The sequence below is a fragment of the Leptosomus discolor genome, chromosome 1, assembly GCF_034619465.1.
Source record: "Leptosomus discolor isolate bLepDis1 chromosome 1, bLepDis1.hap2, whole genome shotgun sequence".
Classification (NCBI taxonomy): Eukaryota; Metazoa; Chordata; class Aves; order Leptosomiformes; family Leptosomidae; genus Leptosomus; species Leptosomus discolor.
The window spans coordinates 163,312,243-163,570,650 of record NC_141391.1 but is presented as its reverse complement, the minus strand read 5'-3'; the positions used below and the strand labels follow the sequence as shown (position 1 = coordinate 163,570,650).

The 258,408-nt window shown below is 47.6% G+C and overlaps 7 protein-coding genes across 13 annotated transcripts; 3 read left to right on the top strand and 4 right to left on the bottom strand.

Annotated features, from left to right (window-relative positions):
* The first annotated feature begins 3,791 nt into the window (after window positions 1–3,791).
* TOB2 (transducer of ERBB2, 2) lies at window positions 3,792–9,452 on the top strand. The gene is made up of 2 exons (XM_086469518.1): window positions 3,792–3,835; window positions 8,325–9,452. The coding sequence occupies exon 2, from the start codon at window positions 8,411–8,413 to the stop codon at window positions 9,440–9,442; it is 1,032 nt and encodes a 343-aa protein (XP_086325644.1). The 5' UTR covers window positions 3,792–3,835; window positions 8,325–8,410; the 3' UTR covers window positions 9,443–9,452.
* A 29,115-nt stretch (window positions 9,453–38,567) lies between these two features.
* On the bottom strand, window positions 38,568–49,568 carry TEF (TEF transcription factor, PAR bZIP family member). Its single transcript, XM_086479910.1, has 5 exons — window positions 49,391–49,568; window positions 43,215–43,541; window positions 41,543–41,763; window positions 40,682–40,893; window positions 38,568–38,796 (listed from the first exon to the last, which is right to left on the bottom strand). Exons 1-5 carry the CDS (start codon window positions 49,566–49,568, stop codon window positions 38,775–38,777), a joined length of 960 nt encoding a protein of 319 aa, XP_086336036.1. The 3' UTR covers window positions 38,568–38,774.
* A 17,222-nt stretch (window positions 49,569–66,790) lies between these two features.
* Window positions 66,791–114,818, bottom strand: ZC3H7B (zinc finger CCCH-type containing 7B). 3 transcript variants are annotated; one of them, XM_086469489.1, is made up of 23 exons: window positions 114,780–114,818; window positions 108,369–108,429; window positions 106,455–106,488; window positions 105,877–106,074; window positions 104,823–104,981; window positions 101,403–101,483; window positions 98,925–98,984; window positions 97,481–97,523; window positions 93,284–93,543; window positions 92,033–92,381; window positions 90,999–91,057; window positions 89,926–90,088; window positions 89,678–89,839; window positions 88,671–88,876; window positions 85,060–85,160; window positions 84,194–84,375; window positions 80,332–80,417; window positions 74,731–74,864; window positions 73,038–73,143; window positions 71,542–71,650; window positions 69,676–69,809; window positions 68,707–68,870; window positions 66,791–67,967 (listed from the first exon to the last, which is right to left on the bottom strand). In XM_086469489.1, the coding sequence occupies exons 2-23, from the start codon at window positions 108,419–108,421 to the stop codon at window positions 67,775–67,777; spliced, it is 3,036 nt and encodes a 1,011-aa protein (XP_086325615.1). In that variant the 5' UTR covers window positions 108,422–108,429; window positions 114,780–114,818; the 3' UTR covers window positions 66,791–67,774. The 3 variants fall into 3 exon arrangements, with proteins under 3 accessions (XP_086325615.1, XP_086325625.1, XP_086325633.1); XM_086469499.1 differs by lacking the exon at window positions 114,780–114,818 and having other exon boundaries at window positions 90,945–91,057; window positions 106,416–106,488; window positions 108,369–108,454; XM_086469507.1 differs by lacking the exon at window positions 114,780–114,818 and having other exon boundaries at window positions 90,948–91,057.
* A 5,410-nt stretch (window positions 114,819–120,228) lies between these two features.
* Window positions 120,229–139,861, top strand: RANGAP1 (Ran GTPase activating protein 1). Of its 2 annotated transcripts, none has more exons than XM_086469481.1 (16): window positions 120,229–120,262; window positions 121,863–122,000; window positions 123,104–123,231; window positions 124,169–124,228; window positions 124,888–125,067; window positions 126,379–126,513; window positions 127,713–127,871; window positions 128,060–128,173; window positions 129,699–129,798; window positions 130,506–130,590; window positions 130,761–130,911; window positions 131,408–131,521; window positions 131,876–131,978; window positions 132,447–132,535; window positions 134,414–134,535; window positions 138,968–139,861. In XM_086469481.1, exons 2-16 carry the CDS (start codon window positions 121,889–121,891, stop codon window positions 139,035–139,037), a joined length of 1,722 nt encoding a protein of 573 aa, XP_086325607.1. In that variant the 5' UTR covers window positions 120,229–120,262; window positions 121,863–121,888; the 3' UTR covers window positions 139,038–139,861. The 2 variants fall into 2 exon arrangements, with proteins under 2 accessions (XP_086325607.1, XP_086325602.1); XM_086469476.1 differs by lacking the exon at window positions 138,968–139,861 and adding an exon at window positions 134,697–134,730 and having other exon boundaries at window positions 120,249–120,262.
* A 4,980-nt stretch (window positions 139,862–144,841) lies between these two features.
* CHADL (chondroadherin like) lies at window positions 144,842–148,252 on the top strand. The gene is made up of 4 exons (XM_086461717.1): window positions 144,842–145,000; window positions 145,091–146,752; window positions 147,460–147,626; window positions 147,994–148,252. Exons 1-4 carry the CDS (start codon window positions 144,842–144,844, stop codon window positions 148,250–148,252), a joined length of 2,247 nt encoding a protein of 748 aa, XP_086317843.1.
* A 1,705-nt stretch (window positions 148,253–149,957) lies between these two features.
* Window positions 149,958–167,116, bottom strand: L3MBTL2 (L3MBTL histone methyl-lysine binding protein 2). 2 transcript variants are annotated; one of them, XM_086469468.1, is made up of 18 exons: window positions 167,093–167,116; window positions 164,995–165,262; window positions 164,615–164,748; window positions 164,135–164,258; window positions 163,461–163,597; window positions 162,442–162,559; window positions 162,365–162,367; window positions 161,944–162,078; window positions 161,159–161,247; window positions 159,275–159,506; window positions 158,496–158,575; window positions 157,789–157,893; window positions 156,441–156,588; window positions 155,481–155,563; window positions 153,509–153,743; window positions 152,672–152,740; window positions 151,585–151,707; window positions 149,958–150,755 (listed from the first exon to the last, which is right to left on the bottom strand). In XM_086469468.1, the coding sequence occupies exons 1-18, from the start codon at window positions 167,111–167,113 to the stop codon at window positions 150,646–150,648; spliced, it is 2,214 nt and encodes a 737-aa protein (XP_086325594.1). In that variant the 5' UTR covers window positions 167,114–167,116; the 3' UTR covers window positions 149,958–150,645. The 2 variants fall into 2 exon arrangements, with proteins under 2 accessions (XP_086325594.1, XP_086325588.1); XM_086469462.1 differs by lacking the exon at window positions 162,365–162,367 and having other exon boundaries at window positions 163,461–163,540.
* Window positions 167,117–183,810: 16,694 nt separating this feature from the next.
* Window positions 183,811–247,298, bottom strand: EP300 (EP300 lysine acetyltransferase). 3 transcript variants are annotated; one of them, XM_086479890.1, is made up of 31 exons: window positions 247,150–247,298; window positions 232,216–232,874; window positions 223,309–223,485; window positions 220,873–221,134; window positions 219,985–220,098; window positions 218,972–219,208; window positions 216,257–216,350; window positions 215,793–215,927; window positions 215,301–215,418; window positions 214,617–214,791; window positions 212,464–212,541; window positions 211,571–211,680; window positions 210,912–211,085; window positions 209,399–209,839; window positions 208,719–208,907; window positions 207,602–207,758; window positions 206,932–207,050; window positions 205,479–205,718; window positions 204,811–204,899; window positions 202,330–202,410; window positions 199,725–199,781; window positions 198,213–198,290; window positions 197,112–197,179; window positions 195,572–195,722; window positions 195,070–195,216; window positions 194,546–194,659; window positions 192,641–192,806; window positions 191,817–191,981; window positions 189,898–190,059; window positions 188,586–188,867; window positions 183,811–187,252 (listed from the first exon to the last, which is right to left on the bottom strand). In XM_086479890.1, the coding sequence occupies exons 1-31, from the start codon at window positions 247,241–247,243 to the stop codon at window positions 185,009–185,011; spliced, it is 7,377 nt and encodes a 2,458-aa protein (XP_086336016.1). In that variant the 5' UTR covers window positions 247,244–247,298; the 3' UTR covers window positions 183,811–185,008. The 3 variants fall into 3 exon arrangements, with proteins under 3 accessions (XP_086336016.1, XP_086336009.1, XP_086336024.1); XM_086479883.1 differs by having other exon boundaries at window positions 210,912–211,067; XM_086479898.1 differs by lacking the exon at window positions 212,464–212,541 and having other exon boundaries at window positions 210,912–211,067.
* Between the last annotated feature and the right edge of the window lie 11,110 nt (window positions 247,299–258,408).

Sequence of the window (258,408 nt, the reverse complement as noted above, 5' to 3'; positions counted from 1 at the left end):
GCTGAAAGGGCGAGCTTCTCTCCGGGGGAGGGGGGTATGAGACAAGGTGTGTCCTGCTACTGTGTGCCTGCCAAGCTCTGCAAGGGCTTCATCAGACCGTGGAGCCTCAAGCAGCCCGATTCAGGGGCTCCCTGGCCGCCAGCTGTGAAGCACTTGCATGGCAACCGCAAGGAAGGGCGGGCGGGAGGGCGGTGGAGCTGAGCCCCCCGTGGTGCTGCCTGCAAGTCCTCCTTGCATGGAGCTAAATGTGTCTTCCCGATGTTACTTTTCTGGGTAGAGCTATCGCTTTTTTTTTTTTTTTCCTTTTTTTTTAATCAAAAAGGATGTTATGTAAAAAGGAAAAAAAAAATCCCTTTATTTCAAATATTTACATTCAGAGCGGAGAGCATGGGACCTCTTGGCCTATTAAGCAGTTGGCCTCTGTTGCCAGTACTAACGAGGCACTGCTGCGTTCCGAAACGTAGATGTTCCCTGTTACACGCCTCTTCACACCAACTACCCGCCACAGCCACAACCGAGCTCAGCAAATAGCTCCGTAACACACCTCCGGTCCTTCCAATCCTCTAGACCTCGTCTTGACAAAGCCCTTGAGCACGAAGCATTTACCTTTCTTTCAAAAAAATCCAAAGGTAGGCAAAGGCCTCGAGTCTGCCCGGGAGCTTCCCCTGCGGGAGTCACATAGACAAAATTCTGCTTCTGAAACCTCCTCTGCGCAGAGGCTGTTATTTTCTCATTACGGGGATCGGCTGGAGATGTTATTTGCCTGTTTCAATAGCAGGAAAGAATTTTTCATTTCCTTGAGGTTGTCGTGTGACTTGGAACGTAAAGAGGATTCAGGGTATGGCGGTGTTAATTACGCCCAATTATAATCTGACTGCCCTTCCCTGGCATTAAATAACCCAGCAAAACGAGCTCTGTCCCGGCGGCCTGGCCGTTCCTTCCCTCCCCATGCACACGTGATTCGGTAGCTTTGCTTTGACGTCATAGCCAAATGGCCAAGAATGCGTGAGCGGATACTGTGACAGAATTCCTCTGCCTGCCTGTGTACCAGGGCGACGCGATCATTAAAGGAGCACGGTCAAGGCGCAAGTATTTTAAAGAGCCCTAATGTGTAACACCCTCCTAGTAACGCCTTCTGAAAACAACAACAGAATTTTAGAAATGTAATTGCCTTTTTTTTTTTTCTTAATGATGCTAAAAATAGCGCAGTCATTTTAATTTCCTCATCTCTGGCTGACAGCACGATTTTGTTTCCAGCAAAGCAAGGGAGCGTTAGGGAAAAAAAATGTGTGCTTTTGTAACTGAATTCCCTTTAAACTAGGAGTGATGAAAATAAGGCTGCTCATAATAGCTCTCATCAATCTTCTCTTCCTCCCCCTTCCCCTGCAAAAAAAAAAAACTTCAAAAGTTGCTGGATTTTTTTCTTTAATCAGTGGGGAAATGAGCAAGGATGGCTGCTGTAGCGCCGTGGCCAGGAAGGGGAGCATTACGGATCTCTGAATGTGTGGTGCTGGCTGGCTTTGAAAGAAGTCCTCTGCAGTGGCAAAGGCAGTTCCTGAGGTAAAGAGTTCCTGAGTGCAGGAGGACAAACCAAACCCAGAAAGACGCTGAGGATCTTTGTGGAAATGGGGCGAGGGAGGAACTTCGTATTTTTGTACTTGGGAGATGGTTGCTACGGTGAATTATTTAACCGGAGTGACACGGAGCAGCTCAGGAAGCGTCTGTGGGTTTTGTCCCTTTTGAAAATGGGTGATAAATTAAACATTCGAAGGTAACTCTATTATTGAGAAGATTCCAAGATGGAATGTGACTCCACAAGGGGATTTTTCTCAGGAATTCTTCAGAACCAAGACAAACAGGACATTTCACGGGCCAGGCGAGCTGCCCCCGCTGCAACAGGGGCTGCAGTAGCGCTTGGGTCACCGAGTCCGCTTCTCCCTCCCTGGTCTGCCTGTGTCAGCCCTGAGGAAGATGCCTGACCCGTGGCTGGGAGAGCCTGGAAACGCCGTTCTTGTCCCTGCTGCTTGTTTGGAGCTTTGCTCTGCTCAAAATCTGCCCCACGTGTGGACAGCCGGAGCCCTTTGCAAGTGGCCTCTGCCTGAGGTGGCAGCCTTGGACCTGCTGGTGCCTGTAGGGATTTTCTTCATTTTCCTCAGAACTAGTAGTAGGTCTGGTTTAAAACACAGAGCGCGGAGCCGCGTGTGCCGGCAGCTGGCACCCTTGGAAGACGTACAGCGTCTTCAAAGGCCCGGACGGAGCCCTCGAAGGCCCCCACCGCGGGACGGAGGCGACCAATGCGGGGCAGGCCGCAGCCGCCCTGGCGACTACAGCTCCCGGCAGCCCCCGCGCCGCGCCCGGCACCGCCCGCTGCGCACACCCCCTTCGGCTCACTGGCTGAGGCAGCGCGCCAATCCGAAGGCGCCGCCGGGTCAGGCCAGCCAATGGGAAGGCTGTTACTAACACGCCGCAGTTATTTTTAGCACAGCCGCCGCTCGTGCACCTTGCGGGTCCCTCGCCTCCGCCGCGGCTGAGCCGGCCCTCCATTGAGGGCGGAGGCGCACAAGGTGTGCGGTCACAAAGTAGTCCGTGGGCTGTGCGGAGCGGAGAACGCGGTGCTGAGAACGCGGTGCCGGCGGGGCTGAGGCGCCCTCCCTGCCTCGGGGTGCTGCGGCACGGGGCCGTAGGGGTGGTCGTGCCCGCTCCTGCCCTCCCTGGGGTGACGCCGGCAGGCCTCGCCGGGCCTTGCCCCGTTGTCCCCTGAGGAGGCGGGCCTGCCCCCCCCCCCGTGTCACAGGGCCGGCGGCCCCGAAGGGATGCCTGTTCACCGCACGCCCTTCTGGGCGCCGCACCCCCGAATTCTCCCGCCCCTGCCGTCAGCGGGGCTGGGGGGTTCCGGCAGAGGTGTGCTTGAAGACTGCCTGAGGGTTGTGCCCGGCGCTTGTCCCCTCGGGAGCCCGGATTCCCCAGTGCTCCCCGTCACCCTGGGGCCGGTCCTGCAACGGAGCCGGGGCCTGACAGCACCAGGTCACCCCCGGCCTGCTGTGGTGGCAGCTGCCGAGCACCCGTCGTGCGCGGAGGCGAGGGAAGTGCCGGTTCCTTCCCTCCCCGCTCCCGTTCGATCACCTGGACGTGCCCCCCCACCCCCCGCCCCAGCCTCAGGCTAAGCCGCTTGGGGAAATCCTCAGGTCAATCCTCATCCCCGCTAAGCCTCCTGCCCCTTCCTTCCCCTGGCGCCCAGAGTCGGGGCACCCCCCGGTGCCTGGCAGCTGGCAGAGCCCACTCCTGCTGCTGCCGCCCCGGCAGCGTGCGGAGGGGAAAGAAAAAAAAAAAAAAAAAAAAAGAGAGAAGAAAAAAATATATTAAAAAAAAAAAACATCAAACGGGAGAAAACGGAGAATTAAAGCACCCGCCGTCCCCGGGGCGCTGCAGGCGGCGGGGCTGTGCGGTAGGCGAGGGGAGGGGGAAGTAGTCCCGGCCCGCCCTCCACGGCCGCATCACGCTGGGCGGGAGCGCGGATCCCTGCGCGGGGTTGCTAAGGGTGAAAGTTTGCCGTGAGTTGGCTCACTTGGGGCCAGGGCGCGGGCGGCTCCGGGCCGGCGGGGCGAGGCGTTGGCGGCGGCGACGACACAGGCACCGGCACCCGCACCCCCATCTCCGGGCGTTCTCCACCAGCCTCCGGCCCGCGCCGCAGCCCTCGGCCCGCCCCGCGGAGGAACCGCACCGCCGGGGATAAGGAGAGGGAGGGGACGGGGCAGAGACCCACACGGAACGCCCGGGCTCTGCCGGCAGCGCCCACCAGCCCCCGACGACCGCCGGCCCTGGAGCCGAGGACGAAGTAAGTGGGGCCGTGGGTTTTTTCCCTTCCCTCCTTCTCGGGCCGCATCCCCCCAGTCCGCATCCCCCCAGACCGCATCCCCTTTGTGGGCTCGGCTTGAGGGGGCTCATCGTCCCCATCCCCGCCCGGGGGACGTAATGCAACCGTTCGTGGAGCGACCGTGCGGCTGTCGGCCCCCGGCGGGGATTAATGGGGCTTCAAAGTGTGTGTGGGGGTGGGGTGTGAAAGTCATTGGGTCGGTGACGCTTTGCAATGCCCCAGTTCACCATTTTGTTCGGGTCCGTCCCCCCTCCCCAGTCTGATGGGGGGGACGGGGGCGGGGTGCAGCTCAGCCTCGAAAAGGGCAAGTTGTCCCGGGGGCGGCGGCGGGCGCTCTGGGCTGCCGGCGGGGCGGGGGGGGGGGTGGGGGTGGGGGGGGAAGAGAAGAGGGGGTGTCGCTGGGGTGTCTCCCTTCCCGCACGGCGGATCCAGCCCCCGCGGGCTCCGGGGGAGAGAAGGCCGGCGACAACAAAGGGGTTGGGCTGGGCTGGGCGCCGCCGGACCCTCTCTCGGCGGAGAGGCCCTGCTTCCCCGGCGCGGGGGGCGGGGAGGGGAATGGGGGCGCCCGGCTGAGGTGCCCTTCGCGGGCACGGCCGCCCCTGGGAAGGGAAGGGGTCATGCGGCTGCGGGGGAAGGTCAGGCCTGGGGTTTCCTCCTTCGGGAGAAGGTGGCGGGGGAGCGGTGGTGCTGCACCCCCTTCCCCCAGCACCCCGATCCTGCAGGCTTCGGGGACCTCCGCGGTGCCCCGCCGGGTGTGCAGGGCCAGGAGCTCGCCCTTGGTTGGGGGGGGGGGGGGGGAAGCGCCCCTCCGTAGAAGGGCTGTTTTGGGGACTTTGTTTGCGACCCTGCGTGCCTCACCGGGAGGAGGGGGACGGACACGACGAACACGGGGCTTGTCGCCTCCTGGGCTCCGTCCCGCAGCCGTGGGGCGGAAGGAGGCGGCTGTGGGGTGGGGACGCGCCTCCCCGTCCCTGCCGAGAGGGAGGGGAAGGGAAGAAGCGGGCGGCTGCCCGGCGGTGCCGAGCGCCGGGCCGGCGGGGCGTGTTCCCCGCCGTGGGCAGCGCCGGGGCGGGCGGGCCGCCAGGGCGCATGTGCCGTGGAAAATTTTGCGCCCTGCCCCGCCGAGCGGCGCGCCGGGCCGGGCTGGCCGCGGGGGGCGACGGGAGGTGTAGTGTCGGGGAGAAGTAGGTCGCGGGGTGGTGAAGGGGGGCGAGGACTACAACTCCCAGAGTGCCCCGCAGCCGTGGGGTAGGGGGTAGAGGAACGGAAGGTGTCCGGTCGGGTCACCAGAAATGGCCATTCTCTCGGGGAGGGCGGGGGTCTGGCGGCTGGTCGCTTGCTGCGGGTGCGTCCCCTACAGGGCCGCTCGCCTCGAATCGGGGGGGGCCATTCCGCCGCCCGGGGAGAGGGGGAGGCTGTAAAAGGGGCCCTTGTTCCGGCCGGGTGTGGCCTGCTGTGGGACCACAGGTCGTCGTGGCAGCCACTGGAAAGGCCGCTGGTGAGGGTGAGGCGGCAGCCAGCCGGTTCCCCGGGGGCCAGCCCTCTCTCCGGAGCTTGGAGGGGTGCTCGCAAGGTCACCCGCCGTGTTTGCGTAGCGGGGAGGAGAGGGCATCGTTCCCCTGTTTGCTCTTCTCTGATGCAAGTGGTTATTTGGCCTCTCTCCTTCAGCGCGTCGGTGTGCTGATAAACGGGGGGGTCTGAGGGGGACCCTGCGTTCCCTCCGCACAGCCCTTTGTTCCCTGCCGGCGCCTCGGTGTTCTGCCCGTGGCCCAGTAAGCCTTCACTTGGGAAATGCTGGCGATGTGGGCAAGCCTCTCGTCATGGAAGTCCTGTCCATAATACCTTTTACAATTGATATTGACTTGTTTCCTGTCTTGGAGCCATGCTGCTTCAGCTGTTTTGTTTTTTTTTTTTCTTTTTTTTTTATTACTACATTACCACATTTTGGTGCAGTAGAAGAAGGTTGAGGGGGTCCTGCTCGAGCACATCTTATCGTGTCAACAACCTGAAGAGTCAGTGGTACCTCTGACTTTCTGTGCCTTCTGCAAGTATTTGCTGTATGCAGTATCTTGGCAGCTGTTGGTATTATTAGGCTAATTAACTCTTCTTTTTCATCTTCAAGGTACAGAGTATTCCCCTTTTAGGAAGGGGAAGTACTTCTTAAAGAAAAAGGAGGAGGCAATGATTTATAATTGTCTCCTCACTGTCTTCTGCAGAAGATTGATGAGGATGTGGGCTCCTCAAAGTATCTTGAGGCATTTGTGTTGCAAATAGGGTGGTAACAAATTTAGGCCTTTGTTCCTTTACCAATCTGTAATTTCTGATTTCTTAATAGATTTTGCTTCTGGATTAGAATGAGACATGAGATTAAAAGATTTACTAACTGGCTCTTCTCTTCCTGCTTAATTTGCTGGGATCCCAAGCTGTCCTCTCCCTTGGGTGCCTCAAAGCCAGAGGAGTGAGGGCTCTGTGCAGTCTCCCCCTGAGGTAGTATGGGCCGTATGAGCTCTTGTTAACATTTAGGTGAGCTCTTTCAGGGGTTTGCTTCTTGCTATTTTTGCTGGAAAAGGCTCTGTCTCCACGCCGTGGCGCTTGCCTTCTGAAAATGGCTTCTCCTTGCTGTTCTCTGAAAAACTCTGGTTGCTTATTTCTTTGGTGTTTGTCTGTTCTTATTTGAACTTGGTCAGGTCTCGGTGACCTACCAAAAGTTGTTATGCTAAAGTAATTCCTTAAACCAGGTTTTAAAGGCAAGACTTCTTTCCTTCTTTTCCATCCCCTTGTTCCTGTGTTTTTTTCCTTGTTGCTGAGTCAGTCCTGAAGGGGATTCCTTCCAGAACTGACCACCTTGTTGGTGGACTTGAGGTGTGGGATCTGCTTATGGTTACTGTCGTCCTGAAGCCAAGCCTCTGAACTCGGACTAGTGCAGAAAAAGCATAGAATGTACACCCCCTTTTTTTGTCTTGTAATAAAGCCTCAAATACTTGAGGGTTTCTTTAAAATTTATTTAATCCTTCTTGTCCACTAAACTAGACCAAGCAAACAAGTCTGGTCAGTTCTTTCTTCTTCCTGACCTAGGCCAGCGTGGATACCTGGTTGTGCTCCTAGATTCCCGGTTTTTCAGGGGAATGCTGACACCATATGTTTGTACTTCATCCCCACCCCCAAATAATTGGTGCAAGTCGTAAACATCGGCTTGAGTGCTGCAAGAGAGCATCCCCGAAGCCCATTTTAGGAAGACAGTTGAACACGGTGTGTCTGTTTGAGCAAGGTGAGCAGCTGAAGACAGAGCGGCCTCTGACTAAGCTGCCAATTAAAAACTGGATATTCTGCTTCCCCCTGGAGAGGCGTGGAGGCTACTGGTAGTGTGCTTCCTCTTAAAATATCTGTGGGATTTGTTTTCTTGGGATGGGTGACAGAGCGTGGTCCTGACCTACCTGGGGTTTTTTTTGTACCCAGACGAATGTTGTTGGCAAATCTGTGTATAATGGGAGAGTTGAGTGTTGTGGCTTTGCGTTGTGCTTTTGTGGGTTCTCTCCATTTCAGAGACTTCCTCGGGAAGGAGGATTACTTCAGTCTTTGGCAAGCAGTTTCAGGGTTGTTTTTTTTTAAGTAGGTACCTGATCCTAGCAGAGCTCATCTTCCCTCTGTGCAGGGATAAAGGATGTGAACTGTATTGGACAGGCTGTTGGCAGGCGTGTGTTTTGTGACCCCATGCACATTTCCTGTCCCCCTTTCCCCCCCAGTTTCCAATTAAACTGGGATTTTAGGCTTTTAGCTAGACAGAGCCTCAACTGGGTACGCTTAATAAGATATATGTCTGCCAGTCAAGGGGATAGTAAACACAGGCTGGCAGCTGGTGCCTCGGCACCCTCCCTCGCTCCTTCTCATCCCTCCTGCGCTTGTGCCAGCAGGACATGGCACCCGGCGCGACCACCCGGTCTCCCAGCGGAGGGGCTGGCCCTGCCGTCCTGAGCGCGAGCGGGTCTCCTCACGGGCTGCCGAGTGAGTCACGAGGCTGTTCAGGTGATGGGCTGCTGTTCTGGGGAGGCTGGGATAGGTGAGCCGTGCTGGCAGTGGCCGGGTGCCAGGGCAGAGAGAGGTGTCATAGCTGTGCTGAAATAGCTCTGCCAGAGCAGGCGGTCAGCCCGCTGGGTTTCGGCAGCGGTATTGGCAGTGAGGTGGGTATAAGGTACGTACCTGTGTGTGCGGGTGGTAGCTACCGCCTGGTTTCTTCTGTAGAGGAGCAAGGAGACTGCTCCCTACCAGCATCTCTCTGTTTTGAGGGCCAGTAGATTTGGGGTGACTCTCCTAGAGAGCATCGCTGCTTGTTAGTGTTTGTGAAAACTGCTCATTCCGCTGTTGTTAATGAAAAAGCGCGGCTGTTCATCTCAACAGGTGGGAAGTTGTTGTGTTCTCTTGTCTTCACCCATCCTTTTCTCTCTTTCCCTAGGTCTGTTTGGAGCCAAACCTTGTCTATGCGTGTGTCATTTTGTCTCTTTTAATACACTGCCCTGACTTGCTTGCTGCGAAGGGAGTATGCATCTGGAGATCAAAGTTGCTCTTAACTTCATCATCTCATACCTGTACAACAAGCTTCCTCGGAGGCGGGCAGACCTGTTTGGTGAGGAGCTAGAGCGCCTGCTGAAGAAGAAGTATGAGGGTCACTGGTACCCAGAGAAGCCTCTGAAGGGGTCTGGCTATCGCTGTGTTCATATCGGGGAGACGGTGGATCCGGTGGTGGAGCTGGCGGCCAAGCGGAGCGGGCTGGCCGTGGAGGATGTGCGCGCCAACGTGCCGGAAGAGCTGAGTGTCTGGATCGATCCTTTTGAGGTTTCCTACCAGATTGGCGAGAAGGGCTCTGTTAAGGTCCTCTACCTGGATGACAGTGAGGGCTGCAGCGCCGTGGAGCTGGACAAAGAAATCAAGAGCAGCTTCAACCCCGACGCCCAGGTATTTGTCCCCATCGGCAGCCACGACAACTCGCTGTCCAATTCTCCGTCCCCCTCCTTCGGCCAGTCGCCTAGCCCCACCTTCATCCCTCGCTCTGCCCAGCCCATCACTTTCACCACTGCCACCTTTGCTGCCACAAAGTTTGGCTCTACCAAGATGAAGAAGGGCGGAGGAGCCGGAGGAGCTGGAGGAGGGGGCGGTGGAGCAGGGGCTGGGCAGCAGCCGAGGATGGTCAGGTCTCCCACCACCAACCTGCTGAAACACAAGGGCCTCTCCCTGTCTATGCACTCTCTGAACTTCGTCGGCAGCGCTGGGAGCCAAGCCCCGCAGTCGCAGCTCTCCCCCAACGCCAAGGAGTTCGTTTACAGCGGCGGGTCGCCGGGAGCCAGCAGTCTCTTCTTCGATGGCGTTGCCAGCGAGAGCCAGGCCAGCAGCATCCCGCCAGCGTCGCAGTTCAACACCGGCACGGGTGGTACCTTTGACATGGCTCAGGTCTTCGGTGGCAGCACCAACAGCCTCTTTTTGGAGAAGTCTCCCTTCGTGGAAGGACTCAGCTACAACCTGAATGCCATGCAGTATCCCAGCCAGTCGTTCCAGCCTGTCGTCCTGGCCAACTGAACACGAGGAAGGAGAGTATTTTGGGGTGGGGAGGGAGGGGGGGGAAACAAGAACAAAACAAACAAACAAGAGGGAGGAAAAAGAAAAATAGAAATATACAGAAAATATTCAAATCTTATAAATATAGCTTCTTGGGAAAAGAGAGAGCCCAGTGTTGTTGCGCTGTGCTGGCAACGCTCCTGAAGCACTGACTTGTTTTTTAACTCAGTCCCTGTGCTTTTTTCCTACTCACTTTTTTACTCCTTAAATGAGTCTTGGAATTTTCTCGGTTTGTGTTCCCCCTTCCCTCGCCCCAGCCCAGGACTGGTGCAACCATAGGTCGCGATGCTCCTGATTCCCTGCACCCCCTCCCAGCGCTGGACACGGGGCCCTTCCACCTGGGTGTAGGGATGTCGTCTTCGTACCACCTCGCTGGAGGAGGGACACGGGGAGGATGAGTCAGTGTCGGTGCAGACACACACACTCTTGTTGCGTGCTAGCCAGAAATGGGTGGGTGAGCTTGATTTTTCTGTTACGGCTCTGCGTGTAGACGGAGAGCATCTACTGTGCCCACGGGCGTAGACCGTTGTGCTGTTGTTGCTCCAGCCCGGGCTGGCGTCAGCTATTCTGTCTGTCTGCTGAAAAGCACTAACTCTTCTCCTTGACCGCCTCCCAGCACGTAGCAGGGAGGGCAGAGCGTTACTGTGAAATGGCTTCTGCTCCCTTCCTCGTCTGCACTTCCAGCCGCGGCTGCAGGAGGACAAGCGCTTTGAACTGCGTGACTCTGGTTATCGTCCCCTTCTGCGTGTGAGCGAGGGGGCCTTCCCTGTGGTGTAGAAACACCGCCCGCCTGTCGCTGTGGCTGCGGGGGGTGGTGCTGAGCCAGGTGGCCCCATTTGGATCCTGCCCCAGCTTCCTGGACGTTCTCCCCGGCAGCAGGGGCCGGTGTCTACCTGGGGTGGCCTCTGAGGTCTGAGTTCTCATTCCCTGCTCTGAATTCATCTTCTTGTCTCAGAGAGGGAGTTCCTTCATTTTTAGTTAGCGAGGCAGCACTACTTCCGAGGAAGAGAAAGGGCTATGTTGAAGCTGCTATTTTGAGGGGTAGCGTAAGGGTTTGTACTTTGAGCCAGGTATACGCCTGACTAAATCTCCTCCCCTGCCCTTCAGGAGGAGCAGGAGGAGGTGGCTGATTTGGTGCGGAAGGGAAGCGCCTAGCGTAAACTCATCGTTCCAGCCAGATCATGTCAGCATGGATGGCGGCAGGCTTTGAGCAGAGCAGGGACAGGCCTTCCAAAGGCTAGCTGCCGTCCAAGCTTGTGAATGTACAGTGCCTCCCCGCTGCAGGGCTGGGACCTGGGAATGTCCCTGCAGCCTTCCCTGGCATGATGTGCTGCAGTCGGGTGGTAGCGGCTTTGCAGCTGGGTCGCTTCTGCATCAGGGACTCCAAAACCCACCTTCACGGGAAGCCGAAGGAGGGCTGCTCCTTGCCCAGGCAGGGTGGAGGCTCTGTAGGTGGGAAGGAGGTCTCCTTGGAGGCTGTTGTGGGAGTACAGAAGCGTGCAAAGTGGAGAGAGATGGAGATGATGAGACTCCAGTCTTTGAAGTTCTCAGTTTAAAAGGAAAATAAGCTTTTTGCTGCCTCCCAAACTTGAGGTTTGGTTTTCTTTTAATGATGTCTCTGGAGCACCCTCTGAAACCCACTTCTCCTATATCTGTGCTCTTTCGAGATATCCCTGTTTCAGGGGAGATGGGCTTGAACTTCTGCTTTTCCTGCTCCCTTCCTTCGAGCTGAGACAAAGGCACTCCAGCCCTCTTGTAGTTGTGTTGCCAATGAGCCTTTGCAGAGGTAGCGGAGCTGCCCCAGGGAGACTGCCACTGCCCGGAGCTCTTTCAGCAGAGTTTCCAGCGCACCCTTCCCCTCGCTGGGGGTTTGGGGGAGTTACGGTCCCAACCTCGTGCCCAGTGTGGGTTCCCGAGCAGGCTGCTTGCCATCAAGCTACGACCAACGTGGCGAGTGGGCGAGGAGAGCGGAGCCCAGCTAGCTTCCCCCAGACCGGCACCCGCAGCCTCAACCCTGCAGGTTTCCAGATGAGGACAAACTGCTGAGGAAGGGACAAGCTGTTGGGTTTCCTTTTTTTTTTTTTTTTTTTAAATTTATTTTTTTTTGAAACACACCCCCCCCCCCCTTACAAATGTTACCACTGCCATCCCATCCTTATCCCGGGAGTGTGCTGAGTGCCAGCCCGCTTGCCACACTGGACTTGAGGGGTGCTCAGCCCCTGATGGCAGGACCCGGTCCAGTTGCTCCCCACTGTCCCCGCATCTGGCAGAGCCACCCGCGAGCCGCTGCCGCGGGACAGCGTGCTTTCCTCCGGTGCAGGGAGGGAGAGGAGAGGTGGGGACGCCCCCCAGCCACCCGCTTATGTGTGTGAAGCTTTGATGCCACTTTGCCCTGCCACACGTATTAAACCTGCTTTAAAAATCGCGGTGTGAGTGGAAGGAGGTGAAGAGGAGGGACCAACCTCTTTGTGTCTTGAAAGGAAAAAAGCGTGCTTCAGAAACGTTCCTCCAGTGTCAGGCGGCAATGGAAACTAATGGCCTTTTCAGGTCTTTTCTAGTCTTGGATGTAGGCATTCAGCTTCAATTTTATTTTTTAAAAACCTGCACTAATTCACCTGGTTTCTTAGGAAGAGAAGAGAGAAATTTTTTTTTTTAACTTTTATTTTTTATGGGTTTGTGTTCTTTTTGTTGATGTCCGTTTGTATTGAATAATTTGCTACATTTGTAAAATGTAAGAGGTATATATAATATATGTATATTTCTAACGTAAAAAAAACTGTAATTTTTTTCTTTTCAAGATTTTTTCTTAAAAAGAGGAGAGAAAAAAATATTTTTTCAGGAAAAAAACTTTAAAAAAAAATAAGTGGTGAAGATTCCTTTCTCCCTACTCAGCCTCCCTCCTTTCCCTCCCGCCCCTCTCTGAGGAGTGAATCGACAGTTGCCTTGTGGGAGAGGAGTGAAAGAGGACAAGTCTGTATGTCTCCGAGCGGAGGGTTTCTGTGTGTGCTCTGCTTGGGTTTCTTTCTGAGAAGGGGGCTACTGAGAAGGGGAACCAGGGGGTTGCTGTCTTTTTTTTTTTTTTTTTTTTGGGTCTTTTTTTTTTTCCTTTAGCGAAGGAGGAATACAATCAAGAGTTTTGTATTCAGAATGTTGTGCAATATTTTGGAACGGGACATTGGTGTGTCTAGAGATTTAGTTAAAAACAAAACAAACAAAAAAAAAACAAAAACAAAAAGGTTGATCAAATCTGTACAGTTTCTATTGTTCCAGATTTTTTTAAGTTTGTATTAAAAGCATGATATAATAACTGGTTGTCGTGTGGTGTGTGCTCAGTGGGGAGAGAACACCTCAGCCGTGCCTTTTCTGGGTGAGGAGGGACCCGGCTGCCTATCCTGCCCACCTTCGGATGATCCGGTGCTTGAATCTTACTCTTGCCGGCGAGGCCGCTGGTTTGCAGCGCGCTCGGCGGAGGGTTCGTGGGTTGGGAATAGCCTGGTGCTGCCTGGCCTTGTGCACCGTGCCGAGGGCAGCTGCTGAGGATGGCAGCGGCATGGGAAAAAGCGGCGGTGTGCCTGACCTTCCCGGGTGCTGCCGTGATTCAGCTCCCTGGGGAGGCTGGGGGGAGCTGGCTCTCCTCCCGAAGGGAGAGGAGGGAGGGGGACGCTTTGCCTATGGCATGTGGTGCTTTGGGGGCCTTCAGTCAATCAGCAGAGTTCCTAAAATACCCGGCTTTGGTGGCAGCTTGCCAGGGCCCGTGCCTGAAGCCATTGCCTGGGGGGCTGGCTGGGATCTGTCTGGTGTCATCGCAGAGGGTAGATGGAGCCTTCCCAGGCAGGGTTTCTGCAAGAGGGGCTGTTGTTTGTGGGTTGGTTTCTTCCCTCTCCGCCTGCCCCTCACCCCCTCCAGGGGCTGCAAACCAGTTTGGGTTTATTCTGGGGCATCTGGGATATTTGCTAAGCAAAGGGAGCCTGGAGGTGCTGTGCAGGCCATGCCCTCCTTACTGTGAATGTTCATCCAAGGTGACTGCTCGTAGCAGGGTGGGCTTGAGGCTGGATGTGAGAACAAGCAGTGATGATGAAGGTCTGATCTTGTTTCCTTCTAACCCCTCATTGCTCAGCTTCAATCAGAATTTCAGTGGGAAGGAGCTGCTCCTCTTCAGCAAAATGAGATGAGATGGCCCCTCTAAGCTGAGGAAGCTGCTGTTGGGCTCCATGTGTGCTGGACAGCTGTGTGACCCAGCCTCACCGCCCTCCTGCTGCCTCCTGCTTTAGGGGGAGGCTCCTAGCTCCCTGTGCCACCTCCTTAAAAAGCTGTTGAAGGGAACTGCTTTGAATGTACTTGAGGAAACGAAATGTGGAGCTGGTGCTGGCTGCTGGCTCCTGCTAACGTCCCTACCCACGCCCCCTCAGCCCCTCTAGCCTGAATTTCTTCCTAGAAGAGCTCGGGCTGCTTTGCCCTTGGCTTTGCAAGCCCCAGGAGCTGGGCTGCTGCTCACGCCTGCTGCGTGCCCTGTGACTGTCACACTCTGCTAAGCAGCGAAACTATTTTTTCCCCTTTGTCTCTCAAACCCCTTGTAATCATTTATCTAAAGAACGCACAAACTCTTGCCCTTAGACACGTTTCTGGAAATGGAAAATCGAGGGCGAGTATGTGCCTTCCTGATCCTTGCCCTGCATTTGCTCGGCTGTGACGTAGGGAGGCACGGAGCCTTTCCCTTTTTGGGCACAGGTACGCCGAGCGGTAGGGCCTGGAGTTAGTTTACAGCCGATAGCTGGGCAGCCTGAGCAGGGATTAGGGAAAAGGCTTAGTATAGCCTCCTTCCTCCCAAGGTATTGGCCTCTGTGCCATCTTGGGGAGCCTGAAGGGGTTGGGGAGGTGAAACACCCCCCTGGAAGCAGTGTGCGGGGACAGGGATCTGCCCTTCATCAGAGAGGAAAGGATGTGCTGGAGCCCCGTGCTCGGCTGGTGCAGGGTGGTGCTGGGGCGGGGGTGGGGGGATATTTGCTGGGTGTTTGGGCAGTGACCGACTCAGTCCCCAAATAGAGTGCTCCAGCAAGGCACGGCAACAAGATGTGACTTGTCTCCTGAAACCTCCAAAGCGAGGGGTGTTGTTTAGACACTCGTCACAGGGGACTCCGTTATTAAGAAGGAAACTTGCAACTTGAGTCACCGAGCAGGCGGGCTCCCACCTGAAAGGAGGAGACAGCTTGGCTAGAAAATGCCACGCTTCGGCTTTGGGCTTTTCAGTCTGTGACAGCAGCAGTTTCTGATGCGAATCGGGCTGTTCTGGGAGCGGGAGGGGGCTGGCGCCCGAAGGAAAGCTTTATGCAAGCGTGAAAAGCCGCCTGTAAGGCAGCCGTGCCCTGGACTGTGTTTTAAATACAGGCCCGGCAAAACAGCCCAAGTTTGCTCGGGCAGCAGAGCGTCTCCCACTGCCCCACAGCCTCCTGGAGGCTTGGGATTGAAGGGATTGAGTAACACACGGCGCAGGCGCCACCAACAGCGGGTGCCTCCCCGTGCCGCGGTGCTTGCCGACGTGCCAGGACCAGGAGGGTGGAAAAACACCGCTAATGGGGGGGCCGGGACCCGCCGAGTCCTTGGCGTCCCCGAGGAGGGCTCTTGCCAACGCCACCTGCTCCCCGCTCACGTGGCCGCGGCCTCGGGTGCTGCCCGCAGCCCCGGCGGGTGCGAGGGGCGAGGCTGACGTGGAGGGACGGCCAGGTCTTGCCACCCTGCGTGCGTCCTCCACCGGAGCGCAGGCACCAGCCGAGAGGCAGGCTGTGGCCAAGGTTAGCCGCCTCCCAAACCTTGTGCTTTTTTCCTTCGGTTTCTATGGCCGGGCTCCAATTCAAACACGGCCGGGAACATACTCACCCTGGCCCTTGCAGGGCTGTTCTTCCACTGTTGTCCCCCCCCCACTGACGCCTGCCTTGGCGCCTTCAGAATCCTGGTCTGCTTTTTATAAAGCTGCTGCAGAACGATGCTTTCACCCCCAGCCCCAAGATGCCCCGGTGAAGGCTAAGCCCCGGCTGGCACACATGATGCTTTTGAGTCGTACCGGTCAGCGAAGGGCATGACAGCCAGTTTGTATGTGGCCGCTGCCAGTGGCAAAAGTGACTCCATCATGGTAAGTGCGTGTGCTGGGGAGGGACACGTGATCTCCTTTTTTCCCCAAGAAGCCCTCAGAGGCACGGCAGCGGGTTAGGAAAAGGAGATCTCTGCGAAGAAGGTTCAGGGTCAAATTTTTCCGCTTTGCCTTGAGGAGGGACAGGGAATGGTGCAGGTGAAGGCGTGCGGGGGAACTTGCTCCCTCTCGCCAAAGTGGCAAGTGCGGTCCCTGTGTTATTCCGCTGTTGCTGAGACCTAGTTGAGGGGTTTTTTTTTGCTTATTTTTGCTGGGCTCGTGCAGCCTGCTGCGCTGCCGGTGCAGCCTGACTGCTGAAGGAAGCAGATCCCTGGGAGGGAGCGTGTCCCTCCCACTCGGCAGGGTGTTTCCACCAAGGACAAAGTTTTCCTTCGAGTGAATCAGCCAGAAACTGCTTGCAGAAGGTGCAGCTGGGGCTTTCATCAAAAAAAAAAAAAACCAAAAACCCAACCCCAAAATTCCACACAAGGCGATGTATAGGGAGGGCAACGGGCAATGTTGCTGCAGCAGGACAGGCTTCTTTCTTGGCCCTCACTTTGCCTGCAGAGTTTGGCAAGATCACACAAGGGTCATGTCCAGCTTCCCTCAGCAACAGGCACTTTTGCCTTTCCTGATCTTCCTGCGGTCAGATTCGGTGTCAACACATGCCACTCCGGGCTCCCGCAGAGCCCTGAATGACGTCGCAGCAGGCCCTGGGCGCCTTTCCAAAATTCACTGAGGTCGCCCTCCATCCCTGCCTGTGCCCAGCATCGCTGTGCGGCACCCGGCTGCAGCCGGGAGGAGGCACCGGCGTGACCCGTGGGGCCTGCCGCCTGCCAAAGCGGAGGTGCTCGCACAATGCACGGGGCAAGTGGGGGGCCACGGGCACACAGGAAAACCAGGAGGGAAACGAAGAGACCTCGTTCACCAGGGGAGCGCTGGGGTTTGCATCCTTGGGGGGACAGACTGGCAGCATGGCACAGGGGAAAGGAGCAGCAGAGGTGTCTGGAAGACCATGAACATGAACCAGGGAAGGACCGAGGAGCAGAGGGAAGGAGGACAAGCACCCTGGTGGCATCCGCTTTGTTTACACACAGAATCAAACGCCACAGGGAGGCAAGGGAGGCTGGAACTACCCTCTTCCCTTCACCACCTGGTGAAACGGTGCGTTCTCTTGGTCACCCAACACGGGTGGCAGCTCCTTCCCAGCCAGCACAGCCCAGCGTCACCTCCCCGTCCCCACCTGGCTCCCTGCTTGTCATGCTCTCACGCACATTCGTCCTCCGACTCTCCCTCTGGGCTGGTCCTGACAGTGGTTCCCCTCTGGGGACACAGCCAGCTTTCGCAGGGTGCCCGTGAGTCACAGCGCTGTCATGGCCTTCAGCACAAACGTGGAGACGCGGAGGCTCAGGGAGGGGCCGCAGCTTCACCGCGCTCATGGGGAGCACAAGCGCCATGGCCGGCGCCCATCAGTCTCCCCTGCTGCCTCGCACAGTCCCTGCCAGCACCAGGAGCTGCTCTGAATGGGAAAGGAGGTGGTGCAGAGGGACGCGATGGAGACACGCCAGGGGAGGACAGCTTACCCCTCGCAGCCACACCATTGCCAGCCATCCACCGAGGCCGGGAAAGGGCTTGATGAACTCAGATGAAAATAGGATCCAACAACACAAACCCAGAAAGGGCACAGATGGGCTGTGACGCTCGGAGGCAGAGCCGAAGGTGCCCAGGAGGGCAGTCTCGCTGTGTAAGCAGTCGCGGTTGGACAGGGCATTGAACGCTGTAACCTGCAGCCTAAGTACTAACACATCAGCATGGTGAACAACAAATTGCTGATTTTTTGGAAACATAAGCAAAGAAACTTTTGTATATTCCAGATTATACATCAGAGCACAGATCAAGTGTATAAAACCTCCCAAGAGAGACATCACTTGGTCCTTCAAACTAGAAACTTGGCCATTGAGTCTAACTGGTCGATACAAAGCCAGATAAAAAAGATTGGTTTATTCTGGTAAGACTTTATTTTGAATCTTGGAGTTATTATCTTCTCCAAAGGCACAGTGCTCTTTGAAAAATACTATTTTCCTCCATGGAGATACTCATTCTGGGAATTTTTTGACCAACCAGTGCCCATAAGTAGAAACCTTCCCCAAGTCAATGGTTACAGGGGTGATCGTGGGGACTACAATAGCTCCATAGCAAGCAGAGAATAGCACAGCATCTAACCAGCATGTACTCCATCAAAGTCATATTAGACCGGTATTTATTGCGGGAGAAAGCCACTGACCACATCTCTTTGTCATACAGATATTCAGCACACAGACGACATCACAGCTGAGGAGATTTTCCTACTTTATATTTTTAAGAAAAATCTCCAGGCTTCCCAATGTGCACCTTAAAACGCCACAAAAGGACCCAAGTCCACCCTATTTTGGCCCCAGTGTTTTATACTGTGGAGTGCTTGAGACCAAAGCGCTGACTTCTCTAAGTGTACAGAGTAACTGCTAAGAGCTGCTGGGGGGGACTTGTGGGTCTGTCAGCGGCACTTGATTGATCTCTACCCCCTGTCACTGAGTTTTCCTGGAAAGCGGGATGAACTGGTTGAACAAGGTCATCTGAGGACCACAACAGTAATCTGCAAAGCATCACTAGGAAGTGGAGGTCCGGGTTAGTAACTGTGTGCTGACCCTTCCCTTGCCTGGCCAGTAGAGCTTCATAGTCCAGAACCGGTTGGGGCTGGACATCTTCCTTTAACGTACCTGGAAAGTTGCGCAAGTGTCTTCTCCAGAGCTGCTCTGCCCACCTAGGGCTGCAAGAGCTGGTGGGAGCTGCCCATTGCCACGAGAAAGCCACAAAAGCAACAGAGCAGCACCCTGCTGGAGAAGCCCCTGTTGCCTCAGCGGTGTGGCAAAACTTCCTGTGAATGGCTGAAGGTGCCTTTTGGCTTCCACAGCCTGGGAGGTAAAAGGGAGGGTCGCTGTGTCTGCCTGGTTGAAAAACACCACTGATTTTATCCAGTGAGGCAGAATTTGGTACAAGGAGATGGCTATGATCTCACAAAAAAACCCCCCAAACACCTCCCTGGGTATTTTTCTGTCACACAAGTCTGTTGAGGAAGGTATGATTAGCAAAGGGACCCCAATTTACTTCACTGTCTTTAATTTTGCTCCCTCTCTCTGCAAGGTCTGCAGACAGAAAAGGGTCTCCATTGCAGGCTGTGCCAGCCGAAAGCGGAGAGCTCGTCCTCTCCTCCCATGCCCGGCGAGGCTCTTGGCCACCCTCCTCTTGACCTGAAGGTATCGGTGGGGGAATTAGTAACTGCTCCTGGAGGGAGCCACATTTCCTTCTGGAGGTAATTGTCACTTGGCAGGACCTTGCTCATCTTGTGGTGGCCGTGGCTGGCTTTCCAGGCTCTGCCCACAGCTGAGTCCACCTGCTCTCCCTCGCCGATGGTCTTCACCAAGCAGACTAGAAAGGAAGGTGAATGGATGCAACAGCACCTCTGTGTTTGCTGTTATATGCAGCTGCTGCCGGAGGCTATAGGAAGACCCCAAGAGTGTGGAAGGCTTTCCCAGCTCTCTGGCTATGATACCAGCTAATGCCACCATGGTTGCTGGTATTCCCCAGGTGGGAACTCATCCACCTCGGGAACCTGGGAAGCATCCTTCTCTAGAGCCCCAGCCTTCTCCCCTCCCTCACCTCTCTATCTTCCTTGCTCCAATGGATTATTTTCCCTAAATGCTATGGGAGCAAACAGCAGCCAGCAGCAGGGTGCAAGGGAGCGTTCTGCCACCAGTGAGTATCCATAGCTCTCCCTGTAGGACCTTTGCCTCCTGCTGGACACATCCGCCCTGTGCCATTCACCTGTGATCGGCTGATTCCCTTTTTTCCCCACCACAGCTCCTCCTGGTCTTCTCCACTTCGCACACGTGCCCTGTCTGGCTGGCAACGCCTGCCCTCCACGCAGAGAAACAGCGTTCGCAAAAATATCTGCATGGCACGTAGCTGCGGGAGCTCGTCGCTGCGTTGTAGCGCAGGGGGCTTCAAGCACAGCGAGAGTGCTGGCTGCACGCTGGCGCATCTTGGAGCAGTTGGCTTGGCTGGCAGAGGCGTCCCAGCTCTGTTAGCGCTGCTGCAATAGTCCAATTAGTGGTTCAGGTGTTGCCACAGTCCTTGGCTACGGCCCAAGAGCTAATGACAGAGCAGGTGGCAGATGCGAGGATTGCAGAAGCGTGGCTGGAGATGAGGGAAGCTCGTTTTGAACGGCTTGTTGAGACCAGTCTTTGCTGACCAGCTGGGACAATGGGTTTTGCAAGGTGGACTCTTGCTTTGCGGAAGTCTCCAAAACACCCTTTCTGCCTTTGAAGGATGCTGCAGCTGCATTTGGCTCTGCCACTCCTCCCAAGATGTCCAAAATTATCTTGGGATTACTGGAGTGACCATAGCCATTTCCACTGGTTTACAGCAGGAGGAAAACTCATTAAACCCCAGAGATGTTTAATTGGAAGCGAAGTGGCAACGGGGCATTGACACACCATGTCTGTTGATGCAATGCGATGACAGAGGGGCACAAATGACATTGTCTGATGAAAGACGGGTTTGTCTTACCAAATTCCTACACTGCCTGTCTACCACAAATGGCCTGAGGCCCTTGGGAACTACTGATCCCAAAGCAAAACTATGGAGGGAAGCTGGGAGGGAGGAGAGGAAAGGCTGAAGAGTGGTGGTGGAAATGGCAGAAGTGTATGGGCAGCACAGCGAAGAACGTGCAACTTGACACGCAGCAAAAGCTTGAGATTTTTCCAAGCAGGTTGAAGAACTGGTTAAAAAGCGGCTTAGAGCTACAACCAAAGGAGCTGTTGATGCAGTTTGACTCCTGCTGTGCTTACAGAAGTAGGAGTGTGTATATTCTTTGTAGGCAAACAGGATTATGTCAAACTACCTAATGCCATCATTCAGTAGCTTACTAATGGAAACGTTGAGTATGGGGTAATTGCTCAAGCCAAAAGGGAGGCAGGGTTTTGCGATCACCACGCTGTGTTATCTACGAGTCCAAACTGCTCCTGCGGTGCTCTGTGTAAAGCAGGAGTATAGATGCAGCTCTGCTTGCTTATGCACACAGAGCAGTCGGGATACATGGAGCCTCTGAATCCTTTCTGTCCCAAGCTCTTGTCATTGCCGTCCTTCCCCAGGGCCTGCTTCTGCTTCTGTTGCGCTGAATATCAGTTGACTTCAGTGAGAGCACTGTGGCCCTTGGGTGTCAGCCCCTAAGTGGGCTGTGAAGAAAAGGGGTCAAAAGGTCTGCTCTTGGGTCTGTGTCCACCATGTTGGTGCTTTTTTCCCCCCAATGGTTCCAAAAACACTTTCAAGAGCACCCATTGCTGCTGAAATACAGCCCCATCTTGTAAAAAGCTGTGTGACAGTGGGTGTCAGGGCAGCCATTTTGTACTAATAACAATAATTTTGTACTAAAACCGTGTCGTGGTAGGGAAGACAGAAATGACTAATTAAAATGTTGGGGAGATAGTCAAGTCATGAGAGCATTACTCAAGTGCAATTTAGCTGAGAAGCTGCAATTCACAGCTCTGCTATTACAAAAATACCACAGGACTTAATTCACCAGACATCGTCGTCAAGGTATCGGGTTATCATCCCACCTGAAAGCAGCTCCAGGCTACCCACCACCCAGCCCGGGCATCGGTTCAGAGCCATCCACAGAGCACGGCCCTGGCTCCCAAGTGGTCGTTGCCATTTCCAGCAACTGTAATTTTTTCTGGCCTAATACCAGCCAGGCCCAAGGTGTCTCAGCTTGCAAACAGGCTCGTAGCTCAGTGTGGGCTTGCTGAAGATCAGGGTCATAGTATCATCAGTGGGAAGCAGAATCCCAAAGCCTTACCGTACCACACGTAAATACTTTTTCATGCCGTGTACGATTTTGCAACTGTTGGTCTCAATCCTGAGGCCTGTCCAGATCTTCTAATGAAGAAGATGATGAAGAAACTACTTCGAAATGAAGGGAGAGACCCGAGAGAAGAGCTTGGTGCTTGCTAGCTGGGGGTCAGGCCAGGCTGAAAGTGGACACTACATAGCCTCTGAGTGTGTCCCATCACTGCAGTGAAGGTCCCAAGGTGTGCAGGGGCATGTGGCACATGGACTGCAGGCAGCAGAGAGAAGATAGGTGACAAACATCAGCCTCTAAGGGCCTGATGTAGATTAACGGGAGAGCTGGTGCATGAAGCACATGTTTTAGCAGCTACAATCCCTCCCCTGCTGTGTTAGTCCCTGGTTTTACAGCTGTAACAGCAAGTAGTGGAGGTCTAGTGTAGTGGAGCTGCGTAGGAGGAGGGCTTAGCTGAGAGGGGTTTGAGCTGCAGATGGGCTTGAAGCCCACGGTCTCGGGTAGAAATGGTGTTCGGGGCTGTAATATGGTTTGTAGGAGTTGGAGGGCTCTTTTATTGACAGCTCCAGCACTGCTTTGGCTGGTGGCCACCACTGACTGGTGAATCAGGGGGGAGAGAGATGAGGCAGTGGGTGGGAGAGGGAAAAGGACAAAGAAGAGGACAGAGCAAAAGAAATGCAAAGATCAAAGTCTAGCCAAGAGAAAAGCAAAGGAGATGGAAAGAGGGGAAATCAAGGAGTAACACGAAGGGAGAGATGGAAGAGAGACGGCAGCCCTCCAACAGGCTACAAAAGGGAGGCAGGAAGGAGCTGGGTGTGGAGAAGACAACAGCTCCCATACCTGGCACGTTTCTCTCCTGCTGTTGCTGTCTTGGAAAAGATGAGCCTGGCTTTTTCTGGAAATGCTTAATAAGCAATTAGCCCAAATACCTTCCCCAATACCTTTTGTAATGTTTTGGAGCTAAACGACGTATGTTATAGGAGAGAAAAGTGTTCCTCTGTGGGCACAAGGAGGCTTTGCACCTCTGTGAAAAGACCCTCCCTGAGAGGTTAATGCAGGGCCAGGCCTGCGCAAGAGGCAGCAGAAGCAGCCAGACAGGCTCTGGGGAAGGGCTATTTTGGTCCTGGGGGGCCCGGTCCGAAGGAAGGGAAAGTTGTGGACACATCCTGGCAGCTTGGTGCCCTGCAACCAGTGAGAGCATCCCTGTGCTTTTGCTGTCCCAAATTGGGAAATTGCAGGCACTTTCCCTGCCCTGAGCCAGAAAAAAAAAAAAAAACACTTTTGTGAGGAAACACAGCTGAGACCTTCCGTCTAGCTGGCCTGCATGTGGTCCCCCCGCAAAACTCTGCTCTGCTCTTTCAGCTCCTCACGCTGACTGCCGATGCGGACGTCACGCTCACCAGTGACGCCTCCTTTTCCACACGCTGGAAATGCCCAGTCTTGCCTCAGCTTGGCCAGCAGCAGCTCCTCAAACCTCCTGCCAGGGCACGAGGTGAAGGGCTGGCGGTTGTTACTACATCTCTTCAGTGGGGCAGGACGGGGTGGTTGTGGCAAGGTTCAGCCTAAGCACGGTGTGTGCCCTGGACCTCAGCTGGTGCCAGCAGGACGCAGGAGGAGAAAGAGCTTCCCCGAGCCTGGACTCATTCATAGGCCAGTGGCCATGCAGCGGGTCTGGCCAAGTGATGTGGAGCCAAGGAGGACGTGCACTGGGACTTACTCATTGCTCCGGGATGTTAGTCCTAATGGAAAACAGCAGGGAGTAGTTAGAATATGCCCTAAATATTTACTAGCTAAGATATCCATTTCCCCAACAGTTGTTAGAAGCCTGTAGCTGCCTGAAGTTTCAGGGTTGGATTCCAGCTCCTGCTCCAGCACCAGGAGAACCCAAGCATCATCCCAGTGGCTCCGGGTCATGCTTCCTGTGCAGTGGGTGGCTTCATGGCTGCCAAACCAGCCCCAGGCCTGCCGAGCCCCCGGGTGACAACACAGTCACCTCCTGTGAAGCACAGTTGGTTTGTGGTTATGGCAATAGCTTGGCATTGTTTGCCACTGGGATGAGCTGCATTGTTCTCCCCACCGAGGGGGTGCTACTGAGAAACGCCAAGGTTTCCCTTTGCTCCTGGAGAAGCTGAGCGGTTCTCAGCCTTCTCTCGGCGGCCGGCCCTCTGCGTGTAAACTCTGGGGTCCAACTGCGCTTTCCTTCTCAGCCTGCGCAGCACAGGCACGTGGCTGGCGCTCAGAAGACACGCTTTAAATAACCGCACCACAGTGACTCATGCCTTACCCAAGGCAGTCTGGCTGCTGGCGTATAAAGCATGAAAGCCGGTGATCTTTGGAAGAAGAGAGGATCCTACAGCGAGCAGACATATGGCTCAGTTCCTGGCCAGAAGGTGGGAGGGGTGGAAGAGTTTCTAGATGAGATAGGCTGGGAGGCTGAGGCTCGCAGGTGCAGAGCAGCAGCCTCCCCACCACTGCCCAGCTCTGTCCTCCTGACCTGCCACCACATGAGCAGGCCCTTGTCTCTGGAATTTCCCTGAGTCAGCAGGTTTTGGGGCTGAGGAGGCTCGGGGAGGTAGGGAAAAGGCATGTGGGAGCAGCGCCCGAGCCCGGCATGGCTGACATGGGGGGGGGGGGGGGCATGGAGCCCTTTGCCCTTTGCAGCGTTTGGCCTGTAGCACGGAGGAGGCAGTCGAGGACGGACTGTGCCGACGGCTCCGATGGACCTTCACCTTTCCCTGAGGCACTTGGATCACCCTCCTTTTCCCCAGCCTCCACAAGTCCCAGCACTGTCCTCCTCCCCATCCACTCAGCCCCCTCCTCACACCAGCTCCCCTTAGCACTGTCCCTCCCTGCACTGCCTGTCCCTCTCCTCCTCCCACAGACCTGTCCTCCCATGCCGCGCGCTCTCCCCAGTTTCTAATCATCCTGGGGAGCTGCTCTGCAACCCCTGTCCTCCTCCAGTTCCCTGTGCCACCTCTGCACCCCTCCTCTTCCACCACCTGCAGCCACATCTCCCCTCTGGCAAAAGGTCACCCCTCAGGACCTACTGCGGCATTTCCCCCAGCACTCCCCATAGCCCCTGGCCCCTTCCCACAGCCATTTGCCCCAGCAGCAGTGCAGAGGCTCAGCAGCTGCTGCCTGCTCTCTGCCAGCAGCCCTTGCTGAGAGGCCAGCACCCCCCCACTCTCTCTTGCCCCCTCCCCAGCCCATGGCTGCCGCTGGGTTGCCCCTGTGAGCCATGCGAGCTGCTTTCTCCAGCCTGGAGGCTGTTTCCAGGTCCCAGGCTCCCGGGAGCTGCTCATCGGCTTTGGCAGAGTAGCGTAAATGTCACGTCCCTGCCTGTTCCCGGCCCGAAGGGATGCTCGCCTGTCTCCCATTATGTAAGCCGTACTGTGTACAGGAGCTGGGAGGCCTCAGGCTCGCTTACGCACTATGAATGACAGCTGCAAAAATGAGACTGGGACTATTTTTAAATCTTCCCCCTCCCTCCTTCTCTCGCTCTTCCCTGCAGCCCCAGCCAGGCTGTGTGGATGTCCAGCCCATGGGGGCAACTGGTACGGCTGGGTTCTGCCTAACTGGTCCTGAGCAATGTTCTGTATTGCCACAGACAGACGCGCAGCGCCTCAGCACGGGGCTGGTGGTACCTGGAGGACACGTCCTCTTCCAGCCCTCCTTGCCCATCAACAGCCCCTTGACATCCTGTCCTTCACCTCTCATGGCCCTGCTTGCCGGCGGGACCCGCAGTGCCCCTGTCCTCCCCCCAGCCTCTCCTTGTAACTTTAGAAAGGTCAGTCCCTCCTCCTTGAGCTCCAGGGTTATCGCAATTCCTCGCGGCAGAGCGGAAGGGATCTCAAGGGGGGGAAAAAAAAACCCTACCTCCTTCTGCAGAAACGTGATACTCCAGCACCACCCTGTCCCTCAGAGCAAGGGCAAGAGACAGACGGTCCAGAGCAGGGAACTGGGTAACGTCTCGTCTCCCACCGAACGCTGCCGGCACGGGGACCAGCACCGGCGAGGCAAGGCAGGTGATGAGCTGGCTAAGCGAGAGATGGTGTTGGCCACAGCCAAAGGAGAGCTGTCAAATTCTCAGTGTTTTGCCCCAGAATGCTGTAAGACGTGTGCCCCTCAAGCCAGAGCAATGGAAGAAGACAGGCAGTGGGTGGGCACTGCCCATGTGCTGCCACTTTGGCTCTGAATAAAGACACTCATTTCAAGGATATGCCCATCAAAGAATTTTCTGGAGAGAACAACAAGTATGAGGTAGCACTTCAACCTGGCATTGTAGCTGCTGCTCTAGACATCCCTCCTCAGGAAGGATGGAGCTGACCTGCAGCAGGTACAGAGCAGGCTGGTGAGTGGCCATTGTGAATGTGCAGCTCGTTTAATCTAAAACAGGACAGGCTGAGGGGGGACAGGATCTGTGCATCATAAATACATGCTAGGGTAAAATTCTAATTTGTTCTTCTCGAAGCTCATCTGGATCACAAATATGTTTAGACTTAAAATTAGAAAGAAGTTCCTAGCCAGCCACAGTATAAACTTCTGCGACAGCCTGTCAGGCTGGAAGGTGGGCAGAACAAGCCTAATTTGGTAAGAGATCCAGCAGGCTGGTAGTCACTGCATGGCAGGAGAGGAGGGAGCCCAGAACGAGCCATACACACATCTGAAATAAAGCTTGCGATCATGTCCACAAGCTGGTCCCCAGAGGGATTGGTACAGAGCTGAGACCTCAGTGCATTGCATCCTCTTTAGGTTACATGTTATCAATCTTCTGCTTCAGGGTCCTTCAGGATCTTTGAAGAGGCAAGGAAGAGGTTACCTCTTTTCCTTAGGAAATTCTTTCCTTTGCTTCCTCTCTGTAACCTCTCTGGCCAGGGTGAGCCACAAGGTTGGGGTGAGGCAGGGAGGAGGAACGGGGCCGCTCCTGCTGCTCTTAGTCATGCTTTGGGTGTGTTGGTTTGCCTTGCTCACAAGGCTCAAGACAAAGCCAGCTCTAGGGCCAGGAAGGCATTTCCCTCAGGCTTGGTGTGCTGGGGCAACCTGGGGAGCTTGAGCTGTTGTTCACTGCAGGAAGCAGTGCCCTTCTGGGACTCCTTGGCTGCATTTTCCATGTTGCAGGAGCTCGGGGACACTAGAAATGACTTTGCTTTCTCCCACTTGCTCCTTCTGCTGTGTTCGTATCTTTAGGCTTTGGTGGAGCTTCACTACGGGAAGTGAGAGGCTGAGGGGATCAGCACGTTCCCTGGACGGTCCTTACATGTCCCAACTTGGGCACTATGCTATGGTGTGTGCACATCAGAAGGACAGGAGTCAAAAGCCCCAGGCCTACATTTCGGTGTGGCATGGAGCCCACATTACCATGAACAAGATCCTCAGCCTTGTGATCAGCTATTTTTGCCCGCTCCAAGTCCTCCTCAGCGCCAGGGGCAGCTGGGCAGAGCCCCAGGCAGAGCTGTCCTCAAGCGGGACCCTTGATCAGGGCTGCGGTGGGGGCAGCTCAGGAGGCTGCGGAGAGCTGTCAGAGGACAGCAGGTCCCTCAGCAGGAGGATTAAGGCCGCCTCCTCCAGCCCCTCGTCTCGGAGGTTACTCACTCCCAGGCCGCGACTGTATTCCCACGTCCTCGCTGTTCTCTCCCCACCGCAGGGGTTTGCTGCCGGGCTGCAGGGAGCAGGAGGGCGCTGTGCCTAGCGCCGGGCCGGGGCAGGTGTGCCGGCCCCTGTGGCCGTGGGATGAGGGACACCCTCCCGCCTGGGCCGTGAGGGGGGCGGCGGGGGACCGAGGCCGCCACCGCCCGGGAGGGTCGGTGCGCGCTGCCGCAGCGCCACCTGGCGGTCGCCGATAAAACGGCGCGACCCAAGCGCCATTTGGGGCGTCGGCGTGGGCTGTGCCCGGGCGAGGGGCAGCGGCGTTCGCTCGCCGGGCTGGTAAAAAACCCTGCTGGGGCTACAGGGACAGCGACCGAGCTGGCCCGGCGGGTCGGGGCAGGGCGGTGCTGCCTGTGCCGGCCTTGCTGGCTGAGTGGCGCTGGGCCGCGCCGGGCGGGCAGGGGCAGCCGCTGTGCCTCTGCTCACAGGCGGGTGTGGGTGGTGAGGCTGGGATTAACCGGGGAGGGAAACGCACAGGGTCTGAAACGCCCCAGCCAGCCACCTGCTCGCCAGGCACGGGGGAGGCCAAGGCTGAGGGCACAGGCCGGTGCCTCGGCCAACATGAGCCCTCCTCCCCCAGGCAGCAGCCACCCAGGGGCTCTCCTCGGGCCTAGGCTCTGATGGAGACTGGCTTTCTGCCCCCAACTGTGAGGCTGCCCGCTCCCGCAAATGGTGGCACACCACCACAACGTGATATTCGTCCCTTCTCAGGAGCCATTTTGGGTCGGCAAGCCTTGTTTCTAGTAGTGCCAAGAGCAGTGAGAGCTCCTTGTGGTCAAGCTACTTGTAGGTCGTGTGTCCTCAGCTCTGCGCCTGTCCCGGAGGTCACAGATTCCAATGGGGCTTGTGCTGCACCAGGCAGCGAGCATACGTGACAGCTCCTAGTTGCCAAAAAAGGGATGTGCAGCAAGTCCCCACAACCTCCTGTCCTGCAGTAGGCCTGCTGTCTTGTAGCTTAGTAAAGCCAGCCTCACCTTCAGCATAAGGATTTGGAAATGGCACCTTTTCCTGGGCTGCAGCAGTGTCCCAAGCCAGAGGAGGACACTGGAACACCCATTGCTTGCTGAATTGATGCAGGATGTGAATCTAGGAGAATGTGAGGTGGCTACTTCTCCTCAAATTATGTATTTTACATATATAGATAGCATATAAAGCATTAGGTGCAAATAAGCAGCCAGCAGGATAAAATGAATGCACTGATGACAAAGACTGAATGTGGCTGAAGCAGCTGCTGTTTGGAAGCCACAGGCAACCTTCTCAAACACAAGTGGGTTGGGAAGCGCCATGGTACGAGGTGCACCCACAGCACAAAGTCTGGAGCGGGGCAGTCCAGGTGCGTGGCCTATTGCCACCACACTGACACCACAGAACATGCACATGGATCTGGCTCAAAGGCTTGCTGCTCCAGGGTGCAGCCCGGGGTGGGGTGGTAAGCCTGCTCTCACAAGCTGCAAGCACATTTCAGGATTAAAGCATTTACGAGCCAGTTTTGACCATAAACTTGTGATCAAGCACAGAGGGATAAGGTGCATGAACTCGCTTCTTGCCACATCTGGAATACTGCCAGCACCTTTCTGCTCTGCTCCACCTAGCTACCTCCCAAACCAGACTTTTCTGCCTCCTCCCCGTTCCAGAGGTCCCATATTGCCCTCTTGCCATTATTTCCCAGGGACACCCCACCCACCCACAAGTCTATCATACCTACACTGCCAGCTTCTGGCTCGACTCCCTCATGGTCAGTTTACTCTGAATTTCCTTCCACTGCCCTCTCCTCGGAAGCCTGTTCAGGTCTCACATGCAGCACTGATTTCCCTTCCCACCTGCCCTCCCAGCATCACGGGCTGGACAATTGGGGCAGGGCAGCCTCTCACTCCAAGGCCTCTACACAATGGCATCTCTAGCCCCTCTGTGTCCCCTGCTTCCAGGGCAGGAGAGGGTCTCTTGTATCATGCTGCAGGCAGAGGCTACGCTGGCTGTTTGGTCTGGTATATACATGGGGTCTCCAGCACTGTCTCACCCACATTCATGAGCTGGGACACTCACTCTGTTGCAGGTCCTGCTACTTCCCCAACACCACTGTAGGCTGCCTCCCAGCTTTGTGCATCAGCAGGGGAGGTGTCAGCCTGCTTTTCGGTCGCCTCCATTCCTTCTTGCTTAAACATAAGGCTACGATGCCATGGGATGCCTGAAGGGGAATTCAGGGGCAGGTGGAAGTTGAAACCACTTTTGCAACCTGGTCATCCCACAGATTTAGCCTCTCAAAGCCCAACAGTGTTCCCAGCTGTAAGAGAATTGTATCACTCGAAAGACACATAAGACACTTCATATGTTTTCTCAATGGCCATATCTAGCCCACAACCACAACCAACAGCATGCAAAACCCCAGAGCTTGGTGGATGCAGCTCTTGCACATTTCTCAACCACGGCATTCCAGTTGCCGCTACAGAGCGCTACAAACCAAACAGGAGACAGAGTCTCTCCCCGCTCTTTTGTGGATCTGGTGTAGCCAGGAGGAACAAAACCAAGTACAGACACATTTGAAGCCCTGAGGTCAGCAGATCCATCCTCCCCCCAACACACAACAGGAAGGAGGTTGAGTAAGAAGTTGCCATTTTTTCTGTGCCATCTTTCAGATCACTAATGGCTGCAAAATTTCCTGAAGGGAACTAGTAACATAATGTGCAGAGTTAGCACATTTATAAACTCGCTCCCCACCCACCCAAGAGAACATACAATCTCCCTGAAAAGGAGGCACTGTATAATAAAAATTGGTGCTGCTGCCAGCTGCCATCACAACAGGGGAAAGATACCAAATATACTCCACTGATTCTATGTTAAGGCCACTTAACACCAGAAAGATGCATCCAACACATCCTTGTATCCACTCAGTTTCTACTGCAATTCCTTGTTTTGGCCATGTCAAGTCAGACCCCTTCCTCTAAATAAGCCAGGGTTTAGCTTTTGTCAAAGCCTGGGTCACCAATCATGCCATGGCTGTGGAAGACAGCCAGAGGAAAAAAACCTAATTGACACAATCTCTTCCTTCTGCAAAACCATATGAACTTATTTCGTAATCCATTACGGTAGGTTGCAGGTAGTCATCTTCATACATGTGTTTCAAAATTAGACTGCTGAACGACCACGTAAGATGCCAACCCAGTCTTCATACACCTTCTAATGCCTGGACTAGACACCTCTTCCTTAAATGTCAAGAAATGGTCATCAAGTGTTCATGTAGAGTAAAGCCCTACCTGCAGAGCTGGATCAGAAATCCTATCTTACCCCCTTCCTCCTGTTTAGAATTTGATTTTGTTCCTACCACCCCTCATCAATAATGATACAAGATACCTCTTATGAAAGCAAAGAACCAACAAACTCTACCTTACTGTAGTTTCCAGATACGCTAAAATATTCCAGATAAACTAAAATACCAGTGATCTCATTTTCCCTCAGAGCATGCATCTCAGGTGGAAATATGGACTGTAAGAGGCAAAAGAAAGTGAACACCACCTTTTCTGGAAGCTGCATTTCTGGTCAGAAGCAGTGACTGTATAGAAGACATACATTTCTTACCACCTACTGGTGTTGTTTTGAAAAAAAACAAAACAAAACAAAACACCAACAAGAAATCCCAAATTAAACAATCAAGGTTTAGGTAAAAAAATTGAAAGGCACGGAGAAAGCTGTCCTCATGATCAAAACTTATTTACTCTAGACTCTGCTTCTTCCCATGAAAGAAAGAAAACTAAATTCCGATTATTTTGTGGTTGTTGTCATCCCCAAAGTAACAGACAAAGCAAGGTCCAAGTGTCTGACTGGCTACTAGTTCTCGGGATTTCTCTCCCTACCTGAAAGACCTCAACTAGAGCCACTACAAGACAAATGCAAAACCTCGCAAAGTTCTTGAAATCAGTTAATTCAGAAAATAAAAGTGGGGAATGGTATGCCTGTCACCAGCACACCTAACACTTAACACGTGGGAAACACACAGCAAGAACCTAATCCTAACAGGTGGTCAGCTGCTTTAGCTTCTACCAACTTCAGCGCAAATTGCAGGTGTAATGCTGGCAGTCAAGGAGTGCAGCACACGTACGCTATCTGGAGAACAAAATTACTGGATCTCAGCATAGTGGAATATACATTTTATTTCTTAAAAAGGAAGGGTACTAACAGAATTTAATACAGTCAAAATTTTACATTTTAAACAAAAGCTTTTCTTTTTCTTAAAAACCAGTTACGAGCAGAGAGGTGAGAGGATTTAAACTACTCACAAAATCCAAGCTGAAGACTTTGAGAATTCAAATCTGTGGTTTATACATTTAAAAAAGTGTAATAAATGGAAATATAAAATAATACCAACTCTGCAACAGTGAAATGCCCTTTCCTCATTAGATTGCTGTTTAAGCACCTTTATTTTCACCCATCAGCTGCCAGGAGTGTGTAGGTTTATGTACAAAATAAGCAGTTTGGGACAAAAAATTCATATATAAATTAAAACCATTTATGGCAATACAGTTTTACCCAGCCGCTTTACAATCTTTATTATCTCTTTCATTTCTACAGAATCTTTCAGTCAGGATGATCTCAAATGCACTTGATGGACTGCTTCAAAAAGCAGCTACATTTACAGGAATTATATAGACAACCTCAAGGAGTAGACATCCAAGAGATTAAACAACATGCAGTAAAATTAAGATCAGAGTTATATCTTATATAAATATGGTGCAGATTTACCATCCATCCCACTGAATGAATGGGACAGATCAGTGTCACATCTGAAGCCAAAAAAATACTTTTATCCAAGAGGCAACAGAATTTCAGGCCAAATATAGCAGATAGGAGTTCCCTCAAACTATTTAGTTAAAAACTGTATGTCTCTGAAAAAGCTTTACATAAACAGAGTTTTCTGAATAACTTGCACATATGCTTAGCTGTTTCATAGCTATTTTACAGCCTAGAGACACTGAGAGGGGAGGAAAAAAAAAAGAAGAATAATTAAAAAAAAAGACATGCCACCATCTCTGCCCAGTACCAAAGATGCTGTGGCTTTGTCATTTATGGGATATTGCAGATGCAGCTGCTACCAGAGAGGAGACTGCTCCAGTACAGCATTACAGACAAAGAAGTTATGTTACGGCTGGAGAAAGTGTCATCACAGGCTAATCTCTTTAGATGAAGGCTCATGGATCAATCTTACCTCCTCCTCAAAACCCAAGTGTTCATATCTCCTAGCAGACTGCTCATGATTCTCCCTCCACTGTTCTGTTTGGTTTTTTTTTTTCCTTTTAACACAAGATAGAAAAGCTGATGAAAGTTCCAGCTGTGCAGCATTCAATGAACATGTACTCGGCAAAACCTCAAGTCATTACTCGCTTTCTCTCTCTCTCTCCACACCACAACAGGATACCTGTGTCATCTATGTCCATAATAGAACTAATGAAGATGTAGACTACCTAGGTTACAAATGAGCTTCAGTAACAGTCACTCACTGTTTCATTGCAACTTGCTGCAGTTTGGCTGAAGGGTGGAGACAGATCTGTTTGAGCCAAAAGAGAAAATAGCTTTTTTTTTAAAAAAAAAAAAACAACCAACCAAACAACAAACAAAATCCAAACAACTTTAGTTTTCCTCAGTCACTAAGCTTTACAAATAAGTTAGTATCGCCACTTTCCAAAGGCTACTCACAAACAACAGATCAACTGTCCAGCTAACGGGATGGGAAGAGTACAATTATGAATGCAATCAGTGACTACTGTTAAAGAAAGACTGGAAGATAATCAATTCCCTCAAATTCTCAGTTTCTCTGCTTAAGTAGCTCATTATTATTTTTAAAACATTTTTTGTTGATAGAAAGCATCACAACTAGACTAGAATTCCACAACATCAATCTTTGTTTTGATTTCTGTAGTTCTCTAGGAAAAAAAAATAATCCCAAATCAAGCTACATGAAGCATTAACAATATTCAGATATTACAATGGAAGCACTTATTTATTACTTCATAGAACAGGTTAGTTTTAAAAGTGTATTTACATGTTCTAAGTCATACAAAATACAGTATTCCAATAATCATGTTAATCACCATATTTCAGACAACTTCACATAAAAGTGCAGAGGATGCATCCATCCATGATCCTGGCCAGTAGCAAGCAGTCACCCGCAGAGTGACAGATGAGAGCTGCTATTGTGCCCCCTCAGGAAAACAAATCCCACCATACCTTCTCACTGAGACACAGCTGCAGATCTAAGAAAACATTCAGGCAGGTACACAAGCAAAGTTTGTTGAGACCCACAGACCAAAATCACATGCCTTAATTTACTAGATGTATGTGAAGTACTTTTTTTTTTTTAATTTTTTTTTTTTTTTTTTTTTTTTTAAATACAGATGTTGTACAGCAAAGGACTTCTGCTCATGCCTTAGTTGGGAAAATGAAGTAACAAGGGTTTTGGCTATGTAACAGGCACCCAAATTACACTTAATATCAACAGCTTTATAACTACAACTGATCGTGTGTTAAGGACACAATTCTGCAGCTGACTGTCTGGGCAGAGCTTCACATTCAAGAACAGATCCTGTGAAGTCCACATGGTTCTCTACAGATACAGGGCTCGTCCCATGCAGAAGTGACAGCAGAATTGAGGCCTTAACATATTGGGGCCTCAGATAGTAACCTCCTCACAACACAGCACTATCAGTTCACATCAGGTCAAGTCTCAGTGCAACAGCACACTTAAAGCAACAGCTATTTTTTCATGCCTTTCTGCAGTAACTCTCCTCCTATCTGCATACTCCTTTCACTTTCTTCTGGACTGTGGAAATGAGATCAAGAAAAAGAGATTCCCAAAACCTAAACCAAGTACATATCTTCTGTATGATGCTAAACTGAGGGGATGCAACTTGGCCTAACATTGTAAATAGTGAGGCTTCAGTTTCTGCAATCTTGCTCAGGTCAGACTCTTGCATTACTCTTCTCTTCCTGCTGTCACTCTTTACCCTCCTTGCCAAGTTATCTATGTCTATATAGACATGTATTTTCCTCAAAAGATTCCTTTTTCCCTGTAGCTGCTTGAACTTTAAGAAGTCTGCATTCCAAAAGTGACTCACTAGGGGATAGCATACTACCAAACTAACTGCATTCTGTATGACAAATCTGCATTATCACGAACTAAATCATTGTGAACTTCTCAATTAGCATTATGTTAGCATCTCCACAGAAGTTTACTTAAGCCTATTCTTTCTACCTTTTTCCCAGTCTTTCATTGTGAGTTTATCTATCTTCACCATGTTACCATGGCAGATGTACAGATCAGAGCAATTATCTGAACATCTAGAAAGCCAGTCAGTGTCTTGTAGCGCTGCAAAAGGCAAAACGCTAGCATCAACATACGATTTTGCCGTTTATGGATTTAGATGTAGGTAGCGAAAAATATGAGATTTATGCATTAAGACAAATTTGCATTTCTCATCTTGTGCTTAGCAGCTAAATCCATAAGGGTGAACAAAAGCCTGTCTGGATTTTACAAAGGTCCAAGATACCTCCACTGTCACTACAAAGGAAGGCATCTGATCACAAGGAACAAAGCTTCGTTATGCTGAGGAGGCTTAGCAGGCTGAAGCAGCAATGTTCTCCTCTATGCAAGTCCATTACTTCTGCTCTCTACAAAAAATATTTTTCCACACAAGTGGTTTTATTACAGTGTTCCCAAAGCTGCTGGCCTTCTGCTGCACCTCCCAACTTGAAATGTGTTTGGTACAATTAGTAGCAGTCCTGCAGGTAACACTGAAAGTGATTTCTACAGCTAGAACACCTTGGGTTTTCAAACAGCACAGCAGGGAAATGGAGAATTGTGAGAAAAGACATAAATCGTTACTAGAAGAACTGCAAAAAGCCACATTTAACTCTCCTTTTTTTTTTAAAAAAAAAAAAAAAAAAGTATTTCTTCTCCAGCGCAAGTTTATAGTACACTACATTTTCACCCTGTCCATGCAGGGGGGGAAGCAGAATTCAGGTTATCTGAGTATCAAAACTATTACTATGTAATGAACAAGTGACAGGACCAGTTTACCAACATTACACCTGCAATCCGAGATACGTCCACTTGATCCCAGCACAGAATGCTCCAGAGTAAGGCAGACGCCCATGACTCCAGTGCTTGCTAAAACTTTACAATAACCATGTGAGAGTAAAGATGTTTTCCTGTGGGAGTTAATGTGATCTTTATTACTGGCTTCAGTGGGAGCAGATCTTGGCAACAGGTGAAAGATTAAGCTTCTAGGGAATTTTTAAATACAAAACCGCATTACTATAAGGAGATATAACTATGTGTAGATTAGAAGACCGTGTATGAAAGCAATACTGTATTAAGTGTTGTGCATCATTTATTCATAGTCTCTTTCTTCTGTAGAATAAGACACTCTGCCCACGACAGTTTACATATTTTCAAAGTTTTCCTGTGCAACTTGCTCTAGGTGAACCTGCTTTAGCAGCGGGGGGTGGACTAGATGATCTCCAGAGGCCCCTTCCAACCCCTACCACAGAATCACAGCATCACAGAATGTTAGGGGTTGGAAGGGAACTCGAAAGATCATCTAGTCCAAGCCCCCTGCCAGAGCAGGACCACCTAGAGCAGATCACACAGGAACGCATGGTTCTGTGAAAGTTAGTACTGGGAAACGGCTGTTTGGTGTCAATCCACTTCTGAGTGAACGTACAGCTGTGTCAGAAACTGCTCCCTTTATTGGCAATCCCTGCAGTGATGCTGAAAGGTGCGCTCCCTTTATTCTCTCCCCTTGGAGATGGTCCCTTTATGGCTGGAATGGGGTACATTGGCATCAGGCACACTTATGGCCTCTACAGAACATGTTCCAAGGCTAGAGAACTTTAGACTCTAACAGTGTCAATTCAGCATCTTTTAATGTTCAAATGCAGCTCAAAGAATAAAGGCCTTACTACGACCACTATGAAAACATACTCAAGCTATCACTAATGGATAGGATTGTCATCCTAGTCAGAGAAACAAGATTATATAGCTAATTATTCTGAGAAGAGCAGAGAGCTCTGAAGCAGTAGGCTTAACTTCCTGAGTCTGCAAAAACTGAGAAAGGAATTCAGCATTGCACATAATTTTTTGTCTGGTGATACCTACACTTCTTTAAATAATTACTACCTTCTCATCTATCTTTAAAGATGTTGCTTCTTAACAAAAAAAAAAAAAATAATCTCCAACTACAAAAGTTAAGCCGCACTCACCCTAAAGTGCGATTTTTCCAGTTTTGCAACCCGTAGACACGTGAATCACAGAATGTGCAAATTTGCACTGTCCTACAGGGAAGCACAAGAGTTTGCTAACAGTCTCCTCTGAAAGAAAGATCTAATGAACTTTCAGTTAGTTTCCACTGTGTAAGCTTTTAATACAACAGAAAAAAGCTAACAGAATTGCACATACTAATCTCACTGATTGAGTATTTTGCTGTTAAAATAGCATGGCATACTGCAAAACCAAATGCTGCATACAATATCTAAGTATTTAAAAGAGACTCCTAAAGCAGTAAGACAGAAGACCCAAACGAAAGACTAGCAACTCCTTGCCTATTACAATACCCTTTAGCTTTGTGATTTAACCAGGAAGCATGATTTTCAGGAACAGCCATTCAAAGCTATGTGAAAATTTAGAAATGATAAATGCAAAAAGAGTTGCTACATTTACATGCTGTCAGGGTGGTTTTGTTTTTTTCTTTAAAAAAAAGAATCCATGGTTTGGCCTTTATCACCAAAATAAAACAACAAAAAAAACAGTGCATACCAAAAATATCAGTCCAAATCAGCAATACTTGATACAGATAGAGAGATATGCTGACATTTCAGCAACATGGAGCTAAACTATTAATCTATTTGAAGAAAATACCCCAAGATTATCTCAGAACTTTAGAATCCCAAACTATAATACACTTACAAGTATACTTTTGTAACCAGCAAAAAAAGTTAAAAGCACTTTCTTGACTTCAGAACATGGTCCATTAAAAATAATAGGACAACAACTACATTTAACATATAAGCTCTTTACAAAGGTTATGCCTTCAAAAAACTGATTATGAAATCTGAGGTTTGAGATTTTTATTATTCTTTTAAATGAAGTTTACAACATTAGCTGCTGCTTTGCACCTTTTTCTCTTTGCCTTTCTGCTCTGAAATTAGGGGTGGAATCTCTTGGGCTAATGCAAAAATCAAAATACTTGTTGAACATGATGGTGTTGAGCTTTGCTGGTAACTAGTTGTGCCTCATAATTTTGGCATTTGTGCTTCTGAAAGCTTTCAAGATTATTTTTCTTGAGGTGTATGCTCTCTATCAATTTCCAGGCATGAATATACTCCTGTCTTACAACTTCCATTTTGGCTACAAGCATGGCCCTGTACTGCTTTCCCAGAAATTAAGCACTCTTTTTTTTTTTCCCACACAAATTTAGCTCTTAAGCTTCCTTAATGTAAGAATAGATTCTTGTTATGCTGATGAAACTCTTACAAAGGAACGTCCACCTACTCCCTCCATCTTCTACACACAACAAACATCACCGCAATCTGTCCAAGCTTTCATCTACTCTCCCACACCAGCACAAGGGTCTTGATACTTAAGCTGCCCGTTGCAACTGCGGGAAATCATCGGCTGTTTCAGCTTTATAAAACAGATGAACAAAGTACTCTTTCACCACTGCAGTTCTCATGTAGTCGAGGGACAGAAAATTGTAATATGGCAGCTAATAGCCATTGTTTTGCTGGAGCTAATACTCATTTGGTAGTTTCAGACTGCCAAAAGGCATGGGGATCAGCAGCTCAGATTAGCACCTCTTCTGCGATTGCTAAATCATTAACAGAAGAATAGATCTTGTTTCAGCAAGATACCATAAAAGAAAGTGAGCCTCATAAAAGAGACAAAGGAAAAGGCAGGTTACAGCAGTGTAGCTGTGGAGCAGGAAAGCAACCAAAGTGTTTTACTATTACATGGGTCATTTGATAGCAGTTTATTCCTACTCTGTGTACGGCACACTGCGGTGCTCTCTGGATTGTTTCAATACATCTGCTGTACTTTTCTGCACTGGAAGTCTCACACATCACAGACTGCTGTTTTCCTGGTGTCTTTAATTCTGCACTCACAAGATGCTACACTGTACCAGAAGTGAGCTGCAGTAGTAAAATAAAATTCATTCTACTGCAGGGAACAGAGTCTTAAAATCCAGTTCTTAATATATACAGACACTTTCATTTAAAACTCCCTATTTTCTTCCGCTCCAGTGCCAAAACAAAGAGCCACTATTCCCACAGGCTGTCAACAGACTTTGAGACATGAACTTTGAGTGTCTTGACAAAACCCCCATAAGTAAGCTTATTGTAGTTCATAGTTACAGTGAGAAAGACAGATAAGAAAGCCATATACAGAATTAAGGAGACTTTGCACTTTTCATCATGCCCAGCCCTGGGTAGTTCAGATGGGGTACTTGCAGGCAAGCAGGCAGGCAGGGTCATCGTCAGCTGTTTGTGTTGGGACACCTCACAGATTTCACTGCTCACTCTGAAGACTGGCGATTCATGTGTGCTTTTTAGTTTCTTTGTTTTTAAAAGTCTTTAAAGTTGCATCACTCGGAATCAGATAAGTCACTTTAAACAAAGCAAAGTGTTAAGTGTGACAATTTATTTATAACATACTTCCCACCATCACCACCACACACCACCCTGCGAAAGAAAAACCCCTGCTGAAAGGGTGACAATTTTCAGTACGTTTGAAAGAAATTAGACCAACGCTGCATCAAGAGCCACTCTAGTCAAATTAAGAACATAACAGAGGGGGAGATAGTTCAAAGCATACATTTAGTTTAAGCATTCTGGATTAGCCTGCTTCTCCACTCCCTTAAGAAGTCAACACACAATTGGTCTAAACTCATACCAATTTCCACATTATGTTTAAAAGACAAGCTAGGCAAGAAGTCTTTAGTGTAGAAAAGAAACCCCAATGCTTTTTTAATATATTTTTCAGACTTCAATAGGGGAACTGGAAACTAGCCTAAACATCTTCTATCCCACACTTACTCCCTAATATAAATATTAGCCCAGGAAGTGTAGCCTAAGAGTTCTGACACAGCCACTATCTTAAGGTAGCTTCTCTCGTTAAGAGGACTTATAGACATCTACTTCTGTTAAAGCTTCTGGTTCTTGCAGTTGTAGGTCATGTAGAAGGTCCCAACATCACACACAACATATTTTTTCTTTTAACACCACATACTGTTGAAGCAGCCTTGGTGCTGAGAATGGATTACTTCCAAGAGGGCCAGTCTTGTGTGCTAATTTTGTAACAGGAAACATGCTGGAGAGAGAACCAGCAGGCATGGAGAGACCAGATATGCTGCTACACAGGAGATAGTGAGGTAAACTGTTCGTGTTTAGAGTGGGTGTAGCTTGTTCCATAGAGTGTTCAGGAGGCAAAGGACCAAAGCTCTTGTACAACAGGGAAGGTGCAGTAAAGTAACAGTGGCTCGTTTGCTTCTTAAGAAAACCCCATTCTTCCCAAGATAAAAGGTACTGGAAATTCCTTAACAGATGGGACTCAAGGTTCAGCCTGATGAGCCAGACCTCTTTTTCTAAATCCCCCTTACTTCTCAGTGAAGTGTAACATGCCACTTTATCAGCAGTTCAAGAGGGAAGTCCCTCTAAGGAAAAAAAGGAGAGGTGGTGGTAGAAATACAGCCTAAAATCCACACAGCAAATTATTTTGTCCGTATCTGTAAAGTGAGAGATCCCCTACTGTTCTCTCTCCTTGTTTTCTGGAAGTTATCCAGGATTAGAACCTGGATGTTTAAGCAGTATTTTAACCAACACTGCACCGACTATGGTCTGCATAACACTTGTGCATTAACCTTGAGATACCTCGGTTTTTACGAGAGGCTGAATATTTTCCCATCTTCCTGTCCTAAAGGTTCCCCGTTCCTCTTCAACAGGAACAGAGTTCTATACAACAGGTACTTTCTAGTGCCCCTGAATGGGAAACAATTTCATGATGCTGCCCAGCAACATCTACTTATATCTTAAAATTACGTTTTATGATTTGACTGGGAGGGGCAGGCAGGGTGGAGAGGGAGAAAAGAGCAGGAGTTTAAAAAGAAAAAAAAGCAAGGAGAGTCTCCTAGGCTCTTTCTCCACTTAAAAATGGAGATTAGAACAGATAGCAAAAGCCCTGTCCAGGCAGGAGGGATCCACATTTATTCCCCCAGACAGGTGAATCTGTTCTCTTGTACGACATCAGAAAATGCTCTATCAGTGTTACAAACAAAGGTGTAAATATGGACACTAAGATTTTGGGCAATGCAATGATCAGGAAAGGGCCTGAACAAGCTGTGCCAACAGAAATAGGGTTTGGGGTTGGTTTTTTTTGTGTAGATGCAAAATGGCAAAGCCTCCACCAACTTTATTTCTGGGAGTCTCTACAGAAGGCAGAGAAGTCTAAGAGGCTGAAACAAGGAGCCCTAACAAGGAAAAGGGGTGTGCTTACAAGGGTCCGTATCTGGTCTCGTATTTAGAAACAATGTTCTTGCATCGTCCCACTTCCTTGCGCAGCTCTGCAACCTCCGTCCTCAGGGCTGTGTTCTCCTTCTCAAGAAAGGCTGCCCGAATTGTGATCTGATTCTCCTTTAATCGCCGAGCATCACGGGAACGCTTTGCTGCCACATTGTTCTTCTTTCGCCTTGTCCAATATTTTTCATCCTGTAGCAAAAAAGGAAAAAGAAAAAAAAGATGCCAATCTGCCAACTGTATCAAATAGACACCTGTTTATTGTATAATGACATTCACACTGACTGCTATTTTGAAGAATCTCCTTCATTGGTTTGCAGGGCTCCGACACCAAAATGCAGGCAACACAGCACTGTAAGATTTCACCCTTACACGAGCCTTAAGATAAACCAAGTGCACTCCTAGAACTAGGGAGATTAAGAGAGTCGGCTACTAAGAAGCTGTCCAACTGAAATGCTCCCTTTACTTAGTTTCAATTCAGGAATGAACTTCTGCAGAAAACAACCTGTTTTGTTGTCTGGGCTGCTTAAAACTGGATCAGACATAATGCTGGGGAAATACATACAACGGCCTTCAAAAGTGCAGTTGATGAGGATGTGACTTGATAGTTCTTCTAATTTCTGTGTATAGCATGATAAGTTGCTCCTGCCCAGTAATTATCTCATGATACCAAACCAGCAAAACAGCAAGAACAGCAGTTGACTTGCCAATTCTATTCTTGGCAGTGCTTCTGCCCCATCACGTAGGTACAGCGTGTTAACTTTACGTGTCAAAACATTTGGGCCAAGAGTCAGAAACTTTGATCAAGGCCTAGAGAAGTCTGCAGCAATAAATCTGTTACCTTTTGCTCATCTGGGACAAAAACCTTCTTGGCTTTTTTAATCATTGGTTGTGGTTTCAGGTCCTCTTCAGTAAACTTGTGCTTGCGAGGATTGAAGAGCTCACCACCAGGCACACTGGACAGCACTAAATCAGCAGGGTCAGGGTTAAAATTCACCTCAACTTCTACGCAGTCAGGATCAATTGGGCTGGGAGTATTTCTCTCATTTTTTAGTGGGGACTCTGGCAACAACAGGAGAAGTTACAATACATTCAGCAGGATGAAAAGAATTAACTAAGAAGCCAACTTGGGTATCTCTTATTTATTGCACTACTCTGGGCAGTATCTGCAACAGTTGCTGGTACAGAGAGGAGCTACACAGTCCAGTTTGTAATACAAACTCTGGGAACATATGCCAGACCAACAGACAACGAGTAGACAGATGTGGGACAAGAGTTAATACTTCCTTGACAAAAACTACATGCTTTGTGCACTTAAGAAGCGCCTTCCACAGCAGTAAGAAGTGAGAAACTTTTATCAGCCTGAGTTTTGCGCCACGGAAAGCCTTACAGAAACAAGCCTACCCAAAGACCCCAGTCCCTGGGTCCTTCAAAGGTCAGACAGCTGTATTTCCAAACAAAGGACTAAGAAAAGGTGGGCTTGTTAAAAATGCAACTTCTTCTTTGCCACACGGAAACAAATGTCCCAACAGATTGTCTTACACTGACAGTGTTCAACTGAACTTTGTCATGTTCATCTATTGTTTACAAGCTTCATACACATGAATTGTAAGTGTCAGTGCAATCTGAGGTAGTGATCAATGAATAAGTTTTTTTCATATACCACCTAGAAAAAAGCCACACTCTATGTCTTACTGAAGGAGTTCCACACTTTGCCTTTCTCTTGCAGATTCACAGAAGAGGCCCTGAGCAAAATGCTTTCTGCAAAGTCAGCTCATAAAATAGTACTGTGAAAGTTTAGTGGCTATCATGTTTAAACTCCAAATCTAGGGCAAACTGAGCTGCTAAATTCTTTAATAGAGATCTCTGTACTACAAATGACAAGTACATGCTTCCTAGTACCACTTAAGTACAGTTTTGTTTCTTTGTTCCTCCATTCCCACTTCAAAGCACCACAGAACATCAAACCGCATCATTAACACACCTTTTCCAAGTGTCTGTTCTCACATTGCACAGGCCAGCATGAAAAGACCGCTTCATTGTTTTTCTATTAAGCATTGTTATTTGAGGTACATTAAGTTAGCATAAGTTCACCCAAGCAGACCAAGCTACCAAGGTAGCAGAAATGACTTGTCACAAACTATCAAATCTGCTGTAAAGTAGCCTGAGAAACCATGTTCTCCACATGTCCAACTTCTCACTAGACTAGCAATACTAAGAAAAGCAAATACTTTATGATGGTGTTTCAGCCCTTCTAATTTCAAAAGAGAAACAGGCTGTACATTGAGAGACACTCACACATTTTTTCCAGGAGGGGGAGAGAGGAAGAAGAGAAGAGGCAGCACCATCACGAACTGACACACGGACTAAGGCTACACACTGAGCATGTTTGTGCCACTTAACCTGCCACAGCTAACAATAACAGGCTGGCATGTCTCCTCTTCGATCTAAAGAGGCACCTTTTAATATGAGAACAACAAAACTCCCTCAGAGCCCCATATTATTCCATCTACCTGTGCTGGAGGCTGCTTCAGATTGCTGGTAAACTGCAGTGGAAGAGGATGATGCAGGAGAACCAGTAGAAGCACTGGCAGACTCCTTTCCTTCCAGCTCAGCCACAGGCAAGAGTGGGTTCTGGTTCAAATCCAGGTGAGTAGGGCTGGAAGGAATTCCATTCTCCAGCAGGAACTCATCCAGATCCATGTACTCCAGGTGGAAAGACTCGCCATCGTAAGGAATAGTTTTGTCCCAAATGGGCGGCATAAGGGAAGCAGAGACTGCCATAGTGCTGGCAGCTGCTGCCTCATCTTCCTCAAGCTTTATCTTCTCCTTCTCTTTATCTGAAAGATACAAGTAGGTCACTGTACAAGCTGCAACATAGGAGAAACTCAAGGTTTAAGAGTCTAACAAAATCGCCATGAAAGGAAATTCAGTAAGCTGTATTTCTGCCTCACGACAATCTGAAAAATCAGATGCTGAAAGGCAACATTCATACGTTCATATATAACTCCATATGGAACGCTCTGACTCCCTGTGATGGCTGGACCACAGACATCTGAGTAGCCTTGAAGACCAGCATCTTTGCTGTGATAACTTACCAAAGCGTGATATAATACTGGATCTAGCTTACTGTTAAGTATTCACTGCAAAATAGCCTGATTTTCACAGGCTCATCTTGGAAGACAGTGAAAGCGAGTTTCCATAAGTAGGATTACATGGGAAGCCACTAAGAGAACTCCGAGGAAGCAGAGAAGTTTATCCTATGCACAAAGAAAGATGGTGCAGAATAATAATCTAGATACAAACAAGAAAGGAACATGGGTTTTCAGATTACATTTGAAAATTAGTCAAAAGGTCCACAGGACACCAGGGACTGGGATGTCTATTGTTCAGTATTTTAGAAGCATTTCTTTCTGAAATGACTCAGCATGTCCACACAAAGCAATAGCTCCAAATGCTGTTCACTATAGATAGCTCAGAGTACCCACATACAGTTTTCACTCTTTGGGGAGATGTCTAATAAGGCATACTCCCACACCCCACCCCCAAGCCACAAAAGACCGATGACATTTTCTCCATCTACTGTGCTACAGTGCACATATTACAGAAAAATGGCTGTTTCTATGTTCCCCATAGCTACTGAATCTTAACAATTGTCTGGGACACAATCCAAGCAGAAAATTCAAGTTATGGAATAATTACATAATTTAAGAGATAAAAATATGCTTGCAGAAAAGAAAAAAAAAAAAGAAAGAAAAAAAATCCAAATAATTTTCCTGATCCAGTTCTCCATGTAGCCATGTGGTTCTACCAGCACTGAAGGCGGCATTGCAGAAGCAGTGCCAGCGCTGCCGTCAAAAGGAACGGTCACCAGTCGTACCCCAACTGACTGGTTCTCACCATGGAAGCTGACAAGCATTCAGTTCAATGGGACAAGGACTCCAGGGACATACACTGGAACAGTTTGGATCTCCAGTATTCACACAGGTTAGCCCCACTAAATGCACAAATCTTTGGCATTAGGATTTTCTAGACTGCCTACAATACACTAAAGGAGTATTTTTCTTTATCAGGGGTGGGAGTGGGGGTGAAACTCTGCTCTAAATCAGAAAAGCCTATTTATATAAAACCCATTCTGATAGAGCTGGCATTCCTTCCGCTCTTGCCTTAGCTGGTGTGGAACTGAGACTGAAAGAGCTTTTTATGGCTTAAAGAACAGCGCTATCATACAAAGTAAATTATCATTTTAATCTACCATACTCAGAACATTTTATACAAAAGAAGAAACCAATTTTAAACTAAACAGCTGAGAAAATATTCACCAGCCACCAACTTGGGACTAAGAGCAAGTACCTAAAGAACATGTTAAATTCAGACCAGTGGCTCCTGGACATGACCTTTGTTAACACCATCTCGCAGTTTTTGGCCTTCCCCTTTGCCACTTCACACCGCTGCCTCTGAACGGCCATTTGCCAACTCTTATCCCTACTATAAACTCCTTTTTTGCAGAGAGTTTTGCAACTTTCCTACCCTTTGCTTGGGCAAAGCAATTGTGTAGGTTAACAGCCACGGTCCAAGTAACCTGAATGTTTCTAAACAGCTCCTACTTGAAGCTAGTAAAGAAACAACATCTACTCTACTTCACATATAAGGATGATTTCACTTACTACCGAAGCATACCCCACCAAATTGGAACCACCATTTTGCATCCAGTTTGTGAATCAGGGATTGTGTGTTTCCCCAAGGTTTGCACAGTGCCCAGCACAACCCAATCGAGATTTGCATTGGGCTTTACGGATGATATTCTAGTAAAGACATCACCAAAACAAATGCAAGTGACAATAATGAATTCTTTGTTAATCACTATTTTTTTAATAAACAGGATAAAAAAAACTTGCGAATGTTGAGTCAAAATGTCAACTAAAAAGAAAAAAAATCATTCTTTACTCTTGAAAAAAAAATATCATTCCATTGTAAGTTATGCCCGTTTTAATGCAAGCCAGCAGTGCTTTTGTTTTGCAACATTTAACACACCACCTCCAACAGAGGAGAAAAGAAACCTTAAGTGATTAGTAGACTAAACATAAGACTTAAAAATATTTTTCAGAAGGTGGATGCCAAAAAGACAAGACTATACTCCTGGTATATGTGGCTCTTCTCAGATCTTTCAATGCCTTTCAGATGCACACCATCATCCTGCTGTACTTCAGCAACCTGAAAAGACAGATTAGATCCTTCCTTCACATGAGACCATCTGAATTTTTTGTCCTTTTGCTACAAGTTGACAACTGGCAAACACTGGGCCCCCAGTGCTGCCTTTGTGTAGCTATGCTGTCTCTCTCTCTCCCTCTCCCTCACTTCTCACAGCAATATCTGAAACAAATTAAAATAGCAGAAGTTAACATGCATATTGGCTGCCCATGTATTTGAAACGTAATACATAAAAAGATAAAACTGTTGTATTATCATTTTTGCATTGACATTTTCCCACTGGCTTTCTTTCAATTCATTTAATCTTTATTTCTGCTGCACAACATCCTGCTGGGTGCACAATATGTAATGAAACACTAATTAACTTCTTGCATCTTGAGGGGGAAGTTTCCGCCCACCCCAGCACAAGGACCCGAAATATTAATTCTCTGAAGATATTTATAGTGTAAACAGGTATTACCTGACAGCAGAGCTGCAGTATCCTAAGAGGCTCCATTTGCAGTGATTCAAGGTCACCCTGATAAATCTGGACTGTACTTCTGCAGCTGATAGCTCATGTCCGATTTAGCCCCCTCGCTCTGCTGCTGTGACCTATTAACTAGGCTGTACAGCTGCCGTTAACAGAGAGGTCACTAGTTTATGCTAAGTAATTTAGGCAGAGCATTCCATTTCTTGAACTGTTGGAAATACTGTTGTTTTAGCCAACAGCAGCAGCCTGGAAAGAGCTTTAGTCCACATCCTGATTTTTCCCCCCAAAAAAACCCCAACAAACCAACCAAATCCAGACCAAAATATATTTTGGCCACAACTGTCAAGTGCTACCCCAGCCACAAACAGAATACTTCTTTGACAAATACTTCTTTGTACAAAGTTCCCCTCGTTCACCAAAAAATATTGTCCAATTATACTGAAAACACTATACAGACTAAGAATGCTTGCTCCCTAACCCTTTAGTCCCACTTGTGATAATGGAACAAGACAGTTTATAGGGCTCTGTATTCCTGATGCCCATTACTGTGATGTTTATTGAGGCATTCCTCCAGCCACAGCAGCACACAACTGGTGATTAAGGCATCTTTTGCAGAGCATGCAGCAGCTCGTTATTAACAGGAGAGACCTACACGCCTGCTCCAGAATATTAATTCTCTTCCCTTACCCCACAGGGCATTTTATAAAAAGATTATTATTTGTATTTATTTAATCCCTACAACGTACATGACAACAACTTACAGCAAGGCACGTCAGATATACTTGGTATATGGCAGGGCATTCAAGATGATGGCATTCAGTTGGAACTGGATGTCCCTCTCTGCTGCTCAGGAGGATTAGAAAGCCTGCTGGCTTACTGGGTAGTCAAATTACCTACGGCAGCCGGAGAACCCACAGGTAGCTTTGTGGAGACTATAAATGGACACTGCAGCTAGTTGATACCGTTTCTTGAAGAATAGGACAGAAAATTGTACTTTTGTCAACAGGCATTACAGACAAAAGGCACAGGTTTTTTTTTTCCTCAGAAAGCTTGCTGATGATAACACACCACTGTATTAAGCAAATTAGTAATTATTTAACATCTTGTCTGTGTTACTACACTGTAAAGGAACAGAAAATAAACGAGGATCCTCTGAAGTCAGCTGAGTCACAATTCTACTGACAAGGCTTTTGTAAAATTAGGAGTAACTACTTACTAACACAGAAGGTGTTCTTTCTTTTGTCTTGCAAATACGCCAACAAGAAATGCATCAGAGATCAAAATAAACAGAAAGCAACAAGTTCCACAAAGTGTGAAGTGAAACAGTACAAGGTGGACTAAGGAAATCTATGGAGAAATCTTAAGAATGAGAACAATCTGAACTTCATCACAGCATGACCGGAGAGGGGTAATCAAGATGCAATGAACTCATTAGCAAGCTTTAGAGAACCAAGCTGAACAGCTGCCCAAGCTGGAATGCGGTCATCTAGTAAAAGGAAAAGTATCAAATGTTTCTAATTTTAGAAAAATGCACTACCTCAAAATCTTACTAATTTTAAAATTTTACATCTCCATAGGCCAGAACACATGATTCTGTACAAGAAAGCCACCCTCAAAACAATGTCACCACACCCCAGTCAGCTACCATCATAGTTTCCACACGTGAACTTAAATTGCTCCTCCTGGCACTATTGCCTTTAAAAAGGATTGAGCGCAGGAATACCTGAAGAAATCCCATAACGTTGTAGATGCAAGATTCTACCTACTGCAGCATCCTGCACCATAGCAACGTAACTAAAACCTTTATCAGAGGCTGACTTTTTTTTTTTTTTTTTTTTTTTAACAGAAAGGAGAAAAAAATATTTGCCAGAATCACAGGATGGATACACTTGCATTGTGCAACGTTAGACACACCAAGTAAACGGATGTTAAGCAGGATCCTCGCCGGTAACAATCTTGTCAACCTTGCTTGCACTGTGGTCTACCCTGGATGCTGTCTGATGTTGCAAAAATGATTCTCAATCTCAAAATTCCTAAGTGTAAGGACTTAGTTTATTATATGCCAGTACACTGCACGTTACAGCCGTGCAGATTAACCTGAGCCTTCTTCAAAAATCCAACTGATACTCAGAAAAGTGAAAACGCTGCCAGGTGTGGGGGGAAAAAAAAAAAAAAAAGTAAAAAAATAAGTATGCCATCAGCAATGAAGACTATAGGCACCAGCGCTGTTATTTGCACAGCTGCTGTCTGCATCATCAGTGGGAGAGACCGCTCCAGCCATACAGGGCTGCATGTGCAGGCAGGCAGTCATACCCTCACGGATTATCGCCCAACCTAATCTGAAGAGACTTGCTGTTTATGCGTGTCATCGTGCAACTTTTCCGCAATTAAGGTCAAGGAAGACTCGAAACCTTCCCGTTGCTGCTCCCAACCGTGTGTCTAAAGGCAGAGGAGGCTTCAGACAGCTCAGGGAATAAAACCGGCGTGCCACGTCCTGCCTTCCACCCGCCCCTCCTGCCCGAAGCATTTCGTTTTGCCCAGCGCAGGCACCCAAACACACCCGAAAGGACGATGGCAGCAGCTGATTTTTCCAGTCGCACCGGAAAAATCCGCGCGGCGGCCACCGCCGCCCTGCGCCTCCGAGGCGGCGGGGAGCCGGCCCGGCTGCAGGCCGGCGGCCGCCCAGGGAGGCCGAGCCCTTCCTGCTGGGCCCGGCGGGCTGCGATCCCGTGCTGCCGGCGGTTGGCACGGCCGGGGCGGGGGCAGGGCGGACCGGGGGAGGACGCCAGGCCCCGGCGTGCGGCCTCTCCGGCGGGTGGTCGCTCCCCCCGCAGCCAGTCCCGCTGTGACCCGGCGGGTCCCGCCCTCCAAGACACGGGGCGGGAAGACGGCGGGGGGGGGGGGGGGGGGCGGGGGAGGAGGAGGATGGGAGGGGGTAAGGGGGGGGGGGGGGGGGGGCTGGAGGGTGCCGCGCGCTCCCGCCGCCCCCGCGCGCGCTCCCGCGCTCACCCAGGCGCGCCTCCCGCGGCGGGTTCTCCATCAGCTTCTTCAGCACCAGCGGGAAGGCGCCCGCCAGGCCCCGCTGCTGCTGCTGCTGCGCGGCGGCCCCCGCGCTGCCCGCGGCTGCAGTGGGCTCCGCTCCTCCCGCCGCCGCCGCCGCCTCCTGGTGCGCGGCGCGGCCGGGCATACTCCCCGCGAGCTGGCTGGCGGGCGGGCTGTCAACGATCGCCAGCGGCCGCAGCGCCCGGCGCGACGCTGTGACAGCTTCCCCGGGACCCGTCGGCAAACGACGAGCACGGAGCAGGACGGCGCGGCGAGGAGCCGACAGCGCATGCGCGACCGGCTGACGCCTGGCGCGTGTTTCAGTATTCATGAGCGCCGGGGCTTCGCCCACCTCAGCGACCGCGTACCTCCACACCTCCTCCGCCACGCCGATTGGCCCGCGCCGCTCGGGAGGCGGGCCCTCGCGGGTAGGCCCCGCCCTCCCCGCCCCTCCGCGGCCGGCGCGGACACGCGCCCCCCGCCCGCCGGGGCACGTGCAGGGGCAGGCTCCAGCGGCTGATTAGCATGCCGCGCCCCGCCCCCCCGCCTCCTCCGGGCGCTGCGTCACCGCCAGCTGCTCCTGAGGGCGGGAGGGGCGGCGGGGGGGGGGGGGGGGGGGAGGGGGGAAGGAAGCGCGCGCGTGGGCGGCGCAGGAGCAGCAGCGCCTGCAGCGGGGCGCGCGACCGCCACTCGCCTCCCGGGCGGGCCGAGAGGGGCCGCGGCGCTTCTGCGCCTGCGCCGGAGGCGCCGCCCCGCCGCCGCTCCCTGAGGCGGACGTTCCCGGCTGAGGCGGCCGTGGCGGCGGCCCGTGCAGCGCGGCGCCTACGGGCCCCTCCTCAGTGGCGGGCGGAGGGATCCCCGCTGCCTCAGTCCCAGGACCGGCCTCGGCCCGGCTGGGCTCGACCAGGTCGCCAGGGCAGCCGGCGCGGTGCGGGAGGGCGGTGGGCCCGGACGCGGAGGTCGCGTTAACCGCGGCGGCCGTGGTGGGGCAAGGCGGGAGCGCGCCGCTCCTGTGTCAGCGCTCCAGCCGGTCCTTCAACATCCCGTTTTAGGATCTCGAGATCACCTTTCCCACATGACCTGGATTTAATCTCCCTCTGTCCTACATCACGCCAGCAGCAGCCGCAGCGGTGTGCCCTATATAACGTTAGCTGGGAGAAGGACTTCACTGCGGCTCCTGGCGTGGCTGGGCAGCTGGAGAGGGGGAGTCTCTCCAAGTTTTCATGATCACAAGCGGTTCCTTGTGATTCCACCCCAGCCAGTCCCTCCCTTCCAGGAACAGGGATGCCGTGCTGGGATTTCAGCTTCTGAACGCACAAAGGGAGCAAATGTTGCCAAGTTGATCCCCGAGCACACAGGCGGACACTGAGCAGCTTCTCCTGCAGAATGAATAAGCTCTCAGAAGTGACAGACGCTACAGCCACAGGCTTCTCCCGTCAGCAGTTGCTGCCTCTTGCCGCAGCAGGGCCGGCCGCAGCAAACCTACCGCATAGCTCTGCGTGCGGGGAAAGGAAAGGGTGAGCAACCTCCCTGGGATGGCCCTGTCTGCACCCGACAGAGCCACAGGTGCCAGGGTGGAGATGTCCCCCAAAGTGCAAGCAGAAAATGGACCTCTTCTTCCCAGGTATGACACTTGGGCATCTGCTTGGTTCAGCTGCCCTTCCACAAACCTCAGAGATTTCATTTTAGTTGCGAGGCATGATTTCACCTGACCCTTGCTAATAAACCCTGATGGTTTTTGTGACACAAAATCAGTTCTGAGTTCCTCTCCATGTGCCCTAGGAAAAAGAACAGATTGGAAGTTGCATGGGGTAGGTGCTTTCCCCCATTGCCTTACTGCACCAAGGACCAGGGGATGTCTCCATCCAACCTGGGCACACAGGGAGCTGCTCTACCTGCCAGCTACTTCTCTTGCAGAGGCTGGGAGGCTGAATCTGCTGCCTCCTTCACAGGGGACAGGGATGGGGCTCCTGATGCAACTCCTGTGCACGTGCTGCCCAATGGGGAGCTTGGAAAGGGCCACCTTGTTAACACAGGCTGGAACAGTGTGCGTTAATGCATCGTTTATCAAGGCTGATAAATCCAGCTGCAAGAAGCAGGCAGAACAGGTCACATTCCTCTGCCCAGCGTGCTCCAGGGCTGCCGCTTGCCCTCTGCAGACTCCCTCTGCCTTGCCCAGTTCAGCTGGTGTAAGAAAAAAGCACACGCGTGAAAAGCAGATGAAATGCAGATGTCGGACCACACATGGCAGAAGCGGCACACACAGCTCGGCAAGGGGCAGCGGGCTCACAGCGATGCTTTTGCCTGAGAAACAGCTAGTGGTAGGTGGTAGACAGAGAACACAACCTAACGAGGCCAGGAAGGAGCAGCTTCTAGGAACAGGGAGAGGGGATGCAGCCAAAGCCGGGCAGGCTGCAGGCTTCCTGTTAGTTACGGCTCTCATGGTCGCTTTGTTCCATTGTTGTTGACGCTGGAGGCCCCCGGGGACGAGGCTGTGCCTCAGTACGGTACAGCGCTCCTTCAAGGAACAGGCTCTGCGTGCATCCCCCCTGCAGATCTCAATGGCAACTGCTTTGCTGGGTAATGTCCATATGAATGGAGGTTATTAAAACCACTCAGCAGCCTTTACTCCAGGGCTTTTCCCTTTGGAATGACCATGTTCTTTCTCCAGCACATTTCCACCCACTCACCACTGTGCTAAGGTTTGTTCTGCACTGCCACTGGGTTGTGACTTTGCTTGGAGAGGGTTTAGCCTGTGCAAGTGTTAGCTGCTCGGCCTGAAGGCGGGAGGGAGGGAGGGAGGAAGGGAATTCCTGGGGAGCATTCCTGTGGGTTCCCTTTCACATCACCCTGCTCGGGCATCAGCTCTGCTCAGCCAGCTAGGAGGGAGGCCGCTCTGAGAGCTTTTCCTCACAGCCTCTGGGGATTAGGGGCTCAAGCCACTGCCAGCAGAAAGTGGGCACTGCACCATCAGCCATACCTTCTTGGTTAAGCTGGGATCTGCCCGGATTTTTACAATTTCTCTTCTACTCTGCAGCTGAGAAGGAAAAGAGAGACACAATGAGATGTGAGGAGAGGAATGCAGCGGCCTTGGTTCTTACTGCTGGGAGACTTGTCAGGGCCAGATGATGCAGAATAACCCAGCTCTGATGCAGCAGGGAAGCAAGCAAGAAGCAGCTCAGTGCTAGGCACAGGGTGGAGGGGGACATATACAGCAAGCCCCACTGGGAGATTTGAAGGGAAGAACACATTTCAGACAGAGGTCTGAGACCCAGGAAATCCAGAGGAGTGGTGTGTAGGTACAGAGACCCAGGAGGAGAGAACTGAGCTCTGTGGGAAGAGGGCCATGACAGGAATGCTGGCCTGGGGAGGGAGGTGGCATAATAAGGACAATTCTGAGGGTTGCGGGGGGTGATGCTGAGAGGCAGGGTGGTCCTGGGGCTGAGGGAGAAAGCTGCTACAAAACAGCACCCTCGGCTGCCAAATAAACCGCGTTAAGATTAAATTATTTCCTCTGCAAATCATTGATCTCCCCTCTACACCCCTCTCCAACTCTTGCCAAACAGATAAATCTTGCCAGCACTCCTCCCTTGGATTAATTCAATCCACTTGGCTGTGGAGGCCAGAGATCCCAGAGAGGCAGCCAAACTACAGCTTAGCCACAGCAAGGCTCTGCAACACGTGGTGAGCCTCCCTGGGCCGTTACTGCCTCCTCCCAGCCAGGTCCGCTTTCTACCTGGGTATCGGTCAGCTCGGGAAACATGCCCTGATCCCCACACGCAGCTTCATGCTGTGTGATATGTAAACAAAGACTCAGCAAAGGAGAGAGCCAGCTCACAGGTGGCAGCAGCAGAGCAATGTGACAAAATGAGCCCCTTACGGGGTATGGCAGCTCCCCTTGCCCTATTAACCCCCTTCCCACAGGGAGCTGTGCGGGTGCCACGGGGCTCGCTGTATTCCAGCAGGTGTAGGCAGCTGCCTTTCCTGCCACGAATGTTTTACTGCTGCGGCAGCAGCCTTTTCCCCCATTGATCCCGGAACGAGAGCAGAGTCCCTCTCCACGCTGTTCCTCTGGCTTTCCTGCTCCCACCTCCTGGATCACACTGTCCCTCAAGACTGCAGAGTCGTCTGCATGCCCTGGTAGCAACTCCCTACAGAAGAGCAAGCTCAGTGCATGTTTGTTTCTGTGATTTCAACTCACTCGTGCCTAGACATGAGCTTGTTGAGCCAAGGTGTTCCCACACACCTCTCCAGCCTTCGTCAGCGAACATTAAAGCGCAACAACCAAAAAGCAGCTTGCCAAGGGCTATCCAAAACCAGAGAGTCCCCGAGTTGTGTGATAGGCACTTGGAGTATGCCCAGCAGCAGAGAAGGGATCAGTCCAGCAAGAGCGAAGTGTTCAGCACAGCAGAAGCCCAGACTAAATATCCTCCTGGGTCCTTTCCACTTGTTTTCTAGGATGCTGCACAGAGAGCAGGAAAGCATAGGAGTACAGAAGTGCTCTTGCAAAGAAAACACGGTATTTGCTGTGTTCCCTATTACAGCTTTTCACTGACAAACAACTGCAGCATCAAACACAGAGTTTGCACGGAGTCAGGCTGCCCCACGTGGGCCAGCCTCCCTGGACGGTCTGCAGCTGGGAAGAGGCAATGTCTGGAGGCTGAGCAGTTATTAACCATGGGACAACCTGGATGGCAATCCTGGAAGTTGCTCCTACGTGAGCACAGAGATTTATGCCCAAGCCTTCTCTGCGCACAAAGCTCTGAGGGTTTCCAAGAAGTAGCTGAGCACAGAGATTAACAGGATCAGGAGCTCGGCTCTCTTGACTGATTTTGTAATCAAGCCGTTGCTGCCGTTTTTCCTCCTAGCTGCACAACACGCTCGGTGCCAGAACTCCCCATTGGACTTGAACACTCGGGGGAAACGCACCCTTGAAGTGCTTGCAGCAATCTTCTGCCCCCTTCTCGCCTTGCAACTTAAGGAGGGGAAGGAGAAATCAAACCAGAAACCCCCGCTCGCGTTCCCTCAATCCTACCTGTCATCTTGTTGGTCCAGGGTAAGGAGTACTCCAGCAGGGACTTCAGGACTTCTGGAAAGTCCAGGGCAGTGGGGCCCCCGGGGATGTTGCAGCTTGACATGTCCTGTCCTGGGACTGCACTAGCACGGCTAAGGGAGGGCCAGGTGCCTGGTCGCCAACGCTGCACCCCACTTGCCTGGATGTTGGGCTCGGAGGCACCCGGAGCGAGCTTGCCAAACTACTCCGGCTGAGAAAAAAAAAACAAGGAGGAAGGGAAGCAGCCTGGCAGAGATGCAGTTTGCCCGGCTGTCTTCACCTCCCCCTCTCCCACTCTGAAGTGGCCAATTGTGGAAATAGCTTGCAGCATCGCAGGGCTGGGCCGGGCGGCTGGCCAGTGTGGTTTTACAGGGCCTCTCCCAGCCAATCCGGCAGCAAAGAACTGGGCCAGTTATCTAACTTTGCAAAGGCAGCAGCCTTTTCCTTCCCAAGGTGTTATAACAAATATACACGTTGGGAGGGAAAAAAAAAAAGGCAAGCACACTCTGTCAGGGATATGCATGTCGCCTGCAAATGCAACAGCAAGGGGATCCTCTGAAGGGCTCCGGGGAGGCTCTGAGGAGCTCCAAGATGTGCAGGGAGCCCCGTGGAGATACACACACTGTCTGCATCTGCCTGTTAACTTTTCAGCTCTCCAGGATACAGATAGTGACAATATTTGTATATGGGCTTACTGCATGTCCCTCCTAAGTCAATATTGATAACAGTGTAAGGCATCTTTCTTATCAAGTGTGCATCATCCCCAAAATGCAGAATTTCTCTTCATAAGTGGCACAGAAAGCAAATAGCCTCCTCTCAGATCAGTGATGTAAAGCAAGTGAGTTCATGCACCCTGCAGATACTCTAATAACAGCTGGTTAAGTAAGATCCTGAGCATGCAAAGCCCCTCCTCTTCTGTTAGTGAAGTTTTTAGCATAGAGGGATGCATTAGAGACAGGAGGATAAAGGTCTGATCTTCTTTATCAGGATCTGGCTTGGGAAGGAGCATCTTACACATGTCGGGGTCTTCTCTTTTGCTGGGTGTGATAATTAGAACAGAAGCACCTTTGTTTCTCAGTTTGCCAGGCTGAGCCTTACAGTGCAAATATGAGTTGAGAGGAACCAGATATTCCTACGCTGGTCTGTGAGCCCCAGCTATCAGGGACAGCCCAGCAAAACTGTGCATGGCTCTAAGCATGGAAGTGGCCTGAGTGAAGTCATCAGGACTTTTCTTGTGCCTGAAGTGAAGCATTTCACTGGCCCAGCATTTAGAGTCTTAAAAAGCAATAGGGTTTTGCTCAACCCCGAAAGAATAAACACCTGTTTGGTCCCATAAGGAAATGCATTTGATTTAACCCAAGAGAAACCAAAAAGAAAGAATTACCTAGCCAGGTTTGGTGGTTGGGAATTTTGGATTAGTTGAGGAAGTTTCATGATCTAGATCCCACTCTAATTAGACTCAGAAATCGCACAGTAGATGCTTTGGTAGAATTCTTTATTATATACAACTACATTACAACCTGTTGGGATTTTTCTTGCGGTTTGCTTCCCACCACTCCCCAGAGAAAATGTAAGAAAAAAGCCAGTGATAACCATTGGTGGTGAAGCCATTCAGGGAGAATAGTCCCCTACTAACCCTAGGCTGTTACAGTGTCCTCCACCCACCCAGAGCTGGAGCCAGCAGACAGACCCTGCAGAAGGTCGATGTATTCTGGCTGCTGGGAACAAGAGAAATGATGGCGTCTCTCCCTCCTGGGGCACAGCCTGACAGCCATCAGGTCCATGTCCTTTCCTGAAATCTTCTGGTCCATTCTGGCTGGTCAAAACAAGTCAAGTGACGTCACCCAATGCTGCATCACTGACATCTGGGAAAGCTACCACCACATATGCCTAGGTCTGCTGCCCATCAAATGACGGCAAAGTAAAGTGACTAGGACCATGGTAGCTGCCCAATGCCAGGGGCAGCTGGACATCCTGGTTTTGCCCCAGGCTCAAACTTATCGTGAAAGCTGGACAAACATCTGACCACGTGTCTGGAGGGACCCAAGGACTTCACAGTAGCTGCTGCAGAAATCGACTGACAGTTATGGCTTCAGAAAACGAAAATGTTCATTGAGAGGAAATTCGTAGAATCATAGAATGGTTTGGGTTGGAAGGGACCTTAAAGCTCATCTAAATTGTCACTTAGCATTTTGAATTATTAGCCTGCAGTGGAGATCTATAAGTTTTTGTCTAGAGATCTGAGAGCGCCTGTCTCATCTTGTGTTTGCCATATCCACAAAGTCTCCTGTCACCACTGTGTACCCTTCTTGATTCATAGTGCTTGAAAAGTGAGCTCCCACCTGGGAGAAGAGCTTGGGTAACATCACTAGGCGGATGCCCTGACTTCGAGCCCCAGGGAAGAAGAAATCGTACTATGGAGCAGAGTCATAGCAGTGGGGAGTGTCCGTCTGCCCTTGCGTCCCTGCCATGGAGAGCACTTGAGCCGCTTTAGTGGATGGAGTTGAAATATTGGCTCTGGCAAGCTGCGGGCACGGCCACAGATTGCATCGTTTGTGCTGGCTGCCCTGTTATCAGATCAGATCTTTATTTATTATTCTTGCAATCCCATGCTAGTGGAGGTCTCAGCAGCTCTGCTCCATCACTGGGAAGCCCAGTCAGCCCTTAACAGCACATTTTCTCACAGGCTCAACCAGCCATAGTCAACTTACACTGGCCCTAAGTGGGTGGCACACAGAAGGGGGCACCTAACATGATGGAGAGGGCCAAAATCCAGGAATACCAGTTTAAATGGCAGAGGCCAGGGCTATCTTCAGTGTCTTTTCTGTAGGACTCCCAGTGCAGCTAACCACACCACCCAGTACTGCTGGCTGGGCACCTCAGGACATTTGCCCGAGGAGCGCGTTCAGCAGTGCCATGGCTGCCTGCAGTCCTGAGGGGAGGAGTGGGGGTCCTTCAACATTTGCTTTGGTCCGTGCTCTCCCTCCTTTTAGATTTTCATTCCAGAGTTGCTTTTTTTTTTTTTTAAGCACAACCCAATTCTTGTACTTTGCTTCCCTCCACCACTGTGAACCCTTCGCCTCTCTGCAGTGCTCAGGTACTTCTGTTGGTACCAGAGCACCTAAATGTCTCTTTTAGATCCCTTAATTCTACTCCTGTCTTTAGAGAGATCTCTACAGATATCTGCTACCAGGCCCAAAGAGCACTGGGAACTGCAGAGCACTGCTGCTCAGGTGTTATCGGTAGGTACAGCCTTCCTGGCAGTTTGGGACCCTGAAGAATCATTTCAGACATTCAGACCTCTGATGCAACCCTGCTCATTACGAGGAGCTGGCCAAGGGGCCTCTCTGTGCATCTCTCCACATTGCCATCTTCTGGCCCCAGGAGTTCTCCCTCGACTCCTTCACAGGGCTACACCCATGGTGCTTCTGGAGCTGCCTTTCCACTGCCTCCCCTTCTGCCAGTGTCTTGCAGCCACCCTCAGCTCCAAAACAAGAGACGGTGGCATGCCTGGATGCCTCCTTGGTCAGAAACTCCTGCAGATTGCTGCTGGGTCTTGTACTTGGTGGTGGCACCTGGCTGCATAACAATTTCTGAGCCCACCATTACAGAAGGGAACTTAGTTGCTTCATAGGTGTATCTGAAAGCACACCTTGTGGGGAACCCACAAGCAGCAGTGGTTCCTTTGACCAAGGAAAGGCATTATTAGTTATTATTACTAATTGCTGTTATCTCAGCTTCCTCTGATGAGATGAAGGCTTGGCTTGATAACCTAATGGAATGTGTCCTCTTAGAAAATAAACATTTCTATCTGATTTTCTAAGGACACAAGGCTTACACAACAGCATTATCTATCCATCCACCCACGCCTCTCTCCTCAAAACATGCTACCCACCTTGTCAAAGGGGTAAATATATTTAAATATCTTTTTCTATTTGAAAGATAAGCTAGGAAGAAGAGAGCCGAACTAACGCCTCCTCAGAAAGAAAACCTGTTGTTATTTGTTCTCTTTGATCTGGGGCACAGGCTTTGGCAGCCAACACCCCAAAGTAGGTGGTGCCCCTGGCAGGCAATAGTGAGGGGACAGGCAGAAGCCAGCAGTACTGAAGGGACTTTGTGGTCACAGATGAGGTAGGTTACTCCCCTGAAGTGTATCTGGAAATAAGGACAAAAGCCTGTAGAAATCTCTAGAAGCTTTAAAAATCCTGCTGCTTGTGAAGCAGCTTTCTTTTTTTCAGCCACCCGAGACCATTCACCTTTGCAGCACAACCATTATTCAGAAATTTCCGTATCACCTCACACGGAGATGTCTTCTGCTCCAGGTCCCAGAGATCAGACCTACTCCTCATGCTCTGTATGGAGGCTCCAGGCCCACCCACGGGATTTGGTTCTTGCACCAAACCCAGCTTGGTAAGTGGTTTCCTCTTTCTTCTTTTATCCAAGCAAACCCTTTGCCAGAGGTCAGTCACTGCCTCTTTGCAGACATCCGTAATTTCTTTTGGTTCTTGTACTAGCTCCTAGGACAAAGGCACATTCCACTGACAGCTTCTAGATTTAACTGTTTATTTGCATAGTGCACTGGGCTTGATAGGGAATGTTTCTCACCGTGGCAGGGACTGGCAGGCTGAGTTTCACTGTGGCCTTTCTGAAAGGAGGCTTGCCTCGCATCCCAGCACCTTGTCTTCTGCAGGGTCGAGATGCTGCTGCTAGCAGTGACGGCATCCACAGAGCTGCAAGGGCACTCAGAACAGCAGCAGCAGGGAAGGCTGTGGCCAGACGAGGGGTGCCTGCATCCACAGCAGATTGCTTTTAAAGAAAAGGAGGTGGGAGAAAGAGCAACAAAGCCAGCGTGGGAGGGTGGATGGCTGAGGGTGGTAAAAGCGGGACAGGGGCTCTGTGTTGGCTAAAGAGTCTGCCTGGCAGCTGAAGTGCAGGCATGTGACCCTTTAGGTAATTTTGATGGTATCAGTGTGGGGCCCAGACACACAGGCTTGACGAGGCCTTTCACTGAGTCCCCTTCTAACCTCTGAAGGGGCTACCTGTTCCCCAGGCGGGGTATTGCATGCAGATACGTGCACACGTATGTGTACCTGTGCCTGTCTCCCTGTGTGGAGGAGCAGCGCCGGGATCCCCCAAGCGAGCGGTGCAGCTCAGTGGAAGGAACCATCTACACCTCCCACCAGAGGCGAAAGGTTTTTTAAAAACTAATTCCCCAAAATAAGTGCCAAAAAGCTAATGAGCTTTGCTTCCCCACCCCCCCGCCCCCGCCAAGATATCTCCCCCTTCTCGGGGTGCTCACGTGGCAGCCAGGCTCACCGCAGCTCTGTTCCTCCGCACGTGGCCTTCCCCTGTGAGGTGCCATTTGCCAGAAAACTAGGTGCTAGGCAGGGAGAAAACGTGAGAAAGACTCTTGGGATCACCAAAAGTTGTGCTGCCCTTGGGCAGGAAGGACACCTAGAGCTGCCTTTGTGCATTTCCCTGCTCCGGAAACGCTCTGGGAGCCTGGGCAGAGCCGGCTTTGGGAGCTTGCCTAACAAGCCTTGGCAGGAGGCAGAGCCCAGGAGGTGCCAAGAGCAGCAATCAACCAAGGCGTTTAAAGCAGGATGGGGAAAGCCAAGGACAGCGATTGCTGGGCCTCTGCCAGGGTCCATGGGAGATCGTTGGGTGGGACAGCAAGGAAGATACAAGCTCCTCTGGCTGCTTCCCTTTCAAAAAGAAGAGGTTGGCTCTAAGGACCTTGGCTGTCCCTTGGCCATCCCTTCCCAGGTTCACTCACCCCTCCTGGGAATGATGTGGTCCCCAGCAGGAGCAGGGATCCTGCAGCATCATGGCCCAAGAGGTCAGAGCCCGATGGATGGATACAGGAATCAGCTGAGCCTGGGGAAAGCATGTGGGCTGAAAAAAACCCAACCGATCCTCTGAGAAACCTGGCCAGTTCGTCTGCTGCTGATCACCAAAAGCCAAGATATGAACGGTTTCAGACAGGAGAAGATCCTGCCTGCCGAGAGCTTTGTTTGAAACGCTGCTTCTGTACTGAATCCCCACCACAGCTCCCAGGGGCAACGTCCAGCTGTGTCGCAGTTATCCTCAAGCTGTTTGGCTGAGGAAAACCGAGGCCATCTCGCTCCCATGGAAGCAGGACTCTGCCTCTGAGCTTTGCTGGGGTACAGACAGGGGAGCATGATTTGGTATTCAATTAGAGAAACTATGCAGCTCTTCATCCTTCCCGACTGTCTGCCTGGAGGGCCCCAGCACTACTGGAAGCCCACAGCTAAGGCAGACAGAGGAAATCCACAGAGAACAAGGGAAATACACCAAAGAGCACCTCCAGTGCTGAGCATTTTCCAGTTCCAAGCAAGCCAAATCTATTCAGGCATCTGGGTTTAGAGATTTCCAACCCAGCTCTGAGTAAATGTCACTTTTGGGAGGATTAATCCAGATGGTAACAAATAAGCCTATTTCCTAAGACTGTCTGCTATGTCTGTGCCTCCAGAGGTTCTCAGGAAAAAGCCTGGAGTTTCTGGGGTGCTGCCATCCATAAGCTAAACTACAGAGAGGAGCACCCCTGAAAGAAGCAGTCTCGGGAGCTGACAGGGCCAGGACTGTTGCAGTGGGGAAGAAGTCTGCTGGAGCTGCTGTCTCTGATCCCTGCTCTCATTCTTGCTGCAACTGGATCTGCTTTCAGGAAACACCAGCCCTGCGCTGGGGGCACCAGGACCTGCTGCTCCTGCCTGCAAGGGGAACTGCAGAGAAGATAGAGGTGACCATCCAGTTGGGAAGAGAAAGAGGTTTTTGGGAATGGATGGGCCCCATCCTGTCCCCTCCCATCCTGGGGAGAAAAGGGTGACACTGGACGAGACGAGACATGGTGCAGAGCTCCTGAGCAGTGCCCACAGCTTTCCAGGAAGCCCCAGGAGATAGTTGTCCACAACCCTCTGCCCTGAGCCACCCCACAGGCACCCAGCCAAGCCTGTTCAGCACCTTCCTCCACCGCACACCAAATGGCTGGCTGCTTCAGCCAGTGCTCCGGCAGCCTTTCCTCCTCCACTTCCCTCCGCCAGTCACTCCCATCCAAGCCTCTTTTACCATTTAGCACATCGCTTTCTGCCCAATGTTTTTTCCCCCCCAAGTGCCCTACACCATTACCTTCTCCGTGCCCTCCACCCCAGCCAGCGACCAGCACACCGCCCCAGGTCACAGCTCCCGCAGGGCAGGAACTCTCTGCTGCTCTCTGTGCACAGGACACGACACAACACAGCCCTGCTCTCGGTTGCAGTGGCTGCAGCAAACACCATTGAGGGTGATGACACCATTTGCATCACCCGCTGTCACTGCCCCTATAGTGTGGGCAGACAGACTCCGTCACAGAATTGCTTGGGACTCCCATCTGCAACTTGCGTGCTTGACAAGTCAAACTCCCTCTGCCAGGCTGCCCTGTGATGGCGTTGAAAGTCTTCAGTACGAAGCCTCCCTCGCAGCTCTCAGAGGTCTCTACCCCTGCTCCTCTCAATCCTACGTCGGACCTGGATCCTTCCAGCTGACCTGGGTCTCTCTGCCTTGTCTTTTTATCTGTTCCTAGGAGCCTCTGCATACCGGAGTCACCACTCCTTTCCCTGCCTCTCTAAAATACAAGTCTTTTTCTTCAACGAAGAAACACTGGTGAGGAGGTGTTTACAGCTGGAGGCTCAAACCTGCAAGGAAAATACTGTCGTTTTTCTCCTCATGCTTTTTCTGCCTCGCAATTTGACGGTTTTGGTCTCCATTGTACTGCAAAAGCCATCCTCACTCTTGCCAGCACAGCCTCAATAATCTGTGGAGGGCAAAACTAACGCCGCTCACACAGTACGTACTCAATAGATGCACCTTACAAGTGCACCGGTCTCCTCATTCCCTCTGCACTGCAGGGACGTATGCAGGCCTCTCCTCCTCTGACGAGAAGGGTACCAGTTGTCATGTTTGCACCCAGGCACACTGGGGAGATGCGTAACAAGTCTCCTCTCCTCAGGCCTCGCTGGATATGACCTTCTGGTCACTCTTGCAGCTTAACCAGCGGTGGCAGGGTGTCTCCACAGGGCTCCCTTGTCTTTGCCGCATCTCCAGTCTTGGCTTCACCCCAGATTAATCTGCATCATGATGGACTTGGAAAAATAAAACTGTTTTATCAATAAATGTTTTTACATTGACCTTTTCCTGCAGGTGCATCCTTTCCGGGGACAATCTGACCGACGCTTCGCACGGCCCAAGCTGCACGTGGCTCGGTGGGTAGGGCTAAGGGCATTTGCCCTGGCAGGGTGCACACTGGCAGGATGACCCAGCTGAACAGAGCAGCCAACAGTGGGACAACCTCTAGTTGAGGGTGATTACAAGACCCGATTACTGGAGGTTTCAAAACACGGGTTACCCAAAGACATGAAACTGTGTTAATGCAGAGTGTGCAGATTCTTGGTGCTTAGAGGAAAGAAAAAAAAAAAAAATCTTAAATACAGCTGAAGTTCAGAAGAACTGTGCATCTGATGAAGAACTGCAGAATCTGTTAATAAACACATAGGCAATTTTCCACTCAGCAAGAAGAGCAGGAGATTATACTTAAAGACGGGAGAAAGCGAAAGCGATCCAATGCTTGAAGTCCTCCCTTTGCTTCCCTCCTTACAGCAGGGAAACCCTGTAAGAATTAGGACATGTTTGTCTCAAACTTTGTACCTTGTGGTTTTGAGAGGAAGCAGAGACTCAGTAGAACGACAGCGCACTGTCTGAAGGCCTGAAGCAACTTCTTAGAAGAACACCTCTTTGTAAACATTTTGCTTGTCGCTTCCTGGTAACAGCTAAAGGCATGAATTTGTTCGGCTTATGCGCTGCAGCTTGCAAGCTGTGTAATGGAGGCTGCATGGACTGCCAGCTCGTGATCGGCGCGCGGAAGCAACATGCCGCTGCCGGATTGGATCTCATCGCTTGACCGCAACACATCACCATCGGATTGGCCTGGGACTATGGTACAAACAGGACCCTTGGCAGCCCCTCAGGGGAGGAGAGCAAGAAGAAGGACCGAGGGGAGCGGAGCAGAGCCGAGAACCTGCCTGCCTGCCTAGAACCCCCAGAGCGGAACAACTCGACGCAACAGATCCCTGGTGGTGACTACTGCGGCGTGCTCTTCTTCTTCCTCTCTATCTCTTTCTCTTCTCTCTCTCTCTCTCTCTTTCTCTCCTCTCTCTAAATAAAAGTTTGTAGTGGTATTGACAATATATGGCCTCGTTTGTGCCTTAATCTCTTGACGGGTATTCGAATCGGCAGCCTGGTTCACCTCTTCCGGACTGTAACAAACCCGAAACCAAGATGAAAAGCCTTTGCGGGCTATTTGAAAAATGCAAACACACACTGATCAGGAGAGGGTTTAAAGTGCACACTTTTATTTTCTATTACAAAGGCTAAAAGAAGCAAGTTTGTTTTTTTCTTTTTTATTTAAGAACAAAACCAAAAATGTTGTTAAAACATCTACATTATTATCCTGATACTAGACCTTTTGAAAGATACTAAGTTCTTTTTTAATAGTAAAGCGTGGTATTCTTAAATTATATTAATATGAAGACATATTAAAGGACTCAAAATCATTACTACCCAGCTCAGAACTGCAGCATCCCCTTGCTATCTTTTCCTTTCACTTGCTAAAACCCATCCATTTTTGACATACAGTTTCATACAAGCTAAGTAGGGTATTATTTGGTTTTTTACTTCCCCCTGTAAAGGTCAGGTTAACTCCAACACCAGTTAAAGCCCTGCCCCTACCAAAGGATTTGGGAAAAGATTTTCACTATGTCCTCCAGCACTTAACAAGCTGATCTAAATCAAAGTCTCTACTCTCTGTGGTGATTTTACAGGATACGAGATTTTCTTCTAATGTTATGGAATTAAAACATCACTTCTTTTGTTAATAACCCTCAAATTTGGTTCTGCGCTGCAAAATTTTCTTCTTCTCTGACATGAATGAAGAAAAGAGAGAGTTATTACAGGGTCTTGTGACCGCACCACCAAAGCAGCCCTCCAAGTTGTGGTTTATCCGTTGTAGAGCCGCGAGCGCTGAGCAGTTCTGCTGAGAGTACATAACGTGCTGAAGAAAACCCTCTTGGCTTGATAAAGCGAGCCTGGGAAGTCAAGTGTGAAGCTTCCTGCCTTTCACAATGTCCCTTTAAATAATATAAGCAAAGCCTTATCATTAAAACTTTACTTGCTAGTTAGCAGTATAATACTCTTTCACTGAGATGGGACTGTGAGGACATCCTAGGGGGTTTCAAAAGTGTGAGCAGGGAAACCTGTCCCATCTCAAAATTTATACCTATCTATATAAAACCCTCCCCTCTCTGTTATTTCCCTTTCCCTAACCCAAATAAAAGTATTCATATTTAAACTGGAGATGCTGCGTTTCCTGGCCCGAGTCCTTTTCCTTTACCCTCATTTAAAAGATTCCTTCGATACCACACACATATAATATTATATAGAGCGATATATTTAATACCTGTGTATATATGCTTCATGGGAGGGGTCACATATATACACACTAAAACAAGTCTGGTGACAAAGTACTGCAACACCACAGACCAGGTTATCATATCAGGGAAAACAAAAAGAGATACTCGATGCAACCCCCGTGACCGTGGGCCTCCCTCACCGCACGCACGCTCGCCCTCTCCCCGCCTCGGCCCCAACCTGACCCTCGGAAGCCCCGGCGAGCAGCTCGGCTCTCATCGCAGAGATGGGGAGAGGGGACAGCGACCCACTCTGTAACCTAAACGAGTTATTGTATGAGAAATCACGGCGCAGCGAACGCTAGAGCCACACTAGAGATGCAGGTTTGTTTTAAAAATAAAAAACAGATTCCAACGTTCCCCGATCCAGATCCGCCTCCTTGGTGTCTCTGCCCAAGAAGAGCAGAACAAAACAACCCAGGAGCTGATGCCTACCTCTTCCCCCGTCTCTCTCCGTTTATGAAGCTGACCAGTTGAGCACAAGGAGCACCAGCAGAAGGTACAATCCGGGCAGCTACAGCGGAGGGCACAGGAAAAAACACAGCACCCCACCACTCAAGTCTGCTATTGCGTTGGTCACTCTCTTTCCCCACAGCACTATGGATCCTTCCTCATCCCATCCGCCTCCCCACAGGTGGGCAGAGATGGAAATAACCACTTCCCTCCCTTCTTCTCTCAATAAGCAACCTTTGTATCATCAGATGTTAGTCCTGGCCCCTTCCAGGCCAGATCTCAAGGTGCTGCGCAGCCAAGAAGGGAAGTTCATACCAAACCAGTGACCACCATCCACATTTTAAAGGAGGGGAAACAAGCTCAGAGGCACGTTCTGCTTGGAGCATGCAAGATCCTTGGAAAGACCCCAGCCCAGCGTGCAGTGCACTCCACTCCTGGGCCGTAACTACCTCAGTGGAGCTGATGCACCTACCTGGAGGCTGCTTTAGAAAGGTGCCCCCCTCCAGCCATCTCCTGCATTTCCACATCTCCTGTACTTCCACATCCCATCTCTCCTGAAGCTGGGAACCCCAAGGATCTGGAAGCAGGGAGGGAAAAATGGGGACCCAGCAATGCCAAAGTACCAAGCAGCTGATGGCCAGATTGTGTTTACCATGGATACAGCACTGCCAGCCCCAAGGGCCCTGACCTTGCTGTCCTGGGAGACTCGGTTTGAAAAAGACATCCCCCCACAAAGGCTGGGAGGGAGACGTGTTTGTGTTTGAGTGGACGGTGCCATCCGTGCATGCAAAACTGCAGAGCGCAGCTGGGCTGCGGAGGAGAGAAGGAGAGGGAAGCTCAGTGCAGGACACACGTTTACGGCTTACAGGAGGAGACCACCAGAAAGGACAAGGCTGGCATACGGAGCAGTACCGCCTCTCACCGCTGCCACTACAAAAGCCAAAAATCCCGGTGCAGAGCTCAGCACCACTGGTTCCCCCATCGTGGCAGAGCACATCAGGTGGGGCAGGAGCAGGCGCATGGCTGGGGTCCTACTGTGCCACTCGCCTTCCACCACGGTCCCTGCCCTGGGTCGCATCCTGGCTGCACTGTGTGTCCGCAAGCTCCCTGCCCCAGCTCCGAGGAGGGGGCTGGACCTCCGGTGCTGGTAAGCGCCCTTCCAGCTGGATTCCCATCAGCAAAGCATCGCCCATGCTGGTCGATGGTGTCCTTTTAAATAGGTCCCCACCCAGTTCTTCTGGCAGTGCAGGGAAAAACGAAGCTCAAATAATCAGTAACACATGCCATTTAAAGAGCAAGAAAGGAACCCCACTCCCTCCCTCCCTCCCTCCCTCTCTTCAGGAAACAAGCTGACACAGAGACACAGCCTCCTTTTGGTTACAGCCTTCCTCCTGACTGCTACTGCTGGGTGGACTACAGTGGCATAGGGCCTGTTACAGCCTCCACTACGCTTTCTAGATGGATTCAGTCTTACTTGCAGCAGTCACACCAGCCAAAAAACCAAACCAAAACTACACACCCTGCATACCTGCTGCACACTGAGGAAGACATCTAACGAAGAGTCACCAATTTGCTTTCTGGGTACAGTCAGCTGAAGCAGTCTGAAGTCACCTACAGTCCAGTTCCTGCTGCTGCAAGCAGTTTTATTACTTTGCTGCTTTTAGCTATGCTCTTTATACCAGACGGCCGTTACCCTCCTCAGCACCAGCTGATGCCTCAGGGCAACACAGACAGCCGGGAGCTTAAGCTTAGATGTTTTAAGCCAGATCTAGTGGTGGTTTTCCCTCTTTTGCACCTCAATTCCTAATTCTTCTGGTACTGAACTCCCAGGAGAGCAGGCCGGCTGCAGCAGCGTAAGTGGGGCTTGCTCTGCAGCACTGAGAAAAGGAGCACATGAACCTCATCATCACCTTTTCACCAGATGTCTGTCCCTTTCTCTCAGCTTTGTCCTCCGGACCTCTGCATCCACACTCAGAATTGAAGGGCAGGAGAATGATACAAGGAGAAATTCTCTGATTCGCAGCCCAGTACAGACTGGATTCATTCCTTTGCATGAAGGACAGAGAAAACAAAAAGATGAAGGAGAATTTGGAGGAAAGAAGAGAGAGAAGACGGATCACAAACTCAGTGAGCACGGCGTTCGCTGGCCAAGGAGAATCAAATTCACGATTTCATTCACCACTAATAAATCATCGTCTCATAATCTTAAAACAAAAGAAAATAAAAAGTTCTCTTTGCGAGAGACAGATCTCGCTCTCCCTGCTACTGCCACTCTCGGAAAACCCGCCCCGTGTTTCTCCAGCTGACAGGCTCCCCCTTCAACCCTCACTATACGCCATCCCGCAATAGGAAGTTGTATTTCCCGAAGTCATCATCCCTGGGGCAGAGCAGCATGTCCTTGCGGGCTTTGGCCAGTTTCTGTTTCAGCACCTCCCTCCGGTCTAGCCACTCCGTCAGCTCGTCCTGGCCGTGGGCATAGCGACACTCCTCTCCTTCAGGGCAGGCCTTGCTCTTCTGGAACCTGCCGGCACAAGGAGTGTGATCAGGAGGGCACTCCCAGGACACGATTTGGAGCTCCCCGTCCGGGATACTCGGTCGGGGCCCACCAAAACACGCTGCAAACTCTCCTTTCTAAGGGCAAAGCGATTCTCCTGCAAACCCACGAGCAGCCAGAGAAGGCAAGATGGAGGCTGGGCACAGAAACAGAGCAGTGAACAGAGCAACGTCTACGAGGGGATTTAAGTCAACAGAATGAAACAATGTGAGCTGGAACTGGACCAGCAGGGATGAAGAGAAACCACCACCCAAGAGAGGAAACGCCAAGTAACAGCCTTCTCTCTAACCAAAACAGCATTTCTATCACAAGCTTTCTGAAGACAGCTCAAGGTGCTGATTCAGAGGGTGCAAGACATTCAAACCATTTAATAAAGCACCTGGGATTCCCCCAAGCATTGGGACAAGCACACTGTTCAGCACCTTGAGAGCTGAGAGCATCCTGGCCATGGAGGGCACAGGTGCAGACGTGAAGCTCGCCCTCCTCTTCTAAAAATACATGCTTGGGAATGTATTTTTACCACGCAGTAGTGTGGCTGAGCACCTCTGGGGTCCAACAGCAGCCCCACTGTCACCCAAACCTGTCAGCTCACCCCACTCCTCCAAGCAGAAGTCCCTGGGGACTCTGTGAGAGGTGGAGGAGATGGTGGAGGAAGGATGACGGAGGCCCTGGGCAGCAGCACAGGAGGGATGTGAGACAACAGTACCTTTCACAGAGCCGGAACTCGCCCATGGGGAAGCGGTAGCTCCAGCAGCTGGAGTCACTGTCTGAGGTGAAGACCTTCTCCTTGTGCTTCTCCGACTGGATGTGCTGCTGCCATTGCTTCTTGCTGTTGCTGTTCTTCCCACAGAGCCAGCAGTGGTAGCCCATCTAACCGGTGCAGACAGGGCAAAGGGCCAGTCAGTGCGCTAACAGTCACACCCATCGGCCTTCCCCGTGCCAGCCCTGCCTCTCCCCTTCTCCTTCCAGAGCATCCTGGAAGTTCCACTCAGTCTATGACCTCCCGCACTTCCCTGCCATGTCACCTTTAGGGTGCTGTGCTGCCACTAAGGGGGAGCAGAGGCGATGCTCTGTCGAGGTCTACCTACAGCTCAAATGGGCTCAGAGAACAGGACAGCTCAGTTCACTGACATGGGCCCCCTGCCCTGCTCACAGCCCAGGTGGGGTCTGACTGCAAGGTCCCCAGATGCACAAGCAATGCAGGACTCTTCAGGAGCACCAACCCTTACACCAGCCACCACCCCTGGGCTAAGGGGACACATCTGCCTCCAGTTTTCCCAAGCCTCTGCACTCCAGACCCATCTCTTCTCCAACTTTCTCCCTCTTTCCTGACAGGCCAGCAATGGTTTTCCCAGCTTTCCCAGGAGTGGGCACGAACCCTGGGGAGAGGCTGAGTCCATGCAAAAGGGAACCTTGGGTAGACTCCTACTGACTTGAGGATTAACAGAAAAGCCATTGCAGAGCCTTGCTGACCCCAGGTCAATCCCTTCCCACCTCATCTGTGCCGCCCTTGCTATGCTGCTCCAAGCTGTCCATTTAACCTACATTAGCACGGGCTCTTTCCCACAAGAGCAACACAGTCCCTGCTAGCTCACACCTGGGGCACAGGAGAGGGGCAGGCTGTCAGCACCGAGAAGGAAGAGGAGGGATGAAGGACAAGAGATCAGCTGATTACCATGATGTCAGCATAGTCGGTGGGCATCTGGATCTGTTTCTCCCCTTCTCGTGAGGTGAGCGGTGTCCCTTCTCCAGGCTTCCCAGGATTATGTTTCTTTAGCCACATATCATAGGTCTGCTGCATATCTAGTACTGCACAAAGGCGACCCGTGAAGTCACTCAAGACAACCTCCCGCACCGTGCACAAACTACGAGAAAAGGGCGGACGCTGGGGCAGCCCTTCCCTCCCCTCTCCTGTGCAGCAGCGCCTGCGTCAGACTGAAGGCCTGCGCTCGGGAGGCCAGATGTCACCTCCCCGGATGAGAGCCCTGGGGAGAGGAACCAAATTCACACCACGCCACCTGGGGTGAGGGGATGTCTTCTATGAGTCGAGGGGTAACCAGGACTGCAGCCACACCAAGTATTCAGGAAGCAAGGAAAGTGCTCCAAGATCTCCATGGACTTCACACCACAAGGTGATTCTCCATCAGGCCTGATTCTGCTTGACCTCAGCAGACACCTCACTCCAGCCACAGAGCCGAGGCAGGGGCTGGATTCAGATCTGTCCCTTCCCTCTAAGCCTATACTTCATCCTCAGCACTCCAGAGGGAGGAGAATCCTTAAGCAACCTGGCCACAGGAAGCACTGAGGAGGAAGACCTAATGATGGCTTGCTCCACGTTCAAAACCTGCCCAGAGGAGCGGAGTCAACGTTTCTTGGTGCTTTTGATTTAAAACCCACTCAGGATACTAGTGGGAAGGGAAATTTTTGGGTGGAAGCTTTGGCAGCACATCTGCCTTTCCAAGATCAGCTCCTGAGAGAGGGTATGGAAACATACATGTTTGCAGACACCGATGCGACGCTGTAAGTGTGATGCGTTAGTGATTTACTCCTCGCCAAATGGGTAATGGAGGAATTCAAGGCAATTTGGGATAATGAATGCAAATTCCCCCAAACTGAAAACAATGCTGTCATTTGAACATTCACCTTTGTTTGCTTGAGCAAACACACCCAGCCCAGTCTGATATGCTTGAAAGGCCTCAGCAACGAAATGGCTTGAACTGTAACAAATAACAGCATTTGGCCCAGCAGAGAGAAAGACCCTCTATCCAAGCATAAAGACAGAACAAAGGCAGAGCAGGCCTGAAACCCTTCACGCTTTCCAGCATCTCCCAACAGAGCTAGGTGAGCACCTGGACAACTGGGCCTTGCAAAGAGCTTGCTGTTGGTCTGAGAAAACATGGATTGCTGCCAGAGAGCTGGAAGTCCAGGACATGGGCAACCCCATAGCTTTCACCCAAAAGGTAAGTTGGGAGTCCGCATAATTAATTCCAGACAAGCTCCTCCACAAAGGCACCACCCAACGATGTGCTCATTCAGGATCTCAAATCCACCCCGTTGAATACAATGCCATGAGCAGGGAGTGCCGCAGCCCAGCAGCAAGGGGTATGTGCAGAAATGGGCAAGAAAGCCAAGGCAGATACAAGACAGACAGGAAAGATACAGGAGCAGCTACAGGTCAGGACTGGTGCTTTGGCAGAGCTCCATACAGAGCCAGGCCTGGGACAGTACAGGCAACGGGAGGGACAGCACGAGGTGGATTTAAAGAGCTGCAGAAAGAGAGGGCAGCAACAGAGCAATGCAAGACATGGGACCAGCGTGCACTAGTCCCAGAGCGAGGGACTCAAGATGTACATGCACGTTGAAGAGCAGCTCTAAATTACTGTAGACAGACCTGCCCCATCATCCCACCTAAGCTCATGGTGCCAGCTCTGTCCAGCTCTGTTTCTGTTGTCAAAAGTATGTCTTAACAGACCCTGCATCCACTGCCCAAATGTCCTCTTCCCTCTCCTCAAACTCTCTGGCCCATGTTTCCCCCACTCACTTTTATTTTCCTTCATGAAGGTCCACATGTCTCTCTCCTCAGGGCTGTGGGCGAAGGAGCAGTTGCCCACATACTGGCATTTCCTGCCATTTTGCGCGTGGATACACAACTGTTAAAAGACAGAGCAAAATGTAGCATCTGCACAAACACTCCGTGCTAGAGGGGAAAAGTGGGTTCAAAACACCAGCTGGGACATTAAATTGCACACAGGAGAGGTCGCAGGCAGGACGCTTCACACGTCATTAACTCACACTTCTTTTCTTCAAGCTCCTGACAGACACAAAGTGTAAGTTTCCCTACAAACGTGCAGGCAGCTCAGTTCAGCACCTGGCCTCTCTTTTGTTGCCATTTCCATAGGAGACCAGGTGCAGGTATGCTTAGCACTGGCCCTGGGGGAGACAGCAGGGAGCAACCTGGATCGACCCAACAGTGCCTCCTGCCGGGCATGTTGCTGGTCCCCAAAAGTGACTCATTCTCCAGCCATCTCCAAGCAGGTGGAGTGGCCTTATGGGTTCCTTAGACCGCACTAGTGCGCACACAACTTCACCTCCCAGCTGCCAACAGCATCATTGCTAGGGAAAATGAGAAGCTTTCCAAGCATCATATTTACTGACCATTCCTTCTCTCACAGTCCTGCCACCAGAGGAGGACAACAGTGTGGAGACCAGCTGGCCCACACAAACTGGGGAGAAGAGACAACGCTGTTCCTCTCTGGCTGGGGTTGGGTGGGAGCTCAGGCAACGTACACGCTCATATGGCAACCTGCTTTGCTGCATGACCTGTGACTCACCTGCTGGCCTCGTCTCCTGCTGCAGCAGCTGTAAATAATAACTCTTGCTCCCCAACCAGCTTCTAGCGACCGACCTGCCACTGGAGAGTGCTCAAGGCCTCACGCGTGGCCTTGAGTCTGCCCATGGACAGATCCCATAGGGTAGGGGGAGGGGAGCTTTCTCCTTTCAGGGAGAAAGGAAAGGAGAGGGAGAGAGAAACTCTCAATTGCTAAATTTGGGGCTAGGGTTGGAGGTTAGATATCTGTCGTTTTCCTCATGGCACACGGCTTTTTAGCTGAGTTCTTAGTTTTTCTTTCAAAACACATCACGAGCAAGTTTCACAATCTACAGCAGCACAGCCCCAGCAAAGGCAGGGATAGGATTTTCCCAAGGGCTCTACCTCACCTCTCACCCACATGAGAAACTCTGACCTAAGGGGAGACTTAAATCTCATTCCCAAATCCTGTGCCAGCCACTTCTTGAGCTGGTGACTGCATTAAAAGCAATGTCAGAAACCTGCATACGTGCATAGAGCGGTTTAAATGGGTGCTGCTCCTTTTTCTGCTCCACCCTTTTGCTGGATGTGTTTGAGATCTCGCTGCCATTAGTCTGTCCTGCCTCCTGCCTCAGCCAACACGTGCCTGCCTCCCTGCCAGGTCTATAAGGGACCAGCCCTCAAAGCACTGCACCACGGTAGGAGGAAAGGGGAAGGGGCACCTGGCTTACATCATATTGCTGTGGGAAGTTGCGGATGGAAGGCAGCGGTCGGACAGACACCCACTTCTTCTTTGCTTTGGACATCACCAGCAGGACGCGACGTTCCTTCGTCCAACTGCAGAAGAGACAATAAATCAAGAGAGGCAAAAGGAAGAGCAGAACAAGGGTTTTTTTTCCTCAAAGACTCTTAAACATTGAGAGATAACCAGATCCTCCAGCCCAGCTTGTCCCTGCACTATCCAGCTGCTCCTAGACATGCATATCCGTGACAGAGAAGGTGCAAGAAGGGTGGCACGGGGATTTCTTCCTGTATTTATCACTTATTTCCTGGGGTATCTCTTCTCATAAAGCCACAAAAGCCTCCCCCAACTCTCACATGGCATCATCATGGATTACTAAACAGCTGCATTCCGCTCTTCGACACAGCCAATTCTTGTGCAATCACATCCATGAGAAACATTTGGGAATATTTTCTGTTTGAAAGGTGCAGTAGAAATGCAAGTCATTACAAGCACTGTCTTATGAACAGGTGCTAGGAAGTATTAATTCTCCTGAAGCACCAGCAAGCGATCATGAGGAGATACCCTGGGCAAAACCCCCGGCTCTATTCAGCAGCTGCACAAAGAGGTGTTATTCTTCCCATTCCAAGAAGTGATCCTCACCTGCTCACTTCCTCCAGCAACTGCTGCTTCCATCCCTTTTTTCAGCAAAGGCCTTATATTTGCAATAGGATGCTGGACTGTGCCTTTGTGGCTTGTGTTACGGGAAGGGAAATCCTATAAACCCTTCCATCCTATCCTGCCAGGCTGCCTGGGTGAGATGGGCCATGGTTTCCATTACCCAATGGTGACTTCCCAGCTGATATTCCTCTTCTAAGGGGCTTATAAGAAAGATAGGGACAAACTTTTTAGTAGGGCCTGTAGCAACAGGACAAGGGGTAATGGTTTTAAATTAAAAGAAGGTAAATTCAGACTAGATATAAGGAAGAAATATTGGGTGAAATTCAGGGTGTTGAAACACTGGAACAACCTAGAGAGGTGGTAGATGTCCCATCCCTGAAAACATCCAAGGTCAGGTTGGACAGGGCTCTGAGCAACCTGATCTAGTTGAAGACATCTCTGCTCATTGCAGAGGGCTGGACTAGATGGCCTTTAAAGGTCCCTTCCAACCCAAGCTATTCTATGATTCTTTTACACCAAATATCTTCATGGCCCCCAAGGAGGCAGGAGGTGCAAACAGACAAGACGTGCATCAGAGAAGAGCATTCAAAGCAATGGAAGAGCCAAGGAAACTAATTTAAAAGGAAGCAGAATACCTTGAATCATTGCTCATAGTGACCTGACGGACATCTGCAAACAGCTATGAGTATAAACAAGTGCAGGGGAGAACTGTATTAGTGACCTCGCTAAGAAGAAATGATACCAAATGGGAAGAAAGGGAATTGTGGGAGCTGGACTGCACACACCAAGAGTAACAGTCTGCACAATGCTGGCAGCAAATACAAACAGTAAAGAAGAGAGCTGGAAACTGGAAAACAGCTATCTGCAATGCTTCCTACAGTGACAAACACCCCGAGCAGCAAGGGGCTCCTAGAAACCTTACAGCTGCTTCCAAAGAGGCCAAATGAAGCCCTGGAGAAGGTAAGAGGAGAAATTCCTGCCCTCGAGGAGGGGTGAGGGAAAGGGAAGGTTGCATTGCTCACCAGTGGCGGGCTTTGGCACTACAGTACTTGAGGTCTTTATCTGGCTCCACCAGCTGCCCGTTCCTCCAGCACTGGCCACACACAAATTTCATCTGGAGGTCAAAGGTGCTTGATGTGGGAGCCCGGGGAGAAGCCTGGGGAAGAGAACCACAACCTCAGGTGAACAGAGCCAAAATGCACCCCCCAGGCTGTCACAGAGACACTGGCAGCTCCCTGCACGCCCGTGTGCCAGCGACAAGCCAGATTAAATCAGCGACAGCCCAGCTCTCCTTTGCCAGTGTTAGCTGGTGGCCTGTTGAGATACCAGACAGGAGCAAAACCACTGCTTGCTTCAGCATGATTTCCCGGGCTTTGACGTCTGGCCAAAAGCACAGCCAGCCTGGCTGTGAAACCCCTGCAGCGTATCTCCGTGTACAGACAAGCTCTGTGAGACCTGCCCCAGCGCTTAATCCCCACTTCCCCGCAGGGAGGGCAATCCACGTCCCCCTCGCTAGCTGTGGGGAGAGCTCAGTCACACAGCTGAGAGAGCCCCCTCGGGAGGAAGGCAGGCCGTGCCACAGCACAGGACCTGCCACTCCTGCTTTTGGACCAAGAGGCTCATGCCACATCTAGCATTTGACACACTAAAGCCAGAGCTGCGTCCTCTCGTTGATACCCTTCCAAGCCATTTCTGGGCAGGTTTCCATCTCTCACAGTTTCTTTGCACTGGGTTTCACAGTCAGTTAATCATGGACAGAGGTACAACTGTCAATGCACATATTTCATATCCTCTCAGCCACTTGACTTGATTGGCCTTCTACCTGTCCCCATGAGAAGGCTGTGTTGGGATTATGACTAACAGATTGTGGAGGAAAAGAAAGGAGGTAGTCCCATAACACCGCTGCCTCGTGTTTTCTGAGCAAATCTCTGCAAAGCCATCCGCATTCTGTATCACCACTGGAAGACATGAGGCTGGTGTCTCCAGTTCATTTCCAAACCAAAGAGCAAACCTGACTGGATGCCAGCGGCCCTGGGCACAGGAATATGTGAGGGTACAAAAGAACACCCCGGTCAGTGAGCCAGCCATGAAGCACAAAGGTCACGTACCAGTAAAACAGTTCTCTGACTGCTAACCACATAAGCAGCCCATCCCAGCTGACATGCCTTGACTTCTAACCCCAAGCATCTAACAATGAGCAGACAGGCAAACCATGTCCCTGAGGAGCAGGATTCTGTCAGCAATTGATTAGCAATAGCACGGACCCTACGTGCATCCTTTGGCAAAGGGAAAACAGCCAGCAGAGGCGGTGCAGAATCAAAGCATCTCCCAGGAAATGCCACATAAGATATCGACTACCACTCTGCATCCTCCAGATCTAGCCTTTCAGAGGAGGGGAGCCGACATATAAAAGGTCCTCCATTGCTGTGAAAAGCTGACTGGAGAGCTGACCTTTTCCTTTGCTGACTACAAGAGGCCGTCACTGCTCTGGATGTCCCAGCAAAAGGGCTCTTCCAGAAAACCATCATCTCCCTTGAAAAGCAGCGGCGATTCTGGCCCGCTCGCCTGCAAGTTGGCCTTTCTGGTGGCACCTGGCACATGACTCGTCCATCTGGCAGCCTTCACCAGTGCTGCTGAGCACCAAGACCACATCAAAGTGTCCGGCTGTGGGATGAGCAGGCTTGAGACCTGGGCTATCACGGAAGGCAGTTAAGGTGCTTCCCTCTCAGATGTGTGGCGTTGAACAGTAGGTGTTGTCTCCTCTTCGTCTCCAAATGAAATTATGCTACAGCTCACCACTGACCCACCAAACCTGTAGGCCTAAGGTAGCAAAATAGCACTGCTGGCATATTCCCTTTTATCAGCCTCATGCTACCTGCCATATAATCCTCCAGGCAACAGATCTCTCAGCACAGGCAGGACTCTTGGCTCAAATCTGATGACCCAGTGAAAATACAAACTGAGTGGCTCCAGAAGGCACAATAGATCACAGATAAAGAAAATGTTTCCCAGGTAATTCTGGTGATCTGGGCCGCTTTCTCCACAAATTCTTAACCAAAAGAAACCCCATGCATGTCTTCAGCAGAACCATGCAAACTGCTGGTCAATCCAGCGGGCATGTGTGCTCCCAGGGGATTAGGAGCCAAGCGGAAAAATCAAAGCTGCTGCTGTTGCTGCTACATGACTGTATTTGTGAAGGCAAGACACATACCTGGCAGGCTGCTGATAACCAACAGTGTGGAAATTAGTATCACATGAGGCTCTAGCAGACGAAGCCAAGCAAAAGTGCCTAGGGCTGTGGCACCACCCCTTGCTATGAAGCCAGACAATATAGTGCTAGCTATGCACCATGGCAACCAAATAAATAAGTCTTTGGCATGACAGCTCTCCACTTCAGGCTTTGCAGAAAGCAACAGCCCCAGTACAGCCACTCGTGTCTCCCAACTTCAGGAACCCCTCTCAGTGATACTGAAATGGTCTCTGGAGGAGCCACATGCCTCGGGGGACTGTATGAGGAGCCCAGGTTACTCAGCCACCTAACTGAGTGAGCTGTACTTATTTAGGTGCAAGTATCCCTTACTAGAGACTGTCCTTTCCTCTCCATGCTTAAATTGCTAATTCTGAGGCCAGTTTTTATGGGGGTTCTGCAGCTGGCTAGTGGAGTAAAAACAGCATAGCCCTCAAACACCAGAAAAAACGAGGGCTAAAACCCTAGCGATGTGATGGGAGGACACTCAGCTACCTACAACAGTCTCTCCTGCTGACTGCCTCTTCAATCTGTAGCCACTGGGTTTATTCCTACAGCAGCCTCTATGGGGCCAATTTTTGTGGGGGCCAAGAGTGAGATCCCTGGCAGGTGTTTAGCAAGCAGTGTATCTTCATTTTCCACTTCTTACTAAGTCTCCTGACCTGCATCGCCACAGCTGCTGGGTCCCTGCATGCTGCCTGCCTCTTTTCTCCACAACTGGATAGTCCCAGCCACTAACTGAGTCCAGCTGGCAGCTGTGACAAAACTGCAGCAAAATCCCTGGGAGCGACTTTGCTTCCGCTGACCAGAGGGCGCCAGGGTGAGCACGGATCACACGGGATGGTGGGAAGGAGGGGTCTGCTTTTACAGCGCTCCTGGGAAGTTGTCTTTGCCAGGCAGCCAACTTCGAAAGCTGGAAGGACACTGAGAAAACTCTGAGTCACGTTAGCCTGCTTGGATGGGGGAAAATAATGGCAAAAGTAAACATCTCTCAACGGATACGTTAGTCCTGCCCCTGGGGTCTTCGGCAGCAACCCAGTGTCTCATCCCGGAGCAGAGCCCTCTGGCTGAGTACGTGCTTATGCCAAAGCCACGGCTTGCTATTGCAAACACATGTGTCTGACCGACTTGACTCTGTCTCCCTGCACAGTGCCAGTGCCAGGCTGCCAGTCCCTACAGACAACCGAGGGTGCTGCTGGTAGGCACTTTCTGACTGTACCAACAAGGCTGCTGCTTTGCCTCCGCACAAACTGCTGCCCTGGAAGGGCGGAGGGTGCAGTCCAGCTCTGTGACAGGCGTTTGTGGGGCACAGCCAGACTTTGCCGCTGGCCATCAGCCGTAACACTGCCCACAGGGCCCAGAAACTGTAGTGCTCTGCCCATCCCTTGACAGCTGATGGAGCAGGTGCTGGCATTTCTTTTCCTGATCCTCTGCCCCCTGCAAGCCCCGAAAGCTGGAAACGAAACCCTCGCTCAGCATCCATATCCCATGTGCTTCAGAGGACATGCTCTGACCATGCCCACCGAACAACTTGTTCTTCCAACAGCAGCACCTCCAGACAAAGGTGAATTTGAAGCTGCAAGGCTTACAGGAAAACAGCTGTCCATCTATCTTTTTATCCCCAGATTATGCACAGAGAGTGGCAAGACAATGCTTTCTGGAAAATGAAGGCAGATCCAGAAACAGGCCCTAGACTTCATTCTCCATGGGGTTGGGATTGCTGATATAAATCCAACTACTGTCACAAACTGCTGCAAATTCACACTTAGTTTCCTCCACTGTGGAGATGCAGGCAGCTGTGTCTGTCCCCACAGCAGGCAGAAAGAGATCACGGCCAGCTCTGTCTGCAGGGACCATTCAGATCACCCAGGCTCACTTCTCAGATAACAGGCTGTAGATACTTGTCCTTTCAGCTTCCTGAGAGGCTAGAACATATGCCTCAAGGACGTCAGACAGCTTTGGGAACTAGAGACCTTGGTTACTCTGGACTGCCGCTTCCCATTCCTCTCCCCCAAACCATTTCAGACCACAACAGCAGAATGGGCCACACAGGTACGTTGCTGAGCATCGCCTCAAAGATGAGTTCATCTCATGCAGCATAATCAGTACCCAGGTGGACACAGAGCCCACTGCAAGCATCAGTGCAGTCACCTGCATCCTTCCTGTTGGGCTAACCCATGCTGATCAGACCTGCATTTCCCCAACATCAGTGCCCTACAGCCCTCAGAACACTCCTGCTGGCCCATAACCTAGCCCAAAAGAGCTGCTATGCGCCATGTGAGTGACTCTGATCCCTTTCCTACAAAATACCTCTTCCGCAGGGTGCTCACAGGCTGCACTCGGTGCTGATCTCTGCAGAGGTACTCCAGGGTGAGAGGTCCCAAACAAAAGTGAAGCACAGGACAAGGGGTGGAAAGCTCAGGTCTTCACAAGGGGAAAGCAAGTTGTCAAGTGGGAACAAAAAGGATTCGTAACACTTTCCCCACCATTTTGCATGGGAGAGAATTGCTCCTATGCCTGAGAGCTTGCTAGGAGGCATGAAGTTTGTCATCTCATCAGATGTATCTTCTGCAAGTAATTAAAGAACAAAAACCTCCCTGTTCTAATGGCAAAACTGCTTTAGTTCAGCCTCAAGGCTGGGCTGGGAATTGTCCTCACTGGGTGGGCTCTGCTCCTACACTACAGAACACCCCCTTGGGAAAAAAAAAAGGATAAGGCAGCACCACTGGTAGCCAACACGTTGGAAGAAAGCAAACAAAGAGATGCTCTGCTTATAACACAGCTCTCCAAAGAAAGCTCTTGGCAGTGTTGGAGGCTGCAGTCAGACACACCTTCTCCCACACTGAGAGACTGGTGGCACAAAGAGAGGCAAAGCTCACAGCCTCCTCCTAGCAAAGCTCCACCGAGATCTCTGCCCAGCCTCAACAGCACCTGACCTGCAAGTTCCACCCACTCCTGCATTTAGAGCAGTCCTGTGGGTCATGAGTAATTTCTTGAGTTCTTCAAACTGCCGTATCGTCCCTTGGCCACTAAAGGGCAGCAGGACACCTTTGGTCCCCACTCTGTGTGGCCATGGTCCCCAGTCTCCTGATTTCACTAGCAACGTGTTGCACAAAGCACCATTCTCTGCGTGTTGTCCTCCCTGATCCGGAGGCTTCACCCCACCACTGAACAGAGCAGATAACAACGCTGCAGAAGAAGCCACAAAGCTCAGCACTAGCACTGTGATCAGGAAAGCTCTCAACCATCCTCCTCCTCAATGGCCAGCCTAGTCTGCCTGGGACCTGTCAGGCACAGCAGTGGGAGGAAAAGAGACAAAGTGCTGGAACAGTTGAGAGCAAAACCAGGCTGCAAGCCCTAGATGCACCTTACTTACCATGCTGTTGGCTGGTTTGCTGGCATGTGCCTCCATCTGCTGCCAGTACTTCTTCGATTCCTGCACAATATCTTCGTGAGTCATTCCTGGGAACAAAGGGAGACAGGACTGAGCTACTCGGCTTTGGCCAAGACAAGAGAGGGAGGGTTTGGTTGCAGGACTTCCTACATTGGGGCTTAGGAACCCCTGTGTGGCTGACAGCTCTCAACAGTCCTACTGGTAAGGTCAGGACATGGGTTGTGAGGGGGACTCACCACAGAATGTGTTTAAGCACAGGCTAAGGAAGTTCCTCTCTCCGCACAAGCCAAATGAAAGGGGGAGTTTGGTCTCCTGGGCTCATTCAGACCTGGTGTGCTGCTCAGGGTGACTGCAAAGGACCCAGATGCTGCCTCCAAGATGATGACTCTTGACCAGGGGTCAACACCCTCAACACCGTATCAACAGATCCTACCCAAGGGCCTGAAGACAATGCTTTCCTACTGTTGACCTACTGTATATTGGAGTTTTTTACACTAGCTTGGAAAATCACAGATATCCCACAGAGACATCTCACACTTCCAAAACCCCAGAAGTCTCACCTAATCCCTGCTGGGATTAATTAGCCTGTTACACTTCAAGTTCTGGGGGCTGCCCATCAATCAATAGGCAAAGAGGAAAGTTGAAATTCAACACAGACAAACACCAAGGCAACCAAAGTAGCAAGGAAAGACCCATAGTGCAAAACCAGCCAAGGAACAGCTGCTGGTATGTAACCAGCAAGGAAAGAGCTGCAAGGTTTCAGGAATCAGAAATGCAACATCCAACAACAAGAAAAAAGGGTTGGTCAGACCTTATCTAAGGAATTAGCTCCTGACCAACTCACGTGGTGAGGGAACAGCCCCTGGCAGCACCAACCAGCTAGATGGGCACTACAGTTCTAGAGCACTAAACAGCAAGAGAAAAGTATGTAAGAGCAGGAATCGTCTGGTCACTGTGAGGACTCTGTTACAAAAAAGCCATGTTATTTAAGTGCTACAAAGACCCAAGACAGCTGCCAAAACAAACTGAAGCAAGAATCTTACAATGGCCAGCTGACGGCAACAAGTGGGGCGCTGAGGATGGCCTTGATGCAGCACCCCCAGCACAGAGAGGCTGCAAAATTGCTCGCTTTGCTTTTGCCTACAGCTTTTATTATTGAAGTGAGGTGTTCCCCAGGCATGCCACATGGACTCGATCTTTGATCTGGGAGCCAGCATGTTCCAGAACTTAAGGGCCAGCAAACACAAGTTTTCATCTCAGCTTAGGCTCTGTGTAACTTGGGTAAGTCACAGCATTCCTGACCTCAGTTTCCCCATCTGTGATTTCAGCTGTCCAGGTCCCTGCCAGGCAACAATACTGCTGTTTGTACAGGGCTTGGATAGGATGAAAAGCATTCAGGGAACTTTATCGTTCTTCAAGAATGGTAAAGGAGGCTCAGGCCTCCAAAATGGGAGCTGTTGCATAGCTGGTACAACTCCCAGACCAGAGCTGTTTGTGGATTTTCTCCTTCTTAACCATTAATCCCAGAAGAAACTGTATAGAGTTACAAAAACTGCAACTCTCTCTTCCATGTCCAAGTATTCCAGGGCTGGACACAATGCTGATTTGTACTTTGGGGACAAAAACTATAAAGCTGAAAAAAACACAGCAAAAAGTTAACGTGCCATACTGGACCTGGCAGAGAAAGGGCTGAAGCAGCTCCCATCTCCTCCATTCTGCACACCTGCACTGCGATCCTCAAGGTGCAGAACAAACAGGAGAAGCACATACAGCTCTTGTCAGAAGACCGAATTTCAAATGAAGTCCTCAGCAAGCAACTGCCTTCTTCCAGTGCCAGAAATCTGAACTAACTCAACAATACGGTCCAGAAATGTGGTGGCTGGGAAAAAACCCCTCCCAAATATCAAAGGATGTTTTCCAATACACCAGCTCTCCAAAGAAGGAATTGTCCCAAAGACATGATCTGGGAACCAAGAAGCCCATGTGTTGAGTACTTATAACATTTCAGCATCTTTTGCAACATCACTGGTGAGGACAAAGACTCTGATTCCCACTGATGGAAGAAGATAGCGAGATATGTCTGTGAAAAGCCACAGTGAACAAGAAAACAGTCGTACCTGTCCACACATTCAGATCTTGGGAACCTTAACTCCACTAATACTATTCTTTATCCCACGAACAAAGCCACAAGCTCTGTAAAAGCTCAAATGGCTGTGAAATGCGACAGCCCACTGGTTTCAAATGCAAGCTGTTATGAATGACGCTCCCCTTCTATTCTTGCCAAGCAAACGGTGCCCAAATCAAGCTCTCTGCTCCAAAGCTAAAGCATTCCCAGAGACTGGTGACAACTACCTTTCACCTCTGTTTCCATAATGAGGGCTACACTTAAGAGAGGTTATAAACTACCACTCCAGGAAGGCAAACTCACAAGGAAAGCAGGCTCATATATACACCCCTACAGAAAAAAAAAACAAACCAAAAACCATGACAGCTCTCCCATTGTTGGAAAAGACTGGAGTAAGCACAAGGCTTATTGACCACCTCTACAGCTAAACTCATGGCTTGTTTCACGTCCTCGGCTTTCCCTTTAGAAATCACTTCTGCAAGTAAAGAAGGCAAGAAGCAAAAACCAATCTAACCATTTCTTCTACAGGCTGAAGAGGAAGAAATAGGGAGGGAGGGAAGGAGGGAGCAAAGAAACTTTTTCTAAGAAAAAATCCCAACTTCCCAACAAAAATAAACTAACCATGGCATGGGGAAAAGAGCAAGGTGCTTGAATATTATTGCCTGGAGTACTACGGACAGTATCATAAGCATGTAGGGCAGCAAGGGTGGCCTATGGCTCATAGGCAACACGCTGTCTTAAGAAACTCTGGCGTTGTAATTTTCTAATTTCCTGTGGCCACAAGTAAGTGAGGCCAAATGGGAAGAATAAAAGATGGCATTTGCCACAGTCTGCTTGCTGTTTGTTCATCACTGTCCAGTACAAGCCAAGCCAAGGCCAAGGACTACACTGAACAACAGTGTCAGGCACTCGAACAATAAATTAAAGAAGTTGCCCCCAATTACATCACAGAATGATGAGAAATCCACAATGTGTTTCCTCTCTGAAGTACTCCCATTACCAGGCTGGGTCCTGCACTAATCAAGAACCTGTGGTAAAAAAAGATATAGGTAGCATCGTGGGTGGACCAGCATCTACTCGGTTAACAGGAGAGCCGCAAGAGAAACCCTCCAACATGTCAGAGAGAGAAAGGACTGAAATTGCCAGATGGGGCAGTGTCACTATATGAGTGACCTGAATATAATTTCTGCAATAGCCTCTTCAGAGGCTTGTCATCAAAGCCTTTTTGGGAAACACCAAGTATCTTGTCATTTCCCACTGTTGGTGAATTTGTTTAGAGAAACTGGAGATGCACAGCCTTCGTTTATATAACGTTGCTGTCTCACCTGCTCATGCTGTCATTCTCACTGCACCAGATGCTCACCCAGGGGCCCAACTGCTATTTAGGGTCTTGCACAGAACTGAAGCACCAAGACACCACAAAAAGGGATGCAGCCCTACCTAATAATCATTTCAACCTATGCAGCTGGCCCCAAGGGAAAGGCTTCCTGCTCTGCAGTTTACAGTAGCACATGTAAAGGGACAAGGGCCAAATCACCCCGCAGAACAACCTGGCCCTCTTTTTCATGTCTCTGAGGAGACAGAATAAGTATACACACAAGTGAGCGACGACTTCTCGATACTCCCAGATCACCCTCTTCCCCTCTCAACCGGCGCCAGGCACACCCTGCAGGAAACTTGGGTGTACACGTCACCAGCCCTGCACCAAGTCACACTCACCTGAATACTGCTGCAGCAGCCAGACCTTGAGCTCGATGAAACTATGAGCGAAGTGGCAGCTGTCCTCGCGCAGGCAGCCGTAACGCACCTCGTGTCGGCACACGTCGAACTGGAAGTGCTCCTGGAATTGGCGGATCTTGGAGTATTTCAGGGAGGTGGAACGCACGATGTGGACCAGACACCTGCAGCCAGAGAAGTATGAAGAACCAGAGGATCAAACCTTAACCACCTCCTTCTTACATGTGACTTTCAGACATTTGACTGGGCAGGCAAAGGATCCAGAAAATCAGCTCTGGGAGAGGCAGACTGCCACTGGGAAAACCAAACCCCTGCCCTTCCACCCCACCAACCTTAGGTAGGTATTTTCAATCTCCTTAGTCCATGGGTGATGCTCTGCTTAAGTTCAGAGATCAGACACATTTCAAAATATGCAGCAAAGATACCAACTCCTCTGGCTCAGCAAGTCTCTAAGTCTCAGGTTGCCAGGAACCAGATGGGGTTGTATTACTGTGTACTTGACATGTTTCTTATACTTGTTTTCCTAAACATTCATTACCAGCCAGTCAGAGGCAGGATCCTGAGCTAGAGATCTTTGGTTTGACCTTTATGTAAAGGCCAAACTGAAAGGCAAATTAAGTCAATGGAAAACTTAGGCTGACTCCAAAGGGCTTTGCTGATGCCTGAAATCCCACAGCACCAGAAGCAAACACACAGGGTGAAGCACACAGTCCTATTTATCATGCTTTGAGCTGCCCTATGATTGGAACCCAGGGGGGAGGAAAGAAAGAAAAAGACCGGGGCCCTGGAGTTAAACTGGCTGGACTTGTAAGAGATTGCTACCATCAGCACAAAAAATGTTCACTCACTTGTTGTCATGGAAACTGTGTTTGGCAGAAAGGTTGGAGCAGACAGATGGTGTGTCCTTGGTCCCTTTGCTGATAATCCTGGGTTTGCTGTCAAAGCAAATCTGAGAAGAGAAGAATTAGCATGCTGGGAAAATCTTAGAGAGCAGTGAACCAGAGCCACTTCACTTGGAAGGGGAAGAAGAACCAGGGCCAGCCTATTCTAATGTTCAAAGTTAGAAGAAGCCTGGTGAAAACTTTGTGGTAGGGCTTTAAAATAAAGCAAGCGAATTTTTGGAAAAGCTTCTGGACAACATTTTTTGGCTTATTCTCAACATTATTTTCCATTGTGGTTGGAAAAATTTTGGTCAGAGCCACATATTCTTTCCCAGTTAGCCAACGGAGCAAGAACAAGGGGGAAATGATGGGGAGAAATAAAAGAACAGCCAGTTCACAGCAAGGAACATGTCCCTTTATATTTACCACTGCCAGTGTGGGGGAACTCTCTGCTGCAGAACATCAAGATGGTATGAGCCAAGCGTTAACTGACCGACTCAGTGGCTCAGCACAGACATGAAATGGGAACTTGTTGCATTATGGTGTACTGACTTCTAAAGTAGCTGGGGCTAAATTACAATTCAAAGCAACATCTCAAGGCAGAGCAAGAGATAGGTGGTCCCATGAGGCTGTGTGCACCTGGTTCAGCTGCAGGGCTAAGGAGGAAAACTACCTCTCCTTTCTCCTACACAGCTGCATCCACTGCTCACTGTACTTCTGGGAGCAAGGCACTGGCTGAGATGTACAGAATCACAGAATCATTTAGGATGGAAAAGACCTTTAAGATCATCGAGTCCAACCATGAACCCAGCACTGCCAAGTCCACCACTAAACCATGTCCCTAAGCACCACGACTACACGTCTTTTAAATACCTCCAGGGATGGTGACTCCACCACTTCCCTGGGCAGCCTGTTTCAATGCTTAACAACCCTTTCAGCGAAGAAATTTTCTTAATGTCCAATGTAAACCTCCCCTGGCACAACTTGAGGCCATTTCCTCTTGTCCTATCGCTTGTTACTTGGGAGAAGAGACTGACCCCCACCTCACTACAACCTCCTTCCAGGTAGTTGTAGAGAGCGATAACGTCTCCCCTCAGCCTCCTCTTCTCCAGACTAAACAACCCCAGTTCTCTCAGCCGCTCCTCACAAGACCTGTTCTCCAGACCCCTCACCAACTTCACTCCCCTTCTCTGGACACGCTCCAGCACCTCAGTGTCCTTCTTGTAGTGAGGGGCCCAAAACTGCACACAGGATTTGAGGTGCGGCCTCACCAGTGCCAAGTACAGGGGCACAATCACTCCCCTACTCCTGCTGGCCACACGATTGCTGATACAGGCCAGGATGCTGTTGGCCTTCTTGGCCACCTGGGCACACTGCTGGCTCATGTTCAGCCGGCTGTCGACCAGCACCCCCAGGTCCTTTTCCGCTGGGCAGTTTTCCAGCCACTCTTCCCCAAGCCTGTAGCGCTGCATGGGGTTGTTGTGAGCCAAGTGCAGGACCCGGCACTTGGCCTTGTGGAACCTCAAGCAATTGGCCTCAGCCCATTGATCCAGCCTGTCCAGATCCCTCTGCAGAGCCTTCCTGCCCTCGAGCAGATCAACACTCCTGCCCAACTTGGTGTCATCTGCAAAGTCACCAAGGGTGCACTCGATCCCCTTGTCCAGATCATGGATGAAGATGTTAAACAGAACTGGCCCCAACACTGAGCCCTGGGGAACACCGCTTGTGACCGGCTGCCAACTGGATTGAACTCCGTTCACCAGAACTCTTTGGGCCCAGCCATCCAGACAGTTTTTTTACTCAGGGAAGAGTTCACAGGTCCAAGCCATGAGCAGCCAGTTTCTCCAGCATTCTCCCCCAGAATGCTGTGGGTAACAGTGTCAAAAGCTATAGTAACTGAAGACTAAGTACACAACATCCACAGCCTTTCCCTCATGCACTAAGCGGGTCACCTTGTCATAGAAGGAGATCAGGTTAGTCAAGCAGGACCTGCCTTTCATAAACCCATGCTGACTGGGCCCGATCACCTGCTTGTCTCGTACGTGCCACATGATGGCTCTCAAGATGATCTGCTCCATAACCTTCCTCAGCACCGAAGTCAGACTGACAGTCTGCAGTTCCCTGAATCCTCCTTCCAGCCCTTCTTGTAGATGGGCGTCACATTTGGTAACCTCCAGTCAACTGGGACCTCCCCAGTTAGCCAGGACTGCTGGTAAATGATGGAAAGTGGCTTGGGGAGCACTTCTGCCAGCTCCCTCAGCACCCTTGGGTGGATCCCATCTGGCCCCGCAGACCTGTGCGTGTCTAAGTGGTACAGCAGGTCACTAACCATTTCCCCCTTGGATTATGGGGGCTTCATTCTGCTCCCTATCCCTGCCCTCCAGCTCAGGGGGCTGGGTGCCTGTAGAACAACTGGTCTTACTATTAAGGACTGAGGCAAAGAAGGCATTAAGTTCCTCAGCCTTTTCCTCAGCCTTTGTCACTATGTTTCCCCTTACATCCAATAAAGGATGGAGACTCTCCTTAGCCCTCCTTTGGTTGCTGATGTATTTATAGAAACATTTTTTATTGTCTTTAATAGCAGTAATCAAATTAAATTCTAGTTGGGCTTTGGGCCTTCTAATTTTCTCTCTGCATAACCTCATGACATCCTTGTAGTCCTCCTGAGTTTCCTGTCCAACCTTCCAAAGGTCATAAACTCTCCTTTTTTCCCCCGAGTTCCAGCCAAAGCTCTCTGCTCAGCCAGGCCGGTGTTCCTTCCCTGTCAGATGGTCTTTTGGCAGGTGGGGATGGCCTGCTCCTATGCCTTTACGATTTCCTTCTTGAAGGATGTCCAGCCTTCCTGGACTCCTGCCCTTCAGGACTGCCTCCCAAGGGACTCTGTCCGCCATGCTCCTAAACAGGCCAAAGTCTGCCCTCTGGAAGTCCAAGGTGGCAGTTCCGCTGACCCCCCTCCCTCCTTCTCCAAGAATCAAAAACCCTATCATTTCATGATCGCCGTGCCCAAGATGGCCTCCAACCACCACATCACCCACGAGTCCTTCTCTGTTCACAAATTGGTTCAGTGGGGCGCCTTCCCTAGTTGGCTCACTCACCAGCTGTGTCAGAAAGTTTTCTTCCACACACACTCCAGGAACCTCCTGGACTGTTTCCTCTCTGCTGTATTGCATTTCCAACAGATATCTGGTAAGCTGAAGTGCCCCACAAGAACAAGGGCTAGCAATTGTGAGACTTCTCCCAGCTGCTTACAGAATATCTCAGCTGCCTCTGCATCTTGGTTGGGAGGTCTATAACAGACTCCCACCATGACATCTGCCTTGTTGATCTTCCCCCTGATTCTTACCCATTAACACCCCAATGTTATCATCACCTTCATCAAGCTCTAGACAGTCAAAACACTCCCTAACATACAGGGCTACCTACCCCATGGCCTCTCCTTCCTTGCCATCCATTGCAGCACTCCCGATGTGCAAGTCGTGCCACCACGTTTCAGTGACGGCAACGATTAACATTTCAATGGTTCAGAGACATACTGAGGAGCTGATAAAGGGTCCTGCTCCCTCCCGCCAGCTCTGTACCTCACAGAGGAAGGTGAAGATGCCCTGATGTTCCTTAAGGAGCTTGGCAATGGTGAGGCTGCTCTGCTTGATCCCACCTAGCGGGTCAAAGAGGAGGTCACGGTTGAGGGTCCCCTTCCTCTCCTCCGTCCACACGTCGATCTCTTCCTGGTGGTACGCGAAGGTGCAGTTATCCCCGTACTTACAGTCCTGCTTGTTAAGCATATCTACAAAGCAACAAACAGCACACACCACCACACAGGGAGGGCGGCCCAGTCAGAAACTAAACTCTCTCTCGTCTCCTCCCACTGCCCACACCTCACAAGGAGCTGAAAGCAAGAAAACACAGTTAAAGAAAGAAGAAAAGACATCTCCCCCCCAAGTTTGTCTATACCAACACATTCAGGAAAGATAATGCAAACTACAGAATGGTGACAATCTCAAGTAATGCCATTTGTTGTGGAAACGATCCCACAATGGAGGGCTGCTTTAATTCAGTCCTGGCCATAGACAGACCACAATTTAACCAAACCGTTTTGAAGCCAATCTAGATTAAATTCTCCTAGCTGCCCCACTAAGGAGCCCTGTTATCTTGACTTATGCAACCTCCCCACCTCATTAGGTACTTTTGTAATAAGACCGCCTCAGGGACCAGTCTGGTCACACTTCCTGCACGTATGATGGATGGGCTGGAGAAAAGGAGCAGGTAGAGAGAGCTTTTCCCCAGGCAGAACCACAACCCTGTCACACAGGGCTGCTGAGTGGAGTGAGACTAATGCAGGCAACATGTATAGAAGGCAGGTTCCCAGCAATGCACACGTCAACAGGACAGCTCTGAGCGCTTGGCTGTGCACAGCACCTCACCATGCCTTTGCAATTCTTCCGCTCCACCACCGTGGGCTACCAACAGGACAGGAAGACCCTAGAGACAGCAGGTGATACCAACTGGAAGTCCCCTTGCAACCTCCCCTGGCGTGCACCGTACAGCCCCTTCCCAGCCACCAACAGCCCTATCCCCTCCAGATCACCTTTGCACAGGTAATAGGATCCTACAAAGTTGGTTTTGGTTGGGCGAGGACGGATCCTCTTCCAGGTCTTGTCTTCCGAGCTCTTCAGCCTGCCCAGCAGGATGTCCCGCTTGCACTTGTGCTCCAAGCCCTCCCGATAGGTGTAATCACCAGCCTTGGGCCCTGCAGGATAGAATAACCCCCTCAGTTCAGGGAAGGCCAAACCCTAGCCTGGGCCAGTGCTCTGGGTGGCAGAGCAAACACATCACCTGTTTTCGGGTAGCAGATATGACAGGCTTGTTTGAAGACATGAGTAGATGCTAGGGGGTTCTTCACCAGCAGGGCTGTGTTGGGTATTACTGGTTCCGGCTGCGACAGCAGGTGCTCAGAGACCTTGGGCACAGCTGGGTGACTCACTCCACCAAGGCTGACCTGAGTGAACACACACGTACCTCTCTTCTCAGATCTGCAACCACATGGTAAGAAATCTCTCTAATCCCTTGCCCCATTCCAGTCTCTCAAAAACCTTCCTCATTTTCTCTCTCATCAAAATGTTCACATTTCCAAACGAGCTGCACGCAACCTTTTCAAAGATAACAAACAGCGTGGTATGTTCACTTCAAAGACAGGCCTTTCCTTTGGTAAAGGCCCTTTTCTATCACAGAACAAAATGCCCCGCTCACTCCTTCCCATTCCTTCCACCATGACCAACTCTGCATTTGAAGACTCTCAAATCAACCCTATCCCAACCTGACAAAAAAAACAAACCACTTATCAGTGAGTCTTCATGGAGCAGGTTAACCTGAGGACAGAGATCTGGCTCTGCACTGAAGTAACAGGGACAGCAGGACACCAGGAACTTGAGAATAATTCCTGTTCAAAGCTTGCTAACCATAGACAACCCTCCCCCTTTCCTCCAAGACTGGAGACATGAGACAGGGGCAGGACAGCGTACCTGGAAAAGCCTCCTGACGGGGCAGAGAGGAGCAAAGAACCTCACTAATTTTAAGACACAGCTGGCTTCTTCCCCCTCATCCTTCAGTGTTATGTGGCTGCCAGATATAGTGGGACACCGGCCTCCACGATCCCCTGTTGAGCCTACAACCTGGGTCAACCCTTGTTTACCTTTGCAATACACACGGTTGCAGACAAAAATGAAAACTGATCAAACACCTTCCTGCTGACTCTGGGGAAATCTTTACCTGCCTTGGCACAACATGGGAGGCAACACTCACTGGGGCATGCTAAGAAGAGGGGCCCAAATTACCTATGTCACCCAAGTCACTACTACCTTGGCTCCAGAGCACCTTGGGACATCAGCACAGGGAAGCGGCTCACTCACCACGGGGGATGGTTTTTGGCTGCCAGGTGGGTGTCGCAGTTCCTGAGGGCTAGTTTCTTCTGGGCAAAAGAAGGGAGAAAAAGCCCCACAAAACATAAACAATCATTTCACTTTCAGAGGCAGTTCTGCTCACAAAAAGACAAACAAATGCTTATTAAAACCATTTGCTTTATGTATTTCATCACTTTAGTATTTTTTTCCCCAAATCACCTGTCTAAGTCTTGGAAAAACTCCAGAAAAGGCCTTCTTGTTTCCCAAACCCCACTGAACCTGACTATCTGTGGCTGAGCACTGGCATTCCCAAGGTGGCAACTCCAAGGTAGCCCAGTGCTGAGGTGAATCTGAGTGTTGAAGTGCTGACTGGACAATCTCTGCTCTTCTCAAAATACTTTTGCTGCAATACTAGGGACAAGTTAGCCAAGAAGAAGCCTGCCTTCCCTCCTGGGACAGGAGGGGACCTACTCTTTGCCCACCATCCTCCAGAGCTTTGCTTCTTGTGACACGAGTGTGCAGTGCCCCATGCAACAGGACACTCGCTGCCCTGAATCCTGAGATGGAAGAGACCCATCTTGGCCTCTACCATTCTGCCCAGCGCAACGAGGTCCTAAATCATCTACAACAGTCACCAGGATTTTTCTCATTTGGTCCAAAATGTCAGAGTCATTGGGGAGGGTGGAAGAATCATGTTATAGTCTAGCAAATTGTGCCAAGGGAGGTGTCCCGGACACGAAGCCAGGTTTAAATCTCATCACTCATTATTATACACCTTCGCGTTCCTTTCTCCTCTTGAGATTTCACACCATGCACTGGGTGCTGGTTATCTGGGATTACACACCTATAGCCTTTCTCACTAATTCTGAGCTAGACATATTCAGTTGCTCTGTACAAGACAGAGCCCTTTTCTACATTTATACTCCTGTTCTGCAGCACCAGCAGACAGAGCCATACGACAGATGTCCTCAGCACTGAAGGAAATAATTTTGGCACACAATCATTGGTAAAGCAGACCAAAACCCCATCAGCCCCACACCTACCAATGGCAAACGAATCCAAGGCATCCAGTGACCCTCTGCTTGTCCCAAAGGAGTCCAGGGCATCAAGCCGTGAGTCTGTGTAGGGGAGCAGATCCAGGGAATCCAGTGAATCTAAGGTGGAGCCGCCACTTCCTCCTGGTGGGGCCTCAAAGGCATCCAGGACAGAGGAGGAGGAGAGCTGCTTGGTGGGATCCATCACCAGGCCGAAGGAGGCAGGTGGCAACGGGGTGGAGACAGGGATGCTGGCTGTCACAACTGGGGGCAGCAGCGGAGTTCCCCCCGGAAACACAGGGATCAGCTGGGGCATCTCCGTTGGCAGGTTGGTAGGAATGGTGCCCTGGACCAGAGACTTTGGGGAATCGGGAAGTAGGAGGATAAACAGCACATTAGGAACGAGGAGCAGAGAATGAGTGAACACAGAGAGCAACAGCCTCCCACTCAAGTGCGTGCTGTATTATCTGAAGCAAAAGGATACCCAGCAGCTCCATCCCCCTGCAGACTTCACACAGACCTTCCAATCTACCTACACCACACACAGTCTGGATCGAGGTCCCTGAGGAGGTGTTGGGCTACCTGAGCTCATCAATGTGCAAAGCAGAGCCCTGCACTGGGCACTTAAACCAGCTCAGGTCAAGAAACAGAGCAGCTGAGTACACAGCACCGAGGTCAGGTAATGGTCATTACTGTGGCACCTCTCATCAGAGCTTTTTGGCTCGAGAGGCATCCTGTGTGAATATGATTATGCTGCTTCCAGACCCAAGCTGGCTCACATAACATCAGCAACGCTGGCAACTACAATCCAACATAAGTATAAATACAGATTGTCTCTGCAGCTCCCAAACCTGTTCAAAGAGCTTAGGCTGAATGCAGCCTGCACAAAATACCAGGAGATTAGGGGATGCCCACTGTATAAAATACAGCCATCATTCCTGCTTCAGCACACTGATTTCTACCCTCAGGCCTCCTTCAACTCCATGGACACCAGAGGTGGTGGCAGGGGAAGGCTATCTCGGGTACCTTTTGAGGGGCAGCTCCATGAAGTTGCACACAGCAAAACAAGCTTGGAGGTGGGCTCTTTAGATACTCACAAGCCAGTTGCAGAAATAAAGGAAGGAATAAATGAGTTTTGCCAAAGGAAGAGCTAAGAGGAAAGAGTGACAGAAAGAGAGAGAGAGGCAGCACGCATATCCACATGCTCCAAGAACCTATTTGGAACAAGACGCAGGGGACCCATGCAGCACCCAATCTTACTAGAGGGTATGGTGACCCTTCAGCAAGGGAGTCCAGGAGGGAGTCCAGTTCTTCTCCAATGATGTCCCCATCTGTGAAGTCCTCTGCGCTCTCAGGCACTGGCAGGGACACACAGTCTGGAGACGGGAGCAAGCTGGCAGCAGGGAGCGAGGTAGGCAAGCCCTTTGCATCTGAGTCAGAGGGCAAAGGGGCCAACCTCTCGCTCACAGGGATGGAGGTGGCCACAGGAGCTGGGAGGCACTGCAGGTCCATAGAGCAGTCTGTGATGAGGGAGAAACAGAGACAGTCACTCAAGAGAGCCTCTTGCAGGGGGCAAGCAGAGCACAGCCTGGCAAAAATGTTGTACAACTCCACCAAATCACAAAACTCAAGTATGTCAATTTTCCAAGAGGAAGGGCTCTGGACTGAAGGGTTCTTGCCCTGTCATTTTTGTTCCCAGTCTCCCATGGCTCACCGATAGCTGAAATACGCTCTAAGGGCCAATGCCCAGAGTGACTGTGAGGATTTGTCAAGAATGCACAGTAACCAGAAACAACACACAACCTGTGGCTTAGCAGTTACTGAATTCACTGTGACCAGGACTAAAGGCCAGAGGCACATAATCCGATTTCCCTATAACCCACCACCTGGTGTCTTCTTTCATGTGCCTCACTAATGCACTTGCAGAGACTGCTGCCTTTACTCCTCAGAGCTTCAATATCCCAGCTGAAAGCTTGCTTACTGGCACACCCTCTCTAAAACCTAAGGCATCCTAAATGAGAGAAGATAAAAAACACAAGGTCTTGCTGAGAAGAGAGCCACAAGATCGGGTGCTCAGACCAGGTTGTGCTAACAATGTGTCCCCAAAAACCCCAGCAGACTCACTCAGCCGGTCTTTACCCCAGTAAATTCCCTGCACTTGAGTTCTTCCTGATGTCGCAGGTGGGAGGTTGCTGCCCACACTCCCCTTCGACACATCAGCAGCAAACAACCCCTTGGGAACTTATGTGAGCCAGAGTCGAGGCAGGAGAGAGGCAGTGATTTTCCCTAAGGCTTCCTTGCCTCTCCAATACATTACTGAAACAGTAAGGCGTTCCCATCATGCAATATAAACCTCTGTTAAGTGAAGTTAAGGTTACAAGCACATATTCTTCACAGAAGACCATTTTATTTTAAAAAAAATTAAAGGTTAAAAAAAAAAAGGTTCAAATGTTAGAAGTTTGGAAAATGCAGCATTACATTTGCAGTTCTCAAACCAAGCACCCAAACTACCTTAATTCTGCCCCTGTGCAGATGTCCTGGAATAAAAGAAGAGAAATAAGACAAAGATGCTACCTTCTCCATCCACACTGCAGTGGCTGCACTGTAGCTACGACGGTCTAAGGCTATAAGCAAGGCAATGTTTGGAAGGAGAGACAACAGCTTTTATTAGAAAGACTGATAAGAACAGGAAAGAAACTAGACAAGCTTCCGAGGCACAAATCTTGATCCAGCAAGAAATGCCTCATCCTGTCTGTACAAGCTCTGCTCACTCAGCCCCCACAAGAACTCAGCCATCCCTTTCTAACTAGGACTGGGCAAGTGAGCCATGTTGCTATCCTCTACGCTGCACGTTCACTTACCAAGGACTGCGCTGGTGTCCTTCTTAGAGAGCTCAGCAAATCAGCAATTCCTGCAAACCCCCAAGTCCTGAACAAAACAACAGTAGAGACAACACACGCAGGCCCCCTTATCTCTAACCCCACCAGGAGGACACCAACCCCTGCAACCTTCCCTCCAGCCTTTGTTGTGAGCGGTCCACATGGATGGACCACAGCCGAGGTCACGATGCAAGGCACCAGAGGCCGAGCCGTGACAAAAAGCAAGGGACAGTCACAGGTCCCTTTCCGCAACCTCATGCATGTGACTGAAGGAAAGCGCATGTTGTACCTTACGGGATCCAACACAGGTTTTCAGTGTTGTGGCAGGACACACTCCCCACAGGCAGCAGCTCAAAGGAATGCTGTAAAGTCCTTAGTTTTCCAGCTGCTCCTTAGGTCAGGCTAAGCTCCAACGTCATGCCCCTTTGTGATGACTTTTCTCAGCTCATCTCCCTTTGGCACCGGCCCCCCAGCTGCACTTTAGGAGCCAGCCAGCCAGCTTTCCTCAGGGCTGGCCTCATCGCTGGTAGCTCAGCCAGATTTCCCTCAGTACAAAGGGACAGCTTGTGCCTTCCCATCTTTCAGATGTTTAAATCTGGAGTACTGTCAAGATCCCTCTAGGGGCCAACAAGAAGTTCAGGACATGCTGGAAGGGCTGGGGACTCATGCAGGGGGGAGCAAAAGGGTTCACAATGACAGGGCCCCAAAGGATCCACAAGTTCAGACCTTCTCTGAGGAATGAACAAGGCCCTCCAGTTCCTGCTCAGACTGGGAAACAGAGGAAAGAGGCCCTCACAGACCCTAAGAGGCACAAAACCCTGAAAAGCTGAATGTACAACCAAAAGGCAGAGAATGATACAGGACCCCCCACAGCTCAGTGCATGTGAAGGGTGAGGAGAAGAGAAGGGACCAACAGGTTCCACTGCTTGTAAGGGGCAGAGGGGAGATGTCTACTCCCTTCTCCGTGACCACCCAAACCCCATCATTCCTTCAGCCACTTCCTTGCGTTCCCTTCTGTCCAATCTTTTCCCCTATCCCTCTTTTCCCATTTCTACTTCCCTCAGGACACTCCATCTACTGACCTCACTCACCAGCCATCATACCCACATCTCATGCACTCTCCTTCCAGAAAGCTCACACACCTCCTGCATTCACCTAATGGCTGCTCCTTCTTAAAAAAATAAACCAGCCACCTTGGATGAGTGGATCACAGGCACACACCTGCCTCCCTCTGATTTCCGCCATGCCATGACACTAAGCCCCAATTATTATTATTATTATTATAAGCTCAAATGAGGGTCTTGTTCATCCGCTCCCCTGAACCAAGTCTCTCATACCATGCCTTCCACCTGGTAGCTTCTCTGGCCACACACCTGCCTGTCCCAGAGGAGCAAGCACAGTGCTTTTAAAAGCCCTGTTTCTAGCTCTGCTTCCCAAAACAGCAGTGCATTAGCTGGCCAAAGGCCATACTGAGCTAGATCTGAGCCACGATCTGTTCAGGAGAGGGCTGAGTCAATCAGATTACTTCAAGCAAAGCATGGGGGAAGGGGCTTCAGGAGTTTGCATCTTCAAAACAACAACAACAACAACAAATCCTTGCTAAAAAAGCTTCGAATCTGAAACTTTTGAGGTACCCAGCACTCACAGCCCTCCTGCTGGCAGATCATTCTCAGGGCAATGGGATAACATGTAATTTCAGTGCTTTTGAAAAGATTTCCTAGCAGTGAAGGTTTTCTCTGCCTGAACTGCAGCAAAGGTGGCATGCTGCTCTTACACCAAATCCTGATTAGATAAAGAGCTTACTGGATGCAGTCACTCTACTCTGCAGTAGGAGTCCAGTTTATTTTAGGACAGCAAGATACTGTGAAAAACTCTCCTTAATTCACAGAACTGGGTCTCACAATTGCACATAGAATCCAATTACTGAACTGGCATTCAACAGAGAACTAACATGTTTTCCAAAGCACCCTAATAATGAAATTAGATTCTTTCTATAAAAAGAGCAATTGCTACTTGCAGTGGTAAGTCTTCACACTTACCTTCACACACAGAGGTACCTTTCAAAGGAGCAAAGACTGACGTGCTCAGAGGCACAAGCTCAATGCTCCAGCACACAACAAAGGGCAAAGCATGCAGCAAGCCTTTCGACAGGGGCAGAGTTAAGGTCACTTGTTTCCCAGCATGAGAAAAGCAACCCCATAGCCCTCCTTCTGCTCCTCCTGGGTGCCTAACCCTGAACATGGCTCTCCCTGGATCCCTCGCAACTCCCTTTGTTTTAATTTCCTCCACCTCAACGTCTCGGAGGACCATACGCGCTCAGAGCGCAAACAGCCGCCTACAACCTTAACTTCACTTTATCAGGACTGTTTTGCCTGAGAGAAGAGCTCCCTGGGCCTGGACAAAAAGCTTTTCTGCAGGAAAAACACTGCTGCTTCCCAGCACCTTTTCCTTCTCCTAGTTACCAAAGCCAGGAGTGCGGAGAAGGGGTACAAATGAAGATGATGAACCCCTCAGGCCTGCCAGCCTGGTCGGACACCTTACCGAAGCCACAAAAATCAGAGAAGAAAGATGTCTTTACCTGTTTCGATGTCATCTATCGAACCCAATCCATTGGAAGCAGTCTGCAAAGAGGGTGCAGGAAAGGGGAGAGAAAAATATCAGCAGAAATTCATCCTCAAAAAGATATTTACACTTCACAGATGATACTCTTTACTATTCCTAAATGCATCTGTCCCTTTCTTTTCCTTTATGGCCTCTTTCAGTGCAAGAGCCGTAACACCAGCAAACTTTAAGAGGCCATTAATCCAAAGAGCCTATTCATTTTTACCTCCAGCAGTGGACAAACCCTGTTGCTGTAAAAGAATACCAGCCCTGCACAATATCCAACCATGTGTGGAAATCTGTACATAGAACAGGGTTTTTCATGTGTGGATGAGAATGCTGTGTCCCAAGTCCCAGGACGCATCAATTGGTCAGCCCCACGCAGTGTGAGATCTGATCAGCCTGATCTTACACAACGTTCCTTTTCTCAGCTCACATATTTTGCAATCTAACAACCACGAACTTTTACAGCAAACGCAAAACAGGAAAAGGTTTCCGCCAAGACAACTGCTGACTTGGAGCTCCAGGCAAGGAACAAAATGAGCCCGTATTTTATAGAAGCATAAACAGAGGTAAGTATGTGTGCCTTCAGCTTAACTTAAAAAGGCACAAGTAAGCATTACTCTTGAGATACTTGCATCTACTGTAATAGTTTTTGCAGCTTCTAGCTTTTGCACTATTTTCACTTCTTGCAAAAGGAAAGATTTCCAAATTAAAAACTAGGCACAATTATTAAAGCAAGCTGACTGGCTTTCCTAGAAAGATGTGAAGGCAAGTCACTGAACAGTGGGAGGTAAACTAATTCTTTAGTATCCCATCTTGTACAAAACTGACAATTTTTATGGTTTTACAATTTGCTTGCTTTAAGGAGTAGTGTGAAGTACCAAATAGCCTGTAGAAACAGCAAGTGTTTGGGGTTTTTTTTGCCCAGTGGTGGAACAAGGAAATCAGCAATTTCTTACATTTTAGCTCAGTATTTGTACAGTGCCCTGCCCAAGGTGGATCTCCCAGGTGACAGGGCAACACAAAGAATACATAAACCGTTTATGTACCTTGCTTGTACATCACACAATTTAATCCTGGATGTTTCTTCAGCAGTTGCACTTCCTGAGTTTTACTTAGCGTTGCCCTAACTATGTAAAAACTTCAAAACTAAAACTTATCTAAAATGCAAGAGAAAGCAACCATTCACAATAATTAAGAAAAATAACCATCTTCAGTGACCTAATTACTGACACAAAAAATCTTGTCACAAGAAATATTTTCAAATAAATTAATTTCCTTGGCAATATTCCTTAAAAGCAGAAAAGACTAATACATTTAAATCCGAAAAGAGTAATAATTATTCATGTAAATAAAACTGAGAAGCATTCCAGTAGCACAATCCGTGAACAATAACAACTACAGGATGCAAACTTTACCTGGTTTGACAAATTGAGAGACGTGCCATTACTGAGTAGCGAGAATGTTTCCAATTCCTGCTGCAGGGAAGAGAGAGGTCTTAGAGCAGAGACAGCCCATGAATGCTTGCAAGCTAGGTAAAGCTGGGTTACAATACTGTTTCCTTCCAGGCACTGCCCACAAATAAAAGCCACCCCAAAAGGCATACCGGTGTGACACAGGGGTATGGTCTTCTGAACACTGAAAGGGCCATATATTTGTTCTGGACACCTCAGTGCAAAACATCCAACACCCAGCACACAATCAGGAAGCAAAAAAGCTTCCCCAAGGAACAGAAGTTTTTGTCTTTTCTTTAAGAAATTACTACTTCGGGAAGGCATTGCAGCACTGGAACAAAAGCTGGAAGTCAACATAAGAGATGGCAAGATATTACCAATATATCCATTACTAAATTTCAAGTAATAAAAAACATTTTGGAGTTTTTTATTTTTATTTTCCTAACATACAGGTGGTTTAAGCCCATCACCGCTGAGTAACACGACAGCAGCAAGGCCAACAGAGTGAGCAGCTACAAAAAGTGTTTCTGCGTGAAACTTTCTTTTCTTTGAGACAGAATCATTCCAGAGTGTTGAGGGCTGCTACAATGTCAAGGGTTTTTTGGGGGTAGGCCAATCACATGTGAGGTTGCTCAGGGAGAGGAGTAAGATGCTACAGCTAAATTTACCCTAAAAGCTCTCTGCAAACTGGATACCCACCAATCACTTCACCGCATACTGCAAAGGTGCCCCTCTGGAGATGGAACATGGTGGCTGTTTAACCCATCACTGCGCATGGGGCCGAGGATGCGAATGCAAACGTAAGCCTCAACTACCAGCTAATGCTCCCTACTCCTGAAAACGCATCCTGGGATTTTAAGTGACCAAGGCAGCTTTATCCAAGTGGTGCTAGCAGTGGCCTAACGCCCTCTAGCTCCATCCCAGGGTACACATTTAAACACCAACAGTACTCCAGTTACAGCAGTACTTTCTCGTAGAGCAAGGTTACGGATCCAGCCACTGGCGTCAACTAGCTGGCCCCACGACTCACTTTTTGCTGCCACCAATCACCTGGATGAAGGGACGGAGTGCACCCTCAGCAATTTTGCTGATGATACTAAACCGGGAGGAGTGGCTGATACACCAGAGGGCTGTGCTGCCATTCAGCAAGACTGGGACAGGCTGGATAACTAGGCGGAGAGGAACCTAATGAGGTTCAGTAAGTGTAGGGTCCTGCACCAGTACAGGCTGGGGGCTGACCTGCTGGAGAGCAGCTCTGCTGAGAAGGACCTGGGAGTTCTGGTAGACAACAAGTTACCCATGAGCCAGCAATGTGCCCTTGTGGCCAAGAAGGCCAATGGCATCCTGGGGTGCATCAAGAAGAGTGTGGCCAGCAGATTGAGGGAGGTTATTCTCCCCCTCTACTCTGCCCTGGTGAGGTCACATCTGGAGTGCTGTGCCCAGTTCTGGGTTCCTCAGTTCAAGAGAGACAGGGAGCTACTGGAGAGAGTCCAGCGGAGGGCTATGAAGATGATCAGGGGGCTGGAGCACCTCCCTGATGAGGAAAGGCTGAGAGACCTGGAGCTCTTTAGCCTGGAGAAGACTGAGAGGGGACCTTATCGATGCTTATGAATATCTACAGGGCGGGTGCCAAGAGGACGGGGCCAGGCTCTTCTCAGTGGTGCCCAGTGACAGGAGAAGGGGCAACAGGCACAAACTGGAGCACAGGAAGTTCCGCCTCAAGATGAGGAAAAACTTCTTTACCCTGAGGGTGGCAGAGCACTGGAACAGGCTGCCCGGGGAGGCTGTGGAGTCTCCTTCCCTGGAGATATTCAAAACCTGCCTGGACACGATCCTGTGCGACCTGCTCTAGCAGGAGGTTGGACTAGATGATCTTCAGAGGTCCCTTCCAACCCCTACAGCTCTGTGATTTCCTAGCATCTGACCAGATGTGTAGCTGTTGTTCTCCAAAAGCACAGGCCTCTGCCCCACCACAAAGAAGGTGTATGCCCAGATACAGGGCAGGAACTATTCATGACCCATTGCACTACAAAACCAGCCGTGCCTCCAATGCAGCAGAGGATCCCACCCTTCTCATCCCATAACAGAGAAAGGACTGTGATGCACAGCCTCCTTTGGGATCAGGCCACATGTCCCTCTCCTTCAAAAAACACAGGCTCCCCTGGCATCAGAGGCCTCTCCTGCAGCACCAGCCTGGCTCTGCCTGGCTTAGCTAGGGACTCAGGAAACATCCTGGCAGTAGACATAGAGCAGCAATGGGGTCAGAAATGGATCAAGGCAAAGTGAGTCAGAGGGTCAGGACGAGGAGGGTAGTCAGCAGCCCACTAATGGGATTGCAGGGTAGTGTACATGTGTCTGTAACCGCAGAGCAGAACCTACCTCTTTTGCAAAAGTAAATCTGAAAGAGCCAAAGGACAGCCTCTAAGAAAAAAGAAGTCATACCTGAGGTCTTTTGTATGCTTTTCGAACCCTCAGTCCCAGCTTCTGGGCAAGCTCCTGTCCCAGCTGTGTGACGCTTTCATCCTGGGGACAAAACCATTGGCAGGACACTTTCAGTTTTGCCTTTGTGACACACACAATGAAATAAACAGCAATGCAGTTATCTACACCGGGCTGTGCCAAGCAGCCTCGCTTATAGATAGCAGCAGGTCAACAATTGCCAGAGCAGCCCCAGTGAAGTCCATGCAGACCTGAGGCCTCTTGTCATTCAGTCCTGCTGAGATACTGAGATTGCGCCAGGAGCTCGCCCCTACACTCTTTCGATGCTGCAGAAAATCAGAATCAAATGTCTCCTTCCAAGAAAGCACCCACTCTCCAAAAGCAGGATTCATGGGTCATGCTGGCAAGACAGCAGGAGGGGCTGCCAAGGCTGGCTGCTGATACAGCTTCCACAAGGTCCCTACATCTCGGAAGGAGGCTGCATGCCTTCCCTCTCTGCCAGCCACAGAGTCAATAATCAGTTTTGATATGCAGACAGTATTCACTAGCCTGTTTTGCTTGATTGTTTGTTTGTTCTTAAAGCTGAAACCAAGTCTCTGTTTCAACTGACTAGCTAGAAGGCATAGATGTCACCGGCTCTGGTTAAACTGCCTCAGCTTAGTCAAATAGATTCACCTGCTTTCCCTGCTGTGCGCCATTTACCATCCTCCCTGCCCGCTGCCGATGCCTACTCCCACACCATCGAGGGCTCTAGCCAAAGTTCTAGGCCACATTCCATTCCCCTGCTCCATCTTCTCCAGTTCTGCCTGGACCAACAACCTGCCACAACCTTCCTCACTTATTTATCACCAGCAACTCTTTCCTTCTGCTTTCCTCTCTCTCCCTATTTGCAAAAACATTGGAATACTTTAACAGTTTCTTCAAAGAAGCAAAAAATACCTGCCCAACCTACTGTGATATCCCTCCTTAATGCCCAAACATCTCCTCTCTCATCTCCAATCTTGAAGCTTGCTCTCATCTCTCTACTTGCCATGCTGGTCTTTCCAACCTCCTTTTCCCCTGCAGGTTCATCCTTTCCCTTTCAAACCCTCCCTCACTAGCCTCTGGTTCTTCCAGCCCACAGTATCAGTAACTTTTCCCTTCAATTTGGAGTGCCACTTTTTGACTGTACTTGCTCCCCCACACCCTCAACATTGGTCTTTTCACCATCGTCTCTGAACTCAGTGAAGACAAAATCTATCTTGTCCACTTCCTTTTCTCTCCCCATCTGACACACCTTCAGGATGTACCTTCTTCTCCTGAAACTGTCCCCGCACCTCCTGAGACCTCTTTTTGGTCAAATCTTATGGTCACTGCTCCTTCCTCACTCTCTTCCACCTCTCAGATCTTTGTAACAACTGATCGTGTTTTCATTGGTCTGTTTCCCTCTGGTGGTTCTGCCTTCCCGAACACCCTCTCAGATGTCTTCTGAAGTCTGCCATTTTATTGCTCCCTGTGGAAAACTCACCAGAAAGACCTCTGACGTAATTTCTTTTCATTGATCTCATACTGATACTTACCAGCTTCACCCTATTCAACTCCACATGACAACATAACTCTGAGATGTCTTCTCAGATTCCAGACCAAGAATGTATTTCTCTCTAGACTGCCTCCACTTCCCTTTCCCACAACACGTAGTTAATTATTGTCCTTTTTATCAGCAGACCTGAGATTTGGGGATGAGGGGTTATTTGCTCTTCACCACCCCCAAGATCTTCCTTCAGCTTTCCCTTCCTTCAGCCAAATGACACCCTCAGTTGCTCCTCTCAGCTCAGGTGCTCCTCAGGTGCACCTCCCAGCTAAATGATGGGATGTTCAACAAGGGCATGCAATATGCTCTCCTCTAACATCCTAAAAAAACCCCATGCCACACCAAAAAAAGCATACCACACAGGAGTATCAACTTTGCCAGGCTGGGAACCTCTCAAAACTAGCTGCACTGAGTATCTGCACCCAGAAACAAGTTAACTCTGCTACACATTGAGTCAACTGAGTGGCAGACCCTTCATCACCAGAAGTTTTAATACATGCTCTGCTTTGACCACAACAAAGTTCTCAGCTGTTACAGCAATGCAAGCTGGAAGTACCTGTGTACCCCAGAGGTGTAATGGAAACAAGAGTGAGAAGATGGATAGCACGACTTGCCTTTGATGCAGAGAAGGTTTATCATTTCTGTTAATCAGGTAATAAGGCAATGGGGTATGGTAACTTACAAGACTGAATTATTTAGAATAGGGAATGCAGATCACACAATATGGAGTTCGTAAAGCTAAACTTCCCTGCCACAGAAATTTTGGTAAAGTGTTTGTAGACCACGATGATTGTAATGATAACAATGGGAGATATGTAAACATACGTATAGGGTTAAAAAATAAATTCAATTAAGTGGTTCAACTACAGCGTGAAATATAGCCAGATATGGCTTTACCTGAACACATATATTAGATGGTTTTGTTTATAAAAGGATTTGTTTAAAAAACAGTTCTTTGGAACTCCCCTAACCTGATACCTTTAATACGTTTCGGTCACCTTGTTCTGCCAAGTCAAAGAAACTAGAACTTACAATCTATACAAAAGGAATAACTAAAGGCTAACAAGGCTTTCAAAGATTACTTCTGTCACACTAACAATAAAGTTAACTTCTGCTGAAGTACAGGCATTTTTCTTGTAATAGCATTAATGTAATGGATCAGTAAATTCAGCAAAGATAATCAGTGCTCACCAGAATCTATCTAATCACAGTCTGGTTTCCTGTTCATAATTTGGCCTAAAAGGACATTCAACAAAAGCACTGTCAGGAAAATATCTAAGGCCTAGTATATGCGGATAGTCCCCTCTGAATGCAAAAATTTACACACTTGTGAACATAAAAGTACTGTGATGCGTGATGTAAAGGACACCTTTGCATGTCCCTCAAAAGCTTTATCAGCTTGTCTTAGCAATCAGTAAGTAAAACAAGAGACATTTTTATCTAAACCAGGAAAATTATACATGTGTTCCTTCCAGTGCTCCAGTTCCCATTTGTCCCACGCTCCTAGTTACTCCCATTAGACATATAAAACCTGCTAATTAAAACAATCTCATAGCCTTAGTTCACATTTTGTTAGGATATGGTTTGGCTTTTCATAAACAGACCACCAAAACTGCTGTTACTAGCCAGTGTCTCTGGCTGGCACTATCTGTAGAGCGTGACTTGGTCTGAAGAAACATGGGAGGTTAAACATCTTCTTCAAGTCAGAAAGACAGAATTTCTGGGCATATGCATGTTCCCAGGAACAGTCAAGCTTCCTCTTCCACTGTTCTCCGGCCTCACAGTAAGCATGTTACAGAGGAGGAAGGTGGTTGGCCACAGAAATCAAGATGAGTTGTATGACAGAAACTTACATGTGGGAGGGACAGCAAGCATCGGCTATTGCACTCGTATGCTTCTTTGTGCCTTCCAAGTTCATTTAAGGAGCGGGCTTTCCGGAAGAGCGCTCGGATGTTCTCCTTGTCAAGACTTAAAGCCTTCTCACTGTCTTCCAGTGCCTTCTCATACAACCCCTGCGTGGAACAGACACCCCAAGTCAGCTGAGGCACAGCAGGCTAACCTCTCCTTCTGTGTGAATGCAAATGCAAACCTTTTATCTCTCAGCAGAAAACAGGAATACAAAAGGCAGTTGGAAATACATCTATTACCTCATACACAGATCAGCATGCAAACTCACAAAACCTACAGTAATAGAACATTTTGTTAAGTCTTGCAAAACTCAAAACATGTCAAAGTCAGTGAACGCCAGAATTAAAGCCACTTGAGCAACCTTATCCTGTCTCCTCTACCTTGGGCATGTTATATTTGACAGTCTTTAATTATGTGACCGCTTGCTAATTTTCTTCATGGGACTCAGCCTCATTACGAACAGGATGGACCTGCTTTGGGGTTGTGCCATAAAGGAAAGCTGTTACATTCCTTAAGAAAATGGAAGCATGCAGCCTTTTAGAGCCTGAGTATTTCAGAATCCTTTTCCATGTGTGTGCTGCAAGTTCCACCAAGACCCAAAGCCTTCTCACTGTCTTTTGGTGCTTCACTTGAGGAGGCAGAAGCCTCCAGAGTGATACTCAAACAGTATTCCAGAGAAATACTCAGCCAGTACTGGAAGGCACTGCATTGTATCAACTCCTCACCAACATGGACCAGAACTGCATTGTCAGTACCTTAGGCCTGGCCCCCTCTCCTTCATAGCTTTCCCCTCGTCTTGCGAGACACAGTGTGATAGTGGGGAGATATCTGTTTTCTGTGTTTGTCTTCTCGATGTTCTGTCACTGTCTTCTCCTCCAGCGTTGGAATAGGGAATGGACAAAATCAATTGAAACCCCTCTTTACATTTTTTCCAATTGCATGGCACTGAAACCACGATGTCCTCCCTGGCCCCTGGGGATGACTCGGGAAGACACTCACCATGGCGAAGTAGCAGGCAGCTCGGTTGACATGCAGCTTGCACAGGAGTTCCTTTGGGATGGTCACCTCGTCGGAGGCTGCATAATCTGCCACGTTCAGCCCTTCTACATACTGTACCAGCGAAAGCTTGAAATCCTTCTCTCGAAACAAATCATTGCCCTCTGCAAACAGATTTCTCACCAACTTCTGCAAAAAGGCCTAGAGAGCAGGGAGAGAGCAAATAGACTGAAGTGGATATTCAGAGACAGGAGAAGTTTCCCAATTTCCCATTCCTTTCCATATGTTCTAGCAAATTTCCTAACCACTAAGTTCTTCTGCCTCCTCACCCTCCTGTAAAACATAAGTCTTTTGGTAGAGGAGAATAATGCAGTCAAATCTCGTTTGTTCTTGAACACTCAAGTGTCTTCTCCTTTCCTTGAGAGCTGTCATTGTCAGAACCTTAAAACTTCAAGTCACAGACAAATTGTGATAGACCATCCCATGCTCTCCACTTGTGGTATGTAAACTAATGGCTGTGCCACAGAACAAAATTTGCTAACCAGAGGGTTCCCAACTTCAGAAAACAGATTCTTCATTACCTCATAATCTTCTTGGCTTAGGGGTAATGTGGACCTGAAAAAAAGAAGAGAAAATGCTCATGAAACAGGCATCCATGCAAACAAAGACTTCTGTCTGATGAAAAAATCATCTTTCTGGTCCTGTGTTGAACATTTCATCACTTCAAAGGCAGCTGGGGCAAAGACACCACAATTAGGGAGCATTACGCTCAGTGATGGTCACAGTAGTGTCAGGAGACGGTCAGGTCCCAAAGGGATTTGAAACTAGAGGAATCTTATTCTCAGCAATTTTCTGTGCATACACGATCCTCTGTAACGTACCTTCAGACAGCCACATCTTTGAGAGACTGTCATGGAGAACACAAGCATATTTTAAGTGCATCTGAAGGGTATTTTAAGCGCATCTGGCTCTAACGAGAGGCACCAGACTGGTACTCCAAGACCTCCTCAAATCCTCTGCGAGACTAAAGAAATACAGTGATAAATGCATCACTTCTCTCTGCGTTAACTTAGCCAAGTGCCTTTAGGCCTACACCAAAAAACAGAGACAACAACGCAGGTTTGGGAGGTTAACTCTAGCTGTCTTGGCCAAGGCTGCCAGGCTGTGCCACAAACCTGGCAGTGCTTGTGTGGATAACACCTACCCCATAACAGCACTGAGACTTGGGAGAAAGGCTCTGTGCTTCAAGCCGGACCATTCAAGCCATTCAGGCCTGGTCCACATGTATTTATTTTTTCTCTTCAAGGCTCTACAGAAATTCTTAGTACCTTTCATAGCCCTTCTCACCTTTGAAATACAACACTGTATACGTGATCTTATTGGTCAGAGAATAAACTTTTTTTAGATTTTATCTAATCTAATCATCACCTGCTCCTTAAAATTAACTACAGGTAATGCCATGGCTCTGTAAGAAACATTTGTTCTGTTTATAAAATTGGAGTACCCCTCTTTCACATCAAAACAAGCCAACAAATGACACTGCCCCTGGTTCAGAGTTCAAGATACATTCCAGAAGCATGAACAACTTGCTGTATTTCTAAATTATTTTCTTTTCAGGAATCCTGTGCATTTTTAGAAACGTTACCAAAATAAAGCTCACAACTGCCTCTCTGAAACTGGGTTATCAGCCCCATTTAGTCTCAGACTGGGGTGAAAATATCATGTCATGCCTCAGGATATAAATATGTAACATGGAAGATTCAGCTTTTTTTCCTATTGTAGTTGCACAGATTTCAGCCATAGTAACTGCAGGACTCAAATCAGACCTTAAAAAAGAAACCCAAACCAACCTGATTACAGTCTTGCTACTTCCTTACTCACCATGGAACCTGGACCCGAGTCTGAGGCCTTTCCTGACTCAAACATTGGAGGTAAAAAACACTACTGTACTTTATAAGAAAGTATTTGAACTTGTAAGTACTACATAAGCAACTACTTAAAGCTCCAGAAGGCCACATGATATTCACAGAAAAGTGACCTGAGGTACCTACTAGGTTGGCAACTGTAAAATAGGCCGGGTCATCTATTTCTCCTACAGGCACAATACAGGGTACCTGGCAAGTCATTTACCCACCCACAAAACAGAAACACTATCTCCCTTCCTATGAAAGGTGGGACAACCCTGTTGAGAGACCACTTTGAGACCTTCATGCTGAAGACAAAGTAGAAGGTCCAAGTACTACTAGCATTATGCTGACTACAAAGATGATCCTGGAGCAAAACCCAAGGAAATTAAAATGATAGAATTTCAAGTTGAGAGAGCTGGCAGTGCAAGAAGCACCTTGAAGAATCACAGCGAAAATCCTTAGGACCAATTATCTCTTTTCCATGCAGCAGACCTAAAGCGGTGAACAGGAAGAACTCAGTTCCTGCTATCATTGATATGAAGACAACCACCTCCGAAGCCACAGGAAACAGTGAGGTTGTCCACTTACTGAATGAACTGAAGTCCTTTCTCTATTTCTTGTTTTCTCTTCTGTCTCTCCATTATAGTTGCTGCAGAGAAAAAGAAACAACACAAAATGAGTCATTTTAGACCTTGCTTGCAATTAAGTGGCACAGTATTTTCTGTGTGCCTGAATTTACTACTAAGAAAACATTCCAGACCAGATGTCCTGAACACCGAAGTCCATGATCTATCCACACTGCAGATAACAGAATGGCAAGCAGCTCACTACCAAGTATCTGCTTTTTCTCACATGCGACCGCCAGGATACATGGGCAAAGAGGAATTACTTCAATTTGAGCTCTCTACTTAGGCTGCCCGTAAACAAAGCTATGGGAACCAACGGTTATCATGACTGCCTTCTAGGAAAGGGGGAAAAAAATAAAATCAACATTTTCCCTGCACTGACAGTCATTTCAGGAATTTGTGCTGGGACCCTCCCATGATAAGCAATTCTGACCACTATTTATCTGGGCCAGACTTAAAGTGGTTTACTTCACAGCATACCAAACACTAATATATGTACAGTGTATGGAGGCACATCACAGAGAGATGCAAAGGAAGGAGATGGAATTGCTTGTCATGGTCCACATAGAAGGACAGCGATGAATCTATGCAATCGGAAATTCGTGCTGAGAATCAGCAGGCAAGAGCAGCATAGACTTGGGAACGTTGCTTCGGAGAGGGGACAGGGCCCCATCCTGCAGCATTTTAAACTAGGGTGGGCAGTGCCTGAGGAAGGCTCAAGAGAAAGTTATCCCCACTTAGGGACACAAACGGGCACAGTAACTTGTTTGGGTTTGACCAAATCCGGGCTGGGTCTCTGTGAGCACAGACAAATAAGTAGCATGATGGAGCTGTTTGGGAGTAATGTCCCTTTTCTCAACTAAAATGGGCTTGAATCACACCATTAGATACAAGAGCTTCACCCCCTGCAGTCTGGGAGCAAATCTTGGAATGGCTCCCCCCTGACCTCTCCCCAAGGTACACAGGTCTGCCACACAAGAAAAGAGTAAAGAAGGGGAGAAGAGATGGCACTCTGTGGCAAAATAGAGCTGCTGGCAACAGCGAATTTCCCGGCCTTGCCATCAACCAGCTGTGATCACAAACAATGCTCTGCATTTGAGGAATGGTAACTTGGGGACAAAGGCAGCAAGCACAGAAACACTGAGATGAGACAGAGCTGAAGACACTGTGCCCTCCCAGCCCGGGATCACCCCTGAAGAGATCATGAGAAAAACAAAAGTAATTTCTCTACACTACAACAGCTTGGAGAGCATTATTGCCCAGCTCCCTTTTACATTAAGACCATCTCTATCATTCTAAGGTATCTTACAGTATCTATGGCACGTTCAGTCTGGAACAGGGCGAAGGGACCTTTAAGGTACACGAAAATCAATCATCACAACTCAGCAAGCCCTTATTGATTGTGCTCTGTGCCATGCAAAACGTGAAAGAATTGATAGCTGCCCTTTACCAAGAAGGAGAGTTGGGGGAAGGGGGAAAGGCAGGAGCGAGCCAGAAAGAAGTGGTAGCAGAAGGAGGTAAGAGCTTGAAAGTGACACTGTGCAGTTTGTAAGTCATCAGACATTAAATCTGAGCGCAATCTGGTCCGAGCAGCAGGTAGAAGATTTTAAGTAGCTGCATTTGGAAGAGGATGGGCAGTGCAGCAAGAAAGGGAAAGCCAACAGACAAGGTGAGTAATGATCAGCATCTCTACAAAGGCTTTTAACAGAAGCAATGGAGAAGAGCAGGTAGACGTCAGTAGACCCCCAAGAAGGCCTGGAATGATTTATAAATAGCCTAGGTAATGAGCAATCAGGAAGAAAGAAGGAAATTTAACAAGGAGACTGTGAGGTTCATATGATCACTAATGCCACATGCAGACAGGCTTGAGGTGTAGAAAAAGAGACAGAGGCAATTCATTTGATATTTCTCCTTGTATGAAATACTGCAAAGACAGAAGTAAGAGAGCAGACAAAGTGAAGAGGAGCAGTAGGAACCATCTCCACATAGACAGCAGTGAAAGCCACGAAAAGAAGACAGCGCAACCCCAGAGCACTGTAAGAGAATTGCGAGGGCCATCAGAGACAAAGGTGGGGAAAGAGCCACCATGGGAAATGACAACAGAGCAAAGGGGCAAAACAGTCAAGTGGACATTCACAAAGGCTCATAGGGGAAAGTACAGGGAGGAAGGAGGAATTTCTAGCTGTCTGGTCCCTGAATGCACTTGAAACGCCCCAAACAGCCTCACCTTGGACCTGCACCCACGCACCCTCTGCCCATGGTCCAGGAGCTCCATTTCAGCTCAGGTCCAGGCATACTGCCTTGTCTGACTATACTGTAGGTGGACCTCAGTCCTATCTCCTGGAAAAACCTTGGACCTACACCATAGGCAGCTTGTCTCCAGTCCTGCCGCTGGCACCATTTCCTACCACTGGACTCAATGGGTGGACCCTGGACCCGATTCACCACCTCATCTCCTTTGGGACTGCTGATGGATCCCTGCTATCACCATCTTGTTCTGCCTGCGCTGTTCAGATATGGTGGGACTGTACCCTAGTTAAGTGAGGGCACTGCTGGTGGCCATCATCACCTTCAGCTCCTAGCTTGTCCTCCCTGGAGGAGCAGCCCTGCTCTTGCTGCTCCCTGACATGAGCCACGCTGGGAGATGAAAAGTCAGGGAAGTGAAGCAGCAGCCCACAGATCTGATGAAAAGGCAGATTATTGGTGACTGTGGGGAGAGCAGCTGAACACTGTCTGGTCATCACAAAGTCAATGGCTGCACTCCAAAAATGCTGTGGCACACCTTCACAATTGTGTGTATCCACAAAACATCATCACCTTGAAAAGCTTCTGATACGCACAGCCTATTTCAACCTCTGCTTCTAAGCCCAGCTTTTAAAACACTACTGCAAGGAGTGAAGAAGAGATCCGTACCTGTTCTCATGGCTAGCCTGACCCCACTGCTAAAACATCCTACACAGCAGGATGTGGGCATGTGTTACAATGAGAACTGGTTACTGTCACTTGCCCACAGAGAAGGGCATTCAAACATTACTGACCAAAAGCTGGAGCGGAGCCAAAGGACTACAGGGAAAGGCTCCAGAATGTCTCCTTCCTAGTCATCCAACTCTTCTCACATCCTGGAGCTCCCCTTCTGTTTTTTTTCTCTCCTCACCACCATTACCACCGCATCCAACATACATATGTTCATCCTTGCTTCATGTGGATAACTGACCAACCTATTGCATCTCTGTCAGTCCCAAAATACCCAGCTACAGTTTCAATGCTTGCTACAAAACCCTGATAAAAAATCCCTCTGTGCCCTGCATGCTGTTTAGTCTCTGCATCCCTACCCCCATCTTCCACAGTGAATGTTCTCCAACCCAAGACCCTCCATTGCCTTCTTTAGACATAAACCGCAGGCTCGATCTCCCCTCCAGACTGTTGCTCCCTGATACTGCCCCACATTCCTCTTTCCTTGCCAAGTGGGTGACCAGCTTCCTCTGCTAAAGCTCCATCGCACCTTCAGGCTTATGTCACAACTTTGCACATAAGACTCATCTCCTCATGGCAACACCCTCAAAACACATACCACATGCTGCTGCCCTAAACTTCTTTCACATCTCTTGGGAACAACCACCTTTCCCTTTAGATCTGACTCCACACCAGCATCCCCCTCCACATGTGGCAGACCTCTCCCCTGCCCTGCCTGCCCCACTGCTGCTGGAGGCTACCATTTGGACTCCTCCTTCTGTCCCTCACCCCTCCTCCCCTGCCAACTCTCCATCAATATCAGTCACTTCTGTCTCCCCTCATCGTTGCAGCACCCCTTCACCATGTCTCATTCAATCCTTGGACCGAGCCACACACTCATTACACCGGCAAACCAAACACAGAGTGAGCCATCCATACATGCAACGCTTCAGTTCTGCTGCACACCAGACCACGGCTGATGCATAATTAATTTTAAGCGCAGAGCCTGTTTAGCTTTTGTTTTCTCGGTCTTTTAAATATTTTTAGAAACACAGCGGAAAATGTGTCGTGAAGCAGTGTGCCTTAGCGTCCTTTTTTTTCTTTCCCCCACTGAATCTGTCTGTCCAGACTTGTCTGCTCAAATCACCAGCAGAATTCGAATCCAGAGTATTTATATCCTGACTACAAAGCTCTTATCCTTTCAGTCCAGAGCTGTTTATCCTCTCTGGTCCAGCATCTAGAGAGGACTTTATTCATAGCTTGTCAATGAGTTACAAACTATTTGCCAGATAGAAATAAAATGCTGCAGACAGGCAAAATGGTTTTCTTGCCTTCAGAAGGAAGTATGAGCCAATAAACAGGGTGACTCAATCACAAACTAGGTAGATACGCTCTACGAGACACTACGAGATGAACAGAAAGACCTGAATTTACCTTATCAAGGACCTGGGTGCTATTCTCAACCTTGACAGAGCTGAATTTGGGCAAAGTCTTTCATACTGTATTTCTGGGATGGCAATGAGTTCACACTCGACTGACTTCCAGGCTTTGACTGTAACATTTCAGCCAGAAATAAGTGTACCGAGATGCAAGTGGCAGGTTGTAGTGCTGAGACAGGAGCTCAGCCCCAGGCTGTGTGTGCTCTCCTCCAGGCAAAAGGCTCCAGGATGCACTAGCCTGCAACATGGGGTCTTTCACCGACTGCAGTTTGGCCACCACAGTGGTGCAGCAGAACAGGTAACGGGACTCAGGTCAAGCAGAGGACGTCAAGCAGAGCCCACTACAAACATGGGCTCCCGCTCACTCCCATGGCTGCTCTCTACCATGCCCCACTCCCTGGGTTTGAACGCTTCTCACAGCCAACAGAGTCACCACCACCATGCTGCACCCGCTGGGCCTGACAACCCTGTCCCTCCATGCACTGCCCACCCCAAGGTACCTCCATGGCCACCTCTCCCACACCCCAGCACCCTGCTAGTCCCACTCCTGCCCCACGGCACCATCCGGGAAGCTGTCATCAGGGTGCCACCTGCTTCACCCAGCAATACTTCCAGCGAATGCAAGGCAGGGTGGCCACAACCCCCTCGCCCCCAGCTGAAAATAAAAGCAGTGACCATAAATTTCCCTATAGAAATGGAGGGGGACAGAGGTGCTGCCCAAAGCCTCAAGAGACCACCCCGGCCCCCACCACCCCACTTCCCGCTCCCTGCAGCCTTGTTCCCCAAACGTAACACCCCTATGTACTGCAGGTCACCCTTCCTCCTACCCTAGCCCGCCGGGCCCTGCCCGAGGGGCACCGCAGTGAGGAGCGGGCGGTGGGGTAACTCCGCCCGTCCCTCGGCCGCTGGTTCTTGGTTTCGTGCTCGCCCTTCCCTGCGTCGTTTTAAAAATTAAATCCCGGGGCTGGTTCCCACACGGGTGGCGCGGGAGCCCCCGCTCGTCTCCTCCCCCCACCCCCAGCACTAGGCCGCCGATCCCCGGCCTTGCCTAGCGGCCGCCGCGGACAAAAGCACCACCTCGGCCGGCCAGGGCCGAGAGGGGCCGGCGGCGCCTCCAGCACCCCCCGCGGCTCGGCCGGGCGCCGGCACCCCGGCATTGCCGCGCACCCTGGTCCTGCTGGGAGGGGTCTCCCGCGGCAGGAGATATCCAGGCTTCCCCAGGAAAAGGAAAACAAACCAAAACATACTCTTCCTTCTTCCCCACCCCCCATCTTAAATAAAAATCACACATCTCCAGGAGTCTGGGAGGCGGCTTTAAGATAAAAAAAAAAAACAAACATAACCTCCCCTGCCACCCGGAAACTAAAGCATTAAAGAATTTGGGGGGGGGGGGGGGGAGACAGAGAAAAAATCCCACAACCTTCTTATTTGATAAAACTTTACAAGCCCCTACGGAAGGTGCATTTGAAAAGCTATTCCACAAGGGCTTCTCTGCTGCTTCATGGGGTTTATACCAAACAAGAGGGGGAAACTGCAACCTAAATGCAGACCTGAACACAGCTCTCAAACCTACAAACCACAAACAGGCACAAATGCAATTAATACTAAGTTTTTCATATAAACCCAGGGGCTTTTTCCCTAGCTATCCACTTTTAGACTACTACCACATTTTTTCTAGGGGGTGGGATTAGGATCTCTGACAATTATTTTTTTGCAAACCCCACATTTTTGGCGGAAGAGGGGGTTAGCTTCAAAATCGCGCCCATATTATTTTTCAGCACTTTTTTTTTTTTAAAAAATTTGCAATTACACAACGTTTCATCCATGCAGCTACTATCTGAAACCTTTACTTTCTAATGAAGCGACATCCAGATTTTCTTGTTTCTCAAGTCCACCCCTTTCTACATACACAAACACATACACATACAGAATTGGTTTAAGACAAAAATAATATCCCCCCCAAATAATAATAAAGGACTCACCTCTCCTTGGGTTTTCCCCCCCACACTATGCATAAACTTTCCTTGATAAATGGTATTGTATTACTAGAGATATTATTAATGTATTATTACTAGAAGTAATAATAATAGTAAGTGCTATTTAATTATAGAAGGCAGCATTCTGCTTCTGGATCGGCTGCCCCTGCAGCTCCCTCCATGTGCCTCCTGATCTCTTTACTTTCATTTCCAGGTCTCGCTCGCTCGCTGGCTCTCAGCTGCACCACCAAGAGAAAATGCCTCCCTGCATATCCTCTGGGCCCTAGAGGCTACCGCTTTCCATTACAAAAATTCACAGATCTTTCCCTTGTGGTTGGTTTTGAGATTCTTTAAGGTGAATTAGGCTTAAATTAAAAAAAAAATAATAAAAAAAAACAAAACCACAAAAACCGAAAGCGCTGAAGCAGTCAAAGCTCCGTTCTTATTTTAATGCAACATTTTTCTTCTTCCTGGTTGTCTTTCCTAATACACAAAATACACCCCAAAAGAAAGGAAAGCTGCCTCTGCAGAGTGGTTACATGCATGCGGAGCACAGCAAGGACTGAATTACGAGACACCCCCCCCCACCCCCCGCCGGGATTATCACACACGTGAAGCAGTGACCCTTTTGACCACCCATATATGTTTGCTGGAAGGGGGCCAGAGCCATTGCTTATGGCAGAGCAATTCTCTACTCCAGCCAGACCTTACTTATTCCACGCCGCACTGCTGAGGCGATTCCCTGTAAATAAGATCTTCTGAAAACATAAATCCTTGGGTGGAAAGGAATATGCAGTGTGTGTATATACAAGAAGTTATTATTGTATTATGTACAATTGAGTGTTAAACAATATACATGCATTATTTATAATTTACATGCACATGCATAGATATTTATATCTATAAGTATGAGTTTAGGCACTTTTTTGGAATCAGATTTTTGGCTTGTTTTCATCCCAAATCCCTCAATATTTCCAGAAAGTGGACTGAATCTCCACGGCAGCCCATGCCTGCAGAGACCCAGGAACGGAGTTGCTGGTGGGAAGCCGGGGCCCAGCGGCACACGTTACTCTATTGTGGGAAACGGTTGTGAAGACAGAGACACACAGACCGCCTTGGACTGGGGGTTCACCCACCCCTGCTCAGCAGCACTGCCATTAACTTCAAAGAACCCTCTGAAATGAGCTTTATGCTTGGCTCCCAGTCCAGCCTCTCCAGCAGGATAGGTTTTCCCCTCCCTAAAGGTTTCTGTCTACTGTCAGATCATCATTTCCAGATGGACACTGGTGTAAATTGTCACCTCTTTTCCAATGTAACCAGTGACACGTTTACCCGTCCGTGTCTCGCTTCTCTATTTCCAGTGACCCAAAAGAGTGTCACTTGGTCCTTCACAGCCAAGCAACTCTGGCAAGATATAGAGGCAGGTAGAAGGTATCATCAGACGTGTACTAAACTTGTTTAATATTTAAAATATGTTGATCAGAAAAGGAAAGACTTTGAGTAGGATTGGCTTCTGGCAGCTCTGTCAACACAATAAACTGATAATTTATGAAATATAGGCTGAGTTGTATAATGTACCATATGACACTGGAGAACACTGTCTTACGCTCTTCACAATATTTAATCACAATGCACTTTTTTTTTTAGATATTCATTATGATCAAGATTGTTGTTATTCATGGATAACACAATGTTTATTTTTATCACGTCTTTGGAGATTTGTTACCTCTTATTTTTAGGCAATGACACCATGACAATGAGTAGAGTCTAATCAAGCCAGGCCTCTGCAGTAGAAGCTGCTGGGCAAAATGTACATTAAATGACAATCCCTGTCGAGGGGTGGCTTCGGGCAGAAGAAAGGTGGAGCAGGCCTGGTGGGAGAAAGTAAACATGGGGAGACCTGACGTGCCAGATCACGATGGGAGGGCAACGTCACGAGGCTATTAAGCATTGAATGAGTCACAGAGCCCAGGACACCTCCAACCCCGCAGCACCTCTGAAAGGCAAGACATCACAGCTGGATGAGAAGAAGGCGGCTTAGGAGGAGCTGAGGAGAAAGAGGAACAAAACCAAGAGTTATACTGGAATAAGCACTATTTTTTAATTCAAGAACATTCATTTTCAGGACTGCATTTCCCAATTGAATATCATGTTATCTTTCCCTCCAGCCCCATTTCTTTTGCTTGTAAGACCGAGAGGTGTCCTGCAAGGTCATGATCCAGCACGTATCGCTCCCCTCATGACATAACATCTTTCCTTAGTGGTTAATACGAAGATTTTCACAATTTGCAAGCATGGTTATTGAGGTCTGGTGTGCAGGCGGTCAGCAGAGTGAAAATGCCGCCGATCCTGGCTACGACCTAGTTACAGTGTTGTAAAAATTACTTTGATTTGTAAAGCTCTCCTTTTAGGGAGAATGAATCTATGGATCTATGCTACAACGGCATAGTGCACCTTCATCCCAATATAGCTGCATCCATAGTTAAAAGACTTTATTCTTGTTCAAGGAGATAAATCACTTGACACAGATGTGGGTATCTCTAAGTTTGCTTTATGAACAACTCAGAGTTGGGCCAACACCCCAAATGTGTGGCAACTGAATTCCAAGTCCTTGCAGGTTTTATACCTTTTATTTATCAATACACAGGGTCCAAAGTCTTTATAAATCTTCACTCCACCTTTTAGTTTTTCATATTTATCACTTATTAAGTCTGCTCACAATCCCCTTATTCAGCTGGGTTTGCCTTTTTTGGTTCCAATTCTCGTTTTCAGTTTCGGGTCATCTCCGGGTCATCATCTACAAAATTATCTTTTCTACTAGTCCTGTATGGTTAACAATTCTGAGAACTTCTTACATCAAGTACTTATAAGGCACAAAGTCATTTAAGACTTAAGCAATAAGTAAAATTCAAACAATCCTAATTCTAATCTTATTTCCCTATGCTCAGCACACCTGTTATTAATGAATAACTGTTATTTTATTTTCCTACATGATCTGCATGACTGGTTTTTAAACCAATCCTGGGAGGGTCTACACATAGGAGAAGGCTAAGAACATTTTATTGGCCTTTAGAGCAGCTTATTCAACTGTAAAATTTTGCTACAATTCTTGCCCCTCTGGCCCAGGTAATTAGCCAATACTTGGGAGAACAACAGAGAAGGGAATGGGATGCATTTGGTATGATCCTGTTTATTGCTAAAGATTGTGGGGAACTAATATCAAGTGCCAAATTCCTTGCTTACATTTTCCAAGTTCAAGCTCCTTCTCGAGATCACACTAATTTATTCCCTCATCTGCTCTATGTTTTCTGGCAGCTTTATGATTCTCACGTACAACTGTAATCTAGTCAGTGCCTCAGCTTCTTAATTTTCTTCAGTTGCAAGAGAAACTCCTCTTATTTATGAGTTAAATTTTGCTCAAGGTTTCCATCTGGTTGCTGTACCAGTTTATGGCTTTTATTCCTTCAGCTGTCATGCTCCATAAAGAAACTCAATTGCTTTCTGTATTCCCTCAGAGTGAAGAAGGTCTACCATGGCCTTCAGCCTCAACGCAGTCTCCCAGGTCACCCAGCATTGCCAATTACTGACAGTCTTTTCTTGGCTCCATAAGCATTTGATACTGTTTCTTAAAACCACAGTTGAGGGAATTGTGAGAGAATGAAAAAATGCCTCTTAGGATGTTTTGGGACCAAACGTCAGAATAAATCCATCCTGTTACCCACCTCAATACTGATCTCACCAGGTCTCTGCAGCTGTCACTTGAAACGGTACCTACGTCAGCGCCTGTAGGTTGCCACTCGGTAAGAAGGGGTTGGGTTAAGGGGGCCTGTGCAAACACACTGCAGGAGCAAGAGAGTTTATGCACAGGTGACCTTGTCCCATCAGATGTACTTTTATTTCTATACTCAAGAAGAAAATGTCACACACCATGTACACATGAAGCTGTCAAGCAGACCGATGCTTTTCGCATCCTTAAGTAGGAACGGCTGTGCACTCCTGGATGAAACGCTTTCCTTAGTAGAAAGGTCTGACAGTAACAACAAAGTACGCAGATGAGATCTGCCAGAGACATTATCTAAACCAGGGCTCACAGAAAAAGGCACCCGTGTCCCATCTGTGGGTACGTGGGAGGCGTGCAGAGCAACTCAGAGCTCCTCCGGCAACATCTTCCCTGAACGCCTGCTGTGAAAGGGGCTCCGGTGCGCACCGCAGACCCACTCAGCCCTCCCAGACCGGATGAACGGCGGCCGCGACTGGGAGCCCGCCCTCTGCAGAGGCAGGAGCGGAGGTGGCCGAGGGCAGGGGCAAGGGCCTGCCTCACACGGCCCCGCTCGCACCGGGAGAAGGAGAAGGCCAAGGCCCAGGCCCAGGCCCGGGCCGCCCCCCGCAGGGTGACGCCGCGCGAGGCACGCCGGGTACTCCCTGCCCGCAGGACTACACATCCCGACGTGCCCCGCGGCCGGCGCCGCTGCGCGGGTCCCGTAGCCCCGCCCACCCGCGTCCGGGCCGGCCGGCTGCGGCACGCCGGCCGTCAGCAGCCGGCGTGGGGCGGAGGGGAGCCGCCTCTGTGACGTCACGCCGCGCAGCCAATCCCGCAGGGGAGAGCAAAACTGCCGGCTTTCAAATCCTCCGCCTCCCGCACCCACCCCTCCCCCATCGTCCCCGGCGGCGGCGGCAGCGTGAGGGCTTTGGGCCGGCGCCACTCGATCGGTTCCCCCGGTCAGGCAGCGGCGAGCGGCGGCGCCGGCGCCGGATCCCCCGCAGCGCGGAGGTGAGGAGAGGGAGAGGCGGGGCGAGGCGGCAGCCGCCGCCGTGGTGGCCGGGGGACGGGGGGGTGGTGCGTGAGGTGAGGCGATCCCGCGGACTAACATGCACACCGGTCCCCACCCCCCCGCCGCCGCCCCGGTGGAGGGGAGGGGGCAAGGGAACGCCTCCCGGCGCTCGGAGGCACCGGTAACCCCTCGTGGATGCGGGTCACGCGTGCCCGGCGCCGGGAGCGCCATTCACGTCCCCGTTTGCGGCGGGAAGGGGCGCTTCGGCGCCGTCCCCCGGGGCGGCGGGGCCCGTTATGTGTGGCGGGGGTCACGGCGTGGCCGGCGCTCGGCAGCTTCCTCGGGGGAAGAGAGGAACCCGCAGCCGCCACCGGGGGCTGGCTGGCGGGTGGCCTGGGGCTGTCACCCCACGCTCCTGGGAGCCGGGCCCTCCGTTGCCGGGAGAGCAGAGCAGGCTCCTCCTCAAGGACAGCAGAGCTGGTAGCCGGCGTGTTGTCTCTTAGTGGAAACAAAGCGGTGTAATTTTCGGCTGAACTAACTTTTTTTTTGGCTATTGGAGAGCATACAGCTTCAGGCAGCCTTTAAGTAACCAGGAAACCTCTCATCGGGCATTTCCGGATCTTGGTTTTATTTGCCAAACGTACTAATTCTTTATTTTGTAATTTTTTTTTTTTTAAAGCTTTCCTCGCAGGAGAACTAGCAGTGAAGAGACCTCTGGTAGGTTGACAATTGGGCGTGGCTGACGAGTTTGCAATAAAACGTGCTTCGGGATGTGATGATGAATTTGTATGTTGAAATTAGGAAGTAGCTTGTCAAAAAGTAAAGTGGAAGGGGATTTAAGGCAAAGAGAAGCAAAGGGAGTACGTAAACCTGTGGAGTATAGAAGAGTGTCACAGCAGAACAGAACTCTATTTACAGTAGGGTGATGAGGGATTTAGAAGCAAAGTTACGAATTGAACTAGGTGAGCAGGCTGACTTCTTTGGTTCCTGACTTTTGTTCCTGTCTAGTAAAGCCTTCACGAGTTGAAGGATGTCCTCTCTTTCCTCCTTATTGGTGTTGGATTGGCAGAGGTTGGGAATGTCCGTCAGTCTGGTGTCTGGCCTGATAGGGGTGGACACCTAAGTGTCCCCATAAGTAAGTTATGTGAGCATCTTTCTATGGGCAGCATCTACCTGAGAGGACGGTCATCCTAGGAAAGTGATGTTGACCAACCTTGGGGATGTCTTTTTATTCTCCCCCCCCCCCCCCCCCCCCCAGCTGTGTCCAAAAGCAATAGTAAAGTTAAAGAAAGCTGAAGAGAAACTGTACTCTGAGGAAGCTGAAGGTGAATACTTCACAGCTAGGTACTGGCAGGAATGGATGGATGTATAGCTTTTGTTTGAGGGGTGTTTTAGTACCAGCACCGTTGAGCTCAAAGAGCTGCAAGAGTGCAGGGCCGGACGAGAACGGAAGGGAGCCAGTTTTCTGTTGTAGGAATGAACCTTCATCCCTGCTGACACCAGAAGTCTGTTTTATAAGTATGTTGCTTCTAAGCACTAGTTGTGTGTAGTCTTTTATCCCAGCACCTCTGCTGGGATAAGAGACTTGCTCCGTTTATCCTTTTGAATGAATGGAGACCACTTACTTCACGTGGGGCTTGATATTCGTTAAATAATGGTATGCAGATGCTGCTGGGTATGGGTAGCTTCAGACTTGTGTCTCAAGGCAAAACGTTTGCTAATCCGTCGTCAGTGTAATCCATCATCCTGTTTAACATGTGTGATGAATCTATGTGGGACATCCAAAAGGAAAGAGAACCCACAAACCTGAGGGAGGGTTTTGTAGGCAACACAGCCACTGGGTGGTTCTAGAACTGTGCTGACGAGGGCACTACTGGGGATATCACTGGAAAGGGAAAACAGTTGTGTTCGTTCTAGCTTGCTTTGGAGGACAGGCAGGGGAAATGCACAGTGTGTGTAACTAAAGGATGGGGTTTGAGGAGAGAGGGATGTTACCTTTTAATTGTAGAAGTGTTGCACAGTGAGTAATTTCTTAATGTGGCCCTAGCCCATAGTTTTAGCTACTGGTTGTTTACAAAGTGTAACAACTCCATCAAAACCCAAGTCTCGTCAGGATTGGAGGAATCGGCACCATCTGACTGGCTGGCTTTGGAGTATCAATCTAGCTTAGCTGTCGTGAGCGAGCTGTGGGGAAAGCACTAATGACGCTGAAAACTTGATTAGATATCTCGGGAACAAGATGAATATGATTATCCATACAGAGTATGTATTGTAGTTTGCCTTTTTTTTTATGTTGACGTCGTCTTTTAATTGACAGCTCTTAACATTTGGAAGAGCGAGAAAATGGCATCAGAAGACATCACTAAGCTTGCGGAGTCACTTGCCAAAACCAAAGTGGGTGGCGGGCAGTTGAGCTTCAAAGGCCAGAGCCTTAAACTCAACACAGCGGAAGATGGTAAGAGAAAATACCCTTGTGTTTGGGAAGTGTCTCCCTGAAATTCTAAACTCTTGTGGAAAACCTCCTGCTAATGCTGCATGGCCAAGTTGTCTTAGCTGCATGGAAGGGTCTTTCAGCTACAGCTGCCTCCGACAGAGACGTTTCCTTCCCTCCTTGCGTACACTGCTTTGACCTGCTACACTGGCAGTGCTACAGCTGGCAGAATTGGGCTTTGGCACTCTGGTGTGTGATTCTTGTTTTCACGCTGTTCTCTCCCAGCGCTTTTGACAGTCACGGCGCGTTAGAAGTCAGTGCTCGTTTTAAAAAGAGTAAGCAAGTGCATGACAGCACTTGGAACAAGTAGATGCTTCAAAGAGCTGCGCGGAGGAATGGGCTGTTATGTTAGTCTGCTGCAATAGTCCAGTTCTTTCCCAAATTCTGATCAATTTCTTAGACTCCCCTCCCCCTGGAATCTCTCTCTTGCTGGTTTATGTGTGTATCCCAACTAAAAATGTCTGGCAGTAGCTGCTAACATAGTAAATATCTGGAGAATATGTATGTATTCTTAGATCACCATTTCTGCCACACCAAGAACCAGCATGTTCTTCAGAGAGGTTATTTCCTATAGTGCGTAGCTTTTTTTACTGATTCCAAAGGTAACACTTTTTTTACGTGCTGTTTTAGTATCATAGAATCATAGGGTAACTGGGGTTGGAAGGGACCGTTGAAGGCCATCTAGCCCATCTAGCAACTGTGAGCTTAGTCCTTGCATCTTTGTAGGCACAAGCACTCTAGCTCCTAAACTATGTGCTGAATTGCCAGAGGAGTCTTACTTAGGAGTAAGTAAGGAAACTTAACTCTTGCAAACAGGAGAATGGCTATCAGAGTATAGAACTAGAAATAAATTATGAAAAGGCAGAGTGGGGAATGGAGGATGTTCTCTTTAGTGACCTGCCGTTTTAGCTCTGTTCTCCATTGCTGTTTCAGGATTCTTTCAGATAACATTGCTCAGCTGGTTTTTTGCTAAGGGTAGAGCTGAGCAAGTATTGGTGCATCAGAGTGTTACTGTGGTACCTAAGGTGATAGTTAAAAGGTCAACAAGACTCTCTGCTTTTTTGCAGCCGAAGAAGTGATCAAGCAAATTGAGGAATTTGATGGCCTGGAAGCATTGCGCCTGGAAGGCAACACGGTGGGTGTGGAGGCAGCAAAGGTCATTGCCAAAGCCTTGGAGAAGAAATCGGAGCTCAAGGTGAGATCCTCAAGTGGGTGGTGGCGGAGGGGAAGAAGTGATGTAGAAATACTGAAGGCCTGTCTAGGCTTTTCCGGCAGTAGCCTGCCTTGAGTTGGCCCCAAAGCTTGCTTGGTGGTTCTTCCAGTAGGAAGAGCAACCATACAAAAATATGGCAGAGCTTTGGGACAGTGGGAATGCTTTCTGCAGTCCTAACTCTTCCTGTTCAGAAGGCTTCCTTCCAGTCTTAAAACTGGGAATCTGTGCAAGGAAGAGCCTCTCTGCAGAGGAAGCATCTGGAAACAAAGAACTGTGACAACAGAACTTAAGTTCTAATGGAAAAGCTGGCTCGTATCTTCTGGAGAATGATCAGATCCTCTAAAGAATGAGTCTTCAGAGAATGCGTCAATAGGGAAGGAATAATGGAGGCAGTGCACCAGGAGGTTTTTCTGTGTCCAAGCTGTGTTTCCCTACTAATGCTCTAGCCTAGTGTTAGGAGGATGCTGTGCTGCTAGAGGCACTGTCCTTTGCAGAGAGGAGGATGAAACATCGATTCACGTTAATCACCCAAGTGTGGCTTTTCAAGCAAGTCCAGATTGTTGAGCTCCATACCTTAGTAAAATCTGAATTGTTAATGTATCCTTCAGTTTCCTGCTGCTTTTTCCTGTGGTAATTTTCTCAGCAGAAAAGAATTCCAGCTTGAATGCAAGCAAGAATTCTTGTATAGTGTTTTTTACAATGTGCATTTCAGTGGCTTTATGTCCTTGCAAGTGAAGTAATTCTAGCGTTAGTTCTTGTTGCTCTTTAGTACAATCAGATGACAAGCCCAAGGGGAGGGAAGGCAGACAGTATTAAGCTGTCCCCAGTGATATAATGCAGTTTGTATGTGTAAACCTCTGTACAGCTCTGTCGTCCTAAATATTTTTAATGATTTCTTTATGTATGTTTCTTATTTTAGAGGTGTCATTGGAGTGACATGTTCACAGGGAGACTGAGGTCTGAGATACCTCCTGCTTTAGTAAGTAAAAACTAGATCTGAGGCTTCTGACTAACATAACTTCTTTTCTCACCTGTCATGCTTTTTGTGGGAGTTATGTTTTTTAGCACAGAGCTGATATTTCTCTATGCTGTTAGCAGCAAGTGTCTCGGAATAGGCGACTGATTCTTTTTTGCTCCTTCTGTATGAGGTGGAGAGTTGATAAAAGGGCAAATGCAAGTCCATGCTAGTGAAGAAGCTTGTCACTGGGGAAAACGTCCTTGTGATCCGATAGAATGGGAATTAAGCTTTCTAAGTAAAAGCATATGGTCGTCTCTTCCAAGAGCATTACAGAGCTCCCTGCCTCCTTGAGTCCCGCGAAGCAAGAACATGATAAACTCGACAGAATGAAAGCAGTATTTCTTTTAGCAGCGGAGAGGGGGAAACTCACTTTGAAAAATGTGTATTTGACCTAAAGGGATGGGTTAATTTCTCGATAACCACCTTATGGTTATCTGTAGCTTAATTTGTATAACTTCTTCTCTGGCTTTAGCTGTAAAGTTTTTATTTCCCCGTGCAGCTTTGACGAACGTCTTCAAAGTGGAAATTTTTTGCTGTCATACCTAGCCACTGCAGTGATGCTGTCTCTAAAAGTCAATCCACTCCCTACCTCCCACCCACTGCCATCTGTTTCCTTACAGATCTCTTTGGGGGATGCACTCATCACTGCTGGAGCCCAGCTGGTGGAGCTGGACCTGAGTGACAATGCCTTTGGGCCAGACGGTGTGCGTGGCTTTGAGGCGCTGCTGAAGAGCCCCGCATGCTACACCCTGCAGGAACTCAAGCTCAATAACTGTGGCATGGGCATTGGTGGTGGCAAGGTAAGAGTTGTTTCCTTTTTGGGAATGAAGTCAGAGCCAGGACTTGGCTTCAGACTGCCCTACACAGAATCACAGAATGGTTGAGCTTGGGAGGGATCTTTAGTAATCGTCTGGTGCAACTCCCCTGCTCAAGGCAACTAGACCAGGTTGCTCAGGGCTGTGTCTAGTCAAGTTTTGAATATCTTAAAGGATGGAGACTTCACAGGCTCTCTGGATAGTCTGTCTCTGTGTTTAACAACGCTTAAAGTAAAAAAGGTTTTTTTTTGTGTTTAAAGGGAGTTTTCTCTTCATTGGTTTGTGTGCGTTTGTGTCTAGCTCTGCCTTCTTTACACCACCTCCCTCCATCCTGTTATTTTGGCTGCTCTTACACATGGACGAGATCTCCCCCCAGAGCCTGCTCTTCTCCAGGTTTAATAATCCCAGCTCTCAGCACTCTCCCAGTATGTAAAATTCTCCAGTTCCTTAATCACCCTTGGGACCCTTTGCTGGACTCACCCCAGTATGTCCATGTAGGAGCCTGGAACTGGGCACAGTACTCAGATGCATTTCACAGGGCTGAGTAGAGGAGAAGGGTCGCTTCCCTTGACCCGCTGACAGTGTTTTTCCCAAGGCAGCCCAGTAGGCTTTCTTTGCTGCAAGCACTTATTGCTAGCTCATAGCCAACTTCTCACCCACTAGGACCCCCAAGTTCTTCCCTGACAAGCTATTTTGCCCCCTGTTGACCTCCAGCTTACGCTGGTACATGGAGTTATTCCTTGCCATTTGCAGGGCTCCGCATTTCCTTTTAAACTTAATGAGATTCTTGTTGGCCCATTTCTCCAGTGCCAAGATCCCTTCCCTCTGCATGTTTTCATGGATAAATTTCTGAAGTATGAAAAACTCACCTGGTTTTTCCAGGATGGGAAAACAGTTCTATCTTAAATGTTAGATTCCCCATCAAGAGAGCTATTAGCCTTGGATTTGAGAGAACAGTATTACCAAGCCTAGCACTGCAGAGATGGGTGCCTGTTGGATGAAGCAGAAAACTGGGACTAACTGTCATCACTAAGACCCTGTATGTTTGCCTGTCTAAGAATCAAATGTTCTTAATGGGGTCAATGAGTCCTAGTGTTGCAAAACGATCATTTCTTGCCTAAGACTGTAGTGTACAAATGTTGTAGTTACAGATAGTTTTATTGTATACCCCACTGTAAAAGCAGGTATGTTTCAGCAGTGACCGAAGTATTTCTTGAGAGCTGGATATTCAAAACACATTTGGATTCCTTCAGAATGAGATGCTGAGGCAGTATAAACTGCTTGTTTTATCTTTAGATACTGGCAGCTGCTCTGAAAGAGTGTCACAGGAAATCAAGTGCCCAGGGCAAGCCTCTTGCTTTGAAAATATTTGTGGCTGGCAGAAACCGTCTGGAGAATGATGGGGCCACTGCCCTGGCTGAAGCCTTTGGGGTAAGTACTATGCCAGAACTTCTCGACAGCAAATTGGAGCAAGGTGTGCTTAAGTGTTAATGTTAAAGATAATGCACGCAGAGCCTGCCTCAGCTTGGAGGCAGGGGCTGGTTGTTGATTCACTAAAGTCATGATGTTGTTTGCTGCTGAAACTGGAGTCTTCAACAAGTGCAATTAGAATTGATGACTGAATGTTTCTGTGACCCAAGTTTCCAAACGCATAATTAGTGGCTGTGTAAAGTAGTTACCTGAGGGAGAAACAGTCGTCTCCTGAGTAATTTAATAGTAGTCCTGTTCCTTCTCCTCCCTCTGTGCTAATGGAGGTTATCTGGCACTGATGTAGATGTACCAGCTGATCTCTTGGGTGGTGTTTTGCCTACTTGTTCAGTCATCTGGCAAAAACAACCTAGTGTTTTCACTAGGATCATCCTGTGAGGGCTCTAAATGCTGCTTAGCTTTCTCTAGCTGTCACTGACCAAATAGCACTTTTGTTGGAGGAAGAGAATTCATTGTTGTTGGAGCCACCTAATTCCCTTTTTTCTCCGTTGTTGCTGAAAGTGACTTCTGAATTATAATGTATATTGTCGGGTATATTTACAATGATATTGCAGGTTATAGGTTATTTTTTTTGTAAAGAGCCGTCTGGATGTGATTTTTGACTAATCGGTAATGATGGCAAAAATAAAGCTTCTTAAATACTTGAGAGGTGCATAATAAAGTGATTCATGAGGAGTTGGGACTGAATGGCACTACCAAAATGGGATTCATTACTGTGTTTTGTGACATGCTGTGTAGTCCATAAACAGCCTTCATACTAATTTTCTTACGGATTTGCTTCTGCAGTCAGGGCAAAATGTAGCTCTTAGTTAGAAAAATATGATATCCAGTGATGTTGCTTGGTCTGTTTCAGTGTTGTTGTATGACAGGTGAAGAACTCTTCTGTTAAGGTACCTAGAGCTAGAAGGCTGCTACTTGTGACTCTTAGAATTAGGGCTTTGTGTTAATCTGACACTTGCCATGAGCCTGCAATTTCACTTAGATTTGTATGTAATTGCTGGTAAATAATTCTATGTGGAAGAACTAATGGAGTTTTGGGTTGGAGGAAAATAATTTTAAGCAAATCCTGAAGAGTGGGGCGCTATGCTCTTGGGTTGAAGTGTGTCTCCTAACAGCTTTTTTTCATCTGCATCCTTTCCTAGATTATTGGGACTCTAGAAGAGGTCCATATGCCACAGAACGGGATTAACCATCCTGGCATCACGGCACTGGCCCAGGCCTTTGCTATAAACCCACTGCTTAAGGTTATAAACTTGAATGACAACACCTTCACAGAGAAAGGGGCTGTGGCCATGGCAGAGGTGAGTTGTTCTAAGCAGTTGCTTTGGATTTCTCTTCTGCTTCCCAGTCTCCTCAAATATAGTTAGCATTAGCACCTCCGGGGTGGTGGAGCCACATGTCACCTGCGGTGAGAAAGATGACCTTCCAGGAGTGATAGGGCATTGATTTACTTGCATGTCTGTGCCTTCAAATTTGTGCTGTCTTGCAGACTCTGAGGGCGCTTCGGCAGATTGAAGTGATCAACTTTGGAGACTGCCTGGTGCGTTCGAAGGGCGCTGTTGCTATTGCTGATGCTGTTAAAGAAGGGCTTCATAAATTAAAGGTATTGTCATCTTGCTGTTCAGTTTTGAAAATGCCTAGTTTCCTATTTTCTGGGTTTTTTTCTCTCCGTTCTCTGACTGATTATTTTAAAGTGGGATTCACTTCAGGGCAGGCTTTGTGCTCCCAACTCAGAAGCAATAAGCTGTATTGTAGATCAGTGGCATCACCACATCCAGCTGAGACTATTCCATGTGGAGGTGTACCAGTGATCTGTTTAGACTCTGCCTGATGTTTTTGGAGCTGTTGGGTCAACTCCGCAACTGCTATTCAAGAAATCTGATAATGGAAGTATATGATTTTTAGAACCTCTCAGAGGGTCATGAGCGAGGACTGAGACTTTCTTCTTCATGAACAGCTTGTAATCTCTTCAGCATTTCGGAGTTCATACAGTTAACGCTTCTTCTCTGTTAGGACGTGTATCAAAGGTCCAAGTATTTTTAGGTTTTTAGCAATACCACAGCCTTCTCTATTTGCACAGGGCTTGCATTTGACAACATTCTAGATAGGCCTAAGTCCAGTTAGTAATGAAAATAGACTGGGATCTCAAGAAACACCTGCTATAGATCATGACTGCACTGGGACAGATGTTGTGCATGTAATTTCTAATCTTGCAAGCTTACAGTTAAAGACAAATTCAGCTTAGGGCTAATAATTATTTACGTGTATGAACCTGGTACAGAAAGAAGTAGCTGCTTTGAGGTGTGAGATCCCTTGCTCAGGCTTCTGCTGGTTCTACTGGAACTTAGGCCTGAATCTCCTAGGAAGACTTAAGTAAGGATTCTAGTGGGGGTATTGAGATGAACAGCCAGAAGTCAAATCCTTTTTTCTAGGGCAGAAGTGGTTAAGGGAGGGTAGCGTGAAGCAATTGTAGCTGATTCCTTCTGTTCAAGGACTGCTTCCCTTTTGCTGTTAATATTAAACCTCTTCTCAGGAAAGGATTGATTGAGCACAATGTGGAATGGTGGGGGATGGTGCCTGGCTGTTGAATAACTTTACTCTTACTAGTCTGTCCACACTGTTTCTCTGCTGGCTGTGTTTCAGAAGTAGTAGCACTCACGGTTTGTCTTTTGAAGGCCTTAACTTGCAACCAAAGTGTTCAAAAGCAAATGTGCTGTTCAAAAGCAAATGTGCTGACCATTTAGTACAGCAGCTACCCTTATCCAGTCAGACTTTACTGGTGTGTGAATTCTGGAACGCTTTTGTGACACTTGAGTAAGTGAAGATCTCCAGTCAGCTGATCGCTAAGGACGGAAATGTCTGCTGCCTTTTAGGTGAGCAGTCAGAATGGTCTGGTCTCTGTGTCTGTTTGAGAGTGGTTACCTTCAATAGTGCTGCTCTTAACAATAGTATGTTTCAAGTACCCTTTTTAGGTATATGAAACAGGAGTATGTGTCAGGTTTTATTTCCAATTAAAAATACTTTTTTTTTTTTTTGCTAAGAGCCTTTTCAGAGACCGCACTTGTGAGCACTTGGGGATGACAGATATTAATACGAATTCTGCAAACAAATGTTAATCTGCTTCTTAGGAACTGAATTTGTCCTTCTGTGAGATCAAACGAGATGCTGCTTTGACTGTTGCTGAAGCTATTGAAGATAAGGCAGAGCTAGAGAAGTTGGATCTCAATGGTATGTAAGTTTGCTAGATCAAAGTAGTCCCAACAAGAAGTCACTAGGAAGAATGTCTTGCAATTGTCAGCATTTTAAAAATGGCACTCTGAGAGCAACTGAACTTGGATGACCTCAGGATAGGAAGCAGCTAGATCCTGGAAGTTTTCTTAAGCCATGAACTCAGTTAATGGTTAAGGCTAAGCAGTTTCTGTACATTTCATGAGGTGGAAAGTTTAAACTGATACCTATACCTGTTTCAGTAAAACTCTTAAAATTGTTCGTTGTGATCTCTGATATTTCATACTTGCAAACAAAAAATCTCTGTGTGCGTCTCTGCAGAAGAGTGGGAGAACTTTGACCACTGTTGGCTTTTGCTGTTCATACCTTGAATCACTGCATTTCAGTGGTACTGTGCTGTGTGTTCTTGTTTTAGAATCACTGAGAACAGGAGCTGTTTGTAGAACTAGCAGGAAGTCTCTCAAAGACACTCTGCAAAATTATGGGGTTTGTTTCTTTCCAACCATTGTGCCATGCTGCTGAAATTTGTTTAACAACTGTTTGATTCTGACAAATGAAGTCTGCATTGCTGCTTGTAAGGTGTTGTGTAGAAATGACTGATAACTGTTCAATTTCAGAAATAAGAGATGGACAAGAATACAGCTAAATCCTCAAGAGCAAACTTGTGTTCATCTGTTAAGTCCACTGCCTTTCTTCTAACAACCTAGGTAACTGTCTGGGAGAAGAGGGATGTGAGCAACTCCAAGAGATCCTTGAAGGCTTCAATATGGCAGCTGTGCTGGGATCTTTGAGGTAGGCAGGGTACCAGAGCTTAAATCAGAAATCTTCTCACAATTTTCATCAACACTTCCATTCTTGAATAAAATAATGAAAATCATAAAATCTTGAAAAAATGTTTTGAGTTCCAGTATACAGGCATTGCCAGTGTTTAATTAATGTAATATGTAACTCTCAAATCTTAGCGATGATGAAGGGGAGGAGGAGGATGATGAAGAGGAGGAGGAGGATGAAGAGGAAGAGGAGGAAGAGGAGGAGGAAGAACAGCAACAGCTGAAGGAGAGAGGACAAGGAGAACAGGAGTCACTGACTCCTAAGAAGATAATTGATTCACAAGTAAGCTTACTTCCAGATCTGTTCCTGTTTCCTCAGCTGGGGGAGAGTCAAGGAGGAAACGAGATCTGGAGTGAGTCTGGACTTGGCGTGCTGGCAAGCGTTCCCGCTCCTGCGCGGGCTGGCAGTGTAGTAACAGTCAGGGAGAGAACATGCAGGAAATAAAGAAAATGGATGACTTGGAAACGGGTTTTATTAAAGCGTGGGTGTGCACACATGCGTGGGGGGAAGGGCTGAGTAGTGCTTGTAACAAACACAGGTAGAAAAAGTCTTCCCGTGTCCAGAAAGTGGTGGGAACCTTGTACATGCAATGCCATGCAGCCATGCTCGCATATTCTGGCTCTTCCAACTCTGGGCTCATTCCAGCCTCCAATAGTTTTCAAATAGTACCAATCCTGACCTGATGTACATGTGTCCTGACCTGTCCTATAAGCTTTTGCTGCTGAACCAATTTATTTACTTCCAAGAGTAAACCTGAGATGGATTCTGCCTGTTTCAGGATTCAACTCCAGTGCCATCTCCTCCTGTGGATGTCGCCACGTTCCTTGCTTTCCCATCCCCAGAGAAGCTGCTGCGACTAGGACCAAAGTGCTCTGTGCTGATAGCTCAGCAGGTAGAAGCAGCACAGGTCTTCTGTGCTTGATTCTCTCTCAGAATCATTTAATCCCCAGAGATGATAACTTCCACTCTTGAGACCCAGATTTGTATCTTCTCCCCAGTGATCCTAAGGAACCTTATGGAAGCAGGTGATGCAGTTAAACTTATACTGGCCCCAGAGCTTCTACATAAAGTGACTTTGTTTCAACGTTGTTCGTGCCTTGTGATATGGCCAAGGCAAAAGTGATGGCAGTCAGCTGAAGGCTGTGATTCTTGTCACAGCCCTAGCAGAGACCCATCTTCTGTAGCTGGTAAGCAGTGAACTGAATGGCTCCTGATTTCTTTTTCTTTTTTTTCCCTTGTCTTTCAGACAGATACATCTGATGTAGAGAAAGTAGTTACAGCTCTCCTAAGGATATCCTCGGTCTTCAAAGATGAAGCCCCAGTGAAAACAGCAGTGCATGAAACAACAGGTGACTGGGGCCTTTCTTCACTTCGTGGTGTGACCTGCTTCAGTGTCAAGGACACCAGATGCAGAGGAAGGCCCTGTGGGCCAGGCCATTGGACTGTTTTGTCCCTCACAGCAGGAAACCCCAGATAACAAAGTACCAAGCTGTGCCGTGCCGTGCTGTTGTGTGGAGTGATAGTATAGATTCATTCTGAACTTACTGTATCTTGTGCTTCCAAAGCTTGATGATGAGTGTCTGTTGTAGTTGCTGTCTTAGTGGACCTGTGCGAAGGTCTGGGTTTTACGTGTCTCAGTGTTTTGGAGATTATACCTAGTCCCCGTGGAGACAACTGGAATCTTAACAGATATTACCTCCCAAAACTCCTTTGACAGCTGATGTTCCCTGAGGTCTTGTATGATCGATCTTGATCTTAAAATCTGTAACAGTGTCCCTTTCTGTATTGTTTAATATGATGCATTTATTTCCTTTTAGATGCCTTGATGAGAAAAGCCTTTGCTTCTGCCACATTCAATTCAGATGCATTCATCACAAGCCTCTTGATCCACATGGGATTGCTTAAGGTGAGGAAGCAGGAAAGAGTTAAGTTATGGTATGTTTAGGCTGTTGGAAGACTAGACTGGGCTGGGTTTTGGGTAATTATGTTGCCATGGAAGCAGCTGGGTGCCTGTGCATGCCTGATGCCCAGGGACAATGGAAGTCTGCAGGTCCAGCAGAAATTGCAAATTGCAGGGTTGCATTAGGATGAAGGAGGTGTCAGCTCTTTGTACCTCTTCTGCTTAATATGCTCTGCCTTCTCAGTCATCCCCTAAAGGCTGGGAGGGTCAGGTAAGGAAATAGTGCTGCTGCTGGACTATGGTGTCTATAAAAAGCCATGTCCAGGAGTCTATTATACAATAATATTAGTTAATGTTGTCCTTTAGGGCACCTCTTAGTAGCATGGTTCAAAAACATATATCCAACTACTCATGCCAGATCAGTAGCGTTCAACTTCATGCTTTGCAGTGTCTTTGCCAAATTCTAGAGTCAAATATGTGGTTACATGAAATAAACTTTCTTGCGAGAAAGGATGGAGGGTCGGTAGGAAACCTGCAAATTGCATTAGAATACCTGTAGCTTTACTTTCAGTGAGGTGACTGGGGAGACGTGATGTCTGCAAACTTAAGGAGCACCTTTGCCTACTTGTGCTACAAGGGTGAATGTTTCTTGCTGCCTCGGGACCTAGAAGTTGAGAATGGAAACTTGGACCAAGACAATTCTGCACCACAGAATAGCCATAATCTATGTTATAGCAGCCTGCTCTTAATTAGGTTTATGGATTTCCTTCTGGTAATATACAGGTACAGACAGCTGTTGACATGCTTGGATACATCTTAATTTCCTAAAAATCAGTTTAGCCTTTCGTTGTGTACATTGAACCAATGCTGAGCTTTCCACTTCTCAGATAGTTCAACAGAACCAGAGACGGGTTTCTGTTCTGCAGAATGCTTGTTTCAGGGACTAGCACCTACTTCTTATCCCATACAGAAAATAGCAAATATGCATGAGGCACAAGTTCTAGAACTCTTTCAGACCAGGAAGTGGCATTGATAATGAATACCTTGAGGATCAGCCAGATGATTGTTTGTCCTCTGGGATAGAGAGGACTGTTGATGAATTAGGCATATGTGGGGAGGGAGCAGCTTCCATCATTCTCTGTCCCGCATAGCTGGAAGCACGAGAGCAACAGGTATTCTTATCACCATGAAAGACAAGGTCATACACGTAGGAACACAGGTCCAGATCATGCCTACAGAATGAAGGGCTTTAGTTGGGGTGGCAGTGGAGAAATAAATGAAAACAATGTAAGAGTTGGGACATGTAGATTAGCATCACATTAGGAGCAAGAATAACTTATGCATCACGTAAGAAGGGGAACAGCAGTAGGGATGACTATGGCTTTATCTTGTACATAATTGAGACACAAGTTCTGGGAATACTACCAGTTCTGGAGGAAGCCTGCTGAAGAACTGGCGATGGTATGAAAATGAGCTACAGAATAATACAAGAAAAAATTGTGTAATTAAGGCAACTGAATTCTTTACAAATTGAAGTTGGGTGAAACTCCTTAGGAGAACACTTTGACTCCAGGCCTCTGAGAAGATTGGGCTGTTTTGCTTGCAGGTTCATTACTTCCTTTTCCCCATTGTTGCTGCTGTTGATGACTAGGCTCTAGTTGGTTAAGTGCTAGAATGTTCTGCTTTATTTCAGGTGCTGGTGCTGGGAGGCTGTGGCATTTGCTACCTTTTATTTTGAGGAACATTGCACTTAATCTAGTGAGCAGCTTTCTCTCCTACGGTGCACAGCAGCACTTCATTCAATTCATTGCCCCTGTGAACTAGGGTAGATTAGATAAAATAGTGATTGTCTGATATCTGACTTCCTTCTTGTCCTTTTCTCAGAGTGAAGAGAAGATCAAAGCCGTCCCAAGCCTCTATGGTATTCTTATGACCTTGAACCATATGGTCCAGCAGGATTATTTCCCTAAATCCCTGGCCCCAGTTCTCTCGGCATTTGTCACAAAGTGAGTATTGTATTTCCCATGCAGTCTTCTCCACAGGAGCTAGTGAAACTGAGGGTTACTAGCTATATGTAAGCTGGTTTGTTAAAGCCCACTAAATAATCTGCTCTGAAATTAAGGATTAATAGTTTGATAGTCCTCTACTTTTATCTTGCTTGCTCCAGAATGCAGGATTTAGAATAAAAAGTCTTGATCCTAAAGAAGAAATAGTGGAAAGCTGCCTTTGCAACTAACTGACTGACTCTGCTTCAGAGACTGATGCCAGTCACAGAGGAGGTATTTTGAACTTAAGGAAACCTGCTGTGTTTCTAGCCACTGCTTGAGTGAGCTACGAGTACACTGGATCTAACTGTGCCCTCCAAATCATCCTGAGTATGAAGGTCAGCAGAGCTCTACCTGAATTGTCACACTGTGTAACACTGAACACCAGCAGATCAAAACAGTGCAAAACACAAAGACTGAATTTGTTCCTAAATGAAACTGTTCTTACTGTGACTGCAACAAGGCTAGTGATTTTTCTGAGACCTAAATTTGGAGCATAAGCGTTGAAGAAGCTGCTTCTACTGCCTGCCTCTATTTGCTATTGTTACTTCTAGTATAGGCCCCCACCAGCTTTAGTTCCTTTAATGTCTTAAAGCATAGATAATGCAATAGCAGTGGAAGCTGTATCTCTCCTGGATTAAATCAATGATTAAATAAACTTTAGCATTGGTGTGATTTGGAAAAAACACACTAAATAGTCCTTTACTCAAGAGAGCAAGGACTCCAGCAATCAAAGGGAGAAACAGTCCAAAATTGTCACTTTAAGCAAAACCAGCAGAGGTCTGAAATCCGTTTGGAACTCAGTGGCTCTTTGGCTCAGCACGGACCATGGGCAAGAGCAGCTTTTTAACAGGTTCCAGCACAAGGCTTGAGCCTGATTTTCCCGGTGTGGTGAATATGCTGAAGCTTGGGATCTTCTGCTGAAGAAAGGCAGAGGCATCAAATACTTGCGGTCAATACAAAACATGGGCGATAGGGGTGCAGTCAAATATTGGTAGTCAGTCTTTGCTTGGATCTACTGGGACTGGAAAGAGGCCAGTTGTGATAGGGGAGGAGAATTTTTCCAAGCGTTGGTGGGGTGAAGCTGTCAAAGCTGAGTGTAGCAGTGGTGTGTGTCCAGCAATCAGCCACGCTAAGGTCAGTTTTGGAAAACAGAACTATGTAAATACCTTGTTTAGACATGTGTGAATGCTAACCCTAGGGGTCCTTCCGGCGGAACGGTTTGTCTCCTGTCTCCTCTCTTTGGCTTGATCAGGCTAAGAATTAGGCAGTTACAAGCCAGTGACCCTACGCTTTGCCAACTGAACAAGTATACCTCCAGCTCAGTCATTACGGCTTTAAGCAAGAAGTATCAGGACTTGCCATGTGAAGTTGTCCAGACGGTTCAATGGATTTCTGCTGTTTCCTATAGCAGCCTGTGATCTTGCTTGTTGATTGAATAGACCTGTACAGTGTAAGGATCCAATACCAGCCCTAAAATAAAAGGGTGAAGAAAATAATGGCTTCCTTCATTAGGCACTAGTTATGCACAGGCCCAGCTAGATCAAAACAAGTACCACTTAGTGTCTGTCAGCCCCAGCCCTCCAAACAGGGGATTTAAATCACTTGAAGCTGGAAATACAGAAAAGGGGACTTTGGTTCAGTGCATTTGACCCTCTTAATTGCTTATGTCAGATTCCAGTGCCTAGAGTAGCCTCATAACTCAGCTTGACATGTCCTTCTAAACAAATTTTCTCACAAAAGACACTTGTCCCCTCTCCTTGTGTGTGTGTCTGTAGGCCTCTCCCAGGCTCCAGGCCTGCAAAATACCAGTAAATGTTTTTCATCTGTACATGATGCTGTATGTGACAAAATAAGAGTAAAATTCTGGCCTTAATGAATTTGTCAACAAACATTCCATTTAATCCATAGCCAGCATTTCACTACAAGTACAAGAGGGGAAAGTCTCTTTCTGAAAGTGTGAGATTGTTCAAACGTTCTGTAAAAGTTGTGAGAGAGCCAAGAGCTTCTCACAGTAGAAGGCAGACCTGTCTGCCTGCCTTTGGTACGTGAGGGTGCTAATGCCAAGCCTGCAGTGTCCCTGGTGCTATGAAATTCTTGGAGCTGAAGCTTTTCCTGATTTGCAGACCCCTCTGTTGCAAGGTGTGATATTATCATAGGGAAACTTACGTCCCATGCAGCATAATGAAGTCAAGACTACATACAAGCATATACCTTTGTGTTTTATAAGTATAGTTATTTCTTAATGTTTTCCCTAAGGGAACAAGAACAGCAGCTTTTAAGTCCTTTACAGTTGCCTGGAGAGAACAAGAGCCGTTTAAGAACCACAAAGTCCAGTTAAAACAGCTTCTCAGTTAACTTCCACTGCTTGTCTTTCCATGGAATTCAGTCAGAACAAAATCATGCCCTAACCTTAAATCAAACCTCTAACTGGTTAAATTAGTAATCCACAGAGCTCATTTGGGCTCTGTTTCTGCCACAAATCTAATTCTGCTCCACCAAACCCATGAGTCCTTCGTTTGCAGCAAACTGGTGTGCATTTTGGTGATATTTTCTAGGTTTTTCCTTTAGGATTGCAGTTGGCTCCTTTGGGCTGCTAGAGCTCTGCTGCCTTTCACTGCAAGGGGCTTGCTTCTGGAGTAGTCGTTCCCCTCCTTTTGTGACAATTTCTGATGTTGTAGGTAGTGTTCTCCATTCAAAAATAATAATAAAATTATGGATGTGGACTGTCAGCAGTATCCATCTTACTCTGCTGCCAGTCCTTATTTTCTTTTTTTTGGACACAAGAGGGTGCTGTGAATCCACATGCGCATTTCTGTAATTCTGCCTGCCCACTTGTGACTTGCTGGAGGTGGTAGTGGGGTTTTTTTGGGTTTTTTGGTTTTGCTGCTCTTTGATGTGATCCAATCCAATAGTACTGCTCTCTTTCAACAGTCCATAGCAAAGTGGCAGGCAGTTTAACTCCACAGCAAGTAAGGAGGCTCTTAGTGTTAGAGAAGGCTTGGTGTTAGGGGTGGAGGCTGAGGGAGCTTGACTGTGATCAACACCAGCCGTCCAGGTTCTCTATTTCCAAAAACGGGGAGCTGCTTAGACAGAATCAGCCCGCTCATTGCGAACAGGGCTGGCTCTTCCAGAGATGACGGTTGAAATACCTCACCCAGCCACTTTGAAGATAAACTGTGCGTTGTGATTGTCCTCTCTGTTCAGTGTGGGGGTGTTGAATGGCTCTTGGGGGAATAAGGGAGGTTAACTCTTCTCCAGGGTGTGCTTCTGTTAACCCGCAGCAGATGTGGAGCCCTATACCAAATAACCTCTGTATCTATTGCCCATGTACTGTAAATCCAGAAGTGAACTTCTTGCCTCCTATCTAGGTATTCCAACTTTTATTTCAGCTCACCCTTCTTTCCCAAATTGAGTAGACCTCACTGCTATTAATTATTAAAGGTTATTTTGCTGTGGTGGGGTGGGAGAGAGGTAAAATTAATGATTTCCGTTCTCAGAACAGTGGAAAACATTGGATTAAAATTCTTTGGAGAAAGTTCCCTAATGGATGGGTACAGGCTGTTAGAAGTTTCAGTGATGCTTAGAGAGTGGTTAGCCTGTGGGAACAGAAATCTACATTACTGGGAGGTAATGGGAATGTTAGGGAAAGTTAGCCCCATGTTAACCCTGCTATGACTGTGTATTTCCATCGTCTAGTTTCAAGGAGCAGGTTATTCTGCGCGAGATGGACCTCGCTATTGCAATCTCTGTGCCAGGCCCTTTCAGAGGACGCTCTGCAGGTTCTGTGGGCTGTTTGTAAGGCACCCTGAAAGGTGGCCCAGTAAAGCCACTCAGGTGTTACTTGACCTTGGGGGTGGGGAGGGCAGGAGGTTACATTGCCTCCTTTAAAGGCTTAAAAAGCCCCAAGACCAAAGTCACTATTGGGTCATGGATAGCAGATGACTTGGTGAGAAAAGATTTCAGTATGAGCAGGTTTGTCGTATGTGTTTTGGGGCCCTAAACCATGGGTCTAGATGGGAAATCCCATTGCCAGAAGGGAGGGAAAGGAGCTTCTCGCCCCCACCCGCTTCCTTCTACCCGAACTGGGCTGCAGAGAGCAGCGATCTGCTGCTGATTTTTGTACCCTTGGAAATAAACCTTCTGATTCTTTGTTGCTGTCTTCCTGACTCAGCAACGGGAGAGAGAGTTTTCCGCAGCAAGCTCTGAATGGGAAGCAGCGATCTGTGCAGCAATGAGGGAGTAGTTTCAGAAATGACAAGGGAAAAAGATACAGGCCTTTGGGCATGCAAGCCCACTGCATTTGAACCAGTGTTTATTGGCTCATTCAAACAGATACAAAGCAGTTCTTAAGTATTTTAAATCTCTCTCTCTCTCTCCCCTCTTTCCACAGACCAAACCGTGCTCTTGACTCCTGTTCATTTGCTCGCCACATGCTCTTACAAACCCTCCACCAGCTGTAAGAGACAACAGACGTGCTGCTGTGCCCTTCTCTCCTCGTAGGACTGTCGTCAGCAAAGAACCGGAGCTGTGTGGTGGGAGAGGATCCCAGAGCCCCTACAGACGTGCTGTCCTTGTCCTTTTTTTTTTTTGTTGCCCCTGTAGGAGGCCTGTCCTTCCTTCTGCTTTCATAAACTTGGACAAATCCTGCTGAATTTTTTTTTTTCTACTCCTCATGACGTGACTCCCTGGTCTGCAGGGCAGGTGCTTACGCTAGAACAAGTCAGCGCTGTTCTGAGCTCTGCATGAATTGAAATGAAGAGTTCTTCACTTTGGTCGCATTGGCAAGGGTGTGCCAAGACTAACACAGGGCCTGGAAGCACGCTCATCAGTATCAACCCAGTTGTGCATTTTATTTTGTGTTGTTGGACTGTGACTCCTGCCTGATAGCCTTCAGCACTGTGCAGGAGAGAGGCTATGCTGCTGCTGCTGCTGCCCCCCCCTCTTTCTCCAGGCCAGGGGAGTGCTTGACCCCCTTCTGCTGCTGCCGGGTTGGAGGGGCGAGGTGTGCTCCCTTTGTTTCTTCTTTCAAGTCCGTTTGTCAAAGGCAGTGTGTGGCTGATTCGTATTTTAAAATACTCCTCCCCTGCTGCTGTGGCTTGGAATAGTCGTGTAGTGTGGCTGACCCTGGTAGCCGTTGCTTAAAGGAGCAAGCTTCCTTTTATTGTAAATTCTCTTTTGCCATCACCTGTGGTGTTCCCTCTTCCTGCCCTTCCCCTGTCCCTTTCCCTCCTCTCCCTAATTAAATAGGCTTGGTCTGGAAATGAATACAATCCATGAAATCCCAGTGGAATACGTGTTCGCTTTCCCCTCCCTTTGACAAAACACTGGGGCTGTGTGCGCTGTTCACAGGGTTGAAAGCTGAGCACAGGGAAGAGCACAAAGAGTTAGGGCTGTGCTGATTGTCCTCAAGTAGGGCCGTGCTTTTTCTTTCTTGCGCTGCAGGAGCAGCAGCGGGTGCCCCTAAGTCTCTGTACGGAGGATTGTCCATGTGCGCGCTCACGTTTGTGGCACCTACCTGTACTGCTTCTGAGCACGCAAGCTCCCAGGCTGGTCCTGCTCCCTCTTTTTTCAAGCCTCTGAGAATGAACACATCTCTTTAGGTAGCAAAGACTTGTTCTTTCTCTCTCTGTTTTCCACGGGAAGAGGCTGTTCATCCTCTCTTACCTGGCCTTACACTCGATGTGCCGTATAAACAGGGTCAGTGCCAGGAAGAAGTCAAGGAAATGGAGTCAGCTATCCCTTTGCTGGGAGAGGCAACATGTACCGCAGCTGGCAGGGTGCGTGTGCTTGGCCTAAATGCAGGAAAACCTGGCATAAACTCGCAGGCTGTGTGGGCAGCACTCACAGAAAAAAGGGCTTGGGGCACTGGATTGAAATAAAGTGCATGGTATGTGCAAGACCCTACTTGGGAGCACTCTTTGCTCAAATTCCTCCAGGATGTGGGCCTGTTCAAGGCAACCACTGGTGAAACTGGGGTGGCTGTGGGAAGTTTTATGTGGCTGTGATCCAGCAGGCTCAGGAAAGCAGTGTCTGTCATCGCTGTGGCAGGGGATGTGCTGGCCTTGGTGTTAGGAGCGGTGTTCCCTCATTAAAAACAGGCTGCCCTAAGGCTAAGACCGAGATGCATTTTCTCTCAGTTTCTGTGACTAAAGCTTGGCTGTGATCAACATCAGAAATTGGTAAAAATCAGCTGAAGTGAAGGTGCCTGCACCTACAGAAGGTACTTCACTCACTGCAGACTGACCCCTGCCTCCTGCACCTCATCTCATCCCATTCCTTCAGCTGTCTGTTGCAAAAGCAGATCTGTGAAGTTTTGTCACGGGCTTGAGGGCAAACCTGAGACCTAAAAGAATCTGTATTTTCTGTGAGTCTTGAACCTAGCACAGCTTTCCTTGAAGCTCCCTGGGCTCTTCCTGTGCTTCATGTCCCTCTGGTCATGCAGAAAAGGAACCTCATGCAGACCACACCTGCAGAGACCAAGCAGAGGGGCTCACCTTTGCAGGAGCCATCTGCCGTGGGTCCCAGGGAGCATGTTGTGTGGGCAAGGCTGTCCAACAGCCTGCGGAGGTCGGAGGAATGCTGCTGCTTGCATGAAGACCTGTGGGCTGGGTCATGTGCGGGAAGCTTTGAGCAGCCAAGCCACACTAGCAGAACAAGTGTGAGATGTTTCTTTCAAAAGCAAATAATCTTTAGAAACAGGATTTCCATGGTCCTGGCATTCAGTGTCACGATTAGATGTCTAGGAAAAAGGGGTGTGTGGGGGTAGAAGTGACAGTCTCTGCAGGAGACAGATTTCCTGCTAGGTAGGACATGGACTCAGAAGTCCTGTAAAACTGGCTTATTCCTCAGGATTAGGAAAAAATTGGGAATTGTGAATTCTGGTTGCCATTAAAAGTTGCTTCCAGAGGATGACTGTTTCCCAGTGGTGCTCTGGAGGACCGTTGGGTCATGCCAGTGCTGCTTCAGCCTGTCTTGTGCAACCATCTCACCCCAAAAGCACTGCTATTGTCAGAAGTATTTTTAGTTTGAACTTCATTAGTCCAGTAAGGCAGCGGTGGCGCAGAGCTCTGTGTGCATGGAGCAGTTTTGGGTGCATCTGTGAGCAGTGAAGCCCTGTAGTGGTGGTAGTAGTAGGCTCCTTGCAGGCAAAGGGGAAACATTTTCCTTCGTGGAAAGCAAAAGTATCTGGGCTGGCAGAGGTGGGTTAAACCCCACCAAGTGGAAGTTCAGGTGTGTTGCCTTCATGTCCCATGCCCTATCAGAGAGAGCAAAGGCTGGCAGAAGCTAAAGCTGGTGAGATCGTTGCTGGGTAAACTAAAAGCCTGGGGGGAGGCTGAGGAAAGGGCAGACACAGCACTCCATGCCTGGTACCACACCTCGACCTCCCCATGGTCCTCCAGCAGAACCCAGGCCACCATCTGGGAGGCGTTGCTGCCCACATGGTTGGCCAGGCAGGGGTGGGGGCTCTGGTCAGGGGAGATATGGGGGGGGGGGGGGGGGGGGGGGCAGGCAGCGGGGAGCGGGGTGAGCTCGAGAGGGGCCAGGGTCGTGATGGTGATGGTGGCTGTGGCGGGTGGTTTCACATCAGCTGGTGGATGGGGTCGCCACTGAGGTGCAGGGTGGCCAGCAGCCGGGTGGGGAGGTTGTAGTTCAGGTGGAGGTGGTCAAGGAACCCCAGGCCCCTGAAAGCGCCCGGCTGGAGCTGCTCTGCCCCGCTGCCCCTTAGGCAGAGGGCAGTGATGTCTGGCAGGTCTGGGAAGAAGCTGACCTCCAGCGTGGAGAAGAGGTGGTGCCACAAGGTCGTCTTGGTAGTGGCTGTGAGGACAGACTGGAGTTGGGGCACTGGATGCGGCACTGCTAGACTGAGCGGGAGCAGCACGGGGGGGGACACGTGAAGACCCAGCCATGCTGGTGGCATGCAGCTAGGGCAAGGTGAAGACCACAAGCCGGAGCACTGATGAACACAAAACAGGCCCCACTCCCTTCACCTGTCCCTCCCTGAGGCCAGCCCCAACCCCAAATTGGGTCTGGGTGATTTGATGAACCGCGGCAGGTTCATCCCCTCTAGACTGACGCCCCCAGTGGGGCTCCCTGCGCAGCAGAGCAGAGGTGAGTGTGAGAGCTGGTGCCTCCGAGCTGATCGTCATGTCAGTGCGTTTGGGTGGTCACCCTGTGTCATGGGAGCAATAAGCACCCCTGGGAGCCTGCGGGGACAGAGGGGATGCTGGCCCAAGGCAGTGGCCAGGGAGGCTTTGGCCATCTGGCAGTGGGGAGGCTCACAGACCGCGGGCAGCAAGCCTGTTGCCCACGGGTGGCACTGGGATGGGACCTACTGGTTCTGGCAGCTGAGAATGCTGAACAGGGGAAGGGCTTGAAGGGGAGAGAGACAGTATCAAATCTTGCAGATGTGTGTTGGGCTGCAGAGCTGCTTGTGTTCCCTGGGTGAGCAAAATGCAGAGCCAAAAAAAAAAAAAAACCAAACCAGATAAAACCAACCCAAAGGAACTGAGCGAGTCGAAGGGGGAAAACAAAGGCCCCCCCAATGCCCCTCTGCAAGCAAATGGTGTGTCACACAGATGCTGCCACCCCCGGCTTCCTCAAAACAAGAAAAGCAGCAAAATTAGGAGACCGGAGGGCTGTAAATACAGCACAGCCCCACAGCCCGCCTTGCCAGCTCAGGCTTAATGCTGCTGTTGCAATTTTGGCTGGATGTCCCCTTTCTGCCCTGCACCTCCATAGCTGACTTACGCAGCCGGGAAAGGAAAGGCAGAGCCTGGGAAACAGTGAGTGCAAACCCCACTCGGGCTCTGGGCGGGTCGGTGCTGCGACATGCCAGGCTTTGGCTTTCCAGCGCCGGTGCTCCTGGCCCCCTGCAAAGCGAGGGGGAGGCGATGTGTAGGTCGATGCCCTCTCTCCAGGGGTGCTCTACCCTTCCTCCCCCGCCGCCGCCTCCTCCTTCTCCTTCTGTGTTTCTGGCTCAGCCTGGAGAGCGCTGCTGGGAAAGCGGCACAACGGGGCCCATTCAGCTCTCACTTCTGCGAGGAGAGCAAACACCGGCGCAGGAGCTGCTGGACGGGACAGGAGCTGCTTTCCTCTCTTTTTTGCCGCTTCTTCATGTCCAGGTACCCCCAGCCCCTGGGTGTGTGAGCCCCCAGGTGTGTGGGAAGGGGTGGTGGGACGATGCGTGGCACATGGCGGTGCCCAGGTGCAAGACGGGGCATCTGAGCTGGGGCCGTCACCTCAGTGGCACTTGCTGGGCACTGCACAGGAGGGGGCTGACCCCGATGTGGCGGGGGAGCCATGGCAGGGCTGGCTGTGGGGGCTGCAGGAGGGCAGAGTGGGGGCATGGGACCATGGGGGACGATGAGCCATGGCGGGCAAGGGGATGGGCACCACAGTGGCTCCATGGGTTTGAGCCATGCAGACCCCACTGCTGCTGCTCCCCAGAGCAGGGGGGTGGTGGTGGTGTATTGGCCATGTCTGCAGCCCCGCTGCCCCCTCTGTGCTCTCCCCAGCCTTGGCCTCTCTCCAGCACCTGCGCCCCAGGGGGTTGCTCCTGCCCAGCCAAAATCAACCCAGCCTTCCTGCAGCTAAACAGTGGAGATCTATTCCAAAACCTGCTATGAATAGCTTGGGCGGGGGGGAGAGCAGGGAGCGTGCAAGGTGGGAGGCGCAGAGCTGGGAGGCAGGAGATGGCCAGGGCGGCAGAGGTGGGACATTTGCAATTAAAAGAAAGGTGGCAGCTCAGAAAGCCAGCGTGATCATGTCCCCTGGGTGGCCATACCTGCTTGCCTTACAAAGAAAACAGGCCTCAATTGTAGGAGGAACATCGATACCTTGTACAGATCAAGACAATTTTATGCTAGTGATATATGAAGTAAGGGGGGGGTGTGGTGGGGTAGGTGTGTGTGCTCCAAGCCAGTTCCCCACAAGTGACCCCAGGCTCCTGCCAAGCCCCTCATAGGTGCTCCCAAATGTCCCTCAAGGAGTTTAGATAACCCAGGTAAAAGTTATTTCTAAGCGGTGAACTGCTATCTGTGACTTTCACTTTTAATTCTAAATATATATTTTCTCCTTCTGCTATCTTCCTCATTTATAACCTGTGAAAACATGGTGTGAGAGCAAGCTATGGCAAGACCTGCCCCCACTCGGTCACAGCAGTGGCCCCTGGTGCCTCTTGGTGATGCTGTTTGGGGCCACATAGGACCCTGGCCCCTCTCCAGGCCTCACTGCCATCTCTCCCTGGCTGCAGGTGCCCTCCGCCATGAGGCTGTTCTGGGGGCTCCTCCTGCTCCTGGTGGCCCTGGCGCTAGGAGAGGCAGCTGCCGCCCGCTGCCCCACACTCTGTGTCTGCGACAACCTCCACGCCCACGTCCTCTGCCTCAACGGGAACCTGACGGCCGTCCCCGACACCATGCCGCAGGTGGGAGAAGGGACCGGCAGGGGATAGGGGGGGAGGCGGTGGGGATCGCAGCCCTGGGGTAACGTGGCATTTTATTTGTGTGACCGACAGCTTACCAAAAAACTGGACCTTCGGGGCAACAGCTTCACAGTCATCCCAGTGGGAGCCTTCCTTGCAACCCCATACCTCACACACTTGGACCTGCAGCGCTGCAAGGTGGAGAGGGTTGAGGAAGGGGCTTTCCGGGGGCTGGGGAGGCTGGTCTACCTCAACCTGGCCTCCAATGGCATAACCCTCCTCTACCAGGAGTCCCTGGATGGGCTTTCCTCTCTCCAGCAGCTCATCCTGGAGGGGAACCGGATTGAGGAGATCCAGCCGGGTGCTTTTGGCCACCTGGGGTCCCTCACTGTCCTCGACCTGAGGGCAAACACCTTGGTCTACCTCCCGGACATGGTCTTCCAGGGACTGCAGGCCCTCAGGTGGCTCCGGCTGTCCCACAATGCCCTCCATGTGCTGGGCAGCGAGGCCTTTGCTGCCCTGCCCGCCCTGCGCAGGCTGAGTCTGGACCACAACGAGTTGCAGGCGCTTCCCGGCGAGGCCCTGGCCAGGCTGGACGGGGCTACTCGCCTGGACCTGGGCCACAACCCCATCACCTATGTGGCCGAGGAGGCCCTGGCCATGACCTCTCTGAAGCACCTCTTCCTAGACCATGCCGCCCTCCAGGATGTGGCGCCCAATGCCTTCGCCCGCAGCCCCCAGCTGCGCACGCTGGACCTCCGCGAAAACCAGCTGCGGGGGCTGCCGCCCCTGGCTGGGGCGGGGGGGCTGGCAAGGGTCAGCCTGGCGGGGAACCCCCTGCTCTGCTCCTGCCTCCTGCGCCCCTTCCACGACTGGCTGGCGAGGGCGCAGGTGCAGGCAGAGGGGTCCTGCGCCGCACCCCCCGCCCTCCGTGGCCGGCCCCTGGACTCCCTGAGGTCCCCTGAGATGAGATGCGGCCACATTCGGCCACGGCCCAGCCCCATCGCGCCATCGGAGCGGCCAAGGGCAGCCAGCAGCGGGCAGTGCCCCTGGGGGTGCGCCTGCTCCCCTGATTTCCGTCACGGGTCCTGCGAGAACAGGGACCTGCGGGAGATCCCGCGGGGCTTCCCTAGGGACACCCGTCTCCTTGACCTGCGCCGAAACACCTTTGAGACGGTGCCACCGGATGCCTTCCCTGGCCTGAAGGAGCTGGTGTCCCTCCACCTGCAGAGCTGCGGCATCCGGGCGCTTCGCCCTGGGGCGCTGCGGGGGCTGGAGAGCCTGGTCTACCTCTACCTCACCGACAACCGCCTCTCCACCTTGGCGGCTGCCGCCTTCGAGGGGGCCCCGCGACTGGCCTACCTCGACCTGGACCGCAACGCCTTCGCCCGCCTGCCCGTGAGTGCCTTCCAGCTCCTGCCCAACCTCATCTCCCTCCACCTGCAGCACAACGCCGTTAGGGAGCTGGCGGAGGGTGACCTGGCCAGGGTCGGGGGGCTGCGCTGGCTCTACCTTGCTGGGAATGCCATCAGGCGCATCGCCCCCGCCGCCCTGGCTCCTGCCAAGATGCTGGAGAAGCTGCACCTGGAGGGAAACCGCTTGGCGGAGGTGCCCACGGCAGCCCTGCGGGGCCTGCCTGCCCTGAGTGAGCTGAAGCTGTCCCGAAACCCCATCAAGCGCGTCGGGGCCAGTGCCTTCCTGCCACTGGCCCCCAGCCTGCAGCACCTCTACCTGGACAACATGGGCCTGGAGCAGGTGCGTGTGGCTGGGGAGCCCTGGAGGGCAGAGGCACCACAGGGCATGGCCATAGGTCCCACCTCCTTCCAGCACCCGGGCTGGTGGCCCCTCACAGGGGCAGCCGAATGGATGTCCCAGACTGCCAAAGACTTTAGGAGGAGATGCTCCATCGCCTCGCTGGGAGGAGGGGCTGCTTGGGGCTCAGCTGGAGCGTTATCTTGCTCCAACCTGTCCCCCAGCTCCCCTGGGACAGCCTCGCTCCCTGTGGTCCTTAAGGATGCCCAATTTCAGTGGGGTCCAGACCATTCCCCAAACCACCCCTTTCCCCCAGCCCTGGCCTTATTTCTCCTGCTCTTATTACAAGCCATCTTGTGGGACTTTTCACCTCTATTACCCTGGATTTCTCTGCTCTCTGAAGAAAGCAGTGTTAGCACCACTCTTGTAAGGCCCATCCACCTTTAACAGCACTCTAAGACCTCCTGCATGTCACCTTCTTTCCAGGAAGGCTGAGCAGGGTCTAGTGAGTCCCAAAGTGTGACTGAAACTTGTTAACAGTCCCTGAGCAAATGTGCTGCTGTTTACAACAGCTCTTTCACAGGCCCACCAGGTTCAGGACAGGCCCTCAGCAACCCCCCCCCCCCAAGCTGAGTAGCAGTGCAGGAGCACAGAGATTTGCTTCCCTACCTCTGTCAGGACCCCCCTGACTCACCTTTGCTTTGTTCCAGATTTCCCCCGATGCCTTCGCTGGCCTCGGTCCCAAGATCAGAAGCCTCTACCTGGAGAGTAACAAAATGAGCAACATCCCCGATATGAGCAACTTCACGGGGCTGGAGATCCTCAACCTGAGGGATGTGCCTTTCCACTGCGACTGCCAGCTCCTTCCCCTGCGCAGGTGAGTGCCATGAGGGGGGAACAGCCCCAGCAGACAGCTGGACATGCCAGAGGCACGAGCCCACAGTGCCCTGGCCATTTTGGGTCTTCTCCCACAACACGCCAGCCATTTCTTGTCTTCTTCCATGGTGGCGAGACAGAGCACACACCTATGTGCAAGGATGGAAGTAGCCTGGGCTTTCCTGGTGTAGGGAAAGCAGCCACAAGCTGGGGTGGGCAGATGCTCAGATATTCAAAGGTCACCCAGGTGAGACCCTAAGCGACACAGCCCAGCTTTGAAGCGACCTGTGCCCACTCATGGGCACAGAGTTTCGCCTCTCGCTTTGCCCCATCCCTTTCCTTGCCCTGATCTCCTGTCACGTTTCCAGGTGGATCGACAAACTCAACCTCCGTGTAGGGGCCACCTGTGGGTCACCTGCAGAAGCCCAAGGGATGAAGGTGAAGCTTTCAACTACTTTCCAAACCTGCCCTGGCTGGGGCCGAGGCGAGGCTGGGGGAGACAAGATCAAGGCTACAAGCAAACCCAGCAAGAAGAAGAGATCGGGAAAACTACCAGCCAGAGGCTTCAGAAGAGCAGAGCTTAGGAAACGTGTGTGGGATGCAACAGGGCCGTACCTACAGCAGTGAGAGCAGGTTTTCTAGGCTTGTCCCCACCACAGCAACACGGATATCGCACCAGGTGCAAAGGAGAGAGCCTGGTGCCGCCAAAGAGATGCTGATTTGCCAAAGTTGCAGAGTTTGGTTTTGCAGGACACGGAGGCACGTTCCCCTGCAAAGAACTAGTGCAAAATTCTTCTGTAGTGTTTGCAGCATGCTTTGATGGCTTGAACAACAAAGCCAAATACTTGCTTTTTCTTCCCAAGGCTCCCTCCAGCCATGTGGAAAAGCTGAAATCCACAAGTTTGTTTTGATTTTTTAAGGATGCTCTGCTTTCACAGCTTCAGAAATGACGGAAGAGCCCTGAGCGGGACTGCAAACAGCATCAACTCAAATCTTAAGAGCAGAAAACTTAAAACCTATCATCAGTGAAAACATAGCCTGAATTCCCAGCAGCTCCTCAGAATTAAAACATAAGCAGATTGAAACCTTTCTATTTCCTGCGAAATTTGATGAGTGGTCCAATTGGTGGAATGGGATCCCTGATTCCATGTGTATCCCATCACAAGCAATGTGCCTGACCCAGTCCCCACGGCAGCCCAGGCTGGGACACCCCCCCCCCCCCCCCCCATTTTAAAAAGTCAGAAGTTTGTTCAAATTGAGAAGCGTTTAAAAGATAAAAACTTCCAGCCATTAAACTACCATGTGGGGCCTGGAACTGTTACAGCAAAAACACAGGAGGAAGAAAGCCAAAGGCGTTTGGAAATTATCACCCTATGAAGACAGGTGGCCCTTTTGACAAGGCTGGGGAATGGTGGCAGCCCAGGAGGGAGGGGACAAGAGAAATGGCTTTGCCCTGACAGCAGATCCTCCCACATTAAGACAGCTCTTGCAAGCTGGTGCTAGGCAGAGCTGCCAGGACAGGCAAGCAGCCACAGGCAGGTGGGCAGGGAAGCCCCCTTACGTGCCTTCCATAAAAATCCCCTGCCCCCCCCATGACACTTGCCCCATCACAGTTTCCCCAGGAGCCTCCACACTTTTTCCACTTGTCTCATTGCTCTCCCCTGGCCCTTTCTTCCCTCTCCAGTTAAAGTCTCCATTTGCCTCTTTAGAAGGGAAAAGAGGAAGACTGAGTTAATTACTCCCAGTCTCTGTCCCGTGTTTTCTAGACAGTTAGCGTGCCAACAGCTGGTTTGCTTGGGGTTTTTTTTTGTCATGAACCACTGTGCAAAGCAGGAACTATTTTGGCATCACAAGCTCTCGCCTGGAAGCTTGAGGGGAGCATGGCCAAAGCAGCCATTTCGTGACCGAGGCGGTGTCCTGGGCAGCCACCATTTCCCAGTGGGGTTTGACAAGGCACTTGCCCTACGGCCAGCCAGGCCCTGCCGTGGCGTTGACAGGCAGGGCACTTCCTCACCTCCAGAAAGTTCACAGGAACCTGCTACAGGAGATTTAAAACTGTTTGTCATCACTGTTGCCATAGTGACCTTTCTGATTTCCATCCTGAACTTTGATGGCCAGCCTGGGGAAAGAGGAATGTTACCTCCGAAATGGCAAATGGCAGCCCGTGCCTTAAGTTATCTATTGCACTCTTGTGATATTCAGCCCTTATGCAGAACTGGCAAGCAGCGAGTGCACAGAAAAAATCCCAAAAACCACCCAAACCCAACCACTCACAGCCCTCCTCCCCATTTTGGTGACCCAGAAAGCAATGCACAAGCCTTTGGCCTCTTACTCAAGTTTAATTCACAGGGCTTCAGGGTACAGACCGTAGATCAAATTTACAGTAGGACTGCTAAAAAATTAGATATTCAAACCGTGGACTATGTCCTCCGCCGTTCTGGGTTCAAAAGCAAGAAATTACGACACCTGAAAAGGTCTCTTGCTCCCTCAAGAGGCATCATCATCATCCCTTTTTGTTTTTTTCACCTCTTTCCATCCCATCCTGACTTCCAGGGGTTGCAGGGCCTAGACTAGGGAGCACAGCACCAATGTCCTACGAGGGCAGCAGGTTTCCTGGCGCACGTGACCTGCACACATCATCTCAGACCGCAGCTCGTCACCTCCAGCCACAGCAGAGGACCCAAACTGCCCCTTTGTGCTCTGGCAGACTCCTTCCCCGTTGGGAGCTCTTGCTCAGAAAGACGCCTTCAAAGCCAGGCACACGCAACCCCAGCAGCCACCCTGGTCATGCTCCTCAGCGCGCCTGTGGCCTCTCTGGAGTCTGTTTCCCAGGGCTTAAAGTGACAAGTCTGGTGGAAATTTTCTTGCCCACCAGGAAAGCAGAGTTGTGGCGCTGCAGGGTGGTCTGCCTCAAAACGGGAAGGCCCTTTTAGTCTTCGGTTTCCCTTTGCTAGGGCCTTCCCCAGAGAGCCACAAGGTGAAGCGCAGGCTGCTGTGAGCAGCTGGCGGATACTCCAGGATCAGTCTGTGACCTCCTGTTTGATGCTGCTGATGGGAACGGGAAGCTCTGCGGCTTCAAACTCCGCTACCGCGGGGTCGATGGTTTCTTCTTTCACCTGCACAGCAATGACTAGCCAGAGATAGAGAGGGGAAAAATAAATAAGTAAAATCAACCCATGCTGCCTCGCTCTACCTGCAGCACCCCGGAACCAGCTCTGTTCATGCTGATACTCAAAATGCCCCAGGTTTCCCCAGGCAGCCCCGCCTTGCCAGCACAAATGTACCCGTGGTCAGCAGCAATCACGACGGGACAAAACCCTGGCAGCATTCAGCTCCCTGCTCCCAAGAACAGCTTCTCCTAGGGCTGAGGGAGGAAAAGGCAGTGTGGTCCAATTCTCTACCCGCCTGGATCCACACAGGGGAAGTTAAACCTCTATGAGCAACGGGGACCTTCATGAGGCTCCGTCCCCACGTGCACAAAGCACCGCACCCACCCCCTTCCCCACTAGGGTCGGCAGGTGACCCAGCTGCCAGATGCTCTTCTGGTCACCACATCTCTTGAGGCTCAGCACGACAGGCTGCGTTCGCACGCTGCGACAGCCCTTATGGGGACTGGGATGTGACAGCACACCTCTGACACGTCCGTCTTGTCTCTCCTCCCTAACTGAGCTCGCACCACCAGACCGCTCAGCAGGGCGGCCAAGCCCCCAGCAGCATCAAGCTATCTTGCTGTACTGGTGCCACCAAACCTCCTCAGGGAAAGCCGGCAAAGGCTTTCCTCCACTCTCCCTGTCTCTGGAGAAGTGAGGAAGGACATTTGTCATGGTGCTGCCCTTCGCTGCCAGGGGGCATCCACGAGTCAATGGCCAAGAGGCAGCGGAGGCCTCGGGAGGGCAGGGGGCATGCAGGGCATGCGCGGGACGGCTGCATGTGGGCACTGGGTGGAGTAACTCCCTTACTCTCATCAGGTGCTGGCTCTGGCAAAGCCTTGCTGGCAGCTTTCGCTTCTCGTTTCGTCTTCGAGGTGGGAGGCTTCTTGACAGTCTGCTTGATATTGCGGGTTTTGGCAGGTAACTTTTTTCCTTAACAAAGAGAGAGAGAGAGAGAGAGAGTGCATGGGGAAAAGTGTGTTTCTTCTCCCCTGGAAAATCAGCAACCCTGCTCCACTGAGAAACCACAGGCCAGGGACCAGCCCAACTGACCAGGAAGTTACATGGTCATTAGCTGCCAACTGGTTACTCGACAGAAATGGCCTACTGGAGAAAAATTCTATAGTCATCATCTCAAAATATGCTCCTCCGTGTTCTCCTTCATTAAAGGCAAGGCACTTCAGCGTGTGCTTAACTTCCAAGGAGCAGGTCCTGTTGGAATCAGTCTGGAGTCAGCTTTGCTTACCTGTCTGGGTCTAGTCCTAGGCAATGGGCATGTTGGCTGCAAGGCACCGACATCGTAGCATTAACGTTTTCATTTGTAGCTGACGTTTTTATTTAGGTTGAACGTCTTTATAGTCTTTAGGTGTCCTTTCCTCTCCACCCCCCCCCCCCCAGAAAGGAATTTCTTGCCTGTCTACATATGATCTGCCACAGCTGCTGCAACAATGACGACAACAACGACAAGATGAAACAATAACATGGTCCAGCCCCACTACTGGCCTCTTCAGCCATCTTAAGGCCTTCTTTCCCTCAGCACAAAGCAGGCAGGGTTGCTCTCCAGCTACCCTCCAGCTGCAGCAAACAATCTCCCTCCGACCATGGACACAGTAGGGAAAGCAGCACAACCTCACGCCTGGAAGCAAGCGCCACATATACCTCGGCCAACAGAGAACAGACTGCAAAACAGATCCTTCCCACGCACACAGCTCTCTGCTCTTTTAGGTAACAGGGCAGATAAGAAGGATGAAGCTGTGTTGTCAAACCCACAGCTGACTGAGGGCATCCACAGCAAGACAAGGCCTCTCTCTCCTGCTCTGACGGGACATGGACAGGGTTCCTCTAACTGGGCCCAGCCTGCGAGTGAGCGGGAGGGCACTAATCAAACATCACTCACTCTTCTTTCCATAGGGTTTCTTCTTCTTCTTCTTGGGCACCTCCTTGGCCTTCACTGGAGTTGTGGGCTCTGTCATGGAGACGAGAGGGAAACGAAAGCCAAGTCCCATAACCAGTAGGTAACTGGGATGAAGTGACATAAGCGAGAAACAAGATATACCCGTCCCCCCGAGCCAACGCCCTCTTCCCAAGACAACCAGCTGAGGGGAAAGCAAGGCTCTAGCGCAGTTGCTGTCTCTGCTTCCAGGCGAGGGCCCAGGGCGGCAGGCTGGGGCAGCATAGGGGAGAGAGGCCCAGTAGAGATTTGGCAGGGGCAGTAAAGAAACAAGATTCGTAGCTTGGGACAAGAAGGAAAACATCTGCAAAGGTGAGGCAGTGGCCTCCCTGTGGCAAGGGAAGGAATAAACTCTCGAGAGGGATGCTCTTACCTTTTACAGTCAGAGAATTGATGAGAAAAGGGAGCAGGGGCCAAGCTCCCCCTGCTACCTGGCTGAGGCTGTAGGTACACTTAGTAAAAGGGAGCTGTGCAGGGATAGGACCACCTGGAACTCTACCCAACTTCATCAGGAACAATTCTCTGTTGGTGTGCAGGCGAGGGAACAGAGGGAAAACAGAGCCAACCTCACATCTCAGGCTGTTTTCTCCCCACCACAGACTCCTCCCTCTGCCAGCTGCTAGAATGTGTGGCAGCAGGGGAAGACTTACAGTAGCCAGCGCAAATTAAAGAGGTAACTTTCTCCTCCCTACAAGGCCCAAAAAAAGGAAGAGCCTCTCACAGAGCAGGAGGAAGGAAACCTTTGCCTCTAGCGTTAGAAACCACAGTAAAATCTTCACTCACCTGGAACAACAGGTGGTTGAAGCTGGTAGCCTGTCAGCTCACACCACCCCACAGGATAAATGTCTGGAGACTCGCAGTCCACCCACTGGTCATACTCGTTGTCCCAACCATCAAAATGGATGCTAAGGAGACGGTGGACTACACGCTTCACCGTGGCCACGCAGATGAGCCGGGGCTCCATCAGGTCCACCGCTTCCACCTTCATGCCTGCCTTGAAGCCGTGGTTTGGGCAGTCCTGGGCACAGGAACAATGAAAAAAAGAAAAGCCATCACACCCAGTCTGAACCCACATCTGGCCACCAGCACCCTAGAACAGACTTGCCTCCGGCTTAAAGCATGCAGAGAGAGAATAAGCCCACGGCCGCCCAACAGAACACAACCAGAAGGGGGCACGCGTGAACAGATCCAAGGCCAGCTGTGTCTTTAGTGAGGCTCAGCCCAGCCTTTAGAAACAAGATCCTGACCTAGGGGGAGCAGCAGGCGGCAGTTAAGGGACACCTGCTCCCACCCATTAACCCGAGATAGCCCTGGGAACTCAGAAAGATGGGCACAGGCCCAGGTGCTGCAGTTTTGGGGATGCGAAGCAGACCCGTACCACCCATGTGCCAGCCGCATGCCCACGGGCAATGGGCGGTGCAGAACCCACCAGGAGCCTGGAGCTCCTGGAAACACGAGAGAATCACAGGTCACACTCAGAGGGACCAAGATAGCCACAAAGGCATGACACAGCTTGTCCTGACCACCAAACGGGGCCTTTACTTGGAGAGTCCCCACTCCTGTGCCTTGGGCTCTCCTTAGAAGTGCTGACTAGCCAAGAGCAGCCCAGTGGAAACACCGGATATCGTCTCTCCTGACTTCAGGAAGGCTTTTGACACTCTCCCATAAGATCCTCATAGAGAAGCTGATGGAAGTATAGGCTGGATGAGAAGACAGTGAGGTGGATTGTAAACTGGCCGAGCAGGGTGCCCAGAGGATGGTGATTAGTGGCACGAAGCCTAGTTGGAGGCAAGTAATTAGCGGTGTACCCCAGGGGTCAATACTGGATCCAATCCTGCTCAATATCTTCACTAATTATCTGGATGACATGACAGAGTGTCATGTCAAACTCAGCAAGTTTGCTGGTGATACAAAACTGAGAGGAGAGACTGACAACTAGAGGGTTGTGCTGCCATCCAGAGGGACCTTGACAAGCTGGAGAAATGGGCTGACAGGAACCTCATGCAGTTCAATAAAAGGAAATGTAAAGTCCTGCACCCGGGGGCCAAGTGGCTGGAAAGCAGCCAGCAATGTGCCCTGAGGACAAAGAAGGCTAATGGCATCCTCAGCTGCATTAGGAGGAATGTTCCCAGCAGATCAAGGGAGGTGATCCTTCCCCTCCACCCAGCACTGGTGAGGCCACACCTGGAGTGCTGTGTCCATTTCTGGGCTCCCCAGTACAGCAGAGACATGGACATACTGGGGAGAGTCCAGCAAAGGGCCACGAAGATGATGAGGTGACTGGAGCATCTTTTATATGAGGAGAGGCTGAGTGAGCTGGGACTGTTCAGCCTGGAGAAGAGAAGGCTCAGGAGGATCTTATCAATGTATATAAACGCATGAAAGGAGGGTGCAAAGATGGAGCCAGACTCTTCTCAGTGGTGCCCAGAGACAGGACCAGAGGCAATGGGCACAAACTGAAACACAGAAGGTTCCCTCTGAACATCAGGAACACTTTTTATGGTGAAGGTGACCGAGCACTGGCACAGGTTGCTCAGAGAGGCTGTAAAGTCTTCATCCATGGAGATATTCAAAAGCTGTCTGGATATGGTCCTGGCCACTCTGCTACTGGTGACCCAGCTTGAGCACGGGTGTTGGGACCAGATGACCTCCAGAGGTCCGTTCCACCTCAACCATTCAGTGACAACTAGAGCTCTTGCTCCTCCTTGCTGACTGCAAGTATCCCTACACACCCCTTCTTCTTGGCAGCACTCACCGTGTTGAAGAGCCGTGCTGGAACAGGTTTTGATTTAGTCTTTTCCAGGTAACTTTCCCAGTTGAAAGTCTTTGCATCTTGCCCTGCAGCAGGAAGAAATGGTAAGAAGGAAAAAGGCAGTCACTGGGTAGACCAGCTGGGGGAAAAGGCAGAATAGGCAGGAAGGAGGCATAGCAAGTGGCTGCAAAGCAGTTCCAGGAACCAGCACGTCCAGCCTGGTCTTGGACACAAACCCAGCACAGAGATCGCGTGGCAGTCCAGCACCCCCCTCCAGCGGGCAAATACAGAGAAGCACAAGCTGCAACTGAACATCCAGGTCAGTCGTACATGCAGACCACACAGAAAGATGAGGAGAAGGAGCAGGCAGGAAGAAGTATGTTCAAAACACACCACTAAGACCAATCTTTCTCCCACCAGCAGGAACACCAAAGGAAGACAGAATAGCACTGCACAAAAGTGCTGCAACACAGAAATTCAGAGCAGGCTTTTTTGGGTATGGCCAGATGAGGCAGTAAAAACATTCCTAGAGTGATTGCCTCTCAGGATTTTGTAAAAATATTGGTCTCAGATTTATTCATACAAGAATATAAGCGACTCCTGCCACTTTTAAGTAGGGAGTCATGCAGCAATAGCTCTACTTATCCCTTCCCACCCTCCTTGTCCTTGAAACCTTTGATTCTGTTCAGTTTGGGGGTTGTACACGTCTCCCACTGATCTGCCAGGAGCTAACCATCATGCCATTAATCACCTCTGGAGATGTTCCTTCCACAAAGCACCAAGACCTGGTATATGGGCAGAGCTCAAATGCTCTGGGTCTCTGAACCAGCCCTACCTCCCTGAAAAACAGGCAGATTGGGATCTTGTGGTTTTGGTTCATCTGAACCCAACACCTCTCAGAAAAGCGCAGCCCAGCAGATTCTGCATGCAGGTTTGTACCACAGAGTAGAGCCCTGATCTCACCTTTTGGAGGGGTCAGATCGATGCTGTTCTTCTGACAGAAGTTGACAGGGAAGATGGCGTGCGAGGAGGCATGATAGCAGAACCAGTCAGAGCCATCATCAGACGTGGCTCCATCAATGCTGATCATGAGATACCCGTCCAAGAGGATCTGAGACAGGAGTGAAGGGCTCAGTGTAGAGCTTTGCTTGCTCTAAAGCCTCTCCTTACAAAGGATCCCCCCAAGAGTCCCCACAGACGGATCACAATTGCCACTAGACAGTAAAATGCAGTATTATATGCTCCAGGGCATGCAGTAGCTTCTTCCAATATGTCAGTCAACACAAGCTAATCCTTAAAGAAGCAATTTCTGCAGGACTGGGACTAACACCAATAGCCTTGTGAAAAGGACTCAGCCATAAATAGTCAGGAGCTCTGTTCTCCCTCAGAAATACGCTTTATTGGCAGCCCAGAGACCCTCTACACCAGCCAGGTCATGATCTTGTTACTGGGCAGAAGGGAAAGGCACTACCTTCAGACATGCCACTTCCTACAGCAACAAGACTTGTCCCATCCTGTCACTCACTGGTAATTGGTGCCTAGCAAATGCGATAGGCATGTCTGCCCCAACCTCTTCACCGTGGCAATGGCTGAAGGGAGCATTTTACAGATACAAAAAGCTTTCCTAGCATCCCCTTGCCAAACCCCAAATGTCAAAGTCTTCTGCTTGGGTTCTACAAGGGTAAACAGCTTCTTGAGGGAGCACGAACAGCCCAAGTCGATGCTACACTTTAGGACACGTAACACACCTCGCTGAGGAAACCTGGCCAAGCAATTTACTTCCCAACACTAGCACAGCAGAGCTCACTACCACCTCATCAAGACAGACTGCAGGAGTCTGTCCTCAGCTTCCTGCACCAGTGAATGCTGCCCATATAGGTACACCCCATTTCCCACACAGAGGTCACCCCACAACTCCTCCCCTCTTTCTCTCCTCAAGGCAGCACTACAGAGGTCTCTCTTTATGCACTCCAAGAACTGGAGAACAAATCCTCCCTACTGCATGCCCAAGGGTGAAGGAAGGGTGGCTGCCAGTTACACACACCAGAAGGTTAGCTTGCAGACCAAGCATACTCATCCTCATGCTGGCCACTTAGGCACACGTGGACAACTGCTGGTCTCATCAGCTTCTCAGAGCTCCGAGGTAACAGCCCAATTCTCTCCACACACCAGCTGCCTACCACTCTTGACAGCCCTCTCCTCTCCCCCTCTTGCAAAATCCTACCCAGCCTTATTCATTTGCACAGACCTGAGGAGAGGCTGGGTTATCTCAGGTAAACACAGCAGACACCCTTCTGCCCACCGAACTCACCTTGCAAACAGTGGCCACGCAAATGTTGCCCAGATTCAGGGGGTCAATGGCTTCCAGTTTCATGCCCTCCTCAAACCATCCACCTTCAGCATAGACAGCTCGTACCTAAGGAAGACTCTGGTGTACCATGTGCTGGCAGGGGTACGGGAAAGTCCCACCCCGACACCGAGCTCGCCAAGTGCAAAGAGCATTAGAGCTTCTTTACTTGGCTCAACCCGAGTTGGGAGGGGAAAGAAGAAATATTATGAGAAATACAAAGATGCAGCCAAACCAACACTGTTGTTTGTGTCAGCAGCCTCCTGCCAAGGCTCTGGTCAGTCAGAGAGCCAGGCCCAGCACTCAGCCGCTGCTCCACAGCACAGCAGGCCTCCTTCTCGTCTTAGTCCTTATCAGTATGATCCAGCTCCTTGTTGGAACCGGTCTCTCCCCTGCAATCATCTTCCCTCCCCAACTCAAAGCTCCAAGCAACTGCTTGGCCTTCCAATCGAGTCCCTCAATCTGTCGTTGTCTTCTAGTTCTTCCATATTTCTATTTTGACCTGCCCCTGCCCAGCCACAGCCTTGACACCCCAAACACCTTACTGCCCTACAGCTGTAAGGGAGGCAAATGAGCCATCCCCACCACCCCACACAGCAGCATATATACCCAAGGACTGGTATCACTGCTTCCTTTGCTGTGACCAACACAGAGAGGCAAACTTGTCCTACCTTCTTAAACAGATAGGGGACAGCATCACAGTAAATCTTCCGGAAGGTGGGATGGTTTGCCATGTCACTGCGTTTTTCTTCTGTGAGGAACAGAAGAAACAAAGAGAGGTAAGAAACCTGCAGCAACTGCAGTCAGAAAACACACTGGTCATTAATTCCCTGGTGAGAGCTCAGCTGCTATAAAAGACCTAGATCAGAGACCATGAGAAGAGTAATAAAAAGAACAGGTCAGTCCCTCTACGCTTTCTCATAACATGGGCTATGACGCAGGGCTTGCTCAAAAGCAGATGGCTGAGCTTCCTGAGCACTAGTGATAACACCTCTACCTTCAGCTGTAATCACCAGGGAGAGGCAGCAAGGAAGGGAGACATAACCAAAAGGATTAGCAGGGCTCGAGTCTTGGTTTTTTCTGCCAGTCTAAGCCCATCAACAATTCCTCTCTGTAAAGCCCAGAAAAACACAACTTCATGGCATCCAGCCTTATAGCACGAATTTCCCCCCAAAAACTATAAACATCTGTGATGTTGCAAACGCTGCATTCTCACACTGTGGGGACAGACTACCTGCTTCAGATAAGAAACCCTACGGTCCCCCTGTCCTGACCTGGGGCAGCAGATTGCTAGGCTTTTATCTGTCCAGGGGGAAAAGCAGCAGACACACGACTGTCTAGACTTTATCTGTCAGGTCCTGAGGCCACTGCGTGGCTGCCAGCATGTCAACAGCAGGGTCCAGGCAGTTCATAGCACATTAGAAGATGCTTGTGGTGGCCCGATTCCTACCTGTCTTCTTCATGCTGTGGCCCACTCTCCGTGACCAGCCCACAGGATGGATGAGGGGACTCCACATGTGGCACCAGAAGTCATCATCGCTGTCACCATCCTCATAGAGGAGCCTCAGTCTGCCCCCGATCACCGTGTCCACCACTGCCATGCGCGTCCGGGACACATGGTTCTTATCCACCACCTCCACTCGCATGCCCTGCCGGAACGGGTACTTCATGCTCTCCGCCATCTGGCAACAACCAACAGAGGAGGTGAGATCAATCATACTTGGTGTTTTCCCTCCCCAAACACTTCAGAGGACAACTTTCCCCACAGACATCCTAGCCAACCCCCTGTGCTGCCCAAAGCTGACTGGGAGACACGTCTGGGAAGGGATGCACGGCAGTGGGTTCACCAGGGAGGCAGGGAGCTGCCAACCCCACACATGACAGCACGGTTGGGCACACGGACCCTACGTGCCCCCTGTCCTGTGGCCTTGTAACAGCTATGCCCAGCCTGGCCCAGCCCCCATGCTCAGCCAGCAGCCTTGTGTGAATTCTCTGAGCATGAGAAACAGATGTCACTTCAGTTCAGCAGGAAGTCGGTAAGGAATTGCGTGCCTTTTTCAGTCATGAGACCACAAGGGTTTAAAGGCTGGAAGCAGTTAAGAGGTGTAGCTTCCCAAAGAGCAACAGGATTTTCAGCTGACTTTTAAAGAGGTCAGGCCCTTATTTTCATTTTTTCACTCTTATCAGAGGTAGAGCAACATGGTGATCTATCTGCCAACTCCACCTCCAACAGCAGTTACTCTGCAGACTGACCCAAAGGCACAGACACACAAAAAGAATCACTGGTTGCCTTCCAATTTTTTTTTTTTTTGAGACATTTAGTTTGCTGATACAGCCTAGCCCTACACATCCATAAACACCTAAAGGTGCTTAAAGAGCACCTGACATTTTGGCACTGGGGATCTCAGAACACCGTGCAGCAACTAAGAGCAACAGCTCAAAACAGAGTCAGACATCCAAACCAGCCTATACCTGATTCCAGAAAAACTTTTAAGGGGAGGTCTCCCTCTTCCACCTCCTGTACATTAGGTGTGAGTGGGGATGCTGGAGGGAGAAAGATACTGACAACATCGGTCTCCCTCTATCAGTTCCACAGTGTGAGCTCTCAGCTAGAAGCTGTGCCCCAGGAACAAGCAGCTACAAACATCCCCTCAGCTTTTAGAAGCAACAAGGGAAACACCAACTATGTCAAGGTCTCTAGCTCAGCGTCACCAATTACCTCGCGCACAGGAAAACCCATCACCTGTCTCCCTGCCTGCTGTGTCTGGGACAGTCTTCCTTATCTGTGGTTTACAAAGTGGCCAGCGACAAAGGAGCCTCTTCTCGCCGACAAGTGCGGGTTACACAAAACAACCACGAGAGCTATCAAGCTGGCAAAGCCACGGCACAGCTGCTTCCATGCACTTCAAGGGACCGTGCGCTTCTTTCACTCCCTGCAGGCTGCTGTGCTACCAACACTGAAGGCAAAGGTTTTTGACTCTCAGAGCCATTAACCAGCACTGAAACAGGGCAGGGAAAGGCCAGGCTGGAGCTGCATTGGCCTCTTCCTTCAGAAAAAAAAAGCAAACTCATCTCCAGTATTTTCCACCAAAGGCTGACATGACAACAGCTTTCAAAGCCCATCTATGACGCAAAGGAGAAATGGGTCTGCTGACAGAGCATTGGGGCTGTGCCACGACCTACAGCATCATGACAGGTGTCTCGCTGCCCCTGTCCTGCCCAGGTTTCAAGGGGACACATAGGAGTCGCACAGATCGAACCCAGAAGAGACGTGTTGCACACACACCTCTCGGCTTGTGCTTCATTTCATAAAATGACAGTCTCCCACATTTACCTTGATGTGGAAATCCACTGGGATCGTCCTGGCTCCCACCAGTTTTTTCATGAGGTAACTTCTCCAGTCAGTGTACTTGGCATGGATAGCTGCATCCAGACAGGGAAAAAGCACATCTTTATGACCGAAGGAATCAGAGCACCACACTATATCTTTCTTCCTCTCTGAGAGTCCATTTGCATTAAAAGGCCTTCTTCACATCCAGGTCCTGTACTTGCTCTCAGGCAGACTCTGTTCTGCAAGCTCCCTCACAACTGGCTGCAAGGGATCACCGTTACAGAACGGATTGGGCCAAGCAGACACCCAGTCCACTGATCTAGATGTGGAAGTGGTACTAGAGCAAAAACACGTGAGCCAAACCCAGCCAGCCTCAGCTTGCCAGAATTCTGCTAAACTGGCATCCCTCTAACTGCTAGCTGAGCAGGCAATGCATCCAGTGAGCTCCCCAGAGACACTGTCCAGGATGTAGGACCAAAAAGTTCCTCCAAAGGCTAAGCCTAGCCACCATGTGGGTCAGAAGGAGGAACAGCCACCTGCATTAGCCTCTGTCCATAGGTCTGACACCAGCTTCACAACCAGCACCCCCAGGTCAACCACAGGGAGATGCAGAGGGAGCAGTTCAAGCAGCCTCCAGCTTCCCAAAGAATTAACTTTGTTCCTTGTAACCCAAAGCACAAATGGAGCTGTGGTCCCACGTACAGTGGGAGCACCTGTCCCACTGCTAGGCATAAACCAAGGCTCCTCCATGCCCAGGCACATGCCGACCCCTCTTGCCCCACACTCACTTTGTGGTGGTACCAGGATTTTGCTGTTGATGGCACACCAGCCAATGGGGTGAATATCCACTGTGCCCAAATTGCACCAGAAGTCATGGCCAGCATCATTCTCAAAGCCCTCATACCGCAGAAGGGCCCTGTACCCTGCCAGGACAAAGCAGACAACCAGAGAAAGGCATTAGAGTCAAAGAATTTCCCCTCTCCCTGTTGAATGCCACAGGTTTAGTCCCTACAGCGAGGCCTTCAGAGTCCTGCATAGGCTATCAGAGCTTCTCCAGTAATTCTGGAGGCAGAACCCAGCAATCAAGGAGCCCAGCAACCAGAAGAGGGATCAGATGCTGTCTCCTCCCACCCCCACACCATAGTATTTCCTGTTCCAAAAAATCTCTCAGCAGTTGCAGAGCTCCAAAGAGCTGATGTTTTGCTTGACCAGCTACACTCTGCTCTCTAAAGCTTTCCTCAGAAGTTTGTGATCCCCAGCTGTCGGGAACTACACTGGAGACGTACCTACAGTCTGGATGACGGAGGCAATCCAGTACACGCGGCTGGGGAGCACGGCGTCACTGTTGAGCACTTCCACTTTCATACCCTTCACCACATCATCCCACTGATCAAAGAGCGGCACCTGAAAGATTGAGGCAGCCACGTGGGAGAGGGACATGGACAGTTAGAGCAGGGCCCAGGCCCTCGTTTCAGAGATAGGTTTTAGGCAGCTACACTTTCACCTTAGGCCCAGGTTTGCATACTTTAACCTTCCTATATATGCCAACAGCTTGAAATGCAACCAAACTGTCCCAATATCTCACTAGGGTGTTTACAGAGGATCCCAAAAGGCAGAATATTGTAAGCAACACTTAACTATTTCACTGCCAGCTGACCTATTATCCCAGAGTTATCTGCTGCCATTCCTCTACAGTATCAAAATCTCTAACCATCAAACTGCTTCCTGACCTATCCTTAAGAAAAATTAAATTTTGTTAGTATTATCACAGATCACAATTCAAAAGGAACATAACAAGTAGGTCTTAATACACAGAGAGGCTGTGGCTGCTATAATACCCGAGAACTGCGATTATTCCACATATCTGCCTTGGCTACTTGGCCCACAGAGATTGTAAATCAGTATGATAGGAACCAGGTATGCTGGAGAGGCAGGTACTGCCAGGCGTTCCTCCCTGCACATCACCCTGGGCTGTGCTCACCCACACAAGCCGTAAAGGCAACTGGGAACTTTCTGCTATCCTCCCCAGTCAGAACTAATTCTGTCCTCAGCCAGCACTGGGCCATGACCACCAGTGGTGCTTCTACCAAGTCCCCCCCTCTGCTTCCTCCCTCCAAACTCCTAATCCCTCTGTGTGACTCCCACTCTTAGCTGTGAGAAGCCTCAACTTCTTTCCTTGCATCAGCTGGGGCTTAATAACCAGCTCCCCAGGCCTCTCCCCACCACTTGTCACAGGAGTACAGGAGAGCCCCATGCACATGACACGGCCCATGGGCACTGAGAGGCACAGCAAAGAAGAACTCACGTGTTTGAAGCAGCTGACAGGAGCTGCCTTGAAGCCGTGCTCCTGCAGGTACTTTCCCCAGTCAAAGCCCAGGACGAGCGCTATAAGCAGACATGAGAGAAGAAAATCAGGTGAGATTACAGAAAAGACACAGAGAGCTCAGTCACCTCTGGACTACAGCTTGCAGCCACGTTGTGGCCTGCTCTGGGTTCAGTTCCTGCTGCCACCCCTGGGGCTCACTTTTGCCCTAACATAGCAGCTTGCTCCTCCTTCAGCTGTGGTGACCGGCTGTTAAGTTGATCGGCGAGTGCTTGGCTGAAATACAACGCCACAGGCAAACGGGCAGCAAACGGCTGGGAGCAGCAGGACACCTTGAAGTGAGCTTTGCCAGCAGAAGTCAGCACCTCGGGGGACTGTGACTGCAGAGCTTATGCTCCAGACCAAGCTGCACCAGGAGCGAGGATGAGGCTGCAACACTGGGTGGGCAGGAACCCACCAGGGATCCATCAGCACTGGCAGGCAGAGAGATATGCCCTGTGTCCTGCCAGTCTGTGTTGCAGCGATCCACACACATTGTTTCAGTAGAAGGCAGAGTACCAGAGAGGAGGAAGAACAGACTGTAGAGCTTACAGCCCTCCAGGTGTCCCTACTCCTGTGGCTTCAGCAGCTCCCCTCCTCACACCTCCTTCACTCACCATCCTGGCCCGTCAGTGTCCCATCTGCCAGATGCCCCGTGCCCTGTGAATGGAGGAAGGCCCCGATCTTGGCTGACCAGGCTGCCTTGTGCAGGACTTTAGCTTTCTTCGTTGGTGGCTTCCCCTACAAAAGGGAGAACGACATTAGGAACACTAGTGGCACAGGAGAGGAAGCCAGTCCCTGCAGCTAGTCAGCAGGGCATGCATGCATCCCTTCCTTGGGGGGATTTGCAGGTTACTACAATTGTCGCTAATGCCCACAGAAACAAGAAGAAACAGCAGATAAAATATCAACGTGTCCTTCCTCAGCTTCTAGAGAGCACCACCTTTCAGCTGGCATGCGTTCTCTGGGGACTTCAGGCAGGAAGAACAAGCCCCTGATAATGGCAGTCTGATCTTTAACTAGAGACCAACCACCCACCCCTGCGTACAGGCACATCCTGCTCCATCCCCAGGCAATAAGGAAGGGTTTTGACTCACCTGCAGTCTGGCCAGGATGCTGGCCTTCTTGGAGTTTGAGGAGTAGCTTCTGGAGCAGGAGACACTGCAGAAACGTTTGGTCTTAGAGAAGAAAGCCTCCCTGGTGCCCACAATCCCACACATCTCGCACACAGCTGAGAGAAGGAAGGCACAAAACCATGAGCAGTTATCAGGGTCGATGCACTACAAAAGACAGAGCTGAGCCCAGGTAACCCTCACTACACACAGCAGCTCCCCCACATAGCCCAGAAAATGCAGTCTCAATCCAGTGCTGCTCCCAAAGCACACTCAGGGTGCAGTCATACACCATTTGGCTCCCCCAGACCTTGTTCTTTCCATCACGCGTGTGCTTTAGGTGGAACAGGCAGGCAGTGCCGTACCTGGCTCAGAGCCACTGTCCTCTGCGAGCCAGCCTGTGGACGGCTGGTGCACAGGAGAGGTCAGAAGCTCTCCAGCTTCCCGGTCTGCCACCTCATCGTCACTAGACTCATCCAGACAGGAGCTGCTGTCGCTGCCCATGCTGCTGTTGTAGCCCCGAAAGCTGTCATAACCCCCAAAGATGTCCAATTCATCCTCCTCCTCCTCGTCATCACCTTCCTCCTCCATCCGCTCCAAAGATGAAGTTTTGTGGCAAAAGGTAGACACCAACTGAAAAAAAGAGCCAGTCTGCTTTAAAATAGACATTTTACACCACACCCCACAATAAACCTGCCTTCGTTGCCAGAGGGGGCCTCTTGGACTGGGGAGAGGCCTCAGGGTAAGCAATGAGTCCATGTAACAACCCCAAAGGCAGGAGTCTGAATCCCTAGCAGGGAAGCTATTACCCCCACAACAGGTCCCTTTACAGGTATTTCACAGGCTGCATTCTGCTTTCCAAGAGGAAATAAACAGCCACAGAGCTGCAGCTGCAGAGAAAAAAGTTTGAGGAACCTGGAAAGAATACAGGGAACTGAACTGCCATGCTCACGGAGGAGACTGCAACCTTCCAGGCACTATTTCTCCCAACACAGTTGCACAGCACAGCACTGTAGGCACCATTAATGTTAAAGTGACCGCAAACTTCCAGTGAATAGCACAAAACTGCACACTCTGGCCACCATTGCTCACAAGACCAGTGCAGCCTGGATGTCAGCAGGACAAACTCCATTGTGGAGAAAGTTAATTTTTCTTTGGAGACTGCATAATGCATAGCTGACCTCAATTCAGAAGCTGCATCAGTGAGATCACAGAATCACAGAACATTAGGGGTTGGAAGGGACATCGAAAGATTATCTAGTCCAACTCCCCTGTCAGAGCAGGGCCACCTAGAGTAGGTTACACAAGAACACGTCCAGGTGGGACAGAATAAGTTTGTTAACAGTTTTTGCCTACAAGCAGATGTCTCCACAACTAAATACCTTCACAAGCTCTTTGTACTTGCTGTTACAGCAAGAGAGCAGAGAGGCAGCGATTGAAGAAAGCACAGAAATCCAGTGACTGTTTCTCAGACTAGAGGAATCTTGAACTGGGCTCCAAATAAGCACAAAAGAAGCTGGGAAAAGGTGTCAGCAACTCATGAAAGAGCAGCAAGGAGTCAGCATCAGCACAGGGAGTGATGGAACAGAAAGGTAGATTGGAACATCACACGAGACACCAGGATGCAATGTTCGTCCAAGTGGGCAAGATCAGTGGCAAGTCCATCACCTTCCAGTGCTAAATTCTCTCTGATCCCTGGCTACTGGGTATTATTATAGACATGTGAATAGGAAGATCAGACTTCATTCATTGCTGTCTCCCCACATCCTCTCTGGCTGTCCCACAAAACCAACCCAAGGTACCCAGGTCATTCCCTGAGGAATGAGTTGCTCTCCTGCAGATCTACATCCTCAGGCAGCATTCTTGGTGCCTGAAAGGCCTAAACTCCTCAAAAGAAGCACGTTTATCTCTTTCTTGTCCCTATCTCGGAGTGTACCTTCCTTCAGCTCGTAGGAAGTGAGTATCTTTGGATGGTTACTCTTCCACCAAACGCGAATGAAACTTGAGGACATGCTACAAGTCCCCAGGGCTCACAAGCAAGGACAGCGCCACCCCGCAGCTTGCTCAGAGAAGCGAGGGGGACGCAGAGGCCCGTCCCGCCCGGGTCAGACCCATCATTCCGGCCAGCACCAGCCCGACGCCCAGCAGCACGGAGGCGGGCCGGACGGCCACAGCGGCGCCACCAACGGCCACCGCCGCAACGGCCCGGAGGAGGCGGCTCGGCGCCCCTCGCCCCCTCCCGGCGGCGGGCAGCCGCTCACCCCCGTCCCACACCGCAGCCGTTACCCCGCTAAGGCAGCCCGGGCCTCGCTCCCTCCCTCAGGGCACCGGGCGGCTCAGCCCCGTGCCCCGAGGCCTTCTCCAGCACCCTGCGGGCAGCTCCCCGGCTGTAGGAGCGCACGGCCTCCCTCCGGCACGGTTCCGGCCCCGGTGGAGCCCTCAGCCCAGCCCACCGCCGCTCACCTCCCCCCGATCCTGCTCCATGGCTCCCGGGACGCCGCTAGCCCGCCTCACCCGCGGGGAGCACGGCCCATCCCCCATCGGCGCATCCGATTGGCGGGTGCCGGGAAAAGAAAGCCAATCAGCGAAGAGCTTGTTCCGGCCGCGCTCCCCGCGGGCACGACGGGAGCTGTAGTTCTTTGCCCGCCACGGCGGCGGTGCGGGGCGGCCATGGCGCCTCATGGCGGTCGCGCAAGGGAGCGGAGGAGAGGCCGGGCCCCGCTCCGGCTCCCCGGGCAGGGCGCCGGGGGGCGCTGGCGGGCCCAGCCCAGCCCATCCGTTCTCGCAGTTCTGAATTAGCGCGCTCAGACCCAGAAGCTTATGGAAACAGCAAAACGAAAAAACCCCAACAACCCCCGAAACTTCAGCCTGGGGAAGAGAAGACTGAGAGGGGACCTTAAATATCTAAAGGGCGGGTGTCAAGAGGACGGGGCCAGGCTCTTCTCAGTGGTGCCCAGTGACAGGACAAGGGCCAATGGGCACAAACTGGAGCACAGGAAGTTCCGCCTGAACGTGAGGAAAAACTTCTTTACCCTGAGGGTGGCAGAGCACTGGAACAGGCTGCCCGGGGAGGCTGTGGAGTCTCCTTCCCTGGAGATATTCAAAACCCGCCTGGATGCCATCCTGAGTAACCTGCTCTGGGTAAACCTGCTTTAGCTGAGGGTTGGACTAGGTGATCCCCAGAGGTCCCTTCCAACCCCTACCGCTCTGTGATTCAGCCCCATGGATGGCTTTGATGCTCACTAACCACCAGCGTGCGGGTGTGAATGTAGCATCCCTGAAACAATGAGGGATGAGCCCCGTGAGCCCCACGGAGACTCACAGCTGGAGTTGTGTGTCTTAAACACAACCGAGGATGCACATGGCTTCCTAGAAACCTTGGTGTGACAGACACACTTGACCCCCCTGCCTTAAAACCGAACCAGCAGCAGTTTGGTACAGGCTCCAGGGGAGGTAAAGGCCTGAGCTGCAGCCGGGCCAACAACTCCTTTAGGAAACCCACAAAGGAGCAGAGCGACCCCAGACAGTTGTGGGTACAAGGAGTCTTGTGCATACCTCTCCTATTGTATGCAATTTGACTACCAGCCAACTGCTTTATCCCATAGACATGGCAGCCAAAGCGAGCCTCCTCTGAGCTCTCCCCTCCAGGCAGTGTGGCTGCGCCGCAGCGATCTCCAGCAATGAGATCTTTTACCAACAACAATTCGGTGGATGAGCCCAATCTGGATGGCAACTGAACTGCACACCAGGCAACTCTCCCCTTCAGCAGGGACACCTCTCAGTGTTAAGAGATACTAGTCGTTTAGCTTAAATAAGTAAGTTTTAAATACAACGAATCGCTTAGAGCTACAGTGTTGTGTGATTTAGTATGCTGTTTGCTTGGCTTTACTGAGTAGCTATATGCTGAAGCCTTAGGCTGTAAACTGTAAATTTCCACTTAGATTTACTGAACGTGTACCAACTTAGTCAAAACAGGCCCTCCAGAGCCTGTGTAAATCAGAAGATAAGGAGGCTCCAAGGCTCCAACCATCAGCAGCAGCTGAAACTAGACAAGATAATGGCCTGTCTGGAGACAATGAAGAAATTCAACAAGGAGGCAGAAGATGTCAGACCAAAACCACTCTTGGCTCAAAGGGCACGTGAAGAGTGCACGGGGGGGGGGTGGTGGGGGGGGTGGCAAATAGTCTGTAACAGTATAATTGCCCAGGCATTTCTTTGTTTGGATTCCTTTTTGGGGGCCCCCCTCTGGAGGCACCCAGTGCGAGCTACTCTGCTGCTGTATCACTTTATTAAATTATTTATTTTTATGAAATCCAGTGCCTGAGAGTCTGCTTCGGGAAACCTAGGGCTCGAACTTTGGAGTGAACTAACAGCAGATGCCCAGATGGAAGGTAAGTGAATGGGGAATAAGCATGCTGAACCTTTGAAATCTTAGCTAAGGACTGAGTAAACACACGTAAACCTTTAGCCGTAAACCGTTGACCAAGCCTGGGACTAAGTCTGGATCTAGCTGCACGTAGGCTTCTCTCTGAAAAGTTTAGAAAGCAAGGGGGTGCATTCTGAACCTCGTGTCTCAACAGGGGGGGTCTCCCTTACCTTTCTGCACCTCTGGTTTCTGTGTAAGTCATTCCAAATCGATACCAGCTCGATTTTCCCTTGTATATTTCCTCTGTGTAGCAAGTAGTAGAGTGAACCTTGCCATCAAAGTCTGTTTTGTTGCCCTCTTACAAACTCTTTGAGTGATCTAAAACACTCATCTGTGACCCTTGGCATGTAGGTAAGGATTTGGTTTTAGATGGGAGGAATGCCTTTAGCATGGCAGGTACCTGATGTCACACTAGCAAACGCCTTTGTCACTGTCCCACACCGCTGACATAACCAGTGTGTCCTCCAGGCTGGGGAAGCGTCAGTGGATGCTGGTAAGTGCTGCCAGGCCAGCAGGGCGCAGTGGGCAGGGAACTCACTGCTTGCCCACCCTGCTCTGCTGTGTCCAAGAATCACACGGTAAATAGCTCACACAAATTTATGCTGCTGCTCCCCGTGTCCTCAAAAGATCAGTCTCAGAGATTTCATGCGTAAATAGATGTTTTATTTGGCAAAGAAAGTGTTACCTATGCAAAAGAGACCTGAAAGCGCTTACTGTGCTATGCAATTGGTTTTAAAATTTGAATGCACTTACAACATAGCTTCTTCATAGTACAAATGCTTCTGTCCCTTTTGGCTTTTTTTTTTCCCCGTGGAAAAGTAGTGTGGTCATAGCAGTACTGGTAGCAACATCCCCCATCCCAGCTCGCTGTCGAGAACAGCCAAGAAGCAAGTGTCTCTCCATGTGCCTCAGGCATTGCTTCTCTTTTACTCAAAAGGTATGCCCCTGGAGTTAGTGAACTATTTCCCATTCAACCTCTTTTATTTTGATATCACCTTCATCGTGTTGACTCTGTAAAAATTAAAAAAAAAGCCTGTACTGAACGTTCTTGCTCTGAACAGACTTTGTAGGGAGTAGCTAAACAAACGATGTGTGAAGCACAGGCACAGTTCCTCTCTCCTGCATGTAGTAGTATGGTTCTAGATGCAGGTGAACGTAAGGCACCATGGAAAGCTTCATCCCAAAGGCAGATGCACGCGGATTGCTCTTCCAGACAATCCAAAGGCACTAACGTGAGGCGGCAGCCCGTCGCTCTAACCGCCAAAGGAGTGCCACTGCCCCTGTGAACCACACTGAGGTCTTGGGTAGCGACTGGGGTCACAGCCCCATTGCAGAGGGACAGTGGTGGGGAGCGTGCAACTTCATCAGCGAATTTCTGTAGTGTCTGTGACAGGTTCACCCGCCCCAGCCTGGACCTGAACACGACCAGGGCTCGCTAAAGACCCAATAACAAGCAGGTCTTTCAGGGTGTCTCCGGATAAAACACCTGGAGATGGGTCTTTCTGGCTGTTGGAAACTCTGTTACCTTGTCTTCTCCTGCTGGAGCCAACTTAATTAGAAATGACCACAGGCCAGACCCGACTTGGGTATAAATGGGGTTCCTGCCGGAGAGCTGATTGGAGTTGATCCTCCTTGGGGCAGCGGATCAGCAGTCAGGGACTCTCCCCTTGGGTCAGGACACTGTCTGAGGAAACTCCGCGGGGTTGAGCGCCCTCACCCCATCTTGGGTGAGTGATTTCTGCTGGATATATCCTTGAGTGAGCCCTCGCCCTTTTGGGTGAGTGATTATAGCCTCTGGGTACCATACCCTTGAGTGAGAGATTTTCCCCCTTTTGGGGGTGAACAAGTGCACGTTTTGGATTTTTTTCTAACAGGCCTGTTTGAATAATTTAGGAATTCTTAAGACAGCTGCGTAGTAATATATTCCCGACTGACATCCAAACCTTGTTTTTGTCTATAGGAGTGCTATCTAACTTTAGTTGGAATAAATCCCCATTTTTGAAGTAGTTGCTCTGTCTGTTTTGTGGGTGGCTCTGCCTGGCACCCGCGCTTGCAGTTTGCTCAGGTCTGCAGGGATGTTCGAGTGACTGTTCTGCTTGTTGTGTGGGTGCCTCCGTGACACTGTAAGCAGTCCTCCAGGTTCAGGTTTTCCAAGTAATCCTCCAGCACTGTTAAGAAACAGAAAATTGCTTTTAAAGTATTTAAATAATGTAGTTGATAATGAAATAAATTATAAAGGCTGTTACTCCCTTGCAAATACTGCCAGACAGTGCACTGCATGACAGACCACAAAGTTGTTTCCAGAAAAGACACAGGTACAAAATTAATGGTTCATTAAATCTTTCTGCTGCAATAACCTTCCATGTAACACATGACGAGCTGTTGCTGGTGCGCATCCCCTGCCTCCCTCCCGCAGCAGAACAAGCAGCACCGCTCCCTTAGGTCACAGGCAGGTGGGCTCAAGGCCTCTCGAGAGCTTAAGCAAAAATGAGTTTTGTCTTGACACAGAACAGGCTTAAAAGCAGTGCCCCCGCCCCCCCGCCCCATAGCTGTTCATCTGTCATTGCAGTTCTAAATAAACCTTTTCAATAAATAATGGTATTTAAATAATTTCATTTTAATTTGAATCAAATGCAAAATGATTAAGGAATACTTACATTCTCTTTAATAATAAAAACTTTGTTATGTAACATTAATCATAGTATCTTTGTAAAGCCAGCTTCTTTCTTTAGGGATATAATGGCACTGACAATCTCAAGAAACCAAACCCCAAAACTTAGATGAGACTTCACTTTTCTTATCTCCTTCTCTACTGCTGCTCTGGGCCTGGTCTCTGTTTCGATACCATCTGAAAGAAAATTTTTAGAAAGACCATTATAAAAAGGCTTCCGTCAGGTGAAAGATCAGAAGGAGTCCAGGAGTCAATGGGAGGGCAGAGGCCAGGCTCTGCTTCCTCAGAGCTGAACACAGGTGCCCAGCTCCAACCTGTGCAGCTGGAGAAGCTTTTTGTACTTCAGCACCAGCTCTGTCCCTCACCACCACAACTTCCTTTAGGAGCATTGGCACAGTGGCTCTTTGCGCTTGTCCACTGGAACTGTCCCCTCACCCATGCTCGGGCGGGGCGGAGAGCTCATGCTCCAGGTCCCCAGGGTTCACAAATTCATCTGCTGCTTCTCCAGAGCTTCTTTTTTGAGTTTTCTCTCTGTCATGTCAAAGAGCTCGTGAGAATCCTGGCAGTCCATGGGCAGTCAATTACAGCACCAAGTGGCAGCCATTCAGGTTACAGGGCCAGCTTCCAAATTCTGGAGTGCAGTGGGAAATGTCAAACGGCTTTAGTGATGCTTTTCCTCTCATTGCCTGCGCTGATGCCGTAAGAAAATGAAAAACATTGCAAGGGTCTCATTTCTGTCGTCAGCCCTGGGGAAGTCATCCATTTTGAAAAAAAAAATGTTTATAGACTTGTAAACCTTGGTCATACGTTCACAATACTGTCTTTGAAAAAGGAAGGTAAGGTAAGATAGAACAGCTTGGAAAACCAACAAGCAAACAGAAGAAATTAAAAAAACCCCCACGTGCTGCTTAATTTTTGGCAGACTAATTTTTAAAAAGGTAACTGAAATGAAAAGAAGGAAATGGTCACCAGGCTTGCCATGGTGACACTGACAGTACAGGATTCCCCTGCACCAGGTAGTCAGTAATCCAACTGTCCTTACTTGCAGACATCCCTGGCTGGGGCTGTCCCATGTTGGGCCCTTGATTCATGGGAGCCTGTGGCATGCCGGGAGCATTTGGGATCATGTTTTGCTTCTGCAGCCTGGTTCTTTATTTCTCCTCCAACTCCTTCTGAATCTTATAGATCTTCTCCGCTAGCAAGTGATAGTACTCTGCCTGTTGGGGAAGAATACAAGTCAGGAAAGGAGATGACACACACACACACACTAAGCAAAGCAGCAACAGATCCCGGTGATCCAAGCTTGCAAAGCAGCCTTCCACACACATGTTTTGGCTTGGGTGGGGGTGGCTCTCCCTTTGCAGGGGCTGCCAGGCAGAAAGCAGGGCAGAAAGGGGCACTGCTGGCAACCATTAGAGCAACACCGGACATTCCTCTTCTCCTGCCCAACAATTCTTTGGGAGAATCACAGTGAAGAGCTTCACACCGCCTTCAGGGAACCCCAAGAAGCCTCAGGCACAACACACCGTGACTGGCACCACCCCAACTCCCAGCACACCCAGGCAGAAGCCTGCAGCTGGCTGGTTCCTAGGCCCCAGCCAGCAGCCCCTGAGCACACGCTTCCTCAGCCTGGGAGTCTCATCTGAGCTTTCACTCCTCTTCCTCCCCAGTCCCTATGGGACCAAGGCAGAGATACACACGACTGGATGACAGAGGACGGCGTCTCACCCTGCTGTTTGCCGATTCATACATATCCCCTTCCACCTTCCGAGCATATGCCACCAGATTCTCCACACGCCGATCCTTCAGTGCTGCAGGGTCAGGAGTAGGAAATATGGCTTGGACTCTGAAGGGGAGGAAAAAACCCAAAAGCAAGTGAATAGGATGTCCCCAGGTGGGGACATCAGCACTGACCCCAGAGGTCTGAACAGAAAGCAGCAAGGAAATCTTCCAACAGCCTGCAGCACTGCTACTGCTCCTGGGGGACACTGCCCCCGTGTAGATGTCTTGAGGACAGAGTGGGACGCTCCCGATACAGCAGCCTCAAAACAGCAGATGCAGCTCCGTTATCGACCAGGAAAGCGAGAACGCAGTTTTCGGGCTTCTGCTTTCCCTTTTCATGCACCCTGACAAGACTCATCCCCTGACCCCCTGGATTTGGAAGCTGGGTTTCCTCCTGCCCCACACACACACCTCAGAGGCAGCAACTCACCCCACAGTAGATTGGCTTGATATTAGCTGCTCGCAATTCACAAACAAGGCGGTTTCAGAGATCCCAAGTGACTTCTCCATGCCACTGCTTCTGGCTGCCCCCTGGTGGGACAGAGCCTCCTGACTCCAAGCCGAGTATCTTGGGGCTCATGGTGACCTATCCCGCTGCAGTGTACCCAGGGAATGTCAAAATGTCTCAGGGTAGGTGGCTTTTCTGGGGCGGTGGCTGGCCACCAGTGCTGGTTGTGCCTGGAGTGAGGGGAGGAAGTGCCACTCCCTCAGGCACTAAGTAATGGAGGGTGTCCCTCAGCATATGCTTTTTTTTTTTTTAAATACTGCCCTGTGTTGATTCGGGGTCCTCAGGCAGAATCTTACACAGCAAGTGCAACGCAGACGGTGTGCTAGTTGTGTTTCCTTGAGCAAAGGCACATCCCGCACTGTGTAGGAGCGGGTGACAACTCACTCGAGGTAGTAGATTTAAGCCGTTGCTGTTTTCTAGTTCTCTCTCGTGGGCTGCGGAATTCACAGAAAACCCTTGTCAGATCATCCTTAATGTTACATTGACGTTCTTTACAGCAACTTGTCATTAAATCACACTATGCAATAGACACGGCGATTAAACAGTTCGAGTGGCGAACAAATAATCCAATTTCAGACCCAACAAGCATCCCAGTTAAGGGCACAGATACTAAGCTAGCCTGTCCTTTCTTGCTCTTTGACTACCAGGCTAAGTCTGCCAGTATATGGCAACACAGCTCTACATACAAATAATAATAAAAAAGTAAAACAAAAATTGTTTCAAATTTAAAAAAACCCCAAACACCTATGCCCAGTTTCAAGGCTGTCCTGAAGAGGGGACAGAAGAGTTAACTGTCTGAGATATAAACCTTGGTTTTAAGAACTTATCACCATCCCAGTCTGCCAAGAAATTTGGCTTTTGAGGGCTGAGCTGTGCTGCCTCATTGGTTCCTCTGCAAGCCTGGGAAGATGTGGGGCACCAGCATGTCCTGCCAGGTCACCTTCCCCAGCTGAAGGGGCAGCCCAGAGGACCAGTAAGCCCAGATAATAGCAGAAGATGAGATGCCACAACATCCATATGGCCTGGCACATAATATGCAGTTTACCAAGGTGGAAGGAAACCCCTTTAGATATGCTTTCCCCAGTTGCAGTTAAGGGCCTCTCTCACTGTTTCTGGTGACACCAGAGAATGGGGCCCAAGTGACAGAAACAAAGACTTGAAGTCCTTCAGTACAAGCTCAGACTGAGAAAAAAGTGAGCAAACAGAAGAGCACCTGAGGTCTTTATTTTTAAGCTCGTGATTTTGGGGTTCTGACTGCTGGTAGCTCTAACCCAGCCAGTGAATGTAGTTACAAGCCCTGGCAGCACACGTGCTGTTAGACCCAGGTCACACCTCAGGTCTTAGGCTGCCCTGGCTTTCAGTCGACAGGCCTGGTGAGATATCTGTTGTATGGCTCCCAAGCTTCTGCTCACCAGCGAGACATTGTACTGGGAGCTCATTTCGGTGCCACACTCCAATCTTCACACCTTATTGATGGAAAGAGCAGGAGGGAAAACATCACAAAATCATCCTGGAAATAACACTGCTAATTTAAACTCCCCACCCTATCCCATTGCTGGTCAAAGGTTTGCTTCGGAATAACAAATCTTGTTCTCCCCTTGATTCCTCAGAGCCAACTGAATTGCAGAAGAAACAGCCACGAGCTTCTGTAATCAGAAAATGGCTGAGTCTAACAGGGAAGGGAAGTGCATTAGTCTCAGTCTCACCCCCACCCGCCCACGCCCCAGCAGAGAGCGGCCTGGAAGCCTCTGTCATGGCAGAGAAATGCATGATGCAAGGAAGAACCTTGCTTTAAAACAAGGCACTTGCGGGTCATCACAGGCTGGATGTAGAGACAAGATTCCTGAATTCCCCTTCAAAACAGGCAAGAGAGAACAAGGGTGCCATAGGTACCTACTTTGAGTCACTGGGGGGCCATTTATATTGAGCTTCACTTCCCCTCCCCAGCATCCATTCCACCCCCACCCCACCCCAGTCATTTTGAGAAGTGGCATCTCTGTTCTGGCTGCTTTGGGGCCCCTGTCTCCTACACCAACATCACCATCTGCAGACCACTGCCAGAAAGGCAGCGATCGAGTCCTGCTGCCCGAGCACAATCCTGCAGGACATTTGTACCAGTCTCATCTGCTGCTCTAATTGCTGTGTTCTACCTTGTACGGGGCAAATGAAGCTGCAGGGTGGCTCCTGGTGACTCTGGATGAGCACAAGTGAGTTACCTCATCTCGTCTCGCAGGTTGCAGAACACCAGCTGGGCTGGGCAGCGTGTGCTGCGGGTTTCAGTGGCAACACTAAGCAAAGACAGAGACTTGTCTTGCCCGTGGGTTTGCATGACTCAGTGTGCACCACAGACTGGAAGCTGTTTGGGACACCAACTTAAAAGGGAATCTTTGGCTGGACAGACATGTAATCTCCACTGCAGCTGTGATCAAACCAAACTAAATTCTTCGCTTCAGCATAGTACTGGTCTAGCACCACAGCGGGTAGCTAGTGCCTCTGCTATGACTTGTTATCGGCTCTCCTTCCCCCCAGAGGAACATTTTAGGTCTTCTTACAACAGAAAAGAAAATGTGTTGCTCCATGAACCAAGCAGGCTGCATGAATTGTGTAGGGACAGGCATCCTTTTCCTCCCCACATCCCCCCATGTGCCTCTATAATAGCTTTTCAGGCAGGACACGGCACATGGTCCACATTCCAGGAGAGGAACAGCATGGGTTACAGTAGGTGGACTCAGAAAATAATATGTCAAAATACCTGCCCCAAGGCTTTTCTTTAGAGAAACTTGAAGTTACTGACCTGCTGCCAGAACAGCAGAACCCATTTGCTCAGGAAGAACACGGGATTCCCTGACTGCTGCTGTTGCTCTCGCTGTGATCTCAAAAAGCAAATGCCTGAAGGACCTTCCGCTTAAGGAGCTGGGGTTGCTACGAGCAGAAAACGGGGCCCTGGCTTCCAGTGCTGTGCTTGCAGACCCCACACAGCAATGATGTGGGGCAACAAAGATAACAAAAAGCAAAAGTGAAGAAGGAAACAAACCTAAGTGCAGGACTCCTCGCTTTTCTGGGCAGGAGAAGCTATGTCCTTTCAGCCAGAGGAGCAGGCTTGGCAGAGAGCTTTCTTCTCATAATGCCACTGTCACTGCCTTCCAGTTCCTGCGAATGCCCTGGGGACTGCAGGGGCATGGGGAAAAGCAAAACGCCCACTGAGAGAGCTTGTGGTTGCAACCCACATAGCTCTGTGCTCCCAAGATACGCCAGAGCCTGCCACCACCCAGCACACCTGGGGAAAACAACAGTCTGAGCCGTCCCAGCTTCACTAGGAAGGGCTTCAAAAATGGCTAGGGGAGGTGGTGCCAATAGTAATTCCTCCACCCTCCCTAAATCCACCACACTCCCTACGACAGGGAGTGTAAACTGAAGCCATGGCTGGCTGCCCACAGCACCGGTTACAGAACAGGTTTCCCTTTCAAACATCCACCATGCACAGGATCCCTGCTAGGGAGTTACAGCCAAGACCCTGTTCTAAGGGCGTGCAGCTAAGGCTACTCAAGCAAATCATCGAACTCCTGTTTTTCTAAGCAAAGTGTCAGATTGAAGTCGAGCAGGCAAATGCCAGTGCATGCAACATGCCTGCAAGGCTGACGGAGCAGCTCAGGGGCTTTTCAACTGCGATGCGGGCAGAGATGCTGCTGAAACCACTGCAGATGGAGCCTGTTGTGCTCTCGTGCTTTCAGAGCTGGGCCAGGCGCTTTCTCAGGCCAGGATCTATAGCATGTGATCTGTTTTGACAAGCAGAGGGAGGAAACGGCTCCTGTGCAAACTAACAGTTCCCAAGTGTTGTGTTGTACCAAGGCAGCTGCTGAGAGAGTTTGCAAAAACAAACATTCCCCAGTGAGGGGAACCTATGGCTGTTCTTCAAAGAAAAGCTCATTTTAAGGGTAGGAAGCCTCTTCACAGATTTAGGCAGAACCAGTCATTAGGAGCAGATGCTTCTGACCACTGCTGTCGTTCAATACAGGACCCGCTCCAGACTCTCCAGAGAGGCTGGGCTGGAGTCCTTGAGTGTGGTTGGAACATGGAGCAGCACAAGCAAGTACACAGTGTGTGTAAAAAGACCATCTTGGAAACAGGAGGTGGAGTTTCTTGCAGAAGAACAAAGTGTGTACTGAACACTGGAAGAAGCACAGTCAGGGGAAGATATCACTGTCACATCGTGTACCTCAGCCTTGTCATGGTGCTGCCACCGCTTGTAAGAGGCCACAAGCTCTGCATGATGTGAGTAACTTGGGCCCTGTCAGGCTTTGTGTGGACTTGTCTTGGCCTGCCAGGAGCTGTGTTGTAGCTTGTTTTGCTGTTACAACAATTGTCTAACGACCAGGTGACTGCTACCAACATTGGTTTAGTTTTTGTACAATTATCTGGTGTGACACTTACCGTGTATGTATTACTGTAACTAACAGGTAGCAGGTACTAGGGAGAAGCCTATGTACTTGCTGGGCCTGGAGCGCAGCTCGCAGAGGAGCAGCTAACAGATGCAGGGGTTCGCACAGTGGGGTGCACAGAGGGGGTCAGGGTCCCCGCGCTCGGCAATGGTGGTGACGTGCCATGCAGCACAGTCTCCCATGGACACTGGAACAGCTCTCCCTGTAACAGCTGAGCCTCTACCCAGGCTGAGCTCTCCTGCGGGAGGATTTGGCTTTGCAAGTCTCGTGGTGCAGGGAGTGTTTGAGGCTTCTTGCTTTTGGCACAGGCTGGGGCAGGGTCTTGGAGACCCTGCAGTTTCAAGAGCCTGAACCCCCCCATCTGTACTGAAGGCAGAGTCTGTGCTTGTTGGGTTGGGAACCGGTGGCTCCCATGATGATGAAGGCTGGAAACTTGTGACTTGTGGCACCAGGAGGATGTCTCCTGCTCCACCTGCACGTGTACAGGACAACAACAGAATCAGTTCAGTGCCCTCACAGGAGATGTGAGGCTGGGAGCTGTGTCCAGTGAAATGTCTGAGATGCCCGAGCCTGGGCCTGAGCCATGCAGCAGCCCTGTGCAGAAGTGGCGGGTGCGGGTAGCGAGAGACTCCCTGCTGCAGGGGATGGAAGTCACCATCTACCAACCTGCCTAAGGAGATGTGCTACTTGCCGGGCTCTCAGGTTGGCATGTTATGGAGAAGCTGCCGAGGCTTGTCCAGCTCTCATGCTGTTAACCTCCCTACCCCACTCCTGCTGCTCTTCCGTGAGGGTTGATGATACTGCCAGGGGAGACCTGGAGCATATCAAGTCTGACTTCATGGCTCTGGCTGCAATGGCCATGAATATGGGTGCTGAGTGGTCTTCTGCTGGTGAGAAGAAAGTACTTGAGGGGGAACAGATGCAGCCTGCAGGTCAACAACTGGTTGTGCAGCTGGTGTCAATAGGGATTCAGCTTTTATTACCATGGGACCCTCTTCAAGGATCAAGGGCTGCTGTGAAGAGATGGGATCCACCCAACCAAGGGGTAAAACTATCTTTCCTAGGCTGCCCAACCTGTGGAGAAGAGTTTTAAACTAGGGTCAACAGGTGAGGGACAGGAGAATTGACAATCAAGTGAAGAAGTGATGGACTAGCTTGGCAAGCAAAGGTTGCAGTGTGATGTGGCCAGGAGGTATCTTCATACATGGCAAATGGAGGCCCAGCCCATGTGTATGCATGAAAACAAGGATGTGCTGGGAGAACAGCATCCTGGGGAAAGCTCTCATAACTTTTCTGGGAAATCAGCACACCTGGGTACTTCTCTGAGGTTCCCAGCTTTCAGCAATCCCAGCTCCCTGAGACCAGTGAGAATGTCTGGAGTAAGGGAGGCACTCTAACTGAAGTAGAATCAGGTTAGAGAACATCTAAACAAACTAGACATGCTCAAGTCCATGGGACTTGACGTTTGCACACCCAAGTGCTGAGGGAGCTGGCTGATGTCATTGCAAGGCCACTCTATTATCTTTGAAAGATCATGGTGGTTGGGGTAAGTTCCTGAGGATTAAAAGAATGAGACTCCTATCACAAAGGAGCAGAACCTGAGGAACTACAGGCTAGTCATCCTCACCTTAGTCCTTCGGAAGGTGACAGAACAAATCTTCCCAGAAACCATTTCCAAACACGCTAAGGACAAGAAGGTGAATGGGAGTAGTCACCATGGGTTTATGAAGGGGAAATCATGCTTAAGCCCTTCTGTGATGAGTTGACTGGCTTGGTGGATGAGAGGAGAGCAGTGAATGTTGTTTATCTTGAACTTACTTAAGGCTTTTGACACCATCTCTGCCAGCTTCCTCACAAACTGAGGAAGCGTGGTTTAGATAAACAGAGAGCAAGGCGGATTGAAAGGTTGGGATCACCAGCAGAAAGTCCAGCAGAGGCAAGTCACTAGTGACATACCCCACAGGGGCTGGTACTGGGGACAATACTGTTTCACATCATCTTCATTAGTGACCTGAATGATGGGGCAGAGTACATTCTCAGGAAGTTCCCAGATGGTACAAAACTGTGAGGAGTGGCTGATACACCAAAGGGTTGTGCTGCCATCCAGAGACACCTCAACAGGCTAAGTGAACGGGCTGACAGGAACTTCATAGAGTTCAACAAAAGGCAACATAAAGTCTTGCACCTGGGAGGAACAACGCCATGCACCAGCACATGCTGGAAGGCAGCTTGGCCGAAAAGGGCTCGGGGGTCCTGGTGGCGGATTAAGCAACATGCCAACAACATGCCCTTGCGGCAAGGGCAACCAACAGCCTCCTCAGCTGCATTAGGAAGGGCATTGCCAGCAGGCGGAGGGTGATCCTTCCCCTCAGCACTGTTGAGACACATCTGGAACGCCGCGTTCAGGTCTGGGCTCCCCAGTACAAGAGAGACATGGACATAGCGGAGTGAATGCAGCAAAGGGCCAGGAAGATGATGAGGGGGCTGGAGCATCTGTCAGACCAGGAGAGGCTGAGGGAGCTGGGACTGTTCAGCCTGGAGAAGAGAAGGCTCAGGGGGATCTTATCCACGTGTATAGATAACTGGTGCGGGGAGTACACAGGAGGCTGCGGCACCTCCATTCTGGAGATGTTCATCTGGGCATGGCCCTATGCAACCTGCTTTAGGTGACCCTGCTTTGAGCAGGGGGGTGGACTAGATGATCTTCAGAGATGCCTGCCCAGCTCAGCCATTCTGTAATAACAGGTGGCTCAGTGTACAATAGGCTCTCTATGATGCTAGATTTTTTTTTTTAAAAGGCAGTGTAGCATATACAGTCACAGGACAATACTGCAGGCTCAGGGCTGTAAGAAATTCACCAGTGGCCAAGTCATCAGAGTGACCAGGAGCTGGGTAAAACCGGTTTTAGGGGTACCAAAGAACAAGCATGCAACATACGTAAAACACCACATAAACAGTAAACTTGTGCAAATTGCAACAACGAACCAGGAAAGAGCAAGGTGTATTTTTCACAAACAGACGACCCCAAGACTGAGGGAGAAACCATAAATATTATACTCCTCCCTGTGACAAACTCACTGTAAGCTCTCCCCACCTGCTACTTCAGTCACCGATCCTAGGACTCACAGGGGCATTAGAAAGGGTAGACACTAGAAAGTTTACACCACTGAACTGCACATTATTTGACTGTAAGCACTAGCATCTCTGTAACTGGACAATAAATCTTCGGTTGGATTGTTATAACCTTGGGTTTGAGCTCTTTTTGCTGGTCCAAGAGTCTTAGAAATAGGTGGGAAGTGAAACAACCTACTCTAACTTGGATGCAGCTGATTGGCAAGAGCACATGGCAGCAATACCGATGACATCCTAATTCTGTTGCCATGCTGAAGTCCTACCACTGCCCCAGTCAGCCATAGTATTTCCCCAACTGGTGGGTTCCGGTTCTCCAGTAGAATCAGGGAAAGCAGAAGTGGAGGGATGTAGGGGAAAGAAACCCCACGCAAATTCAAGATCACAGATCATCCACGCTACCTCAATGAAACGTTTGAACTTGGCTCAGAGACACCATCTACATAGGACATAAAACGCCTTGTGGTGTCTTTTAAGCAAGTCGCTATGTTGGCATTCAAAGTTGGAAGATCTGTAGCTCTCTGAATCAAAGCTGCTCCGCAAGATCTCGAGGCATCCCCACTTCAGCATGGGTCAGATGCTCCCATGCAGGCTGGGGCAAATTCAAAACAGATTTTGTGTGCTGACATAGAGGCACGAATGAAAGCTGTTTGCTAAGCTGGGATGCATGAAAAAGTCAGAAAGCTGGGCACACTTTACACTTCACTAGCCAGCATGTGGTCAGAAGGAATTTTATACTCCATCCCCAAGAAGCCCCCCAAGGCCAAGAGTAAAACTGGGCTTTGCTTGGGTGGGGGGAAGGAAGAGGAAAGCTTGCCCTGATTGGCAGGGAGAACAGATCTAAACCACCTCAGGCTGCTGCCCTGGCATTCAACACGTGGTTTTTTTGTTTTCCACTCTCCCTCAGAGCAAGGCGACAGCAGTCCCTCCCAAAGCAGACAAGGTAATCGTGGGCTTGGCGCAGAGCTGGTCTGCACCATGCAGGGGTGCGCGGTATGAGGATTAGCCAAGGGAGAATACCAAGCACAGGGCTGCTTTCCTTAAGCCTCCCAGGAACCTCCCACCATCTTGCTGAAGGCTTGCTACCAACCCCTCTTTTTTTTTAATACAAGATTCATTGTCCTATTTGTGTTTATATCCAAACATCAAGCACTTTACGCCCCCGTTTTTTAACAGCCTCTAACATCATTTCACATCACAATACACCATTACTTTTGTTTGGCACTCGGCTGAGGCTCCCATCCATCAGGCTTCCCCGCTCCATCATCTCCCAGCGGCAGCTTCCTGAAGGCAGCTCACGTTGCTATTTAACGTCTGGGCTGTGCTGATGCTCACAACACAGCCGGTGTCAGGCAGATGTGGTGCTCTGGTCACATCTGGGTCTTCCAGGTGTGCAATGCCCAGGTATGGAGGCAGGCCCCAGGCAGCCAGCACTGACTGTACATACACACGCACAGAATACGGCTGTAGTTCGGGAAGCCCTCACGGACCAGCCACGCACGTGCTGCCCAGCCAGCGCACAACACGTTCTTACAGGATGGGGTTAACTCCCCCTGCACGCAGCTACAGGCAGCACGCACACAACTGGGTTTCCTACCCACACGCTCCACAGCTGAAGCATTTCTGTTCAGGAAATCCCCAAAATATGTTTTTTTTTTAAATATATAATATATGGTAACCGACCACACGTGCTCTTCGTCTGGCAGATCACCAGATTCAACCCAGGGTGACGGGGCACCCACGCGCCGTCTCGGTGCAGTGCCTGTGGGACATCCACCCAAGCCTTACCTCATGCTGACGCTTCGGTGCCAAAAGGTGTACAATATATTCCAAGTGAAATAGGATCTTTTAATATCACATATCCAAACAATAGTTCTCATTTCAAAATGCAAAATAGGTCCTTTGAAGATCAGCTGCTCCCAGGCTGTGTGAGCAGGGTGGGGTACAGCTGACTGGCACAACTGTTGAGGTCAGACCTCGTTTCTTTGGTAAGATACATGCCGGGAACAAACGCGAATGCAGAGCTGTACCAAAAGTGTCCGTTGAGAAGACTAATTATTTCTCCACGTCCCTTATTAGAAATTTGCATTTTAAAACAGTCATATACATTAAATAGCTCTCCAATGTCTAAATAGCGAACATCTGAAGTAGCACATACTCCGCTACCCCCACCATTTTAAGAACAAGCAACACATGTGGGAGAGAAGGGAAACATTAAAAACAGGCTGTCTGTCTCACACAGTTTATTTAACAATAGGTAATAAGAAATCAATTTTTAACAGTCTATACAGTGATCGAAAGTTCATATTTATAAGTAATCAACTTTAATTGCATGATTTACAACATTTGAGGGTTTTTTGCTTTCTATTTTCAAGTTTTACAGAAAGTGGAAGAGGGTGGGAAAGGGGCATGGGAGAGAGAAAGCAAGCATAGAAGAAGAAACCCCAGGGACTTTCTCAGGTTAAAATCATCCTCTTGGAATTGTTTCTTACCCTCTTTTTTATTTATTTTCCTTTGTTAGATGTAAAAATAACGAAAAAAATTCTTTCAAGAAAACAGAAACCACAATATATATACTACATCCATTTGGCAGCTGCCCCTGTGTATTTGCAAAAATGTTGTCTTCTCTCTACATGTACAAATTATTTTAATACTTGAAGTTTTTTTTTTTTTAAGCTCAGACTCTTGTATAGAAAATTCTTGGAGGACAAAAGTAGACCTCAGGAGGGGACCGAGTTATTTAATATTTTTTACATTTTTCAAAGAATTGACATATTTCCAACCAAAGAGGAAAAGACTGGTATTTATTTTTATATATATATATTTATATATGCAATGTATTTTTTAAAGCAACATTAACCCCTTTTGTCCTCCGGTTTTAAGAAAAGGTTCTCCTGTGTTTGTTTTTGTTTTGTTTTGTTTTTTGTTGTGGTTTTTTTTTTTTTTGCAGTGACATGAAGAAAAACCAGAATAGGGAAAATGTTTACCATCTGCCTCAGTAAATAATAACTATCAATATTACATATTTTCATTAATTTAAAAAAAAATAAAACCTATTGGAGGCATGAGTAGGGCATCCTTTGGTGAACAGCCAAAAGACCACCCTCTTCCCCCAACCTCCCCAACGCACACGAGGAAAAAAAAAAAAAAAAACCAAGAAAAAAGGACTGGTTATGATTCCAGCCATAACAAAAATATATTCTTTGTACTCTACTGTCCCTCAGGTTCATTGTTGGTTTGTTTTTAAAACCACAAACTACCGCTGCAGAGTTCAGATGTGTTCCAGGGAAAAATGTTGTTTTAGCTAAGAAAGATTCAAAAAAATTTGTCTTCAGTACAAAAAGTCTTGAGAAAATAAGTTTTTTTTCTTTCATTTTTTCTTTTTTTTTTTTTTTTTTTTTGCTCCCAAAATGCTACAATGTGTCTAGTGTATGTCTAGTGTACTCTGTGAAAGGTTTGAATTCAAGTCTGAGTTCTCAGAGCTGAGCCCCAGTTCCGTGGCGCTTGTACCATGGAGGCCTGCCATGCCGGGATTGCTAGCAAGCTGGGAAAGCATTGCACTCTGGTCCGGGCTGGCAAAGTGCCCTTGATCCATGGGGTTAGCCTGGGCAGCTACCAGTCCTGGATGTGGGGAGCTGGTCTGCGGGGAGACGTGGTGTGGAGAAGGCTGAGGCTGCATCCGAGGGGACGGGCTGGAATGGGGGGGCTGGGACTGGGGCCGCGGTGAGGGTACAGGCTGCGGAGAACGCACTTGATTGGTGAGCGATGAAGGGAGCTGCTGGCCCTGTAGGTGCGGGGACTGGGCCTGATTGGGGAGCATGTGCTGCTGGGGGCTCATAGGATTGGGCTGAGCTGGGGACCCCATCTGCTGCTGAAGTAGCCTCTGCTGGAAAGCCTGCTGCAAACTGGCTCCCGTCTCTGCACTCATCGCCTGCGGAAGCTGGCTTATTTGTCCCATGTTTCCTTGCTGCATCTGCTGCATGTGATGCTGCATTCGCTGCTGCTGTTGCTGCTGCTGCTGCTGTTGGGGATACCCGACGCCCTGGGGCTGCTGAAACTGGTTGTGGTTGGCCATCCCTGGCCCCAGTGCCGGCCCTGCTCCCTGCTGCTGCTGTTGCTGCTGGTGGCGCTGCTGCTCAATCATCTGGTGCCGTCTCATCAGGAGGTCTCGGAACTGGGGAGCCATCCCCGAGTGATTCATATTCATCTGCTGCGCCTGAGGATTCATCCCAGCCATGGCCTGCTGAGGCTGCTGCTGAGGCTGCTGCTGGGGCATGCTGGGCCTCTGCACTCCCGCTTGCATGGGGTTCATGTTCTGCATGGCGGGGTTGGGGTGCACCCCTCCTTGCTGCCCTTGCATGGCCTGCTGCGCCTGGAGACCCGGCTGAGCCTGAGGGATGCCAGGCTGACCCGTCATCCCCTGGGGGTTCTGGGACCCTGCGTACTTGGCAGCCCGCTGCTTGATGAAAGCCGCCAGCAGCTGAGGATTGGAGTGAAGGATGTTAAGCACCTGCTGCTGCTGCATGGGTGAGCTGGGAGACCTGAGAGTCCGCAGTAGGTTTTGTAAGGCCGCCTGGGGCAAAGGTGGTTGTTTGGGCTGAGCAGCGCCAGGCACCTGACCCATCCCCGGCTGAGGTGCCATATTCATCGGCTGACCCGGCTGGGCTACTGACATCATGGATGGCCTCTGCATTCCTGGCTGCAGCTGAGCTTGGGGTAAGCCCCCCTGCACCCACGGTGGCTGCTGCTGGATTCCCGCCGGCCCCATTCCTTGATCTATATGACCACTGGGACCTCTGCCTAGCTGTGAAGGGTTCATTCCCATAGGTGGCATCTGGGGCATCTGGTGCTGAATCGGCCTTTGGAAGATCTGAACCTGCGCCATCTGACGCTGGGTCTCCGCTGCCCGCTGGATCTGCATGGCCATTTCCACTGCTGCCGGAGGAGGACCCTGAACCGGCGGTTGGGGTGGCTGGGGTGGTGTTGGCGGAGTCACCTGGCCACCTGCCTTGCCCTGGGACACAGCGCTGGGGGGCTGAGTTCTTGGCATGGTGTAGGGCGGCATGCTGTTGGGAGGTGCAGGTTGAGGCTGCGAGGCAGGCTGGGGCGGAGGCTGGGGCTGTGGCGTCTGCGGCGTTGGGGGCTGTTGGCCCGTTGGAGTTGTTGGAGTGGCTGGCGTGGGCGAGGGTAATCCTTGCTGCTGGCCCACCACACCGGTCCGCTGCATGCTTGCCATCCTCCTCCGGAGCATCTGCGCCTGCTGCAGGCGGTGCTGAAGTTGTTGTTGACGGAGCTTGTGTTTAATGTTGAGGCAGAAGGGCACCGGGCACTTGTTCTCCTGGCAGTGCTTTGCATGGTAGCAGCAGAGAGCAATGAGTTGCTTGCAGATGGGGCAGCCTCCGTTGGTTTTGCGTTTGCAGCCTTTGGTGTGTTGGACAACCCGTTTCATCTTCTGACAGGACGGCAGTGAGCAGTTGGCATTACGGCACTGGCAGGCGTGGACCAGAGACTGGATACAGCGCTGAATGCTCAGGCGGCGGGAGTCACCAGGGCTCTGGGTGGTTGCAGTCTGCTGGTTGTTGCTCTCGTCATCTAGACCAAGGCCTAATTTTTCCATCTTGTGGTCGTGGTTTTTAGTGTTATAGCAGGTGATGCACAGGTCATAATCCTGGAAAGACAACAAAGGAGAAGTTATCAGTGTTCCTGAAACTCCATACAATAAACGAACGATGCCATACGTCATCTCAACAAACTACTCCCAGTCCGTTCCAGGCAAATTGTCACTAGGGAAAGATTCAATCTTTCACACCACACTGAGGTACTAGAGAAGGAGTAAATCCAAATTATAGCCAGGGAAAGTGTGTGGGTGCAAGGGTGTCTGAAATCTAAACAAATTTATAAAGCTTGAAAAACAAGTTTGCTCTGAGCTAATAAGTCACACATTATTCATCTGGGCCAGAAAAATCCCCTCCTTTCCTGATAGGAAAGGAGAAGAAAAAGGCAAGGAACAAACAGCTGCCCATCTGCTGCTGCTTCAAAAGAAGAGGGCAAGAGTGGCAGGAGAGGTACCAATTTTCAAAGAAGAAAGGAGAACGAAAGCTGCGTTTTCAGTTCTCAGGCAAGTTAAACAGCAGCGTGTGCTGACAGAAGAACAGAACGTTGTTTACATTCTGTGACAGCAACAGCACATGAGTTTGGGATCAATAATTGATCTTTAAGAAAAAGATCCAAGTCCTCAGGATTCACTAATCCATAGGAAATTTAGAACTTATTTTCTGGTATATATGAGGAAATTTGAGCATCAAATTTTAATCTTTTTAAGCTTTCCAGAACTGAATCCGAGACAGCCATTTACTTCCAGCAAGCTAAAAAATTAAGCTACAAGCCAGATTCACAGTTAGTCCAGCTTCAGAGGGCACAGCATTGACCCAGACCACTGGACTCCATCTTCAAACACACCGGTATTGCAAACTTCTGAAGACAAAAATGCCGTTTACAGAATTCTACAGAGACACAACAGGGTGGTGGAAGAGTCACCCAAGTATAGGAATCTGACTTCTAGCACAGCAAAACCTCTACGTCAGTAAACCAATGGAGAGCCCTATTTACAGAAATACTGCAGCACAACATTTCTGACTCTGGAAGAAGAAAGGATGAATCGCTCTTCAGAAAAAAAAAGCAGCTGCTCCTACCATTACACCTCAAGTGATTGCTACAGTTCCCAACTGCTTAAGCAGTGGCACCTTAAATGAACTACAGGAAATACAATTCTACTTCAGCTCTCCACAGCTTGAAAGCCAAAGACAAAAATCACACCAAGTAGTGGGTTAGTAGAACTGCTTGTTATAGAAAATGTTTCCTCTCCTTTCTTTCTGAACTGCCAGAAGATGAGCTGCGCAGATCTTGTTCCATCAGTTAATACTGAGAAATTAGTTCAGGTAAAGAACACTCCAGGCACAAAGACACAGGGATGCAAGCAGGGAAAACTTCACCAAGCGTACCTCACAAACAGTGCAGTGCCATCTGGTCTCCACATGATGCTTGCACTCGTTGCAGGTGTAAACAAAGCGGTCTTGGCTCTGGGTGTGCAGTTCCACCAGCATGCACATGGTTGACCACTGAGCCCTTCGGAGCGAGGAGAACTCCAGGTGCTTGTCTCTAGCAAGGGTTAGGAAAGCATCACGCCCATCCATCAGGTCACACGGAATGAGTGGGTCAGGCTCAACGATGGGGGGCAGGGAGTTGGCTGCAGGGCCAGCAATGAGACGGATGACAAAGAAGACCTGAAAAGTAAAAAGACTTAATATGCCAGCACTTGCCAAGGTGTTTTGATCACCAAACTTCATTACACGAAGTGTACAATTCCGGGACCAACTAACACTTGAATGACATGCTGCCAGGGTGGTGTGCTTGTAAGGACTGGGGAATTTCAAACCTTTGGGTACCCTGCAGGTTGACCTTCTTCAGAAGCATTAGTTAAGGAGCACTGGACTGAACAGTAAAACTGTTGTGACCATCTAGACTGTTAGGAAGCTCTGTATGAGCATAGTTGTATTTATCTCCACTGCCCTCTCAGCAAAGAGCCCCTTGACTTACTGGTACTCGTCTGGTGTGCCACTCACAGAATCAAAGTGTTAGGGGTTGGAAGGGACCTCGAAAGATCATCCAGTCCAACCCCCCTGCCAGAGCAGGACCACCTAGAGTAGATCACACAGGAACGCGTCCAGGCGGGTTTTGAATGTCTCCAGAGAAGGAGACTCCACAGCCTCTCTGGGCAGCCTGTTCCAGTGCTCTGCCACCCTCACAGTGAAAAAGTTTTTCCTGATGTTAAGGTGGAACCTCCTGTGCTCCAGCTTGCACCCGTTGCCCTTTGTCCTGTCACTGGCCATCACTGAGAAGAGCCCGGCTCCATCCTCCTGACACTCGCCCTTTACGTATTTATAAACATTAATGAGGTCACCCCTCAGTCTCCTCTTCCCCGAGCTGAAGAGACCCAGCTCCCTCAGCCTTTCATCGTAAGGGAGATGTTCCACCCCCTTCATCATCTCTGTGGCTCTGTGCTGGACTCTTTCAAGCAGTTCCCTGTCCTTGAACTGAGGGGCCCAGAACTGGACACACTATTCCAGATGTGGTCTCACCAGGGCAGAGTAGAGGGGGAGGAGAACCTCTCTTGACCTACTGACCACACCCCTTCTAATACACCCAGTTCACCAGCCAAACCTGTATAATATACAGGACAACTCTGAAACGTCAAAGCTTTATACACCCCTCTACTTAAGTGAAATATGTATTTCTCGTTCTATCGGCTCTTACCTCCTTGTGCTTCTCCATAGTGGCGTACAGCTTTTGGGAGAGGTCATTGGACACATTGGGCATGCCAGGCTTTTTCTTATTGCCACGACTCAAGCTGCTCTTGTTCTTACTTGTCTTCTTATTGTTCTTCTTTTTTGCATTTTTGCTGTCTCCCTTGCTCACCTATTAATTTTAAAGGCATTTTATGTCAGCTAAGTCACATCACATCAGCATTTTATTACTTTCGCATCTTCCATAACTGCGGGACAAAACACACTTCACAATAATCTGCTCTGAAGACACTTACCAGGGTCCCCTGAAACATTAAATTAATTCCATTAGAATCACTCCAGAAGATACCAAGATCAGGAACACATAGTTCTAAAAATATTAAAAGCATAAATGCTCAGGAGGTGTAAGGGAAATGTTATTTACTGAAACCTGTTTGTCTGCTATAGTTGAACACCGAAGAACCTCTTGGATAATCACCAAGGAGTTCAGCAGGTGGCTTCTCAATGCAATTCAGAGCTAAAAATAACTAAAGAGTACAACTGATGTTGCACTGACCAGAGGTAAGAAAGACTTAATCCACCTAGATTTAGTTTGTTACAGCTCTCTGACAGGTTTTTATTTTTTTTAATAAGCTGCTTTAAATGGATTTTGATATGAAGCTGCTGTTCTGAATCCAAAAGATGTTAGTACAGCAATTTCTAGTATGCACCTTCCTCCTGTCATATCCTGCAACAGCCAAACAACATGGGCCAGCTTAATTTCAATTATAGTCAAGTAGCAATGAACAGTTTATTGCTCTCTCTGCTTCTCGGAGGGCCCCTCAAAACACTACAGCATATGATGATCAAGGATCAAAGCACTTATCCAAATAAGCATTTTTCCTAAGCTTAAAATAACTTTGTCAGGATGGAAGTTTCCAGTGCATATGAATGACTATCACTTCATTTGAGAGTGCCGTGTATTATTGCCTTGTTTTCAAGAAGTGAAACATGGGGTCAATACAGAGTTAAAACTTTTTAATAATAAAGGTTAAAAAGTAATATGCTACAAGCTTCCCCCACCACAGGAGTCTGGGGCCAAACTGCTGCGATGGATCAACGAAGTGTTGACCAACCTCACACAGAGATCTTAAGTCAGATTCCTCATGACTGGTTTCTGGTATATTACAGACAGGAACTTGCAGCTATGCCAAGTGGAAAACAAAGCTTTAAATAATACCTTCCTAAGTAAGATGTTAGTTAATGCAAATCAGATATCAAGCACTTAAGTTTCTCCAAAGCCATTGAAAGAAGGTATTGCAAAGAGCGGCACAGAGGAACCGCAAATTCTAGTTGTAATGTTAAACCTAACGTTTTCGATCCAAAAGTCTTTTAGGAAAAAGATTAATTCTAAACCCCAACAAAAGTCTAATACCTAATAAAGTGATGAAGCAGCAGTGTTTAAACGTTAACTAACAAGTACTACTGCATGAGCAAAACTACTAACCTTATCCTAGATTCACCACCTCTTTCAGAACATTCTATTAAGATTGGCATTATAACATCCAAGCTAGAAAGAAAAGAGTCAGCCACTATTCAAAAGCTAAAACTTACGGGAAAAGCTTCCAAGTCAGGCTGAGGTTGCAGCATGAACATCAATAACAACTAGATTTAAAATATTCAACTACCAGCTGTTTCAATCTAATTAACTTTGGTAATTAGGTTTATAGCCATATGAACAGCCACTGCTCATACAAATGTAGCTTAGTGGTATTTTAACAACTCTAATTTATAAAACGTAAAATTAAAATTTATATTAAGAGTGAAGTCAGAAAGGTGAAAAAGCCCGTTAGCCAAAGCGCCTAGGGCTCCCCCCCTTTTTTTTTTTAAATTAGCCACACATAATCACAACTTTTACATCAGATCATGAAATAGCAGAAGTATTCTTACATCTGTGCTTTCATTACTAGTGTTTTCTTCTCTCTTCCTTTCTTCTTCCTCTTGCTCTAGTTCCTTAATGCTCTCCTCTAGAACGTTAGGCCAGAAATCTCCTTCAAAGTAAGGTAGCTCCTTTGCGCTTGTTAGACGATCTTCTGTTGCCTGCTTAAATATATCCTGAAAATAAGCACAACACCTGGTTACCACTATTACAAGTCACGTAAGCAAAGGCAACCTTTTCAGTAAGTAATAAAAAAAGGCACCAGCAGAGCAAACAAAGCAGAGTTTAACATTTCAATTCATTTGATGAGAGCACATTCTAAGTGCGGATTTAACACTGCATCAGACAGTTCATCAAATACATTTCAAATATTCCCACTCCGAAGAAATAAATCGCTACCATGTGCTAGACGTCAACATGCATACTCACCAAATGGGACAACATAATCACTACATTGTCGACACTAGCTGAAGTCCTGATAATTCCAAGGATTTTACATACTTCTAACTGCACCAGCAGCCTAACCCTGCAATTTCATTTAACACAGGAAGATTAAGGATTCCATACATTTTCTTTATATTAATAAAATGAGATTTGCCCTCTTTTATGGTATTCCCCAAGAACTTAGTTTGTTCTAAGGAAACATTTCAAATCTCTTGCTAGAATGATTTCAGAAGCTACATGCTTTCAAGAGGATGTATTTTGACTCTAAACTTTTAGTGTTCAATTCACTGAAAACTAACACAGTAAACTCCAAGAATCAGGCACAATGCACGAGGCAAGGAAGAATCCACCCCTCCTACCCACCCCCAACACAAACATACACTTAACAAACCTTGTAATCATGGACAATGCGCTCTGACACAGATTTGTCCAGCATCTTTTTGTACCACTCTTGCAGTCGCTTGGGTTTGGGTATCTTTTGGTCAGGAGGATGGCAATGGAAAATGTAGTCATCTCCTTCACTAGGTGGGCATGCCCAGATGTGTCCGGTAGTATACCTAGCATCATTAGACAAAAAAAGTACATGTAGACTCTGACAATTAACACTAGAGCTTGCTCTCCTCTCTGCCACGAGATGGAGCCACCACAAAGTTGGCTGGTGTCACCAGATGGACAATAATTACATCTCTCCAAGATTTTAATTCTAGTGTTCATTCCTGCTTCATTCATGCGATAGCATTACCATCTTTTCACTAATTTTTAAAAATTCAGTACTGTATGTGGAGTAGTTTATATAAAGTACACATGTTTTCCAGTCTAGCTAAAAATCAAAGCCTGATATAGACCTGCAACCGCCACCTTTCAATTAACTAATAAGAGAAAGATTAAGACTAGGTATTTCAGCAGTAAAAGCCAGAATTCTTCTTCCTTGAGACAGTGTCGTCATTCACTATCTAGCAAGATTTTTAAAATAAATTTGCTTAAACACACAATTCACCTTTCTACTGTAAGTCCTCTGGTTTTTAACTTTGAGGATCAGCTTTAAAAGGTTTCACAATTATATCTGGGAATAAACAGTCACTGTCAACCTATGCTATGGGGTGTACAATCTAAGTACTACGAAGACAGATGACATCCAAACAACAGTAGCTGCATAGAATACAATACCACAAAGACCACTTCTTCATCCTCAGTTCTTCTCTATTAGTTTTTGAAAAGAACTCCAGTAGAAGGAATAATCAGATCTCCAAACAATAATCAGAGAAAAATAACCATCCTTGCCATGTTGAGATACAGCACTGCAGAACCCTACCCAAACCCCAGCAACTGCAGCCAGTTGTCATTCCTTCTGCCTGAGAAGCGAGAGACGATACTGCATGACCAATATTCTTTCCTCAAAATGAGAACCCTGTGTTACCCATTAGCACAGAAAACTGCACTAAGTAAAACTGAGGCCTGAGCTCTGCGCAGCAATTTTACAGACTTACAGGTTAGAAAATACACAATAAAAAAAAGGCAGAAAGAAGTCTAATGTATGCCTTTGAAGTACTAAGCGACATATCATCTCACTGAGGTACTGAAGACAGTACCACTCACCTCCATTTTGACTCCCCTAATGCAACTACTCTAAACACAGGCCCTAACAACTTCTTCATGAATAACTGCCTGCCAAGCTACCCCAGATACCTTTCACAATACATTGGTGTTTACTTCGCTGCCTTTACTTCAGTAATCACAGTCATTTAATTCTCATCTTTTTCATTTCTTCAGTTGTTCTGTGTTCTCTTTTGTGTTGTCCCAACTATACACTCCTAACTTTTCAGTTTCTTGCAATTTCTCATCTATAAGAGATTCCTTAGTGGCCTTACAAAGCTGTTACAGAGTTAATCAGTTCAGACAGAATACACTTACCGTTCTCCTTACAAACATGGGTAAGAACTTACTTCCCAGCCCAAAGGAATGACCTGATCAAAGCACTGACATTACACAAGGACTACATCATCAACAAGGCCAGCAAAACTTTATGGTCCAGATAAAAAGGCTCACTTTTTCTACTTAAGTAAGATTCACATAAGTTTGGAAACCTAAACATATCTGAAGCACAAGCCTCTCCTGAAAAGCCTGCGATCCCTTTTTGTCTTTTCTCCTCTTCAACTACACAGTTGTGGACAAGTTACGCTATCACTGGTTGACATTTAGGCACCAGATTCTGCACAATAGGATGTAGCGATTTCACTTGCAGTAAGAGCCACCTAGCACAAATGCTGCACAGAAGGAAACATTAGAAGAGACTTACCCTAGTTTCTTGACATATTCTAGATATCCAATTAGTATTTCGTGATAGACAGCAGTCCTCAAGCATTTAGGGCGGAAGAAATGAACACTGTCAAGGTAAGATATATACACTCGCCTAAAAAAAAAAGGCAGCATGATGAGAATCAGAGATTTCAAAGCAGTTCTACAAGTTTAGTCACATTAATACATTTAAAGCATCCAATGCAACAGCAGTGCTCAAAGCCTCTGACTGTAATTTACCTCTAGAAACTCAGCTTTCTTTTGATATCCTAGGCTCATGTCACTAAAACTATCCAATCCCTTCCTTGAGAACTGACAACTGACCCTTAAGGCAACACTGTCTGCCAGCCAGCAGCCCCAGTAAGAAGCACTCTGACATATTCCCTACAGAAGCTACTTCATTCCTAGAAGCTAACAGTACTGAGAGTCTTCAAACATGCAAGACTGAAGCTCTGTACAGAACCTCAGAAGGTTCACTCAACTGAGACACTACCAAAATAAAACAAACTTCATGCAGCTCCTCACCTTTGATTGGGTGGAGGACAGTCTGAGCCATACTCCTGTACATGCATCCCAAAGAAGCACAAGTCTACACCATCAATCTCCTCAAAGGCAAAAAGCGCTTTTGTTCGATAAGGGAAAGACTCAGCCATCTCCCCGCTGTCTACGAATCTGCAGATTACAAAGGGTAAAGAGGAATGTCAGACATTCACATATTAGAGAATACATGTCACTAGGTAAAGGCAACAACGATGAGGGCTACTGTAAGTGTCATTTTAGTGCAATTCTAAAGTGAAATGCTTACAGACTACTCAAACACAAGGCACTCACTTTTTACTGTGAAAAAGATGACACTCATCACAACTAATTAATATGCTGCTGGAACAACGTATGTGTTTGTCCAGAACTGGTCAGTGGTAAGGTCTTGAATACAACAGTATTTTTTCAAAATAGTAGCCTATAAGTAAATTCAAATAGCTTCCACGTCCCCCAGAAGAAAGTAAAATTAGAAATGGAAAGAGCATACCTTGCTTTCATTCCTGGTTTTACTTCGACAGTTTTGTCAGATGCATGTACCACCCTAACTGTAACCTCTCCCGCCTCAGGGTGATTCTGTCGTCTTAGGAAATCATTGACTCTGTTCTCCAAGAAGGTACCAAGTCTTGTAGCCGGTAACCCTGCAGGAGAAAAATACAGCTCTAAATACATACCAAACTGAACTGTTCAAATGTGATTTCTCTGTTCAGATGTTAAATGAAAAGTGACTTTTAATGCATGCAGTATGTGATCATAAATTAAAGCTTTATCTTCAAACAGTAACTTCCAGATGGGGTGAGCTGATTTTCACTGCAGGCACGTTTAAGAAAGAATCTGTATTTCAACACAATTTCTATCTGTCTTAAAAGTCAATCACAATTAAGGCTCCACCTGAATAGAAGCTATTAATTACTTAAAATGGATTACAGAACACCACTCTCAGACATAGATTCAAGAGCAGGCATTGCATTTGGAAGTACATTCTGTCTATAAAGCCACACTAGCCAAGTTAGTCTCTCCACTTACCAAAAGAATATATTTCGGTAATGGAAAGAACAACTAAATACAACTGTATCTGCAAGTAACACACTTCGTTTAGAAGTTTCTTATTTTCAAACAATCTTCACACAAAAGAAGTACATGCATAACATTAGCTGACAAAAACCTAAAGCTGAAAGGGAGTTTGAGACTTCTGGTGTAACAGGGCCTGTCTCACGGCTGTCCATTATTTCTGGCAGAGTTACATACCTGTCAATCAGCTTTTCATTTTTCCAATTTAACACCTTTCAGTAAAGCATCACTATTCTACGTTAAGTCTACAATACACACAGGTTGCTAGAAACAAAATCTGGTAAACACTGTGAAAGAACCCTTGTATTCTCCCTATACTCTTGGTGAATACAGGTAGTTTTAATTTTGGAGATTTTGGAAAAAGACTCAGTGTTGAAACCATCCATTGAATCTTGATGCTATTAATTGGCCAGGGATTATTATTATATTTTTTTAGCAGAAATGTAAATACTCACTATTTGTAAGTAGTACACCAACCTAAGAAGCTTCTGAAAGACTTATTCTGTCTATAGAACAGATGGACAATGACTGCACGTATTTTCCTAGACTGCATTCAAATCGGAAATGTCTATAGAGAGTTTTGTTATCAGGTGATGCAACCTTTATCTCCACCAAAGCTTTTAAAGGCAGCAGTAATCAGTGACTTGAACATGTTATCATAAATTTGACTGCAGTCAAACAGCAACTGTTTTCCAATGCTGATAACACTGCAGTTGAAATAAAAGGATGCATATCTTGCATTAGCAGTGCTCTAGAACAGTACGTTAACCCTCTACAGCAGGCTATGAACCAACGTCAGCACCTGTGAACACAAACATTCTAAACATCACAGAACTGTCAAAAGTATCCTCCTTTAACTCAAAAAAACAGGAATAAATGCAAAACGAGCATAAAAGCCACCTCTTCCCCACTCTTAACAATTTATTTAAGATTTGTTGGTGCAAGTGTCAGAATCTTACTTTTAGCAGAGAATTTGTTCTCTTTCCTGGTCCGTCCCGTTTTCTTTAGGCAGCCATCACAGACAAAGCTGAAGCAAAAACAGGAGAAAGTGAAAAACCACCCCACGTTGGACAATACAGTTCCTTAGCATCTTGCCATTAGAAGCAAAATCTTTCACCAGATCTTATCTGGTCTGGAAAATATCTTAACTGAAACTTGCAATAAAAAACAGCACAAAGAACAGATCCACCAGAAACAGCCCAACTGTTTCATAGCTGCAGAGGAGGATCTAAGCTCCAGAGGGTGCATCTCCTGTCAGTCACCCATGTCACCACCTGCAAGCCCAGGAAACAGGGTCTCCACTGGCAGGTCTAACAGTATTGGCTTAAAGTATTTTTGGAACAAACAGTCTCAAACTGCTGTCTCTGATGAAGATGAGATACTGTAACACTTAAGGTAAAAGGCTGATTCCTCTCTAAACACCCAAGTACATCGTAGCATGAAATGATGGGCAGATTCTTCCTCAGTTACAGGATGTCTACACTCTTTCAGCAGGACAACAGAATGGTAAGTCGTAGCTTTCTTGTCAAGGAAACGTTTAAGCTCTTACAGAGCTTTATCTACATATAATTCATCAGCTTTTTAAAAAAAGCTTTTAAAGCAATCAGAAGAAAACCCAGTATGTTGATCAAGAACTATGGAGTATCTAAAGATTTAATCCTATCAGCAAGGTCAAAAAAGTGAATCTACCTGTTAAAATCTTTAGTTATGAAATTTTTTGTGGAAGATGACAAAGCAATAGGATTTGTACAGAAAATAGATCAGTATGAAATTGTTACCAGAACTAAAAACATCTTTTCATGAAGGATTAGTGTCTTTAAACATAAATGTCTTCCACACAAAGGAATGTTAGAAATATTTAAGATTAAAAACAGCTTCACATACAACACAGTAAGATATGATGTCCAAATTTGATGATAGCCTATAGATTCTGTAAAATTTTCAGGTAGGAACACAACTTCTTCCATTAGACACTCTTTTAAATATAATCAATGTAAGGAAGTTTATGCACTAACTCCAGAAAATCTATTATATACTCTATTCAAGGAGAAATTCCTCACCCAGAAGGCCAGATTATCTCATTATGAAGAACACAGATCTGGTGCATTTTTCTTCCACACTCTATACATTCAACAAATCTGCAGAAGGAAAAAAAGGGGGAAGGGAAGTAAGGTTAGTAGTATCGTTACTTGCTTGTATATTTTGTAATATTTTATTAGAGGAGTTCTAGCATTTAGGCTCTTGAGCCTATTTAACCTAGAGGGCACATCTATGCTCACAACAGCCTCCAGAATGATTAAGAATCTGTCAGCTCAAGCCAGGTAGACTACGCAGCATCTCATTATCATTGGCATTTGCTTGCCTTACTGCCACTTTACTCTTCTCAAAGTGAAGCCCTTCTAAGGATAAAATCTGTAAACTGCTTGTTGCTATGATGAAGAGAGAAAAAAGGATTCACAGGTGTCAGAAGCAAAGAACCAGGAGAAATAGCTGGCTGTTAGTTGCCCCACTATGCTTGAAGCCTGGGGTACATTGCAAATATACTGCAGGAAGGTGGGAAGGAACAAAACAGAAGCGATATCAAAGTCACTTTCAGAAGACTAGCAGAGACTTCAAGACAACCGAGGTAAGTGATACAGTCTGCTTCACAGATGTTGGTGAATATAATTCTCCAAAACACCCAGTGTTGCTTCATGGATCAGGACGATCTGACTCCTTTTGAACATGTCTATGAGAGTCAGAGACTTTGAATGAACAGCTGCCATTTATGTAGAGCATATGGAGCGTACTCTAAGTTAGGCTTGTATTCTAGTGTTAGCCTGTATCTTCACTATAACAAAGGGACAGAGAAGTTATGAATCAAGTTACTATTCTCTCCTTCCCACAGCCCTTGTAAAACAGAAGAACTGGCTGACCCTTATGCCCTTAGAAAGATGGTGTGGGAAGAACACACATCCTTTTTGCTCATTCATTTGAGAATGAAGATTTTTTGCAGAGTAGCAGCACAGGTGTATAATGCAGGACCATGTAAAGTGGCTTCAAAAAAACCCCCCAGGAACATAAAGAAAAACAGCTGAGTCACCATCACCTTAACTTTTCTGAATGTCTACAGTTCTGCTTCTACAGTGTAGAACCACCAGTGGATTCAATTTTAAGAACATCTTCCACTACAGCTGCCTGTAAAATTGACACCTAGAAAAACCAACAGCACCAAAAGAGCTACTGCCAAATGACTCAAATCAGTTCTGAGACTGGAGCATTTGCCACAACTGCGTTTCAAAGCAGTTATCTGCATTCATCCTTCTGTTGAATCCACATTCAAGACAACAAAATGCAATAATTTTGGCCCATACATACAGCATTACATATTTCTCAAGTACAGCTGTGGCGGTTTGGGTTCTCGGCACAGAATACCAGATATGCTGCTTACTCAGCAGCCCCTGCTGGCTAACAGAGCTACGTGAAACATGAGAAACATTGAAAAACAAAGCTGATGGTAAACAAATAATATGTCTTTTACAAAATAATTATAATGAAATGAGGAACATTCAAAGTGTGACAGCATTACTTACAGTTCAGGGTCCAGTGTATCGTTTTTCCTTTTTGAAAACTGTTCTTTGTTTATCGTGCTACGGAGAAACAGGCAATAAAACTCAGTTTTAACACAAGACAACATACATTCATGCTGTACCACACACATCCACACACAAGACAAAACTAGCAAGCAGATTTTTTTAAACACTCAAGGCACTACGAAGAAAGGAGTTGTGTTTCACAAAGTGATAGACGACTGAAGTATATGCCCCCCTTGACTCTGCCTGTGGGAAACATTCTTTTCTACGGGACAAAAGCTTGTAGAGAACCGCACTGCTCCCTTACTCAGTTTTACTAAAGGATAAACGGTAAAACTTGCTGACATTCAAGTTTTGGACCAGCCTGATCGGTATTTCATAGTGAAAGGATTATTTGATACACCCTTCTGATATTCTGAAGGCAGAGAATTCCAATTATCTTTGATTACTCAGAAATGTAGGTTATGTTATTTCAGATTCCCCTAGTCCTCCTCCTAGACTAAACTTCAAAGGATAAATTTCTGCTTCCAAACCCTGTGACCCCAGCCCAGCCATTACTCGACACTATCTTTACCTTCCCTACAGCGTTTGCAAGGCTAGGAATTCCATCTTTTTGACAGTAAGGTCCCAGGTATCTTTTACATCAATCTGGTTCAAAACAGTCCAGAACAATCATACAAGAATACCCAGATCTCCAAAAATTTACCCCAAAGAGGGTGCTGCATAATGTGAGAAGATGAGTACATGCCTCTCTGAGAAGCAATGACAGAGACTTGGTCCAACTTGCATGAAGTGCATTAACCTTCCTACCCACTTACTTCAGTGTTTATTCTGAATAGTGCTACCTGCAGAACACTTCAAGCTCCTTACATCAGACAAATGTGAAAGTTCAATCTCCTGATTACCTCAAACTATTTTTATAATATGGTGAGCAGAACTGTAAACAGGACCCGACATATATATTCCTAATCTTTTTTCCTTTTGTTAATTTTAACTACAGGTTGTGAGAAGACAGAAAGGGAGCAGGATCTCTGTGCCCAAGTAAAATGCGTGCAAAGAAAAAGCCTGCAAGCAGGTGAGAACATTCAAAAGTGTACTGGCTCCTCATGTGCAGCCTATAGCCTCTATTTTAACTACGCAACAACCAAGTATTTAAACCAGCTATGAAAAAGAATACCAGGAGCTGGAAGTACTTCCTTACCATTACTTGTGTTCAAAGAGCTTTTGATTGTTTTCGTTATTGGAAAAAAAAAATTTGTATCCAGCATCTGTGTTTCCAAGTCTAGCGTAAAAATCAGAAGCACTCTATGCTGCCTTCTACCCTGACTCAAAGGTTTATGGCAAACCATTCCAACTTACATGTATGAGAAAGACTGTACTTGCTCAATAGCTAAGCAAAAGTGTATATATAAACATGAATATATGTGATGTTTATTTATACTCAGATTTAACATATATGAGAGAAACAAGTATCTACATACATAAAGTACTTCATATCCCACATCTCGTATTAACAAAACTGGACAATATTGATTAAACCCTGTGTCTTTGCTTCTACTAGAATAGTAATTCATACCATCCACAGGGACGTGGCCCATTGTATTGACCAGCATATGAACATTATTTTTCCCTTTTTTCTTCCAGAAAGGCAGATGTACTCTTACATCCTCCCAAGCCCCAATGGATTCTTTTGCTACTGTTCTAGATACATCCACCAGAGCAAACAGAATTTGGTAACGCACTGCTAAAGACTTCTGCTTTCAATGAAAGCTAACTCAGTTTGTCCAATTACCACTTCGACAACTCTCCCCCTAGCTTCAGACTTTCCTAAGTTCCTCACTTGCTTCTATCTGCAGTGTTCCTGCAAAGCCCTCCCCCGAAGAGCCTTCTTCAACAGCCCAAAGAGTAACTGCTCTGCACTCATTTGTGACTCAAGGGCTTCCTTGGTCTTCCAAAATTCTGTTTCAAGATCTTTCGAGGGGAGGTGCGAGGAAGGTACAGCAGAATGAAAGACTGTCACAACAGCTTGCCACCAGCCTGGAAAAGGCAACTAAATGCATGCACAGCCTTTTATCGTGATCTTCTCAATAACTGCACAGCATTTCTCATAAGCAGATGGCACTCCAACAGTAAAATATTTGTATGGCCAAAGGAGGTTGCCTGCTTCTGATTTGGACGAAGAACAATCTGAGGTTGAATACAAGTTTAATAGCATAGCCAGTCTACGAACAGAATGCTACATTTGACTATTTCAAACTATGTCTGTCACCTACCTGCCTGCAGACATGGTTATTTTTCTGCAGTAGAATACTTTCGTATTTTTTTCAGGAAAAAAAAAAAAGATTCTCTTCTTTCCCCTCTGTTGGTATAGTTGCTATTTTAAGCGCTAAGTGCTTATTTTCCACTACAGTTCAGTCAGTCCAGATTTTAACGAAAAAAAATCTACTGCACAAGTCCAGTCTTATGAAGCATATCTGGTACACCTTCTACTAGCCCACAAACAGCAAGGGTTACCTAAAACTGAACTCCTTCCCTTTGAGAAAAACATTACAGACCATGACACAACTTATGAATGCACAGCCCAGGCAAACACAAAAAAACTCACGTTTGAGGTTGTGATGGGTCATCTCCCAGAGAAACGCTCTCCCCTTGGATTTCGTTGAAGCACTTCTCACAGAAATGATACCTGTCAGCAAGAAGGCCATATTTGGGTGAACTGCTCCGTCCACACAACACAGCCCAAGTCAAGCAACGGAGCCACCAATCACAGCAGGCCAAGGAAGGGACAGGAGCAGAGAGCAGGTCATCAACGGCGACAAGGATATTCAATGATGCAGATTTATGGGCCCCACATTGTGTTTGGTTGGTTTGTTTTTTTGGTTTGGTTTTTTTTTTTTGCGCAATCAAAGCCAAGTGCAGACAATGACAAGCATGAAGGAGAAATAAAAAAATAAACACACACACGAACAACAATTAAATGGGGGTTTGCAGGACAAAACCAAAAACATAGAAGCAGGACAAGACAACACAAAGCAGAAAGCCAAGGCAAAGCACAGATTAGCATTAAATCTCTCAAATGGGTTCACAAGCAGCAAATGATTAAAGCAAATTAAACAAGAGTATTCCATTTTAGCATACCCATACCCTCTTCATTTTAATAATCCATGCCACGTACAGCAAAGAATTAAAATGAGAAAGGGGAAAGAGCAGAAGGAAGGAAGAACTGCTACTCTGACTTCTACATTAGCACAGCAGTTCTGTTGGCAGGAGGATCTGCAGAAGATCAATGGAAGAGGGATAGTCTTCCATCTTAAATGTATAAATGCTGAAAGGCCACAGGATTCTCTCCCAGTTGAAAGGGAAAGCTAAACATCAGAAGCTTCTAGAACAATAAAATCTATCCTCAAAAATCTTACAGACATTGATTATAGAACTGTCAAACTGCATGTTAACCAAATACCTAACATTAACTACACATATAATCCTCTACATTGATATGATTCTGCCATAGCCCAGTTTGAGTGTAAAACAGTCTAGCATCAATACAGCAAGCATTACAGAGAAAGATTTCATTTACACTTGAATAAAATAGCGATTAATTCAAGATTCTACCCCAGCCCTCAAGAATGTTCTACAACTGTGGCCTCTCCATTACTAAAGCATGTTAATTGAGTGCACAAGACATCTAAAAATAAAAATAAAAGAAAATTCAAACAAGTTTATTATAAAGCCACAGAAACCAACACTATAGCAGCTGCTAGGCTAAAAAGACAGGTCTCAACCCTCTCTCACAGTTTTCATCTAAGAAAATGCAGAGAACAGTACTTCTGGAGTTGTCCGTTTCAGTCTACAGACACATATGCATGCATGTATATAATATAATTTACAAGTCACGTGTATGTACTTGTTATAGTGCAAACATTCCCTTCTAATGTCTGAAAACAAGTAAAGCATGTCAGATTTTTGAACAATACTTGTCTGGTCCATCTAGTGCTTGCCCATAGATAAAGATATATGGTGTAGAGCTTTTCGTATCATAAGTCTAAAACTACAATAGTTATTATGGGATACTATAAGACTATTTTCTACTTCTTTGCTCCTAACAACCTCCATTCACTTGCTATAAACCTTTATGAAGCCTAAGAAGGTAAGATATAACTCCTGTACCTCTTTGGCTGCTTTCACCTGACCAGGTGCTTAAGAAAACTACAGCTCTTGCAAAATCTTCTTGACTTTCAGGTAAAAGCCTTAGTGGTTTTGTTTTTCAGGGTTTTTTTGTTTGTTTGTTTAAGGTGTTGGAAAAAACACAGAGCAGGAACTAAATTGATGGAGGAGACGCAGTTTGGAGGTAACCAGCCCTCTGCTCTAACAGGCGCATTCTGTGACAGGCCAGTGAATATCGTAGTATTAAAGCGTGTATTTCCTGCTTCTTCCTACCTCACTTTGCCAATTGGCAAAGAGATGCCTAGCAAGAAACCCTCTTTCAGAAGTCAAATAGGTTTAAATCCTTTACTAAACTCCAAGTAAAAAGAAAAAAAAAAATTTCAGAAGAGCTGTAGATGTGACAGCACTTTACAGAAGTTGCTCGTAGCTACTGCAAGGCAACTCCCGTAAGGAAACTTCGTCCAATGAACATTTGCACCACAAAAATAAGTTTGCTCTTCAGTGTTAACACTATGACAAAAACAAAGACTTGCCAAGCATAATAAGTATTATGAGTACCAAAATACTTGCTGCATAGTTTACTCTGTTCTGCATGAAAAATACTGCTGCATAGTAGGAAGCAAAGACAACAGACTTCTATACATGATTTGTAGATAACAGATGATTTGATTAACTGCAGGGTAAAAAAATAAATAAAACATCACGTTTCTGCAAACAAAAGAGAAAGAGCAAAGGCTGCAGTGAACTTCTGCAGAAAGAAGTCATTAGCACACAAAGTAAACTATTCGAGGGCACTTCCAGCAAATTTTTATCTTAAACACAAAGGAGTACACATATAAAGAGGGTGTATACGTAAATACATGCACGCCTTTAACAGATTGATTGCAGCATGCGCAAAACCGCACCAAGTGAGTTTTCCTACCTGTTCTGGTAACTGTAGTAAGTGGCATCTCGAGGGATTGTGCATAGCTGTTTGCCATAGCAACACAAAGTCTGTGGCGAGAACTCCAACTGCAAAGAGGAATGAGTCTTAGTACTCGTATGCGTTTGCACTTGCTCTCCATGGGAAGCAAGTGTGACCCAGACAACGATCACTTCTACCTTATTCTGTGCACAGATCTCACAGTACAATAAGTGTACGAAGTGCTAGTCACAAAAAATGTTCAGTAGGCTCTTTTTCTCAAGTTAGCTCTTCTCCAAAGATGGAAAGCATATCAAAACAAGATAATGGAAGTACACAGCCTCAATATACAGTGAAATAGACAGCACGTCTTCCGCAGCAATAAAAATACATCTGTTTAATTTGCAATAGCAAAAGGGTTCACCCTAATCAAAATAAGCCTTTGACTACTGACTTTTTCCCCCCCAAGGGCTTATATACAAATAGTTCAATATATACAAATGATTTAAGCACCAGATAGAATTAGAAGGTCCATAAAAACCTCAAAATCAGATTACTCAGGATTGCTAAATTCTGGTAAACTTTCAAAAATCTTGACACACCATAACTGCTAACAACTGCAACTGCCTTATTTTTCCTGCTTCAATACCAGAAAGCAAGCAGAAAACAAAAAATATTTCTTTTCTTACCTTTCTTCCACAGCAATAACCAAGGCTCTGCATAACTGGATCAATTTCTTGCTCAAACACCTCTGCCAGTTTGGAACAGTACTTATATACCCGGGATGTTTTGCGGTTATACAGCCAGGCATTATTGAACATGAGCCAGATGTCATCTACATATTGCCACGGTTCCTGATACTGTCCCGTGTCTAGCTTCCTCTTGATAGTGGAAAGGTCCATGGGGTTCTTCACTATATCAAAATAATCCTGCAAGAATACAAAGCGTATCAAAACGCTACTACAGAACTACGTTGTGACATGACAGCATGTGCATTCTCAGCATATAAATTCTTCTGCAGTACATCAAGAAAAACAGGTTCCTCCCTGACTGGATTGTCAAACTGCTTGTGACATACAACGAAGTCTCTCAGCAATACCACATCACTCCCCAGTGCTTTCTTTTCATTATTCCTTTATTTCTCAGGCTCTATTGCTCTTCTACTCCTGATGAAATAAAGCCACTCTTAATTTTAATCAGTAAAACAATTATTACAAAAAGTAGGAAACGGCAATGTTTTTGCAGCCACTGTGATCTCAGGATATACACAACAGCATTAATAGAAAGTGACTGTTTTTAGTAGACCAGACAACCTAAGAAGCAAAAAGAAGTACCTTTATTAGACGATAAAAGATATCATGTCTCCTCCAAAAATGCCTTTTTCCAATCCCCCCCATCAGTTATGGGACTGCTTCCACACAAGTCACCAGAACATGACAGCCAATTGAGAGCTTATTAAAGAATATTAGCAATATTTATGCCAGAAGGCATTAAATTTCTGTAGTATCTATCTAAAAAAAAAAAACCCACACCAAAACCAACCAAAAAAAATCTTTCAGGCAAAAAAGTGGGATTAAGCAGTTAAGTGGGACTTCTATGTACATATTTGTGTCTAAATCATAAACATGTGTGGTCAAATCCAGAGAGATTAAAACACAGATCCTTGAAGGACAGTAATGTCTTCTGAAGACAATTCCAAAACAAGCAGAAAATTCTACGTAAATAAAAACTAACTTGAACAGCTTCTTCCTTGCTTATAATAGATTAATAATCATTGATGGATTTACATTAAGTAGTCTCGATCTGCTTAATTTCCCACATATTCAGCCAAGTTTTATGTACGAGAAACAGCTACAGAATTCAGCAACAGAAGCATCACAACGTGAAGCAACATCCATAAAAATTCCACACAGCACTGGGGATCTGTCGGTAATCACTTCAATGTGTGGTATACCTGCTTACTTATCAAAAAGCACTGAACCAAACTTTTGAAAAAACAAACTTTCCTAAATTAGACGTACCTTCCACTGGCTAAGCTAATTAAAATGTTAACAAGACAGACTTAAGCTGTTCTCAAACAGGTATGTCATAATATAGTAGGTTTGAATTAAAGCCAGGAAAGTATCGTGCCAAGACACTCACAGGAATTCCTAGCAGTTGGGGATCCACAGGCTGTCGAAACGGAAGAGACTCTGGATCCTGACGGTAAAGTGCCTCCAGTGTTGGCATAAGCGCCTGCCGCAACTCTTCTGGCTTGAAAACTTTGAAAAACAATCAATGTTAGAAAGATAGCAGAAACAGCTGTAAGGAAGAAACCTGCTGGAAAATGTAAGGTCGACAGAAAAAGACTTAGCATGGCTTGTTTATCCTCTACAACGCTGAATTCTGAGGAGGATGTCAAAATGATCACCTGGACACAAGGAGATGGCCAAAATATTAAAGAGAATCTTCTTTTTATCATAGAAAGACATTACTATATTTAATAGAGCTGGTTTACATTCCAGATACGGCCCCTCTCCGAGGTCCCAAAAAAACCAAACCTTATCCAGAAAATGTAACCGAGGAGCATTTCAAATCTCCATTGTACTGACAATTCTACTATGGCTTAATGTCTTATACTAAAGCCTTAAAGAACTTGACCAAAGCCAATTACAAGCACACGTATTATTAGATATTTTTTGTCTAAAACCCAAAAAGAACAATCTGTATAAGCCTACTGAGTACCAAAAAAGAAAGCTCAGGTTTTTTCCCCCCCTGAAGATTTCTCTAGGGAGATGCAGTGAATTTCAGTCAAAACAGTGTTCCTGCTTACTTTTTTTCTTAGACTGCCCAGCTGCTGGAGAAGACTGAGTAGCTGGAGTAGTAGGTCTTTCTTCCCCCTCTGGTACTTCAGTCTTCACTTCTGATTTCTTCTCTTCTTGCTCCATTGGTTCTGGTTTACATTCCTCCATGACTGGTTCTACTTTAACCTGGAAAGTAGTTTGGAGCTTGTCAGTCTCCTGTGAAGTCGCCCATCCACATTTCTGTCCCTTAAATCTACCTGCCATCCTGCCCACCACCATTCCCTAGGATTAAGGCTACCTACTTTGTAGTCAAAACTTGCCTAAAACTCAAGCAGATGGGCTAGAACACATCTTTAAACACTGCAGTAGCAGCAATGATGAGCTGCTAACCTGTTCTGAGCTGCAAGTAGACAAACAGGAACTCATCCAGCTCTTCAGGCAGGTCTGACAGCCTCCTGTATACTGGGGCTGCCAGGATGACTCTATGGCAGCCACACTGCTAGCTGTCCTCAGTGACAAGTTGTCAGAGCCCAGCAAAGCAGCCCATCACATAAATATAGAAACACAGCACCGTTTAGGTTGGAAAAGACCTTTAGATCATTGAGTCCAACCATTAACCCAGCACTGCCAAGTCCACCACTAAACCACGTCCCTAAGCACCACATCCACATGTCTTTTAAATACCTCCAAGGATGGTGACTCCACCACTTCCCTGGGCAGCCTGTTTCAATGCTCAATAACCCTTTCAGTGAAGAAATTTCTCCAAGTATCCAATCTAAACTTCTCCTAGCACAACTTGAGGCCATCTCCTCTCATCCTAATATCTGCTATTCTAACATTTAACAGCTGCCAATAACATCTGAAGGACTGACCCGAGCACCCTCTTACACTGGCATTTACCAAAAAGCCTCACAGCTGCAACCACATTAGTGTTGTCCTTCCTGTGGCCACTGGCTTCTACCACCATCTCACCAGAAAACAGAGACCCTTCTTTAGGAAGAAGTAGAGGAAGAGAACATCGAAACAGCATCAGCAGGTAGCACCTACAGCTCTCAAGGAACTCTGGAAGGAACGGCTTGCATGGAGACAGAAAGCATCTCGCAGCACTAAAAGATACTCTACTCAACAACTGGCTGACAATCTCACCTCAGATTTCTCCTCCATTTGCACGTCTGTTTGTTCTGGTTCCCCTTCATCTGTTTTAATATCCATTTTCACCTCCTGCAAGGGTGGCTGCTGCTGTTCTGGAACAGTCTGCTGAGAGTTCACCTCCATGCTGCTGGTGGATGGGGGGTTGGATACCTGTCCATCAATGCTTACGGCTGGCTGTGATAGCTGAGGCAACAAGACACACATTACAAACATGCTTCTAATAAACTTATTTTCCTTTCTCTAAACCATGTTTTATCTATAGTATGCTTCCACTAAGTTTAAATGCACTCTAGTCCTTCTACTCTCTTCACCTGAAGAACATACTGCCACACAACTCCAACTATAGAAAAACATGCAACAAACATGCACTGGAAGGCCTAGTATACAGAAAATTACATACTGTTTCCCTATCATACACCACCACTATGCATATGTAGACATAACTAAAGATCTCATCTGTGTTTCACAATGAATTTCAAAACATGCACTAGAATTCTGAAAAATACTCCTTCTCTGGAAACACCAGATCTGCAAAACAGACCCCTATTTTGATATTAAACATGGCAGGAACCACCTCCATTATCACAGACTTGCACAAAAATAAAAGACCATCTGAAAATTAAACCGTACACTTGAACATTTGCAGGGAAAGCACAATTAAAGTATTTCCTTACAGGTGTTGTGGGGTGCTGAGGCTGCAGTGGTGCTGTTGGTGTGGGAACAGATGCAGTCGTGCTCTGCTGTGACAAGGGTTGTTGCTGTTGCTCTGCAGAAGGAGTAACTGGAACTGGAGGCTGGACTTGTGGAGGCAGCTGTGCCTGAGGAGGCGTTGGAGTCTGCCTTTGAGGGGGGTGCATAGTTTGCGACTGTGGTCCAGGTGGCATTGCCTGAGGAGTCGGTGTGGGGGCAGTAGTGGCAGCTGCTGATGCCTGCTGCTGCTGTGATCCCAAGCCTGGGGGCGTGTGGTGAGGTGTTGGGGTTCGGCTGGGTACTGGAGAAGGAGAGTTTCGGTGCATGGGAGGCTGTGGAAGAGGTGGGCAGTGAATGTGACTCCCTTGAGAACCTGGAGCCATTGCAGGAGAATTCACAGGACAGGAAGCGCTGGTCATTTGTGCCTGCGGGAAAACAAGTACACATTTGCAAGGACTTAAAATAGAAAAGCGAGAGAAATTACTGTCAAATAGCTGCTTTCCCACAGTTACTGGCATACTTTTAAAAATGGGACCAACTATCTGTTTAGTTTTTTAAAACTCTATTTCAAAAGGAGAAGTGGTCTATTTGATTTATTTTGCTCCACATGAACATAAAGCTGTTTTACAATTTATTCAGCTCTAAAAGAGAAGTTTCAATAGAATAACTTGTCAATATATTTAAAGAATGGCACACCTACGCTGCCAGTTCGCAAAACGTTTCTTTCTAAAACTGCAGCTTTGTACATCCTGAATATGGGACAATGCACCACAGTGAAAGATTGCATTCAGATACAATTATTGTGCCCATGCCCCCACCCCCAAGACTAGAAACCGAATTTATCATCACAAATAAGTACAGTTGTAACTGTACCATTATGAGATTACAAAAAAAAATTGTATCGGTCAAGGAAAGAAGCTGTCACTCCACAATAATCTTGCCTGCAAACTAGGAAGAAGCATCAACGAGAAGCAAACTGACGTTCCCTACTTCTTCCTGGCCTGAAAGGTTCTTGCTGAAAAGGGAGAGGGAAAGGACAGAAAGGAAACTGCCAAACTGTAAGTTCAGATCTTTAGTAGTGATAACCCTACTATTCCCCCAAAGGCAGCAACAAATAACTGTCCTGGATAGACATGCCTTTTTACAACTAACTCCACCATCCTTTAATTTCTCAGGCTCTGCTGCTTTGCTCTTCAGCAAGAATTCTTAACTACGGCATGCTGAGTAACAATTGCATCTTTGCGCCATAAAAAGAAACTTAAAAAAAATTCCTCTCTCACACTTAAACTTAAGCCTAAGAACAAGCCAACAATGTTTCACCCTTGCTATTCCCAGTGCTACATCAGGAAAATGCAGAGTCTCAACAAATGAATTTGGTTGACTAGAATTTCAAAAGCATCTTGAGAAAACAAGTTGCTCTCCATTACTACAAACCGAACAAAGAAACCAGTATATGACAGAGCCCACTGACACCACTTCCAGAAACCAGAAACTTACTTGAGAAACTGGTGTCTGATTGCCAGGCTGAGTCATAGGCATGTTCGCTGTATTCATTCCTGGGGAAGAAGCAGGGAACTGGGTCTGTTGTAGAAACTGATTCTGACCAGAAGGCTGGCCAACTCCTGGTTGCTGCATACGTGAAGGAAATCCCATCTGTTGAAAAGAAAGGAACTCATTTCACACAATGTGCGTACACTTCCGTAAGATTTTACAAAAAAACCCACCCTGATTTATCTTGTTGCAGAAATTGATACTTGACGATTATCTGTAGGACACAATATGGTAAGCCTGCTTATACTTCCTCTCAAAAGACAGAAATTACGATCATTTTGCTTGTGAGCCAAGGAAAATAATATTGATCTCAGATTGGGACTGTGACCTCAGATTTATTTTTGTTGTTTGTTTTAAGGATGCAACAGCACACTAAAAGCCACTTAAACTTACTTAATTTTTAGGCAATTGTTACCACCAAGATCTAAAGGCTTACCATAGACCAGACAAATCTTTCAGTGGAAGATGCAAAAGGTGGAACTAAAGGGTCGAGAGAATGAAGAAGTAGTGCTTGATTTCTTAGATTTCTTCTATTTATTTTAAGGAAACTACAGCTAACAGAAGCAAACCTGCGAGCTCAAGGCCCTGGAGGAAGGCGCACTGACCTGGTTCATGGCCCCAGCCTGGCTTAGCTGTCCAGGGTGCTGAAGAGGAGGGGTTTGCCGGGGTCCCATTGGCGACAGCTGCATGTTCATCTGGCCAAACTGATTCATTCCTGTGCATTTGTGCCAAAAACACACTTATAAACAAAGGCTTGAATTCTCCTTTGAGCACCATTCAACATTTGGATACGAAATGCTGTCAGTTTCATCCTAATTTCGTTTTCTAGCAACCAGTTTTCAAGGATGTAATACTATAAAGGATATATTTCCTTCTATCAACTTGTTACATGGAATAATTTTAAATATAAATTGTCCAAGCTACTATACTCCTTCGGAATACAGATTAGTTTTCCCCCCCCCGGAAAGACTTGTTTCCACTAACCATTATCAAAGCTCTGAAGTTTGGGAGCTACGGGAGTACATGATAAATAATGAAGTGTCACATCCACTGCTGAAGATCAGCTTTCTACAGCAAGTTGCATTACCTTAAGTACATATTAGAAATTCATTTATTGAACCCCAAACTGTATCTTCACTTCCTTAAGTACTTTGTATGTTGGCTACAATACTTACTGAATATAACAATAGTTCTGCCCCCTTCCTTCTGAGCGATAACTCTCAGTATCTTCTCTCTGCCACCAATACGTCTTCATCTAAGCTGACTAGGCCTACCATGTTTGACTGACCCCACCATCCAGGGTTCACATGATCAGAAGAGTTCAAAAAGCATCAAGTTCTTTATTTAACAAAGCAAGCAGCTAATGTGCAGCTCTTAAAGTCACAAGATCATGAAACACTACTAGAGAGGGGTATATAGTTTTTTACATCTATATAATACATATAGTTATGTCACTGTTACACAAAATCACAGTAGCAAATTTTGTTCAAATATTTACCTGGCTGTGCCTGCATACGATTCATCATCTGGTTTGGCACATTGGCTCGTATCAGGGTTGGGTCAGGAAGAGGACCATCTGGGAAAAAAGACATTGGAATAAGATTATGAAGACCACCAGGTTTTATCCACCAAACATTTGTGAGAACTACATACAAAAACCCATGTGTAAATAAAAAAAATAAATTGTGTGGACACAGTCCAGTAAGTCTAAACACTCTTGAGGAGTCCTCAAAGTGTGAAGCAAACCCAAAAACTTCCTTGAAAATATAAGCATGTCCCATTGACAAAAATATCCTCTAAGAGTCAGCTTTCAGAAACTGAGAACAAATTTGAAGTATGTTATTGAGGTACAATGACAAACTCAGTAGCTCATGAACATTCCAGACCACAAGAACTTCTACAGATCAACCTACACTGTTACTGCACCTCTAGGTTTAAAACACTATGAAAACCATATAGTTCAATAGAGTATTTATCAAAGCTCTGAAGTTTGAGAACTACTGGAGTACATGATGAATAACCAAAAATGTCACATCTGCTCCTGAGGATCAACTTCCTACAGAAGTTATAGCAAATAAAGTCACAGCATCAACCTTTAAGAATCTGTCTTGGACCTTGGTAATGTATCTTGGTAAATCCTATTCTGACTTCAAGCATAAAAAGACCCAGAACTGGATTTACCAAGATGCATTCAAATTTAAGTGGGAGAAAGAACTCAGATGAGTCTTGAGCACATGTCTGGAGCTACTGGATCTTTCTGCAGTGTTAGGGAAAAAAAAGGAAGTTTTTTGTCTCCTCAGTTGACTAATTCAAATTTTGATGCTATCTTCTCAGACAACTATTACAGTGTTGCTGACAGCTATACATCTGTTTCCATGAGGTGTCTTAAAAACTCCATTCGTAACTGTTAAGTATCCCAGAACATGCAAGACTGAAAGAAGCAAGGAGAAAAATTCTTTTCTTCTGAGAAGGAAGCTCCAGGGAAGAGTGTGTCATGTGGGGGGGAAGGGCAACACTCGAGAAAGTATGTTTGCAGAACTACTGCACTTAGTTTTACGAAGGAGTATTTCAGTCTCCAGAGCTGTCAGTCCAGAATCACAGAGGAAAAAGAGTCTTAAAGCAGACTGTGGCTCAAGTACTTAAAAAATACTAGTTCTCTTTTACAGCTAAATCAGAGTATGGGACGCAATTTTATTAAAGAAATGTACAGTTTTAAATCCTCTATTTCAATTATTTACAGGACTTAACTGGAAATACAAGATGACAATGTCAGCAGATGTCTCTCTCCACTTTCTAACATGAAGTATCACCCACAAGAATGTGTTACCTGTTTTTATCTGTTACCCAAACAAAAATATACTAGATATCTGGCAGCCTACAGCACCTTGTCCCTTCCTAGTGTTGTAAAGAGACATTACACTCTTTAGCAGCATGACAGTTTTGATAATTAGCTTCTGTCTGAAGTAAATTTTATTCTAATACACAAATGTATAGTTAGCAGGGAATCTAATAATAATCTGCTTAGCATTAGGAAGGTCAATTCAAGTAACAGACCTACTGTGAAATAGAAGACAGCTGCATGGGGAAAAATGTGAAATCTGGTTTTCATTGCAGGCTGGAAAGGCCATTTGTCCGAAAAAGAAACGTGGCACAGAACAAGGACTATCTAAACTTTCAGAGGCATAAATACTTAAGCACTCCAATCATCATACCCTCTGCTTAGCAACAACAATAATAGTGATGATCATTTTAAACAGCACACAACTGAATATTATGAAAACATATTTCTCTTCTAGTAACTGAAGCTATCTTTAAATCAATTAATTCTAGAGGTGAACTTAATGAGACTGAAGTTCTACAACGTTAAGGGTGCAACTTAATCTCCATTTCCTCCACCCTCAAAGCAAGCATAAAGGTCTACAATATCTCAATTTGTTCAGAAGACTAAATGCTTTTAGTTAATCTATGGTCATTAACAAACACATACGCAAAGATTTTGCAAGTATTTCTGAACAAAGAGGAGAAAGTTCTGTTTAATTTTAAGCAAGACAGGTACCTGTGAAACAAGAAGGGCAAAATGATCATCAGCCTATCAAAATGACAGTACAGGATTCCCCTGCACCAGGTAGTCAGTAACCCAACTGTCCTTACTTGCAGACATTCCTGGCTGGGGCTGTCCCATGTTGGGCCCTTGATTCATGGGAGCCTGTGGCATGCCGGGAGCATTTGGGATCATGTTTTGTTTCTGCAGCCTGGTTCTTCGTTTCTCCTCCAACTCCTTCTGAATCTTATAGATCTTCTCCGCTAGCAAGTGATAGTACTCTGCCTGTTGGGGAAGAATACAAGTCAGGAAAGGAGATGACACACACACACACTAAGCAAAGCAGCAACAGATCCCGGTGATCCAAGCTTGCAAAGCAGCCTTCCACACACATGTTTTGGCTTGGGTGGGGGTGGCTCTCCCTTTGCAGGGGCTGCCAGGCAGAAAGCAGGGCAGAAAGGGGCACTGCTGGCAACCATTAGAGCAACACCGGACATTCCTCTTCTCCTGCCCAACAATTCTTTGGGAGAATCACAGTGAAGAGCTTCACACCACCTTCAGGGAACCTCGAGAAGCCTCAGGCACAACACACCGCGACAGGCACCACTCCAACTCCCAGCACACCCAGGCAGAAGCCTGCAGCTGGCTGGTTCCTAAGCCCCAGCCAGCAACCCCTGAGCACACGCTTCCTCAGCCTGGGAGTCTCATCTGAGCTTTCACTCCTCTTCCTCCCCAGTCCCTATGGGACCAAGGCAGACATACACACGACTGGATGACAGAGGACGGCGTCTCACCCTGCTGTTTGCCGATTCATACATATCCCCTTCCACCTTCCGAGCATATGCCACCAGATTCTCCATACGCCGATCCTTCAGTGCTGCAGGGTCAGGAGTAGGAAATATGGCTTGGACTCTGAAGGGGAGGAAAAAACCCAAAAGCAAGTGAATAGGATGTCCCCAGGTGGGGACATCAGCACTGACCCCAGAGGTCTGAACAGAAAGCAGCAAGGAAATCTTCCAACAGCCTGCAGCACTGCTACTGCTCCTGGGGGACACTGCCCCCGTGTAGACGTCTTGAGGACAGAGTGGGAAGCTTCCAATACAGCAGCCCCAAAACAGCAGATGCAGCTCCATCTTTCGGGCTTCCGCTTTCCTTTCTCACACACCCTGACAAGATGCATTCCCCGACCCCCTGGTTTTGGAAGCCAGGCTTCCTCCTACCCCACATACACACCTCAGAGGCAGCAACTCACGTAACAGGAGATTGTTTTGCTACCAGCTACTCACAATTTATGAACTAGGTGGTTTCGGAGATCCTGAGTAATGTCTTCATGCCACTGCTTTCGAATTCCTGTATTGGATGGTTGAGCTGTTGGCATGGCTCCCAAACCGGCAACGTTGGTGCTTTCACTCATCATGGGGCTTCAAAAACAGAGCAAGAATTGAGGGCAAAAGTCTAGCCCAAGCTTAGTCATCTTACAGTCATAGCCTCTTTTAGAATAACGTTAGGACAAAGTGCTAGTTCAGCCATTCCCTAATCAATGGACAAACTCTGCAGAAATAGCTGCACAAACACCAAAACAATGCCATGGAAGAGTACATGCTGTCCTACCCAAGGATTTGAAAAACTGCAACAAAAGCTACAAAATCCAAAGGGAGAGATAGCCAATGGCATTTACCCCACTGTTTATGCAAGAAGTGCCATGAGATCAAAACAAAATCACTGGGGTGCAAAGAATAGTTCAACTTACTTCTGAGAATTCATGGTTGAATGTAACATTGAGTCAGGCAGCAGATTAGGGGTTTGAACCCCTACTCCTCCATTCACTCCCATTGGATTTGTACCTAGAAAACAGAAGTATTCTTAAATGAACAGCCCATTTACTGTGTAAAAGCAGTAATCACCCGGCAATAACAAGCGTCTAGACTTTCAAGTACTTTCACTTTTGCAAAGGGAGTTTTAATTACCTGCTCTCTCTAGCCTCTTCCTTTCACAAACTTATAAAGCCTAAGGCACAACAGTGGGTGACCTCCAAGTGAAGCATCACGCCACATTACTCCTCTGTACATCTTCCTGAACTTCTCAACAAACACAATTTCAATTTGCTGCAAACGTTAAGTGCCAGAGTCCTTTTTTGTGACACCCAAAATAAAGATTCAGCATTACTAACCCCTTCAGTTTTTTTTTTTTTGTTTAGAAGCAATTGGGGTTTTCTGTCACTCAGGGGCTTAGGATATATATTCACAAAGGCTTCAAAAAACTTAAAACATCAGCTACCATCTACATCCAACAAGGTTCCCTCTTACCACCTCCATACTTAAGGATCCTACAACTAACTCCTATGTTTATACTAAGAAAGAAAATCTGACAATCCTTTGCAGCAAAAACCTCTAGTAATTTGTTACGTACCAAAACCTGCTTTTCTGAATCACAGCAGATCTCAATCATCACAAAAAAGTACTTATTTTCTTCACACACTACAGTTAAGACTCAAACAGTGAAGAAAAATGCAGCATATTTCTGTCTGGAGCTTCTGAATATATCCTAGATCCCTTTGTGAAGTTGAGAGTAGCATGAAAGCTATTACCAAACTTCACATGTATTTAGGACATCCGAATCCTACAGAATCTGTATGTTAAGCAAAATTAGACGCCACATACAGGAGAAATTCACTGAAATTAAGTACATGAAGCCTAATACATACCTCTAATATCACAACCAAGTGTTTAACAGTCTTTTCATAAAGCTGCCTCCAGCCTCCCTTCCCTTAGTCACTTTCTTCTCCTTCCCAAATTCACTTTGCCATCTGAGAGCAAGCTGGTGTAGAAGACAGTTGTCAACCTTTGCCTTAATTCTCCCTTTTCAAATGCCAAAACCAACCATTTGTTTAATCTACTTAGGACTGTGTCTTTTCACATCACAATCCTCACCAAATCCTGCTGTTTCTCCTAACCTAGCCCTGTTGTCATGTAGACTATGACCTGACAATTCCTACCTCACCTGTTGTAATTCCCTCCTTAGCCACCTGTTCCTAATAACGAAACAACAATCAGAAGTCTACACTTCCCATGCTTGCCCTTTCTACATTAAGCTTCAGTTCTCCACTCTCCAAGAGCTTTTGCAACCTCATCTCATTGGATTTTCTTATCAGTGCTACAAGGAGTGCCCAATAAGAATGCACAGGCCAAACTCTGTGTCTATAAATAAATACATTTAAAACCACCAAAACAAAACAGAGAACCGTTTTGCTTCAGAAAAATGGGTGACATTCCTTCCAAGGCCCTCACTATAACATTTTACAGCTTCTAGAAATTCATCTATTTGTAAAACACTCTAATGCACAGTAGAAAACCATATTATTTTAATCTAATTGTTTTAAGACTAAGCTCTCAGGTCTTGTCCTCCCTGCCTTTTTTTTAAAAAAAGGCTTTACATGCTGGAAGGCAAAGTTTTAGCAGCATACACATCGCATGCAACCTATGAGGACTGGTCATCTCATTAACAAGTCAGCTCTACCCAACAGTATTTTCCCAAGTAACTCAGGAGTAGCATGTCCTTTGCTGCAGAAACAGTCCATCAAACTGCAGCCTGCAACCAACTGCTACTTTCCTCTGCAGTCTCTCAGGTCCTTCTCCACAGAATTCCTGGGCATACACAGCACTCGTTCCGTACACAAGCTTGTCATGGGGCATATAGGCAGGATCACTGCAATCCCATACAAGCTTGTAATAAATCTCTACCAGCTCCACTTTCTTTTCCATTTAAAAACCAAAAACAAACACCCACCCCCCAAAAACCAAAATCCCTCTACTTAATCAACTCAAGCAAAGAGCTGGGGGCAAGACAAATTCCTGTGATGCTATCTCAAACTATCAATTTCAGATTCGATGGTTAAAGATTACTTCCTTTGACACCAATGATAGCCGGGTTAGAATTAATTACACTTTAAATCAAAATTCTTCTGTAGCCTTCTGTGATTTTGCAATATGCCACCCAGACAATTTACAGTTACATGAGTCCACATGACAGGATTCAGACAAAGTCTGTTATTTATTACTTTTACATATCTGAGATACAAGTGTAAAATGCTGCAGTCTGAACGACAAGGAAGTACACTTGAACACACACAGTCCAATGCATGCATTTCCAATGAAAAACTCCTAATAAGCCTGAAACTTTCATTACAGTACAGTTATAAAGCTACAAAACGACATTAAATAAAATGCTTTGGAAAACTGCTTCTCAAAAAAAAAAAATCATTTTTCCAAATAGAATGCTCTTCCCAGGGAAGGCCTCCGGGCCCACTAATGTTCCTGTTCCACAGAGTAGCTTGCTATCTCAAGTCTAAAATACTGCAAATCCATACCTTTTGCAAATTAACTAGCAGTATTAAGCTAGCAGGTTAAGAAAATTTGCATTAGATATTGCCTGTCGTTTGTATTTTAACACTAACAGATAAACTTACTCATAGGATTCATAGGGCGCAGACCCTGCGGTGACTGTCCTTGTTGCTGATTCTTCACTTGAGCCTGGGGCTGTGTCTGCATCTGGTTCCCTTGATAGGTCAGTCCAAGGGCTGCGTAGGCTCTTTCGATGGAGCTGGGGTCTATCTGACTGGTGGTGTTTATGCTAGGTGTTGTCTGCTGTCCCACGCCCACGGAGCCAGAATTTGCAAGTCCTACTGCAGCTCCGCCCAGCAGCGCTGGAAGAGACACACCAAGTTAATAAGGACAGCAGGAGGTAGTCGAAGAGGTACATGAGAACAAGGAAAGAACAAAAAGAGTGCACTGTCTGTTCAGAACTAAAACATCTCCTTCTAGGAGCATGCAGAGAAGAGGCCAGGTCTGGAAAACCTGTCATGAAACAGGGAGGCAAGTTTTGACCCAACCAGCCTTTCCAACATTTTCCTTTGAGCTGCTGAGAAGAAATCCCACTCTAAGTATCTAGCACATATCTGTTATAAGAAATAGCTCACCTTAGTCATGAGAAGAGCCCAAAGTAACATTAAGAAAGGAGAAAAAAGTACAGGTAACCATGACAAATATCTTGCCGAAGATTTTTGCAGGAAGACTAAGAGGACACAAAGAGGAAGGGGAAGAGACATCCAATGCAAACAAAGGATGAAGGATCTGAAACACCAGAACCAAATATCATCAGGGCCAAAATGACACAACCCTCTGTGTGCACGTACATCTGGTCAGCTGGAAGAGGTGGTAGTGAAAAGCCAATCATTTGGTTGAGACACCTATGACTTGTTCATGTGTACCACTCTCCTGCTAGGAGAATCCCATACAGTTACAAAGCTCCTGTAAACGCTAGCTATCAGAGACAGAAGAATACCCTGCAACTCTAAAGCAAAAGAAAAAAATCACATTACATGTTCCTGAGTTCAAGAACACCATCATAATGCAAGAAAGTTTAACGCTGAACATGCATTTTACGGTTCATCCACTACACAAAATTCCCCAGTAGACTTACATTGTTGATTTCTTTTGTCCCCAGCATTTTTGAGAGGCAAACATACAGGACAGTCATGTCTTGTACAATTCTTCCAGTGCGAGATGATTTGTCGGGAAGACGCGCAATGTGCCACTGAGAAAGGGAGGGACATGAAAAACTTTTACAAACTATTGCCAGTATCACCACACGGTCAACATAAACTGGGCAGGGAGCAACTATTTCTCTCAGGGCATGCACGTACATCACCACAGTAAAGTATTACTTGAAATATGTTCAGCACTAACTAGCCCTGAAAACGTATCTAGATTTCTTCAAGTATTACCGGCTCAACTAAAGTTTACTTGAAAGCTCTATGTTATACACCCAAGCCTATGTCTCCCTGGCTCGATGGATAACATGACATACATCAGGCATCAGGCAGACTGTACCAAGCAATTGAGATTCCAGCAATTGGCACAACCCAGATGAGCCTCGGCTACCAAAAAGGTAGCATACAGTTTCCCTGGCTTCTAGGATAGACTAAGAGTCCACCAGTGCCAGTAGCACCTTCATTCCCAGCTAGTCACTGCTTGATATTTCTCTTCTGTTTAAGAAAGACAGGTAGACTCCTACTTGAGATTCCTGCTTTCAGTCTACCCTTATCAGAAGGCAGCATCCAAAAGATCTTACAGTGAGTTACAAAGTTAATCCAAATATCTTCACTCATCTCCTTGTGCTATCTTGTCCCCTCTAACTTGACTAAACTTTAAAGGTTCAGAAGAAGTTTATGACTTCCATTCTTAAGGGGACAGACAGGTCAAAAAAAATTCTACTTCCCAAGCCACCCACTAGTTCTCCATCTCTTTATAGGAGCCTTTCTCATCCTGCAAGTGTTGACTGCATCTATATAACCACTCCTCCACTTACCCTGGCAAGATTTGCCAGCTTGACAATGTGTCATGTGGTTCAGGACATTCTTCATGGTTCGGCAGTGAGGGAGGTTGCACTGTCGCACCTCCCCGTTGGCCTGTTCTCGCCGCTGACACTTGTGAGCGTGTAAGAGGAGAACTAGTTGCTGCTGAATGAGTTTACGTTTTTCTGGATCTGCTGTAGGTGCTCCAGACCCCATTCCTTGAGAAGCTGCTGGCCCCATCCCAGCTTGCTGAACTTGAGGAGCCTGCTGCTGGCCCTAGAGAAGATGAAAAGGAAATTCCTAGAAATAGATCTATTTTTGAGAGTAATCCATTCAGCAAGTAAACAACAACAACAAAATCAAAGAAGAGAAACAACTACTACATTCTGTGATTAAGGGAACAGCCTACCTATCTGTAGTTCTGGACGACTCTCATCAAATATACCCCTTAGCCACAGTCCTGGCAATAATTCTCTTGTCAGCCACCATTTTTTACCCGTAGCACTCTCCTAGTCCTAGCCCTTGCCTTATCAAAGACCATCAGAACTTTGCACATGCTCACAGATTAATTTACAGTGCTAGACCAACCAGAAAATATTAATAGCACTTAGACCTCAAATCTCCCCCTTATTTTGGAGGCTAGAAAGTTGCATCCACAATTCTTGCATTAACAGAAGAAAACACCTGTCAGAGTGAATAGAGTTTTCCCTCTACATCAGTATAAGGTGCCTCAATTTGACTATTCCTAGAAAAGGAGAATAAAGGGGAAGTTCAGGGAACCTTTTTCCACCGGGAAACTTGCACACAGGCATCCAAAACAAGCATCTCCTAGACTCTGCTAGAGATGAAGCACAACTTCAGGACAACACATGCCACAGAACCAATGTCAAGTATGGCAACATCTCATACTACTTCGCTTTATTTCTTCAGACTTTTTAATATTTCTTCCAGGCGACCTTTGAGGAGTACTCAGCAAAGAAGAAAGGCTCAGGGACTTTATATCGCTTGTATCACTTCAGTTCAACAGTCTTCAGTTTCTAACAGACTCTTCACAGAGGGTTTTAGAGTATGTCTCTGGAGATCTCCAGATTTTTAGAGCTTGGCTACTTGCATTCCTAAACCCCATTTCTCCCGTAGCTCTTCAATACTAGTATTAACCTTTCATTTTACAAGGAGACTTCACCAATTACTCAGTCCCCTCAGGGTCTGTCTATGTTCCAATAAGACCGTAACTGCCTTGTTTGCAGTCTGTCACTCTGAACAACAACTGAGACAGCAGCAACTTTTCATTCCTAGGTTCAGCTGGGTAGCAGTTCAGCTTCAAAAGTGTTATATACCCTGCACTGAACACAAGCTTGACAGCTGGGGTTCTGGAACAGCAACTTTGGGCTGCTTCTTTATTGGTTCATACAACCAACTGGTTTGCTAGACTTCCAATACTTCATGCTCAACTTAAAAAAAAAAAAAAAAATAGAACTCACAGGATTGAGCTCTTTTTAATCCAAACGTACAAAATTTACCAGGAGATGTTTTTTCAGCAACAGTTACTAAGACCAAGAGACTGACCGTCCTGGGGGGGGGGGGGGTGGGGGGTGGAATCTGAAGCAGGGAAAAACATGAGCTGTAATGAGAAACGTGAATTTGTTTCCCAAATTAAAAAATAAGATGTAAGGGGGAAAAAAGGCAGGACATGTTGCATGTCATACCCCTAACCAATTTAAGCTTCTATAATAATGAAGCAAACAGCCACCAGTTTTAAGTTTAACTAGGGCAAGTAATGTTAAGGCCTGTGATTTATAAGATTGGGCCAACCACTTTTTGGCCATCCACTTTTCCCATCACTCTTACTTTCTCTTTCTTGAAGGCCAGCTGCAATAACAGAGGTGGGGGAAGTTGGGAAGGGGGAAGCAACAGGGCTACTACAGCAATAACTGCTATGGAACGTCCAGCATCAGGACTGTTGTGTGTGTTCATGTAATTCAGAACAGGAATGAACACAACTGGGGCTCCTAAGCCCTACTGTAGCTAACGCCTGTTTGAGAAGGGATGATTCTCTCTCCCAAAAGCATCAGTGAATATAAGCAGGAAAACAATCCCCGAGACAAATGTACACTGAGGAGAAGGGGCCCAATACACTGACCACAAGAGGAAAGGACGGGAGAGGAGAACAGGTGTCCAAACAGGCAGTAAAGCTCCACTTCATTTTCTCTGCTAACAAGGTCTGAAGGGTAAAGAGTGGAGGTGCAGCTTATGAACAGAGAAAGCACTCAGCCCTCTCCTTCCCATCAGCCTTTTTAGGAGATGAAGCGAGTGTGTTACATGCAGATTCAGAGCACGCATTCATACTGTGTATGACAGCTGCAAAAACATATAATGGGGCAACACCAGAGCATATTGCTCCACTTTAGTCTACTACAACATTTTCTAGAGGCATCTTTTATTTTACTTACCATGTTAGGCATTCCTGCCCCAGGAACTGGCTTCTTGTCCATTGGAAACTGTGGTAAGCTGTTCTGCAGTCCAGCTTTATTCTGCATCTGAGGCCCAAGTCCACTGGCTCCAATCTGCTGCCCAGTATTCTGACTATATGGCTGGCCATAAGGGCTGGGATTGCTCATCATTCCCATCTAGGAATTAAAATGGTAAGATGTTCACGTAAGATGGCTCAAGTTCATAGTGTAAAAGGCAAATGAATACTTCAGATAAGCAAGAGCCAGCTGCAATGCAATACTGATCTACATGCTTCTCCTGCTCATTTATGTGCACGTATTTACCCATCACACAACTCACACAACACTCCTCAACCAGACAGTTCCTATAAACACAGCAAAGCCAACTCACCAACCTTTGAGGTCAGTCTGGTCAGAACTGGCCTGATTATTTCTTTATAGAAGATTTTATTTAACAGATTTCTCATTTCAGCTTTCCCTATCACAAATTTGTACAACAGACTATATAACTCCCATCTCTGGAAGAATTTTTCTGCTCCCTGCATCTGTGCAGACTCCAAATGGAGACAAATACCACCTTCATTCATATCAGCAGGGTTCATCCCAAAAACCTCCTACCCAACTGTTAGCACTCCCACAGCTCCTCTCCAGACAGCTGTAACAACGTACATCTGCGTTTTCAGTACACAACCATCTTCAATTTAAGAACACCATAGGCACAGGTAAACACACACAGTTACACGGGCACAGTCACTTGTTTGTAGGGAGCAGTACCAGAGGTCAAAGGAGATTGTAGGAAGGAACTCTGCAAACAAAACAAATCTAATGAACCATTCATCCACAGGGGAAGTAGACTTGTATTTCACACAAGCTACATGTATATTCAACAGTTTTAGCATACCAGAATATACCATTTTTCCATTCCTTGCATTCCAATCTATTTTTCATGGGAAATCTGGCCTTCTAGGACCAAAACAACTAGCCATAGAGGACCAGGAAAAAATTGAGATCTTTGTTAAGATTACCAAGTTCTCACCATTACTCAGGCAGAATCTTCAAGGAGCCATAACTTGTAATAATAAAGGCATGAAAATAGTTCAGCGTGCTGTATTGTTTCAACTCACATTGACATTTGACTAATGTTCAGTCTCCTTGATGATTTTTGTTTCAAATCTGGGCATTCTCCTGCATCCAAAAAACTGCTCCTACAGTAGGTTTGTTTCCAGCCACTCCTACATTTATTCTCAAAGCGCGCTTCCCTAGTAGAAATGCCTTGTTTCTGCTCCTTACCAAGTTTCTCCAGCCTGCACAGAGAAGTAACCTACATGCCCAGAGATTACTTGTGATTAGTCAAAAACTTCCCTTTTTCAGGTTGAAACATCTGCCAATCCATTAAAATAGCTTTCAGCTTCCATTTACAAAATAAAGCAGGATCAAACCCAAGCTACAGGAAAAGTAACACAAAATTCACTAAAGAATCTGCCACTTTAGACATCTGATATGTACAAGTGGATTCCCTTGAGGACAGCACCCCTCCTCCACATACAAGCAATAACCATAATCACACAGCAGTAATACATCAGAAAGCAATGAAGAGAATCTCTATACATGGCAGATAAACTATGCAATGATCAGGCTGAACTAAAAAAAAAAAATCTTCCTTTCCTCTCTTTTGGCACCACATCTGCTATGTCTCAACTGCGATGAATACACATACAGTGACCGATGAGCCAGCTGCTGGCAAAAATAGAACAGGTAAGACTCAAACCCTTCCTGTCTCTCCCTCAGAAGACTAATAAGATCTTATGTGCAAGTTGAGCAGAAGTGAAAGGGAGAAGAAAAGTGTAAGGAGCCAGCAAACACACTTTCAGAACTCCTCCCCATCATCATTGCTGCCTCAAATGTAACCAACAGGTTCAAGGCTTACTGAAGGCCTGACAGTGGGAATTATTTCCTTTAGAAAACAAGGTATGTTTTCCTGTAAGAAAGCCTGATCCACATGGCTCCAGAAAAGGTTTTGAAAGCAGGTACACCCCAGAAATTTCTAACCAAAGTTTTCATTAACAATCATAGCTCCAAAGTTAGCTGACACCTGAGAGTACACCAAAGCATCAACTATGTTGGCCATCACTAACATGCCCCAATATAACCTCTGCAGCTTATGCTGCTATCACTCTTAAAAAACAACCTAACCAAACAACTCAAAGCTGAAGCTGGAGGCATATTTTCACACCTTGGTGTCACAGGGAGAAACTGAGATGCCCAACTCAGACAACCGGGGACTTCACGCATTGATGCCAAAGGATTCAGAATAACTGTGGCCTGATGAGCTAGCTCTGTCCTGACTGCAGGGGGGAAACCCAAACCTAGACTTAAAAAAAGCACCTTTGCCGTGTCACCCAAAATAGAAGCTTCCCAACGAAGCTCAGGGGTGAGGTTTGACCATACCAATCAACTTTTGTATCTGCAACACAGTTGGCCACAAATTTTATGTGAAGCATCTGGCTTTTTCAAACGTACTTATCAAGCTGGCCCAGCACAAAGATCTCTCATGTCTTCTCAAGTGTGAGATATTGGCACTGTTTGGAGTCCAAAACCAGCCCCCTCAAGCAAGTCTGTCTCCACAGCAGAAATACAGGGCTCCACTCTCCCTAGGGCTGAGAACCATCATCCATTCCACCAAGCTGGGTTCCTCCACCCCACTGTACCCAGGGACCTGGCAGCAGAAGACTACATGCCCAGCTCAGCCCAGCTGCTCGCAACAGGGATAATCCTCAGTTCCCTGTCTCAGCCTACAGCAGAGGCAAAGACCAAAGCAGCACAGGCCAGGCTGGAGGGCAAGCATGCCAAGCTGACTCCAAAAGCCACAGACTCAAGCAACACCTAAGAACGATGCTAAGAAATACCTCAAGGTCTCCTTGAACAAATCAGCAGCCATCACTTGGTCCAGGTGAGACTGATAGCTGCTAGATCAACAACTGAACCTCACATCAACGCCCCCGGTCCTGCCATCACAGACCCACTAACCTGACACCAACAACGTGCGTGCAACTCTAGACCGAGTCAAGAGAAGGGTCATTTGGGAGATTCTTCACCTGGCACGAGGTGGCTTTCTGACCCTGGCAAAAGCAGCAGGAGCTCACTCGGGTCATTTGCTGTGACATGTTGAGAAAAATTAATAAAAGAAAACATTGAACAGGAAGAAACAGATGATCTCATGGCTGCAGAAGGAAGATAAAAATAATCCTGCAGAATTTTATCAATAGGAAACAACCAGACTGACATATAGTTCATCATCATATTAATGATCTATTGGAAGTGAGAGGCAGATAAACAATTGAGTGCAGAAGAAACAGCAGAAGAAAGGTGGTGTTAGTACCACTGCATGAGACAAGTACAAGGCTTCATCTCAATACCATGCAAAAACATACATGGCTGAATCACAGCTACAAGTCAGACAGCATGAGCCCTACTCACTCCTTCCTGGCCACCACCTCCTTCCAGTGCTCTTCCCATTTCTGTTCTTATCCATTCCATCTGTTGCTTTTCCTCCTCACCTCACAGCTTCAGCTTACTTTCATCACACATGCAAGGACTTGCACACAAGGAAGAGCATACAGAAATCCACATCAGGAAAGGAAAAAGGGGAGGAGCAGGAAACAAGGGAAACAGCAAATGATGACTGATGGCTAAGAGACAGTAAAGATAACCTCAAATGGTATACCTTCCACATACACAGTGGAAAACAATTTGACTTTCTCGCCTCCAATGGAAGCAGGTGCTGTCATTACCAGAATGGTGGAAGATGTGCACCTCTCACCATGTAAAGGTGTAGGGCTGTTCAGACACCCCCCCATCTGAGAAGAGCAACTACAAAAGTGGAGGGAATTGCCCCAAGTTTTGTTCTAACGCCATGAAACACACACATCTTCAGTTTGGAAGGAGGTCAAGTAACTAACTCTGTTCCTAGTTTTACTGTTGATACTAGGGAGTACAAATTGGGGAGGAATACCTGTTACAGCTATGCACATAGACATTACAAATATTCTACTGTTTCTCTATAAAAAAACAACTGCTTCGCTGACAGTCTAATATTTGAAAGACAACTAGGTATCAGCAACAATATTGAACAATGACCAGTTTTAAGATTTGCAAAGATAAATGTAGGCATGGAGAAGTAAAGAAATAGAATTAAGTTAAAAATATTCTTCCAAATAATCCGACATTTGCAGTATCAGCTATGTATCTCTATCAGTGCAACTGCAGTGCATGCAATAGTTTAAGACCATACTAGTGTCATCAAGTATCTTTCCATACCCACATGTTCACAAGTCAAAGTTAAGTAACTTCCCTGAAACTGGAAAGTTAAGTTTTATCAAATATTTCAGCTGGCTCTTTAAAAACAAGAATGTATAATTGATAAATTGTAGATTGTTTTCTAGTGCCATTCTACTGACTGGTAGAGCATTACTGGACCCAGACTTAACTAACTTAACAAAATTTTGTCAGTGGTATCTGCCGCATTCTTTCCAAGGACTATCATAAATCACTATTCTTTGCACTTGACTGCATTCTGGTTTAGATACCTATTGCAAGACACTGCCATTATTTCACTGCCATCTGTGCAAGACGCTCCCCTATCCACCCCAGAAACTTATGACTCAAGACAAGTCTTTACTGCTCCATCTCTCCCTCAAACACATTCCTCCCTTACACTGGGATAAAGTAAGAAATTATCTATTTTTTCACCTTGGTTCACCACAGAAGAAAAAGAAAAGGACTGGAACTTGCAACTACACTTTTAATGGATTAGTACTTGATCACATGGTACACTTGGTACCAGAGCCTAAATCGTATGGATACATTTACCTGTTGAATTAGCTATTGAAAATAGCAACGCAATCAAGAACACTGATCTTCTTAAAATGTGACACTGAATATGCAAACACTAAGGAACACGAAACGCTTTTATTTTACCTAATTTTACGACTTGAGAGTGACATTACCTTCAATCTCTCTGCAACTTTGAGCAGGACTTTATTATTCTGAAATTTCTTATTGTTTTACTTAAAGAAGTTATGGAGATTCTGAAGAACTACATTTGTCTTTGTAAAATATTGCCATTGATTCTTCTTAACACAGGTTAAACTGATAAAACCAAGTGTATCCATTATAATAGAAGAGAACTCTGTATATACTCAAACAGTAAGCCAAATGACAAAGCATTACTACTGAAACTCTAAACATTTCAAGTAATTTCACATGTGAGTGAAATACTCATATAGCAGAGGTAGACCCTACTAATCTGAACCGTCTTCACATCCATTTCATCACCTGAGTAACAGAACATTTCTTGAATCAGTGGGAGGGGAAATCTAAACGACCTGAAGGCCAGGTGAACTTAGTCACTTTGCGATACAGCACTGCTCTCACAGAAATGCACACACCAACTTACATGCAAAATACCCTCCGCCCTTGGTAAGAGGCTGGACAATAAGACTGTAACTGGGCACTCCTGACAGAATCCAGTGGTACACCTGAAGGTTTTAACCAGATAGAATTCCAAACAAAGAACAGTCCAAAACAGGAAACTTGAATTTGTTCTTAACTTACTATAGAGCTTGACTTTGCTATCTGTTTACTTCTAAACTAACCAAAGCTGTAGAACTATCTAGTAAAACAAAAGGCCCAAAAAATGCTTAAACACTGAAAGAATCAAAGCATTACAAACAATTTCCAAAACTGTATTTTAAGAGTAATAGGCATGTCTGTCGTCCTCCTAACTTGCATGCAACCAAGCACATAGAAAACAAAAAGCTATTCAAGAAAGCAAAACTTGTTACAATTCCTTTCCCCTCCAAACTTCTAACTAACTTTAAGGCCAGACTTTTACAGGCATTTTTAAGCTGGTACTGTTACCAAAGCAACAGGTCCACACCCTGCTCTGACTGGCAATATCAACTCCTTTAATATGTCCCCTCCCTAATATCAGCACTAGCTTTCCAACTGAGGAGTATAAACTGGACCAGAAAAACAATTCCAATTAAACCTCATGTGAGTTTCAAGCCTGGATTGGTTCCTCAACATAGCCTGCCATGCAACTGGCCCAGAGATGGCACACAGACAGAATTGTTTCTTTGTATGTCAACGACTGCTTACACCATACATAAAATGACAACATTAGACCACACAGAATGTAAATGGCAAATTATGCCAAGTACAGGTTTATGTACACCAGGTGACCCCAAATCAGTCATGTACATTGATATTTGGGGTTGAGTCCTAAAAAGCAACATGGACAACTAGAAAAGCTGGGAAGTCCACGGCTAATATGTAAAGCAAGCGTTCTACTCTACTGATAGCCGATATTTTGGGAGGAGAGGAAGAAAATGCTTTGGTAACTCTACAGGATAACAGAACAAAGCAGAAACGTAACCAGTTTTGCTTTCCAAATTGACTAGACACTTGGAGCTCATCGTTACTGTTAGAGGAGCATAATATCCTCCCTTCCAATTAGTTAACAACATAGGAAGCCTATGCTATTCCTCTGTACAAACCATTGCAGACAACGCACCTCTGTTTTACTGAGAGAGAACTCAAGAGGCAACCCTCCCATCACCTAAAAGGGCAGACTTTAGCAAGCTAACATGACAAAGTTGGACACAACCAAAGTGTCTGGTCTATTTTTTTTCTCCTACTGAAGGACAGCTCCTGGATAATGCACTTTTTTTGTAGCAATAAAGGAAACTTACGGAAGTTATTACACAAACACCCACATTAACAGCATCACAATGCTAAATTTACCAATTAAAAACCTGCTTTTTAAAAAACAACTGCTTCGGGTCCTCTGTTTTCATCTACTTTTTGAAAATTTGTAGGTGGGAAAAAACAAAAGCAGATGGGTGAATAGATAAAATGGTCAGACATTACTGTTGTCAGATTCTGCTAACTCCACCGCATGAAGTGAAACAGGCTTCCTGCCAACAACCAAACCAACTGAAGACATTCTGGAATTTCAGCCTCCATTTCAGACTGTTCTTTCTCATCTGGCAGTTTCAATTCTTTCACGAGGGCTATACCCACCGTACATACACTAAAAGTCTCAAGATTTTTTAGCAGCAATTAAAGAACTCTTAAGTATTTTTAACCAGCCTGGGACTATGAACTAAAAAACAGAAGGTATTTGGCCTGAATATTCCCAAAAGCACAAAATATTCATAGTTTGTATTTACAGCACATTTCAGAATTTAAGCGAGTAAGACAATTTGATTTTGGACTATATCAGCCAAAAGCTTGATTTTGTATCCTTTCTTTACTTCTCCTAGATAAAGGAGTTTATTATAGTGCATAACCCTACTTTAGGTCTGATAATTAAGGATGAAGTAGTTGCATTTCATCCAAATACCCAATATGTCAATTTTTGACCTCTGAATACAGCTTTCTGAAGATCAAATTTTTTTTTTTTTAACAGCCAAGGAATAACAGCTAAGACATTATATAATACCAATACAACAATAATTCTAAGTAGTTACATATTTCTTTCTACTGTAAACTGCATACAAATTTTCTACTGTAGCAACCAAGCTCTGCAACAACTTTCCTATCAGGCAAAAATATCTGAAGTGACCAGACCACAAAAAAAAAAAAATCAACTCATTACTAGATATATGTGTGTATATATACACCTATATATCTCAGAAGCATTGTTAGCAGCACACTGAGCTTAAGCAAACAGCTATGGTCAAAGAACTTCACCATTACTAACATTCACGAGACACTAAAATCATTTTACTTGATACACTGAAGCATAGCAAAACCATTAATAGACAACGTAATTTTCATTTACGTTTCAAATGCATTTATAGACTATGTTACTTATCATTTCAAGCCCTCCAAGCAGACTGACTTTAGGCATTCCAAGAGAGTTCTGTTCAGGTATCGCAAAGCAGCTTGGAAAAAACTTTCCCCTCATCAGCCAAGAAACACAAAGGAAACATTTAAGTATTTTCTAGGCTTTTGATCAAAACACTGAAAACTTAAGAAATACTCAAGTGGCTCTTCACTCTAAAAAAAGCTAATTGTGCATGAAAAAAGTTAAATTTAGACAGCTCCTTGTCACTTAAACAACTAGATCTTCTCTCGTCTTTTCAGCAACTCATGACAACTTTCTACCAGCCTCCTAAAAGCACATCTATTTCCTTCTCCACTGTAAAAACAACCCATAGTTTTCAGCTTTCTCGTTTACTCTCCTATAGACAAAGCCTTTCTAAATTTTGAAACTAGAATCGATTTGGATTAACAGTCTTTTAAGAACCCAACATTTGTCTTCAGGTGTTTATGCAAGCATTCATTCTCCACCATTAACTCAAATGCTTATTTCTTAACAAGGCAAACATACGTCTTGGCACATGCAGTGTATCAGTCCATTCAAACCTGTATGTGCCCCTTAGCATCTGCTACAGCAGAAACACTCAGCTGACCTGAGACAACAAATACTCTCATTAAGTGTCACACAGAAAAAAAGCACCACAACAGGTAAACATCCTGATGGATCCCCATCACACTAGTAATACCAGCATCACATTAGATGGGAAAATACATTTTGTATTTGTATACAAAGCATAAGACAGAACAAAATACAATCAAGTTACTTTTCAGTGTTGCTGATAATCTACACCGCCACAACATTTCTAAAATAGACTTTTTAATCTAGCAGTAGTCTTGCTTGTTGTGCAAGACTCAATTTTCACCTCCCATGTCTGCCAGAAATTCCACTTTAACGGCATATAAACTCTTAAAAGAAAATAATCTTATTCTACAGAACCCATACAGCAGAGGAATAAATCTTACAAAACAAAGTCAACGGCAAGAAGGAAGGTTAATAAAGTCAAGTTTAGTTTGTCTTACCTTGTTCATGGCTCCTGGCTGTGGCCCTCTCAGTCCAGCCTGTCCTCCCATCTGCGGAGAGCCTTGTTGCAGTGTCTCAGCCAACAAGTTACCAGCGCTACCCATTCCTGGGTTTGGGTATGGCATATTAGGTCGCCCTCTGCCTGCTCCAATTGAACCGTTCATGACTTGTCCCTGCATCATCCCCTGTCCGTTGCCTGCTGCCAACATCCCAGGATTCATGCCAGCATTCATCCCTGTGTTCATTCCCATGCCAGGCTGGTTAACTGGACTGTTTACTGTTGGCATCATTCCTGCTGTGGACTGGGCTGAAGGACCCTGGTTTGGTCCACTTGCACCCATTGCCATATTGGGCGAAGTCAACCCAGCCTGTGCCATGGGGCTTTTCACCATGCTGTTTAACATTCCCATTCCAGGACTGTTTTGTTGGGTTTGGCTGGCCATGCCCTGGCCAGGGCCACCAACCCCCATATTGAGATTTGGGGAGCTACCAGCCCGTAAAAGTTCAGACAGCTGCTTGTGTTTAGAGGCAGCATCTTGTGCCAGGCCAAGGCTGGTCTGCAGCTGATTAATGTCACCACCATTGGTGAGTCCCAGTTCTGTGGAGCTGATCAGTTCATCTGGCAAGTCATGTTCCAGATCAAAGAGTGATCCAAAATCTGAAAAACAAAACCAATTTTATATGAGGTCAGAGCAATCAGTAGAGTCTTAAAGAAAAATCTTGTTCCTTAGTTTCTTTCTTTTTTTTTTTTCTTTTCCGAGTAACGAGCATAACTTCACTTTCTATGTTCCAGCAAAATTCCCGTATTGGTCGTTATTGAAAACCATCCAATTTGTCATGATAGAAGTAGACTCTATATAGTTTAGGAATTAAACTAGAGAAGACCATTCTACTTCACTCTCCCACAACACTTTGTGTTGAAAATTACCGGGTATCTTGGACTATGATCCCTCAACTTAGGAAATTTGATAAGGAAGGAGAGAAAAACACCTGTATTTAAAAAAAAAAACCCACAGAGTTAGACAGTGAAATTAGACAACAATTATTACAAAGAACTAAAATGTTGATGGGAAAGCACTGTCTTTAACTTTCACTGCGCTCTGTCACTTTTAGAACAGACTTAACTAATATAGTTTCAAAAAAATGTTTACTATTTATAAAATAATATATACAAGTTTGGTTGTGGGGTTTCGGGGGGGGGGGGTGTTTGGTGTTGGGGATTTTTTTTGTTGTTGTTGTGTGTTTTGAGGTGTTTTGGGGTTTTTTAATTTAAATCTTCCACATATAGTCATTCCCAGCACAGAATTGCAAAATTCCATTGAACTTCACTGGACAGCCAGTACCTTCCCACAAAGAACACTGTCAGAAATCAAAGTAGCCCTCCTGGCCATGAAGCCATGAAAAAACACTAGGATGAAAGATCAAATTCACATCTCAAGAGCCCATGCAAAGCTATCCCCCAGGTAACAGAGTGGAGAAAGATTACTATTTGGGATATATAGGCACAAGAATATTACACAGTACCCAGAATCAATTTGCTTAAGATAAAGTAGGAAGTTCTTATGTCTGCAAAGCAACATGCACCTTGATCTGTATTTTTAATCTATGGCAGTTAAAACAAAAATAACCTAGAAAATTTATGGCTAAAGTTGAGCCACTGTGTGACATAGCTATGCATAACTAGGCCATAAGCATTAGTATTTGGAATCTGAGAAAACCTAGTAAAAAAGCGTGGGTTTTTTTTTTTCATTTTAACTATTGGAACATTTCAGCATCAATTCTGCCAGGAAGGTCATTTCACAGATGATCTGTAGGAGGTACTGCACTGCATTTTCAACAACTTCAGATCTAGGCAATGACCTAAAATACTATTCATTATCTCAGCAACTGCAACTGCATTTAAAAGGAAACGTCAATTACATTGAATTCTGGGGAGGCTGGCAAGATGGCTTCATCCAAATATTAATGAAAAAAAGATTACAGTTAAACAGCACACAGGTCAAAAAAAGCTCATCAGCATTAGAAATCTGTTCAAAATGTTTCACACGATACCATGCTCAAACAGCCAAACTCCAGCACTAGCGGAGTTTCTACAACTTCACAACTGTTATCACAGATAAGATCATGACTTCAGATTTCTAAAAATATGGTATGAGGTTGGCAAGAATGAAGGTATACCACAACAGAGGAGATTTTATAACTCCATTTATATATTCTGCATTACTGCAAAGCACCAGAGACAGAATGAAAGTTTCCGCTAAAGAACTATGTTTTAAGCTATTAAAATCAGTTAGACCGTTCTTCACGAACATAAATCTTGTACTAAAAGTTATGCTTTGCAACACATACTAAGGACTGATCTTTCATTTTCATCGCTGGTATTCTTCAGCATGACTGGTATTATTGAAGATTCAGAACTGAAGGAAGAATCGGAAGAATAAAGCTTTGTCCAAGTGCTCCTCCTTTTAAAATGATGCATTTAAAGTTTTGCATCAGCAGACTTACCTCAAAACACACCCTCCTCCCCCAAAAATCTTATAATGATTGGTGGTTAGCTTAAGAGTTAAATATTGACAAACACGGGAAGAGTAGCAGTAGAAGAGACCCTCAAATTAGAGGGGAAATCAAGAAAATGCAGAAGGCAATCCAAAAAGTATATGAGAGTTTAAAGCAGCTTCAACAGGCATTTTAAGATGCCTGTCAGGATGCCTTTAACAGGCAAACGTTGAAGGTCTTGATCTAGAAAACACTCTGGCTAGTACCAAACAGCTTCTGAGTGAGGAAGGAGTAAAAAAAATACGATCAGTAATTCACAAGTTAGTCTGCTGTCCAGAAAAAAATTCTCCTTAATGATGAACAAACAAAACTGAAAATGAAAAGTTAAGTGTCTGGGAAGAACAGGAGCCAGCACAAACCCTGTACCTACAACATAACCGTAATGGCAGCACACAGCAACCTCCCACCTGCAAAATGGGAAACAGCCGCGAAGGCAAAGATGCCCACACAGCTCAAAGGCCAGTTGTGCGACTGACTATAGCTGGGGAAAGAACTGCCCTTGAACAGACACAGCTTCCAGGATAGGGAGAGTCCCAAAACAAAAATCCACAGTTAACCTTTCTTGAGATCAGACTATTGTGCCCTAAGCCTTTCACAAAACCACCTGAAAAGTGATCAGTAAAGGTCTAAACATGAAGAGCTATTTTGTTTTTCAAATCACCACAGAATATTTTCTCAGAAAGACCCATTCAGATCATTTTAGACATAACACTGCAAAGGGGCAGTACAATTCTTGTTTTGAGATAAATATTTGCTCGTCTTTCTTCACAAGAAAATATTAATTTACTTTTCTGAAGACCTTATTATTTTTGGAATTTCCCCCTCCTCATAAATCGGAGGCTTACTCACTCATATCCAACTGCAGTATTCAGGTACAAGCTACCTGAGCTCCTTGGTCTGGTCATTCTATGCCTCCCGCGAACAGGAAGAAAAATGTCACAAAACCCCAAAGCATTTTTAACTTGTTACATTAGTGTCTCAAAACACAACAATTCAACAGCTACATTTAAAAAAAAAAAAAAAAAAAAAAAAAAAAAAAAAAAAAAAGAGACCAAAAACCTACATGGTTAAGATAATCCCAATTGCATTAGTTCTTTACATCAAAAAATGTAAACTGTTTTTGCCATATAAGGCTAACTTGGTAAGACTTTTAATCCTAGAGAATACACAACAGAAGATTCATCATAAAAGAATACAATCAGCTACAAGCTAAAATAGCAAGTAGCAAATAGCAACAATGCAACATTCTGGTGAGTTTTCTCTTTTGGTAAGTCTTTTCCAACCCCAAAACTTCAAAGTCTTCTTCAGCCAGTACATAAACACCAAACCTAGAAAAAGTTTCAATTGTATGGTCAACTATAAACATCGAATTTTTAGTCAACTGCTAAGAGGCAGAAGTTTTCAGACACAGGACTGAAACACAGTCTCAACAGACCATAAAGATCAGTAAGACTTTCTGTCTACCCAGCAACAGTTGCAACCCATTTCACGGTCTTTTACACATATTATGTATCCTAAAAACCCAAGGTAGAGAGTTCTACCTATGACCAATCCAAAAACTGGGCCAGACAGCTCATGGACTATGTGAAAATAACAGCATGTACACTCACACAAGAGCCAAAGGCATAGCTTAAGACAATGGTGATAAATATCCAGAGAACTGACTGACTTCCCAGTCCACAGAGTCCACTGCTAGCCCTGCAATCTGCTTCATTACAGATACGTGCAAGGATTTCTCACTAACAAAAACAAGGCTGACGGGAAGGTGAAGGAGGCAGGTTAGTCTTGCAAAGGTTTGTCTACCTGATTCACAATCCCTAGAGATCTTAGGGTATAATCAGACACAGAAAAATTGGGATGTAACAGAACAGACAGCATCTGGCCTAAGAGCTCAAAGACATCCTGCAATACGCGAGTGGTAGAGCTAAATCTTGATCTCAACAGAGGGGCACAGAGTGATTCCACATTACATTATTTACAGCATTATTAGTGCATTTCTTTCCATAGACAACAAGGAGATATAGAACAGGCTGCTACTGCCACCTAAGATTCAAAGGAAAGGGAAGGAAAGCACCTCCACAAAACAATGCCTACGTAGGTAATCGGGAAGTCTTAACCTGAGGTAGTGTCAACATGCAAAGGCATACAGTAATTCCTTTTAGGAACTGTACCTCTACTGAACATTTAAGCAAGTCTTTTTTGTAGAATCAAGACACTGGCCCGACTTCCCTGGCTACATTAGATCTGTAGTGAGAAAGTGGGTCAGAAAAGACAGCAGATGGAGCACGTCCATTTCGTTCAATAGCAGTCCAGTTAGACTGGATTAAGTAATATGAACTGCACCCTAAACTGTGAGAAAGCAACTTCAAAAGTCAGTGTGCTAACTTATGTCGCATACTACAGATTATTTTCTTAGTTCTGGATGCTACTTCTAAAGAAGTCTGCTTTTGACAGTGTCTGATCCGCAAGATGCGAGGAAGCTGCCGGCCCAGGTTGGAAACCCACCTGGCACCAAAATGGACTTTAAACTACTACAGATTCAGAGAGTGCGATCAAAGTCCTTAAGTCAATAAGACATCCGTGCCTTATCAAATGATCAATTTTCAAATGAGTTACAAAGTATTTATTTCAAGCAAGTTTTACTGCAAGAGCACCTGGCAGCACCAGTGAGGTACAGCTCTCAAACCATGCAAGGCAAGGCAGAGATTTCTGTCAATGCTTACAACACAAGGAAATACACCCAAACCAACTACTTTGCAAAGAAACTGAAATGTGGGTTCAAGTGGCACATGCTAGTTTCTTGTGCATGCTTTCCAGCCTACAGTCGTGATTCAGTCGTTTTCTCATTTCTGGATCAAGACAACAGACCTCTATTCACCTTTCAGAATAAAACAGGCACTCCTATCAATATGGAGATTATCTGGTTCTAGCAAATATACTGTAGTGAATAATAGCAGTTTTCTAAGAACTTGCCCACATGCTACAAAACAGCAAGAACTCTTTACTCTCATGTGTACTGTATCCTCAGACTCAAGACACTCAAGCATTCAGTCTCAAAGAAGAGCTGGTGTATCTGAAGAAATAGCATCATGTCTGAACTCTGCCTGAAGAACTCTGTATGTAAGACAATGACTTACTCCAGTGCTTACCTTGTTGCTGATCTTACAGAGGTAAGAGACTTTACAGTTCCCGGCCCTGCATCCCATTTATTATATTATATTCTGAACACAGACATATCAAATTAGAAAGCTGCTGAACAATCACCTTTTTGCACAAATGTTTCTGGGCTCCAGAAACCTATCAGTGAATCAAATTATATCACAGTATTTAGGTTCACAATGAAACAAGTGGACGAGGCTTAACACAGGACACTGAATACAAAGCATGCATGTGACAGGCTTGACAGGAGCCACAGATGATGTTGGACTACACAGAAAACATGATACCTTTGCTGTGCTTTCAGACAAAGAATAACAATAAGCTGCTGAGGTCAGTATCTTCCCTGCATGGCGACATGAAAGCTATCCAGGAATCGAACAGGCCCTAGATGTAACACAGAAAATGCCCAGAGCATACAACCAATATTGCAGAGAAACCAGCCATTCAAGCTTGCAATCAAGGCCCTAAAATGTGTTGTCTGAAGTGCCATTAAAAAAAAGCCAGAACACAAAATGCAAAAATAAAAAAGGCAGAACAAAATAAGGAGACAGATTCTCACAGGACAATTCTCAGGTATCCCTGAAAATGCAGAAGCAAAAGCAAAGCACACACATGAAACAAAGAGCTAATAAACAAAGCCACCAATTCCCAAGGTCTCTGCAATGGCAGAAAATTAAGCTAGACATGTTCAGACTGTTTTATGGGGGGTGGGGGGGAACCCACGTCTAAGAAAGAGACAAAACCTCTAAGATTTCTACCAGGTGGGTGTGGGAGAACTTCGCTATACAGCATTTTGGAGATCAGATTTATTCTTACCATTGAAGTCCATTAAGGAGAAGGCTTTTCATGTAGATCCTCTATGAAGCCACAATTACCCAATGGTAACACAAACTCTGCCAAACTGTTTTTAACTGGTTTACTAATGAAAATGTAGAGTTAATTTAAATTATTCAACTAACCTGATACAAAACAAAGGGGCAAAAAAAATCAACATCAGCCTAAAACATCATCTGGATTCATCACGGCAACTACTGCTTCCAACATCCTAGGACATCAGTCCCTATATAAACCTAATCATCACTCACCCCCAAAGCAGAAGTATGATGCAGAGATCTTCACTGTCACTTACACAACAGCAACTGAGAATTCTTGTTCTGCATTATGCTATTTGGGTAACAAAGTCTTCAGCATTAGACTTTGACATGGATTCTGTTCCCTGCAAGAAACTGGGGAAGCACTGCCTCCTTCCTTCCCTGCTAATCCAGAAAAGACCTGAATTTTTTCACTACATCGAGAAACTTGGTAATTTGAAGTAAGACTGCAAACACCACAAGCAGAAAACACATCTAAAAAGGACATACTCAAAACCCTGGAAGACAGCAAATACAAAGGCACAGAACAGCACACCACAGTAGCACACAACTTCAGGCACAGATTTTTTTTTAAAAACAACCAAGTGTTTGTTGGTCAAAGTCCATGATTTCATTATTAGTTGTAACAAGCAAGTATAAACATAAGTATTTTACAAATGTAAGCAAAGAAAAAAATCGTTCTAAAGAAGTAACAACTTATCGTTCAACTTCTATGGAAGTCCTAAAATTAGGACCTCATTCTCTTGGGTTTTTTTAAGCTGTCCTAATTCCTATTGAAATACATTGTCAAACGTATAAACTCTTGCTTAAGGAAAAAAAGTCAATTTTTCGAAGTCTCAATCTGCAAGTTTAAGTCATACTTGTCCCAAACTAATAACGACCAAAATGCCAATTTTAGTAGATATCTGGTTGATGTCATCATATGGAAAAGACTGGCTGCAAGAATTAAGATAGGGTATGGTTAATGATTTAATATTACTTTAGTGGGAATTTCAGAGACTGTTGTTTGTGTACCTGCCTATTCACACTGTTACCTAAGACAATGCAAAGGTACTAGTTTTGCCACCACCGATGACCCAAATAAGATTAAGTTTTGACATTTTAATTCCAAAATGCTGGTCACACAGTAATTTCCTTGTGAACATGTTCCTATTTGCATAAATTTCATTGGGCTACCTTTAACTTCAGTGAAAAGTCCCCAAATTAGTATTCTTATTCTCAAGACTATCCTGTGTATGCCACTGAAATTCCCATAAGACCACCTTAAGTTACCTACTGTTGGTCTGTGGTATCGTTAAGTAGTAAGGATGGCATTTCAGCTGGGAGTCTGGTAAATTGTGGCGCATCGTGCATACAAGTCTGGAAAGTTAGAGACGCCTTGCTGGTCTGCTGTACTGGTGGGCAAAAAATGTGTACATGCAGATAGGAAGGCAACACCCATATGTGCACAAATGCATCGAATCAGTTTCATTTTAGAAGCTATTACAAACAAGTTTCAAGAAATAATAAAGTTCACTTCATTGTCAGGTTAACGACAACTTTGAAATGATGCAATCCGCATATACAATTACCAAAAAGTCAAGTCCGTTTTCTGAGTATTACTGACTTGATTTCATTCAACATTACTCCTGAGTAAATCTAAAAAGCAACGCTGAATTTATGTACGAAAAAAAAAACCCAAGCCAAAACCAAGTGAACAAAAACCAGAAGTCAGCAGATCGGACTACTTTATCTTGAATAAGTAATTCCCAAGAGCTCCTGAAATTATATTCAGCAACACATAAAAGGCAGTTTAGCTTCAGCAGAATTTGTACTGAGCAAGCCATACACCAGCATTTTGCCAGAATTTTACTTTTGAATAGAATTCTAAAAAAGAAAAAAAACTGAGAATAAGATTATTTTAGTTCAGGAGCACAGTAAGGATATGTTGTAAGAGAGATCATCCATTCACTTGCATTTGGGAGTTCTACAAAGCAAGAATCATTAAATCATAATTCTGCAAGCAAACAGATACAGTTCAAAACTCTTACGGAGATGCAACAAGAGGTGCAGTACAGAGGTGTTTTGCACCATCAAATGGAAAAAAGGCAAAATCTTCCTCTACTCCATTTCACAACCACCAGTAAAAGAAAATAACCTGCACTGGTTTTGAAGGTCCTGTACCTAATTCGCACTTTTTAATGAAAATGCTAGTTTGGACCATGATTTCATCCCCTTGCTGTTCCTGTCAACACACCTGACACTGTCAACTAAACCACAAGTTACTATAATTTGAGTTCATCAGAATTCAACACTCCTCCTGATTTTCTTCAAAAAGTTTTGGAAGAAATGTGTGCTTGAAGAAGAATATACCATGCCAAGTTTTTAAGAGAACTTTGAATACATTCAGATGCCAATCCATTCTAAGGAAACTTATTGCTGTTTGGGAAGAGAACAAAGTCATGTTGTCAGGTACGTCACTTACTGCTCAGAGAGAGGATTTCTGTGAATTGCCCTAGTTCAAGTTCTACTTGAAGTTCTACAAATTCAATGTAACCACAGAAGGTTTTTTTTTTTTTTGTCAGTGCATACAACCATATGCAGAGACAGATGTATTTTACTTCAGCCTGCTGCTACACTTCAAGTAAAGACAGAAAAGCCAAATCCTTGGAGACAGGTGTGCATTGTTTATCTGTCAGTGAAATCTACACAGCAAAATTACTCCATTTGTCAAACAATAAATCTAAATGACTTTTGGCCAAGCCCTCTCAGAGGGGGCACTAGTTCGGGTGATGAGAAAGGTTAAAGTAGTATCACTATATTGTTGGAACAAGCACTGAAAGGCTGCTCCTGCTAACAGAGATAAGCAAGGCACTGAGGTGACACACTGGAGATAATCACGCACCCTACAGAGAACATGCAAGAAATACACATTAAATCGTACAAAATTAAAATCTAATAATAAAGTCATTTTCTCCAAGTCGTAAAGGTACAAGAAACCAGAATCCCTACAGTAGAAGTTCAGTGTTCACCCCTACTACCTCATGAAACCCATATCCTCTAAAAACATACACTAAACCCTGGAGTCCAGTAAGACCCTTCCCAGATAAACCGCAACCTTCTAGACTAAATCCAAACCCTGCTCTGGGACTGTGAGGGGCAAGATGCAAAAATTCGTAAGTTTTTTTTTCCATCTAGGATTTAAATTCCCAAGTTCAGCAACAAAGGTTTTCCCTGCAATATCAAACTTCTGAATCTGTATTTTTAAATTCCAACTGTAAACTAGCTTTCTAGCCTCAAAGGTTTTTTTATTTGTAAGTCCTCAAGATTCATTTTTACATCACAATATGTGTGAGCCTTGTGTTATAGTCGCCATTTCTTTTTTAAAAAGTTAGGTACCCTCTCTAACACTGCTCAGAAAAAGTACATACCTATGTCACACACACACAATCCATTTGGTGAAAAGGGGGAAAAAAAAAAAAGCAGAGATACAGCAGTTTGGAAATTCATGGGGTGCAAAAGTCTGCAAGATTTTCTTTAAAAGGTTACTAAGTACCACATGAAAGATCAGTTTACTTTTTAAAGAAAATCTTGCAGACTTAAATTCTCTTAAATTTATTCCTAATGCAGTTATTTCAAGAACGTACTTAACTACAAGGCAAAGATGCCCATTTTTGCCACGCAACCATCCAACACTGCAATACTCAAATTGCAGCATATGCCATCCATCAAGCCATATTTTAAGGCATGTCTCATCTCTTAACGACTAATACTTGGAAAAAACAGCAAAAAAAAAAGGTGACTTTCAACAAGGATGGATAAAAATGTTTAACTGATGGCTGTAGCTAATGACTTAGTCTTAAACATTAGCCAGAAACCAGATTTGTGAGAAGTATTTAATTTTAAAAGTAGCATATATAAACACTAGGGAAAAAAAACACAACTGTCTGAAAACAGAATTGAAAACTGTGCATACGCCTCTGGAAGAGGCAGTAAGACAAGATTAATATGATTCATTTCAAGCAAAGAAACATCCTGATACATTTGGAACAAATGAAAGATGAGTATCAGTCAAAATTGCAGTAGTCCACGCGAGAAGTTTCATTACAAGTCTTAGACCTTTGATGTAAGAGAGAGTGAAGTTTTAAAGGTCAGGAGCAGTTCCTGAAAAAAAAATGAACATACGAACTTCACAAAAGATGGGTAGTGAGAGGGAGACTGAAGATGTGCTGTTACTCAGAAAAACACGAGTTTTGGATATAGTAAGCTGAAGGATGTTAAGGTACGTACCACAAATACATACACTGATCTCTGATATAAACACACGTGCCAACCAATTGTACACTTCCAATGTTACAGCAAGCCAGAAGCACTTAAAAATCCTATTTTCAAATCTAGCAACCCAAAGACATGATACCATACAACCGCGCTGCAGCCGAGATACTCCATTTTCATTCCTTGACGAAACACAGCAGGGCTGAATCCAGAGCCTGAAAAGCTTTCGTAGTTCACTGCAAACAGGTTATTTCTAAGGGGGGAGGGGGGGCTGTAAACCATGATTAAACTCTCCCTTCCTGAATATACCACCTAGAAATCTGTACGTGGCAGTTTCAGTGCACCTGCATTACTGCAGGAAAAACTGAGAGGTTCACAAACAAAAAAGCCAAACTAAAAAAAAAAAATCACTGGTTTAAGCCATCCACTTAAAAATGCATCTTTATAAAAGACTTCGACTCATTTACTCAAGCAGAGAACTCTTCAGGATGGACTCAAATTATTCTGTTATAGTGGGGGGGAAAAAAAAAAAAATAGACTGGTGTACACCAGTTTGCTAATACAATGTTTAAGAAAGTCTTGTTAAGACTATGTGCAACAGATCACAACAGTGTTTCTACCAGTAAGGAAAGGTAAACAGAATGAGCTGCACTGGTAAAGTACTTATGTCAATGTAACCATGCTAGTACAGAAGAGCTGTGCTAGCAGAGCATCACACTCGCATACCATACTAAGGATACTGTACCAAGAAAAGGTGACCCCACTGTAGAGTTGTAATGGCCCTTAGAAAACCTAACATCTGGATGAGATACATGTATAATTACCATTCTTCTTCACAACAAATTTAACATTTAAATAGGAAAAAAAGTTGCAGAAAAACCTCTGGCAGTTTAAGGGAATTCACACAGTCCTGCTCCTGAAACTATTCTAGAACAACACAGCATTTAAGAAAAAAATTGAGACCATTCAAAAATTCTGATATACTACACGACACTGACCAATACCAAGACTTCCTAAATTACTTAAGAATGTTTATTATAAAGCATGCTACAAACATTTCAGTTTCCCTGTAAGCCTATGTTAGTCTTACCTCCTAGAGAAGGAATCAGCATTCATTAAACAACCCAAAACTACACTAATACAAGTACGTTCCATGGGAAAGCAACTTCTAAGCAGAGAATACACAAACCATTTAAGACTTAAGTCAGGAGATGCAGCACTGCAACAAAAGTGGGAAACGCAGCTACATTTGGCTGCTGCCGATAAATCACGATAAATTAGGACAACCTTTGCTGACTTTTTTTTTTTTCCCAGAAGAAAACCACCAGCATTTGAGTTTAGCACATTCCAAGCCCAGAATATCAGCATCATCCAGGTCTACAGCAGAACCACGAGTGAATCAGAGACTCAACTTACTCTTCAACATAAATATGCTTAACATTTGCAAGTTTGGGAACAAGTTAACTAGAGTCAGTCATTGGTTTTAAGTATCTAACAAGCTAAAACAGTATTTCAGATTAAGAAACGAGTCAAAAAGTTAACAGCAAAAGAAACACACTGAAAGATCCACTATGCACATGCGCTGGAAAAAGTTTCATCAACAGTGCAAGTTTCTTACCTTTCTCCTTTCCCCTCTATAATGATGCTGTGAATCTAATAGTTTTAAAAAGAGTGCTTGAGTAAGTACATAAGCACCATGTTATTTATTTTCTATAATTAACTAAGGAGTGGGGACAATGCAGCAGATTCTATAAGTGGAACTTACTTAATGAAAACTGCCTGCACTGTTTCAAAGTAAATTTAAGGAGCAGATGGGTTAAAAAACGTAAATTTCAAAGCAGTTTCCCACAACAGCAAAAGTGGGACCAAAAAAACTGCAGTCTCTCAAGCAGCAAATGAAAAAAAATAACTCTCAAAACGTGGTTATTGGTTAAGAGGTTTGATTTTATTTGATTAGAGAAATAGATATGGTATCATGTCAAAAAACACAGAAAGTGGAACTGTCCCAAATCTAGGTAATAAGTTGTCAACACAAAAAAATCCAGAAGATTAAGAATCCTTTGATAGTTTTTATGTAGCATATACACAGTGTTTGCACTACTATAAACCTTTGCGTAGCTATCAGGTGATGACAAATCTCACTCACTTTGAGAAAAATTATCCCATTTGTGCACTACTGAAACTGTCCAACAATTCCTAGCGTTCCACCAAAACTGTAGAAGGTTCATTTATTAAGCTGCCCAGTAAGCTAACAATTAAAACAGACTATGTATTATGTGAAAATCTGCACCTGTTAAACTGAAACACATTCACAAACCGTCCAAACCTTATTTGATCACAAATGTCTTAACTTAGATACGTGTGTTCATCTGAATCAAAATATGCCTTTAACGTTCATATTCTTCCAGTATCAGGACTTCACTCACAAAATACACTTTCATTTCACCTCTCTAAACAGAGCAAGATAAACACCATCAAGGCAAATTAAAAGCGGTTACTACTGAATTAAGTACTGGTTTCCAAGTCTAGCACAAAAACCCCAACAACTAGCTCTAGCTAAAGGGCAGCTTCTCCAACACTCTTCTACTCTCTTACCAGAGACCTGTTGATATTAGGAATATTCTGTCCTCTAGTTACAACAGAATATTGCCTGTATCTAACATGCTCTAAAAGTTACACACAAACTTTTCAAAACTAATATGTCATTCACCAAGAACTGAGAAGGCAAAAATCAAAATTTTGAAGATTATTCCAAGCAGAATCACATCCACTGCTGTACTAAAAACCAGCTACTAAAATCTTCTGTTTACTGTCAATTTTTAAAAAAAAAAAAACCAAACAACAACAAAAAAAGCCCCACAAGCTAACAACTCTCCCTTTTTCTTGCCAGCTGTTAACTGCATTGAACAAGACCACCAGTGGCTTCAGAAATGCCACTGCTCACCAAACTCTGGCAGGAGGAGGCCTCCTCCATATCCCATACACTAAGAAGATCTAAAGTGAGTTCAAAGAAACTCCTGTTGGACAGGTAACCAAGTTCTCTCATAGCAAAATGACAGCAAATACTCATCGGCTTCACAAGAAGCATTAAAAAGCTGAACAGCCCTTTGTTACTCCCTCCCTCCCTCCCAGTACAAACCAGCTCATATTTGCTAAGGATTGGGACCTAACATTTCCAACCTCTAGCTTGCCTGCGCAGCATCACCCAAGACCTCTGCAGGACTGCAGAGAAGCCCCTTTATCTTCACAGCCCTTAAGTCTACAGAGGAATTTCAGACATTTTGGTCTCGCAGCAAAGAAATGGGAGATGCAAGATGAACTACACTCCATATTGATTCTTAATGCAAATAAGGTGAAATAACATTTCATTTCTAAGTAGCTAAGAGTCTCGATACACCTTACGCCCCAAGCCTGGGATATGTATTTTGGGTTTAGCTGTTTTTTCCTAAAGTCGACAGTCTATTTGAATCAGAAAAGCAGTTTTTATATATCATTCTGCAAGGAAGAGCAAGAAGGATTGCTAAAAGTAAATCAAATAAGCAGACTGCATGTAAGAAGAAAAAAGAAAAGGAAAATAGTAGAGAAATAAATCTCGTTTCCAACCCAGCTGTAAAAAAGCCCTTTCATATGCAATATAAGTCGACACATTCGTGTGTACGAACGTACACGCACAATTCAACAATAAAGTGTACAAAAGCATCACCTTTAGCACTATTTCGTATTTCTGCAACTGGAGTTAAAGGTGTATGCTTAGCAAAGAGCTCAGTAATAACTACTACTGCGAAAGCCCCGAAAATGACACACTGTTAAGTCTTATCTACAGTTGATCAAAAGCACAATAAACTGAACAGCTTTGCTTTCAATCACTTCCAAAAAACCAGAAGGGCAGAAACATCCCAACACCCTCCCTGTGCCATTAACGCCAATAGGTTCCAACGGAGCGAAAACGGGAGAAACAGACAGACAGAAAGGACGACGGCAGGCACGAGTTAACAGCAGCAGAAGGCAGGAGGAGATTTAGGCAGAAGAGGGGAGAAAAGGGCATAAATGCGGCACCGAGAGGTGAGGAGGGCCCGGGCCCCCGAGACTGACCTGTGCCGTCGCTGGCGGACACGGAGAGCGCCGGTGAGGAGAGTTTAGGCCGCTTGGCTGAAGGCGGGCCCGGCTCCACCACATTCTCGGCCATTTTTAATTCTTTTTTAGACAATCACTCAGAGCGGAGAGACGGTAGGGGGTGAACCCCAAAATCTTCACCTTCTTCTGGGACCCCGAGTCAGCTGAAGAACAACAATAAGGCCGAGAGCGAGCGAGGAGGATCTGGCCGGAGGAGGGGGGGCCAAGTTCCCCTTTTTCTGCCCCTCGGGCTCCGGGAGGGCGGCAGCGGAGAGAAGGTGGGAGCTGGGTCGGGGCGGGGGGGGGGGGGGGGGGGGGGGGGAGGAAAGAGGCCTCTTCCAAGGCGAAAAGGCTGAGCGAAGATGGGAAGAGCAGGTAAAGCCCCCGCCAAAAAAAAAAAAAAAATTAAAAAAATAAAAAAAGAGGCTGGTGGGTTTGGTTTTTTTTTTTTTTTTTTTAGTAAAATTAATCCCGGCTGTTGTGCTGCTGGTGCTTCCTCGCCGCCGCCACCACCATCATCATCATCCTTCGGGGGGTCTCCTCCTCCTGCTGCCTCCTCACCGCCGCCATCAGCCTCTTCCTCCTCGGCGCCGTCCTCCTCCTCCTCATCGCCACAAGGAGGCGGGCGAAGGAGGGGAGAGGAGGAGGAAAAAAGAAAAAAAGATCACCGTCCTCTAGCAGCAGCTCCTTCCCCCTCCAACACCACCCTGCAAAAAAATACCCACCGCCAGCGACAGGGCTGGGGGGTAGACGGCGGGGAGAAAGGCAAGGCGTGCGCGGGGTCCCCAGCTCCACTCGCTTCTTCCTCGCCCGTCGCTAATGGCTGCAGAAAGGGGAGCTGTAAGGATGAGGAGGGTGAGGATAAGTCCCAGGAGTCTCCGCTTCACATCTTGTTGTGCAGGGAAGGAGGAGGGGTTGTTGTCCTGATGGAGGCAGCACCGATCGCGGGATGGGAAGGTGGGGGGCGGGTTTCAACACCCTCTCTGCCCCCCCCACCAGCCTTCTTCTCTTCTTTCCCCTTCCTCTTTCTCTCGCTCTCAGTAGCAGGCTGCCCCCCCCTCCGGCGCAGGCAGAGGGGCCGATCCCACAAGCAGCGGCAAGAGGAGGAGGAGGAAGAAGAAGCCAGCCCCTCCCCCCCTCTCTGCCTACCTTCCCCCTCCCGGGCGGCCGAGGATGGCTGCGAGCGCTGGCACCGGGCAGGGAGGGGGCTGCCCGTCTCCGCTCCCGTGGACCCACGGGCTATGCGGGGCGCGGAAAGCGAGGGAGAAAAACCCCGGCCGCTGCTGGGGCGCGGCGGGGACTCCCTCTTCGCCTCTGCGAGGGTGGGGAAGGAAGCGAAGAGGTTGGTAGTCGGGAGGGGAGGAGGCCGGTCAGCGACCCCTCCGAGAAGAAGAAGAGGAATAAAATTAAAATAATAAAATAGAGGAAAAATCACGCCGGGGGAGGGCGGGGGACTCGCCCCGGGGTGGGTTAAATGGCCGGGAAGGGGGAGGGGGTCCCCGGCGCTGCCCGGCGGGGGGGGGGGTGGGGGGGTGGGGCGGGACGGCGCAGGCAGCGCGGGGGCCGAGCGCAGGCTCCCTACTGCCCCTGCCTGGCGCTCGGCGGCGGCCCGGCTGCGGCCGCTCCTGAGGCGTGTGTGGCGGAGCGGGCAAAGCGGGGATGCAGGGGAGCGGGGGAGAGAAAGAAGTCGGGGAAAAGGAGAAAAGGAGAGAAAGAAAAGAGAAGAGACAGGCAGGCTGGCGCGGGGGGGGGGGGGGGGGTTGCGTCTCGGCTCCTCGCTTCTCTCCCCGTCCCCTGGCCGGGCCCCTGGGTCTCTCTGCGCTGCCCTCCCCCTGGCTCGCCCCGTCCGGCTCGGCCTCTCGCTCCCTCCCTCAGTCGCTCACACACAAACAAAATGGCGGCTGTTGTTTCTTCACTCTCCCGAGTCCTCAGAGGGAAGCGAACGGCGGCGGCGGCGGCCGGAAATGAGCCAAGAGAGAAGGGGCGGGGCCAGGCCTGGGGGCGGGGCCCGGCGGAGCTGGCGCACACAATGGAACGCGGGGGGCTGGCGTGCCGCGGGGCGGGGGGGGAGTAGGGGCGTGGAACCGCCCAGCCATCGTCACGAGACCGCGCCTGCCCAATCAGCGCCCGCCTCTCGCCGGGCTCTTCCGCAAACTCCTCTAGCTTCGCCCCTTAAAGGCGAAGGGTGTTTTATTAAAGAAATTAAAAAAAAAAGCAAAAAAAAAAAAAAAAGCCTCTTTCTTCCTCACTCCTCCCCTCACGCTCTTTTCTGTCGGCCGAAAAGTGCACGGCGGCGGCCCAGGGGAGGCCGGTCATCACCTGAGGCCCAGGGCAGGCGGGGAGGCTGCCACCCAGTCCCGCCGCGCTCCCCGCTACCCGGCCCGGTGGGCTCAGGGGCCGGCGGGCGGAGCGAGCCTCTCCCGCCGCGGCCCTCCCTCACGGCTGTCGGGTCCCCGCGGTGCCGGCGGGCGGGGCGCTACTGCTGCCGCCGCCGGTCCTGGCCCTTGCTGCGCCACAGATATGGCAGACAGGGCCAGCAGGCAGGCCCCGGGGCGGCGCGGCGCCCCGGGCGGAGGTACAGCCCGCCCCCCCCGCCCCTTTCACCGGCCTGGGAGAGGCGGGGATGGAGAGCAGCACTCCCATCCGCTGGCAGTGGCCGCGCAGACCCCCGAAGCCCGGCGGGCGAGATCTAGAGACACTCTTCACATACTGCTTAGCTCGGGGATGTAAGGGCTGCCGCAGGCTTCCATCGACGTTACAAAAAATAAACAGACGCAACACCCCACACCACCCCCCCTTCCTTTATACCAAAGAGTAAATAAACTCACAAAACCCACAGTTTACCCCAAAAAAAAACCCATGTGCTGGGGAAGGAGGCAGGAGGCATTACGTGGTACGGCAGCGTCCTGAAGACGCACCCGCTTTTCTGACTCCTGGGCTGTAGGTAGGGACAGATAATATTTATGTGGTCTTCATAAGCCTTCACAGCCTCTGAGCCGTTTCAGGGCTCAGAGAGGATTACTGACCCGCCAAGAGTTTTCCTCAAATCCTTAAGGGCTCCTCAGTGAGGAAATACCCCATCCCAGCTTTTCCCTTCGGTGCGTTTGGGCTCTTTTAGGCCGTACACCGTGACAGGACAGGAGTGGAAGGGAAATGCAGGCCTGCATATGTTTTTAATGGAAAAAGCAGTTTTGTTCAATTCAAGCAGGACATTTGCAAGGACTTCTCTTACCACCCACCCTCAGGGCTGAGCTCTCCGTGATCCTGCGTATAAGAACCAAAGCAGGGGTTTTGGGAGGAGCCTAGCCTAAACACCAGCATAAATACTACAGGCAATGAGAGAAGGCACGAGCGGAGATTCACAGCCATGTAACAGTTATCCACCAGCTGCCTCACGTACACTCACACTTCAGCTTCTCTTGTTTGGGCTTTTCTTTCCAGCAAGATTGTTGTTGTCTCCCCCAGCACGGAAGAGAAAACACAAATAGGGTTACACTCAAACCGCTCCAGAAGTGCTTAAAGATTGTACGTGTATTAGCCTTCCGGAAAAGTCTTGGAGCCATAGGCAGTGCGCAAATCTATATATTTTAAAATAGGAGGTAGAGGGAGCTTTGCAAGGACAAATAAGCCATAGGAAAATAAGTCTAGAGCACAGAAAGTCTCAGAACTAAAGCTGTTGGGGTTCACAGTGTCAATCCTAACAGCATCACCTTAGAAACAGTGTTATGGTTCTCACAGGTATTTTGCCTCTTATTGCTACCAAATTCCCCTAAATATTCTGGTTATAGAAGTCTTGTGTTACCTCAATTTATTTATTTTGTCAAATTGACCATTTCCCTTGCTTGTGAAGCATTTTTTAACACAGCTGAGACTAATTTTAACTTTTTTTTTTTTCAAGTCTCCTTAGAATTAAAAGTTGACTGAAATAAGTCTATATAAGGTTTTCAGGCTCTCTAGAGGCCCTTAATCTGTAGTTCAATAAGGAATTAGTGCCAGCTTTATAAAGACACCAAAGTGCACATAAACACCTAAATGCTTTTAAAAGTCAGGCCTTTACTAAACAAGAAGTTTGGAGCAAAGCAGATGTTTCAAATAAGAGTTTCGTGACACTAGTTCCTATCTAGAGACTTGATCCTACCAATAGTTGCATGTGTGCTTAGTTTTATATAGCACATACTTCCACTGAAATTGCACTGTACTACTCGCCATAGTAAAACTAAGCACATGTGTGCTTGCTGGAGCACAGCCTGAGAGATAAAAGTTAGAGAACTGGGTAGTTATTTGCTACTCCAGAGAGTATCATACAGATCAGTTAGTTTTGTTAAGTATGAGAAAAATCTGACAGACGAAATAAAGCCCTTTTTTTTTTTTTTGATGCAGCTTTCCCTCTGCTCTGGCTACCTGTTTAGCTACACTTTGAATGAGTTCAGGGAAGCATACCTGAACTGTGGGAGACCTATACCCTTTGGTGAATGCTACGGAACTAGGATGTATCTTCTGAATATGAATTATAGATGTAAGTAATTAACTGATATGTTAGTAAAACCATACCTCTTGTGAAGCTTACAAGCTTCACAACTAGTAGAATATCTTAGTTCTTTACATATTAGAAAGTCATATTCAGTTAGCTTTCCATATTAGAGACTTAAATGCAAGCTGAAGTATATGAAAAATAAATAGAAAAGGATGCTACTTGTGTTTTTTTTCTGAAAAAGGTCATCTAAAGCAATAAAAGGAGGAAGAAAAAGGAAAACCCAGGAAAATAAGGTTAAGATAAAGCCAAGATTTATATAAATGAAAAAAAGTCCCTGCATCATTTGTTAATTTTTCTAAAAACACTGCAGTTTTCTTAAATGAACCTTAGTACATACACAAAACCAACTGTTGCTAAATGCTGTCTGACAAAACAATAGCATACAAAATTACTGAAAACAGTAACAGAACACAAGGCATACTAAGAAGCAAATAGCACAAACCTATACAAATAAAACCAGGAAAGGATTATACTTTTAAAAGTAAAACAAATCTATTTACCCAGGAACTGCTCCTCCTTGCCTCAGTTTCCCCATTCTTACAGCAAGGATAGTAGTATTTATCCCTTGAAAATAATACCCAGAAGAATTAATTAGCTCATTATTGCCAGTAATTACAGCAGTCATTATATACTTTGAGATAACCGGATGAAAGTACCGTAAGTCTGATTAAAATGAGAATCTGCTCAGTAAAGCAATAATAAGAAGAATGCAGGGCCTTGAATTTTTGTCATGGGATCTCGTTTGGCCTTAGCTGGTAGTTACTGAAGTTTGTAAACACGCCCAGCTGCTTTGAGGGCTACAAGGAACAAGATAAGATCCCCTGTACTGCCAAGGTCAATGTGAGCCCAGAGCTCAGCATCCCAGCTTCAGTGAGATGCACAGGCAGAGGAATAATTATCTCCTTCAGCTCGAAGGGAGCCAGGGCTGTGGCCTTCCCCTTCCAGCTGCTGGATGGAGAAGCGGCATGTGATCTCAAAGTCACCCGACCAGCGTCCTCCCCTCCCTAATGCTGCTCGGGAAATCACTTATACTAAATAAAACTTCCCTGCTCCCCTTCAGCAGGATTTGCCCTGCAGCCGTGAGGCCTTGGAAGCGTCTCCGAAAGAGGGGGGCTTATGGGACGGGGAGCAGGACCCGAGGATGGGGCACTCCCGTCTTCTCAGTCCTATTTCTGCCTCCCATTTCCACCTGTATTATCTTTTTTCCTGGGCTTTCCAGGGCTGCTGCTCATGTCTGGCAGGTAATTTCTTCTGTTCCCCAGCTACCTCCCGCCACTGCGACTCTCTGCTCATACAGCACTGCTCCCGGGGAGCGAAGGAGGAATGACCCCCTTCTCTGTACCCGTGGGGAGATCTGTGTGTGGAGGGTCCTTGCTGGCACAGGTCAGAGGGGCGAGGAAATGATTTAAGGCTGCAATTTTTGCAAGTAATGCCAGGGCACAGCTATATTTCTGGAAAGCAAGAGCCAGCTGTGCCGGAGTGGAGAACATTGCTCAGCGCGGTGTCAACATTAAAACCCAGCAGCGTTTTGATACGAGACAAATTTTATTAAAACCATAAGAAGTAACCATCCAATAGCTGGTTCTTGCATCTAGCGTATACATAAAAGAAAGGGCTGGCTTTCTGACAGCAAGCAAAATGCTTTCAGTCCTCGGCCCCAGAAACGCAGGCTTCCTCAGTCACACAGTTTTCAATAGCTGCAAACACAGAGTTATGTTGCTAAATGTTAAGGGCTCAGCTGTTTACCAGAAGAATGTTTCCTCCCTGGAACACATGGTTTTGCTTAAAAGAAGTTCTCCAAAAAAACCCACTTTATTTCATTAGCAAATGCAACATTATAGTCCTAACAAACATGCCATGCAGTCTCCGCTTGCAAGAGTGAAATAGAAAAAGACGACAAAAATTGACCTCTCAATTTAAGAGAGGGGCAGAGATATGCTCTGCCTAGGAAATACTGCAGCTTTGAGGTCTGGTGATCTAGAGCCAAATCTTGTGCTCTGAGATGTATGTATCTTCATACACTGTTTTCATATTCTTGTTCACACTGAAAGCACAAATGTGGAACAGGAGCGAGAGGCTTGTGTGCTCCCATAGTTTTACCAAGGACTGGCCAAATTGCTGCCTTTCACTTCCCAGGCTCAGCTGTCCCCTCTGTAACAGTGAGTTGATGCTGCTCCTCCCTTACAGAAAGCACATCCCAATCATTAAACGAAAATGTAATACTCTATATCTTCCAAATAAAATTTCAGTGTAATGAATGCGTTTACATCAGCAGTTGATTTATCCCAGAGTATTAAGGGGACACAAGCAAGAGGTTATAGAGTGAAAGTATATTTTTAATTAAGAGCTCTTGAACTTGCCATGTGCGTTGAGCTTGTGGAGGGTGAAAGGATGGCAAATTTCTGAACAACTCGGTTGGCTCGGCACTATATTTACAATGATCTGCTAAAAATGATCATTGTGTGATGGAGCTCAAGCTAACATGGGAAATCTGTGCTGAAAGAATTATAGTTATTGTAACAACCCAGAGGAAGCGTGCTGTTCACATTCCTCGTACTTCTTTTGAGTCTAGTATCTAATGGGAAAGTTCTTGATAAGCTTTATTGCACTGCAGAAGGTATAAACAATGTGCTTTGAAATCTGCTGAGCTTAAACCCAAAACTTATCTTTTCATTTGTTTCCTGAATTGTCCCACAGATACAAATCCACTGTCCACATGTTTATAAAGAACAAAATGCAATTGTTTCTGTTCTACCTCCCCTTCTTTTGCTGTATTTTTTCATAGTGTTCCTTAACTCAGACTATTTTATGTGCTAAAACGTTCTTCTGTATGCTGAACTGTAACATGTTGTTTGATGTCTGCAATCTAAATGCAAAGAGGGAAAAAGTTAACATATTTTTTCTGATTTATTGGTTTTCATGCTTCAAGATATAAAGTGATTCCTTCAATGGGGTCAGGCAGGAATTTACTCTGCAGCAGAGAAATGTACTGAATTGAGAGGTTTTCAGTGCAGAGGGTATTGGCCTTCTGGCGGAGCTAATGGGACCCTGTTGTTCATGGGATAATACACTTAGTTAATCAACACAATCTGAGCTGTTTTTACAGTTGCCATGGAAGAAAAAATTTCCACAGGAAATATAGCTCTGGTTGTTTTCTTTTTCTTTTTCTTTTTCTTTTTCTTTTTCTTTTTCTTTTTCTTTTTCTTTTTCTTTTTCTTTTTCTTTTTCTTTTTCTTTTTCTTTTTCTTTTTCTTTTCCTTTTCCTTTTCCTTTTTCTTTTTCTTTTTCTTTTTCTTTTCATTTTTCTTTTTCTTTTTCTTTTTCTTTTTCTTTTTCTTTTTATTTTTATTTTTATTTTTTATTAATTTTTTTCTTTTTTCTTCTTCTTTTTTTCTTTTTCCTTTTTTTTCTTTTTCCTTTTTTCTTTTTCTTTTTTCTTTCTCTTTTCTCTTTTTCTCTTTTCCTTTGTCTTTTCTCTTTCCCTTTCTCTTTTCTCTTTTTCTCTTTCCCTTTCCCTTTCCCTTCTCTTGTCTGCTTTTCTTGAGAAGGATCTTGTACTTTCTTGGCTTTTTGGTATGCTAGAAAAGGCAGTGCCTTCACAAGTGCCTTCCTTCTCCAGGCAGGTAAAAGTCAATCATTAACAACAAACACCAAAAGCCAACGCAACAACTCTCTGTAAAACAATAGAGTTAATCCTCAGTTCCTTATCTTCTTTATTTATACGGGCTTCCCATAAGTTCCCTCCTGAACCCTCACTTTTCAACACCTGTGAGGTTTTTTTTCTCTTGGTCTTTTCTAGCAAGGGGGGCCAACATCAGGCAGCCCTGGACTTTCTGTTCACATCCTCTGACCACCCCATACATGACACCTGTGAGCCTCAGAGATGGGAGCATCAGCCCCTGATGGTGCTACGCTATTAAAAGCCACCAAGAGAGCAGCAAGAAGGCAGAAGCTGCAGCGGCCACTGGCAGCACACGTTGACTTCTGGTGCTCTCACATTGCCTGAAGCGCTGTAAAGATAATTTCTGCAGAGCAGGGCTGGTTTATGAGCTGATTTGTGGTATTTACTCCAACTTCTTTTGGCATCTTGGACTTCTTCCCTTTGATCTCAGAACAGGCATGGAAGAGGGATGCCACAGCGCACCCCAGATTAAATGCACGGAGGTGGACACAAACAGCCTGTCAGTGGGATGTCAGGGGAGGGCCGGTTGCTGGGTCCAGTGCGGGCACTGCAATAAGGATGCAACCACCTGAGAGTAAAGGTGAAAACTTTTGAGACAGCTGGACTAGCCATTTCATACGCCAGAATGCCCTGATGAGAAGTGAAAGTTGTGGTTGGCATGATTTTTTGGCAGCAAGGAGTTGTTCATCTTTTGTTAGAGCTGAAGAATCATTTAGGTAACTTCTGGAGAAACTTAGAGATCTTTTCTCGTGGTCAGAAAAGTAACAATTTCAAGGTTGATGTTACTCCTCTTTTGACAATATTGATACGACTGCAAATTTGTTGCTATTTAAGAACAGCCTTCGAGAAAGCAAAACACCAAGTGTGGGATGCACACTCGGCGTCACAAAATGACAGAAAGTTTGGTTCTTTCACCATTGTACATGTGATGAGTAAATGTTTTCTGCAGGTGTTTGGGCCCGATGCAAAGGGCCTTGGCCATGGTCATTCTGCATCGTGCTGCAGGGCCAAGCACCAAACCCCAGGAGAAGCTTCCCTGAGCAACCAGGGCACTGAGCTCCGCTGAAAAGAGAAAAATCAGTTGTCTCAGCAGGAGCAAAAAGGGTTGTAACATCAACCTCACAATAAATCCTTGCTACACCAACAACCCCCGGCTTCTGCTGCTGCCGCCCTGCGAGGTGAGCATCAGCCCCATGTTTGGGAATGGACAGAGGGGACTCTGCCTGTCTGTGCTGGATCTGCTCCCGGCGTGCCTGCTGCCTGCCTCCCCTGGGACATCTTGGTGGTAATGTCCCAAACAGCTGCTCCAGTAAAAAGGACAGTGCTGCTGGGCAAGGGCAGATGCAAAACTTAAAAACACTGGAGTGAATAGCGTAGCGAAAAGTCTGGCGGCTGGATGTGTCGGTTGTCTTGGCAGCTACGCAGGGTTTTTTTCTCATTTGCTCTGCTAGATGTAGGCATCTGAATTTCTACTGAAAAGAAATAGAGGTGCCTGAGGCCTCTTGTGATTTTGCAGTTTGCTGGTTCATGTATCTTCCTTTCTGTGGCACTGCCGCAGATATATATGTATAAATACATATATGTATTTATACACTTTGTGGGTATAGAAATTAAATGTGACTTGTTTAGAATATTCATGCCATCCCGGCATATTTAGCCCCTGCAAGAAAAATCTTTAAAAATTATTTGCACCAGGGTGAGTGTCTCTCTATTCACAGAGGAATACATCAGCTTCCAGAAGGTGAGACGCATGTGGAAGATTCCCTGTTCCCATGCGAAGGAGCCGAGCCAAGGGCTAACAACGGTGGCCTGCCACTGCAATATGAAGGGCAAGCATGTCTGTGCTTGCGCACGAGTATCCCACGTCGGTGCAAAACAGGCCTGTGGATTCCTCCGTCCCTCCCGGGAATTTCAATTAAAAGCCGAGGAGGAAGTCCAAGAAAATGCCTAAAATGGCTTGAGTCCTTCCTCACAATCTGGAAATGGAAGTCAGCGGTGACTAACTCCAGCCCAGCCACCAAACCCCTCCCTCCCCGACTCTGCATCACTCCTTTCGTTCCCAGCTCCTCTCCTGCATCTGCAAACAGTCGGCAGTGGAAACAGTGAAGCAGCCTGGCTTCGAACACCAGGAACGCACGAGCAGTATGCGACTGTAGTAGTGACCGACATCCACCCGTCCCGGTGTCTAACCTAGGAAGAAGTGATTAAAATCTGATGGAGATGAGTCTTGATTATAAGCAGAGGAATGATTTTAAAAGAGGCTGCTGCCAAGCCTGGAAACAAAGCCCAATTAAATCCTGCCGTTGACTTAAATTGGCTTCAAACCAGGTCTCTAACAGCTTCTCCAGTAAAAAAATAAAAAAAGCTCGTTTATAATTTTTTAAGCCAGTTCAGGCAATGTCTTCTGACCTCCTCGCAAAGCTAACAGACAGCAATATCCATAAAGAACAAGATTAGCTAACTAGGCTGTCAGGAAAGCTATATCCGTTACTCAGTTACGGTGTGATGGCCTCTGTAATATGTGCTTTTTTTGCTGCTGATTCTGTTGTGTTCATGCAGTTGACCTGAATTTGAAAGCATCAACCCTGAAAGAAGAGTCACCTGGATGTTGGGAGCAACAGGAGTGCGTGCTCTGATGGTGGGCTGCTCCACAGGCACTAGCCCAGTTCCTTCTCTCTCCATTTGCTCCCGTCCTGCGCCAAGCATGAAGTCTCATCCCTTCTGCTCAAAATTTCTAACCATCTGGGTGCACATACCCAATGGAGAGACTTTTTGTGGGATTTCAGCTGCTGCTTTCCTTCCACCACCCATCCATCTCACATAAAAGTCCATCAAGACTTGCTCTTCATGTGGTACCTACCCCACAGGGGGCATGTTCTCACTTGATACCCAAGAACTATGATAATGCAAAAAATAAAGAACAGAATGGGATGCTTATGATCCCAGTAATGTGTTATTAAAAATCTTACAGTTCGGATTCTCACCTTCTCTTTCAGTTTACTTCAGTCACAGCTCTTTCCCT

Bases quoted from the DNA above. Each gene is read 5' to 3' on its own strand.
- TOB2 (XM_086469518.1), top strand. From the start codon at position 8,411: ATGCATCTGGAGATCAAAGTTGCTCTTAACTTCATCATCTCATACCTG.
- TEF (XM_086479910.1), bottom strand. From the start codon at position 49,568: ATGCCCGGCCGCGCCGCGCACCAGGAGGCGGCGGCGGCGGCGGGAGGA. The intron at 43,542-49,390 runs GTGAGCGCGGGA...TGTATCTTTCAG, and splicing joins GCCGCGGGAGGCGCGCCTGG to ATAAAGAGAAGGAGAAGATA. The intron at 41,764-43,214 runs GTAGATGGAATA...TGTTGTTGCCAG, and splicing joins TGAAGCAGCCTCCAGCACAG to AGTCCCCACTAAAAAATGAG.
- ZC3H7B (XM_086469499.1), bottom strand. From the start codon at position 108,421: ATGGAGAGACAGAAGAGAAAACAAGAAATAGAGAAAGGACTTCAGTTC. The intron at 106,489-108,368 runs GTAAGTGGACAA...TCTTTTTTTCAG, and splicing joins AAAGGACTTCAGTTCATTCA to GTCCACATTACCCCTAAGCC. The intron at 89,840-89,925 runs GTGATGTGTTTG...TCTATCCTGCAG, and splicing joins TATCTGCTACCCGAAAACAG to GGCCCAAGGCTGGTGATTAC.
- RANGAP1 (XM_086469481.1), top strand. From the start codon at position 121,889: ATGGCATCAGAAGACATCACTAAGCTTGCGGAGTCACTTGCCAAAACC. The intron at 131,979-132,446 runs GTGACTGGGGCC...ATTTCCTTTTAG, and splicing joins AGCAGTGCATGAAACAACAG to ATGCCTTGATGAGAAAAGCC. The intron at 132,536-134,413 runs GTGAGGAAGCAG...TCCTTTTCTCAG, and splicing joins TCCACATGGGATTGCTTAAG to AGTGAAGAGAAGATCAAAGC.
- CHADL (XM_086461717.1), top strand. From the start codon at position 144,842: ATGAGGCTGTTCTGGGGGCTCCTCCTGCTCCTGGTGGCCCTGGCGCTA. The intron at 146,753-147,459 runs GTGCGTGTGGCT...GCTTTGTTCCAG, and splicing joins ACAACATGGGCCTGGAGCAG to ATTTCCCCCGATGCCTTCGC. The intron at 147,627-147,993 runs GTGAGTGCCATG...TCACGTTTCCAG, and splicing joins CAGCTCCTTCCCCTGCGCAG to GTGGATCGACAAACTCAACC.
- L3MBTL2 (XM_086469468.1), bottom strand. From the start codon at position 167,113: ATGGAGCAGGATCGGGGGGAG. The intron at 159,507-161,158 runs GTAAATGTGGGA...GGTTGTTGCCAG, and splicing joins CAGTGGATTTCCACATCAAG to ATGGCGGAGAGCATGAAGTA. The intron at 150,756-151,584 runs GTAAGGGAGTTA...ATCTCTGGCTAG, and splicing joins AGAGCCAGCACCTGATGAGA to TCATTGCTGTGCAGGTGAAA.
- EP300 (XM_086479890.1), bottom strand. From the start codon at position 247,243: ATGGCCGAGAATGTGGTGGAGCCGGGCCCGCCTTCAGCCAAGCGGCCT. The intron at 211,086-211,570 runs GTCAGTGCGCCT...GTGTGAAATGAG, and splicing joins AGGCTGGGGCCATGAACCAG to TTCCTTTCTTTTCAACAGAT. The intron at 195,217-195,571 runs GTATGCTCTTTC...TGTAATCTGCAG, and splicing joins AAACCAGGAATGAAAGCAAG to ATTCGTAGACAGCGGGGAGA.